At 37.0% G+C, this 218,552-nt stretch overlaps 46 protein-coding genes across 70 annotated transcripts; 27 read left to right on the plus strand and 19 right to left on the minus strand.

Moving 5' to 3' along the window:
- The first annotated feature begins 1,234 nt into the window (after positions 1-1,234).
- On the plus strand, positions 1,235-1,686 carry LOC148173491 (uncharacterized). Its single transcript, XM_088039889.1, has 2 exons — positions 1,235-1,338; positions 1,387-1,686. The coding sequence occupies exons 1-2, from the start codon at positions 1,324-1,326 to the stop codon at positions 1,684-1,686; spliced, it is 315 nt and encodes a 104-aa protein (XP_087896015.1). The 5' UTR covers positions 1,235-1,323.
- A 13,694-nt stretch (positions 1,687-15,380) lies between these two features.
- Positions 15,381-22,718, plus strand: LOC148173492 (uncharacterized). 3 transcript variants are annotated; one of them, XM_088040094.1, is made up of 6 exons: positions 15,381-15,660; positions 15,708-15,847; positions 15,942-16,132; positions 16,186-16,428; positions 16,477-16,832; positions 22,257-22,718. In XM_088040094.1, exons 4-5 carry the CDS (start codon positions 16,414-16,416, stop codon positions 16,774-16,776), a joined length of 315 nt encoding a protein of 104 aa, XP_087896220.1. In that variant the 5' UTR covers positions 15,381-15,660; positions 15,708-15,847; positions 15,942-16,132; positions 16,186-16,413; the 3' UTR covers positions 16,777-16,832; positions 22,257-22,718. The 3 variants fall into 3 exon arrangements, with proteins under 3 accessions (XP_087896220.1, XP_087896219.1, XP_087896218.1); XM_088040093.1 differs by having other exon boundaries at positions 15,381-15,563; XM_088040092.1 differs by having other exon boundaries at positions 15,381-15,847; positions 22,412-22,716.
- Positions 22,719-22,741: 23 nt separating this feature from the next.
- Positions 22,742-24,525, plus strand: LOC148173493 (prion-like-(Q/N-rich) domain-bearing protein 25). The gene is made up of 5 exons (XM_088040089.1): positions 22,742-22,909; positions 23,083-23,226; positions 23,340-23,480; positions 23,536-23,811; positions 23,859-24,525. The coding sequence occupies exons 1-5, from the start codon at positions 22,834-22,836 to the stop codon at positions 24,200-24,202; spliced, it is 981 nt and encodes a 326-aa protein (XP_087896215.1). The 5' UTR covers positions 22,742-22,833; the 3' UTR covers positions 24,203-24,525.
- LOC148173494 (uncharacterized) lies at positions 24,319-24,971 on the minus strand. Its single transcript, XM_088040091.1, has 4 exons — positions 24,886-24,971; positions 24,705-24,839; positions 24,539-24,658; positions 24,319-24,492 (listed from the first exon to the last, which is right to left on the minus strand). Exons 1-4 carry the CDS (start codon positions 24,941-24,943, stop codon positions 24,407-24,409), a joined length of 399 nt encoding a protein of 132 aa, XP_087896217.1. The 5' UTR covers positions 24,944-24,971; the 3' UTR covers positions 24,319-24,406.
- A 510-nt stretch (positions 24,972-25,481) lies between these two features.
- On the plus strand, positions 25,482-26,902 carry LOC148173495 (gametocyte-specific factor 1-like). The gene is made up of 6 exons (XM_088040090.1): positions 25,482-25,614; positions 25,778-25,821; positions 25,886-26,045; positions 26,096-26,227; positions 26,272-26,442; positions 26,488-26,902. Exons 2-6 carry the CDS (start codon positions 25,805-25,807, stop codon positions 26,620-26,622), a joined length of 615 nt encoding a protein of 204 aa, XP_087896216.1. The 5' UTR covers positions 25,482-25,614; positions 25,778-25,804; the 3' UTR covers positions 26,623-26,902.
- Positions 26,903-27,427: 525 nt separating this feature from the next.
- Positions 27,428-34,211, plus strand: LOC148173496 (uncharacterized). 4 transcript variants are annotated; one of them, XM_088040083.1, is made up of 12 exons: positions 27,428-27,534; positions 28,707-28,769; positions 29,105-29,279; positions 29,324-29,521; positions 29,567-29,683; positions 29,751-29,798; positions 30,107-30,218; positions 30,296-30,555; positions 32,079-32,120; positions 32,305-32,554; positions 32,601-32,912; positions 33,233-34,211. In XM_088040083.1, exons 3-12 carry the CDS (start codon positions 29,117-29,119, stop codon positions 33,531-33,533), a joined length of 1,803 nt encoding a protein of 600 aa, XP_087896209.1. In that variant the 5' UTR covers positions 27,428-27,534; positions 28,707-28,769; positions 29,105-29,116; the 3' UTR covers positions 33,534-34,211. The 4 variants fall into 4 exon arrangements, with proteins under 4 accessions (XP_087896209.1, XP_087896210.1, XP_087896211.1 ...); XM_088040084.1 differs by lacking the exon at positions 32,079-32,120; XM_088040085.1 differs by lacking the exon at positions 29,751-29,798.
- LOC148173497 (protein SHQ1 homolog) lies at positions 29,820-31,922 on the minus strand. Its single transcript, XM_088040088.1, has one exon. The coding sequence runs from the start codon at positions 31,880-31,882 to the stop codon at positions 30,590-30,592; it is 1,293 nt and encodes a 430-aa protein (XP_087896214.1). The 5' UTR covers positions 31,883-31,922; the 3' UTR covers positions 29,820-30,589.
- Positions 34,212-34,213: 2 nt separating the features above from the next.
- LOC148173498 (uncharacterized) lies at positions 34,214-35,181 on the minus strand. The gene is made up of 6 exons (XM_088039890.1): positions 35,175-35,181; positions 34,792-35,099; positions 34,636-34,748; positions 34,490-34,588; positions 34,343-34,441; positions 34,214-34,296 (listed from the first exon to the last, which is right to left on the minus strand). Exons 1-6 carry the CDS (start codon positions 35,179-35,181, stop codon positions 34,221-34,223), a joined length of 702 nt encoding a protein of 233 aa, XP_087896016.1. The 3' UTR covers positions 34,214-34,220.
- A 4-nt stretch (positions 35,182-35,185) lies between these two features.
- On the plus strand, positions 35,186-38,990 carry vtd (RAD21 cohesin complex component verthandi). The gene is made up of 10 exons (XM_088039280.1): positions 35,186-35,366; positions 35,470-35,879; positions 35,930-36,113; positions 36,164-36,329; positions 36,381-36,543; positions 36,594-37,017; positions 37,071-37,238; positions 37,286-37,918; positions 37,971-38,126; positions 38,181-38,990. Exons 2-10 carry the CDS (start codon positions 35,506-35,508, stop codon positions 38,304-38,306), a joined length of 2,394 nt encoding a protein of 797 aa, XP_087895406.1. The 5' UTR covers positions 35,186-35,366; positions 35,470-35,505; the 3' UTR covers positions 38,307-38,990.
- A 125-nt stretch (positions 38,991-39,115) lies between these two features.
- Positions 39,116-41,334, plus strand: CCT1 (chaperonin containing TCP1 subunit 1). Its single transcript, XM_088038151.1, has 6 exons — positions 39,116-39,288; positions 39,406-39,647; positions 39,734-39,915; positions 39,994-40,258; positions 40,311-40,654; positions 40,698-41,334. Exons 1-6 carry the CDS (start codon positions 39,216-39,218, stop codon positions 41,263-41,265), a joined length of 1,674 nt encoding a protein of 557 aa, XP_087894277.1. The 5' UTR covers positions 39,116-39,215; the 3' UTR covers positions 41,266-41,334.
- LOC148173501 (serine hydrolase BPHL) lies at positions 41,254-42,513 on the minus strand. Its single transcript, XM_088038152.1, has 5 exons — positions 42,321-42,513; positions 42,016-42,273; positions 41,818-41,971; positions 41,519-41,774; positions 41,254-41,465 (listed from the first exon to the last, which is right to left on the minus strand). The coding sequence occupies exons 1-5, from the start codon at positions 42,435-42,437 to the stop codon at positions 41,375-41,377; spliced, it is 876 nt and encodes a 291-aa protein (XP_087894278.1). The 5' UTR covers positions 42,438-42,513; the 3' UTR covers positions 41,254-41,374.
- Positions 42,514-42,744: 231 nt separating this feature from the next.
- On the plus strand, positions 42,745-52,831 carry uex (metal transporter uex). The gene is made up of 9 exons (XM_088038150.1): positions 42,745-43,273; positions 45,730-45,976; positions 46,026-46,691; positions 50,394-50,565; positions 50,622-50,960; positions 51,018-51,155; positions 51,206-51,472; positions 51,523-51,749; positions 51,799-52,831. Exons 1-9 carry the CDS (start codon positions 42,795-42,797, stop codon positions 52,045-52,047), a joined length of 2,784 nt encoding a protein of 927 aa, XP_087894276.1. The 5' UTR covers positions 42,745-42,794; the 3' UTR covers positions 52,048-52,831.
- Positions 52,832-54,444: 1,613 nt separating this feature from the next.
- Positions 54,445-68,379, plus strand: LOC148173503 (putative E3 ubiquitin-protein ligase HERC1). The gene is made up of 17 exons (XM_088038176.1): positions 54,445-54,557; positions 54,614-55,837; positions 55,886-56,560; positions 56,616-56,889; positions 56,938-57,551; positions 57,600-58,065; positions 58,112-60,534; positions 60,581-60,706; positions 60,754-60,925; positions 60,974-62,541; positions 62,590-62,824; positions 62,874-64,328; positions 64,382-66,985; positions 67,032-67,331; positions 67,378-67,616; positions 67,665-68,060; positions 68,111-68,379. The coding sequence occupies exons 2-17, from the start codon at positions 54,680-54,682 to the stop codon at positions 68,312-68,314; spliced, it is 12,909 nt and encodes a 4,302-aa protein (XP_087894302.1). The 5' UTR covers positions 54,445-54,557; positions 54,614-54,679; the 3' UTR covers positions 68,315-68,379.
- Positions 68,380-68,419: 40 nt separating this feature from the next.
- On the minus strand, positions 68,420-69,624 carry LOC148173504 (alpha-tocopherol transfer protein-like). The gene is made up of 5 exons (XM_088038186.1): positions 69,479-69,624; positions 69,273-69,432; positions 68,970-69,225; positions 68,812-68,922; positions 68,420-68,762 (listed from the first exon to the last, which is right to left on the minus strand). Exons 1-5 carry the CDS (start codon positions 69,567-69,569, stop codon positions 68,505-68,507), a joined length of 876 nt encoding a protein of 291 aa, XP_087894312.1. The 5' UTR covers positions 69,570-69,624; the 3' UTR covers positions 68,420-68,504.
- Positions 69,625-69,835: 211 nt separating this feature from the next.
- LOC148173505 (methylmalonic aciduria and homocystinuria type D homolog, mitochondrial-like) lies at positions 69,836-70,940 on the plus strand. The gene is made up of 5 exons (XM_088038187.1): positions 69,836-70,044; positions 70,100-70,257; positions 70,303-70,500; positions 70,550-70,772; positions 70,822-70,940. The coding sequence occupies exons 1-5, from the start codon at positions 69,900-69,902 to the stop codon at positions 70,884-70,886; spliced, it is 789 nt and encodes a 262-aa protein (XP_087894313.1). The 5' UTR covers positions 69,836-69,899; the 3' UTR covers positions 70,887-70,940.
- On the plus strand, positions 70,939-74,600 carry defl (Integrator complex subunit 7). The gene is made up of 13 exons (XM_088038178.1): positions 70,939-71,023; positions 71,120-71,253; positions 71,301-71,430; positions 71,482-71,766; positions 71,813-72,059; positions 72,103-72,283; positions 72,336-72,492; positions 72,540-72,745; positions 72,796-73,585; positions 73,632-73,833; positions 73,882-74,172; positions 74,220-74,461; positions 74,509-74,600. Exons 2-13 carry the CDS (start codon positions 71,163-71,165, stop codon positions 74,558-74,560), a joined length of 2,874 nt encoding a protein of 957 aa, XP_087894304.1. The 5' UTR covers positions 70,939-71,023; positions 71,120-71,162; the 3' UTR covers positions 74,561-74,600.
- Positions 74,558-77,117, minus strand: Mocs1 (Molybdenum cofactor synthesis 1). Of its 3 annotated transcripts, none has more exons than XM_088038182.1 (7): positions 77,096-77,117; positions 76,778-76,864; positions 76,638-76,731; positions 76,172-76,588; positions 75,923-76,125; positions 75,649-75,880; positions 74,558-75,257 (listed from the first exon to the last, which is right to left on the minus strand). In XM_088038182.1, the coding sequence occupies exons 2-7, from the start codon at positions 76,847-76,849 to the stop codon at positions 74,605-74,607; spliced, it is 1,671 nt and encodes a 556-aa protein (XP_087894308.1). In that variant the 5' UTR covers positions 76,850-76,864; positions 77,096-77,117; the 3' UTR covers positions 74,558-74,604. The 3 variants fall into 3 exon arrangements, with proteins under 3 accessions (XP_087894308.1, XP_087894309.1, XP_087894310.1); XM_088038183.1 differs by lacking the exon at positions 77,096-77,117 and adding an exon at positions 77,009-77,027; XM_088038184.1 differs by lacking the exon at positions 77,096-77,117 and adding an exon at positions 75,480-75,564 and having other exon boundaries at positions 75,182-75,257; positions 76,778-76,981.
- Positions 77,118-78,140: 1,023 nt separating this feature from the next.
- On the plus strand, positions 78,141-81,356 carry LOC148173508 (nuclear exosome regulator NRDE2). The gene is made up of 3 exons (XM_088038179.1): positions 78,141-80,878; positions 80,942-81,138; positions 81,190-81,356. Exons 1-3 carry the CDS (start codon positions 78,337-78,339, stop codon positions 81,310-81,312), a joined length of 2,862 nt encoding a protein of 953 aa, XP_087894305.1. The 5' UTR covers positions 78,141-78,336; the 3' UTR covers positions 81,313-81,356.
- Positions 81,357-81,390: 34 nt separating this feature from the next.
- LOC148173509 (myotubularin-related protein 10-B) lies at positions 81,391-84,546 on the minus strand. 2 transcript variants are annotated; one of them, XM_088038181.1, is made up of 8 exons: positions 84,296-84,546; positions 84,205-84,247; positions 83,869-84,158; positions 83,694-83,818; positions 83,413-83,644; positions 82,656-83,022; positions 82,266-82,606; positions 81,395-82,220 (listed from the first exon to the last, which is right to left on the minus strand). In XM_088038181.1, the coding sequence occupies exons 1-8, from the start codon at positions 84,347-84,349 to the stop codon at positions 81,753-81,755; spliced, it is 1,920 nt and encodes a 639-aa protein (XP_087894307.1). In that variant the 5' UTR covers positions 84,350-84,546; the 3' UTR covers positions 81,395-81,752. The 2 variants fall into 2 exon arrangements, with proteins under 2 accessions (XP_087894306.1, XP_087894307.1); XM_088038180.1 differs by having other exon boundaries at positions 81,391-82,606.
- A 147-nt stretch (positions 84,547-84,693) lies between these two features.
- Positions 84,694-86,854, plus strand: Dolk (Dolichol kinase). Its single transcript, XM_088038185.1, has 8 exons — positions 84,694-85,030; positions 85,080-85,324; positions 85,474-85,694; positions 85,745-85,930; positions 85,978-86,187; positions 86,234-86,510; positions 86,555-86,632; positions 86,679-86,854. The coding sequence occupies exons 1-8, from the start codon at positions 84,969-84,971 to the stop codon at positions 86,816-86,818; spliced, it is 1,419 nt and encodes a 472-aa protein (XP_087894311.1). The 5' UTR covers positions 84,694-84,968; the 3' UTR covers positions 86,819-86,854.
- Positions 86,855-87,259: 405 nt separating this feature from the next.
- On the plus strand, positions 87,260-90,461 carry Aldh (Aldehyde dehydrogenase). Its single transcript, XM_088038435.1, has 4 exons — positions 87,260-87,445; positions 88,908-89,153; positions 89,204-90,088; positions 90,137-90,461. Exons 1-4 carry the CDS (start codon positions 87,347-87,349, stop codon positions 90,440-90,442), a joined length of 1,536 nt encoding a protein of 511 aa, XP_087894561.1. The 5' UTR covers positions 87,260-87,346; the 3' UTR covers positions 90,443-90,461.
- A 1,367-nt stretch (positions 90,462-91,828) lies between these two features.
- On the minus strand, positions 91,829-95,319 carry Pi3K59F (phosphatidylinositol 3-kinase 59F). Its single transcript, XM_088038434.1, has 10 exons — positions 95,130-95,319; positions 94,897-95,085; positions 94,694-94,850; positions 94,499-94,648; positions 94,235-94,453; positions 93,604-94,057; positions 93,144-93,562; positions 92,531-93,098; positions 92,148-92,487; positions 91,829-92,103 (listed from the first exon to the last, which is right to left on the minus strand). Exons 1-10 carry the CDS (start codon positions 95,198-95,200, stop codon positions 91,872-91,874), a joined length of 2,799 nt encoding a protein of 932 aa, XP_087894560.1. The 5' UTR covers positions 95,201-95,319; the 3' UTR covers positions 91,829-91,871.
- Positions 95,320-95,400: 81 nt separating this feature from the next.
- LOC148173513 (uncharacterized) lies at positions 95,401-99,672 on the minus strand. Of its 3 annotated transcripts, none has more exons than XM_088039221.1 (10): positions 99,234-99,672; positions 99,045-99,188; positions 97,618-98,999; positions 96,936-97,044; positions 96,554-96,746; positions 96,392-96,506; positions 96,086-96,345; positions 95,771-96,036; positions 95,598-95,721; positions 95,401-95,548 (listed from the first exon to the last, which is right to left on the minus strand). In XM_088039221.1, the coding sequence occupies exons 1-10, from the start codon at positions 99,434-99,436 to the stop codon at positions 95,522-95,524; spliced, it is 2,823 nt and encodes a 940-aa protein (XP_087895347.1). In that variant the 5' UTR covers positions 99,437-99,672; the 3' UTR covers positions 95,401-95,521. The 3 variants fall into 3 exon arrangements, with proteins under 3 accessions (XP_087895347.1, XP_087895346.1, XP_087895348.1); XM_088039220.1 differs by having other exon boundaries at positions 96,936-97,056; positions 99,234-99,671; XM_088039222.1 differs by having other exon boundaries at positions 95,401-95,560; positions 96,936-97,056; positions 99,234-99,671.
- Positions 99,673-99,981: 309 nt separating this feature from the next.
- Positions 99,982-100,840, plus strand: LOC148173514 (putative U3 small nucleolar RNA-associated protein 11). Its single transcript, XM_088038555.1, has one exon. It carries the CDS (start codon positions 100,092-100,094, stop codon positions 100,800-100,802), a length of 711 nt encoding a protein of 236 aa, XP_087894681.1. The 5' UTR covers positions 99,982-100,091; the 3' UTR covers positions 100,803-100,840.
- NANS (N-acetylneuraminic acid synthase) lies at positions 100,806-102,041 on the minus strand. The gene is made up of 4 exons (XM_088038554.1): positions 101,890-102,041; positions 101,500-101,839; positions 101,227-101,453; positions 100,806-101,184 (listed from the first exon to the last, which is right to left on the minus strand). The coding sequence occupies exons 1-4, from the start codon at positions 102,016-102,018 to the stop codon at positions 100,828-100,830; spliced, it is 1,053 nt and encodes a 350-aa protein (XP_087894680.1). The 5' UTR covers positions 102,019-102,041; the 3' UTR covers positions 100,806-100,827.
- Positions 102,042-102,098: 57 nt separating this feature from the next.
- On the minus strand, positions 102,099-106,932 carry Upf1 (Upf1 RNA helicase). 3 transcript variants are annotated; one of them, XR_015770254.1, is made up of 8 exons: positions 106,579-106,932; positions 106,300-106,527; positions 106,074-106,253; positions 105,815-106,027; positions 105,374-105,765; positions 103,846-104,916; positions 102,715-103,793; positions 102,099-102,658 (listed from the first exon to the last, which is right to left on the minus strand). XR_015770254.1 is itself a non-coding variant. In XM_088038937.1 (7 exons), the coding sequence occupies exons 1-7, from the start codon at positions 106,756-106,758 to the stop codon at positions 102,770-102,772; spliced, it is 3,288 nt and encodes a 1,095-aa protein (XP_087895063.1). In that variant the 5' UTR covers positions 106,759-106,932; the 3' UTR covers positions 102,099-102,769. The 3 variants fall into 3 exon arrangements, 1 of the variants encoding a protein (XP_087895063.1); XR_015770253.1 differs by having other exon boundaries at positions 102,099-102,667; XM_088038937.1 differs by having other exon boundaries at positions 102,099-103,793.
- Positions 106,933-107,551: 619 nt separating this feature from the next.
- On the plus strand, positions 107,552-109,825 carry LOC148173517 (sodium channel protein Nach-like). The gene is made up of 9 exons (XM_088039891.1): positions 107,552-107,671; positions 107,720-107,874; positions 107,922-108,069; positions 108,110-108,246; positions 108,294-108,513; positions 108,557-108,737; positions 108,785-108,938; positions 108,988-109,088; positions 109,135-109,825. The coding sequence occupies exons 1-9, from the start codon at positions 107,552-107,554 to the stop codon at positions 109,323-109,325; spliced, it is 1,407 nt and encodes a 468-aa protein (XP_087896017.1). The 3' UTR covers positions 109,326-109,825.
- A 1,290-nt stretch (positions 109,826-111,115) lies between these two features.
- On the plus strand, positions 111,116-115,538 carry LOC148173518 (protein obstructor-E-like). The gene is made up of 3 exons (XM_088039479.1): positions 111,116-111,281; positions 114,487-114,903; positions 114,953-115,538. Exons 1-3 carry the CDS (start codon positions 111,242-111,244, stop codon positions 115,261-115,263), a joined length of 768 nt encoding a protein of 255 aa, XP_087895605.1. The 5' UTR covers positions 111,116-111,241; the 3' UTR covers positions 115,264-115,538.
- Positions 115,539-115,549: 11 nt separating this feature from the next.
- On the minus strand, positions 115,550-116,430 carry LOC148173519 (uncharacterized). Its single transcript, XM_088039892.1, has 3 exons — positions 116,386-116,430; positions 116,143-116,340; positions 115,550-116,095 (listed from the first exon to the last, which is right to left on the minus strand). Exons 1-3 carry the CDS (start codon positions 116,428-116,430, stop codon positions 115,550-115,552), a joined length of 789 nt encoding a protein of 262 aa, XP_087896018.1.
- Positions 116,431-116,556: 126 nt separating this feature from the next.
- Positions 116,557-118,034, minus strand: LOC148173520 (uncharacterized). Its single transcript, XM_088039643.1, has 8 exons — positions 117,870-118,034; positions 117,692-117,822; positions 117,526-117,649; positions 117,285-117,482; positions 117,065-117,235; positions 116,882-117,019; positions 116,661-116,824; positions 116,557-116,614 (listed from the first exon to the last, which is right to left on the minus strand). Exons 1-8 carry the CDS (start codon positions 118,032-118,034, stop codon positions 116,572-116,574), a joined length of 1,134 nt encoding a protein of 377 aa, XP_087895769.1. The 3' UTR covers positions 116,557-116,571.
- A 401-nt stretch (positions 118,035-118,435) lies between these two features.
- LOC148173521 (heat shock 70 kDa protein cognate 2-like) lies at positions 118,436-121,549 on the minus strand. The gene is made up of 4 exons (XM_088040290.1): positions 121,290-121,549; positions 119,197-120,348; positions 118,826-119,155; positions 118,436-118,780 (listed from the first exon to the last, which is right to left on the minus strand). Exons 1-4 carry the CDS (start codon positions 121,461-121,463, stop codon positions 118,523-118,525), a joined length of 1,914 nt encoding a protein of 637 aa, XP_087896416.1. The 5' UTR covers positions 121,464-121,549; the 3' UTR covers positions 118,436-118,522.
- A 66-nt stretch (positions 121,550-121,615) lies between these two features.
- Positions 121,616-122,150, plus strand: LOC148173522 (small lysine-rich protein 1). 2 transcript variants are annotated; one of them, XM_088040293.1, is made up of 2 exons: positions 121,616-121,764; positions 121,809-122,150. In XM_088040293.1, exon 2 carries the CDS (start codon positions 121,838-121,840, stop codon positions 122,081-122,083), a length of 246 nt encoding a protein of 81 aa, XP_087896419.1. In that variant the 5' UTR covers positions 121,616-121,764; positions 121,809-121,837; the 3' UTR covers positions 122,084-122,150. The 2 variants fall into 2 exon arrangements, with proteins under 2 accessions (XP_087896419.1, XP_087896418.1); XM_088040292.1 differs by having other exon boundaries at positions 121,823-122,150.
- Positions 122,151-123,586: 1,436 nt separating this feature from the next.
- Positions 123,587-125,109, plus strand: LOC148173523 (uncharacterized). The gene is made up of 6 exons (XM_088040291.1): positions 123,587-123,783; positions 123,932-124,050; positions 124,097-124,330; positions 124,380-124,515; positions 124,562-124,719; positions 124,767-125,109. The coding sequence occupies exons 2-6, from the start codon at positions 123,934-123,936 to the stop codon at positions 124,998-125,000; spliced, it is 879 nt and encodes a 292-aa protein (XP_087896417.1). The 5' UTR covers positions 123,587-123,783; positions 123,932-123,933; the 3' UTR covers positions 125,001-125,109.
- Positions 125,110-128,945: 3,836 nt separating this feature from the next.
- On the minus strand, positions 128,946-164,515 carry LOC148173524 (cubilin). Of its 5 annotated transcripts, XM_088040288.1 has the most exons (16): positions 164,487-164,515; positions 156,856-156,918; positions 145,266-145,361; positions 136,405-136,582; positions 135,912-135,944; positions 133,895-134,106; positions 133,642-133,849; positions 133,384-133,592; positions 132,803-133,034; positions 132,066-132,262; positions 131,787-132,015; positions 131,332-131,735; positions 130,629-130,758; positions 130,346-130,527; positions 129,411-129,525; positions 129,184-129,275 (listed from the first exon to the last, which is right to left on the minus strand). In XM_088040288.1, the coding sequence occupies exons 3-15, from the start codon at positions 145,351-145,353 to the stop codon at positions 129,446-129,448; spliced, it is 2,382 nt and encodes a 793-aa protein (XP_087896414.1). In that variant the 5' UTR covers positions 145,354-145,361; positions 156,856-156,918; positions 164,487-164,515; the 3' UTR covers positions 129,184-129,275; positions 129,411-129,445. The 5 variants fall into 5 exon arrangements, with proteins under 5 accessions (XP_087896411.1, XP_087896412.1, XP_087896413.1 ...); XM_088040285.1 differs by lacking the exon at positions 129,411-129,525 and having other exon boundaries at positions 128,946-129,275; XM_088040286.1 differs by lacking the exons at positions 129,411-129,525; positions 164,487-164,515 and adding an exon at positions 161,003-161,147 and having other exon boundaries at positions 128,946-129,275.
- Positions 140,574-141,713, plus strand: LOC148173525 (lewis-type alpha-(1,3)-fucosyltransferase-like). Its single transcript, XM_088039347.1, has one exon. The coding sequence runs from the start codon at positions 140,599-140,601 to the stop codon at positions 141,706-141,708; it is 1,110 nt and encodes a 369-aa protein (XP_087895473.1). The 5' UTR covers positions 140,574-140,598; the 3' UTR covers positions 141,709-141,713.
- Positions 164,516-164,886: 371 nt separating the features above from the next.
- Positions 164,887-176,977, minus strand: LOC148173526 (heterogeneous nuclear ribonucleoprotein Q-like). 6 transcript variants are annotated; one of them, XM_088040080.1, is made up of 11 exons: positions 176,697-176,977; positions 173,907-174,338; positions 173,274-173,515; positions 171,814-171,949; positions 170,986-171,341; positions 170,791-170,936; positions 170,645-170,709; positions 169,269-169,417; positions 168,258-168,323; positions 166,941-167,100; positions 164,887-166,444 (listed from the first exon to the last, which is right to left on the minus strand). In XM_088040080.1, the coding sequence occupies exons 2-11, from the start codon at positions 174,334-174,336 to the stop codon at positions 166,281-166,283; spliced, it is 1,914 nt and encodes a 637-aa protein (XP_087896206.1). In that variant the 5' UTR covers positions 174,337-174,338; positions 176,697-176,977; the 3' UTR covers positions 164,887-166,280. The 6 variants fall into 6 exon arrangements, with proteins under 6 accessions (XP_087896206.1, XP_087896203.1, XP_087896205.1 ...); XM_088040077.1 differs by having other exon boundaries at positions 170,645-170,736; positions 176,697-176,976; XM_088040079.1 differs by lacking the exon at positions 171,814-171,949 and adding an exon at positions 171,567-171,702 and having other exon boundaries at positions 170,645-170,736; positions 176,697-176,944.
- Positions 176,978-182,208: 5,231 nt separating this feature from the next.
- LOC148173527 (uncharacterized) lies at positions 182,209-186,763 on the plus strand. Its single transcript, XM_088039172.1, has 7 exons — positions 182,209-183,314; positions 184,621-184,753; positions 184,800-184,965; positions 185,020-185,559; positions 185,607-185,895; positions 185,940-186,057; positions 186,105-186,763. Exons 1-7 carry the CDS (start codon positions 182,422-182,424, stop codon positions 186,366-186,368), a joined length of 2,403 nt encoding a protein of 800 aa, XP_087895298.1. The 5' UTR covers positions 182,209-182,421; the 3' UTR covers positions 186,369-186,763.
- A 464-nt stretch (positions 186,764-187,227) lies between these two features.
- On the minus strand, positions 187,228-188,035 carry Mpc1 (mitochondrial pyruvate carrier). The gene is made up of 3 exons (XM_088039095.1): positions 187,846-188,035; positions 187,699-187,799; positions 187,228-187,648 (listed from the first exon to the last, which is right to left on the minus strand). Exons 1-3 carry the CDS (start codon positions 187,911-187,913, stop codon positions 187,476-187,478), a joined length of 342 nt encoding a protein of 113 aa, XP_087895221.1. The 5' UTR covers positions 187,914-188,035; the 3' UTR covers positions 187,228-187,475.
- Positions 188,036-188,372: 337 nt separating this feature from the next.
- On the plus strand, positions 188,373-190,137 carry LOC148173529 (polycomb protein EED-like). Its single transcript, XM_088039223.1, has 7 exons — positions 188,373-188,569; positions 188,618-188,751; positions 188,799-188,970; positions 189,015-189,314; positions 189,366-189,556; positions 189,609-189,810; positions 189,858-190,137. The coding sequence occupies exons 1-7, from the start codon at positions 188,495-188,497 to the stop codon at positions 190,056-190,058; spliced, it is 1,275 nt and encodes a 424-aa protein (XP_087895349.1). The 5' UTR covers positions 188,373-188,494; the 3' UTR covers positions 190,059-190,137.
- Positions 189,819-191,120, minus strand: LOC148173530 (NADH dehydrogenase [ubiquinone] 1 alpha subcomplex assembly factor 4). Its single transcript, XM_088039224.1, has 6 exons — positions 190,996-191,120; positions 190,754-190,934; positions 190,614-190,702; positions 190,344-190,566; positions 190,121-190,296; positions 189,819-190,069 (listed from the first exon to the last, which is right to left on the minus strand). The coding sequence occupies exons 2-5, from the start codon at positions 190,896-190,898 to the stop codon at positions 190,139-190,141; spliced, it is 615 nt and encodes a 204-aa protein (XP_087895350.1). The 5' UTR covers positions 190,899-190,934; positions 190,996-191,120; the 3' UTR covers positions 189,819-190,069; positions 190,121-190,138.
- Positions 191,121-191,520: 400 nt separating this feature from the next.
- On the plus strand, positions 191,521-198,278 carry wts (serine/threonine-protein kinase warts). Its single transcript, XM_088038785.1, has 6 exons — positions 191,521-191,864; positions 193,619-195,450; positions 195,502-196,198; positions 196,249-196,427; positions 196,479-196,750; positions 196,910-198,278. The coding sequence occupies exons 2-6, from the start codon at positions 193,776-193,778 to the stop codon at positions 197,336-197,338; spliced, it is 3,252 nt and encodes a 1,083-aa protein (XP_087894911.1). The 5' UTR covers positions 191,521-191,864; positions 193,619-193,775; the 3' UTR covers positions 197,339-198,278.
- A 60-nt stretch (positions 198,279-198,338) lies between these two features.
- On the plus strand, positions 198,339-203,626 carry Rab11 (RAS oncogene family member Rab11). Its single transcript, XM_088038897.1, has 4 exons — positions 198,339-198,661; positions 198,912-199,033; positions 201,643-202,164; positions 202,214-203,626. The coding sequence occupies exons 1-3, from the start codon at positions 198,622-198,624 to the stop codon at positions 202,126-202,128; spliced, it is 648 nt and encodes a 215-aa protein (XP_087895023.1). The 5' UTR covers positions 198,339-198,621; the 3' UTR covers positions 202,129-202,164; positions 202,214-203,626.
- Positions 203,627-203,730: 104 nt separating this feature from the next.
- LOC148173533 (DNA-directed RNA polymerase I subunit RPA12-like) lies at positions 203,731-204,462 on the plus strand. 2 transcript variants are annotated; one of them, XM_088039247.1, is made up of 3 exons: positions 203,731-203,945; positions 203,988-204,236; positions 204,288-204,462. In XM_088039247.1, exons 1-2 carry the CDS (start codon positions 203,819-203,821, stop codon positions 204,224-204,226), a joined length of 366 nt encoding a protein of 121 aa, XP_087895373.1. In that variant the 5' UTR covers positions 203,731-203,818; the 3' UTR covers positions 204,227-204,236; positions 204,288-204,462. The 2 variants fall into 2 exon arrangements, with proteins under 2 accessions (XP_087895373.1, XP_087895372.1); XM_088039246.1 differs by having other exon boundaries at positions 203,731-204,236.
- A 4,574-nt stretch (positions 204,463-209,036) lies between these two features.
- On the plus strand, positions 209,037-211,555 carry LOC148173534 (kinesin-like protein subito). Its single transcript, XM_088038267.1, has 4 exons — positions 209,037-209,305; positions 209,551-210,068; positions 210,122-211,407; positions 211,457-211,555. Exons 1-4 carry the CDS (start codon positions 209,144-209,146, stop codon positions 211,480-211,482), a joined length of 1,992 nt encoding a protein of 663 aa, XP_087894393.1. The 5' UTR covers positions 209,037-209,143; the 3' UTR covers positions 211,483-211,555.
- Positions 211,556-211,778: 223 nt separating this feature from the next.
- Positions 211,779-213,833, plus strand: CCT7 (chaperonin containing TCP1 subunit 7). Its single transcript, XM_088038269.1, has 3 exons — positions 211,779-211,931; positions 212,044-212,954; positions 213,001-213,833. The coding sequence occupies exons 1-3, from the start codon at positions 211,926-211,928 to the stop codon at positions 213,704-213,706; spliced, it is 1,623 nt and encodes a 540-aa protein (XP_087894395.1). The 5' UTR covers positions 211,779-211,925; the 3' UTR covers positions 213,707-213,833.
- Positions 213,834-215,312: 1,479 nt separating this feature from the next.
- aqz (aaquetzalli) lies at positions 215,313-217,300 on the minus strand. 2 transcript variants are annotated; one of them, XM_088038271.1, is made up of 2 exons: positions 216,958-217,300; positions 215,313-216,907 (listed from the first exon to the last, which is right to left on the minus strand). In XM_088038271.1, the coding sequence occupies exon 2, from the start codon at positions 216,871-216,873 to the stop codon at positions 216,595-216,597; it is 279 nt and encodes a 92-aa protein (XP_087894397.1). In that variant the 5' UTR covers positions 216,874-216,907; positions 216,958-217,300; the 3' UTR covers positions 215,313-216,594. The 2 variants fall into 2 exon arrangements, with proteins under 2 accessions (XP_087894397.1, XP_087894396.1); XM_088038270.1 differs by having other exon boundaries at positions 215,313-217,300.
- Positions 217,301-218,552: the final 1,252 nt, after the last annotated feature.

Raw genomic sequence — 218,552 nt, forward strand, 5'->3', positions numbered from 1 at the left:
TCCTTATTCCTGCAAATGGTTTTGATTCAAAAATTGTAAGTTTTAAAAACAAAAGTTTAGCCCTCTGGTGAGAGGAGGCGTGAACTATCAACTTCGGCGTTATTCCGCTAGGTGGCTTTTATGGAAAAACTTCTCTCACTTTTCGGTGTAAATAAATACAATAAACTACTTAACTTGTTAATTTTAACCTCAGAAAAACGAATCTGAACTTTGATTTAAGATTTACGACTTTGTTAATATTTTATTTAATATTATTTATGGACTAAAGACTGTTGACGCATGTCCTAGCTTCTATGCTTCGTTGACAGATTGCTTGACGCGGGAAATTGAATTTTAAAATTTTTAATTTGCATTTTCTCAAAAAATCTTGCAGATAGCGAGGAACGGAGACCAAAAATGGATGTGGAAATGTCAAATTATGCCATGTGCATAGTTTCGTGTCGATCTGCGAACTTTCGCGTTTTTCGCCAAAAAAAGTTCAAAGACTAAACATCATGGATTTTTGGCGATTTCGACAAAAAATAAAATCTCTTTGAAACCGACTTTTTCCATCAATTTGGACCTCAGGAACAAGAATCCGTCAAAGATTTTTCGATCAGACGCTCCGTTAATGTTTTATTAATTTTTCAAACTTTTATTTGGTTTGCAGTTTTTCGATGAAAATTAAAGCAAGAAAATACTCTTTTTATTAATTTTGTCCTCAGGAGTAAGAATCTAAAGTCTGATTTAACATTCACGACTTGGTTACGATTCTATTAATTATTTAAAAATGGTATTGTGTCTCTATCTTAATGTATGTCTTAACTTGAATATTTTGACAGCACACATTGAGGTTATGTTCATGATTTACTAAACTTATTTTCAGAGTACAACAAATGATTAACAACGATCCTGCTTGCACAAGAGACTACCAGAATTCTTTACTGTTTACTTTCTCGTTCTTCTGGGCATGGTAGCAAAGAAATTACACAAGTTAAGAAGTTCATTTGAAGCTATTTTTAGTTGGAGTTGATTTGCAACAAATTGATGGGTATTATTGAAATTTTTAAACGCAGGTAAGCTGAAAACTGTTTGAATTCCAGCCTTGAAATGTTTCGTGGTATTTCAGGTTCCAACTTCATTACCAGAGTTTATTATTAAGAGACTGAATCGATGGATGATACCCATAGCCTAAGATGTCGAAAAGGCGGTTGTCGTCGCTCAACGCTAAAGGACTCTGCAAGTTATTGCACAGAATTGAAGAAACCACCCATTCAGTGCTCCCAGAGAACAGTGAATTGATCAAGGAGCATAACATCATGAAAAAGGTGCTGCTTTACTGCAATGTGGATGAAAAAGGTTAAATTTAAACATGTTTTAAGTCAAAGTCAAATGTTCTTTTTCCAGTGGTTGAAGATGTCGTTCAGTGACTGGGAAATGTTCAGAGTGTTGCTGATTTCATTGCGGGAGCACGAAGTTTGCAACGTTTTCAAACCTGATGAGTCTACGAGCAAAAAACGAGTGTTTCTCCAGAGAAGGCTCAAAGGAACTCAACCAACGGAAACAAAGTATCATCGAGATGCAGTTGTCAAGAAAGAAAATACTACAAAGGCTCTGAAGGTCATCTGGTGTCTTGTCAGCTATTTTGTGAAGTCAAAGAAACATCAAGGAATGGAAGTTTATAGAGAATTTTTATTGGTTTTTTGAAAACGCGAGATCTGGAATTCTGGATGCATCGCTGCTTGTTTGAGGAAGGATGGAAGGTTTGTTTTCTTTTCTCTCCATTTATGGTTTTTGGCAAACCTGCGCTAGACGTTAACTGTTACAAATAAACATCCCTAGGGGCTGCTACCAACTTTAGACGAGTGCATTTGATGGTCACGTGCAGTAAAATTCGTAATTTTGGAATGCGGTTTGCGGCATCGTTTTTCTCGCGATTTTTTACATAAGAAATCGTTTTTAGATTTTCCAAAAGTCGAAATTTGCAAATTTTCGCAAAAATTCATGACTAAAACTATGGCCAAACTTCTCATATCGATATCTCGCTTATTTTTTAGAGTAAACGCGAGTTATTATACATCAGTGAACGCAGAATTTTACGCAGATTCCAAATCTGGGATTTAAATGCAGATCCGACAACAAATAACTGAGTTATGGCCGATCAAAGTTTCGGATAGTTGATTTTCATTTTTTCTCATTTTTCCCAATTTTCAAAGTTAAATATCTCGGAAACTATTAGAGATATTGAGATGCGGTTTGCGCCATCGTTTTTCTCGGCTCATTTTACGTTAGAAAAAGTGCTTAAAAGCCCAAAATTCGATAGTCGATTTTTCGCGAAAAAAAATTGCGACTCAAACGATGAAAATTTTTATTTTTTTTTTATTTTTGACCATAACTCGTAAACCGTTTGTTTGATCGATCTCAAATTGGGCCAGTGGATAGATTTTGAGCTCCTCTTTCGACTGATATATAATTCAATGCTATTAAACGTCATTTTCATTTTGAAAACATTGATTGAAAATCACCCCAAAATGACCACTTCCAAACAGTTTTTGGTCAATGCTTTCTTTATTTCGTAGGTAAACTCAATAAATTTTGACTCATTTTACGCAGAATCTCACGCTGAATCCAAATCTGGAATTTAAATTCAGATCCGACAACAAATAACTGAGTTATGGCCGTTTGAATTTTTGGGTTGTCGCCAGATGGCCAAATTTTTGAAGGTTCCAAACAATTCATGCTCGATATCTCGAAAACTATTTCAGATATTGGAATGCGGTTTGCGGCATCGTTTTTCTCGCGATTTTTTACATAAGAAATCGTTTTTAGATTTTCCAAAAGTGGAAATTTGCAAATTTTCGCAAAAATTCATGACTAAAACTATGGCCAAACTTCTCATATCGATATCTCGCTTATTTTTTAGAGTAAACTCGAGTTATTATACATCAGTGAACGCAGAATTTTACGCAGATTCCAAATCTGGGATTTATATTCAGATCCGACAACAAATAACTGAGTTATGGCCGATCAAAGTTTCGGATAGTTGATTTTCATTTTTTCTCATTTTTCCCAATTTTCAAAGTTAAATATCTCGGAAACTATTAGAGATATTGAGATGCGGTTTGCGCCATCGTTTTTCTCGGCTCATTTTACGTTAGAAAAAGTGCTTAAAAGCCCAAAATTCGATAGTCGATTTTTCGCGAAAAAAAATTGCGACTCAAACGATGAAAATTTTTCAATTTTTTTATTTTTGACCATAACCCGTAAACCGTTTGTTTGATCGATCTCAAATTGGGCCAGTGGATAGATTTTGAGCTCCTCTTTCGACTGATATATAATTCAATGCTATTAAACGTCATTTTCATTTTGAAAACATTGATTGAAAATCACCCCAAAATGACCACTTCCAAACAGTTTTTGGTCAATGCTTTCTTTATTTCGTAGGTAAACTCAATAAATTTTGACTCATTTTACGCAGAATCTCACGCTGAATCCAAATCTGGAATTTAAATTCAGATCCGACAACAAATAACTGAGTTATGGCCGTTTGAATTTTTGGGTTGTCGCCAGATGGCCAAATTTTTGAAGGTTCCAAACAATTCATGCTCGATATCTCGAAAACTATTTCAGATATTGGAATGCGGTTTGCGGCATCGTTTTTCTCGCGATTTTTTACATAAGAAATCGTTTTTAGATTTTCCAAAAGTGGAAATTTGCAAATTTTCGCAAAAATTCATGACTAAAACTATGGCCAAACTTCTCATATCGATATCTCGCTTATTTTTTAGAGTAAACTCGAGTTATTATACATCAGTGAACGCAGAATTTTACGCAGATTCCAAATCTGGGATTTATATTCAGATCCGACAACAAATAACTGAGTTATGGCCGATCAAAGTTTCGGATAGTTGATTTTCATTTTTTCTCATTTTTCCCAATTTTCAAAGTTAAATATCTCGGAAACTATTAGAGATATTGAGATGCGGTTTGCGCCATCGTTTTTCTCGGCTCATTTTACGTTAGAAAAAGTGCTTAAAAGCCCAAAATTCGATAGTCGATTTTTCGCGAAAAAAAATTGCGACTCAAACGATGAAAATTTTTATTTTTTTTTATTTTTGACCATAACCCGTAAACCGTTTGTTTGATCGATCTCAAATTGGGCCAGTGGATAGATTTTGAGCTCCTCTTTCGACTGATATATAATTCAATGCTATTAAACGTCATTTTCATTTTGAAAACATTGATTGAAAATCACCCCAAAATGACCACTTCCAAACAGTTTTTGGTCAATGCTTTCTTTATTTCGTAGGTAAACTCAATAAATTTTGACTCATTTTACGCAGAATCTCACGCTGAATCCAAATCTGGAATTTAAATTCAGATCCGACAACAAATAACTGAGTTATGGCCGTTTGAATTTTTGGGTTGTCGCCAGATGGCCAAATTTTTGAAGGTTCCAAACAATTCATGCTCGATATCTCGAAAACTATTTCAGATATTGGAATGCGGTTTGCGGCATCGTTTTTCTCGCGATTTTTTACATAAGAAATCGTTTTTAGATTTTCCAAAAGTCGAAATTTGCAAATTTTCGCAAAAATTCATGACTAAAACTATGGCCAAACTTCTCATATCGATATCTCGCTTATTTTTTAGAGTAAACGCGAGTTATTATACATCAGTGAACGCAGAATTTTACGCAGATTCCAAATCTGGGATTTAAATTCAGATCCGACAACAAATAACTGAGTTATGGCCGATCAAAGTTTCGGATAGTTGATTTTCATTTTTTCTCATTTTTCCCAATTTTCAAAGTTAAATATCTCGGAAACTATTAGAGATATTGAGATGCGGTTTGCGCCATCGTTTTTCTCGGCTCATTTTACGTTAGAAAAAGTGCTTAAAAGCCCAAAATTCGATAGTCGATTTTTCGCGAAAAAAAATTGCGACTCAAACGATGAAAATTTTTATTTTTTTTTATTTTTGACCATAACTCGTAAACCGTTTGTTTGATCGATCTCAAATTGGGCCAGCGGATAGATTTTGAGCTCCTCTTTCGACTGATATATAATTCAATGCTATTAAACGTCATTTTCATTTTGAAAACATTGATTGAAAATCACCCCAAAATGACCACTTCCAAACAGTTTTTGGTCAATGCTTTCTTTATTTCGTAGGTAAACTCAATAAATTTTGACTCATTTTACGCAGAATCTCACGCTGAATCCAAATCTGGAATTTAAATTCAGATCCGACAACAAATAACTGAGTTATGGCCGTTTGAATTTTTGGGTTGTCGCCAGATGGCCAAATTTTTGAAGGTTCCAAACAATTCATGCTCGATATCTCGAAAACTATTTCAGATATTGGAATGCGGTTTGCGGCATCGTTTTTCTCGCGATTTTTTACATAAGAAATCGTTTTTAGATTTTCCAAAAGTGGAAATTTGCAAATTTTCGCAAAAATTCATGACTAAAACTATGGCCAAACTTCTCATATCGATATCTCGCTTATTTTTTAGAGTAAACTCGAGTTATTATACATCAGTGAACGCAGAATTTTACGCAGATTCCAAATCTGGGATTTATATTCAGATCCGACAACAAATAACTGAGTTATGGCCGATCAAAGTTTCGGATAGTTGATTTTCATTTTTTCTCATTTTTCCCAATTTTCAAAGTTAAATATCTCGGAAACTATTAGAGATATTGAGATGCGGTTTGCGCCATCGTTTTTCTCGGCTCATTTTACGTTAGAAAAAGTGCTTAAAAGCCCAAAATTCGATAGTCGATTTTTCGCGAAAAAAAATTGCGACTCAAACGATGAAAATTTTTCAATTTTTTTATTTTTGACCATAACCCGTAAACCGTTTGTTTGATCGATCTCAAATTGGGCCAGTGGATAGATTTTGAGCTCCTCTTTCGACTGATATATAATTCAATGCTATTAAACGTCATTTTCATTTTGAAAACATTGATTGAAAATCACCCCAAAATGACCACTTCCAAACAGTTTTTGGTCAATGCTTTCTTTATTTCGTAGGTAAACTCAATAAATTTTGACTCATTTTACGCAGAATCTCACGCTGAATCCAAATCTGGAATTTAAATTCAGATCCGACAACAAATAACTGAGTTATGGCCGTTTGAATTTTTGGGTTGTCGCCAGATGGCCAAATTTTTGAAGGTTCCAAACAATTCATGCTCGATATCTCGAAAACTATTTCAGATATTGGAATGCGGTTTGCGGCATCGTTTTTCTCGCGATTTTTTACATAAGAAATCGTTTTTAGATTTTCCAAAAGTCGAAATTTGCAAATTTTCGCAAAAATTCATGACTAAAACTATGGCCAAACTTCTCATATCGATATCTCGCTTATTTTTTAGAGTAAACGCGAGTTATTATACATCAGTGAACGCAGAATTTTACGCAGATTCCAAATCTGGGATTTAAATTCAGATCCGACAACAAATAACTGAGTTATGGCCGATCAAAGTTTCGGATAGTTGATTTTCATTTTTTCTCATTTTTCCCAATTTTCAAAGTTAAATATCTCGGAAACTATTAGAGATATTGAGATGCGGTTTGCGCCATCGTTTTTCTCGGCTCATTTTACGTTAGAAAAAGTGCTTAAAAGCCCAAAATTCGATAGTCGATTTTTCGCGAAAAAAAATTGCGACTCAAACGATGAAAATTTTTATTTTTTTTTATTTTTGACCATAACTCGTAAACCGTTTGTTTGATCGATCTCAAATTGGGCCAGTGGATAGATTTTGAGCTCCTCTTTCGACTGATATATAATTCAATGCTATTAAACGTCATTTTCATTTTGAAAACATTGATTGAAAATCACCCCAAAATGACCACTTCCAAACAGTTTTTGGTCAATGCTTTCTTTATTTCGTAGGTAAACTCAATAAATTTTGACTCATTTTACGCAGAATCTCACGCTGAATCCAAATCTGGAATTTAAATTCAGATCCGACAACAAATAACTGAGTTATGGCCGTTTGAATTTTTGGGTTGTCGCCAGATGGCCAAATTTTTGAAGGTTCCAAACAATTCATGCTCGATATCTCGAAAACTATTTCAGATATTGGAATGCGGTTTGCGGCATCGTTTTTCTCGCGATTTTTTACATAAGAAATCGTTTTTAGATTTTCCAAAAGTGGAAATTTGCAAATTTTCGCAAAAATTCATGACTAAAACTATGGCCAAACTTCTCATATCGATATCTCGCTTATTTTTTAGAGTAAACGCGAGTTATTATACATCAGTGAACGCAGAATTTTACGCAGATTCCAAATCTGGGATTTAAATTCAGATCCGACAACAAATAACTGAGTTATGGCCGATCAAAGTTTCGGATAGTTGATTTTCATTTTTTCTCATTTTTCCCAATTTTCAAAGTTAAATATCTCGGAAACTATTAGAGATATTGAGATGCGGTTTGCGCCATCGTTTTTCTCGGCTCATTTTACGTTAGAAAAAGTGCTTAAAAGCCCAAAATTCGATAGTCGATTTTTCGCGAAAAAAAATTGCGACTCAAACGATGAAAATTTTTATTTTTTTTTATTTTTGACCATAACTCGTAAACCGTTTGTTTGATCGATCTCAAATTGGGCCAGTGGATAGATTTTGAGCTCCTCTTTCGACTGATATATAATTCAATGCTATTAAACGTCATTTTCATTTTGAAAACATTGATTGAAAATCACCCCAAAATGACCACTTCCAAACAGTTTTTGGTCAATGCTTTCTTTATTTCGTAGGTAAACTCAATAAATTTTGACTCATTTTACGCAGAATCTCACGCTGAATCCAAATCTGGAATTTAAATTCAGATCCGACAACAAATAACTGAGTTATGGCCGTTTGAATTTTTGGGTTGTCGCCAGATGGCCAAATTTTTGAAGGTTCCAAACAATTCATGCTCGATATCTCGAAAACTATTTCAGATATTGGAATGCGGTTTGCGGCATCGTTTTTCTCGCGATTTTTTACATAAGAAATCGTTTTTAGATTTTCCAAAAGTGGAAATTTGCAAATTTTCGCAAAAATTCATGACTAAAACTATGGCCAAACTTCTCATATCGATATCTCGCTTATTTTTTAGAGTAAACTCGAGTTATTATACATCAGTGAACGCAGAATTTTACGCAGATTCCAAATCTGGGATTTATATTCAGATCCGACAACAAATAACTGAGTTATGGCCGATCAAAGTTTCGGATAGTTGATTTTCATTTTTTCTCATTTTTCCCAATTTTCAAAGTTAAATATCTCGGAAACTATTAGAGATATTGAGATGCGGTTTGCGCCATCGTTTTTCTCGGCTCATTTTACGTTAGAAAAAGTGCTTAAAAGCCCAAAATTCGATAGTCGATTTTTCGCGAAAAAAAATTGCGACTCAAACGATGAAAATTTTTATTTTTTTTTATTTTTGACCATAACTCGTAAACCGTTTGTTTGATCGATCTCAAATTGGGCCAGTGGATAGATTTTGAGCTCCTCTTTCGACTGATATATAATTCAATGCTATTAAACGTCATTTTCATTTTGAAAACATTGATTGAAAATCACCCCAAAATGACCACTTCCAAACAGTTTTTGGTCAATGCTTTCTTTATTTCGTAGGTAAACTCAATAAATTTTGACTCATTTTACGCAGAATCTCACGCTGAATCCAAATCTGGAATTTAAATTCAGATCCGACAACAAATAACTGAGTTATGGCCGTTTGAATTTTTGGGTTGTCGCCAGATGGCCAAATTTTTGAAGGTTCCAAACAATTCATGCTCGATATCTCGAAAACTATTTCAGATATTGGAATGCGGTTTGCGGCATCGTTTTTCTCGCGATTTTTTACATAAGAAATCGTTTTTAGATTTTCCAAAAGTCGAAATTTGCAAATTTTCGCAAAAATTCATGACTAAAACTATGGCCAAACTTCTCATATCGATATCTCGCTTATTTTTTAGAGTAAACTCGAGTTATTATACATCAGTGAACGCAGAATTTTACGCAGATTCCAAATCTGGGATTTAAATTCAGATCCGACAACAAATAACTGAGTTATGGCCGATCAAAGTTTCGGATAGTTGATTTTCATTTTTTCTCATTTTTCCCAAATTTCAAAGTTAAATATCTCGGAAACTATTAGAGATATTGAGATGCGGTTTGCGCCATGGTTTTTCTCGGCTCATTTTACGTTAGAAAAAGTGCTTAAAAGCCCAAAATTCGATAGTCGATTTTTCGCGAAAAAAAATTGCGACTCAAACGATGAAAATTTTTCATTTTTTTTAATTCTTGGCCATCACTCGTAAACTATTTGTTCTATAGATCTCAAATTTGGCTAGTAGATAGATTTTGAGCTCCTCTTTCGACTGATGTATAATTCAATGCTATTAAACGTCATTTTCATTTTGAAAACATTGATTGAAAATCACCCTATAATGATGTTTTCAAAACAGTTTTTGGCCAATATCTCGTTTATTTATTAAGCAAACTCAACAAATTTGGGTCTCATTTTACGCAGAATTTCACGCTGAATCCAAAAATATGATAATTTTTTAAAATTTGTCAATAAATAACCGAGTTATGGCCGTTTGAAATTTTGGGTTGTCGTCAGAGGGTCAAATTTTCGAAGGTTCTAAACAATTCATGCTCGATATCTCGGAAACTATTCCAGATATTGGAATGCGGTTTGCGGCATCGTTTTTCTCGCGATTTTTTACATAAGAAATCGTTTTTAGACTTTCCAATAGTCGAAATTTGCAAATTTTCGCGAAAATTCATAATTAAAACTATACCAAATTTCTCATATCGATATATCGCTTATTTTTTAGAATAAACTTGAGATATTACATCAGTGAACGCAGAATTTTACGCAGATTCCAAATCTGTAATTTAAATTCAGATACGACTGCAAATAACTGAGTTATGGCCGATCAAAGCTTCGGATAGTTGATTTTCATTTTTTCTCATTTTTCCCAATTTTCAAAGTTAAATATCTCGGAAACTATTAGAGATATTGAGATGCGGTTTGCGCCATCGTTTTTCTCGGCTCATTTTACGTTAGAAAAAGTGCTTAAAAGTCCAAAATTCGATAGTCGATTTTTCGCGAAAAAAAATTGCGACTCAAACGATGAAAATTTTTAATTTTTTTTAATTTTTGGCCATAACTCGTAAACAATTTGACCTATAGATCTCAAATTTGGCCAGTAGATAGATTTTAAGCTCCTCTTTATACTGATGTATAATTCAATGCTATTAAACGTCATTTTCATTTTGAAAACATTGATTGAAAATCACCCTAAAATGATGTTTTCAAAACAGTTTTTTTCCAATACCTCATTTGTTTATTAAGCAAACTCAACAAATTTGGGTCTCATTTTACGCAGAATTTCACGCTGAATCCAAAAATATGATAATTTTTTAAAATTTGTCAATAAATAACCGAGTTATGGCCGTTTGAAATTTTGGGTTGTCGTCAGAGGGTCAAATTTTCGAAGGTTCTAAACAATTCATGCTCGATATCTCGGAAACTATTTCAGATATTGGAATGCGGTTTGCGGCATCGTTTTTCTCCCGATTTTTTACATAAGAAATCGTTTTTAGATTTTCCAATAGTCGAAAGTTGCAAATTTTCGCAAAAATTCATGACTAAAACTATGGCCAAACTTCTCATATCGATATCTCGCTTATTTTTTAGAGTAAACTTGAGTTATTATACATCAGTGAACGCAGAATTTTACGCAGATTCCAAATCTGTGATTTAAATTCAGATACGACTGCAAATAACTGAGTTATGGCCGATCAAAGCTTCGGATAGTTGATTTTCATTTTTTCTCATTTTTCCCAATTTTCAAAGTTAAATATCTCGGAAACTATTAGAGATATTGAGATGCGGTTTGCGCCATCGTTTTTCTCGGCTCATTTTACGTTAGAAAAAGTGCTTAAAAGTCCAAAATTCGATAGTCGATTTTTCGCGAAAAAAAATTGCGACTCAAACGATGAAAATTTTTAATTTTTTTTAATTCTTGGCCATAACTCGTAAACTATTTGTTCTATAGATCTCAAATTTGGCCAGTAGATAGATTTTGAGCTCCTCTTTCGACTGATGTATAATTCAATGCTATTAAACGTCATTTTCATTTTGAAAACATTGATTGAAAATCACCCTATAATGATGTTTTCAAAACAGTTTTTGGCCAATATCTCGTTTATTTATTAAGCAAACTCAACAAATTTGGATCTCATTTTACGCAGAATTTCACGCTGAATCCAAAAATATGATAATTTTTTAAAATTTGTCAATAAATAACCGAGTTATGGCCGTTTGAAATTTTGGGTTGTCGCCAGATGGCCAAATTTTCGAAGGTTCCAAACAATTCATGCTCGATATCTCGGAAACTATTTCAGATATTGGAATGCGGTTTGCGGCATCGTTTTTCTCCCGATTTTTTACATAAGAAATCGTTTTTAGATTTTCCAATAGTCGAAAGTTGCAAATTTTCGCAAAAATTCATGACTAAAACTTTGGCCAAACTTCTCATATCGATATCTCGCTTATTTTTTAGAGTAAACTTGAGTTATTATACATCAGTGAACGCAGAATTTTACGCAGATTCCAAATCTGTGATTTAAATTCAGATACGACTGCAAATAACTGAGTTATGGCCGATCAAAGTTTCGGATAGTTGATTTTCATTTTTTCTCATTTTTCCCAATTTTCAAAGTTAAATATCTCGGAAACTATTAGAGATATTGAGATGCGGTTTGCGCCATGGTTTTTCTCGGCTCATTTTACGTTAGAAAAAGTGCTTAAAAGCCCAAAATTCGATAGTCGATTTTTCGCGAAAAAAAATTGCGACTCAAACGATGAAAATTTTTCATTTTTTTTAATTCTTGGCCATAACTCGTAAACTATTTGTTCTATAGATCTCAAATTTGGCCAGTAGATAGATTTTGAGCTCCTCTTTCGACTGATGTATAATTCAATGCTATTAAACGTCATTTTCATTTTGAAAACATTGATTGAAAATCACCCTATAATGATGTTTTCAAAACAGTTTTTGGCCAATATCTCGTTTATTTATTAAGCAAACTCAACAAATTTGGATCTCATTTTACGCAGAATTTCACGCTGAATCCAAAAATATGATAATTTTTTAAAATTTGTCAATAAATAACCGAGTTATGGCCGTTTGAAATTTTGGGTTGTCGTCAGAGGGTCAAATTTTCGAAGGTTCGAAACAATTCATGCTCGATATCTCGGAAACTATTCCAGATATTGGAATGCGGCATCGTTTTTCTCCCGATTTTTTACATAAGAAATAGTTTTTAGATTTTCCAATAGTCGAAATTTGCAAATTTTCGCGAAAATTCATGATTAAAACTATACCAAATTTCTCATATCGATATCTCGCTTATTTTTTAGAGTAAACTTGAGTTATTATACATCAGTGAAGTATTCGAAGTAAGGGTTACCCTGAGCGGACGCAGTATGAGTTTCAGTTTTACTGCTGTTCCCGAATATACCGACAATAAGACTCTTTTGGGTTTGGATTTTATAAAACAGGCCAACATCATCTTGGACTTGCCGGGAATGAAGTGGCGTTTTAGGGATGAAGATGAGTGGTCTGCACTCTACAATGAGCCCCAAGAACCGTCGTCGGTACTAGTAAGCAGCGTGGATGTCGAACCACTAAGAGCCGAAGAGGCATGTGATCTAAAAGACGAGGAGAAGAAGGAGGAGGAGAAAGTCGACGAGTTGAAGGTGAAAGTTGTGACTGAGAAGAAGAAGAGTGAGAAGAGGAAGACGAGTTCGAGTTCGGAGTCGTCGGAAACGAGCTCTGATGACGATAAGAAGAAGAAACATAAGAAGCACAGGAAGAAGAGGAGTCGGAAGGAGTCGAGCTCTAGCCGTTCAGAGTCAGAGTCGGAGTCGTCGGACGACGACAAAGAACGAAAGAAGAAGAAACACAAAAAAAAGGAAGAAGTTCGCGACCTCAAGAGGCAAATGCCCATAATTGTGGAAAGGGAGCACACTAAATGGAGTGAGGCGCTACCCGCGTTCTTGTGTTTCGGTCGCGAGCTTCAGACCCCTTTGGAAGTCCACGATGACTTACGCGTGGTGATTGAGAATGAGAACTTTGTCGCGGAGATTACGCCGTACTTAAAGACGATTTCGAGGACCCTCAAGTGCGCGCGTGAACAAAATGAAAATTCCCAGGATCGTGCTAAACGTTATGCGGATCAAAGGAAGTGTCCTGGACATGAACACGCCGTGGGTGACAGGGTTCTCATCGACACTCATGTTCTAAGCAAAAGTAGTGACCATGTTACTAATAAATTTGTTCCCAGGCGGGATGGTCCCGATGTTATTCTTAGGAAGGAATCTCCCGTGTCATATGTGGTGGCGTCTCAGTCGGATCCCACCAAACCTCTGGGGAAGTACCACGTATCTGCCCTACGTCCTTTCCAAGTGAAAGACGAGGCTTTTCCGGAACCGACGCCGTTACATCCGATCCGAAAGCGTGGTCGGTCCAGAAAGAACCAGCCAAAGAAGTCGGAGGAAGAAGTTCCTGCAGGGGGCGAGCCCCTACCTGGGTCTTCCAGTTGTAGAGAAAAGCGGCGAGGACCCAAGTCTCGTTTTTAGGCTCTCCATGGGGGCATGTTGGAGAATACAAAGGGGGAGTGTAACGCGAGGAGTGTACGCATCGAGATGGCACCAAACAACGTTGCCAGGAGCCCAATTTTGTTGAGGAAGAAGACTTTTGTTTTGGAATTAGTTTTTTTGACAATACAGAGTTTAAAAGTTACGTGCGTAGTTTCTTTCTGGTAAAAAGGCGCATAACAATGATTAAAACTATAAATTTCTCATATCGATATCTCGCTTATTTTTTAGAGTAAACTTGCGTTATTATACATCAGTGAAAGCAGAATTTTCCGCAGATTCCAAATCTAGGATTTAAATTCAGATCCGACAACAAATAACTGAGTTATGGCCGATCAAAGTTTCGGATAGTTGATTTTCATTTTTTCTCATTTTTCCCAATTTTCAAAGTTAAATATCTCGGAAACTATTAGAGATATTGAGATGCGGTTTGCGCCATCGTTTTTCTCGGCTCATTTTACGTTAGAAAAAGTGCTTAAAAGTCCAAAATTCGATAGTCGATTTTTCGCGAAAAAAAATTGCGACTCAAACGATGAAAATTTTTCATTTTTTTAATTTTTCACCATAACTCGCAAACCGTTTGTTTGATCGATCTCAAATTGGGCCAGTAGATAGACTTCGAGCTCCTCTTTCGAAAGATATATATTACAAAGGTATTAAACGTCGTTTTTACATTAAAAATAGTGATTAAAAATCACCCCAAAATGACCACTTCCAAGCAGTTTTTGGTCAAGGCTTTCTTTATTTCGTGGGTAAACTCAATAGATTTCGACTCATTTTACGCAGAATCTCACGCTGAATCTAAATCTGGAATTTAAATTCAGATCCGACAACAAATGACTGAGTTATGGCCGTTTGAATTTTTGGGTAGTCGCCAGATGGCCAAATTTTTGAAGGTTCGAAACAACTCATGCTCGATATCTCGAAAACTATTTCAGATATTGGAATGCGGTTTGCGGCATCATTTTTCTCGCGATTTTTTACATAAGAAATCGTTTTTAGATTTTCCAATAGTCAAAAGTTGCAAATTTTCGCAAAAATTCATGACCAAAACTATGGCCAAATTTCTCATATTGATATCTCGCTTATTTTTAGAGTAAACTTGAGTTATTATACACCAGTGTACGCAGAATTTTACGCAGATTTCAAATCTGGGATTTAAATTTAGTATCTTTATGATGTCATGGCTTTGGTAGTATCAGAGGAAGATTAACACGTAAAACCGTTTTAGTTGGAAAAAGAAATGAGCACTAAAATGTCCGACAAGCTGGCTGCGGTTACATCAGCATATAAAAACAACAATGATCTACAAGAATTGAAGAAGTCGTTAAATGAGATATTTTTGAGGAAGCGCCACTTGCGAAGGACTAACCTTGGCTCTTGGCTCTTGGATCAGTTGGAATTAGAGCAATAATCAATTACCATTAATTAAGAATGGATAGTTTCGTCCATTTCAGATTGTTTGCCTCGTCTTTTTTAGGCAAGCTAACAAACATGTTCTTAATGAAACTTTTTCACACTTTTTGCAAGAAGGAGGGAGAGTGTTGAGTTTGTTTTTTTTATTTTAATTATACTTATTTAGTTTAATTCGGGGGTATTGTTTTTTATCATTCTTCCTTGTTCCTGCAAATGGTTTTGATTCAAAAATTGTAAGTTTTAAAAACAAAAGTTTTGCCCTCTGGTGAGAGGAGGCGTGAACTATCAAAACTTCGGCGTTATTCCGCTAGGTGGCTTTTATGCAAAAACTTTTCGCGATGTTTACAAATCGAGTTTTGGTTTCAAATCGATTTATTACTCTTGTTGGGGGCTTTTGTATATTTCAGAAGTGTTAAACTCCACAGTCTGGTGTTGTGTGTAGCTAGTGGAAGATTTTGATGTTTCCTCAAGTCGTCAAAATACGTCCGAGGTGACTTAACCTAACTATTTTGCGATAAACTATTTTGTACAAAAGGTTCTTGCAGAACTTTGTTAAGAAAAACATTAAGAAACTGCTCCTTATAAACGTTGCGTCATGTTTTTTTTTATAATCTCACTAATCGTTTTCTTTCAGAGACAAAAACAGAAGGACTGACTGCAAAAAGTTGTAGAAATTAATGAAGGCCAGCGTAACTTGCACAAAGTCGAGTCAGTGTACCCAAGTGCCAAAGTTTGAAGGAAATGCGAGATGCCAATTTTTCCTATTTTAACAGGGTGAGTTTAAAGAATCATTTTAGGTTGTGTTGCTAAAATTTGCATGCTGCATGTTCAAGACTCATAATTCTTACTAATTAAAACTTATTTTCAGAGTACAACAAATGATTAACAACGATCCTGCTTGCAGAAGAAACTACCAGAATTCTTTACTGTTTACTTTCTCGTTCTTCTGGGCATGGTAGCAAAGAAATTACACAAGTTAAGAAGTTCATTTGAAGCTATTTAGAGTTGGAGTTGATTTGCGACAAATTTATGGGTCTTTATTGAAATTTTTAAACACAGGTAAGCTGAAAACTGTTTGAATTCCAGCCTTGAAATGTTTCGTGGTATTTCAGGTTCCAACTTCATTACCAGAGTTTGTTATTAAGAGACTGAGTCTTCTCATGACTACACACATCTTGCAGCATCTGGATGGCACCACCCACAGCCTAAGATATCCAAATGACGGTTGTCGTCGCTCAATTTATTGCCCAGAACTGAAGAAACCACTCATTCAGCGCTTCCAGAGTACAGTGAAGTGATCCAGGAGCTTAACATCACGAAAAAGGTGCTGCTTTACTGCAATGTGGATGAAAAAGGTTAAATTTAAACATGTTTTAAGTCAAAGTCAAATGTTCTTTTTCCAGTGGTTGAAGATGTCGTTCAGTGACTGGGAAATGTTCAGAGTGTTGCTGATTTCATCGCAGGAGCACGAAGTTTGCAACGTTTTCAAACCTGATGAGTCTACGAGCAAAAAACGAGTGTTTCTCCAGAGAAGGCCCAAAGGAACTCAACCAACGGAAACAAAGTATCATCGAGATGCAGTTGTCAAGAAAGAAAATACTACAAAGGCTCTGAAGGTCATCTGGTGTCTTGTGAGCTATTTTGTGAAGTCAAAGAAACATCAAGGAATGGAAGTTTATAGAGAATTTTTATTGGTTTTTTGAAAACGCGAGATCTGGAATTCTGGATGCATCGCTGCTTGTTTGAGGAAGGATGGAAGGTTTGTTTTCTTTTCTCTCCATTTATGGTTTTTGGCAAACTTGCGCTAGACGTTAACTGTTACCAATAAACATCCCTAGGGGCTGCTACCAACTTTAGACGAGTGCATTTGATGGTCACGTGCAGTAAAATTCGTAATTTTGGAATGCGGTTTGCGGCATCGTTTTTCTCGCGATTTTTTACATAAGAAATCGTTTTTAGATTTTCCAAAAGTCGAAATTTGCAAATTTTCGCAAAAATTCATGACTAAAACTATGGCCAAATTTCTCATATCGATATCTCGCTTATTTTTTAGAGTAAACGCGAGTTATTATACATCAGTGAACGCAGAATTTTACGCAGATTCCAAATCTGGGATTTAAATTCAGATCCGACAACAAATAACTGAGTTATGGCCGATCAAAGTTTCGGATAGTTGATTTTCATTTTTTCTCATTTTTCCCAATTTTCAAAGTTAAATATCTCGGAAACTATTAGAGATATTGAGATGCGGTTTGCGCCATCGTTTTTCTCGGCTCATTTTACGTTAGAAAAAGTGCTTAAAAGCCCAAAATTCGATAGTCGATTTTTCGCGAAAAAAAATTGCGACTCAAACGATGAAAATTTTTATTTTTTTTTATTTTTGGCCATAACTCCTAAACCGTTTGTTTGATCGATCTCAAATTGAGCCAGTAGATAGATTTCGGGCTCCTCTTTCGAATGATATATAATACAAAGGTATTAAACGTCGTTTTTACATTAAAAATAGTGATTGAAAATCACCCCAAAATGACCACTTCCAAACAGTTTTTGGTCAATGCTTTCTTTATTTCGTATGTAAACTCAATAAATTTTGACTCATTTTACGCAGAATCTCACGCTGAATCCAAATCTGGAATTTAAATTCAGATCCGACAACAAATAACTGAGTTATGGCCGTTTGAATTTTTGGGTTGTCGCCAGATGGCCAAATTTTTGAAGGTTCCAAACAATTCATGCTCGATATCTCGAAAACTATTTCAGATATTGGAATGCGGTTTGCGGCATCGTTTTTCTCGCGATTTTTTACATAAGAAATCGTTTTTAGATTTTCCAAAAGTCGAAATTTGCAAATTTTCGCAAAAATTCATGACTAAAACTATGGCCAAACTTCTCATATCGATATCTCGCTAATTTTTTAGAGTAAACTCGAGTTATTATACATCAGTGAACGCAGAATTTTACGCAGATTCCAAATCTGGGATTTAAATTCAGATCCGACAACAAATAACTGAGTTATGGCCGATCAAAGTTTCGGATAGTTGATTTTCATTTTTTCTCATTTTTCCCAATTTTCAAAGTTAAATATCTCGGAAACTATTAGAGATATTGAGATGCGGTTTGCGCCATCGTTTTTCTCGGCTCATTTTACGTTAGAAAAAGTGCTTAAAAGCCCAAAATTCGATAGTCGATTTTTCGCGAAAAAAAATTGCGACTCAAACGATGAAAATTTTTATTTTTTTTTATTTTTGACCATAACTCGTAAACCGTTTGTTTGATCGATCTCAAATTGTGCCAGTGGATAGATTTTGAGCTCCTCTTTCGACTGATATATAATTCAATGCTATTAAACGTCATTTTCATTTTGAAAACATTGATTGAAAATCACCCCAAAATGACCACTTCCAAACAGTTTTTGGTCAATGCTTTCTTTATTTCTTAGGTAAACTCAATAAATTTTGACCCATTTTACGCAGAATCTCACGCTGAATCCAAATCTGGAATTTAAATTCAGATCCGACAACAAATAACTGAGTTATGGCCGTTTGAATTTTTGGGTTGTCGCCAGATGGCCAAATTTTTGAAGGTTCCAAACAATTCATGCTCGATATCTCGAAAACTATTTCAGATATTTCAGATATAACTTCTCATATCGATATCTCGCTTATTTTTTAGAGAAAACTTGAGTTATTATACATCAGTGAACGCAGAATTTTACGCAGATTCCAAATCTGGGATTTAAATTCAGATCCGACAACAAATAACTGAGTTATGGCCGATCAAAGTTTCGCATAGTTGATTTTCATTTTTTCTCATTTTTCCCAATTTTCAAAGTTAAATATCTCGGAAACTATTAGAGATATTGAGTTGCGGTTTGCGCCATCGTTTTTCTCGGCTCATTTTACGTTAGAAAAAGTGCTTAAAAGCCCAAAATTCGATGGTCGATTTTTCGCGAAAAAAAATTGCGACTCAAACGATGAAAATTTTTATTTTTTTTTATTTTTGGCCATAACTCCTAAACCGTTTGTTTGATCGATCTCAAATTGAGCCAGTAGATAGATTTCGAGCTCCTCTTTCGAATGATATACATATAATACAAAGGTATTAAACGTCGTTTTTACATTAAAAATAGTGATTGAAAATCACCCCAAAATGACCACTTCCAAACAGTTTTTGGTCAATGCTTTCTTTATTTCGTAGGTAAACTCAATAAATTTTGACTCATTTTACGCAGAATCTCACGCTGAATCCAAATCTGGAATTTAAATTCAGATCCGACAACAAATAACTGAGTTATGGCCGTTTGAATTTTTGGGTTGTCGCCAGATGGCCAAATTTTTGAAGGTTCCAAACAATTCATGCTCGATATCTCGAAAACTATTTCAGATATTGGAATGCGGTTTGCGGCATCGTTTTTCTCGCGATTTTTTACATAAGAAATCGTTTTTAGATTTTCCAAAAGTCGAAATTTGCAAATTTTCGCAAAAATTCATGACTAAAACTATGGCCAAACTTCTCATATCGATATCTCGCTTATTTTTTAGAGTAAACTCGAGTTATTATACATCAGTGAACGCAGAATTTTACGCAGATTCCAAATCTGGGATTTAAATTCAGATCCGACAACAAATAACTGAGTTATGGCCGATCAAAGTTTCGGATAGTTGATTTTCATTTTTTCTCATTTTTCCCAATTTTCAAAGTTAAATATCTCGGAAACTATTAGAGATATTGAGATGCGGTTTGCGCCATCGTTTTTCTCGGCTCATTTTACGTTAGAAAAAGTGCTTAAAAGCCCAAAATTCGATGGTCGATTTTTCGCGAAAAAAAATTGCGACTCAAACGATGAAAATTTTTATTTTTTTTTATTTTTGACCATAACTCGTAAACCGTTTGTTTGATCGATCTCAAATTGGGCCAGTGGATAGATTTTGAGCTCCTCTTTCGACTGATATATAATTCAATGCTATTAAACGTCATTTTCATTTTGAAAACATTGATTGAAAATCACCCCAAAATGACCACTTCCAAACAGTTTTTGGTCAATGCTTTCTTTATTTCGTAGGTAAACTCAATAAATTTTGACTCATTTTACGCAGAATCTCACGCTGAATCCAAATCTGGAATTTAAATTCAGATCCGACAACAAATAACTGAGTTATGGCCGTTTGAATTTTTGGGTTGTCGCCAGATGGCCAAATTTTTGAAGGTTCCAAACAATTCATGCTCGATATCTCGAAAACTATTTCAGATATTGGAATGCGGTTTGCGGCATCGTTTTTCTCGCGATTTTTTACATAAGAAATCGTTTTTAGATTTTCCAAAAGTCGAAATTTGCAAATTTTCGCAAAAATTCATGACTAAAACTATGGCCAAGCTTCTCATATCGATATCTCGCTTATTTTTTAGAGTAAACTCGAGTTATTATACATCAGTGAACGCAGAATTTTACGCAGATTCCAAATCTGGGATTTAAATTCAGATCCGACAACAAATAACTGAGTTATGGCCGATCAAAGTTTCGGATAGTTGATTTTCATTTTTTCTCATTTTTCCCAATTTTCAAAGTTAAATATCTCGGAAACTATTAGAGATATTGAGATGCGGTTTGCGCCATCGTTTTTCTCGGCTCATTTTACGTTAGAAAAAGTGCTTAAAAGCCCAAAATTCGATAGTCGATTTTTCGCGAAAAAAAATTGCGACTCAAACGATGAAAATTTTTATTTTTTTTTATTTTTGACCATAACTCGTAAACCGTTTGTTTGATCGATCTCAAATTGGGCCAGTGGATAGATTTTGAGCTCCTCTTTCGACTGATATATAATTCAATGCTATTAAACGTCATTTTCATTTTGAAAACATTGATTGAAAATCACCCCAAAATGACCACTTCCAAACAGTTTTTGGTCAATGCTTTCTTTATTTCGTAGGTAAACTCAATAAATTTTGACTCATTTTACGCAGAATCTCACGCTGAATCCAAATCTGGAATTTAAATTCAGATCCGACAACAAATAACTGAGTTATGGCCGTTTGAATTTTTGGGTTGTCGCCAGATGGCCAAATTTTTGAAGGTTCCAAACAATTCATGCTCGATATCTCGAAAACTATTTCAGATATTGGAATGCGGTTTGCGGCATCGTTTTTCTCGCGATTTTTTACATAAGAAATCGTTTTTAGATTTTCCAAAAGTCGAAATTTGCAAATTTTCGCAAAAATTCATGACTTAAACTATGGCCAAACTTCTCATATCGATATCTCGCTTATTTTTTAGAGTAAACTCGAGTTATTATACATCAGTGAACGCAGAATTTTACGCAGATTCCAAATCTGGGATTTAAATTCAGATCCGACAACAAATAACTGAGTTATGGGCGATCAAAGTTTCGGATAGTTGATTTTCATTTTTTCTCATTTTTCCCAATTTTCAAAGTTAAATATCTCGGAAACTATTAGAGATATTGAGATGCGGTTTGCGCCATCGTTTTTCTCGGCTCATTTTACGTTAGAAAAAGTGCTTAAAAGCCCAAAATTCGATAGTCGATTTTTCGCGAAAAAAAATTGCGACTCAAACGATGAAAATTTTTATTTTTTTTTATTTTTGGGCATAACTCCTAAACCGTTTGTTTGATCGATCTCAAATTGGGCCAGTAGATAGATTTTGAGCTCCTCTTTCGACTGATATATAATTCAATGCTATTAATCGTCATTTTCATTTTGAAAACATTGATTGAAAATCACCCCAAAATGACCACTTCCAAACAGTTTTTGGTCAATGCTTTCTTTATTTCGTAGGTAAACTCAATAAATTTTGACTCATTTTACTCAGAATTTCACGCTGAATCCAAAAATATGATAATTTTTTAAAATTTGTTAATAAATAACCGAGTTATGGCCCTTTGAAATTTTGGGTTGTCGCCAGAGGGTCAAATTTTCGAAGGTGCGAAATAATTCATGCTCGATATCTCGGAAACTATTCCAGATATTGGAATGCGGTTTGCGGCATCGTTTTTCTCCCGATTTTTAACATAAGAAATCGTTTTTAGATTTTCCAATAGTCGAAATTTGCAAATTTTCGCGAAAATTCATGATTAAAACTCTACCAAATTTCTCATATCGATATCTCGCTTATTTTTTAGAGTAAACTTGAGTTATTATACATCAGTATATGCAGAATTTTCCGCAGATTCCAAATCTACGTAAACGTAAACGTAAACCGGTTATGTGGCCGCCCCCAATGAGTGGCCGCCCGCGTGCAAGGCACGCATTGCACATATGGACGGCTCGGGCCTGGGTGCAATAATTCAAATTCCATCGTAAATCAAATTCTGTTCTCTCTAGAACTGACCGTGGAAAGGAGGCTTTAGTGTCTGTATGGTGATGATGGAGCTGGTTCTTGTAATTCAGAAAGGGAGCGATGGAAATAATGCAGACGGGCAGTTGCTGTTGAATTTGTTTATTTTAATTGCTGTTGTTTGTAAAGTTTTGTTACTTAATTAGTTTTTTGTAAACGAAAATAAAATAAAAACAATTTTGTATTTAGTAATAGTTGTGGTAAACATACATAAGGGTGTGTGTTTTTGGTCGATTTAGCAATTTTATTTGTACATAAATGTAGATAGGGATCTAATCATTATCAACAAAGAATTATTGCCACATTTAAGAATTTCTCAAGGCTGAAATAATCTTTTATTAAAAGAGGTTTTAGATATGATATGATGTTATCTGTAACTGTGATCAATATTGAAAAGGTGGCATAAAAAATGTCGTTAGCACAAAAAGTTATTGTTTTTATTAGTATTATCATTCTTGTTACCAAGGCAAGCACTCAAAGAACGCGTAAGTGCTTTGCATATTTATTTATCGTAATAATTAAAACTTTATTTGTAAAATAATACAGGTGCAACCTAATTTGTTGTGCATGAATTGTACTCATAGCACAAAAATTATCTTTTATTAAAGTTTGATTTTAATAGTTCCAAATTATTTTTATGTAATGTACGTATTTTTAGAGTCATACGACCCATGTTTAAGAAACGATCAATGTAAGGAAAATTCATACTGCCATATCAGCAGATCCACAGATTCTGGAAAGTGTAAATGCAAAGATGGATACAAAATAAATCGAAATAAAACATCGTACGAGTGCCTACCAGGTAGTTATTTTTCCAGACAAGATGATTCTGTTTTAATTGGGTTTTTGCCAAAAATCGTTATTGCCTACTTTATTACTTAAACATCTGTGAAAGCTATTATTGCATTTTTTTAGTAAAAAAAGTAGGTGAACCTTGTGAAGCAAACAGCCAATGTCAACTTTCCGATTCCCAAGAGTTAGCAATTTGTGAATCTAAACGATGCGCTTGTAATCTAGAGTCGTACAACTGGAATGGAATATGCTATTTGAAATCCAGTAAACAAATAAAACAAAATATTTCCTACATTTCTGGAGCAACTCTCTATTTTAGAACTTGGAGAAATTTGTATGGAAAATAGAAACTGTTACACAGAAGATGGATCACTAAATGGTTCCAACGCGGTGTGTTCAGAAAGCTACTGCGAGTGCCAGCCAGGTCAGGTGCGCTCTCACGACAATACCCTTTGCATCAAAACCAAAAAATTGGGCGAAACTTGTTATCTAGACGACGAATGTGCTCTTAGAGATACAAAAACTCAATGTTTAAATGTCTGCGTTTGTGATTCCAAACACACGGAATCTCAAAATGGAACTGAATGCGTCGAAGGTACATTTTTATCAACACTTGAAAGCAAAATGTGATTTATATTTTAGTTGCTGACGAATTTGGGTCTCCCTGTGATTTTGATGGACAGTGTTCCAAGCGGTTGGCAAGGAGTATTTGTAAAGAAGGTCGGTGTGGATGTTTAGATGATTCCCATGAATACCAAAATCAGTGTGTTCGCACAAGAAAAAGAGGGGAAAGTTGCTATGAACACGCGGAATGCTTCTATGGTGAACCTAATTTAAAGTGTTTGCAAGGATCGTGTCAATGTCCAAATGGCGAAGTGTGTGAGATTCAAAACGTAATAGGATTCAAGGAGAATAATAATTCAGCGACAAAGACAACAAGTTTTATAGTTTTTGTTTTGTTGGCTTTGTTTGACAGGTTGTGTTAAGTAAAAAACCGTGGAAAATAGTTGCATACTACATATTAATAGAGAATCCGGAAAGTGGCGCACAATCTTCAAAGGGGAGTAATTGGGTAATTGGGGTAAAAAAACGTGGAAAACAGTTGTATTATCTTAATATGTATTGCATTATTTAAGACACTAATAATGAATTTAATTATAAAGGTTATTTTTCTAAGCGTGTGTCTCGTCTCAAGCGTTGCTTAAAATCTCCAGAAGATAAATTAGAAACATTGCAAAGACGAGATGCAAGTCACAACGAGGACTTTCTTGAGTTTCTGAAAATAAAATCTAAAACGTGCATAAATAAACCACCAAAATTACTTGAACACATGAGTCCGCCCTCCTCAGGATACAATTCCTCCTTGCATTGACACCGTATCTGGTATTCACAGAAAGCTCCCTCGATGCAATGCTCATCATACCTACACTTTTGTCCAACACCTAAAAAACTACCAATAAACCAAGAATCATAAATACGAAATACAACCTCCAACACACTTATCAGAATAAGTATTTAATACATAAAAACGATCACAATGGCAAGTTTGATTTTGCCCACAGATGTATCCGAAATTTGCTCCACAGTCAAATTTGCTCCTGCAAAATCTCGAAAAGACTGTCCCTGAAGCGAAAAAATAATAATATAAAACGAGTTTAGGTGATTTTACCTTTTTCAGCTGCAATAGTAACAAATAAAGTTGCTAGAATGTAGCTTTGAGCTTTCATGATGATTCACTGTAAAATATGGTGTCTTACATTTGAATTTTATACAATAGGTAGTTACTAGTTCGGAAGTTTGATCGATATTTTATTTCTTTTATGTTTGGTTTTTATTGTTCAGGAAAATGATAAAAAAGTAGTCGTTCAAGCAATGTTAGTGGAAAAGACATCTGCAGTAAGTTTAATCGGTTTTTAATAGAAATAATGATATAGCAAATAATTATATTGACATTTCGCGTCTTTAACTGTGGATAGAAAAATCTTTTATAGCTCTAGATGCTTTTGTACATTTTCGATTGTATTAAACAGAATTTTAAAGTATGTACTTAAAAAAATTCGATTTTAGCCCAGCGCATCCACCATTTTTCAATTAAGAATAGTTTTTCAAAGAAATATAATAATACAGATTTAGAAAATTTATTAGCTCAAACGTGATAATCTAATTTTAAATTAAAAGAATCCAATGACTGTTTATTTTTCTAAATAAGAACCAACATTTAGCCAAGCGCCAACATTTAAAAATAAAAAGAAAGCTGATTGTGCGTTGATCATCGTTCAAAATTGCTGCCAACCGCAAGACAGGAAAGAACTCTTGCAACTTTGTTACCAGATTGTCAATTAGGAGTTGAGCAGTTTCGCAGGTTATTACTCGTTTGTAGTTGAACATACCTTTTTAGGTAAGTCATATTCGCTCAAACTATTGAACAATATAATTTAATTTCCTTAAAACTGAACAACCAAAAAAGCTAGGTTAAGTTTTACTGCTATCTTTTCTTTCGTTTGTTTTTATACTACAATTTTAAATGCAAAGTAAAAACCAGAGAATCTTTGTCTTTCCAGCCTTCCACTTAAAGAAATTTGCTGACAATGGAGGATTTGTTGGAGTACGTATTTTATAACAATTTAAACTATCATCACTTTTATCTTTTGCCTTTTGCTTTTTTTTAGCCCAGAAGAAAAAATTCTCTGCCCTTATGATCCCTCACACCACATTCGCCGCTGCAGAATGTCCTTTCATTTGGTGAAATGCAGAAAGAATTTTGGGGAAAAAAAAATGGTTCCATGTGATTTCAATGTCACCCATCTGGTTCCTGAAAGTGAACTTCCAGTAATTGATCGATTTCTTTTTAAATCGTTTTTAATATAATTTTTCCACAGTTCCATCATCAAACTTGCCCTGACAGAAGAAAAGTTGAAGCCCAAATCGTTGAATCTACTACAAGTTCCTCTGAGGAAAGATTTCCAATTCCAAAGTTTGATGATTTTGCTTGTGAAGAAAACTGGGATAATGTAAGTTCAAGTAATTTAGTACAACACTTCATTGCATTCTGTAGGAAGATGTCCCCACATATGACCCTAAGAAACATACTGAAAACCGCGATGTTTTGCGTCAACTTGATGTTGAATCAGGAGCCAAGAGGAAGAATTTCCGTCTTAATGAAAGACAGAGGCTTAATGGAATGGCCGCAAATTATCAGCCACCGACCCCTAAAGAGCCGATGACGGTAATCATTTTGTTTGGTGTTTTTAAAATTAAATAAAATTTTCAGCACAAGATTGAGCTCCCGAGTCATCGTCCTGTAAGTGTGACTGCGAATGAGCACCGCACAAATAATAGTTCTGTTCAGCAAAGACTTAAACTGGGCACTGGGAAAATTGTTTGGAAGACTAAAAATGACAATTAAAGTTGTCGATTGAAAGCGGTTTTTACTTTTTTTGAGAAGTTGCCTTTTTTTTATATTCATATCAAGATTTTTTAATTTGTGTTAATGTTATATCTGTATTTTATCATTTTCATTAATTTTAAGTCAAAGTAAAGTTACCTTTTTGACCAGAACTTGTTCTGGGTTTTTTATATTCTGTTAACGTAAAATACGTGAATTTAATTAGAAGACTAACTCCGTGAATTATAAAGTGAAAGTGAAATCTATTTTTTAATGTTAATAAATACGATTGGCCTTTGTATTTACTTTATTTAAAAATGCATCTGAAATCCACTTTCTTTAAATGAACTAAAACCATTTTAATAATGATACTGATAAGGAATTTTATACCTAAATTAGTAGTTCCATGGAACCACGCTCCATTTCATTTCGTACACAGCTGCGCCTGCACCTGGAAAAAAGGTGCTCCCCCTATATTATAGCCCAACCCATCCATTTTAAATTCAAAACGAACAACTAAACCTTCTGTTTTTATTCTTATTATCACAGATTTTTTTGAATTTCAGGCTCCATGTAATCTACTTTATTAATATTGCCAAAATAAAAAATTACAAAATATGCGTTATTCTTTTTTTCCCTAAACTTTTTGGAATTAAGTTTATGGACTTCACGAAGCGAAACGCGCTACGAAATATTCATAAGGCGATGTTTGATTATTTTCAATTTTTGGAATAACTTTCTAGGAGCAGCAAACTCGAAATTTGAATTTTAAGAGTTGATCACCAGCAGCAGTGTCCTCATTTTTTTAAGTTGCATTTTTGTAACTGTCATCAATGTCATCTAACTGTCACTGTCACTCTCATTCACGTTCCACGAAATGTGTTTGTGAGTCAGTGGAGTTGGTAAACTGGTGACTGGTAAATGCTGATGTTAATGTTAGCAGAGATAACTTTGAGATCGTCAAGTCTTATGGCAGAGTTTATCCCATTTTAAAGCAATCTCGTGTCTCTCTCTGATGCGTATTTTTCCCACTATATCGTACTCTGCCGTTTAGGTGGACTTAATTAATAGATGGCCCTACCATCGTGTTTAGTACCAGCGGATGATATTAGATGGATACCAATCGCTAAACTGTCAAAAGTCAGTCAAACAGGAAACTGTAGTAAAAATTTGCACAAATTTGCAACTAGTTCGCATGCGTATAAAGTTTAAAGAACTAACGGAATTTACAATTAACAACACGTTCTTCAAAATTTTCAAAATGTGGACTTAACGTAAGTTTTCAATTTTAATATCGCTAGTTAGATGTTTGTTTTCCAAGTGATCTTTACGTCTTTATCCTTTTTAAGGATACCATTCTAAAATTAGAAGTCAAATTTAGCTGATTGAGGTGACCCCGTATAAAACGTTCTGATTCAGACAACTCAGATTCATTATTTCAGTTTTTATTGTTCACTTCTTGTCATATTTCTAGTTATCAAGATTTGCAAATCGCATTCTGGTTTTATGGCACTACTACTTGTACAAACGATAATTTCCTTCAATACTCTCCGAGGGGTTCACCGTCAGGACACAAAGCCCCTAAAAACTCTGCCCATAATTCACAGTGAAAAATGCGAATCCCCTGAGTGTTTTTACTACGTAATGAAAATTCCAACCTGCGTACTATATTATTTATGTATATTAGTCTTAAAAATGTTATTACACAATCATATTGTAGTCTTAAGATCTCTAACTGTGTAATATATGATTTTTTATCAACAAGAAAATAGTCTGTACTTCCTTTGAAATTGAAAATAATTATGTAATAAATTATTTGTTAAACCAAAGAGTTTTATTTACATTAATCTGAATGCGAAGTGGTTAGAATTGCATTAAAATTACAATTTATGTTAATTATTATCATTTAGATAATAATCAACATAAATTGTGATTTTAATGTAATTCATAAAAATTACTTTGAATAATAAAACCCCAGTTCAGTTTTTAAATCGAGCGCCTTTTGACAAGTAGCGGCATCTACACGAACCAGGCCGCAAAGTCGACCAGACAAGTTCTCAGGAGTAGAAAAGTGCCCGTACTTGAGCATCTCTAAGTTATCTCTGATGTTAGTTGTGTTTGGGTGCAGTTCGAGTGAGTGAAGTTATAACCATTTAAAGAAACGAATTGTAAGTAAATTTATCTTCCAACTTCCTCAAGTTTCGGTGCATGCTATTAGCGGTGACCGGATACAGATAATTTATTAGTTCCTAATCTGTCGAAGTATTTTTAGAAAGTAACATTTAACATTTGATTGTAAGTGTATCACCCATATTCGTGCAAGCAGAACACCATCTCGGCATTGTTTTATCCATAGTCGTTCCACTCAGTGTACCAATCTGTACCAAACACAAAAAATTGATCCAAAAGAAGGTGTTTCTTCACTTGTATTTATAGAATATGAGTCACTGTCTCCTCTTGTGACCCCATCATTAGAAAGTATCAAAGTAAGATAATTTTTCAGCAAAACACCGAAATGGAAACACCACTAGAACAAGTTGTAATGACGCCAAAATGCAAAACCTTCAATTCAACGACTCTCATTATTGAAAGAAGGGCTGTGAACAAAACCAATGACAAGATGCATGTAGCGGGTGGAGAACACACGGGAATTATTATAAATAAAGAAGCAACAAATGGTAAGGTGCCAATTCCAAAGCTTTATCTTAGCGGTTTTTTATAGAAAACGGTGTAACTGCGCCCGCTGAATTGTCTCTCGAATTTCGAGTTTTTCTCGTAAGCGCACAAACTGGAAAAAACACGCCCGAATCGCGAGTTTTGCGGTTCTGGTTTAGGGAACATCCAGATGTTAAAAATGAGCCAGCTACTGTAGCACAGGACTTTTTCAAGGAGTTGGTGAGCCCCCAGGAGTTTCCCAGAGGTAAAAAAACAGTCTTATAATAGTGTCACGATAGGTCAATTGTAGATTACGTGGGCTTCATTAAAAAAATCATGAAGTTGATGCAACACAGCTTTAAGAGCATCAGTAAGCTTGAAGTTGAGCTGACTCAGCTTGAAGAAACTGTTATTCCAGATCGACCACGTAAGTTTCTTAGTTTTAGAACAAAAACGAGTTTTCTTTTATTACGTTAACGTCTTTGTGATTATAGCTCGACCTGGGTATCTCCATTTCGAGCTAAAGGCTAAGAGTAATTCAGGTTTGAAATTAGAGACGTGAATTGCAATTTTTGCACTTTTTATTTGGGCAGTAACTCTACTAAACAATTTTTTTTTATTTCATAGTTTGAAACGCATCTTTAGTAACTTAACACGTAACTAAGGAATGAGTAATTTTGCGGCGTTTAATTTGAATTCATGATTTCCATACAGTGCACCAGGAAATTACATCATTGTCACATTGTTTTTGGCGCTAACAATGTAATTAAATTCAGTGGATCAAGGGCATCCGAACTATGGAAATGTGAATTCTGTGAGGATCCGAGTTTGAAATGAATCTTTGTTTTAGTGTCGGCTGACGAGAATTCTCTGGGAAACGTGGTTTTGTTGACTAGAGACAAAGTTATCGAGATTATCGAATCTTCGTACCCAAATCCCGTGACAATCCAGGACATCGCGAGGTAAAGAAACCCAAAATTTTATTGTCTATTTATTTCTTCAGTTCTATTATAAAATATACGATTAAACTTTTTTTCAGGGAAAATGGCTGGGACGAAGAAGAAGTGGCCCACCACATGGCAGAGTTACAATCCAGTAACATCGTAAGAGCCATGGACCATGGAGCTTACACAAGACAACAATCCCAAGATACTCAAGTGATTATTGTCAAACAAATGCCCACAATGGTCAGCTCAAAGCAGCCCACAATTGCCATCATCACAGCCCAGTACTGTGAGAAGTTAGCCGTAGATGCGATGATAGAAAATAAAGAGACTTTCGTCAGATACACAACAGTCGGTGAGTACAGATTTATAAAAATACGAGATCTTAATTAATTAGAGTCACTGCTACCACTGGAGGTGTCTTCACTAGAACTATCGGTGTCGCACTCTGTATCATCAGAGTCGTCATCGCAAATGTTAATTGTACTTAAATTTAGTTTCTGGCAGACGTCGTCTTCCAGCTCTTGCAAGTTGAGACCCAAGTCTGTTTTTTTGATGGTTATTGCTTCCACTTGCAAAACTATTTCTTTCCATCTAGTTTGGTCCCATTTCATGATGTAAACGATGTAATCCTTGATAAATAAGTCGTTGAGAACATAACGGCAGCAGTCGCCTTTTAAAAAAATGTTGTGCATTTCAATTAGGCACTTTATAATGTACTTGTCGCCTAATTTCAACAGTTGTTTTAAATCAGACAGCACAGCTTGACTCAAATCAAAATTGCGGTACAACGGGAAGATGACGCTTCTTCTAAATCCGCTAACGAGAGCGTCTTTAGGGGTTTTGAAGACATCTAACCAACAGAAAGATGCCGCGAGTTTAGTTATCGTCCAACCAGATTCTGATGTGCCTTCAAAGTCTGTTGTTCTCCTATCATAACAGTAAGCATACAGGATATCAATTAGAGAACAATAGCAATAGTTAATTTGGGTCTCGCTTAAATTGTAATTCTTATTAGGCAGATCCTTTAAATAGTCCAACTCAGAGTCAGTGAACTCTATTGGACTTTGTAGATTCGACCAAGGCGCTTTAAAGGTGATAATTTCCAGAATTTCGTCATTCTCAATATAGTCACTTAAGTAATGATCCCCGTTGAACTTCCCTTGTTCGAATTGCAGCCGCATTTTGTGTCTCTCACTCAACTTAACTTCTCTAGGATCCACTTCAAAGACGTCTTTGAATTCAGACGCGACGTGATGGAAACATTCTTTGCCAGAAAGCGCGAACCCAAACTCTTCATTTAACTCTTCTGGTGCTTTTTCTACACTCTCTTGATTAGTCAGAACTGTTATTTTTCTTGTGTCATCATCAGGATCTGGGACTTGTATCTTTGGTGCTAGTAGTCTTGTTATTAAGTCTAAATTTGGAAAGTATTCACCTTCAACGGCTTTTCTTATAGTAAAAGAGTACTCTCCGGAGTCGGCATCAAACGAACTCTTACTAAAATCATCCTCCACAAGTCGTCCTGGAAGTTGCAGACGCAGATAATAGGGACTGCTGTAGAAAATGAAGATGTCTTCGTCGGTGGTAACTTCAAGGTCTCGGAGATTACTGTATGGGGCCCTCACGTTAATGGTCACGGTGGTGTTGGTTTGAGATAACTTGAAGCGTGGAGTTATCATTGTGCTTTCTTGAGTGACTAATGTTTTTGAGGTTATGAACAGAAAGTGAAATGTCAATATGACAGGTGCATCCGCGGGAAATTCAAACCGATTTTTTGTTCACGTTGATAAAGAAGTAAATTTAGAAAATTAAGTTTCCGTAGTTTTATAAATCTTCAGAGAATTTATTTTTATTTAAACTATCCCTTGTGGACAGGTCCAAGCAGTCCCACAGGCGACAGGTCAAGAACCCGCTTTGGTAAGAAAGATTGGTATTCAGACACTGGGGATTCACATGTGATGTCACCATTTTTGTGTTTGTACATATCACCTCACTTGTTTTGTCTGCAAATGTATGAATATGCTTTCCACGCGAGTTTTAAATCTACACTTTGGATGGAGATGTGTGCTTGATTTCTTGTTTTAAAACGACTCTCTTTTAGGAGAATCCAATGTGTACACATTGGGGAATATTGGCGCCCATCGCATCGTTTGTACCAAGTTGCCTTCAGTGGGCCACACCAGAGAAGCCATGACTGCTGCTGGAAACACAACAACGAGGTTGTTGGGGACGTTCCAAAAAGTTGACTACGTCTTCCTAGTTGGAGTAGGTGGAGGAGTCCCTCACTATACTGATTACAATAAGCATGTTCGCCTTGGGGATGTTGTGGCGTCGCATCCATCCAACAACAAGTAAGTTCACAAGGGAAATAAAAAAACAACTAACGTTGTTATACAGAGCGGTCTACGTCTACTGTGAAACAACGAAGTGCAGTGATAACGGCTCCGAGTTCGAAGTCAAACATTACCGGCCTAACAATTTCATCCTGCAAGACATAGCGTCTCGTTTAAAATCATCAGCGACTGGAGACAACGGAACCGTCGTTCCATGGGCTAATTATCTTAAAGATGGTTTGAATACTTTGGGTTCTCAATTGGAGACTGATTTTACACCCCCAAGCGTTGAAACTGATAAGTTGTACATGACTATTGGGGAACGAGATTTGATAGAAGTGGCTCACCCTGTTCCACAAGATAAGTCAGCTAAGAGGTACGTTCTTTTAAACTTCTAACTAATCTACAATTAATTAATGTTAGTAACAAAAAACCGGAGATTAAGAAAAAACCGATGATTACACCACGAAAATCTGTTGTTACATTATCTCGTACAAAAACGACAAAGAAAAGAATTATTAGGTGGGTGGCGGTAGAATTGAATTGCACTCGTGTAGCGCTGTTGAGTAAAAAACACAAGTCGGTGCATTAATTTAGAATAAGTAATGTTGAATTCACGAAACACCGTATTTTGGTCGCTTCACCACAAAATCGCGAAAATAAAACTTTAGATTTTTAACAGTTTCCTTTTTTTAGGCAAGAAGGATGTCCACGCCTCCATTTATCAACCATAGCCTCTGGCAGGCAAGTAGTAAGAGATGACAGATTAAGACAACAATTTGCTTCCGAAATGGGTGCTCTCGCTTTTGACTGCGAGTTTGATGCAGTTATAGAGTCAGTTTTAGGCAACTGTAAGGACAGCTTTATCATTATAAGAGGAATTTCTGATTACAAAGACGGAACACGACGTAAAGAATGGCAACCATATGCTTCCTTAGCGGCTGCTAGTGTTATGAAGTCAATAATTTGCGGCCTAGAGCCTCCAACTAACGTTTAAATTAAGACTTGCATGGGACTAATCTTTTACGACGTGTATTCACTTTAGTTATGTAATTTATTTTGATAGTTTTTAGATCTGAAGTTGGTAATTGTAATGCACGTCGAATGTATTCCTTAAACTTAGGATGTATTTTCCAAATGAGTAGTTAACGATACATAGTCTATGAAGTTACCATTTTAAAGATTATTCATACTCCACGCGAGTAGTTATAACGAACTGAAGAGACTGTTTCGTCACAAAATTAGATAATACGATAGTTCACGACTGCCAATGTAGAGAAAATCAAAATTAGACAATTTAAAATGTGATTGATAGATATTAGATCAATGACTGTAGTCAAAGTATTACGATTTCGAATTCCTCCTATCAAAGTAATATAAATTTAGGAGTTAAAAAGTGTCGTGTTCTTTTCCAAATTAATTTTAAACGAGCTAATACGTGCATTTATTGTTTTTAGAATAGGACAAATGACCATTTCTGTAATGTTATATTCTCCAGTTTTTGTGGTTTTGTACAATGTTATTTTTAGGACTTTTTATTAGATGTGTAAGTTTAATTTAAACTTGCCATAATCATCCTGAGTTGATTTCATTAATTTATTAACATTGTTTTTATTTACGAGTTTATTAAATTATTCTGTACATTGCATATCTGAAATAAAAGTATAAAATTTTATGCGATTTTTTAACACTTCCCTTCAAGTTGTTGAGAAGAATTGTTCAAATCGAGACTGGAGCAGTCCCGGAAAATTCCGTTGGTACTAAAAACGTCAACTCACATTCTATTCAAATAAATCTTGCAAGTACCTGCATAAATAAGACGATAAATTATTTCCTTCCAAATAGTCGTCGAATAAAATTTGGATATCCATATAACTCAAGTATGCTTTACACATTTCACGTAATCTTGAATATGAAATGTAAAAACTGGCTCACTTTAGTGTTGGTACTCACTTTTCTGTCCACCTTCCGTCCATTTGTGTCCTCACATGCTTGTTATCAGTAAAATCATTAGTGAGAGCTTGGTATTCCTTAAATTTTCGTAGATCATAGCTAAAAACAACGAGTATTTTTATTTATTAAAGAGAAAAAAAACGCACTTGTCAAAACCGGTAGCACATAAATCCTTCATGTTTTCTTGCAATGTGTGCAAGACATACGCGTTGTTTTTGTCTTTGACGACCTCACTTACATGATTTAATACAGTTTTCATCTAAAATTTTTTTTTTTATCCACCAGTGCATTTTAATACTCACCTCGTTTGCGATTGTTAAGCAAATACTACACTTCAAACATAGCGATCCGAAGGGTTTTGCCTGTACGAAATTTTTAATATTTTCCTTGTAATTGTTAATGACTCTTTTCGGATTTATCATTTTGAAGTTACAATTTAATAAATTTTGAGTTGGGGGTTCCTCGTTTGGCTTTTGTGTCCTTTTCCGTACATGTAACTCCTGGTAATTGGGACATTGATGAACTTGACTTTCGAATAAACCAAACAGAGTTATCAAAATAAAAATAAAAAATAAAAAATTCATTATGTTGTAAATGTCATGTAAAACCACTGAAATTTCTTGTGCAATTTAGATTTTTTGAAATTGTTTTCGGGGGGAAAAATTTTGATTCGCGCGGCTTCTACTGCGCATGCTCAGAAATGTCAAAAGGCGAAAGGCATCGGTCGCCATCTTGTTCGAAGAATAACAGTGCTTGGTGCTTCTGTTTACGTTCCAAATTGCGAATTTTTCGATTGGAATGGAAATAATCTCCACTATTCCCGAGGAAATCCACTTATTTGTTCCCAGAATCACTTAATTTATCTTTAGTTGCTCAGGTAAGAGACTTCTTACATAAATTTCCAAGAATGAATATTTCGGCGCCAACGCGCTTGTGTATGCTACCGTATTGAAATGTAAATAATTCTTTTGTAATTTCAGAGAATTCTACGCCTAGTGTGAGTACAAACCGGGAAAATGTTTTACGCTCACTTCGTTTTGGCTAAAAAAGGCCCTCTCGCTCGAATATGGCTCGCCGCTCATTGGGACAAGAAATTGACGAAAGCTCACGTCTTCGAAACAAACATTGAGAAGTCAGTTGATGGCATTTTACAGCCGAAAGTGAAAATGGCTCTGAGGACTTCTGGACACTTGTTGCTTGGAGTCGTCAGGATTTATTCACGCAAAGCTAAATACCTTTTAGCTGACTGCAATGAAGCTTTTGTCAAGATTAAAATGGCCTTCAGGCCTGGAATGGTGGATCTCCCTGAAGAGCACAGAGAAGCTGCAGTTAATGCCATCACATTACCTGAAGTTTTTCATGATTTTGATACAACTATGCCTGAACTAAAGTAAATTTAAGTCACTTTCAAGATAGTTATACTTATGATATTTATTGTAGTGATGTGGACATAGAGGCACAATTTAGTTTGAACCAGTCCCGCGCCGAAGAAATCACAATGAGAGAGGACTATGGCAACATTTCTTTAGTTACGAATGACGATGGGTTTGGAGATATGGGTTTTGATACAGATGGTCCTGATTTAATGAGACATGCTTCAGGTCTAGAACCTTCCATGGAACAAGTCAGTAACACACTCTTCTTTTTTTCTGAACTAATTTTATTGATATTTAGAGCAACTTACTGTTCAGTGATGGAGCTGTCTTAGATGGAGTGGGCATAGATAAAGATAGAGAACCTGTACCATCAACCTCAGGTACCCAACATGCCACTCCTATGGACATTGACGCCTCAGTTAGAGATGATGGTTTTGGGGCAAATTTAGACCAAAACATAATTTGTAAGACTCGTAAATTTTATTTTTTAAGTATAAGTCATAACATTTTTTTAGCTGGGGGCTTATTTGAAGGAGGTTTGTTTGATGATGCTCCTATGGGTGATGTGCCGCCAGTGGATCATCATACTATTCAGGATGCGCCAATAGCACCACCTCCTGATAGTGATGATGATGATATGGATCATTTTGGGGGCCCACCATCAGTGGGTGGACACAGGTAAAACAATTAAATGAAAATGTTGTTGTTTTTACTCACATCTTGTATAGTTCCGACGATTCGAGACCTGCGTCTGCCATCGGTGGACCGCCTACAATGCCATCACCAGCTCAAGCTGCTCCATTGCAACTTCAGGACCAACACGTGGAGCAACCTGAAGAAGCAGCCAATGCTCCACTGGAACAAACTACTTTGGTACAAAATGAAGAGGAGAGTTTTGCTTTAGCGCCTGTAGACGCTTCTGCACTTAAAGGTTTCACAAAAACCAAGCGCAAAAGAAAACTTATAGTAGATGAAGTCAAGAACATATCTGGTGAAGAAATGAAAAATCAGCTCTCAGACACAAGTGATATTGTAACCACTCTGGACTTGGCTCCCCCTACAAAACGTCTCATGCATTGGAAAGAAACTGGAGGCGTCGAAAAGCTGTTTGCTTTGCCTGCCAGACCCATTCCTGCAAGAACACTGTTTAAGGTTACCACGAGACTTACCAATTATCTTCAAATTCATTAACTTTACTCTTACAGAACTATCAACGTCATCTTACGCTGCGAGCGATTGGAACTGAAGACTTCGCCATGTTAGGCGACGCCGACGCTTTAGCTTTGGATCAAATGAGAGACCTCGATGAACCTCTGGCAGAATTGCCAACTCCTGTCAAACGAGGGCGTAAACGAAAAGTCCAAGAGGATGTGGTTTGTCTTTGAAACCTGTGTTGCCATGTGATAACTTGTATTTCTAGAGTCGAACGCCGATGCACTCAATGGAGGACCCTACCTCGAATCTCCCATTACCACAAGACGAGTCTCTAGGATCGATGTTACACCCAGCGCCGTCACCGTTGCCTCATCAACTACCGCCACAAATGATGTTGAGTCACGACGATTCACAACATGTTACAATGCCGCCTCCAGCAACTCCTGCCAGTGTGATGTTCCCACAGACACCTTTGGGTTATCCGTCTACTCCAGCACCACCGAATTTGGGTTTTCCGGGTACACCGGCACCACCTACACCTTTACACCATATGGAGGAGATGCCCCATCTCCCCCCAGATCAAGTTCATTCAATTTTACAAGAACAGGAAAGTATGGGTGGGTTGGTTCCTCCAATGACACCAGCGGCAGACGATATGTTGTCTCATACCCCGCACCACGGACATATGGATCCTAATCTACCTTTGGATCAGCTTGATAGTTTGCAACAACACTTGCCAGCAATGGAAAATATGGGCTATGATCAAAATAGCCAGATGCAAATGGCGAATATGGGCTACGATGAACATTTACCTGCACAAACTCCAGCTGGGGGAATGTCAGAGAGAGTCCACTCGCCCTGGCAGGGTGATTATGATTTCCCTCCTTCTGCAGGACCGGTAAGACCTTTAAACGAATATTAACTACAATTTAATAATTATTTATATACAGGCGGAGGAACAGCAGCAGGATGAAACAGACGAACAGTTTGAAGAACGCGTGCTGAATAAGAGAGCCTACCAAATGTTCACAGTGGTGAAATCAAAACTTGGATCAACTAATCAAATTACTCTTACAGAAATGTGCTATAGAAACACTAAGAAACAGGTGGGTAACTTCGATGCTTTTGCGTATTTCTTTTAAATGGTTTTTTGTTTGCAGGCTGCCCAACGATTCTACAGTTTATTGGTGTTGAAGAAATTCCAAGTTCTCGAATTGGAACAAACCGGTCCGTATGACGAAATCTTCGTTTTGCGAGGGCCGAAATTCGACAACCCGGTGTTGTAAATACAGTTTTAATATCAAAATTTTTTCACTGTTTCTTTATATCTTTTGTGTGGCAACACAATGAGGGAACAAATTTAAAAGCTTTTTACACCAAAGTATTTCTTTACTGAATTTACACTTTTAAAAATTTTGTGTTATGTAAAATTTGTTTGTTTTATGCCACAGAAATTTCATAAAAGAAACAAATTCTAGTCTCGTATGTTAATCTTACTTGTTCTAAATGTGACTTGCGGTTCTTTTATTTTACAACCTTCTCGAGAATTATGTAGACTGTGATATTAAATCTACATTCAACATATTCATTGTGCATAACGTTCAGTTTTATTTAGATGAGTTGCCCTTTTTACAAGTTAGCCCAAAGCCGATTTGAGGACGTAACAAAATATTTGTATTTTTATTGGGAAAATGTACATAATAGCATCTTGTTGTGCCCTCAAATGTTAGTATTTCTAACAAGTAAGATACATTATTAACTCACAATGTTTAAGGTAAAAACCATTTGTATAAAAAATGTTATTTATTTACATTATAGAATATAAAGTTTACATGAAGTGATGCAATCATATTGTACCACTTAAAGTTTAGTTATTTCTCTCTTTTTGTAAATGATTGTAGCTTTTAGGTTTAGAAACTCTGTATAAGGTAAATTTATTAAATAAAGTAATGTTTAATATTGTTAAATAATACGATTTTTTGTGGCATTCCAATCCCTATCCAAATTCAGAAATACTTTTCTAATTTTTTTAATGAGAAATCCCGCGGGAGTTAATTTTGTCCTAGTTTTTTTATTATTTTATGTTGGTGGCGTTGTTGGTAATTCTGTTTTACTAAAAGTGTGCTTTGTCTGTCGACTGTCAAAAAGTGCCGATTTAAGAATTCCGGTGTGGTTGCTGTTCACATGTTATAAAAATGTCGATTTTTGCAAGTCCTTTGTCTGTTGCGGGCACCAGAACCTCTGGGGCTCCTGTCCGCACCCAAAATGGTAAGTCTAAATCATACCCGTAACCCAAAAACCAAAACTTCTTGTTAACACAAGTCATGTGGTAACATGGGCTCATGACTAATAAAAGAACTCTTTTTAATATTCTTGTTTTTACAGTAATGGCAGCGGCTTCCATTGCTAATATCGTCAAGAGCTCCCTCGGCCCTGTGGGCTTGGATAAAATGTTGGTAGATGATATTGGAGATGTTACAGTAACAAATGATGGGGCCACCATTTTACGTTTACTTGAAGTGGAACACCCAGCTGCTAAGGTTCTTGTTGAATTAGCGCAATTGCAAGATGAAGAAGTTGGTGATGGTACCACTTCTGTAGTTATTATTTCTGCTGAACTGTTGAAGGTTGGTGATTCATTAAAACAGTCTTCTGAATCTAATGTATTCCAAGCTTGCATTTAATCGCTAACATTTGAATGTAATTTTTGCAGAATGCCGACGAACTGGTTAAGCAAAAAATCCACCCGACGTCGATCATCAGTGGTTACAGGTTAGCATGTAAGGAGGCCTGTCGCTACATTCAGGATCATCTTACAATTCCAGTGGAGGAACTTACCCGCACTTGCATCATCAACGTTGCCAAGACATCAATGAGTTCCAAGATTATTGGAGCGTATCCTTTTAATCAAAATTTCTAATATCTAGTTTATTAACAATTTGGTTGCAATTTTTTTCCTTAATAAGTCATTAGTGATGCTGATTTATTCGCAACGATGGTTGTCGACGCAGCAAACGCTGTTAAAGTCGGAGATGCAAGCAAAAACACCATCTACCCCATCAAAGCGGTTAATATTTTGAAAGCACATGGGCGCAGTGCCAGGGAAAGTCTCTTAATCCAAGGCTACGCTCTCAATTGCACTGTAGCGAGCCAGGCAATGCCCAAAAAGATCGTCCACGCCAAAATCGCGTGTTTGGACTTCTCTTTACAGAAAGCCAAAATGAAGATGGGAGTTCAGGTTTGTCATCTCCAATTATTTCGTCTTGAGATTTCATTTAAAATTTTTGAAGGTTCTCATTACTGACCCTGACAAACTGGAGGCCATTCGTACCCGTGAATTGGACATCACGAAAGAAAGGATTCAAAAAATCCTTGCCGCTGGTGTGAATGTAATCCTTGTATCTGGGGGTATTGACGATTTGTGCCTGAAGTATTTCGTGGAAAATGGAGCTATGGCTGTCAGAAGAGTGAAAAAGGCAGATCTGAAACGTATCGCCAAGGCTACTGGAGCGGCTTACTTAACATCACTGACGAACATGGATGGGGAGGAATGCTTCGACTCTACAATGGTTGGCGAAGCAGCCGAAGTCGTCCAAGAACGAATTTCAGATGACGAGTTGATATTAATCAAAGGGTAAGATACCAAAACTGTTTCACCAAAACTAATGTTGTTTTAGTCCCAAGGCTCGAACCGCCGCCTCCATCATTCTTCGTGGCCCCAACGACTTCTACTGTGACGAAATGGAAAGATCTGTCCATGACGCCCTCTGTGCCGTCAAACGGGTTCTCGAATCTAAGAGCGTGGTAGCCGGTGGTGGATCCGTCGAAGCTGCATTATCCATTTATCTGGAGAATTTCGCCACAACTCTCAGCTCTCGCGAACAATTGGCTATTGCCGAATTCGCAAGGAGCTTGTTGGTTATACCGAAAACTTTGGCGGTCAATGCTGCTCAGGACGCCACAGATCTTGTCGCAAAGTTGAGAGCTTACCAGAACACAAGCCAGACCAAAGTAGATTTGGCTAATCTAAAATGGGTAGGGCTGGACCTCATCGAGGGCACAGTTAGAGATAACAAGAAAGCTGGCGTTCTCGAACCCACCGTGTCCAAAATTAAGTCGCTAAAATTCGCAACAGAAGCCGCAATTACCATTTTGAGAATTGATGACATGATCAAATTGGATCCTGAACAAAAAGGGGATAAGAGTTACAGGCAGGCGATGGAAAGTGGCGAGTTGTACGATTAGTCGTCTGATTTTTATATTTCTCACTTAATATTTAACATTATTTGCATCGTAATAAAAATTCACCTACTATGTCCGATTTGAATATAACCCAAAGTAATGTTATTTCCTGTTATTTCAGTAGAAACTCCGATACTATTTGATTGAACTCGTCGGCGTATCTGAGATGAATATTGTGCTTTCCTTCAGGGAATCTGTGTAACCTGGAATAACAAATGGGTCCACGGAGAACATGAAAAATCAACTTTATACTCACGTAGCTCCTTTTATATTAGACTTCAAGTACGCGGGATGTTCGCCTGCTACCATTGGATCTTTGTCGCCGTGAAGAATTAATGTAGGGCTTTTAATGTCACGCAACACTTCTTTACAAACGTTACCTTCACATTTCGTGTATAATTCTCCAACAGCGTTACACCAGTCGTTCCACATTTTTTGTAGGCCTTCTTCAGTGTATAGTTTAATCAAGGGAGCTTTCATTTTATCGGACCACTTGCTAATATCACGGATTTCTAAAAAAAACTATTAAAAGAAAAAGTTGTTGAAGAAACTTACTTTCATAAGATTCTATTTCTTTAGGGATTATATAAGAGTTGGCTCCCCATATCACGAGTTTGTCCACAATATTTGGGTATTTTGCGGAAATGATCAAACTGGAGATCCCACCGTCGCTCCATCCCAATAATGAGAATTTTTGCACACCAAGAAGCTATCACATTTTATTAGGTGCACAAAGAAAAAATATAAATTTACTTGCATGAAATCTACAGCAGTGTCTGCATCATTTTCATAGAATTTGATATTAAAATTTCGTTCCGGGGGGCGACTAAGACCATATCCTGGAGGATCCCATACCACCACTGTGAATTTACTTTTATCTAGGCCTGTAATTTGAGGTTTGAAATCACTCCAAATTGTGCCTAAAGCCCCAGGAAAGCAAAGAACAGTTTTTTCGCCTTGGCCTGTCTTTACATAGTTGATGGTTTGACCTTTAACTTTAATGGTCTTCTCCTAGAAAGGGGGCTCGCGTTTAATATATTTGACTAGAGAAAACTTGCCTCAATTGAAGTGGAAAATGTTCGAGGGTGCTTTAATATGACTGATTTAAACGCGTTTTTATTTAGCGAGTGAAGTGCCTTTAACATGTTTTTTGATAAGGGAAGGTGAGCTGTCATAACCTTGTAAAAAGTTATCGTTTTTATTATCTCGTCACCATAATGCAACCAATAAAACAGAGGAACTTTTTGTAAAAAGACCAACGAGACAAAATTAGATTTTGTTTTGATTTATGGCAAACATTCTCTAGATTGATAAGAGTTTTTTTATTAGTGTTAAATTTTTAAAACCGCTGCTGATTTGTGTCAAACGCTGAAAGCCCCCTTGAGATTCGGTGTCAGAAAACGATTTAGTGATCATTCATATTTTATAGGGACTTTGTTTTTTATCGATTGTTGAATTTTGACAAGTGACGTTGCGGATGAGGTTATAAGGAAAGTTTTGTGTTTATTATTTTCAGTCGTGTGGCGAATAACATGGCGAGAGTGCCATGTTCCACAACAGCAAAGATAATCATTTATTTCAGTTTATATTTAAGCGCAACATTAGTTGTTAGTGAAGACAAATTTGCACCTGAATTCGATAGTTTAAACGTAATAAATTTAACAAAAAATGAGAATGAAACGAAAGTGCGGTTCGAAGTGCGTGGTAAGAACATTGTTCAAGATCTACAAATCAAAACAACGACAAAGGAAACCGAAAAAAACACGTTGTGTAAAGAGGACTTGAACTTGAAGATTGTTGAGATTTCATCGAAATCTGATTCTGGAGTTTACGAGGCATCAGTGCCCCAAAATGTGACCGGCAATCTTTACTTGTGTTTACCGCACGAAAACCGCGATTTTAAACAAGATGGGTCAATGTCACCACCGAATATTTTTAAGGGAGGCCCATTCAAGTGGTATCATCAAGGGACGAAGGTTGTCATGAAGAGTCCTTACGAGGGGGAGTCAGGGTAGGTTTTTTTTTAACAATTCGGGGAAACTAACGTGTCTAATATCAGTTGACCCAATACGGTTCTATAATTCGTTTTGGCACGGATTTAGGTCTGCAAAGGGGTCCGCATACGTAGGTATTTGTTCAGAGTTCTGGTTTAAGCCGGATTAATCAAAGGCCGGAGTCGCGAAGTGCGGTACCTTCACTCGATGACTCTGATCCATGATGTTACAGTGCTGTTTGGGCTTCTATTAACTATTTATATGTTCGTTGGCATTGTTGCAAAATGCAATCGTTTTGAACTAGAATTAACGCAAGTTTATCGTAGTTATCTGCATCCTTGTTACTTCCTGGGATGATTCATTGTTTAGACTGTCTACTTTGTATGCTGCAGTCATCATCACGTAAGAAACAACGTGGACTTAAGAAATACTAAATAAACATGTTTTTATCTATGCAAGTCCACTTCAGCAGCACCAAAGACTCAAATAATTAGTAATTACCAAGTAGTGTCTAAATTGCGATCTACCACAATCACGTGGAATTACCGGAAACTACTGTTCCGCACGTTTCTCAACTTACTATTTTTACTAGGTTACACTCGTAAAAATCGGTTAAAACTGCTTTTACAACTTCAGCCAATCTGAACCTCTTCTCTACGTGGGTAAAAAGTTACAAATTTTTAAATAATAACCGTTTGTTAATCAGTTTTTATCGTGTTATTAAAAACAGAATTCACATGTTGACATAGGCGGCTCTACAGGGGAACTCCATATTATGAGAATATGAAAAACTGGAACTTGAATTGTTATCTTTTTCCCCTGAATCCTCAAATTTCAAGAAGAGCGCTCGAATACACGAGAATCATGCCAAAATCAATCAAAAAATCTGGATAATGTCGACAGAGTTAGACCCCAAAAGCTTCAATTTAAAGAGTTCTCAAGAATTCACATTCACGCTCATTAGGAAACCTCAAAGATTCTCAAGTGTTTTGTGAAATTATAAGAATCCTTAGGAGTCATGGAAATCTACTGAGTTCTTAAAAATCTTGAGGGATTTTCCGTGACATCTAGTTTAATCAATAGTTTTTACTAACAAAATTTAACTATTCATATCTAAAAGAGCTAAGAATTGAATACTTAATGTCAATGATGGCTTTGTTTTGACTAGTTAAATGTAGTTTTTATGGTTTCATATAAAATTTATCTGCGGGGAGCAGTGACTCAATCAGATTCGTTTTAATGTTTTTATTATACACCAATTGTTGTAATGCAAAATCAGATTTCAAGTTCAATTTCTAGTGAGCATTGCGCTCGAGACCAAAATAGGACAACTTTAAAACAATTAAGTTTTGTAGATTTGCAATCATTGCAAGAGCGTGATTTTATCACAGTAGATAAAAATATAATTGGAATTAAAGTAGAAAGTACGTGCGGCGTTTTTTTCAAGGATAGGACTCTAGAATCTTTGTACCTTTATCAATAAATAATGTTGTTACTATGATAATAAAGGAGTGTTGAAATATTTTCCGGTTCCAAAAGATGATATACGGATGTTTTAATTGCTCTAAAGTATAAAATATGTAAAACAAAACACGCGATAAAATACGATGTTAGCGTGTTGTCTTGTGCGTATTGATTCTCTACTTTACAGGCTTCACTGCGTAAAGTGAGAAAAGGCGCGGATGCATTTATTTTTTGTTCGAGAGAATTTATACAGAGAATTCCAAAAATGTAAATCTGTTTTTTTGACTACGTCCTTCACTGTTGAAATTTGTTTGTTTTGCTTGACATTAATAAAGATACTGAGTATAGATTCAAAATATTAATTTATTTTTCAACTAAACACTTATCATTCTGGTATATTTTTTACAGACATATCCACTAGGTGCTAATTATGCGTATTTACATTTTCCACAAACCGCATTTATTGATATCGACAAACACAAAGAGCACTTTCGTTTGCGACTTAAGGCATTACGGTTTTGTGTCGCAATGTTCACTAATGTGTGGCAAACAATTCCAAAAACCCATGAATGTCGTATCTTTTATCATGTTCAAAAAAACACGAAATCATGTGATGATGACAGGATTATAACCGTAAGATGTTTATTGGGAATGCTTTTGCTTCAATTCCTTGCAGTTACTTCCGTTTAACGTTACGTAATTTCGGGATTCATGGTTTTAATAAATTTGAGCATTATCAAAATCAGTAAAGATAACAATGGTTACATTTAATAGTCTATTGACTCTCAGTCGTTGAGATAATTGATTTTTTTGCATTAGCCAGCCCTTGCATGTATGCAAAATAGCACTTTGATAATGAATAACCTGAACTTAAATAGCATTTCATTACCTTTGCCCTTTCGTGAACTTCGTGCAGGCACATCAGGGAATACTGAAGCTAAATTTCATATTTAACAAATTTTCGCGTTGTAAATCTGCGGAAATGATAAGTTTTTATATTTTGTTACAGAGTTCTACGGAACCGCCGCGAAAAAGGCAACAACGGAAGCATCGAAATTTTGTCTCTCCGTCTCGAAGTCCACGAAAAAGACGCAGAATTCGACGAATTCGGTATTCCCGAAGTCCTAGCGGGCGTAGAACACATTATCCGAATTTTCGGATCGGGATTTAAGGAAAACATGCTCATCACTTTCACCGACCGGAAAAAGACTCCAGATGGAAACTGCCAGTTCCCCAAGAACGGCAAGGAATTTCCGGTAATGTCCCATCTACTTTATGATTGATTAAACGTTTTGGTTTGTTTAGGTAATCAATGATGAGACATTTGCTGTGGACACCGCAAGAGTGAAAATTGTCTTGCCACCCATGGGAGACGCCGAGACTTTGTACCTGTGCGCGAAGTCACCCAACAGCACGTTCTTCTTACATCAAGGAGACGACATTTGGCTACAAATCCGAAGTTATGAAAACTTACTACCATTGTGGGCTACAATAGTAATTGTTGTAACGTGTCTCGCTTTTTCGGCGTTATTCTCCGGTTTAAATCTGGGATTGATGTCTATGGATCGGACAGAATTGAAAATTTTGTGCGCCACCGGCACTGTCAGAGAACAGAAATACGCGAGAGTTATCCAACCGGTGCGAAACCACGGAAATTACTTGTTGTGTAGTATTTTGTTGGGGAATGTGTTTGTCAATTCCATATTCACAATTTTGTTGGACGGACTAACGTCTGGATTGGTGGCTGTTATATTTTCTACAATCGCTATTGTTTTGTTCGGTGAGATTACACCTCAAGCTATTTGTTCGCGACATGGACTGGCTGTTGGTGCGAAGAGTATTTATATTACGAAATTTGTGATGATAATTACTTTTCCGTTATCGTATCCGGTGTCGAAGTTTTTGGATTTCATTTTGGGTGAAGAAATCGGCGCCGTCTACACCAGGGAACGCCTGAAGGAGCTGGTAAAGGTAAGAGTTTTTCTTTGAATCAATTTAACAACTGTCGCACCAGAAATGTCATTGTTAAGATGCAAAAATATGCAGAGAAACATGCGCGTTTTCGGGAATAATAGCCCGCACAACTCTATTTTATGTTGCTATAAATCATCAAAGTTATGTTTCTTGGACAGCTTCACTTCTATGGTTCTTGTGCAACCTTGAAGCGAACCACAAGTTTTTTATTGATTTTTTTTGTGTATTTATAAATTCACTGCGTATTTTAGAAAACTTTCTATATATCTTCTAAAAATGAACGCGTTAGAACTATACATAGAAATATGAAGTAGTAAGTAAAATAATATTTTGATAATTTCGTCTTTTTGACCTTAAGACTTACAGGTTATCGTTGTGAACGCTAACCGTAGTTTTTGGAAAATAAAGACAAATTAATTTTATTATGCCTGGTTGACTAATTCAAGAAAATGAAACTTCCGGTTCAATGTTAATCAATCAATTACCTTATCATTGTATGTTATCGTTACCACAACTTCAACAAACCTGTTCAACGTCAATATATTATTATTTAAATTTTTGCAATAATTGTCACCAAAGATCTCAGAAACTGACTAGAGAAAATTGAAATAGCCCACCGAAATTTCTGAGCTGAAATGTTGCGTGAAACAAAATCTGCTAAGTGGATTTTTTTGATTTTCAAAACTTAATGATTCGTCAAAAAACCTCGAAACCGCGAAATGTTTCATCTCTTGGCACAGAATAGTTGTATCTCTGCAAGTCTAGAGCTCCGTCTCGTTGCGTTATCTATTTTTAGTTCCCCAAATTTCCATCCTTCCAGCCTTCACACTATCAAACTCAACCTACTTTTCAACAAAAATAACAATAATTGTACAAAAATGGTATATGTTTGTACAGTATTTCCTTGATCTCAGGTGTATAGTCTAGATTTTATACCAAAGTGCGTGCAAAACTGTGTCAGACTATTTTTATTCGAACGCAAGGGGCAGGAATAACTGGTTAAAACGCGCTCACACTTGAGCGAACCGTTTTCTAAGTGTGTTTGTGAAGATATTTCTCATTCTTCAGAGGCTCTATTTGTTGTTTTGATGTAATAGGATTGTTTATCTTATTGTGCATTTTGTTCGTTTGTTGTTATGCGCGTTTGGAAGGAATCTAGTGATAATATTTGCAAATATGTAGCTGTGTTATTGTGCAACCAGTCACGTAATGCGCAAAGAAAAAGATATTTTTTTATGGGTGATGGCAATTTGAATTTTGAGACGACTGGTTGTTACGTTAAATGCGGGGAATGAGTTTTTATTGAATTTCCGCCAAAACATGAAATTCGCGATAGTTAATTGCGGATATCAAACATTTCTTGTGCTTATCTTCAGCCCATTTGCTAATTTAGATAATTGCAGACAAAGTAATTTTGGAAATTATCCAAGTACACCACTGTTACTTTCTTACAGTTTGGCTTCATATCACCGAGTTTAATTTATCAAGACCTTGAGCCTGTTGATAATTTTTTTCTGTTATTCAGCTCATTTGGACAATATGGTGGCCATTTTATCTGGTTAAAACAGCTTACAGCTACGTTTTCTCTAATCAATACTCCTAAACCAAGGTGTGATAAAACTGTTAGAGAATCGATCGAATTCGCAACAAGAACCGTTTGTCCAAGCTAGTAAACACGTTGGAAATAAATATTGGCCATGAAGATTGGAAATTTTCGCACTTATCCAAAAACTAATTTCGTTCCGATTAAGTACATAAATAGTTCAATTAAATTGGGCCATTGCCAAAAAGGAATAGTTCTCTCAGCACACGGCAAAAATAATTTCTCCTGGATTCGGAATGATCGGAACTACTGACAATTTTTATTAAACTTTTTAATAATAGATGGGCATTCAGGTCAAATTTTTGGCAGGATGAATATTAGACCGACGGAAACTCGATTTATGCAGCGTCGAACTAAATACAATGTTAAGACAAAAGTAATTTATTCCAGATTTTTGCACATTAACATAGACGTGTTAATTTCAATAAATCGTTAGTTAAGGCTAAAAACTGTCTCTTATCATTAACCAGTGATGTGTAACAAATATTTTATGGTTGAATCTTACAATAGGAATTTTACAACGTCGTAAAGAATTAAGACAGGTCAGGTGAATAATTTCAGATTAAATGTGTCATCTTGGTTAAAAATACGTATTATTAGGTAATTAGAAAATTTACGGGATTTTTTTTGTCGTTGTCCAAGAAAATCTAAGTGCACTCTTATTAAAATCAGGCGGTAATGGTAATAACTTATCACTTTATCACTTACGCACTTGCAAATCGAATATCTTTGTAATTCCAGTTTAATATAAGTGATAAGATTGTTATCTTAAATGGATCAACAGGCAGCAAAATTGTGTTTGTTGATCCTAGAATTTTACAGATTTATCTTGTTAAGGCTGGATCAATACATTTCTTATCGTTTTTCATACATCATGATCATAAGATAGAATTGTACGTTTGTTATCTCTTCTCTCAATCATTCATTTTGCGTTATTTCTTTAGTTAGTCCAAACTGGTAAAAACCTATGAAACATTTTTGACTTATTTTACTACAATAAAATTTTAGATTGGCGCTAAGGATGTCCAAAGCTAAAAAAAGATTACAGCGAATAGATCTTTCGTCAGATTGTAAATTTATAGCGGAAGTGAGGCGATCGGGCGAGTAAAACGAAATTTAGAACTTTGTAAGTTTTCTACTCAAAATTTTTTTAGAACCGCAAATTTAGGAACTGGATTCTTCTTGTTTTTTTTTACGGTGTGATTTGGTTAAAATCCGGTCATGTTCAATTGGAATTTTGCCAAACCATAGATACTCTCTTAAAACAGAACTAATGGGAAATAATGCCATCTGTAATGTTTCTCAATGGAAATTGGATAATAAAACTTTTTGAGTAGTTTAAAAAAAACTTTTATTCAGTTATTACACAATATGAGAATTATAAAAAAATAGCCGCATAAAATAATTCTCTACGTCACACAGCAGACATCCGTTATTTTTATGTTTACGGTTCTCGACATGATTTTTTATAATTATGCAACTATTTTGGAAATAAATCGCTCTTCTTTGATTTATTTTATGTGGCACATGTGTCGGGAAGTTGTGAACAATAAAAATTCATATCGAATAATTTGTCCCTTTTATCCTATGGCATTCAATGCGTAATAATTTCTTTTTGATTTTCTTTGGAACTACAAAAAAATTTTCGTATGCAAAGTGCATCTCTTTTTAACCAAAGATGACAGATTAGGATAGAAAACGATCGCAAATGTGAAATTTTGAACCATCTCTCAAAATGTTTCCATCGCTCTATAAAAGAAATTCAAAACAAATTTTAAAAAAAATTGTTTGTCTTATTAAAAGCAAAAATGGAAAAAACGTGATCTAAGAAAGTTTAGAATTCCAATCGAGGATTTAAGCGTGCGAGCGCTCGTTCTGAACATCTATTAATAGCAGTTCTTATTTTCATATCATTCATCATAGAAAAATGCCGTATGAATACAATTACGGGATTTTTTGTTTTTCAAACAGTATAATTAGAAAAATAACGAAGGTTTTGTGTTGTTGAAATAGGAAGATTTTATGCGACAGTTGTAATAGCAGCTTGAAAATTGAGTCATAGTTTGTAAAGTAAAGTATCATTCTATTCTCCTCAGGTCACAACCGACGAGAACGACCTAGACAAAGACGAAGTGAACATAATTAGCGGCGCTTTGGAGCTTCGTAAAAAAACTGTTGTCGATGTTATGACCAAAATCGAAGACGTGTTTATGTTGGACTACGATGCAGTTTTAGACTTTGAAACTGTTTCGGAAATTATGAAATCAGGTTAATTAAATGATGGAAAATTTTAACATTATGTAATAAATAGATTTTCATTTTAGGATACTCTCGTGTTCCGGTTTTCGAAGGCAATCGTCAAAATATTGTAACAATGTTGTACATTAAAGACTTGGCGTTTGTCGATCCTGATGATAACACTCCGTTGAAGACATTGTGTCAATTCTACCAAAATCCTTGTAACTTTGTTTTTGAAGACGTTACTCTTGACGTCATGTTCAGAATATTCAAAGAAGGCAATAAAGGGCACATGGCTTTCGTTCATAGAGTGAACAATGAAGGTGAAGGTGATCCGTTTTATGAAACTATTGGTATTATTACTCTTGAGGATGTCATCGAGGAGTTGATCCAGGCTGAGATTATGGACGAAACGGACGTTTTCAGTGAGTTATTTGTTAATAATTCAATTAACTTGTCGTTTGTTACGTTGTTTTTTGTAGCTGATAACCGGTCGAAAAGACGGAGAACTGCGGAGAGACGACAAGATTTTAGCGTTTTTGCTGAGCGTCGTGGGGAATCTAATAAGATTCGCATTAGCCCACAGCTGACACTAGCAGCGTATCAGTTTTTGAGCACTGGTAGATATTTTGAATTATTTTTGCATAAATATTGAACGTATTGTTTTCAGCGGTCGAGCAGTTCCTTCCCAGTGTTGTGTCTGAAACAATTCTAAAACGATTGCTTAAGCAAGAAATTGTTTACCACATAAAGAAGAACAAGGAATGGCGCACTGAACCTACTAACCTGATCTACCAACAAGGCAAGAGTGCCGATTATTTCGTACTTATTTTAGAAGGGCGCGTCGAGGTGACAATCGGACGGGAAAATCTAACGTTTGAAGCAGGACCGTTTACGTTCTTCGGTACTCAAGCACTTATCCAAACTATTGGAGTTGGTAAAGTTTTAACGACAGCCACCGAACTCAGTTTTATTGTGTTTTTGTAGCTGAATCCCCGTCTGCTCCTACTTCCACGCTTGGTAGTTTAGAGTCGATAAATTTAGATGCTTTGGTCCGCCACACTTTCCAGCCAGACTACAGTGTACGTGCAACAACTGAAGTTATCTATCTTAGTATCAAACGTAGCATGTATCTGGCAGCTAAGAGAGCTACGTTGATGGAACGGTCGCAACGCGACCAAACCAACGAACAGTTTGACGAAGAAGTGGACAAGGTTTACCACTCAATTTTGTTTTGCTCTAATTTAAAATGACGTATTTCAGCTTCTGCATTCGTTGGACGAAGATGACGTGGAACCTGCACGAAGAAGCGAAAGAAAACGTTCTTCTAAGAACTTGAGCCAAACGCATGAGACAAATCTAAGTCCTAAGACTCCTTCCTTGTATTCAAACGTAAGTCCCCCGCATAGGATAAGTCAAAGAGATATTAATGGGTCGATCATTTCAAGTCCAGTTGAGGATTCGCATCTCGTCAGAGATGAAGAAGTGTCACTTTTGTCTAAAAAGTCATAACAAAGACACTCCGACTCTGGTAGTACAGAGTCACTTATGTACTTAATTTGTTTGTTGAAATTTGTGTAGATTAAGAAGAAATCCTTACGTCTTTGTGAACAACTTGGTAGGTGCATATTAAAATTTTACTGTTAGAAAGATTGTTAAATTATTCACAGTTCATCTAAATAATCTTAGTGACAATTACGAGTAAGCTTATAAGACGACATAGATATTCCTAGTTTTGAGAAATACCTTTCATAACAGTAAATCGTTGTAGAAGATGGATCGGGGTTAAGCGTTGCGAGACTTATGCCAAGTTGCCTAATATTTTTATATTTACATTTATTATTAAATACGTGTTATTTACATCTGTATTCCAAAAATGTCAGACTTTAATCATCCTGAATGTGATTTTTTTTTTATTTTATTAAACTTATTATGTTTTTGCTTTTTAATCTTACTATTATTGCTTATTGTTATTTTTTTGGTAGATTTACTCCTTAGTACATACGTTTAAATGTGTAAATGATCTTGAAATGCAGGTGCTGCTTAAGTAAGTGAAATTTACATGATTTGTTACGAATTTAAGATGTGCAATTTTAACCTCTGTACCTAACTTGTACTTAATGGTCGAACTTATCTTTTAAGTAAGCCACAATGTTGTTTTTTTGCATGTTACAGTGATAATTAAAAAAGAAATTCATACTTATTAAGTTGTGTATCAGCCATTGAGAAATAACTTATTTTGTGTTACTTTTTATTTAAAAAAGTTTTGTTACAGAAGTAAAGAATTTGAATGATATGTATACTGGTATTTTTTTCTCCTTTCCACTCCTCATAGTAATTCTACACTAAAAACGTTGCGAAAGTTCGCGCTTTGTTTCATAATACATACTATTGCGTTACTAATCAAATCTCACATGAATACTGTTCTCTGTTTTCATTGGTCAATTTCGTCAATCCCTCGATCGTGTGTGAACGTAGCTTTTGAACTCAACTCTTTAAATCCCCACTACCAAGCTCGTTGCACACAGCCGATTGTACCAACGATGTAAAAACGATGATTGTTACAAGCTCAAGTCAAGGATGTCGAGAATTTTCACTTGGACATAAAAATGAAATTTTCTAAAATTTGAGTTTTTTGTTTTACAATTTCTCAATTTGGTAAAGGTAATAAGTTATTTAACAAACTTCTCAAAATTTTGTAAAGTGTGTAACAGATGAAAAATATTCCGGCGCATCCACCATTTATGTTAACTTTTACGCCTTACATTCATTTCTCCCCCGACAAAGAATTAATTGTTTTTTTTGGCAAATTAATTTTCCAGTAATAGAGAATGAGTGAAATGAAATGCAATTTGTTTTTTGCTACAATTTTTGCTACCTCGTTTATTTATTAAGCAAACTCAACCAACTTGGATCTCATTTTACGCAAAATTTTATGCTCAATTCAAAAACATGATAATTTTTTAATTTTTGTAAACAAATAACCAAGTTATGGCCGTTTGAAATTTTGGGTTTTCGCCAGAGGGCCAAATTTTCGATGGTTCGAAGCAATTCATACTCGATATCTCAGAAACTATTTCAGATATTGAGATGCGGTTTGCGCCATCGTTTTTCTCGCAATTTTTTACATAAGAAACAGTTCTTAGATTTTTCTACAGTCGAAATTTGCAAATTTTCGCGAAAATTGATGACTGAAACTATGGCCAAACTTCCGATATCGATATCTCGCTTATTTTTTAGAGTAAGCTTAAGTTATTATACATCAGTGTGCGCAGAATTCTACGCAGATTTCAAATCTGGGATTTAAAATAAGATTTGACAACAAATAACTGAGTTATGGCCGATCAAAATTTTGGAAAGTTGATTTTCATTTTTTCTCATTTTTCGTAATTTTTAAAGTTAAATATCTCGGAAACTATTTGAGATATTGAGATGCGGTTTGCGCCATTCTTTTTCTCGGTTCATTTTACGTTAGAAAATGTTCTCAAAAGCCCAAAATTCAATAGTCGATTTTTTGCCTTTAAGCCTAAAAGGTTCTACTCCTCATTTATTTTGAATACCGCATTTCAAGGTCATAATTTGTGACAGTTGTGGAGCTTTACGACAAATTTAAGAGGATTTATGTATTGAAAACAATCACGAACAGGTCTTTGGGTGTTCCAGTACTCGTTTATGTTCAATTCAATGGATAAATCTTCTCAAATTTGCCGTAGAGCTCCACAATTTTCACAAATTATGACCTTGAAATGCGGTATTTAAAATAAATGAGGAGTAACTTGTAAAAGGACTAATGTGAGATGAATTGAAGTTCGACTGTAATTTTATGATGACAACTGTGTTGTTGCAGGCAACCAACAATACATCTTTTGTGGCGGTGTGTGACGGTCTTTGTGGTGTCAAAATGAATGCAATGAGCTAAGTTCACACACGTTCTCTCCATATGTAGACAATTTATGACAGATGAATGTTGTGACAATTCCATAAAAAATAAATTTTTGTGTTGGCATTTTTCTGTATTGAAGGTGAGTCTGCTTTTATCTCCCAGTTGAAATGTCGTAACCTCAATTTAATGTCACAGGCGATGTTGCCGTTCCTGCAGATTATTTTCACAAGTCAGTCTAAAATTTGATCAGATTGCAACGAAATGGAGAACTTATCTGCAAATATTGAACTAGATTGGATCGACCATACCAACAGCAGTTGGTCATTGAAAGACTGTGATAATGTTGCCAATAGAGATCTAGTGCAGTCAATGTATGACCAGCTAATACAAAATAAGGAAGTTAGATTGATTCCAACTACTTTATCTCTGTTTAATGATGTACAAATACTTCCAAATTTTCAATACGACAGCGCGTCTACTTCTGAATTGATTCATTACGTTGAAACACTTTTATTGTCACAATTAGATTTGGCTAAGAGTGTTTGTTCTTCAAGTCAGTTTTCTGTTATTTTGAAACAAAGGCTTTTGATATTGAGACGAATTTTCCATGCTTTAACTGCAAAGTATCATTCTGAGGAGAAAAACGAGCACTCTGTTAACGAAAATAACAATTCAAATGTACTGTGTAGAGAGACAGTATCAGGGTCACAAGCACTTCTAGAAATTGGGGTGAAAACAGGCTTGAGCTTGTTGTTTTCACTGCTTAGACAAAACTGGCAAGTTAGCGATATTTTAAAAGTTCCTTCACTCTGCAATTCTGTACTTGAAACTTCATTTGATTTATTACAAAAACTCCCCCACTTGTGTCTTGCAAATGATGCCCAACTCACGAGTTTGGGGATCAGTAGTCTGGAGCAAGTTTCCGATTTTTTGAAAGATTCAGTGCTGCATTCCCCTAACGCTGACTCACATGGGAAATTATTATCATGCAAGTTACTCCTAGCACTCGCGCTGCAACGTGGATCTCTTAGATATTTATTAGACTGGATTGAAACGGCTTTGGAAGCCTCCTGCAAAACGGAAGAAGCAATTTCAGACATATTTTTTAAAACTGCTGTTCTGCAACTTGAAAGTGGAAAATACAAGATGAAGTCAGATGTGTGGAAAAACAACACAGCTTCAGATGTCACGATCTATGAATCTGCAATTAGCTTAATGGAAATTTTAACTAGCATGGCTATAGACTTTGGGGGGGTTTGCTCAGCTGTTGAATCCACAAGTTCAGACTCTGAGTTTGGGGTGTACGAAAAGAGCGATGTTTTCGTTTGGGGGAGCAACTCGTCGCACCAGTTAGCGGAGGACAATCAAGAAAAAATTTTAATGCCGGTCAAATCAAAGATGTTTACGCAGGTTCAACAGGTACTTCTTCTTTTTTTAAACTTGAGAGATTTTGATTGCCGTTTTTAGGTCGAAGCGGGACAATATTGCACATTTGCCGTCCACTGGGACGGCTCAGTGAGCGCTTGTGGCAAAGGAAGTTACGGTCGTCTAGGCTTGGGCGAATCCTCAAATCAAAGCTTACCGAAACGCATCCTTCTGGACTCAATCGTCAAGAAACTCTCCAGTTCTAAAGGTAGCGACGGCCACACTTTAGCATTAGCTGAAAATGGTGTCGTCTACTCCTGGGGTGATGGTGACTACGGAAAATTAGGCCACGGAAATTGCGCCACTCACAAACAACCCGAACGGATCTGCGGCCCTTTTATGGGTAAAACAATCAAGTACATCAACGCTGGGTATCGTCACAGTGCTGCTGTGACCGATGACGGGAAACTGTACACTTGGGGGGAAGGAGACCATGGTCGTCTCGGCCACGGGGATAGCAATGGTCGTTATATTCCTACACAAGTGGCAGGGTTGTCTGATGTAGGTTCTGTGGCTTGTGGTAGCTCGCACACTTTGGTTGTATCAAGAGATGGCAAAACAGTTTGGTCTTTTGGCTTAGGCGAACACGGGAAGTTAGGAACTGGAGAATTGGGGAAAGTGTACAGACCTCAGGTCATCCTAGCTTTGCAGAGTTTGACAATACAAAAGGTGTGCGCGGGGACGTCCTTTTCCATGGCTTTAACTTCTTCAGGAGAAGTGAGTTTTTCACGATGAAAAAAAAAAGTTTATGACTGTTTTACTACTTTCGTAGGTGTATACTTGGGGCAGCGGTGCGATTTTAGGACACGGTTCTGCTGACGCTTTCTACTATTTACCACTTTTCGTAGAAGACTTGGCGTCCCACAGAATTATAGACATTTCAGCTGGAGATAATCATTGCTTGGCTCTTACGGATGAATACGAAGTTTTTGCATGGGGAACAAACAGTATGGGGCAGTGCGGCCAAGGTCACATGTGTAGCCCCATCACACGACCTCTTAAAGTCATAGGATTAGAAGGAGTCAACATTAGACAAATAAGCGCAGGTTAGCCTCTATTTAATCCACGTCACACTCTATAGCTTTTGGTTTCAGGCACGTCTCACTCTATAGCGTGGACATCAGTTCCTGTAGAAAACCACCACATGACCAAACACAAACCATTTTGCTTGGATTTACACGAAAAAACCTTTGAACTCCTCAAGAGATTCCTAGAGAAATACTCCGCTAGTTTTACTTACGAAGCGCCTCCACCACCCTTTAAAACAACAGCCGAACATCACCGTTTTGTTTTGTTGACTCTAAAGCTTTTGTGTACTCATTTGAGTCTTTGCATGAGCGGCAACTTGGGCGAAAACATACTTAGCAAGCACACGAAACAACTAAGGACTCTGTTATTTAGATTGGTGGATATTAAAACGCCACCCGAAATTCATTCAACTCTGATCGAATTGATAAATGTCGGAGCTTCGTTACTTTTACCTCAGCTTCAAGAAAGAGTCGAGTTTGTCCACGAACACCTTTCACAAGAGAATAATTTATCAGAAGGCCAACAGATGCTTCTTAACATTGTTTTGAGTAGTTTGGAAGATCCTGGACAAGTCGCGGCGTTGTTGCGTCAACGAAGTCCACCAGAGACTCACAAACAAAAACCGTTTTTGATTGGGACGCTCATGTACACGTTGTTGCAGTCGTTCAGTAAAATTACGGTGAGTAGAATTGTCTGCCTTTTTATTTACTGTGATGGTCCGTTGTAGGAAGACACCTTAGACAGCATAAAAACGTACATGGAAGTAAAACCGACTTCTGAGTGGAAAAACGAAGTGAACTCTCGAAGCCTCCACTTGCAAAAGTTACTGAGTTCCTTACAAAATCACCTTTTAGCCCACATCGTCGTCAAAGTAAAATACTCCAATTCCAACGATGCGTACGATATTTTAAGCACACACCTAAATCAATTATTCCCTTTGATAGTAAAAGTTTTGAATAAATCGGCGGAAATTTTGGAACAGTATCCACCTAGTCTCGAGTTGCTTTACAACGTCCTTTTGGATTCAGTCGCAGGATCTATGTTCTTAAAACTACTCAGTTCGCTTCTTTTAATGTCTGTAAACTACGTCAGAAATGTCCTTCCAGAGCTCTTGAAGATCTTAGTTCCTTTAGATCGCTTTAACAAACTTCTACCCACGGATATAATGAATGATTTCAGCACAGTTTCATCAAGTAAGTCTTAAGGTAGTCCCACCATTGTCTTTATTGTAGTTTTTAGGATCTGAGACCCCAACTTTGGCTCAGTTAGCTGACCAGTCGTGGATATGGATAATCGACTTGCAGCGGACATGTTCGTTACTAATTGGTCAGTGTATGGGAGGTCTTCTTCTGGGCGAACACTTCACTTTAGAAGAAATGTACAGTAAGCATTGGTTGAACACAGAGCTGTTTTCTTACGGTGTTATAAACGAAGATATCGATGTACAAACCGTCATAGATTTATCACACACGGCTTCTTTGAATCTACGAGACGCTTTAGTGATCAGCTTGGAAAATTTAAATCCAACAGTACAAAACTACTGTAAAATGGCGTTTAAACTGCCGTACCAATACGACGAAGCGTGTGCTGTTGAAACGAATTTGTATGAAGAGACAGATTATCACCAACCCTTTGATAACTACCAATTTGAACTGTGGGATAGCGACGGAAAACTCGCAGATACTGTGGTTCAGTGCTTTCTTATCACTTTACTCAAACAAACTGGATTGATTAGAGAATCTCCTAAACATCCCGCGTTCAAAGAGATTTATAAATTCACTTTTAAGTTGAGACAAAAGTTGGTTAACTACATCTGTTTTTACTATGAAAACGAAAGCGAGAAGAACGAAGCGAGCGATTTCCAGGAGAGTCAAGACGACGAACAACGATTTATTAACACTTGCAGGAGCATTCTTCAAAGGTGTTTGTTTCTTCTGATTTATGTCAAGGGTTTGGAGTTAGACTTCTCAGACGAGGCTAGCTCAGATGAGGACGTTGATACTGACAAATCTTACACAGACTCTTACAATCACAAGAGTAACAATAGTTTTAAAAAGTTCACGAAGATGTGTTCTTTCTGTTTGAACTTCGTATGCAACGAACCTGCTGAAAAACTCCCGTTTGTTTCCAAAGGAAACACGAAAAATGGTTGGTGTACTGATCCTGGAATTTTATTTAAAGCGTTGATTGCGCAAAAAACGCGCGCCCGCAACAGACTCGACAGCCTTGAATATCTGCATAAGTTGATAATCGATAAGAAACCTTCGCCCACAGTTGCTAACATTATTTACCCACAGTTATTATCAGGTTTCTTCGGGTTCTGCAATTTTAAATCAGAGGATTTTCCAACATATTTGCGTCACTACCTGGATCACATTCAAGCGTCACCCGTGAAGTTACAGCAAGATATTAGAAACAACATGCACAAAATCTACGAAATTCTAATAAAGTCGTTACAACAACAAATCAGTGGAAGCTCCGATAATAAACAGTTGATATTAACGACTCTTTTTACACTAACAGCGAAGTACGAGCCTGTTGATTTGAATTTTGTGATTACTAACAATTTATTGTCGTCGTTGATGTTGCTGAATGATGATGATGCTAATAAGACTGATATACTCAACGTTTCTGTTACAAGACTGATTAGAATTCTTGCCTTGTGTGCTTGCATCCATTCGAAAAAAATTGACCTGGCTACGTTACAGAGCATTATAGATAAGTTATATGAGCAACTGGCTGCTATAGTTGACTGCCGGGATGAAATAACAGGGTCTAGTTTATTGTCTCAGTGTGATAAAGCCTTTGGAGACTTTTTGTTGTTTGTTAGAATCATTTCGTCTAGTAAGTTGACGAAAGTATTGTTGGCTTCGAAAAAGTGGATTTATGCGTTGTTGTCAGTTTTGGATACTTCGGACTTGAGTTTGACATACTCGGTACAGTTAAAGTTGCTCAGACCCAAGATGTTGGTGCTGCAAATACTACAGAATATTTTACCGGCGTTGCATTCAAAGTGGATTCCAGCAGAATTAAAGAAGTATGTTGTAAATAAGTTATTTTTACAAATGGGGAAAGAGCTGTGGAAAGAAACAAACAATGAATCATTTCCCGAACGATTAGTGGAAACAGAGTTAACACAAAATGATTTTCTTGATAAAGAGGAAGAAGAAAACATCCCAGTACACGATATGGGTTTTGACATGGATAAATGTTACAACTGCATTATTGAAAGTAACTTGACTCTTGTTCATGGTTCTGGAGGCCGCGGCTACGGCTTAGGCCTCCAATCTATCCGCTCTGGATGTTACCAATGGAAAATACTGATTGTTAAAGAGAACCGTGGCAACGAAGGAACCTGTATTGGAGTCTCCAGATATCCAGTGAAAGATTTTAGTCATAGATCCACGAGTGACATGTGGTTGTATCGAGCCTACAGTGGTAGTCTTTACCATTGTGGTGAAAGAGACACGAGTTTTCAGTGTTATACTCAAGGAGATTATATCACTGTGGTTTTGGATATGGATGCGAAAACTTTAAGTTTTGGAAAAAACGGCGAAGAACCAAGAGTGGCGTTTGAAAATATCGAAGCATCAGAACTGTATCCCTGCGTCATGTTCTACAGCACGAATCCTGGAGAGAAGGTGAAAATAACTGACATGAAGGTGAGAACGGTGGATTTGGGACAAACATACAATTAAAAAGTTGCAGGTTCACAGTACACAAAGGGATTTGTTGCCGGGAGAGCCGAATTTAGCACCTTTACCGGCGGTTTTAACCGAGGGCTACATTAGCCTAATCAGGAAGCTTCACTGTTCTAACGTTTGGACTAATGAGGTAAAATATTACTCTTACACAAATTGTCACTAATTCTATTATTTTAGGTCAATACAGTGATCGTGGATCGCTTAAACTGCATAGAAGACTTATTCACGAAGCTCAAAGTCCACAACACCGACGAACTCCAAAGAACCGCCGTTGGAAATAACCGTGAAATATTCCTGAAAGTCAACGAAGTCTGTTTGCGAGTTTGGCCAGCGCTGGTTGTAATCGGAGGTAAAAACTTTCTTTTTTTTTCGTTCGAGGTTTGATTGTTTTTCTTAGGTTTTGACCGTGGACTGAAAATCGGTGGTTACTGCAAACATAAAAGCACAGGTCGGCGAGCCATCGTCTTAGGAATACTAAAAAAAGGCATAACTACAGTTAACGTTCAATGGGAGTCAGATGGCGGCGTTGCGGACGTTGCCATTTCGAGTCTGGAATATATAGAACCCACCCAATTCAATAATAATAAATTTAACGGTTTAACACCGAATCTACTCTTGCAAGTGGCACGTCTCTCTGGTATCACCGATGAGTTACCGTTCCCTTCTTGCAATTTAACGCAAGAAGAGAAAGAGTTGTTGAATGAAGAGACACAACCAAGTAAAACAGATCCTTTGCGAACAAGTTCGGACTCATTTCTACACAATCATTGCTCGTGCTCGGGCCGACAGTCGGGCCCCAGAACTATCGATTCTTTGACAGATGAAATGGTGACGAGTATTCTAGGAGAAGGTAAAAGAATCAGCGTTGAGAAAATCGTCGGTTCGCAAAGCGAAGCAAACCTATTAGATGACAAAATTAAACAAAAGGTCAACAACACTGAGATTAAACTCTTGGAGAAGAAGCTTCTTTACGTTGAAGGCAACTGCGTACAGATCGCTTTTCTTCAATTCAGTGCTTTGAAAGCTCTTGGTCTCTTCCTGACTTCGAACCTGTTCGCTGAGCTTTTTTTGGTTGATAACAACATGAAAGAGTTCGCAAGAGACGAAAAAACTCTGAAACAAATCATGTTATCGTTGGTGGAGAAAGGCACTCAACAGTGTAAACTGAAGAATGTTGTCACAACCGCGGAATTTGAACGTGTTCAGAGCATTCTTCACTTAAGTTTAATTAAAGCCGTAACGAATGAGAACATTAATAAAGGCACGAAACTCGAAGTACATGAAGAAGCATCGGCGGTTTTGCTTGAACCTTCTACTTCACAAGCGCCTTCTACCTCTACGAAACCAATAAGATTGTTAAACCAAACAGTGGAACCACCTCTTTCATTTCTGGAGCCTTTGACACTCTACCCTTCTTACAAACCAGAATTGTTTGCTACTTGTAGTCGTTCTCCACTGTGCGATGGTAGTACCCACATCCTTCCAGAGTTGTTTCCTTATTGTAATGCGGATGCTGATGATAACATGATGCGTCGCTCGTATCCTCCAATCGCAAGTCATTTACTTGAAATGGGTTTTCAACTTTCTCATATTCTAACTGCGATTAGAGAGACTAAAAGTTCGGGAGAATTCAACGCCCAAACTGTTAACACTTTGGCTGTATGGATGTTGGAACATCCACAACTTGATTCGAGTTCTGAAGATCAAAACTCCAACAGACGCAGAGAGACGAGGCATATTCAAGAGTTTTTGAGACAACGAACCATCGATTGCTGCGAAAGTAATCGCACGGAGAGAAGAAATATTCCGTTGAACATAAGACGAGAAATGTCATTTGATGATCATCTTAATCCAACGCCTTATATCCAGAACTGGAGCCCCAGGCAACAAATTCGTGAAGAGATACAGCAAGTTATTCGTGATACCGCAACTTCTTCGGAGGACTCCGTCTCCAGTTATGTTGATGTAAGATTTAGCTTGTTTCTTCAACAAAAAATTATGTTTGTGTGGTAGATTCAACGCTCCTGTGCGATATGTCCGTATTGTGATCACTTGTCCCCAAATATTAGAGGTCACGTGGAGTATTACCATCCCGGATGTGGGATTCCCTGGGCATCCACTTCTTGCGGGAGCATCTCAGGAAATTACTACGTTTTGTGTCAGAGTTGCAAACGAAAATACGTCAAAAGAAATTACACAGCGAATCAACTACAGTCTCAAGCTCCTGATATTATTTTCGATGAACACGGTAAGAAATACAATGTTAGAAAACAAATAAACGAGATTCTTGTTTTCAGATGGCACCGAAACCGACATTCAATCAATCAAATTCGTGATGCCGTTATCTGAAGACATGCCCCAAATTGAGTCATACTTGGGCTTCAGCGAGGGCGAGTTTAATCTCGAAACAATTCCTTTCGCCCACTTAGACCCTCTCGGAACCGCATCAACCCCTCGAATTAACAAAGAAATGGAAAACAAATCCGATATTGAAACTCGCTTGATCGGGAAACAAGCTCAAGCTTTCGACACGTCGTATAGCAGGATTTTGGCCCTGAAACATCTAACTACGTCCATCCACATCTTACTTTCAAGATCGATTGTTCTTAACGTCTTACATTTACTCGCAATGAGTGCAAACTACGTCACTTTGATGAATCGTTTAGAAATGATCGGACTTTCAGACATTCGCAAAGTCGTTCGTTTGATGACTTTAACAGCTTTAAATCGAGTCGAATTGTTTGGTGTCCAAGATTCCGATAACTTTATAAACTTTCAACTATCTAAAGATTTCACGTGTTTAGGAAGCAATCTTTCAGCTGAAGTCAAATCCTGTTTGAATCATCTAAGTGTGAGTATTGCTGCTTTGGCTCAGAATGATGTTATGTCGTCAAAAATGGTTGTTAATCTTTGTACGAAAGATCTTATCATGTCGGCTATTGGTGTAACAGTGCCGAAACCGGCGTTTGCAGTGACTCAAGCTTTGGTTAATATTTTATCGACCCACGGTGGGTGCTCGTTGTTGGATCTTCCCAAAGAAGAAGTGTCCTCTCCTTTAAATGACCCCACATCTTTACAACCCTTAACTTTGGTCAACGCCTTATCCGCCTATGTGCTTTCATCTCGTGTCGATTCAGAAAATCGCGAATGGGCCGCTGAACAACTCTTCAAATCTGTCGCCAGCAAAATCCAAATGCTTTCCGGGGCAAATTCCGAACAAGTCAACTTCGCGGATTTAACAGGTTTCTTACCGAAGACAAACTTGGAGTATTTTGACGCTCATGATAACAGAATTTCAACGTTAGCTTGGAACGACAAAAATAAGACTCTTGCTTCTGCTGGTTATGATGCGACTGTTAGATTTTGGGTGTTTGAGTCTAAAACTCAGTTGATACTAGACTCCACACTTGTATTTCACATGTCTAAAGACTGTTTCGGGGATGAGCTGCAGGGGAAATTAATCGGACATTTGAAGTGGTCGCCGGATGGTGATTTCATAGCTGCTGCTATGGATCATGTTATTAATATCTGGCCCTTGAAGAGGTGTGATGTGCTCGCGTATTACGAAGACTGGTTTATTGAAGATCAGAAAGAATTCGTGACCGCTATGACTTGGCCAAAAGTCAAACTAAATGTAGCAGATATTGAAGAATTCCTTCTTGTCGGGAAGATCGATGGTTCAGTTAATTTGATTTCGCTAACGGGACAGAACGTGCAAGTGGAGACTCTGATCAACTCTGTTTCGAATTGTGGTTAGTTTTTATTTGATAAACTAAACACTTGATACAAGTTCTTGATTTTCCAGCTGTTGTTAAAGTGGACTGGAACACCGCAAACCAGCCGTTCGCCGTCGGCTACATTGATGGTACCCTCAAACTCGGGTGGATCCATCAAAATAGTAACGTTATAACCATCAAGGCGCACGAAAAAAGCATGTCCGGCTTAGAATGGGACCCTAAAGGTACGACTCTCGCTACCATCTCTTCAGACCTTTCGTGTAAACTGTGGCGAGAAAGCGAAGGACAGTTGACTCTACTCCACAACTTGCCCCAACCGTACGAGCCTGTAAGCTTAAAGTGGTCGCCACTGATCGGCGAAAGTAAAACTCCACTTCTTCTTATTATTGGTACTTCTTTTGGTACTGTTTGTGCCTGGCGTTTCTCTTCAAATGACCACGAAAACGTGATGCCAGAACTAATGATGCATGCCCAAGGCCATGCCTGTAACGCTGTTACTGCCCTATCAATCCAAACCAACGGGTTACTTCTAGCGAGTGGCTGTCCTAATGGAATTTTAAATATTTGGTCCTTACATGATGGAAGTTTGGTTCAAACGATCGTAGGGAGTGGCGGTGTAAATCATTATGGCTTGTTATGGTGCAGCACGTTTGATTATCTAGCTGTCGCATTTTTAAGATCAAAAAGCATCGGATTGGTGCAATATGGTGTCAAGAATCTATCAGAGTCTATTGCGCTTTGCACAGCGCGGTGCTCTCTTCTTAAAAAAGCAGTCAAAGGCTTGAAAACTGCTCCGTTTTTCAAAAGCTTGATTTTGCATCTACCTAAGATCATCGCAGACCAACACAATGTGGAGAAATTACCAGTGCAAACCGGCATCCAATTAACGCACACTTCATATTTAAAAAGCTTGACGTCGTTGGCGATTTTGTTAGAACTCGACAACGTTATGTGTTACAAACTCAAACCATTTAACGCCAAAAATGAACAAGAAGTCCTCCCAGAAATGCAATGGTTTCAAAACTTCAGTCTGGGAGCTCAAATTGCAGATGGTCTGATCAAACGAACAAACCTTCCAGACAGAGTCATCATCTTATCACAAGTCTTGGATAAAACACTCAAACCACCCGCTATTCAAAACTGTTTCTGGACCATAAAACAAGACGAACAAATCATGCAGTGGGTTTCCCAAAGACCACAAGACTGGCAAATTGGGGGTAAATGCAAAGCCTACATGTGGGGCTCCGATCGCCATGGACAGTTGGCAGAACTGGGTTATAGCGCATCTGTACCAGCTCAAGTTGATTCTTTCTCGGTAGCGAGAAAAATCGTTTGTGGTCAAAACTGTACCTTTGTGATCCAGTCTGATGGTACGGTTCTAGCTTGTGGTGAAGGTAGCTACGGACGCTTAGGACAAGGAAATTCCGATGATTTACACTCTTTAAGTGTAATATCGAGCTTACAAGGTTTTGTGATCACGGATTTGGCAACATCAGTAGGTTCCGATGGGCACAGTCTAGCCCTGGCAGAAAGTGGCGAGGTCTTTTCATGGGGTGATGGTGACTACGGAAAATTAGGACATGGGAATCCTGATCGGCAAAGACGACCCAGACAAATCGAAGCTTTACAAAACGAACAGGTCGTACAGGTCGCGTGTGGGTTCAAACACAGTGCTGTTGTGACCAATGATGGTAAATTATTCACTTTTGGTAATGGTGACTATGGAAAATTAGGACTCGGGTCTACTGCCAATAAAAAACTACCAGAAAGGGTCGTAGCTCTGGAGGGATATAAAATCGGACAAGTAGCTTGTGGGTTAAATCACACAGCTTGCGTTTCAAGCGATGGGACGACAGTTTGGACTTTCGGTGAAGGAGATTATGGAAAACTAGGATTGGGATACGCAACCATGAAACTGATTCCTTATAAAGTAGAAACACTGAGCAACGTCGGTATTAAAAAAGTCGGTTGTGGTACTCACTTAACTGTGTTTTTAACCAAAGATGGTAAAGTTCTTGTCTGTGGTATCGATCGAGTACCATGGCAGACTCTGCTAAGAGAGCGCTCGGACTACAAACCCCAACCCATGACATCATTGTCTGACTACACTGTTGAAGACTTTGCAATTGGCACAGAGCATGTCTTATTTTTAACAGCTTGTGGAAAAGTTTTTGGTTGGGGTATGAACAGCGAGGGGCAACTAGGTTTACCTCATGTCTCACTAGTACGAGAACCCGAAATCATAACTGAGTTGTCTGACAAAGGAATCAAGCAGATCTCTACTGGAAGAACGCACAGTGCGGCTTGGAGTGCTCCTCCTTTACCACAAAGAGTCCCCGGAGTCACCAGATCGTTAACTTTCGGACTACCAGCAAAAATTCCGGAGCAATTCGAACACTTACAAGGAGTAGCAATCCTATCGATTCAAGCTCGATTGAAATTCCTCCACAACTTCTCGGATAAGTTGTATTCGTGTTGGCCTTTAATGCCTCTGAGTAATCAACAGAGTGATATGCAGCTACCACCTCTCGAAGGGTTGATTTCGCCAAGGTTAAGACCGCTGTTAGCCCCACGAGTTTACACGCTACCTTTTGTGCGCTGCATCGGGAAGACTATGGTTCAAGGAAAAAACTACGGGCCCCAGATCATCGTCAAACGAATAAACCAAGAAGGTAATCGAGTAGTTTGAAATATCAGTTTTGAAATTCTAATTTGCAGGTCGCAAGTGCAAGCCTATCTTCATTCAAGTGGCTAAACAAGTTGTGGATATCAAACCGCAGGATTTGAGACTTCCTTCTAGAGCTTGGAAGGTTAAATTAGTGGGAGAAGGCGCCGATGACGCTGGTGGTGTTTTCGACGACACTATTACAGAGATGTGTCAAGAAATAACTTCTGGTACAGTACCCCTGTTGGTTCCTACGCCTAACGCTTTAAACGAAGAAGGATACAATAGGGACAGATACTTGTTAAATTCTCAGTTGAATGATCAGCAACATGTTTCGTGGTTCAAGTTTCTAGGTACTGGTTCTTTCTATGATGGCGTTTTGTTAATTTGTTTTTTTAGGTATTTTATTCGGCGTGGCTATTCGTACCAGGAAACCTCTGGCTATACCCTTGGCCCCCAAGATGTGGAAACTAATAGTTGGTGAATCGGTTACCATTGAAGATCTAGAAGAAGTCGACTGCATGTATGTACAAAGTCTGCGCAGTATTAGAGATATCCATCTCTCGGGAGTTACTGAGGATAATTTTCACGACGTTATACCTTTAGAGTGTTTCGAAGGTACCAGCTGTACAGGAAAAGTATGATCTTGCTATTCAAATTTTCAGTTTGTACAGCAAAGTTTTTAGATTGTACCCATTGTCCACGGTGGTCGCAGTATTCCTCTAACTTTTCAAAACCGAGCTCAATACTTTGAGCAAGCCATCAAGTTTAGATTACAAGAGTTTGACTTACAAATTGCTTGCATTCGCGAAGGAATGGCTGGTATTGTACCTGTCCCACTTTTGTCACTGATGACGGCTGACTATTTGGAACAATTGGTTTGCGGAATGTCGCACATATCTATTCCGATTTTAAAGAAGATAATAAGATATAGAGAACTCGACGAAAACCACCAGTTGGTCCAGTGGTTATGGAATATTCTGGAGAACTTCACGGACGCTGAAAGAGTATTGTTTATGAGATTTGTGTCTGGACGGTCGAGATTGCCGGCTAATCTGGCCGATCTTTCACAGAGATTCCAAGTAATTTCAGTTATCCAAGTTGTTTGTTTAATTTGACATTTTTATTTTAGGTGATGAAGGTTGATAAAGCCGTGAACGGACTACCAACAGCCCAAACGTGCTTCTTTCAACTGCGCTTACCATCTTACACGTCTCAGGAAATAATGGCAGAAAGATTACGTTATGCGATCAACAATTGTCGGTCCATTGACATGGACAATTATATGTTAGCTAGAAATACCGATCAAGGTATCGCTTCAGATGAGGAGTATTAACAGAATTTATTTGAAAAGTTAAGTTTGTTTCGTACGTGTGTATAAAATACATGAGTGAAACGTTATTTTTTATTAACACCATAACATGTGAATACTGATTAAGTAGAAAGTGTATGTTTTCTAGAAATCCAGACTAAGAAACTTTACAGCATCACAATTTCCCGTGTAGAATGGTAATTTCCGTTATTTTTTAGTCGATGCTCAATGATCGGAAAGAACCTTGCATGCCAAATAATTGTTTCCCGTTCTGATTTTCAAGAGGTCTTCTCGACTCGTCGACTTTCCATCGCGTTTCATCAGCAAAGTAATCCTTCAGGCTTAGAACTTTTTCCACCCATTCTCGTTTTATGTCTTTTAGTTTTCCCACACTTCCTCCGTACTCCACAGGTAATACATCACGTGAAATGTAATCATACAATGTTTCCGAGTTCGGAAGGTGAAAGTGTATCTAAAATAGTCATTAAGGCAAATTTCTAACAATAGAAGCAGTCAATTACCACAGATGCGACCTCGCTTTTCATGAATGGTTTCAATAGAGCGAGACAACGATCCAAGAATGATGGGATATTGAGAACATGGATCTGTTTTAATTTAATTGGATGCGCTTCCTGAAACCAATTAATTGATTGCATGCAAAGACGTGGAAAAATTATACTTGGGTGTAAATCATGTATTTTTTTAACACCGGTAAGACAATTTTGGTTAAATGTCTTAGAGAGAATCCCTCCATGTCAAAAATTGGAACTTCTCCACTATGGAACTGTTTTTCTTTCACAATTCTAGTGTCAGCCATCATGAAGAACGTTTTTAACGAGTCAACAAAATTATACTTGTCCGGGTCTGGATCGGCTAATCTGTAGATAAACAACTTGTAATTTTCTTTGGTGGGTTTCGGCAAAGGAACCAAATCTCTAAAAACATTCATTAGTACAAACCCACAGTTCTAGCAACGTACTACATAATCTTGAACATTTCTTGAATGCAAGGGTCTGTGGGATCTCGATTTCCGAAAATTTCAGGGGCTTGAGATCGTATCGTGAAAAACAAATCTATTAAATGTTTACTTTGCTCGAGGCTGTAGTTGCATGTGTGTAAAAATCGCAAAAGTAGTACATCATCTAAAACATCTGAAATGATACGTGTTTGAAAATTAAAAATTCTTACCGATATTTTGGGGGAGGTGGGGCTGTTTGGCGAGCCATTCTCGGATTTTCGCCAGGTCTTCTTTGTGAGTTTCCCAAGCGTGTGGAGGCATTGTCAACACAGATTTAACTATGATAGATGTTGGTGAAGATACCGTCACCTGGTTGTGGTGCGCCCCACTTTCTCAACAACTTTCTAGCGACTGTAATTATGGGGATCCTTTTTTGCATGTTGGCGGTAATTGTCTGTTTGCATTCAGGAAATTTTTTTCTATGATGTAAACGGTATAGGAAATCCTCTTTTTTTTAATTGATTGTTTTATTTATTGTTGAACCTTTTTTGCGCAACTTTTGAAAATCGAATTTCGCTCAATTTAGTGACGTCATGACACGTCACTGTCTGTCAAAGGTCAAAAGTTTGTCAAAATCATGTCCTGAGGATAATGTCAATCCAAAACTTATCTGTCTTGAAAAGAGTAAATAATTCAAATCTCTGCAATGTAGCCTGGTTCGTTAGATTTTTCTCCCGAAAAACCAAAAACTCAGAAGGCCCGTATGTGACAATAAGATCCAGACGCCCCAAAAACAGTAAGTAAATATCAAACGTAAAATTTGTAATGATGTAATATTGTTCCCTTGTTAGATGAGAGCAGACTTGCTCGTTTGGACCCTAATTTCGAACTCCTGGCACCTTCAGTAGGGTTTCCATTCATTTTGCCTGGAAATGTAGGAATGGCTTGGTATGACACCAACACAACAGTGCAGTCTCCTAATGAGTTTCACATGGAACAGATTGATGAGGTAGATAGCTCTTTTTGGGGCCCAATTTAAACCCCCTTGCTTTAGGCGACAAGTCCTGCCACTGGAGACATAATTTGTAGGATCCAAACCTGTCCTACAGTTTTACGTCAAAGTGTGAGTGATCTCTTCCCATATCGCGATTTTGAAAGCAATGAATTGTCTGTCGTCACAATTTCATTGAAGCCAAATTTAAAACTACTAAGGAAGAACAAAGAACTCGAGACGGAGCGCATGGCGCAGACTGTAGGTATCTTCTAATGACCTTCAGAATATTTAATTCATTATTTTTCAGTTTGTGATCACTGCCAAAGGTGTCTGTGATAAGTTGCGGCAAGGGGGGTATTGGGCTGATTTTATAAACCCTTTTTCTGGACGGCCCTACTTATATCCAGTAGCAGGAGATAAACTTTATGAAGCAGATGAAAAATTTAGATGCTTAGATTTTCAGATATTTGACATACAAAACTGTAGAATTGTTTCAAATGAACAGAACTCAATTGGTAGGAGGTTTGTAGGTAAGAATGTCTTTTACTTATAGCGACTTTGACTAACACTTTTTTACAGGGAGTCTATTTACCAATGCCCCTTCAAAGAAAAACCATTTGAATGAAATTTTTCAACAGTTTTAGATGAAATGCAAATTATTTATTTTGTGTGACGGCAATAAAGACGCAATTACTGTATTTCCTAATTCTATGATAAGATTGATTAGATAAGATGAATATTTCGGTATTCGAATTCAAAAATTCATAAAATAATCTAATAAGTATGTAACCAATTATACTCGTATTCTCACGACGTATGTCGTAGCTCACAGCTGTCACCAGGAAACATTTTTAATTTTATTGGTTATGTTTTTCAGAGATTGTTTTCACTAAAATCTGACGCCAAAAAACAAATTAAATATGTTAGGTGTTCGTGTTAACGCCTTCAGTGAAAATGGACTGGGAGAGCCCGAACAGGACGCAAATTCAGCTCTAACAGAGCTCGACAAAGGTTAGTTTTGCCGGATTTTTTTCCAACCTAACAATTCAAATTTTAAGGTCTAAGATCCGGAAAAGTTGGAGAACAATGCGAAGCCATAGTTCGCTTCCCTAAACTTTTTGAAAAGTATCCATTTCCAATATTAATCAACGCGTCTTTACTAAAACTGGCGGATGTTTTTAGAATGGGGTAAGACTCAGCTCCCTCACCTTTTAAATAATTGTAATAATGTTATTGTAGAAACAATTTTTTGCGCCTCTGCGTGTTACGCGTATGCCAACAAAGCGAAAAACATCTTGATAAAATCTCAAGCGTTGATGAGTTTGTTAGGAGAATATACAGTGTGATTCATAGTAACGACCCAGTTGCACGAGCTGTAACATTAAGAACTTTCGGTGCAGTTGCTGCAATTATTCCAGAACGTCAGCAAGTTCATCACAGTATTAGAAGTAGCTTAGATTCACATGATAACGTAGAAGTTGAAGCTGCCATTTGTGCTGCAATTCAGTTTGCAGCCCAGTCAAAGTAAGACATCTTTAACTGTGAGTTTGGTATAAATACTCTATTGTAGAACTTTTGCCGTGAGCATGTGCAATAAAGTCTCGGACATGATCCAAGGCCAATCAACTCCAGCCAGCATGAAATTACAATTAATTCCAATTCTACAGTACATGCATCATGACACTAACACGGCGGCAATGGTTAGAAGTTTGTGTATGGATCTTTTGCCCAGTTATCCTGCCCAAGATTTTGTGTTAGTTACTTTAAACACTCTTACACAGCTTGCAGCGGCGACTTTGGTGGATGTTCCTAGCCAGGTATGATAAAAAAGGGAGGACATCATAATCATTATCACTTTAGGTCAATTTACTTTTGAAGTATCTGAGAAATGACCCAAGAGGAGAAGTGAAATCAAAATGTTTACAGTTCTTGTACAAGTTGGCGAAGCCGGGGGCTCACTTGTGGCCTCCTGGCGCTATTGACAATATTATAGACTTTGCTTTGAACGCCCACAAACCAAAAGTGTTGATGTTGGCGTTGGGTGAGTTAACCCGGCGCATCCACCATTTTTAACAACTAAAAAATCTTTTTAGGTGTTATACAAGTTCTTACAGAGTCTCCAAGAATGTGTCATGATTACCGCGACAGTAATTCGAAGTTGCGGGAATTATGTACCAAACATTGCTATTCACCTCAAACTAACGTTGCAGTTCAAGCTATTCAAATCCTCACGCAAATTTTGTGCTATTGGTAACTGTTTTCGTAAAATGTGCCATTTTCTCATCGCAGTTTTTTAGTTACAAAGAGAAACTCGAAACTGAAGGTGCCGACGAAGTAATTTCCTCGCTGGAGACACTAATTCTTCTGTTAACATTTTCGAGCGATAAACATCCAGAACAATTGAAATTGGCCTTAAAATGCGCTGTCAGACTATGCGAAGCAAAAAAAGAACACAGTGAAACCTTCGTGGAGCTTTTGGGAACCAAACTGAACAACATAAACAGTAAAATCGCATACGATACAAAAACCAAAGTTCATTTTTTTTGCTTTCAGATTTAGATCACTGCACTATTGTAATTTGTGAAACTTTGGGTGCCATCGGTGGTCTAAAACCCGACACTCTTTTACCTTTACTCGGTGATATTCTCAGTCTGCTTCACGCTTTATCACAACTGGAATGTTCAAACAATGAACAGATTCTGATTAAAATCATGTTGTGTACGCTGGTTTTCCAAAGCATGTCTGACTATGCTTGGAACGAAGAGACTGAAGATGCCATAAATTCCGTCGTCGACAACAATAACAATTTATGGGCAAACTACTGCATTTCTAGGGCTGCAGTTAGGTATGGCCACCATAAAATAGCCCATAGGATATTCACCCAGTTGACGGAGCAAGTAAGCTCGGAACATTTTCATTTTTGGTTGGTATGTCTAAAGGAGATGTCAGAAGCCGAGTCGCACTTACTACAGTGTGAGGACAGTTTGGTCCAAAGACTGGAGAAGGGAATTATACATTACAACAAAGCCATCGCTGCTCTTAAAGCGGCTAGTACTCCTTCTCACAATCTTCAGTTTCAAGCCGAGTACATGCGAATACGCACCGAGTTCTTACAATGTTTAATCCAGTTAATTTATACTTGTAACACCCTCTGTATTGTACCGCCCCCGGCAATCGCCGCCACCATCGTACAAAACACGCGAGACGAATATCAAAGACACGGTTACATTACGAATCAATTGAGGAAGTGTGTCAAAGAGTTTAAAAACTGTGGAGATCTCTACTGGAAGCTGTATCAAACAGCTTTTGATGCGGACCCCGCCACGCTTGAAAACATGCAAATGTGAGTTAAGTTAGCGTCAATTTTATTTTTTTACTGTTTTTCGTAGATTGCAACAAATGTGCGTGCTTGTGGAACAAGGAGTTGAAAGCGTTTGCGTAAGCGGCGCGAAAATCAGAGACGAACCTGTGGAATTTGGAGCTGAAAATATCAGGCTGGAATCTCAACAGTTATTGAAGGCTTGCGGGAATGCGTTGAAGATAGCGCGGGCTATAGTGGAGGATTCGACGATAAACACAATCACGCATCGGGTATGTTCATCGTTTTTATCCACATGAAATGACTAATGTGATTTTCAGCACGTTGAACTGATCAAGAATATCGCAGAGGTTTTAGCAAACGCCTCTATACCAATTCCGCGCTACTTCTTCCAAGTTTTGCAGTCGACCAGCGTGAAATTAGCTATTTCACCCCAGCCCCGTGTCATGGGTGAGTTTATCAGTGTTCAAGCAAATTCGCAACTCGCTGTGAAAGTAGAGGGTGTAATTCAACACGGAATGAAACCGGGTTTGTTCAGGAAAATAGAAGAAGTGATAGTCACAGTGACGTCGCAAATTCAGAACAACAGCAAGAGCAAAGATGTCGATAAAGTAAAGCTCGTTTTATTTTCTTCTTGCCTATATCTTTATTGTTTTAGAACTTGGAGCAAAGTTCGGTGTTAACCCAGGCGGTAACGCCCCACAAGGATTTTTTTACAGCTCAGTTTTTGCTAGCATTCCCGAAAGGTGGTCAATACTTGTTAGTGGTTGAAGCGTCTGTTGTTGATGAGGAAAGTAATACTTGGAAAACGGGACCGAGATCTACTCTGACTGTTAAAGTTCCAGAGGAGGCTAAATTAACACCGATCACGATTCCAGGGATGGCATCTAATGCGAATGTGTATGTTGTGTTTTGGGTTGTAACTTTTTGGTCACTGCTTGTTTTAGGATACTGATGACGGAGGATAACCTTTTTATCAGACCACATCAAAAGAAGTAATAGAAAATAAATTTTATTCACTTTATAACAATATTTCAATTAAATCAAATGGGGCCCACCCGAATTTCCGCATCATCTAAAGGTTCCATATCAAGATTCCTCAGATAAATGACATTTTTAAATTGACCACTCCTGCCTCCACTCTTGCTAACCAAAGCTATGTCAGTTATGGTCATGTCGCGACTGACCCCCTTGCACATATCGTAAACGGTTAAGGCAGCGATGCTGACCGCCGTGAGAGCCTCCATTTCTACTCCAGTTTTCCCTTCACAACGCACAGTGGCTTCAAGTTCAATTTGTTGTTTTTCATTGTTGAGCTGAACATTAACTCCCACCTTCGTCAGTTCGAGATTATGACACAAAGGAATGAGTTCGGATGTTTTCTTGGCCCCCATAATCCCTGCTAGTTGTGCTACGGTCAAGACGTCGCCTTTCTTAGCAAGAACTTGCTTGAGTAACTCCGTCGTTTCTTGATTGATGCGGACGATTCCACACGCTGTTGCTGTACGAACGGTTGAGTTTTTGGGGGTGACATCTACCATGGACGCTTTACCTTCTTGGTCAACGTGGCTGATTTTTTCGGTTGAAAATGGTCTTAGTGAGGTCAAGAGAGTCGAAGGACGGGACAGGAATGGAAGACTTTTGGTCTGAGGAAGAGAAAAGTTTGCGAGGTTGGAAAAATGAAGATGGTGATGAACTGAAACACAAAACAGACATCAGTGCGACTAACATGGAAGAAAGAAGTGCTGAAGCTTCAGGTAATTAATAAAAATCGATCGTGGTCAAGCGCTCAAAACTTAAGCATTTTGCTGGCTTTTGGTGTAATAACAAATAAATGGATGGCCTTCATTACATGTAATGTGACAAAAAAAGGGCTGAATGACTTGAAAAACACTCTTTTTAAACAAACGATAATTACCTTCCTTTTAAAAATTCTATTTTATCATTTTAGCCACCAATAAGAATCATTGGACGATTTTCCATTTCAGAAAGATTCATCATGCCTGTAATAAGTACTTTTATGCAGAAATATGTTAAAGCAGATCCAGCATGCACCACGTTAGATTGACATTACAGTTATTAATTACCTGCATGTTGCTTCTTCTTTCTCTTCACCGCCGAGTTAATCAAAGCAATTAAGTCATCTTCACTACAACCGCTTCTTAGGGCGTCCCGCAAAGAAACTTCAGTGTTTCCAAAAAGACAAACTTTTAGATTACCATCAGCTGTGATTCTTAGTCTATTACAAGATCCACAGAAGTGTTCAGTCATTGATGTTATGAAACCTACTTGCCCTTGATGACCTGGAACTTTCCAAGCCTATGCAAGCATAAAATGGTATCAAATAAAATGCTAACGTACTTTAGAAGTGTCGTTTGGTCCGTTTTCTAGAGAGTGAAAATTCGGAAATTTCTCTTTGATTGTGTTTACCATATTTTGATATGGTACTAATTTAGTTAGGTCCCATTTGTTGCCAGTGAAAGGCATGTACTCAATGAATCTTACATCCACATTTCTGTCTTTAGTGAAGTGGACAAAGTCCAATATTTCGTTGTCGTTAAAGCCTGGATAATCTCAGTTAACAAAAATTAAGAATGTTTTTCTATTTACCTTTCATAACAACGCAGTTAATTTTAACGGGATCGTATCCCAGCTGTAAAGCCAAGTCAATCCCCATCATGGCTCGCTCCCAACCATTTCGCCTCGTTATAAATTCGAATTTATCACGTTTTAAAGAATCCAAACTAATATTAAGTACGTCTAAGCCAGCCCTTTGTAAGCTTACCAGCTGTCGTGTTAATGTTAAGCCGTTGGTGGTCATTGCGACGCTTTCCACTCCCTTAATACTTTTTAGACTTTCTATTATAGTAACGAGATCTCGTCGAACCGTGGGTTCACCCCCTGTCAGTCTAATTTTTTTCACTCCTTCGTTAACAAACAAACGAGCTAGATGCACGATTTCGTCTGTTGTAAGGATTTTATCACTATGTGATAATTTCACTCCCTCTTCAGGCATACAATACTGACCTACATGAAATTAGGTCATGATGGAAATTACCATGATCTCCATACTTACATCGTAAATTGCAGCGTTCAGTTAGTGATATTCTCAGATATGTGTGATTTCTTCCAAATAGATCTACCAATGGACTTTGTGCTAGTTCATTGACCTAGATGACGTTTTAAAAAAATGTGATAACACTTAACAATTCTTACCTTAATACTTTTGTTTTGGACAGAGAACTGGCGAAAACTGTTTCTCACACAAATTTTCACCTGTCGAAACATTTTTGCTGCTTGATGCTGAAAATGCACTAAATCTTAGGTTATCAGCCTCTTGCTTTTAACTTATAAGATAACACTTATCATTAACTTATAAATTGTGAAAGTAAACATCATTAAAGACTGATTTGACCTTCACGTAGAAAAATAGTTTGTTTAGATTACCTCTACTTTGATTATGGGTTATCAAAACAAATTAGTTGTTTTAAAATTGTTATTATTAACCTTACACAGACCACATGACCCCCTTACCCTAATCAGGAACTGGAAAAAGCGGTTTGACGTAAATGTTGCTCCGAAAAATGCGAACAAATCAAATCAATGTTTTTTCTGATTAACCAACATTACATGCACTTTTAATTTTTGATTTTTTAAATCAAAAAGAATCGCATTAAACTATTACCAAAGAAATAAACGTCAATTAACTAGTCTGTGAACATTTTGGGTTATCAACAAAAAAAAAAGAAAAAAACTTTCTCAACTAGATAGTTTTATCTACTGATAGATAGAAATATTGAATTTTATACGTAGTTAATAATGCTAGTTTTCTGCATTTTTCATTTGTTATTATTCAAATTTGTTTAAGGAATTATATTTTATAAAATTGAATGGCAACAAATACGCGCTATCTCAGTTGAGAAAATATTTCATTACTACTTTTTCTCTGACTGAATTCTTGCAAGGAACTAACTGGTGGGCTTTATCTGTTGAGGTTTTGAATAGATTAAACCTTCAGCTAAAATTTGATCATAAGCAAAAAAGTGCTAAAAAGTGTTTTGCGCTCCCGTGCGACCTTGTAAAAATTGAGATAGAGCCCGTTCCCGCTTAGAAGACGGTATCCAAAATAAATTTGTTAAACCCTATTTTGACCACTGAATGTGGCGCAATCTCATGATTTGCAAACTTAAATTCAATTTTTTATCACATTCAAACCACTAAAATTCACCCCAATTTTGTTCGCTTTCCACTGCACTTGCAAACCGATGGCGCGACTATAACCACATACCCTTTATTTTTTTGTAGAATCCAGTCAGCCCCTAATAGTTATGGCTCTCGCTAATACTAGCGTGTTCCTTTTATTTTATTTTATATCACGACAAATTTATCATTGTTATTTTCAGATTATCACAGCTGAATTTTTCCGGCTGTGGCTAAAGCTCCACATTTGACAGCTCTGACAGTTTCAAATTTTTTATTTGCAGCTAACTTCTCCCTATGTTCACAACTTTAAGTTCAGGTTTCAAATCGTTTTTATTGGGGCTTTTGAACGTTTAAAAAGTATTAGGAGCATGTTAGGAGGCCAGCAACTCACAAAGTCGAGTTAGAGCTGCAGTTGATTCAGTTGATTGATTGATTCAGTTTCCACTAGTCTTGATCAATGAAAGAGTGAAGTTAACTTCAAAACAACTTAAGAAGCTATCAATTTTGACGTTTTCCGCGATGACGTTTATTTGACGTGCAATTGTGAGGTTATTGTGTTTACATTATTGAAAATGTCGTTGTTCGCTGCCTTTGCCTCGGAGGACGAGCCTCCGCTGCCTGAAGAGCCTCCAGAATCACAGAACTGGCTCCAGAACCACAGTTTCCATATAGACGTGACCCCTAGTGTAAAGCCCCAAACTGAACAAGTCTCTGAAGGAAGTCCTGAACGAAAAAAGCGCAAAAAGGAGAAAAAACGCAAAGAAGAAGTCCCTCCTGCACCTGTAGCAGAAGACGAAGTTTTTTTAGTAGATACAGTGCGCACTAAAGAATATTTAACCGTTCAAACAATAGCTCGGCCCGCGGCGCCTCGCTACATTGTCAAATACCGGACAAAAAGGGTGGGAAGTCGCCAGAGAAAAAAGTTCAAGAGGTATTACCAGTTAGCACAAAAACTCCTTGATAAAAGTGGTGAGAAAGAAGAAATTATTACTAAACAGAATTTAGATAAACTAGGGGGGAGTAAAAAAGATGAGAATTTCACGGGGTTCAAACAAGAACAGGAGTTAACACATGCCACGGCGGTGTATAATCGGAAATTAACTGACAACACCCGCGATATCAAGCTGTGGCTAGAATACGTTAACTTTCAGGATACAGTCTATCAGTTTGAGAAGACCCACAGAAAAGGAAGTTTGGCTAAAGGCTTGCGAGTCTTAGCAGAACGAAAATTATCAATCTTAGACAAAGCGTTAACGTACAATCAGAACTGTGAAGAATTACTCAGAGAGCGTGTAAATGTAGCAGTTAGCATCTATCCATCTGATGAGCTTCAAGTCCAACTAAAAAACCTCGTCGATAAAGAACAAGGGAATATAATTTTATGGCAGGGCTACATTGAGTCAACTCAGTGCTCCATGTCTCACTGCAACACTCCAGCGGTACTGAGCCTTTACACGAAATGCCTTTCCATTTTGCACAAGCTCCGACGAAACTCTTCAATGGAAAAAGCGCAACTCGAGGAAAACATCCTCAAGATGTTGTACCAATGCGGGCTTTTTCTCAAACAAGCTGGTCTATTTGAACAGTTGTGGACCTTGCTCAGACTGTACCTCGAGCTAAACCTGTCACCGAGCGATAAAGACAAGTTCAACATTTCATCTGGTTTCAATGAAAAGCAGTTGGTGGAACTCGAAGAAGTTGTGTTTAATTCCCAGTTGCCTCTCCACGAGTTATGGTTGAGAACAGAAAAACTAAGAGAGGCGTGTCATTGGTTACCTTTCACAGACGATGGAGAGTGTGAAGATCCGCAACGTCTGGTCTTTCCGGAGGATGTCGCCGAGTTAATTCACCCTGTTACAATGCCAGAGAACACGTTTCGGTTAATTGCGACTATATTAACGTTGATGAAGGTACCTCTGTTGTTTACGAGGCACAGTACCATGCAAGATTTGGGTTTGGATTTTGTACCGTGGGCTCTCGATTCCATAGAGTCTCTGTTGTCGATTTTTCTTCCGTTGTTTCCCATTGATCTTACGAACCCGCATCTAGTTATTGACAATAGACTGTCTGTGGGCCCCCAGTATATGAAAGTTTTGCCCGGGCAAGAAGAGTACTTGAGTTTTGTTTTAACAACCATGAAGAGCTGTACTGAGTGTTTGACAGGGGACGACAAAACAGCAACAACAGTTTGGTGGATGAGATTCCAGAAATTACTGATAATTCTGGAGAAACAGAATCGATTCAAAATGCCTCAAGGTTTTGGGAAAAAGATCAGAACTAACATCAAAAACCTTCTGAAACAGGAAGAAAACAGAAACAACACTTTGTATTACTGTGAGTACGCGATGTTAGAATACGAACAAGGAAACACCGATTCGTGTTTAAACATCATAAGAACTGCTCTTTCCTTCAATTCTAACAAAGTTATCCAAGCAGTCGCAGACGACGCTCAAACTAGTCGCTGCTTTTTATATCGAACGTTAGTTGAAGTTTGTCTGAACACGAACAGAAACACAGAGGCTCTCCAACACCTCGTGAGCTACGTCCTAGAAAAAAATGTAGACACCATCACCGATGAGGTGCTAAATGAAGCCACACTTAAGTTTAAGCACATCACGTTACAACTACTGCAAGGTGACTTGTCGAAACTTCCCGTTTCCTGTCACTTCCTACCGAATTTTTTGACCGACTGGATTATTTGCAACGGTTGGTTCTTGTACCTGACGAAAGGCCCGATTCAGTGTGGTACTTTTTTGGAAGATATCCTTTCAGAACTTGAAGAAAAACAAGCTGGGATGATGTGGCAAAAAGAAGTAATCTTCGAATTTTACGTCGCTGTGCTTTTTATGCATTGTACTACAAACCCAGGTCAGGGAACCTTTAAAATCTTGGACGATGTGTTAACTCGAGCGATTGAACAGTACCCTAACAACCTCTTTCTGTTGACTGTTTTGGCGAAGGAACAAAGTTTTGCAAGTTGCGCGGGGGTACAGTGGTGGAAATTGAAAAGTTTGTTAATGAAGACGGGGCGAGCATTTTCTACTTTGTTTCTGGTGTTGATCAGCAATCAGCAGATTGCGGCCGTGCAGGAAACTTTAATCGAAACGTTTACAGGTAAGAAAAACTAGTTCGCCCGGCGCATCCACCATTTATTTATCATGATTTTTTTTCTCGAAGGACGAAAGTATGAAATTAGTGGAGGGCATAAGAACAGAATGTTGGCTTTGTTTCGCCGGATAACTAAGCCTGATATGTGTACAAGAAGATGCGGGCTAGTTTGGAGGTTGTATCTGCAGTTCGTCCATGCGTATTTCGATCCAGCACTGGTTAGAAATGTTTATTACCGGGCGGTTGAAGAGTGTCCTTGGTTAAAAGTGAGTCGAAATATTATTATTTAACGGGTTTTACATTTGGAATTATTTTAGGCGTTGTACATCGATGCCGCAATCTACATCCCCGCAGAATTGGCCCAAATTCAAGATTTGTTAATAGAAAAACAGCTGCGTTTGCACGTCACACCGGAAGAGTTGGATGTTTTGCGTAGTTAGGAAGCGTTCTGTGATATTTGTTTAATAAAAACGTAATTAATGCAGTTTTTCTTTCATTAAGTGTGGAAGGAAAAGGTTGCCGGCTTAAATTGTCTGTTGGTTATTTATGGTATATTTTCACATAAATTAAACAAAAATAAGGCTCGTTTCATTAAAAAATTAAATTAATTGTACACTGTGTAATCAAGTGAAAATGATCGAAAACAAAAATACTGAACATAAGTTAATAAAATTAAAACAAATTATTTGGTTTCCTCCACTGGAGAATTAGCTCGTAATGTTAATAATTTAAAGCTATGTTGGTGTTACTTCAAACGTCCCTTAACTTAAAATTATTCTCACAAATTATCACCATGAGTAATGAATGTTAGTTGAAATTAGAATAATATAATTGGAAGTCAATACGAAACGAAATATCATTGTAATATTGTAGGCACAATTCATTCGTTATTTAAATTAAGTATGGATTGCGTATCTAGCAAATCTCCAGTAAGTAAAACATTATTAATAGGCAACATCCCTGCGACTTGCCCATTACTTCGACTAAACGGAAAAAAACTATTCACCTTTCGTAACAACTCTAAATTCTCTTCTTTGCTTCGACTCAACTTCCCGTTCACTTCTCCCGACTGAATTTTTTCTTTCAATTCGAAAATTTCCGATACTATAAACCTGTTACACAAATCGATTTGGGGACGTCCTCCATTTCTAATTTCTAAGTCTGGTAACCATCGAAAGTAACATTGCATCCACACATCGAGATGTGCAACGGCGGTCTTCGGCTGAAGTCTTCGTTTAAAGCTGTCATCGTAAAGAGGATTACAGAATAACGCTATATCTTTTTCACTGAATTGTTCACGCCAATCCCAAACGCTGCGTAATATCATCGAACTCTGGTTTACACCGTTCTGAAAAAATGAATTAAACTCACGAAAACTGATTTTTGGACTTACTCGCTCCGCCATGAATCGATCATGTTCACAATTAAATAAAAACGTCTCAAAAAGTGAAATGTGACATGAATCCCAAAGCGTGGTAAGGTAAGTCTCACTGAACTGAAAAGCGGTGGGATACTTCTGCGTCAACTGCCAAACACAGTCCAAAAACAATAAAAATACTGGTGATTGTTCGACATCTTTGCTTAGAATATGTCCTAAACGAAAGGCAAAAGGGTGTCCCATGGCGATCCAGTCTTTTTGAATAAGAGACTGAAAACCACGTTTTGTTCGAAAATCAGAGTCCAACATCAATTGTATAAGACTCGAAATTACACAATTTAAATCCTGGCCGTTTCCTAAAAAACGAAATAATAAGAGTCGGAATTCTACAACTGGGATATTAACCTTCTTGTAAGACCACCGTAGACTTCTTGTCATGTATTTGGTTGGCGGCTTCAAGTGCTTTAGATAAACAAGTGGAAACGTATGTTATCCATTTCGTGGCGTCGAGTAACCCATAGAATTTAAAATCTTGATTTTTGAAGGTTCGTGTATTTTCAGGTACACAAAGGTCTCTTAATTTTAGGAAGCTCAATTGGATATCTTTTGGCGATGGACATTCTTTTGTGAGATCTATAATATATGGCTGTTTCTTCTCTGGATGGCTTTTACGAATGTGTTCGAGGAACATGTTCTCTTGAGTGCGGTCCTGGATTGTGGGTAACAGATCGGCCATTCTGACTAGCGCCGCGCCCTGAGGGGTGCCCCAAACCTAAAAACCGCTACTGTCTAATTTGCATAACTATGTTAAACAAGAAATAATTGCAATTACGCATTTTCTTAAAAAAATACCCTCTGATAATAATAGTTTTTGCGGTATTTCTTCCAATGGAATTACCACATTCTATTTTTAGAAGACACCCAATGTTTAGCATAATGCAACATTTCGTAGTTATTTTATGTAATCGCGTATTATTTTCTTATCATTGTTTTTTATTCCTAGACGATAACGTCGCGCCATGAACAAACATTGCTGATAAATGTAAAAACAATCAAGGTTAACCACCTGAAATTCCCGATAACGTTTTACTGTATGAACAAGTCCCTAATTGTAGCGTTATCGTTATCACTTATCAATTGCACATGTTACACTGTAACTTACCCAAATAGGACAACATCTATTGCGAAAATGTTCCACTGCTGATGCTAATGCACTCTCTGTAATTGAAGAGGGTACAATTAAAGTGGACATAATTGTCGGTGATGTTTGAAAATTTTCATTAACTACAGAAGCTCTCCAATTTGCACATTTTGTTCTTTCAAGTTCATTTTTCCAGTTTTCCCGGAAACGATAAAGACACACTTCTTTTAACAATGAGGTACAACAGGGCTCCCTAGAAATCAAATATAAATACAAATTCCACTACAGGAAGTTAGGTTTACTTATAATCATAAGCAAACAATAAGCTGTGCCTTTTTGGATAAGCATGATGTAACAGTGCATTTGTCACATTCTTACCACTATCTTTATCAGCATGTTTAAAGCTAAATTCCATTGATCTCATGTTCTAAAAATCCATTTATAAATAACAATACCACTCTCTGTGTTATTGCATACTTTACAAACAACAAGGAGTTCTTTGATTTTGCCTGAAACATTTTGACCTGGAGTAAGTTTCCTCCTGGATTTATCACCAATTTGATAGATGACATCAATAGAAGACAGACAGGCATCATTGGGGCCCAACAACAAGTTCTGTTGAAAGCAGTTTTCAGCATTTCTCTCATCAGCACTTGCAAATGAGAGTTTAAACGTTGTGACTGTTAGAACTCCTAAAGTAGCCTTTTTTCGGTCACTCAACGGTGCAAAAAGTAGCACTTTTTGGGCTTCACATACCACAGTCTCACCTTAAATCACAAAGTTATGTTTAAATTAATTTGGGGTATAACTTGCCATCAAGAAGTTTCGTCCTTTGGTCATCAGTAAGATTGATTGACTGCAAAATTTCAATTATTACTAAATACAAGAAAATAAGGTGAATTACCGCAAATTCATCGTCGATATAACTTTTAAAGCGAGATTCCCTTAATTCAGTCATAATTCCTGGCAAATTATAGTAAACACAAAGTCACATAATTGAATAGTTCAACAATTTATCCCATAGTAGTGAGGAGTAAGAGCTTGAAAAAAAGAATTTAGGATGAGTGACGAATAGATAAAAAATTACAATTTTTTGAGGTTATGTTTACCACTTGTCCGAGCACGCACGGAAAAAACCGAAGCTTGAATCCTCATCTAAAAGATTATTTTAATTACAAAACCCAACTGATGTTGACTGTTTCTAAACAATTTCCCTTGAAAAGAATTTTTCCTCTATTGTTTATTTTCGATTTTGGATAAATTTGAGAACTGGAATTTTAAAAAAGTAGGGATTTTCTTTACCAAATTCCACGAAGAAATGTCATCGTGCACCTGTCATTTTCTGTCACTTCAAGTGTTTTCAAAATATGAAAAATTGGTTTTTACAGTTTTTATGACTTAAAATGTTCGTGTCTGCTGGTGTTACACCCTTAGACAAATAACAAGTCACAAAACAAGTTCGTACAAGTGGCGTTTGATGACGAAATTATATAAACATGTTCCTATGAGTGAAGATACAAAGTACATCTTATCTTTCTGCGTTTATAAACCCACGTTCCCGTGAATCTATCAAAGCCATGATTTTTACGAATGGACAAAATATTAAACTGTACCTGAATAGGCTTAAAATTCAAACAAGGTTAGCACTAATTTGGATTTAAGTTTTTAAAATAACTTTCTACTTACAGACCCAATGCTAGCCAAGGCTTGTGGCTAATGTTTCTTCTTCCTGTAGCTCTTATTGCATCCGCTACAGCACACCCTATAATATCCACACCAACATACAAAGTGTCTTCAATTTTCTCTCTTGGTCTAATTTTGTCTTCACTAGTCTTTTTACACCAAAGCTCAAAAAATGTACTGAAAGTGAATTATGGGCTCTTGTTATCCTGGCTAGTTGTAGCTGTCCTATTCAGGATATGTCTGCATAGAGGTAGGTTTAAACTGTTAAAAAATTCAAAGAAATGATGAGCCATCAGCGCCTATTATAATTGGTTCTCAGGAGCCAGGAAATATACCATTGTTCATCACTTGTACTGTTATGATCTTATTTAAGCGCATATTAATGAGAACTTGTTTTAGGAGTGTTGTTTTCAACATGGAGTGCCTTTGTAGCAACTGTTCTTTACCACAAACTTTATATATTTGCTTTGCAAAACTTGCCAGATTGCTTCACTCTAGGAGAGGGAGCTGTGTTTTTTCAAGGGTATATTCTGCTATTACATTTTACCACCATTAACATCGTTAATAATATTATAAAACCAACCACTAGTGTAATGCAGATGTCTACTTTGACTATACAGGTATCAATTTAATGTCTTTTTATAATTAAAATTTTACTATGAATTTCCAGCTTGGCCTAATTGGACTCTCAACTATAATTCTCTTGTTACACAAATTTAAAGTAAGACAACCTTTGAAAATCTACATGATAACAGCGCTGGTTTTCATCAACATGGTAGTCTTACCACTGCATCTTCTAATAAAGATGAATCCACTTTTATGGATCTTGAATCTGTTTTGGGAAGACCTTCAAAGGGTAAGGCACTTTTTTTAGTATTACTAGTAGTAATAATTAATTTTTAGAACAAAGTTCTGCTCTACTGGTTCTTCTTCAGTATAATTGCAGTGATTGTCGTAAATCAACGCATAAAAAAAGCCAAAAAAGCCTCGACTTCAATTCGCAAAATCTTCCATTTTTTAACAGTGGCGGTATTTATCCCAGGCCTCTTGTATAACTGCTCTCTTTTATACCTAGCAAGTGGTGTGATTCTTGGGATATTTTTTATGTTAGAAGTATGTCACCACCTGCTAAATTCACGAGTTATAATGAAATTTCTAGATTTTAAGAGTTCTAAATGTGCCTCCTCTCGCTGAAACTCTACAGAACGGAATTGTGGTTTTCAGTGATGAAAAAGACGCTGGAATTATTGCTTTCACGCCTATGTATCTCTTAAGTGGCTGCGCTCTACCTCTGTGGATTCATCCAGCACCTTGTGATGTCACCAATTCTGCTATTTTTAATTTGTTGCCACTGTTGAGTGGTCTTCTTACCATAGGGATTGGAGACACTGCTGCAAGTATCGTGGGGTCAAAATTTGGGAGACACTACTGGAGAGGTACGTATTTTTTTGTTTAATAATTTTTAATATCAAAGTTTCAGGGAGTAAGAAGACTATTGAGGGAACCATGGCGTGCATTTGTAGTCAATTAATAGTAATTGTTATTCTTGTGTATTTCGGTAAGAGAAGTTTTGTAATAATTAACTGTTAATTGTAATTTTACAGATTACATAAAATTGTTATCTATTAAGGAGATCACCAAGACTGTCTTAGCTGTTGTAATTACGGCCATAATTGAAGCAAAAACGGATCAAGTGGACAATTTGGTCTTGCCTTTTGTTATGTACACCATACTTATTGTGTAGAGTTGTATTATTTTTTTAATAATAAATAAAAAATAAAAGTTTGAATTCAAAAAGTAACGTATGCAACACAAAATACACCAGACGGACCGGGGATGAAAATTTCAAAATTTGGGGTTTTAATCTTTTATCTCGCACCAAACGTCAATTAAATGTCACGTGCTGGCGTGAAACGTCACTTGCAAGTTTTTAATTTTTTATTAGACCTTTATAAAAACAGTGATTAATAATTCATAGTAGCGCGGCGCCGGAAACTATTTAAATCTGCCGAGAGTATAATACAAGCCGAATATTCCAAGGTCGCACTCCATTTCATTTAATCAAAAATACTGCGATACTGCTGACCGGTTTGTTAGTTAAATTTGTTTATAAAGATTGTTTAGCTGATTTCTTTGGCTGGCTATACCAAGATAACAGAGTTCCCACTTCAGTTGCTTCAGTTTGGTTTAGTTTATCTATCCGGCTAGTGGTTTCCACTCAGCAGCTTATTAGTGAAAAGTTTACTTTAGATAAGTTATTAATACCAACAACATGCTTCGTGTAGCAAGATCTGCCTTTACCAAAATTCAAAAATGCAGCTATTCGTCGCTTCCAGCACCTCAAGAAAATCCTAACATTCTTTATTCGGGGGTAAGTACAATGGACTATAGAAACTACGTAGTTGCAAAAATAGTTTAGATATTTTTACCTTGAACTTTTAATTGTAATTTTATCTGCAATTAGTTTGCTTTTAAAAAGAAGTATTTAATACAATTTGTTGCTAAGTTGATTTACGAGTGTGGACTTTTTTACTTGTTGATTCTAAGGGATCTATTTTTATAAGGTGAACAAGGCAAGGTCAGTGCAGTTATCTTTAAAAAGGAAGAGCTTCTTTGTGTATGGTGATCATTTTCTGAAAGTACGTAAATGGGCCAATAAATTCCAGCTACTTTAAATTTGTCGGTCTATTAGAATCGGTTTATGGATGTTTTTATTTTTTTCCACAATTGTACAAAACTCTTTCCATTTATTTTTGCCATTATCGCTTGGACAATTCGGAAATGAGTTGTAAAAAGTGGTAGAAACCATAAATTATTATAAAATTATAGGCAATTAGAGAGATTAGCCAACACATAATAATTATAATAGCGACCTTAAAAATACATGTTTCAGTATGACTCTTCACAATGAATAAAAAAACGTGATAATCTGTCACGAATATTAGACAAAGGACGAAAGACAGTAATTAAATTAAGTAAGAATCTATTGTTATACTAATAAATTCTCAAAGCAAAGCGCAAACCGACCCTTTTTGAACGAATTTCCTTATCTCTATTTTATGAATAATTAGTTAATTATTACATATCATAAAAAAATGTGTTGGTGGACGCCAAAATTGAAAGTGCTCCAGCTCATTTATGACTGCTTGAAACTGCAAATATTTTTAAAGGTTTTTTATTAAGATTTATCTACGTTTTAAATTTAGCATTCAAAACCCCAAACACTGTATATCTATAAAAAAGTCAGGTATCTAATAGGAAGTCACCTTAATCTTATATCAAGCACAATCAATAAACATTAGGATTCATAGAGATTTTGACCTCTATTTTGCCATTGCAGGGGGCCTTTTAGATAACCCGATACTGAATAGGTTACTATTGGATTAAGATAAATCATAAATTGGCGTTGATAACTTTTATTTCGTTTTTTTAGATAAATTACAACATACCCTCTGTTGCTTTTATAATACATAAAAATTGTCAAGTCATTGCACATTATTCTATGTGGGTAAATGTTTTTATACTTGAATAAGTCAACAATCAACAGATAAGTTATTTGATTTATAAACAAATCGATTTTTTCTTTGAGTCGTTTTACAATTTGTGCAAATATCATTCAAAAAATTCCAAACATAAATAAAATTTTTGTGTGACGTATTTTACAATGATAACTTAATAACCTTCGTTAATTGATAATTTAAGACTTCCCTTTTATTGCGAGCGTGTTCAGTTATCTTCAATCAGATTGCTGATTCATTGAACACGCATGATAATTAACTATTTCAACACAAAAAACGTGAAAAGTTAAAGAAATCCACTATTCATATTTTCAGATTTTTATCAATAACGAATGGTACAAAGCCAAATCGGGTAAAACCTTCCCCACTGTCAACCCATCAACGGGAGAAATCATCACCGAAGTCCAACAAGGAGCAAAAGAAGATATTGACTTAGCTGTCGATGCCGCCCGGGAAGCGTTCCGTTTTAACTCCCCATGGAGGACCATCGACGCCTCTCAAAGAGGTCGTCTTCTTTACAAAATTGCTGACTTGATGGAACGTGACGCCGCGTATCTCGCTGTACGTTATTTTATTCTACCTTGGAAATTGTCTCTAACGTTTTTTAACAGAGTCTGGAAACTTTGGATAATGGAAAACCGTACCATGTTGCCTACCCAGTCGACATCCAAGGCAGTATCAACGTTTTCCGTTACATGGCTGGTTGGGCCGACAAAAACCACGGAAGAACCATCCCTATGGATGGTCCTTATTTCTGTCACACTCGTCACGAACCTGTCGGAGTTTGTGGACAAATCATACCGTGGAATTTCCCTCTTTTGATGTTGGCTTGGAAAATCGCCCCCGCTTTAAGCATGGGAAACACTGTCGTTCTTAAACCAGCTGAGCAAACTCCCCTCACTGCTCTGTACATGGGTCAGTTAATCAAAGAAGCGGGAGTACCTGCTGGGGTTGTTAACATAGTCCCAGGTTTTGGGGATGCGGGTGCCGCTTTAGTCGCGAATACTAAAGTAGATAAAATCGCCTTCACCGGCTCTACTGAAGTTGGATTGAAAATCCAACAAAATTCGGGGGTTGGTAACTTAAAACGCACAACTCTAGAATTAGGGGGTAAAAGCCCCAACATTATTTTGGCCGATGTCGACATTGCTGAAGCTGTCGAACAAGCTCACTTCGGCCTCTTCTTTAACCAAGGCCAAGTCTGCTGTGCCGGCTCTAGAACTTTCGTTCAAGATAAGATTTACGATGAGTTCGTTGAGCGATCTGTAGAAAGAGCCAAGAAGCGCACTGTCGGTAATCCTTTCCACCCCAACACCGAACAAGGACCACAAGTTGACGAAACCCAAATGACAAAGATTTTAGGTCTTGTCAAAGAAGGAGCAAACCAAGGAGCGAAGTTACTGGTCGGAGGAAACCGAGTTGGAAACAAGGGATATTTTGTTGAACCGACTGTATTCGCCAATGTTGAGGATAACAACGTCATTGCTCGCGAAGAAGTAAGTGTACTTCATCTTTTTAGAGCCGTACTATAATTTAATTTGTAGATTTTCGGCCCCGTTCAACAACTGATGCGTTTCAAGGATCTTGATGAGATCATCGAACGTGCTAACAATACCAATTATGGCTTAGCCGCGGCTGTTTTCTCCAAGGACGTCGATAAAATTAATTATCTGACTCAGGGAATAAGGGCTGGGACCGTTTGGGTGAATTGTTACAATGTCTTGGGCACACAAACTCCCTTTGGAGGTTTCAAGGATTCTGGGCACGGACGCGAAATGGGCATTTATGGTTTGAATCAGTACACTGAAGTTAAAAGTATTATCACCGCTGTGGCAAAAAAGAATTCGTAAATTACATAATGTTACATAATTTTTTTATTTCACTAATCTGTATTGTTTATCATTGCTAATTTTGAGGTCAGTAATCTTTTGATAGTCATATGTTGCCATATAATGCATTCACGATCTTTTTAGACCAGAGTAGGCCATGTTTTTTTTTCTTTTTGTTGGCTACAATGACTGACAGAGGTAGTTTTTTTACTGTCACATCTGACATGTGTCTTTCATGCATGCTAGTTTGCCACTTTTCTGATACCACAGTTTAAAGGCATTATCTTCAAAATATTACAATAAAATGCCTAAAGTGATTTCTTTTTTGAACAAAAAATGTGCTATTTGCAGTTTCGAAAAGATCGGCTTGATTTAAGACTGGAACAAACGATTTGAGGTGTTACAAATATATTCTTTGTAAGGTACCAAGTTCCGTAGACGTTTGTTTTCAAAATATTTTTAGGTGCGGCATGCAACCGTTTCCAAAGTTCTGGACACCAAAGATGAAAACTTTTGGCTGATAAGCGGCAACAATTAGAATTTTATGCCGAGAAAACAACACTTTTCAAAATTATTAAGTCTATGAGTTACAAACACAGAGAAGTGAACGATCACAAGACTGTATGTAAACAAAAACAATTCAAATTCTAAATTGCTGTACTTTTTAGTTAACCAAATTCGCCAAAGTTTGCATTTAGTGTGAGATTCCATAACATTAAACCCTGGGTCAAATGCTAATTCGATCAAATAAACTTCTTTAAGGTTTTATGACTAGAACCAAGACCTGGCAGAAGTGCTTCTTGAGAATGGTAAACTTTTTACCATTGGAATATACCAGCAGTAATGTCTTCCATTATGATTAATATTGCATTTGTTGAAAAATAATTTCAAAATTTTAGATAAAAATTCAATAAAATTATCAAGTTCTGAATGTTCGGTTCAAACTGGCAACAGAGGAAAGGTTTCAGACACAATTCATAACCAAAAAAAGGTGACAACTCCAATCGACAGAACGAATGTCAATCATTTTCAGGAAACTTTAGCTCACAAAGGTTGACTACCAACCAAGTTACTAGATTTCCATGGCTTACCGCGGTCTAAAAAGATCGTGAATGCATTATATCTCTTTGTTGCTATTTTTGTAATGTTAATAAATGCGGTTTTTCTATAATCGTCTGATTGCGTGCATTCCAGTAACAGATGGAGTTATTACCATTATAAGGTGCTATAAATAGCAACTGTGATAACATACAAAAAAAAAATTCCGAACACTGGAATTTGAATACAAATTCCGTCCCTCCACTTTATCGTTCCAATAATTATAACAATAGTAGTGACGACATAATTCATTTTAAAATAACGAAGGGGCTGTAACCAATTTTTTCCACTTTTATTAATATAAAAATAAATAAAAGCAACTTATATTTATCACAAATAAAAATAAATAAGACTACTTCCTTATATACTGCGTTATCTTATGGAACTGCTCGACAATAGCCGGCATGACCGCAGTAACTGAAGAGTCAATAAGATTCTGAATATAATGCACCGCTTCTTCTTCTCCAAGATCCAAGCGAAACTTTTCCTGCACTTTTTTCACGGCCTTATCAGGCTCTAAAGCGATATCGGGTACACTTGTATCAATCATCAGTGAAAAAAGATTAAGCATTAAATTAGCATGTCTGAAACAAATCAATCAAGACTAAATACAACAATAAAGTCATACCTTCGCAGGTGTAAGAAAGCAGTGTAACATTGTTTCCTAAATTCTTGGTAATGTTCAGAATTCACTCCACCCATCGCTTCTACCATTTCTTTGCTAAGTTTCATTGGGGGTGGTAATGGTTTAGGATCTCTACCAAGAATGTAACCAAAGTCGATATGGAACAATTTTCCACACGTTGTTAATAAAAGATTGTCCAAGTGGCGGTCGCCCACTCCCAGAAGGTACGTGATAACGCAATATCCAGCACATGAACGAACGTAACTATCCATGATGTCCGGGGCGATACCATAAGGACCGTTTTCTTGAGGATGGTACTTCCGAAAGTAGTTATGAATACTCCCTAAAAAGTGGATTAGACGAAATTACACCATCGAATTCCTCACCTTCTGCGGCAACCGCCTCTGCAACGCTCACAGAATCTATAAATTGAACAAACCCGTGCTTTGTGCTAGTCGCTAAAACTTTATAAGGAGTCAATTTAAGATCCAAGTTCTCTTTGCGCAACAACTTGTCCATTAAAGTGATCATCTGGAGGATTAACTGATCTTGTCTTAAATCGTCGCCGTGTTTAAAAATAGCGACATACTCGCTGTTATCCGTTGTGATAAAGTGTAATTTGGACGGCATTAGTGCAGATTTGAATAAACTAGCTTTCTGTGCTATAATTCCTTTAATTATAATATCCGGATCAAGAGGAAACGGAATTGGTTCAAAGTTGCTAAAATTAAACTTAAAAGCTGTGGGGTCTCCTAAGAGTTGCTGAAGTTTCTCGGCCTTCTTTTTCCTATTACCGCCCTCTCGTAATACTGTTTTTACCAACTTGACTAAATTATCAATAAACTTCTGTTGAAGAGACAGAGTTAGTCGCTTCTTCTGCATTTCTGAGTTGCCTTTCGCTAAAGTTTGCGAGAAAGTTTTCATTACAGTCAAATACAGTTCCCTTATGACGATCTAAAAGAATTCATAAACACGAGCTAACATAAACCGGAAAATTACGTTTTGTTTCATGGTGGGCTCAGGATCTTCACATTCAATCAACAAATACCAATAGAAATAATTCGCCAGTTTCGCGTTTTTGCACGCTCTTTGGATAAGAAACGTCGCCAAGTCTTGAATGTCATCTTCATCTTCCATGTGATCTTGCAATGTGTCAGTATGACCTGAATCAGTCTGGACATTCAAATTCGGTATATTTTCAGGTAAACTGGCTACTCGATCATCTGGGTCTACTTCAATGACGCTGTTTACATTAGATGAAGCTATCTGATCCGCTTGGTTATAACTAGACGATCGGTGCATCACAGATTCGCTGGTTATGGTGCTGTTGCTCTCCTTACTGTCTTTTTTCTCGAGTTGTGCTTCTCGTTCTTCATGCATTAAGATTGTTTCTCGACCCGGTGATATCCTGGCATAGGCTAAAGGGAGCATTAAAATTAAAACAAATCTAATCAACTACCTTCTTGAATATCCTTGAAATTCTCATACTTCAAAGCCTGCACCAACTGCAGAAGATACAACAAAATATCTTCATCTGGTGCTTGTTGCAGTCTCGAAATCGCATACTTCCTCACCGCGGGGTGGGTAAAATTCGGCGATAGTAATTCCAGAGCGTCCTCTACATCCATAGGGACCCATATCCGCATCATGGAGATAGCTTGCCGCACTTCATTACTCTGAGTCCAATTAACGCACTTTAAAAACTTGGTCAATGCTTTTTTCTGGGTACTCAAATAAAAACGAAACTTCCACACGTGGTCTTGTTCCTCGTTCGTCAAAGGTTTGGTTGAAGGATACGAGACTATAGTGTTCAGAATGTCTCTAATAGCAGCGTTGGGCTTTGCATCTTTGTCGCAGTGACCGCTCCGCAAAGAACGGGCTAATTTGTGGTGTTTTCTTTCGACGAGGTTTTCCTGACAAGTTAAAAAACAGAGACGTGATTGGCAACAACACATGATGTAATGAGAGTTGCATGAAGATGGAAACCATAAAAGTCGCCGGCTAATTTATTTATTTTCTTATTAGATTAGAACAATGGGAATGACGCAATGTTGTGGGAACGACAATACATAAAAAGTTAAAAAAATTACCTTTAACATTTCTTGGTCTGGTACTGTGACGATATCAGTTTGAGCCCTAAAGGAATGGATGTCTTCACCGTTCTGCTCAAAATACACCACGTAGTGTGGAATTGAATCAACAATGATAGTTGGAAATTCAATCATAAGATACATGTATTCTGAGCAACTCTTTTCTTCATTGTTGATAAGTCCTAGTTCTCTAAAAGTTAAACGGTCTAACCAATCCACCTAAAAACTCTCATTAAAACTTGAACTCTCAACTAATAATCCCACCTTTGACATGTGACCATTTCTATGTTTCTTTGTTAATTTGGTGAGTCTCTGCATCTGCTCCTTCCCTTGATCTTTAGCTTTTCCCGGCGTTTGCGTTGGATAATTCCCATCAGCTTGAGTATTAGGTAATACTCTTAAATCCACCATTCCCTAATAAACCAACCAAATAAATAACACAAAAAAGTGGTATATTACCTGTCTAAATAACCCATGTTTGCTAAAAAGCGAGATTGTTGTACCTCCTACTGGCCAGATTTTATTAGGTCCAACACAATCATAAATTGTAAGAGCCAACTGAGCAGTTCGAGGAAGATCATTAAATTGAACTGGTAATGTCAGCCACTCATTCCAACTAAAAGCACGCAATGCTCAGAATGTAGCCACGTTTACAATCTCACCTCCAACGCGATGTAAAAGGCTTGTAGGAAGTTGACACGGGAAGAGCAAGAGGCTGATTTTGATCAAAAATTTGGCACACCACCATCAGATCTGAACAACCATCTTCACACAAACCTGAATATTTCAAAAGTGGGTCCGATAATAGCTTAAAATATTCAGGTTTTTGTCGTTTTCCTTCCAACGTTCCGCTGAAATGATCTGTTACAAATGTTTGATGAGTTTTAACACTTACATTTTGATCTGGATTCTGTTTGAAAGGGCTGAGCTATAAACGTAGTAAAACTTATCGTTTAGTTCTTCCATTGCTATTAATTTATAGTAATAAACTTGTCACGCAGTAGATAGTTTAAAAAAAACGTTTAAATGACTGTTGTTGTGAACATACTTGCAATCAGCTGGCTGTCAATGACAACCGTTGCCAACACAAACGAACAAAAACCCTGTTTAGAAAAAAACTAGTGTGGCTATGCAGGCAACCAAATATACACGACTTCCTGGGGGAATATTTTTAGACATTTTTTATCTTGTAATAAATATACTCTAAGAACATATTATAACATAAATAATACAGCGAACTGCCTTATATACATATATATACAACATGGCCACATTATATTCGTCTTTCTAGTAGTACGGTCTTCTTGGGTTATTCTGCAATCAAATCTATTACCATATTTTATATCCTAAAAATGTTCCTCACCAAAGGGTTCGGTCTAAACCTATAGGCTAACATCATTCTTTTTCGATAAGCTTCATATTCGTCCTCTTTATCTTCGTCAGTTTCACCTAAACCTAATCCTTGGTTCTGATCACGTGCAGTTGCCCTAACAAAGAACTCACAAAATCAATAAACTCCAATTGTTCACTACCAACTTATTAATTGGTTCCACGATGCCAGCTCCGTTTGATCCAAGCCCTTGGCCCTGTGACCACCCCAATTTTTGCAACATCTTAAACCCGATATTGTCTTCTTTTATGGTGAAATCTTTATAATCGGAATTAATTGGAGGGCGATCTTTGGGGTTTGTTTTATCCAAAAACCGTTGGAGTTCTTCAGGAGGGAGAAAATCGCCAATGTGATGCTTACCTTCAGCTTGGCGAGTGAGCTCTTGGGCCCACAATTGAGTTGCCATCATTTCCTATAGTGTTGAGAAATTTTAAGTAAGAAGAGTTAAGAGATTGTCTTACTTTGTCTCTTAATTTGTGCTCCCATGTTCCTCCATCTATATCTTCGTCGGAATCATAGTCGTACTTATTTTTACCAGCCATTTGAAGCTTTTCTAGTTCCTCGCGTTTCTTCATCATGTCTTGATACAGTATGTTGATTTTGTAGTTGTCTTCGGCTTTTTTCCACTCTTCTTCTGATAAGTTGGTAGACCCGTACGTGTTTATGGTGTACTGGACCAATCCAGGGTCGTTTCTAGTTATTTTTGATATCAACACAGAACCTGCAAGTCAACCATGAATAAAGTAAACTTATTGGAAAAGCAGTACCTTGTGTTGGTCTCGGTACAACTGCAGGATTTAGAACAATCGCTGGTGGAGGTATTGAAGGGTCTTTATCTCCCCACCTACTTTTTCGTTTCCTTCTATTTATACCCTCGTCGCTCTGTAAAAACTCGTTTAAAAAAAATCAAAACAGAAGAAAATAATTACATGATCAGGATCTACTTTGATGTTAATACAATCCATGTCTTCATCAATGGCCATTTCAGGTTCATAAATGTCTTCAGGTTTGTAATGAGTATCTTTGGCTTCACTAGGTTCAATCTTAATAATTTCTCTTTTGAATTGTTCCACCAACTGCTGGTACTGTTGATAGGCGGCTGATTCTTTGTGAAATAGGAACCTATAAACATTCAAAAAGCGTAACATATTAATCGGTGGCGCCACGCATTTGACGCAGGCTTAATAAAACCAAGTCCTTTCTATCTAAAACGCTTTGCTTTCGTCACTGTCAAATAATTTTTCTAAATTCGAATGACAAAAGCTTGCGGTACTAAAATAATGGACTTGGTAGCGTGGTGTCCCTGCATACCACAGATTGGGGTCTTGAGTTTTGCGTTGTCGCACGACGTCCTCTATGCCAGGTCCGCATTGAGCCACCATGCGTCCGAGGGACGCCATTGCCTCATAATCGGGAGTACCTGGGGGAAATACTTCACAACACATCACTAAAAGCCCCGTGCTAAAGCAGGGATGACTCGCGAGTTTGTAAATGATGACTTCAAAAAGCACAAAGTTCGAATCATCCCTGCAGCTAGGAAATTAGGAAATTACACATTCAGTACTGCGATCCACAATTTATGCACCTAAGAAATCGTCCTGAAATTTACTTAAAGCTATTGGAAAGTTATAAAATCGTGTGTTAGTGTGAGAATGAATGTACTTATGCTAGTTTTGAGTTGCGACTGGGAGATCCCCAGAGTCGTAGCACCGAACTGAATTTTTTAGAATTTTTACGTAAGATCTGTTATCTAACCGTTGAATACTGAATGTTCGGCAGCTACAACCCTGAAAAAAAGAGTTCGAAGCGCAAAAAATTGTTGCGCAACAAACTAAACAAGATCTCCGCGTTTTCTACAAAAAATTTCGAAAAAAGACTCATGTAAAAATCCACTCTTGTTCTTTTCAAAGTGAGATTTTTAACTTTTAGTCTTTCAAATTAGCTATGTACAGATAAACCGGTGCCCCTTAAACTACGACAAAACGCCAATTACCTGCATTCAAATCCCGAAATGGGGGCCCAACAATTGGGACAGGATTCATCATCGTAGTAGGAGGTGGCGGCACATTCATCGGCGGCATCTGATTAGTAATCGGAGGCGGTTGATTGACGAAACTCGGCGGTGGTGGAGCTTGCAAAGTTGGTAACATTGGTGGCGGACAGTTTACGTTAACTGTAGTAACCCCCATCCCAGGAGGGGGTAAAATAGGTTGCGCCATCAACGAAGGGATTGCATTCGTGACAGTTACAGGGCTCGATGGGACGACGCCTACTGGAAGAGCCACGGAAATCGAAGATACTGATGCGAAACTACTTTGATTTTGGAGATTAGGGGGTGGAACTCCTGTTGTGATGGCTTGGCTGGGAATGTTCTGGAGGGTTTGTAATTGGGGAGGAGGTATAGTGTGAACTAGGATATTTTGACATGGAGCTATGCTTTGTACAGTCAAGTTTTGGGGTAATGCCGGGGTTGTCATACTTTGAGGAGGTGGGATACTAACCGGGATTATATTCGGAGGTGGTAAACAAGACTGCACTGGGGTGTTCGGGGGTGGAACGTTCACATTCGGCTCTGGTAACGTCGGGGGAGGGATTGATTTATTAGGAGGAGGGATGTTTTTAATGAAATCGGGATCAGAAATTGACTTATCTTCATTTGGGGTAGGTATCGCCAACAAATCGAGGGGTTTAGGGTTCGGTATTTCGTTAAGTTGGATGGAAGTAGGGGTTGGGATATTTTGAACTTGAATGGGTGCAGGATGAGGGATATTCAAAGCATTGATAGGCTCCGGCTGGGGGATGTTTTGAACCTGAATAGGATTCGGGGGCGGAATAGAAGCCAATTCCACAGCCGGGACACACGGCGGTGGCACGGGAATAGCATTCGCAGTGGACACAGAAACAGGTTGCGTCGAGATAATCGAAGGTGGAGGCAAAGTCACTGTTGTTAAAACTCCAGAAGCGGGAATCGTCACACTAACTGTTGGCGTCGAAACCAAGACATTTCCTTGCGAACTTGGCAATAGAAGAGTATTGTTAATCTGAGGGGGTGGCACGTTTAATATTAACGGAGGCGCCGCAATTACAGGTCCGTTGTTTTGCTGATTTGTTGGAAAAACAACACCAGGAGGGGGCAAAATGTTCTTTAACAAGGGTTGTCCTGTCACGTTTTGGGGGCTTATGGATATCTGGGGGTTGTCAAAACCATGCTGGGCCAGTGGATTGTTGAAAGACGTGTTAATTGTGATCTTTGGCTCAAAGTTGTTGGCTTTCTCGGAAAAGCGGGATATTCGAGATTTTATATTGCGGTCTTTTGGTGAAGGTGATCGGCGACGCTGCGACCACCGGCTGTTCTTATTTCCCATTCTTTGCTCACTAGAATTATAAAATTAGACATTGTCTTTACAAGAAAAATCGTACTTTAGGCTGTCTTTCATCTTGAATGACTTGGGTTTTGAATCCAACTTTTTCTCCTTCATTTGCTTAAAAGTATCCAAAAAAGAGCCGTCATTACTGAACAAATTAAATCCTAATGATTTCTTAACATCTGTTTTCTTTGGCGGGCTGAAATGACAAGTAAAAACAGAGATTCAACAAAATTAATAAAACCTTTTTGTTGGCTTATTTGGAGGTGTTGGTGATGAGGGTTTGGTGGTATTTTCAGCATTCCCTTTCTGTTTCGCTTCCAACTTTGCTTGTATCTCTCGTTTTTTCTGTTCTATTACTTTTTCTTGATGAGACATCTGAGCAAATCGATCATTGCGGGTGATTTTTGGTTGGAACGGATCTGTTATTGTTACTTTTTTCGACATGGTTTGTCGCCAAATTTAACTGTTATCATTAACACCGCGAGTTGCACTGTTTTTCACCTATTTATAAAATTACATAATTGGAGTTCGGAATGAGCCGCAAAAATTAGTAAACAATACGCTTTGACACAATGACATACGCCATTTTTATTTTCAATGGTCGTCACTTGTCAAGATTGTTCGAAAGCTGCGAGGATTTCGAAGATAATGATGTTAAAGGTTTTAAAGTATTGAAATACAACTAATAACATTACAAAGTTCGATAACATTATTAATCATAACTTAATGCTGATAAAAGATATAAATATAAATGTTTCTAAAAAAAAACGCGGTGTTGCCAATACCGTCAATGTGATTGTTAATTTAATAATTCTGGACAAAAGTGGTCACTATAATTTGATGAAAAAAAAAAAGAAATTATTGCCAATGCAAAGATGGTCTATATAAGCCCCTTTTACATCAAAATTATTTAAAACAAAAAAGTATAAAAGTATGGCAACACGTAATATGTATTATTGGTTGCCTACCTCTACTGTTATTACAATAAGTCTAATTGAAATCTGTTGAGTCAAGCTAAGACATACGTAGTGGATATTTCAAATGTCACATGTATTCTAATTCTAGGTTAGAATTTTGAAAGTTCGTATGACAAGTTATTATGTCGGTCTGGAAAAAAGCTGCTAAAGCTCATCAAAAGAGCCACAAGGAGCGCCATCAACCCGAAGAACGAAAGCACTTGGGCCTCTTGGAAAAAAAGAAGGACTATGTTCGCCGAGCTCAAGATTACAATGAAAAGAAACAAACCCTCAAGCTCCTCCGTAAACGAGCCCTCAATAAGAACCCCGATGAGTTCTACCACCACATGATCAACTCCAAAATTGAAAATGGGGCTCACTTTGAGAAAGAAACTGAAGATGAGGATACTCCTGAGCAGATTAGGTTGATGAGAACGCAAGACTTGAGGTATTTGACGACGAAAAGAACACAAGAGCAAAGGAAGATAGAGAAGTTGCAAGCACAACTGCACTTAACAAGTGTGGGCAAACAGAGACAAAACAAACATGTTTACTTTACTAAGAATATTAATAAAGAAGAAGTGAAAAAGAGAAAGTTGGAGCAGTTGGAGAAGACTGAATTGCCTGATTTTGATTTGGAGGACATAGCCGAGGCGGCCAAAAAAAAGAAACATTTGTATGGAGAATTAGGGAAGAGGATCTACAGAGAGAAGGAGCTATCAGTTGTGCAACAGAAAGTTGAGATGAAGAGGCACCTGGAGAATAAAACGAACGTTCTACCGCCGAAACGAGTAAAGAGGGGCAACCACACCAGAGCACCAGTTTACGTGTGGAAATATGAGCGTAAAAAATAGACATTTTATACTTTTACACAATAAATTATTCCAAACAATTTTGCGTGATTGATTCATCCTCATCAATGTTCGTCACGAGGCGTTTTCCTATTATGTTGTAAATTCCAGAAGCGTCCAAGCCTTTGGGCTCCGCTACTTTAATTTTGAGGTCATCCACTGTTAAAGTGTGTCCTTTTTGTAAGGACGAAGATGCCACTATGGTCTTCCCTAGTTTCGTATAACACGGAAACTCAGAAGCTTGGAAGTTTTTTTCGGGTTTTCCGAGAGCTAGTTCTAGTTTTCGAATTTTTTCAACCATAGACTGTAATTCCGGGGGCTCCAAGGAACATTTATGGTCCGATCCTTTCTGGTTTTTGCACAACGTAATGTGTTGCTCCACTATCTACATCAAAAGTAATAAAAAAAATAGACAAGACATTATTACTTTGGCTCCTAAAGCAACAGCGCCCAGCGTTGGTTCACTTCCAATTTCATGTCCCGAATATCCAACAACAACGTCAGAAAATTCCTTTTTGTACAGTTTGAGAACGTTTAGATTTATGTCTTCTAGTGGAGTGGGATAAGCGGAGACACAATGCAGAAGAGCGAATTTTTTGTGAATTTTGCCAACACAATCGTAGATGCGTTTAACACCACTAAAATCTTGCATTCCTAGAAATTAAAAAATCGTGACCATTCAATTTAAATCAAACATCACCTGTCGATATCACTAATGGAATATTAGTAGCCGCCGCTTTTTCAATCATCATTAAATTGTTCGAATCCCCTGAGCCAATTTTAATGAATGGGACTCCAACAGATTGTAAAAAATTCAAGGATTTTTCATCCATAGCTGATGCGGTAAACAACACGTCCAGACTTTTAGCATGACTTTGTAGCTCCACAAACTCTTCATTTGTGAATTCTAAATGTTTTTTATGGTCCCCATAAGTTGCCCCCCATGAATTCTCCCCTGAATACGGTCTGCTTAAAGCAGTTTTATTGAACTTTTCCGGAAGACATGTTTTTTGAAATTTTACGCAATCGACACCGCATTGCTGAAAAAAGTCGGATAAAAACTCGGTATCTAATTAATCGGTTTTCTTACCTGTGCTAGTTTTATTAGTTCTTTGGCGATGTTTATATCACCTTGATGGTTTTGTCCAATTTCTGCAATGATAAACGTGGGATAATTTTCACCGACTTTACGTGAACCGAAGTTTAACTCGTTGGCCATTGTTGGGAGTGATAAAAAGGAAGTCCTTGAAAAGAATTAGTGATTAAGAGAATTAAATTGTGGATGAATTAATAAACGAGTCGGTTGGTCAAGGCTTTATTAAAATCGTGTTTAGAAGGAAAGGTATCTCAAAATAGTACACCTGACACTAAATTTTCTTTTAATGTGTTTACAAGCAAATTAATTTATATCGACAAAATATACTATACCCCAAAAATATCCCAGGTGTTTTACTTATACCAAAATTAAAATATGAAGTAACTAATAACTAGATAAACAATAATTTTACAAGGATTAAAGTAGACACTAGGTTTTGGTATTGATAATATTACTCCATAAGTTTAAGAAACTCATTCCATAGGTAAAAAAAAGTACTCTTACGTGGTTGTTAAAATTTCATATTTAAACAAAGTGTACGTAATATTACCAATAAGAAAATAATAGGAAAATAACTAAAAATGAATGTTTGAAATAAATATGGAAAGTTTGTCACAGCAGAGGTGTGAAAACAATCATCTACAGGCTTCCTGGAGATGCATGTCGCGCTCTCACGATTGTAGAAGTCGTCTGATCTCATCACATAGGTGCGGCATGACATTGAACTTTCTCTGTTATTCAATCGGTATTCGACGTCATGGACCTGTGTGTGCTGCGTTACTGATAATTTGACAATCGACAATCAGATCAACCACTTACAAATTTTCATTAAACCGCTCCCGCGATTCTTGTAAACATCTCCGTGTAAACGTGATCAATATGGTTGGGAGAACTGAGCGTTTGGCTGATAAAAGGCCGATCTGTCTCCCTGATAGGTCGAATCTTGCGACAAAAGCCCGTCCATTTGTGACTGGTACTCGGCCATGTATGGATCTTGGCTGAGTTCCGGTTGGCTGAGACCAGGTTGCGACAGGCTGAAACCTGGCTGAGACAATCCAGGTTGCGACATGCCCTGGGTTAGTTGTAGGCTCTGACTGAAAGGTTGAGTCTGCTCTTGACTTAGAGTTTTTCCTTTTTGTCTGATTGGTGGCTTGCGGTTTCGGGGATTCTGTTGTTGTCTCGCCTGCATGGCTTGTTGGTGCTGATTATAGAAACGTGGAGGGACATCAGCCATGTTCATGAACACTCCCACGGGAACTGGAAGGTTCATTCCCGCCTGAGCTCTTTCTTGAGAGATGTAACTAATAGGATCGTGAGTTCTGCTAAAGATATCCAAAGGAACGGCTCCCCGAGGGTAGTTAAACTGCCCATTGATTGCAGTGTTTGTTCTATCGTAAATAGAACCAGGAACCATCGCCTCACGAGCATCGAACATTGAAGTCGTCATGAAATGAGATCCTGGATTGTCCGAATTAGTCAGTTTCTTGGGTTTAGCGAACTGAATCAAGGACTCTTTCAGGTTTGTGAGTGGTCCTTCTACAAGCACCTTCTGTTCTTTGTAAAACGAAAGTAAATGGTTCCACAACGGTTGCTTCGAAAGTACTTTCGGATTTCCGACGATTATAATTCCGTATTTAGCTCTGGTTAATGCGACGTTAAGACGTCGCGGATCGTTAAGAAAACCAATTCCTTGATGCTCGTTTGATCTGACGCACGACATGATGATTATATCTTTCTCACGGCCTTGGAAAGCGTCAACACTTGCGATTTCGATCTCTTGGTAGTTTTTGCTGTGAAGAGAACCTTGGTACTGCATGTATTGTACCAAATAAGCTCTTTGCCCTTCGTATGGTGTAATCACCCCGATTTGCTCTGGTTTAACACCGGAGCGAAGAAACCTAGAAAAATGCGCTGTTTTATTAAAAATTCTTAATGAACCAAACCCTTTACCTTGTGGCGATCTTTTCAACATTGGCAGCCTCAGTCCTGTTCAAGTAGCTCGTCCCAGACCCAGCAATTTCCTCCTGTCCTTGGGTAACGTGGAAAAACATCGGCCTGTCAGCAATCGGCCACGGAAAGTCGATTTTGTTGAGCTTTCTTTCATCGGCACAAACTCCATTTTGCAAACTTCCTTCATAGAAAAAGTTCGATGGGAATCTTGACAGTTCTGGGTGCATTCGGTATTGTACTTCCAATCGGAAAGGTCGAATTCCCAACACCACCAGCCTCTCAAACAAACTTTGGGACAATCCAGCCCGTGCAGCCTTCTTACACATGACGACAGGTCCCAGTTGACAGTGATCTCCAACTAAAATCAACTGTTTTACTCCTAGCACCACCGGAACCATACATTCCGGTTCTGTGGCTTGCATGCTTTCATCAATTAAAATCGAATGAAATTTCAAGCGAACCAAGCGAGGATCCCCGGCTCCTACACAAGTGCAGCAAATAACATCAGCTGCTTCTAAAAGTTCTTTTTCGGCAAGTTTCTTCAACATTCTGTATCTCTTTTCATCAACTGAGCTCAACTCTCCTGTTTCGTCTTTTAATTGCTGCAACTTCTGGAGTTCTGTATTAGCCTCCATTTTACGTATCTGGTTATGCAGCGCGAGGAAACTGACTGGAGAATCTATAGCTTCTCGGGATTTCGCACACAATCTAACCACCTTCAGGTTAGTCTTGTGGATTTTTTCAGTGAGTTGATCAACAGCGGTGTTAGAAGGAGCGCAGACCAAAACTGGCCCCCCGTTTTGTTTGACGAGTTGATAAACGATGGTAGCTGAAGTTACTGTCTTCCCAGTACCTGGGGGACCTTGGATTAAGGACAAAGGCCGCTGAAGAGCGTGCTTCACGGCGTAGACTTGGGAACGGTTAAGATCGGGAAGATTGGGAGCGGAAAAATGCTTTGGGAGGTGACATCTAAAGAGGACTTCCTCGACTTCATGACCGAGGAGGCGGTGGTAAATGTAGGCAGATACGGAAGTGTCATCTACGGCGAATTTTCGCAGAGCAAGTTGCATTCTGAAAATTGTGATAATGTTGGAAAGTTGTAATCTTAAACAGTTGTGGTAGCGTTTAACATTTTTGTCACAATGTTTGAAAGTTCACAGGTGTTTACGTGTCTATGGTATTTTTAGGTTTCTCTCTAAAATTATAATGTTGTTGAAAAACCTACATTTGCGTTGGCTCGAAACGTTTTGCGAAAGATCAATTAAGATTTTTTGCACGCTTTCCCCAAAGCGGTATGCATGTCAAATTTCTGTAAAATTTATGTTGCGTTTTTAACCGTCTGATTTTAAGACCTTGAAGTTTTATCGTTCATATTTCGGATTTTTTTGCCATTTTTATCGCAAGATTAGAAGGGTTTTAAAATATAAAAAAAATAAGACACGTAGAGCACAACGTAACAGCGCGTTTTTGTAAAATTAGTCATTATATGGTACAGTTCAATAGTAATTGAGTGTAGATAAAATCTCACCTGTCAAAGCTTGTACTTTTCCAAATAAAATCCACCACAAAGTTGCTGTTACAATCTGTTGGAGCCCCATTTCCATTCTTGAGCTCAATTCCTATATCCTCGCCGTAATTATCAGGAACTTTAATAACATGTCCTACTCCAGCCCATGACTTGTGCATTTCTCCCACGTATCTCAGTCTCAGTTCGTCACCGTGCATCAATTTCATGTCTCCATCAGTTTTAGCCAAAGTGAAATAAGCGATAGTCTTCTTGTTCAAACCCACGTCCCATCTAACTTCGATATTTTCCTGAGTTTGTGACTCTTTCAATCTTTTGTCGTAATCAGCTTCTAACTTGACGAGCGGTCCAAATATATTCTGGTACTGGTAACCATCTTCATACCTTAGTAAAACCTAAGAGAACAGAACTAGAATTAAATGCGCGACATGTAAAAATTATTACTTGTTGGGGTTCCTCATCAACCCCAGGTCTTTCTAAATCTTGAAAAGTTGCATCAACATTGTCCTTCCACAACTCTTCAAGTTTGTTGATTTGTTGAGCGGAAATCTGGCGGGCACGTAGTTGTTCTTGTTCAGATGGAATTTTCACAAGCCAAGTGAGAAAGCACCGGTCTGTGATGAGGGGCTTCCATTGATCTTGATCCCAGTTCATATCCTGTAATATAGAAATGAGAACATGTCTTTGGGGTTGAAATATCTACCTTGAGAGAGTTTTGGGCGGCACAAGGTTGCCTACATAGCAACACAACAACTGAGTCAGCTTTAGCTGGGATGAACCCCAAAACAAAAACGTTTCGCACGCCGCAGCTGTAGCATTCCAAAATGGTTTCACCTAGAGGACCATCCTTGTGTAGAGTCACCTCCTTGTGTTTTGCTCTAACCTGAAGGTAACACTTAGAAGATGTTACAATGTATTTAAATAGTTACCAAATGATTGATAATGTGGCTTCCTGAGGTGTTTCCTCGCCCGTTGCAAAACCACTTCTTGCAGCAGTTGCACATAACAACGCAATTTGGTTCATGTATGCCGCAGTACTTGCAAGCATAATTAGGAAGTTCTTTACTGTTGAAATACTCTTCATCCTCCTCTTCAAATTGTAATTCTCCTAAAGCAGTAGCTGCACTTGCAATCTTACTATTAATATTGTTGTTAAGCTGAAACGACAATGCAAACTGGGGGCGACCTTGCACTAATTAAACACTAACCTGTACACCTGAGACCTTGGGCCCCGCGTGGTCGTGTTGAGAAGCCTGCGTCTGTGATGGTATAGTGAAGTCGGTGAATTCACATTCCGATCCTTGGGTGTCAGCTCCAATTAAGTCGTTTTCTTCAGTTTCCAAAAACGTGAGAGTTTGCGAACTCGGACCGTATGCGTCGACACTCATGTTGGGGATTTATTTTTGTACAGAACGAGCGCGGAATTACTCAACTTTCTCTTCAAAACACTTTAAACACTTCAAATAATGACAGATCGACAATGGTTACTTTAAAATTCGGTTTCTACATTTTTACCTTGGCAAGCGCCATATTTCCTGATTAATCATTTGTTTTTTTATCGTCATTTCTCCTTCCCCAACCGCGAGGCGGGAAATTCAAATTCAATTTTAATACAAATTTAATTCTGTGCTTAATGCGTTATTTTAAAGAAAAGCAAAACAACAAAGGAAAAAAACTGAAGTTATTTCTGCAAAATGTAACAATTTTTTGCGCTTAATCTCCCAGAAACCTAGAAATGGTACGCGATAATAGGAAATGCTGGGTAAGTAACTGCCGAAATAACAATTTCAAAGTATTATAATTATTATTTTTTTATCCCAGACCGATTAATTTGAGGAGCAATGCTAAGTTTGATTAAGAGAAATAACAGAATTTAAATTTTATTTCAAAAAAAAAAGCGTGATTGTAGATAGGCAACCCATTAAACAGGTTGTGCTAGCGCGCTGCCTAACTTATTAATTAGAAATTTTCCAAAATTTGATTAAAAAAAAACAATAAAACCCTAATTATTGTTCTTGATATAATTACGCAAAAACTTCAAGTTTTTTTAAATGATTATTATCAATATTAAATCCGTGAGAGCGACATGCACGTTTAAACTGAAAAAAAGCTCATTTGAATGTTACCACGATTTCATTAATTATTTATTTTACTGCATTGGTTGCAACGAACTGCATTAAAATGGGTGTTCTTGCAGACTATTTCTTAAATTCGTCTCTCCATGGTCTTCACTTTATTGCAGATCGTCGATTTCATTGGACCGAGCGAGTATTTTGGACCCTCTGCGTTTTAGCGTCTTGGGTACAGATCAATTTTCATTATTCTTCCATCACATAATTTCTTTCACAGGGCGCGTCTTTGCTCCTCATATTAAACGCAACCGAGCAGTACAGATCTCAGAAAATCTCTTTTACAGTGGACACCTCCTACTTGGATTGGAAGACGAACTTCCCTGCTATAGTCGTTTGTGAAAAATCAAATAACTTAGATGAACCAAACATCCGGTGAGTACTAGTAGTCGAAATCTTATACTGATTAAACAAATTTGAAGACTGTTTGGTGAAAATGTCGAGCACTTTCCTAAACTCGAATCCTTCGTCTTTTACGATGGTACTTTCAGATACAAAGAGAAGTGTCAAGTCGGAGGTGCTTTTCGCGACAGATGTTTGTTAGGAAATTACTCCTACTATATGAACAAGGTGTTTTTATTTTTATTTTGATTTATAACTAGTTGAGTAGTACCGTAGCACCTGCCATGAAGTTTTCACTCGGTGTTCCTACAGCAGTGATGAGAATCAATTTCCATGTTGCGAATATTTCTTACCCATTCCAACGTACCACGGACCTTGCTTTGCTATCAATTCTCTCTTGGCTAAGTACATATATTTTTCGTACCAACCGAAAACTAATCAGATATTTTAAGTAAACAATCAAATGCTGATGAGCTGTTTAAAATAGATCGCCACCACGAACCTGGTTACGGATACTTATCAATTGAACTTTCTAAAACTTCATTCTACATCTATGCGATGAGTCAAGATGCAGTACCTACGAAAGACAGCTCTAAAGAATACGCGTTGATACAGTCTGCCATCAGATCTCTCGCGGATGACTCCTACTACAAGGCCTTTCTGGCGATAGAGGTACTGTAACACGAAAAACGAATGGTCTTATTATTTCTTTTAGGAGACATTCACAGATGAAAATACAAGACTTTTAAATGTTGAGAACCGAGGATGTCGGTTCAACGACGAAAACAATTTGCAATTTTCTGATATTTATAGTACCTCAACGTGTGAAAATGAGTGCCTCATTAACGCACAACTGGAGATTTGCAACTGTAGTGCTCACACCTTGCCTCACAATAGTACAAAGAGCTACTTTTTGTAAAAAAAGCTAAGTGGTGTGTTTCAGACAAAGTTAAAGAGTGTGACTACGATTCACTCATTTGTATTATGGACAACAAGAAAATTTTACAGAGAAGCAAGTCTTGCAAATGTACGAGCTCCTGTTTCGAAGTCAACGTCATGAATTTGGGCTCTACAAAAACAAAAGTACCAAGATCAATGTAAGTAAAGGCTCAACAGGTCAACAGTATCTTTGTGGTAAAATTACAGGTTTCTTGATGAACAGAGTAAGGTTCGCATCGACTTTATTGCACAACCCCCAACAATTCGTTACACAAGAAGCGTGGTTAAAAACCCTCTCACCATGTTAGGTAAATTTAGCTTGGTACTTCTTCCTTTGCAAAATTTGTTAACCAGTTTCAGTTGGTGGTACCGCTGGTCTCTTTCTAGGCGCAAGTTTGCTTACCATCGTCGAAATTTTCTATTACATCATCATACGTCCTCTGGGAGACAAATATTTGAAGAAACAAAAAGAGAAACTGTTAATCCAGTCGAAGCAACAACATATGGATTTTTTCGATGGTTGCTACTTCGAATACGTGAACTAAGCCGTCTTACCATCTTCACCGATTTAATCTTGTCACACCCAAGGTCTCCGCCTTACATTAGCATTCTGGAGTTTCTGCAATACTGGGAATTAATTCTGAATAATTCATGTTCGAGACGGATACGTTCATGGTCCTCAAAAGATGGGAATTGAGACAAGGCTAATAATCCATTGTTGCTTTTTTTAACAGCTTACTTCCACGCGACATCCATATACTGTAAAAATTCGATTTTAAAGACTAGTTGTGTAACTACTAAAACAAGATTTATCCGTTTATCGCATTGAAATAAGCAGAAGGAAAGTCTATTGTCTTTGCTTGAATTAAAACTTACGACATGTTGTCTTAGACGAACCGTCCCAATTCGCAGAAATGGTCGCGAGGATTTCGAAATTTTATTAGAGGTAATTAAGAGATATTAAATGCAAAGCTCTAAATTAAAAGATTACGATTTGTTCATTACCAAACAATAGACGGCAGGAAGACATATTTTAAAATCCCCACGGAACATCTTGTTGAGATAATGAGTAAGGAAAGAAAAAAATGAAAGTTTTAGAGAGGATATTAAAGATGTCGTTAATTAGAGCATTGCTGTTACTTCTTTATATTAAATGTTATTAATTATGATTATTAGAGAGGTTGTTAACCTCCACAATTAGAGTAAATAATTTTTGCAAATTGTGCTACATTAAATAGCACAGTTTCTCGACGTGTATTGGATATTGTCATGGACTTTCTCACTTTTTGTGGCGCATCTTCTATTACACTTTTCTAGCAAATAAAAGCAGTGTTGTCTTTAGAGAAAATGCAGTTTTTAACGAACCGAGAACAGAGAAGATGCTATTAAAATCATAAAAAACAGGTGGATCAATGACGGGACCGTGATGAAACGTTGTGGTTTGTGGATGAAATAATTTATTGATTAAATTATTTCACAAACACAGACTCTGTAAAACTTTATTTATTTATTTGGATTTGCATGTTACAGCGTTTGAAAGAGGACATATTACTCAACTATATTTTACAAGCTTTAAGAATTTTTTGCTCTAAACTTGTAACTATAAGTTACTAAAGTAAAGTAAATCTATTTCAAAGGGTGACATTATTTCCAGAATAAACCATAAAAGAATCCTCGAGTTTTTTTGAATAAAAATTTCGCGAATCCTTGCAATCGTTCCCGATCAAGATTATTCACATTTGATTAATCTCTAATTTAGTAAACAATTATGTAATAATTTAGGCTCAATTAGTTCGATAATTACGAAAGAAGATTTCAACTTAACTTGTACTTATTCCTCGCTGGTTTCTATAGGGGATCGCCCACATAAAAGTGCGCTCTACAAAACGTAATTCTTGATATATCTAAAAAAATATTAGCACAAATATTCCATAAATGTACAACTTTCATTCCCAACCGTGCAGAAAGTTTATGGGTGCTTCTGATAAAAATCCCATTATGATTAATTATTTCAAAGACCTATTAAAACTCGACGAGATCGCGACCGGTTCTTCTTATGCAAAATTGATAAAACCATCCATTTAGATGTCTTTTAATGAGATTTTTTTCTAGAACTTCCAATCGATTCACTCAAGTCAAGGTTATCCTTTGCTGGGATAATTTTTCCACCATCACTTCGGTAAAGTTCAAAGTTAACTCAGTTCCTCATTGATGATTTCTGAATCAAAAAATTCCTCACATTTTTTCCCTGGCATTTACAATTACAAAATTTCGATAAATTAGACGCCTTGAGGCAGAGGAGTCGTCTCTTGTGTTATATCATCTTAAGAACGAGGTGTGGTGGTGGCAGCCACTTTCGAAAGGGCCACCACTACATTCTGTCAAAACCAGAAGCTCTGACGGTGATTCTTCAGTGTCGGGCGAGAATCCATTTAATATAGAACTAGGTGTTAGTGAAAAAATGAAGAGTGAAGTGTGTGTTTTAGCTTTGGCACTCTTCGGTGAGAAATTTTATTGTATTATGTGAATTAATTTTAACTAATTCAATTAGTGAGTGGTTGTCTGAAGTGAAATAACTTTCTTCACTTTGGGATTATAGAGAATAACATGATTATTAGGGAAAATTAATATTTAAATTAGTGAAAGCAAAAGTCGTCTCTTAGTTTGTTAATATTCGGAGTGCAATTAATTAACTTATTAATTAAAAGAAAGCCTATTTAACTTATCTCTTATGTTTTTTTAAATGCAGTCAAATAAATATTACAACCATCAGTAAAGTACAAATTTAATTAGAGATAATTTTCCGCTCAAGTAGCTAAATTGTGCTGGAACTAATTGTGCAATTGATCGTGACCATTTTTTACCCCTTTTAGTACTTTGGAAGAAAATAAATAAAAATAAGAAAAACATTAAATTTATGTAATTGTTTACACTTATTCTAGTAAATTTAGTCAGTTTTTATTCAGTTGATTTTATTAAAGACATTTATTAATTGATAGTTTATTTGTCATTTGCAATTGATAAAGTGACACAATTTCACACACAAAATTGAAAATAAAAAATACAAAAGTGCACGTTTTTATTTTTTGTATTATTTTATTAAATCTCCAGTGTAGATCGTTTTTTATAATGGAGTTATGCGAATTCTCTCGACCAAATGTCAATGGCAAAATTGTTGATCTTTAAAGTGTAACCACACGCATTGATGCATCGTTTAACCATAAATTATTATTATGCATTAGTCATTTATGAAATGCCACAGTTCGCCGACTTTTAGGAAGCATTTAGCTCATTTTCTTTAGTCTTTACTTTCTTTCCACACTTTCAATTAAATGTAAGAATTAAAATAGTTATGCATGGACAGAACTCTGCAGATGTTCATGCATTGCTTTCACAGAAAAATCTGTTACATTTTTGAGTCTATTTTATTACACATAAATAGAAAGTGTAAAGCCATTTTCCGTTAATATAATGTCAAACTGCCACTTTCACAGGTGCTCTGTGCATCGATTTACTATTAAAATTAAATTAGATGCAGCAGCGCGTTACAAAAGAAAAAGAAGGAAGTTTCTGAGAATCTCTTCTAATTAATTCCATTGAGAAATTTTATTAGAATGATGTGAGATACTTGTACTCTGCTGACATATAAACTGAAATTACCAAAGTTACATAAATGGTTAGGTAAGGACAATTTCTTTCGCATTAGTCACGGAAATGAATGAAAACTGCGTGCTTCAACCAAAACAAAAATAATTAAGGTCATGTTTGAAAAATCACGATCCTATCGTGCATTGCCATATCATCTTCTGTAGAAAGTGACCCAGAGAAAGTGAACTCTCACAATACATGTCTGGATCGGTGCCATTTATCAGATTACGCCTATTTTTACTCAATCATCACCATCCATCGTTCTATTGAAGACCAATAGAGAAAGTAGAGCGAGATTCATAATGACCATGAACTTTCAGTAAGATCAGATCTGGTTCAATGGTCATCCGCGTTTCAGTTTCTACAATTAGCTAAATGCGACTATTTTAACGAAAAAGCTGCACTTCTAGGTCAAGAGCAAGTATTATGGATCAAATTTCATTTGGATTTAAAAGTAAAAGGCTCATTCCGGCCTTGGAGTCTTTACGTAATACCATGTACCATTTTTACGGGATTGGCGTTCCCAGGGAAGTCAAAAATCCGCCCAGAACACATAAATAACTTTCGGTTGGAACGCATTGAATTCATTAGTTTGGAATGTTGAATTTGCATCTCATTCAATAACAATGACTTAGCCTTCGATTGGATGATACACATCCAATTTCACGTTTCCTTAATAAAATCACAATAAAAATTAAAAAAACAGTCACACACCACATGTGGATGGAATAAGGAAACACACCATTTACATTTAGAATGTACCTAGAATTGTTGAGTCATAGCAAAGGACATTAACCGCAATAATAAATGGTGTGAAAACGAATTTAGTTTTTGTAAGTAGCAAAGATGTTCCGTGTAATCGGCAGCTAGTTAAAGGTCAGGCAGTTTCCAAATTGACTTATGTAAAGAAGTGAACATTATTAATTATGAAAAGTCGGTAAGTTGCAAAACAACTGATGGGCGCAAGACGAACCAATTTGGAAATTTCTTAAGCAAAGACACGATTTTTGGTTTGAGGCTGCGACGATTGAAGTTATGCAATGGACTCAGAGATTTTAGCAACAATTAGGAATGTAAACAGAAATTTCAATCCTTAAGTAAAATTCTTCGGAATATTCAAAGAAAAAAATTTGCTGTTTTTTGCCCCTCCAAAAAAAATTGTGACAACATTTCCACTTCTATAAATAGCTTTTACTAGCTATAAAAAAACTTCACTTTATCTACCATGATCGATGTCCCAACTAAAAGACATTGCTAAATTATCAGAAGCAACACCAAGTTATCTTCTTTTTTATGCATTTTTGAAGGTTATCATTTAAAATCATTTGCGACATTTGCATAAGTATTTAACAAGCCCGTTATCCGCATTGCAATTAGAATTCCTGCTCAGTCCTTGTTACACCGTGTCTCAAAAATCGTTACGTAAACTTCCATGAAGACAGTTATGTAAAAATTCTCACACCAACAATAAACACTATGAAAATGTTAACTACAATAGCTGACGCAATTTCCTAAGGCAGCATTTGATGCAAATTTTTCTTTAATTAATTAAAAGTGAGCTCAAAAGTGATCACTTTCATCACCTTGAGATGAGCCCATTTCATTACCTAGCTCACCTTTAAAAGATTTGGATGCATGCACTTTTATTTAGGTTGATTCTTTCAACTTTCAAATTCTGCTGATTCTGTTTGCTAAGTCAAAATTCTTGTTATCTGGTTGCAAATTTTGTTTATCTGGACTTATGTAACGCGTTTACACACCTGCAAAAAGAAAGTGAGATGAACGTGATGAGCACAAAATACCCTGAAGGGACGTCCAAATTCAGGTCAATCCTGGATAAGTGGATTTTGCAGTTTCCCATGAATTTTAGAATACGATAGAAAGATCAGAGAGAGTAAGGAAATAGGAAGGTCGTAGTTCGTGCCGGTACTCCACCCAAATTGCACAAGAACTTTTACTTTCAACTTTGACTTATAAGGAAAAAATAGAAATTGTCCGCATAATACCGGCTACATTACTAGTTACCGTTTTACCGTTTTGATAACACATTTTATTCAGGCTGCGTGAGTGCCCAACTGAAAGGAAACCAAGAAGACCCTTGCCAACTGAAATCTAAATTGGTGGGCGATCAGACCTACTGCGACAGATATTGGGAGTGCATCAACGGCCAACCGGAGCTCTATGACTGTCCCAATGGTCTCGTCTTCGCTGGTAAAAACCGCGGCGTCACCGAAGGCTGCGATTATCCATGGAGGTCCAACTACTGTGAAAACAAACAACAAGTGAACCCACCCATTGGAACAGAACATTGCGATTGGCTCTATGGCATTTTCGGACATGAGACTTCCTGCACCCGCTACTGGACCTGCTGGAATGGTACTGCTACCGAACAGTTGTGCATTGGCGGTCTCTTGTACAACGAACGGACACACTCTTGTGATTGGCCTGAGAACGTCGAAGGTTGCCAGAAGCATCGTAATACCTCCAATGTGAATCCCTGCGATTTTTTAACTCTTTGTTTTAGCTCTTTGCAATGACGATCCTAATGGTAATGTGCCTTTGGGAAAATCGTGCAACAGGTATTGGCAGTGCCAAGGAGGATACCCACGTCTGCAAAGATGTCCAGCTATGTTAGTCTTCGATCGGAGATCTTTGAGATGTGTGGTGCCACCAACTGAAGACTGTGACGTACCAAGTACTCTGCCTCCACCACCGCAAGAAGAAGACGACGATAGTAACATCCCGCAGAATAATCCTAAGAATAAGAACAAACAGGAATTTAACCTTCCTCCTGGCGCTATTCCGCTGCCACAGAAGAATAGACCGAGAAACTAAACTCTTCAAAATTCGTACCTGATCGATAATGGGTACAGTTTGTTGACTATTTCCTTGCAATTACTGCAATACTTCATGTTGACATGTTCGTTATGTAATGAAAAATTAATTTATTTGTTTCTTTCACATTAAGTGTAAATTTTACTTTCACTTGTTTGTATTGCCTTTCTCCTTTCTTCTAGTGCCAGTATTTTTATTTTTCGTCTTCATTGTTGTGTAACACGTTGTGAATAATAGTAGTGTAATCTACTTAATAAATCTAGAATAAACACCAATTTATTTAACTCTATTTGAAACAATCAAAAGAAATAGCAAACTTCTCCAATTCTTTGCTCAACTCGGGATCATCCTGGAAATCTTTAGTAAGTTTGTACGTGAGCAACTCGTTTTTATTCTTCTTATTCTTGCTACCGGGAGGTCTTCCTTGACGCCTCTTTGTCTCACCGGACGTTCCAGGGTGCGAAATACTCGAAATAGCAGTTTGGAGCTCACTTGTGTAATTCCCATCCATAGTATCCGGTAATGGTGGCAGCTCTTTAATTCCACCCAACTGAGGATTCACCATAAGACTACACTGAGGGAATCCAAACCTCACTAGAACTTGCGAAATGTAAAACTGCTTCTCTTGCATCCCTAAATTCTCCCAAGAATTAGCAACAGCCATCTTTATCTGTTGCTTGGGAGTATTCGGGTACATCCAATGATACAAAGTCCTCGTTCTCTTAGAAAAAAGCGACTTTGCAGCTTTGAGAATCTCAGCCTGTTTCGTTTCAGTAGCCTGCAACTCTATGACATCTTTAAAGAAACCTTGAAGCTGGTTCTGATCGGGAATCTACAAGAAACGACGTATAAACTTAATTTTATTATGCGGAAAACTACGTTATTGTGGCCATAGATTTTCGGGCGCCGTCCTCTTGGTCTGAAGAACTTTGGACCTCCTTCTGCTTCTTCTTTAACAGAGCGATGGGTCAAATCAATAGGTTCGTCGTACGGTTTTTGCTGGTACGGTTGAACTAAATGGTAAAAGTCTTTTTTCCGAGGGGAGCGTAAATTTATGACAATGTTAGAAGCAGCTTCCTTGAATTTAAGACTGAAGAGATTAACGTGGTTATGAGAACTTACTGTTGCGGTTTCGTATCGCTTAGCGAAATATTCTTCAGTTTCCATTGAGTTTTTTCGAAGCCGGGAAACTATGACACATTCGAAAATTCGTGGATGATAAGTAAATAAAGTTTGTTTTTTTTGCTACTTGATGGGAATGAAAAACTGTTTAATTATGTATAAATTGTTTATTTCTTCTTCTACAGATCAAAAGTAGTTACTTATTACCGTATTGTAAACTTTGTTCATTCTTAAAAATTGCGTTTTAAAAAGGGTTGATTTTATTTGTAACTTACAGTCCACTTGTTCCTATTTTCGTCAAATTGTTGTATTGTTGAGGGCATGTGCTTAATGCTGCAACGCGATTATGAAAGAGAATTCCATTGCAAAACATGTAAATTAATACTGGAAGTGAAATTCTTCGAGATATTTGAAGGGTGATGACTTCTTGACACAACATCTAAATATTTGTAGTGAGATTAAAGACATATTTCTAAATTTAAAGGGTTTGCTTTACCTGTACAGAAGTTACCATCGCAATTGCCAGCATACTGGTTGTTGGTTGAATATGGTACGACATTCCAGCAATTAAACCGGCAACTGCTGCATTTTTCGTGTCGTTACTGTTACATTTTTCAAGCACATATTTCGAGCACTAAAAGCGATATTTTAACATCAAATTATCTCTAATAATACTCACGTTATATAAAGCTACATATGTCCCAAATACCATCCCAAACTGAACTCCTTTTTTATTAAAAACGTGTTTGAGAAAAGTACGCAACGAATTTTTCCGGAAGTTTAAAATTGCAGTGATAACAGATCGAGTGTTGCTGATGCCGTAACCAATTCCAAAATATTTTAGACTTTCCTTCAACACGCAATTAATAACGCTATAAATAAAATCATTATTAAAATACAAGCAATATTTTCTTCGCTTTAAAATTGTTTGTTTTCTTAGGGGCATAGAACCAAATATTCGGTGGAAGTTTCTGTTTTTTGTTGACTAGTAAATACATCAATAAAGAGTTGTTCAACATGAAAAGCAACGTTTCTCTAACGGGTGAATATTTTATAATTTTAAAATAGTATCCATTTTTAAACGCTGCTTCAACCACCTAAAACACTGTTAAAATCTGATTTTTACTTTCGTTTACTTACTAAACTAATCCAAAGTAACGAGTTCATTACTTGGTTGTCTCTATTTTCGAAAATCAAAGAAGTTCCCGCTATAAAACCTGGTAAAAATGCGAGACCATAGTAGTGGACTCTTCCTGAAATTTTACTTAATTTTTTATAAGAAATATTAATAAATTTTGTAGTTTACTTAGCGAAACACACTGTGGCTAAAATAAGACTCCCAAAAGTATACCCATAGAGTTGTGATCCTAGATAATTTCTTAGGTACTTTTTCATGTATTTTTTATCAATTTTTTTATAATCGATGAGAAGTTTGACCTAAAAGTAGATGTCAATTTTTTAAACTTACAGTTTGGAAAAATTACCAAATAAATCGACAAATAAAACGTAAAGACTCCAGGAACAATATATTTTAGCAAATAATAGATATTTGCTTTATAACAGTTTTCGGTCCAGTTGTGGAATATGTCTTGACATGAAACATCGGGACTTACTTTCTTGTAGAAGAGCGGTTTACTTATAATGACCATTGTCAATCTAGAAATGTATTTTTAGTTTTAGTTGTAGTCACAGTTTCACTGAATTTTTCGGTTACTTCGGTTTCAAAAGAAGAGTTATCTACGAAGCAAACACTTTTGGTAGTTTATAGTTTATGACAAACTCAATTGCAATAATTTACGTAGACACATTTCAATGTCATTCTGTCCCATTTTATACTTTTGAATACAATGAAGCATAAATAAACGATACAAACTTACCTCAAGTTTGCGTGTAACTCAACAACATAATCGTTTTACGTAGTATTATTGTTGTTTAAAGAACTTATATGTGGATTCACACAAAATAAAAAATAGAACTTTAAATAAAGTGTTGTCTTTGAAAAAGCACTTTTTTCTGTCCACACTGTGTAATTAAAATAAAACTAATTAAACTTTTTTCAAATTTTTCCGCATTTTTATTGTAAAAGCAAAATTGAGTTAGTTTAAATGCAAGACAAACAACAGTAGTAATCGCCACGTTAATCTACTTCTTCAACAGTTGGTCCTTTAGCACCAGGCGCGGCTTGTGCTCCTCCGCCTTGTGCTCCTCCTCCTCCTTGGTGCAACTTCATCATAATCGGAGAACAATCTTTCTGCAACTCCTTCAATTTATCGTCAAACTCTTCCTTCTCAGCCAATTGATTGGCGTCCAACCACGACAAAGCAGCGGTGCACTTCTCTCTGATGAGCTTCTTATCATCTTCAGTGAGTTTATCAGCAGCAGCGTCTTCAGCCGCCTGGAATGATAAATCAGGACGTGTTTTCAATCAATTTAAAATTACCTGTTTTACACTGAAGATGTAACCTTCGAGTTGATTCCGTGCTGTTATTTTATCCTTCTGTTTCTCGTCCTCCGCTTTATATTTTTCCGCGTCGGACAACATCTTGTCGATATCAGCTTTGGATAGTCTGCCCTTGTCGTTGGTGATGGTAATTCTTTCAGATTTGCCAGTACTGATGTCTTTAGCAGACACATTGAGAATACCATTGGCGTCTAAGTCGAAAGTGACTTCGATTTTTGGTACTCCACGAGGTGCTGGTGGGATTCCGGTGAGGTTGAAAGTTCCCAGAAGATTGTTGTCTTTAGTCATCGCGCGCTCACCTTCAAACACCTAGAAGACGATTACAACTACAACACTTTTAGTATACAAACCTGAATGGTAACAGCGTTCTGGTTATCAGAGTAAGTCGTAAACGTCTGCTGCTGCTTGCATGGAATTCTTGAGTTTCTCTCAACAATCTTCGTCATGACACCACCTGCAGTTTCAATGCCCAAAGACAACGGAGCGACATCAACCAACAAAACGTCTTGAATTTGCGAACTCGTATCGCCTGTTAAAATCGCAGCTTGGACAGCGGCACCGTAAGCTACAGCCTCGTCGGGATTAATAGAAAGATTGAGAGGTTTCCCGCTGAAGAAGTCTTGGAGCATTTTCTGGATTTTGGGGATACGAGTTGAGCCCCCAACGAGAACAATGTCGTGAATAGCAGACTTGTCGAGTTTAGCATCATTTAGAGCTCGTTCCACTGGTTGAAGAGTTGATCTGAAGAAGTCCATACAGAGTTCCTCGAATCTAGCTCTACTGACTTTAGAGTAGAAGTCGATTCCTTCGTGGAGAGCATCAATTTCAATGCTTGCTTCAGCACTGGAAGAGAGCGTACGTTTGGCTCTTTCGCAAGCAGTTCTGAGACGTCGCACAGCTCGGGTGTTACCACTCATGTCTTTGTGGTGTTTACGTTTAAATTCTTGGATGAAATGGGTGACCATTCTGTGGTCGAAGTCTTCACCACCTAAATGAGTATCTCCAGCTGTTGATTTTACTTGAAACAAAGAGCCTTCATCTATTGCCAGGATAGAAACATCAAAAGTTCCTCCTCCGAGATCAAAAATCAACACGTTTTTTTCTCCTTTAAGGTTCTTATCCAATCCGTACGCCAAAGCAGCAGCAGTAGGCTCATTGATTATTCTCAAGACATTCAGTCCTGCAATAGCCCCAGCATCTTTAGTAGCCTGTCTTTGCGAATCATTAAAGTACGCTGGAACTGTAATCACAGCATCAGCTACAGCGACTCCTAAGTACGTTTCAGCAATTTCTTTCATCTTTGTAAGAACCATGGAACTGATTTCTTCTGGAGCAAATTTTTTAATCTCTCCCTTATACTCGACTTGAATCTTCGGTTTGCCTCCATCACTGATAACAGTGAAGGGCCAATGCTTTATGTCTTCTTGGATTTTAGAGTCATCGAATTTGCGTCCGATTAAACGTTTGGCATCGAAAACTGTGTTCTTTGGGTTCATTGCCACCTAGAAATTTTAGGACATATTAATTTGTAAAAATAGAAAAATGGGTCTCGGAATTTCACGCCGTTTTGTGGATTTGATTATGATTTTGATGAAATTGTTTTGAAGTGGTGCCAAGATTTATGTGGGTGAGAATTATAATTAAATGGGAAGAAAAGTGGCATAATCAACGAAAGAAAATTTGTGCTATTCTGGCTCCTTTAATAATAATTTGATACATTTATTTAATATTAAAGTTTGGTCAAAAAATGGCCCTGGATAAATCACGCCCCATTATTAGAGCGCTTGTGTAAATGATACCAAATCTAAGAGTGGTAACATGCGATTGGCTAAGTTAGCGTAATCCGAAAAAATGCAGTGCAAACACTCTCGCATAGCTTCATTGAACGCCTACCACATTATCTAATCAGCTTATCGCAAATTAGCACTACTTTAGAGGAGACACTAATTGCGATAATTTTAGCGATAACGCCACATTTTGTCAGAACAAAATTATTTATTACTTAAAAAGGATGTTTATATTACGGGTACGATTTTTATAGTTCCTATTTAATCATGACTAAAATATGAACGCCTCCACAAATTTTTGAAAGTAACACTGATCGACATCTGTTTTTACCGTTTAAGTTGTTTACATTACATTATGGAACACCGTCCACTTACATAACACCGAATTAACATGAATGTTAAAGCCTAAGTACCGCTCTTCATATTTGGTCAAAGAATTAGCCATAAAACTCGCGCCAAGCATTACATTTTCCAAATATGGTCCATAACCTTTCTCAATACCTTGCCTTAAACTAGCATGGAATTATCAGTGCGATGACTCAATCCGATTCTAGAACTTTTTTACCACAATTCATTGAAAACAAAAATTTGGCAGAGTTCCCAAGAAAAATTATTCACGATCTCTTTAAAAATAGCACAATTCAAGGAAAAATTACCTGGCTTTTGGCGGCATCTCCGATGAGTCTTTCCGTATCGGTGAAGGCGACATAGCTGGGGGTAGTTCTGTTACCTTGGTCGTTGGCGATGATTTCCACTTTACCATGTTGCCACACACCCACGCAGGAATAAGTGGTGCCCAAGTCGATACCGACTCCTGGTACTTTGCCCATGCTGCTACAAGTGACTGCAAGTCTCGAACTGTTTGTCTCCCACCGAAGCACGATTCTGTGTATTTCAAGCGATTGAAAGTAGGGCGGGTGCAATTTTGGCACGAAATTTATTTTCTGTCGGAAAATTAAGAGTGGGTCGCGATAGATAATAACAGAATGAATTAACGAAGCGCTGATCGGAAGTTTTTCCGCGTGTCAAATGGAATTAGAGGTGTAAAAATAACATTTGTTTATTTAGTTTAAGAGTAATAGAATGCTTTCGAGGACTTGAGGGGATTCAAAGAGGATATAACCATTTTGGGTTGTCTTGGTTCCTTCTGTTTTATTTAATCGATAATTTCGTAGTTTTGTGCTTTCAGTAACTTATTCACTCGATGGGTGGCAAGGGTAAGAAAAAGAAAGGCAAAGCAAAAAATGGTGATAAAAAGAAGGCAGTGAAAGCCAAGAAAGGAGGTCGGAAAGGCGGAAGAGCCAAAAGTTCTAGATGCACTGTGGATATTTTTACCGAAGCAGCCATGGAAAATGCATACACGACATGTCACAACGTTCAGGATTTATTGAAATCAAGAGGATTTCCTTGGCCTGATGCCCAGAAGAAAAAGAAGAAAGGAAAGAAATAATAGGTGTGTCAATGATACTTTAGAAAGACTTGTACTTAGAGTGCGAATAAAATAAGAAAATTCTTAATTTGGCTTTTGAATTTTTTATTAATTAGAAGTAGATTTACTTTGCTGCATATAATTTGTGGAACTCATAATAAAAGTATAATTTAACCGCAGAGCTCTGCTTTGAATATAAAGTTGCCTACGTAGTCAAATCTCTTAAAGTTTATAAAATCAAAAAGTATATATATTATGTAATTACAGTAATTCTATGTCAAAAGCACGACCTGCAAGTATACAGCAGGTCGTGGTCAAAAGTTTATTTATACAGTATGTCCCCGGATTGAGTTCACAAGAGGGAAAAAAAGTTTATTTTCCATTTTACAAAAAAATGACAAAGGTATAACATTTTTTGCTTATTTCAAAACAGATAAATCTGCAATTCAAATTTTAAAATTATTGGTTTGTACTCTTAAAATTAATTTTTTCATTATTTTTTTATTAAATTTTGTAATCGTATTTAAATAATAGCAGGATGTAAAGAAAAATTTACTTAATAATGCGTAAGTATTAATAAATTGGAAAAAAATGCAATTGCATCCTTAACAATAATTGAGAAAATTCGAAAGAGTCTTAGAATTACGAGTTAGAATTGAGTTAGAACTATGAGCTAAAACAGGTAATGAGTCAATCAAATAGTGGAAATTGGTTTGAGTTGCGGAACAAATTTCATTCCTTTGACATTTTTTGCAAAATTAAAAATAAAAAAGTTCTTCGTCATTTTTTGTTTTTTTAGATTTTAAGAACACAGCTTCATAATATTAAAGTTTTAATTAAAGATTTATTTCATTTTCATATTTATGTCATTTTTTTGTAAAATGAAAAATAACGTTTTTTTTTCCTCTTGTGAACTCAATCCGGGGACATACTGTATACTTTTAAAAATTACTCTATTGAGAATATACTTTTTTGAATTGTTGGGAAAAGTTTTACAAATTTTTAAAAATCGGTGTTCAAATTTGCGATATAAAGGCGGTTTGACACGAATTTTGGAAATAAAAATTTGAAATTAAAAAAAATATATTTTTGCAAAAAAAAATTAAAACAAAATTCACAAATAATTTCACAATTCTGCGCAGTAACAATGCGCTAAGTGAAAAGAATAAACCCCCAAACCGCCGATTTTAGAGATTTTAACAAACATTAATTAATTTTGTAACAAATCTTAAACGTCAATTTGACAGAAAAATTCTTAAATTTTTATTTGTAAAAATTTGAGAAAAAATGTGATTGTGGCAAACCGCCTTTAGAATAAAATAATTATAAATTAGACGCAAGCTGCTAATTTTGGATCATTCTTCATTTAACTATCTATTTATACATAGAAAAACTGCAAACATTCTGAGTGAAAATAAAACAGTCAAATTTAACTTAAAAAAATATTTACACATTTTTTTCAAAATTAACTTACTTTGCACCTTTAACTTATCGTTTTATTTGTATTCGCACACGTTCAAAATAGCATTTCCAACCTATAGCAAGAAATTCTTGCTTGAGACACAGTGTACGGTAGGGGACTAGAACTTCGTTAAAAATAACTAAGCACAGTCTATATAATACCAGAGTTCACGTTTATTGAAGTTTAAGGTCTTCCACACATTTTCTCAACATAGTGTGTTTACTCCTCAAAGTTTAGTCTACAACACCCCCAGAAGCAGGTAAGTTCCAATCTTGGAAGAATCTTAAGTGAGCTTCTCATTTTTTACGAGCGAATAGATTCTAGAATATTCCACACCAATTTGTGGAAACGTGCTCTCTTCCTTTTCCAATCTAAGTTACTTGTATTAACTGCAATTAAATTTGTAGATATGCCTCTTCACGTTGCTTGCAGAGCCGATGATGGCGATAAACATGAGTTTGATGTCAATCAAATTATTTTCCACAAAGGGAAACTTTACAGTGCCGCTGATGATGGAAAAATCAAAGTAACAAGAATTTTTTTTTAATGTTCACAATAACATGAATTTTAAGGTGTGGGCTCTTGACTTGAAATTCCTTCAAGAAATCCAAGCGCATCCATGCTCTGTCTTTTCGATAACTGCAAGTGATGATACTTTATACTCTTGTTCTAACGATGGAACCGTGAAGGCTTGGAATCTCGACACGTTGAAGGAGAAAAAAGAGTTGGTTAAAGACGCTGATGTGGAATTCTGGAAGGTGAAGTATGACAACGGCGTTTTGTACGCTGGTGATGATCAAGGCAATGTAAGTTAGACGTGTTTTGTTCCTTCGCAAAACTGCTTTTTTTTTCTAGTTGAGAATGTATAAAAACGAGGTTTTTTACGCCTCTATCAATGTTGCAATTCCTGTTAAAGACCTAGCGATCCAAAATAACCTCGTTTTCGCTTCTAAAGACAACGACGTCATCGTCACCGATTTGCAAATATCCGGTAAAACACCTCCTTACTCTCCCCTCGCTTATACAATTAATTCCAGGAGAAAAGCCCCAATTCGGAATCAAAGACACTATCATGGGAAGAGGTCCTCTGCTTCTTTTTGACAACAAAGCCGTCTTCATGAGCAGAGAAGGAAAAGACGTTATTTTGCACGTGATCGGCCCAAACCAACACTTAAAGGAAACGTCGAAAATTACTGTGAGTTTAAAAATAACTCCTCGGTCAGTCACTTCATCACTTTTTAGGGAGCACATGAAATGATTATTAATGGAGCTGCCGCCACCCAAGTTGGTGGTAATTGGATTCTCTGTACCGCTGGCTGGGAGAAACTTTTCAAAACGTGGAAAATCGAAAACGACGCTTTGAAAGCAGATGGGTCTGTGGATATCGGTTTTGTTGTTAATGTGGCGGTGGCTGGAGAAAATGGGCAGATTTATGTTGGGGGCGGCGATGGGCACATTGCTAGAGTGGATCTTTAAGGCATTCTGAATGTTTTGCTTGATTGCATTTTGATTTGTATTTTATAGAGTTGGAATGTGCTGAATTGTTCTAACTTTTATACGTAGAGAAATAAAATTGAGTCAATACTAGTTGCATCAGTTTTATAAATACCAGTAGAAGATGTGTATGGTCAACAGTTTTATTGCAAACGTCTGGAATCAAAGGGATTTGGCAAAAACAGTTTAATTAAAATTTGGCGCTGTTTGTGGACACAGTAAACTTTGTAATAACATTATTATTAATTCTAAGAACTCAAAAAAGCTGATAAAAAGAAGTTCCAAAATTTTTTACGATTTACGAAGATCCTTTAAATCTCTTGAGTTTTTTTGATTCTATAGTTTGTTGAGTGAAATGTATTTAATTAAGAGTAGTAAAGGAGGTGTTACGTGTGTGTAGGTAGAAGAGTAGATGAAACACTTTGTAACATATTTTCTGTTTTAATTAGATCAACGAGATATTGCGTAGAACTCAAGTTCTGTATAAAACAAAATTAAAGTCAGTTCCCTGCTCGAAAACTCGCTTCCAGCAAAGGACCACACCGACTAACTAAACCCTAAAATGTCCAGTGTGAAAAAAGGAGTAGGTTTACAGTGGAATACTCTTTATTTAGTCGAGCCTAGTCGCTGTGAGCATTTTGATACATTATGTTACAGAAAATGCGACTTCCTCTTATCCTTATACTTAACAGTACTTAACAGCTTTTTTTAATTTAACAAATAACATATTGATGGAGATGAGAATTCGAAATACAATCATGTGTATTTGTCGTTCTGACCAATCAACAATTTCCGGATCATGTGGTTTTAAAAAATAAACAAAAATCAACAATCACTCTCCTGATCCGAAAACTATTATTTAATCAGTGTCTTATCGACCATCGCCAACACGAATCAACTTCTTTTTGGATGTTGCATGAAAAATTACGGAACGTTTCAACTGTTGAAGACCAACCCATGTCCACGATGGTTTTCTAGTCTCTACAACTCGTTATAACAAAGTGCGCGTACGCAGTTGCAGGTGTGGGTAGTATGGAAGCCGCGCAGTGCTCAGTTGGGTCAACTGCCAAAGATTACCTCTTCGTTAACACAATATAACTTCAAATATGGGAAAGAAGTCCAAAGACCCTTGCCCATTGCAATTAAGGCAAATAGAGACTTGTTTGACAGTTGGCTGTGAGTGATTATATGTAAATGACAGTGACTAAATTACCTAACACCGTCACTTGGCAACTGCATATGTATGAATACATACATACAATATTTAATATCTATCGCGAGTGGATAATATTTAAAAATAATGATTTATCCTAAGTAACAATGTGTTGGCCGAGGCCTACTTTGACTGAGTGCATACGCTACTGCAACCAACCAAACCCACTACTTTCTTTACAGAAGGACGATCCCAACGAGCTGCGCGGGTTTAGGACCAAGCACCCTAACGCCGAGGAAAGTGAAATTTAACTTGTCAAAGAACACAATCATTTTTACCTCAGTCTAAAAAGTGTTTTTTGGAAGATCGAATTTGGCATCTTTTGAATAAAATGAGTGAAAAAACTGAAACTTTGAGAAATGTAACACGTTTTTGTTGGCACGTCACAAATAAATAAAAAAATTTCGTCACGTCGGAGTGTTTGGTTTCCATTTCGACGAGTGCCCTCTGGGAAAGCGGGCGCCTGTCTCGATTTCAGGGCTTCAGCTCGTCAAGACTCCGATTTAAAAAATAAGGCAAACGGACAACGTTGCAGTATTAGGATAATTCGTTAAGCTATCCTAAAATACAGATTATTTATTTGCGAAAAAACACAATGATCGTTTGGGAAGACAATTTGAAGAAACTCATCAGCACTTCTACTTGGTGTTCTGCTTGTCTTACAATTTACAGTCAAAAGTAACCTTACCAAATCGGAATGAAATGAATAGTGTAGAATTTGAATGTTAACAATCACTGTGTTCTTTCTAGCGATTTTATTTATTTTACATATATTTTTACAATCATGTTTTACGTCAGCTCAGACGACTATATTTAACTAGTTTTTAGTACAACGTTTTCTGCAATGCCAATCAAACACAATGAAAATGTTATACTTTTTTACACTGAATAACTGGAAACATTTTGGTACCTACAAAAATAGTTAAACTTTTTTGAGACTTACAAACTATGATTGGTGTGATGTGATTACATGTTAACAAATCACGGACACTTAAGGGTTCACCAAAATGTTTCGCAAGTAGTGTATACTCAGTTAAATCACCAATGACTTCCAATCGTTGTAGTGTCTTAGATGACGATCTATGTGCAGCAGCTTGCACTAATGGTAAGACTGGATACGAACAAGACTTGTCAAGTCTGTAGGAAGCCCAATAATAAGAAATGACAAATAACGCAATAACGCCAATAGAATTACATACTTTACAAAACAAACGTATTATTAGAGTCCTTTTGGACCCCCCCAAAATGGAATAGAATGGAAAAAACGAGTCAGACTCAATTTAACTGAGCATATTCTGAATACATATGAATACAATATAGCTACATCAAAGTATTGTTTCCGAAAGACATCATGAAATAAAGTGCGTACATTTCGTCAGTAATATGTATTAGATTATAATAATAACTAATTGCACGAGTGTCTGGGACACGGTGTTGACACAAAGTCAGTCTCTGTATTATAAATAACAACATGTGAACAATTATGGATCCGGGTAAGTCCCCGAGATTAAAGCAAATAGTGATCTAACACGGCAGTAGATGTCGCAGACACACTCACTGGATTCTCTTCGCTACAATCTTGTAGATCTACGCGCCAGGAAGATGGATATTCGTTGTAAAAATAAAATCTAGAGCACCGGTTTCTTCTTTATTTCTTGTATAACAATTTGAACGTCGATAGTTCAATAGCTCTGTTTGTGCGAATTAGTGCAAAACTCCTATCTATTATTGCAAATGTATATTATATAAATATTCGAACTTGTGATCAACGTAAAACCTATCGACGTACAAAATAGATGATTTTGCGTTTTTCTCGATTAAATTAAGTCTCTAGGTTTAGCTTGGATTCCTCAGCACCAACTTCCGTCCTCACGTAGTTCACAAACAATAACTCATTTTAACTACGTCTTGCGTATACATCGCACTAACATTTATATATATGTTATTAAACCACGTGATTTCTTTATTACTATTATTGTTTAAATATTGGATTATCGACATTGTTAAAAAATATCTTCGGGGATGGGTGAATGTTGTTCTCTTCACAGTTTATTGACTCCACAGGTTGCCGAGGCCTTTCGGTTTGCCGGCCAGCCGTCAGCAATACTGAGCTAGTGATTGTCCAACCAACAACTGAAGCCGGCCCTGCCTACAGCATCGACAAACATTCAGTGTTTGCAAAAAAACTGGGAGTTATTGTCTTTATGTTTTCGTAGAGGCATGATGGCTCCTAGTACCAATATCAAAAACTAAATGTTTTAAATACTACTACTCCTCCTTGATAAAAAGAAAACAATGAAGAAATAGTCTGAATGTAAAATTTCATGGATTTTAACATCATTTAAATCAGTCTAATTAATATTGGAAGTAAATCAGTTAAAGGGTGTTTTTGTAAGTAAAGAAAAGAAAAATCGAATATAAACAAGTTATTGTCAAAATTCTCAAGCTGGACAGTGTTCTGTTGACGTTGTTTGAAGAGAGTAACTGAAAATCGAGTCGATATGTACTGATTCATGTTCGATACCACCGCCTGTGATTTTGTCATCATGATGTTGGCAATGCTGTCGCAGAGCAGGCAGTAATCATATACAAAACATGATTGGGCCCCGCGTTCGCCGAGGCCGCCTCTGAACAACATTTATGAATGTAACAAACGGTAACACGGTAGGCCAATTTGAGTAAGTTCGGTAAATGTAACTAGATAAAACGTAGACGACGCGTCCGAGTGACCCTGTAAAGTGAGCGTATTGCTGGCGGCGGCAGTAACCGTACGAGGAGGGATTGCGGGTCCCTTGGGAGTTGAAGCCACCATCAGACACTGTCCACGCTGGCGTAGCGCTCGCCCAATTCCTCGCACACGTGTTGTGGAGGCCGTCTGGACGAACCCGACGGGACGGGCAGTTGCAGGGGGCGGTGAATACCACGTCGACGCCGCCGTCGCTTCCGGTGACATAGCACGCACAACAGCACCAATACGAAGAGGATGGCGGCGATGGCGCACACGTATAGCACCGTATGATCCTCCTGGGGCGCCTCCACCAGGCCTGAGCACAAACAAGTTGTCACAGCATGGCCGACTGGGAGGCGGTGATAAGGCTACGCTGAACGATGATGAGTGAAGACATGCAGCGAAATGGGGTGAGATGAGCCAGCGGAATAGTAGAGTAATAGAAACTCACGTGAGCGTGAGAGAAGCATGCTGTTCGGGAGGGCATCACGCCAGCCACAGCATCGGCAGCGTCGCCAAGAACAGTGGTGGCAGGAGGCTTAGCGGACGCGAGGCTAGAGATTCACCTGCACAAAGACCGACCTGCCACCACTCGCTCACAGATCAACAGACATCCAAACACGAGCCACAATTTCACACTTCTTTCAACATATCTCATCTGCTATAAACTAATTTCGGAATTTTTTTGTGAAATTTCGGCCTAAATTTAGAAAAAATTCACCGGCGCGACTCATCCCCATTTTCACACCATCAATAATCGTCTCAATATTTTTCTTGGTTTATTAAAGCTTTATACATAGTTGAAGATAATATAGCAGAATTTTTACTACGCAAAACTATGGCACGTGTCTTTATAGTGATATATTAGTTGCTCATAAAAAGCCTCATAAATTAAAGTGCGATAATCTGCGTTATGTGCAACTAATTATTAACACTGATATATTTTTAAATATTTCAACGATATCAGTTCTACTCTTACATGAAAAATTTTGACACATATTTGGAAGCAGCCAGTGCGGTAACTAGGCATTGAAAAGAAGAAGCTTGTAAAAATCAAAGTTTTTGAAAATTCTGACGAGGATAATACCTAGTTACAATACTGAAAGCACAAGTATTGTTGGTGATAAGTATTTTACAGCAACACAATAATCAGGAAATGAATTCCCTACAACAAAACTTTGATTTGTCAACGTAAAATGTACCATGCACTATCACCCCTCAGCAATAAACCTATTCAAAATGACTAAAGACTCCAACTACAAAGAAACGAATAGGTGTGTTACTAGGCAGTATAATAGGATAGATTTTACTGAAAAACTGATTTTGCTTATAATGCAAATTTGGAATAAGATACCATATTATTATAGTAACCATTGCGTCACTCACAGTCGGCTTCGTCAGAATTATCATCGGCTCCACAGTTGTTGACCATGTTGCATCTCAACTTGTCAGGAATGCAGAAATCATTCTTCTTACACTGAAACTCTTCACAGCTAGGACCTTCTTGAACCTCCGTCCAGACAACCTTAAAACCCTGTGCTCCAATAGCCTTGTCCGCCGTTACAAAACTACAAAAGAAAAATTACTCAAAACTTGTAACAAGAGAAAATCAAATCGAAGGGATTTTGTTAAAAAGTTTCGCACCAACTTTTCAGAGTAAGATGTTTACCTAAATCGAACTGCATTAGATGTGGAAAGGTATTGCCATTTGTCTGCTGGCAATTTTTCACCGCAGAGTTCAACGGGGGCGCTTGATAAATCTGTCCAAAGTCGGAGAACGGCGGCTGGACATCCTCGACCTAGAAAAGATTTCGTGTAAACAACAGTTTAGATTTTTCGGATTTAGATTTAAAGCGTCGTCAGCACGGGAGAAGAGCACACTTCCGTCACGAATAGAGAGGTTATCAAGTACAAAGTCTATTTGGTTGAACCCCGCAACACTTCTCCAACTTGTCTTTTAAGTGGTCTTTTATGGAGTTGAACACTTGAGATTACTGTTTGAACTAGTAAAGACGGCAACTAATAACGTCAAACGTAGCTCTCGTAATTTAACAAACTTCCCCATTTACTATTAACCGCAAACTCAAACAACTCGCGTCCTTTGCATCGACCAATATGAATAGTTTATATGAGCAGTCGTAACTTTAAAAAGCTTTCGTACATTACGTAATTGGTTTTCCTGTTTTGGACAGAATTGTCGGGTTTTATTAAAGGAGACCATGCTTGGGATGGAAGTTTAAACGCTCGCTCCTGACTTCCAAAGAGAACAATTTAAAACTTGTTTCAACAAAGTCTCAACTGTCTTTCGGATTAAAAATATAGAAAAAGTGTTCGAACCTCCTTCAAAGTCGCTTTTTATTCTATAAACTTACCAACGGGTTCTCCCTCGACGGCGAACCTCTCGAAATTGAGCATAATTTTATACCCCGCCCTGACGCTGACGTACCAATTGCAGCTCTTCGACGACAACCCCTTCGTGGGTCCATCATAGTCGCTCGGAAACTTCGGACTAGTGATGACCCCCGAATCCAAATTGCTCACATTACCCCCACAATCTCCAAAAATGGATTTAGCCGTTTCGAAACTGTACCGTGCTTTAAATCCACTATAAACTCCTTCTGAGTCTGCATGTAAAATGATCTTAAGACCCATAGCACCACGATTTGACTCAATCGGGCCCGGTGCTGTCATTCCACAGTACCGTCCCACGATTTTTTCCGTGCCGTCTCGGTAAACGTTGTACACTTCTAACCAGTCTTCTTGGCATACGTACGCTCTGGAAGAACGTTAGTCAAACTGAGGTGACTAAAGGAGGTGATCGACTTACCCATAGGAGCCAGTCGTAGAATTCGCAGAGTCGGCACGGACTTTGAAATTATCAAAAATTAGAGTCACCTGTTCGTTGTTTGTTCCCAAAAACGAATAGGTGCAGTTGGTGTCACTGGGGTAATTGGAGGGGTATCTGGGTGAGTTGAACTCGCCCTTTTTCTTGCTAACGCTTCGGTATGTGAAAGTGCAGCTGCCGTCGGGTGCAGCCGTACCAGGAATTCGATACTCTGCAACGTACACAATGAGGAAAAACGTTGATGGAAAAGAAATAACGCACCAGTCTCAAAAGTGTAGTTTGCTTTAAACCCCCGACCCATAATTTCTCCACTGCTGAAGACCATGACAAGTCGAGGACCATCCGATACCACAACTGACGGTTTACTTTCTTCGCCGCACATTTCGTAGTCAAACTTGTCGTAAGAATCCGTCGTTTCTTGACCTTTCAGGTAGATCTTCAAATAACCGTCCGAGCAACTGAGAAACAAAACGAGGAATAATAATCAAACGCTTTTTTAAGTACGGAACGTGCGATTCATCATCGGGAAGTTTCCTGATCTGCGTGGAATTTATGAAACATCCGCTAGCACCTTAATGTATGGCGAGTGCTTTTAAAAGCACACATTAATGTGTTAACGGATCTCCTTCAGAAGCGGATGTCTCGCGGATTTTTGAATGTAAAAGTTTATGATATGGGAAAATATGATGAGATATGAAGCCTAGTGTGTGCGATATTAAATATTAAACCAGATATCCGAGCGCATTCCTCTTGAAAGCGTATCGCAATATCAGAGAAGAGCAGCTCGTAACTCGGTTGTCTCGCCAGTAAGAAATCAATGTTGGCATAGTTGAAGTGGCACACCATTATCAGCGTACATTATTCGGAAAGCGAAATAGCTCTGCAACCACCTGAGCCCTCGTTTAACAAACGATAAACCGACAATTAACCGGCGGATTTCGTTACAACCTGGCTCGGCCCAACAAAACTTTTTTCAATCATTATTTTGTTTAACTTACTCTCCTTTGTTGGGAGCTTTTGGTATTTCGAACAAGACGAATTCGAGCCTCACTCGTTCGAGGTGCTGGGAGTCTTGCATTCCGTAGATGAAATAACGACAGACCAGTTTTGGCATGTAAGGGAACGGGTAGTTAGGACTGAACACGAACCCGCTGGATTCTTTCTTGCTTAAGATTTTCTGGTCGCACTCTGTACCTCGTATATGCTCTCCGTCGTTTTTACTTATAAAGTCTGAAAAAAAAAAATTAAAATCGATAGGATTTAGAATCCGAGATTGAAACCCCATAAAAATGTGTCATATCAAAGTCATAAACGCGACTAGACATAGCTAACTGCACAATTTAGTGCCTCGCAAAAGCGCATCTGCAAGAAAGCACGTTCATAAAAGAGTGATCAAAATGCGCCGAGTACCACAATAATCTAGTTTACGAATGCTATCTATATTGTATTGGATTAGGATATCTGAAGTAGAAAAATTTGCTGGATTTATATGTAAATTTCCACGCTGCAGATCTGAATATCGTACGAAGACTCGGCACTGAATCATTATTTTCCACTCATTTTTCACGAGACGACTCACCTAGTTTGGTAAAAGAGTTTGAGAACTCAAAGATGCCCTTAAAGCCTCTATTCTGAGTATTGGCAGTGCGTGGGAGGGTGACGAACGTAACTAGAAGAGAAGACTCGGACGAGTAGATGACGAGATTGCGCTGCTGACCACAATAAGTGCCTATTACAGCTGAACTGTTGTCTTGACCGTCGTACACCTTCACGAAATCGAACGGACAACTGCAAAATAAATGTGGTAAATAACAGCGCTAACAACAGCGTAACTTACTGAGGACCGCCGAAGAAGAGATCGAAATCCCTGAATTCCAAGCGTATCCGTTGACCAGGCACCCCGAGGAACTGATAATTACAATTGAGAGCCTTGGGGTAGGCACCCGGATAAGTGGGAGACAAAATGGCCCCCGTTGGCTTTACTCCACCCTTCACCAGGAAACTGCACGGGCTGCCTGCTACCGGGATGCCAACCTCGTATTCCGCTGAAAAATAACGCTAAGACCGAGTCATCCAAACGCACGACTTACAGTCATTGATAAATGAGTATCTTCCAGTGAAGAGGTCACTCGTCGATTCGTTCTTGTCGGTGTAAAAGGCGAGCGCAAGAGCGCGATACAGGGACACCCTTCGTCTGGGTGGAATCGGTCCACAGTACCGACCACCAAACGGAGAGTTGATCAGCTCCGCGGCGTCTGGCTGGACCACTTCTGAATATACATCCATGTATTCATGGACACAGCTGTTGAAAAGAGGTTTTTAAATTGTGAAGCGAGTAGTTTTAGAATTTTTGCAGTTTAAGCCAGACGGCCATCATGCACAGTGCTAACAGCTAAAGCACGTGCGGAGATTTAGTAAATTGGATTAGTATTTCTTGTAAAAAGAGAAAAATTAATCGGAAGTGAAATCAAGCACGAAATGTAATTTCTTTCTACGAAAAAAATTGTAGATATAAAAATGTACCTACTTTAATTAGGTATACAAAAAAATTTATAAACTAATTGAGATTCAAAGTGTAAAAAAAGCTGAAACTACATTAAAAAGTAAATAGTAAAATGTTTAAAGGGGTTTTGTTTATGCGGAAAGCTTTTTAAAAATAAAAAATTTCTTTAAGTTCTTGAGTTAATCCTTTTCTTCCAATAAATGCTCTAAAATACCTATATTGTCCCTTTCGCTTTTTCAGCCCTTTGTTGGTGAAAAATGTTGTTTTAAAAAATGAACAATTAAAATACAACATTTACAATCCGCTCACACGTGAAACAATAAATTGAGCCTATTTGTCTGTTCCACCTTCTCGCGGAAATTCCAAAAAAATTAATCATTCCATTTCATTTCGTCCCGAGGGCGTTGTCAAAGTGACTAAAAATAAAATTTCATTAAATCTTTCCGTTGGCGCGAAAATTTGCCAATATTTCATTCTCAGTTATTAATTCATTTATTGCATGTGAGAAAATATTGGGCAACCATTATGTTATATTTCATCGTAACAGATTACCTGTCAATAACCGTTGTGGCTATCTAAATAGATGATCGTGTCATGATAGAGCTAATACCGGAGTTCTTTTCTAATCTATTATTTCCGCTACAGGACGTTCTATTTATAAATTTGTCGATGATTAATTAATTTGTGAGTGAAATGTGCGCTACAATTATTGTATTTAGAAATACAAGAGAGACTACTTTATTTAGACTATTTTTATTAATATAGCTAACATTTACACTACATCTAAGTATCGTGCACAATACATACCAAATCCAATAAAAGAGTCATACGATACCAATTTGAGAATTTAAGAAAAAGGAAAAATCTAATTAAGGCGCCGTAAAAGCAGAGAAATGTTCACTTTCCAGGTCACATGCATTTTCTTTTTAATTTACGATGCAAATTGAGTGAGTATAAAAAGGAGCACGTTTTATGATGAAATTTTATCATTTGTGGAAATTTATTAAAAAGTATGAATTATGCAGTTTTACGCCTGTATATCAAATGAATGGAGAGTTGGAGGTTTTATCTTACAAGAGAAATCGTGGGGACAGAATTTCGTTACTACTACAATGACTTCTTGCAGTTTCCTCAAGAAAACCAAAATATTATTAGCATTTGATTAGAGTTCGAACTGGAAACACCCGAATGATTCATACCACGTCACGCTTTATCCTCAGCAAAAGGTCACTGTAGGGTTAGACATAGTTCAAAGTTTAGTATTTCCAATAAGAATTTCCCAAAGTTCCTTCCAACTTTAACTTAATCGCAAATTTGCCACCTGCTATGCTAGACCTTGATACTTCCATCGCCGCGCCTCCACCAAGTTGTAATAAAATTTCCAAAAGCTGTTATTTTAACCGTCTGAAATTTATAACCTACCTGTTCCGCGTCGAAACCTAACACTAGCAAAAGACAGTGTTCCATCAAGTTTAAAGGTTTGTTTGTCGGCGCGTAAGCACATACACAGGCAAATCTCGAAGAGACAGATGTGTTGGATAAGAAAAGAAGCAAAGTGCTTAATAGATGCTAACTACAGTTGAAACACAGATGATGGTACTCACGCAGGGAGGTCTCCCGGGGCAGCTCCACTGTGCCTGCGGTAACGGCAACGGCAACACAAGAACGATCAGTCAAACGGCACGTGCCACGCCACTGGCAATCTGCACGTGCAACGCACGGAAAAACCGAACGACAAGCTTTGAGAAATGCACGGTATAAAATCCATAAAAGCTTGTCGCTCGATTCTCCGCTCTCTTCTTTCTCTTAACATTAACAAACGTCCTATTTACAAGACTGCCGATTACCATGGCATACACCAACAACTACAGTTATAAGCCCAATAATTCTGTACAGCCTACAGCCTATACCGACCACTCCACGGACGGTGTTGGTGTACACAATCACCATCTATATGCCCTATTTTCGTCGTGAAAACAAGCAAGTTTTTGTCAAAAATAGAGCATTAGTTTGCACGTTATTTGGTGTAAAGACCACCAAACTCCGTTGTTGCTTACACAATAAAACTAAAAATGTAAATAATTCGTTTTAACATACTCAGGTGGTGTCCCCCTGAGATTGAACGAAGTGAAGACGATCTCGACACGCTGGCCAAGCCCAGCTAAGAAAGTGTAAATGCACTGGCGTGAGTGTCCTCGGAGATTCACGAACTCCGGTGCTTGGAAGGTGCCGTTCAGCGGACCTCCTGGTCTGCTTACGAATGTCTGGTCACACTCTGAAAGAAAGAGATTTGTGTGATTTCAATTGATCGAAATTTCCCGGCGCATCCGCCATTTTTGTTGATTTAGAAGCCCCAACATTAGTATACAACTCCCTATATTGCTTCTTGTTACATCCTGGAATTTCAATGAGTTCAAACACTTTAATTAAAACGACTTTACACCACCAACTCGAAATTACTTTATCATCACACGGTATTCCCTCAATCCCAAAATGATAATAAGAGAAGGATAAAAAATTAAATAAACCCCAAAAGGAATCTAAATTCCAAAGTTTAAGGAACATCTTTAAATCGCCATTTATCTCCGACAAGGCAATTTTATTTTACATGACATAAAACGCAAAAGTTTTCTTGTTAAAACGTATTAAAAGTTTAAATGAATTTAAGTCTGCATGCAAATCTTTTGTTTTGAGATATTCACACCTAGTAAAATTATGCACGGTATTAAAGGCTGAAACTTTTGTTCGTCTAGTAGACCCGACGAAAATTTCATTTTTTCAATTAAAAACTGGAACAAGATAAATGGAATTGTTTGTGTCTCAAACAAAGGAACGGATTTGCGGGTGGTATTTGCTTATGCGTTTTTACTTCTTTGTAAATCTCGAGTTTAATCCTTTTCACTCTTATCGGAATAATAGATCATTATTTTTCAGCTCAGAGTTAATTTTTTCTCACAAATGCTGACACAAGGTGTCTTGAGATAACGAAAGAAATTGTTATTTACTCCACCATTATACCCACATGGTGGTGTCTAAAACCGTCAAAGTTATTACCGGGAATTTATGAATGGTAAATCACCAGAATAATAATGAAGGATACTTTTCTACTTTCCATGGCGTTCGTCCAAAATACCCATTGATCGTTTACAGTGGCACCGCTCCAAAACACTTTAATGCAACTTACAATAATTCTCCCAGATACTATCTCCTTCATGCAAATGAGATTTGCTCAAAGTTAAGGTGCATTAGCGTGAAAATATTATCTGTGTGGTTGAATTAGTATTCACGGACGACGTTTCCAAATTATTGATTAAGATAACAGCATGTGAACTATTAATATTTAATAGTTCAAACTAATCGATTCTATTCTAGTTTGAAGTTATTTTAGTGCCATTTTTTATTTATAACATTATAATAAAGAAAAAAAAAGTATGCAAAAATGGTGGATGCGCCGGATAAAATAATAAACCTTTTTTATTTCTGTTATTTTAATTGCTGTAATGAATTAGAAACTCTTGTCCCTTTAATGTCAGCGATTTTACGTATCCAAAGCCCTGCGATCTCAACTATTCGATATATTTAAGCAATTTTCAACACGCGACGGATGAAGAGCATTCCAGTTTCCTTAGATGTACACCAGAAATGCGTTTAGTAGACAATTTCCTCGAGATGAAAATCTTTAGAAACCCAAACAAATAAAAAGCCACAACTGTACAAAATCAAAATCTCGATTCGGAGAAATGAGCTTATCAAACTTTTATTTCTCAGACTTGCCCGTTTCGGTGACAACATTAATCCAACGTTCACTTTTAATTAGATCCTGTTTCCAACTTTTGTAAAAACTGCTCGAAATTACATTTTTCAGTGTTAAACGTGTTGGGCGAAATTATATTTTACGGCGTTTTTAGTGACGGTGGTTGTTATAAACTAGAAAAGCGATAAATCCAAACTAGTGTAGACTTGCCCGAGGTAATGAAAATAAATATTCTGCTATCGCAACGTATGAAAATCTTGATGGACGTGTTTTAAATATTTCAAACTTGGGATTTCAAGAAGTCGTTATTTCGCTCTCATTCTGAATCAATCTGACTAGATTAAACGGGCGTTCGTGGATTTGAAAGTTTTTTGTTTGGGTTATGAGAAATTTATTATTTTTTAATTAACAAAAGTACGTTTTCCGGCACGTGCGTCCTATATAAAATCACTTTGTTGGACGTCTGGAATAAATAAAACTGGTGATAATTCCCGGCGCTTACATCCAAAGAATTGACTGGCAGTTTGATTGGACAATTTTATGTCTTTTCAAACCGTCCTCCTATTTGTCTCCTTCTCGCTTTATCTCCCACGTTTTGATACAGACTCAGAGAAATGAGCCTTATATTTCGTGGATCCTGGCGTTGATTAATTTCATCTAATTTATCTTTAACGATAACGAACTTTCCAACTGTATCAATTTAATACTTCTGCAAATACTTCTGCATCTAATTTAAGTGGATTAATAGCGGTTTGTTAATCAATATCAGTAACACCACAGCCGTCAAATTTCCAAAAACATGACACGAAATACTTGAAGGAGTTATCACGCAATTGTATCTTAATTCAAGTGCACGCACCAACTAAAATAGGGGCTTAGATCGATTGATTTTAATGAAATTTGATGAGGCGTGTGTAAAATTCTTCATGGCAGTTTCCAAAGTCGTAAGTTCAGGGGTGGCAGGGGCAAAGTTGATTCACAAGCTACCCTAGGAAATTTCCAATGCAAACAACATCACTCCGATATTGGAAATCTAAGAGTGATTTAACCCCTTTCCGGGGGCGGCGATAGGGGCGGTACTACACTGCCCTTATCTCTTTCTGGGCAAGTGGACACGGGATCACCACACTACTGTGATTTATAATTAATTCTGGCAATTACGAGACCGACCGTGACGGCCTCAGTTTTCAGAAAAACGAGAAATTTCGAGTTAAACTAGTTTAGCAACATCTCGATGATTTGCTGTAGATTATTGTTCGATGAAACATTTCAATACTCCCTCAAGTTAATTATTTTCATCAAATGGTTTCAGTCTACGGTTGAATACTCTACAGGGATTGTTTCTTTTTCATACTGTGCACAATAGATTTTTAATATCATTAAAGCAGAATAAATTAATTGCGTTTGGCGATGGCAATGTAAAATTTTTGCGATCGTTAAACATGTAAGCATAAATTAATGAGATTTGTGTTCTGGTACAAACTCCAACTATGCAAAATATCCTTCGTGGTTCGTTTTTCTTGAAAAAAATTGTGATTTATTTTTGGCTCAGGTTTCGTGATATTTCTTATTATTTGGTCGATACTGTTATCGCGGTTGTATCATATGTAATACATGAGGATAAAGGTAAAAATTACCATATTAATAGCATTTTCATCATAAAAATAAAGCCCGTTTAAACATCTGTAGTTCAGAAGTATAGGCAAATTTGTTCTGTTAATTACAGTTTGGTTGAGTAGCTCTAACTGCGGTAAGTTGTCGGAGTTATATGACATTTATGTGACAGTTCTACTGGCCCGTAAATTGTACATTATCTCTACGATGTTTTATGAGTGGTAGTTTATTTGAGCACACGGTATTTCGTAATCCGGAATTAGCTCCTTCTAATTGTTTGAACATCACATTAAACTGGATGCTCTTGTAATCAAATATTTACGTGAAGTATCAAAACAGATATTGAATTTTTGTTCAGGTTGGTAGCACTGACTCTAACGGTGCACAACGACGGAAAATTGGTGGATGCGCCGATAAAAACTATTTTATTTAGCTTTTTTTATACGGATAGATCTGACTTGTAATTTTCTCCACAGAAACAAACATGTGATGTCGAAATCAAGAAAAACTTTTTCATAAGGTCAAAAGGCGCAAATCTGCAGAAAACAGTAAAACACATCTGGATGCCAAATTCCAATTTATTTGCTGAAACTGAATGTTACCGTCCGTTTTATTATGGCAACTTCTTCAATATAACAGTAATTCCAAATCGATCGCCGCAAATTTACAGAAAAAACTTACTATGTATTTCGTTTTTATAGAACATAATCCAATAAAAACCGATTTATGGACTTTGTTACTAGCTTCTCTTTACCTAGATGTCAACCGAATATTTATCAGAACGTTTCAAATATAAAAGGCGTGCCCACTTTCTGACTATAAGTTTATCTTATCACTCTTATCATTGATATTTCAACTTCATTGTCGGCAAAAATATCTACAAACAGTCGTGTTTTTGCCCACAATGAGTTCGGTTTTTCACCATGAGCGTACCACGAAGATTATTAGTGGCTACCGGAGTTCTGATGGTGACGTGTTTTTTTCTTCTGGCTCAATACAAGAACTCCTTTTTATCTCAATCCACCACGCCCAAAGTTATTGAAGAAAAACCCGAGAAAAACATGAAGACCATCCTGTACTGGACTCCAATTTTCGGAGCCCTGGACTTCAATCTGGGCTTGGGCAGCAAAATCTTCCAAAACTGTATATACAAGAATTGCTACACCACGTACCACAAAAACGCGCTTCCACATGATGAGTTCGACGCGATTTTTTTCCACGGAGTCGAATATAAAGAGAACACGGACGGTAAACCCAGAAAACGCAGTCCTCATCAAGTTTATATATTTTTTAGTTTAGAATCTCCAGTGCATACCAAAGCCTTCAGCAAAGCGTATAATAACTTTTTTAATTGGACTTTGACGTACAGACATGACTCAGACATTGTACGAACTTCCGGTTCAATTGAGAGAGCAACAACGAATTATAGTCTTCCCACTGTTACAGAGATTCAAAAAAAACCGAAGAAGATTGCGTGGTTTGTGTCGAACTGTGCCACTCCTAGTAAACGTGAAGTTCTTTACAACGAGATTCGGAAATATGTGCCTGTGGATGTTTACGGAGCTTGTGGTGATTATGAGTGTCCGAGGAGTAGTGAAGATGAGTGTTACGACAAACTAGAAAAAGATTACAAGTTTTACCTATCGTTTGAAAACTCGGTCTGTGAAGATTACGTTACCGAGAAACTATTCAATGTTCTGCAAAAAAATGTGATTCCTATAGTGTACGGTGGTGCTGATTATAGTTTGATTGCGCCCCCTCATTCTGTGATAAACGTGATGGATTTTAAGACTGTTAAAGAATTAGTTGACTATATAAACTACCTTGATTCGCATCCTGAAGAATATTTGAAGTATTTCGAATGGAAAAAAAACTACATTTCGAGGAGATACAAAGCAGATCTAACGCTTTGCACGCTGTGTAAACAATTAAATGAACCGACAAAATCGATATTTTATACGAATTTGGATAGGTGGTGGAACGGGAATAATAACGATAAGTGTTCCACAGATTTTATTAAACGTTTTTTGTAAATTTATTGCTTATATCATTACTCATATAAACAATTTTTCCTTTTTCTCGTATCTTGAGTGACAAGAATCCAGAATTTCTTTCCTTAAGAAACATTAAAAAAAATTAAAATGGTAATTTTGGGTTTTGTTCACTTGACGAATATTTTTTTACCACGAGCGCAGATCTGAAATGAGCGCTAAAAGATCTATTAGAAACCCCATTCATCTTGTTTCGCACAAAACGGCGGTAAAGTAGTGTTATTAATAACTAGTTTTGGACAATAAGCGTCTGCACACAATTTCCTGCTTTTGATTAATAATACCGTGCAGACAAGAATTGTTGCAATTTAATTCAAACAGTGTTTAATCATAATTAAGTTTTGTATCCATTTTTTCTGTTATAACAGTGTTGCCAACTTCTGAAACATCCATTGATTAGTTATTTTTACCCGCTGTATTTACCGAAGGTAACTGCTGATAAAGCAGAACAGTTTACTTTGTCAACGTCAACAAGAAAATTATGTTGTCTCTACTTCCATCGATGATGTGCCAACATATTCTTAATTCCACCGCCGCTGTAGAAGCCTGGGATTGAATAAAATGATAACTAGAGATTTTTGAAAGGAACGCGTGTTAAATAACGATTAAAATAAAATGTATAAGAAGCAAACCATTACGCGGGGAATAACATTAATGTTCGCTTTCTACGCTACATGAACTAAAGCCGAGTATAAACGATAATAGCACCTGTTGCTTGCAATAAATTTAACAATGTTATCGATGCATATCAATTAACGTTAATTTAATAAAAACCATTATCCACATTTTTGCCCCAGTAATTGGTAGTAAGCCATCGATAATTATTTATCGATCGAACTTTCAAACAATCTTTCTATGTTTGCTTGTTACCTTAGGATTCGGGATGTTCAAAAGGTTTAAAAGGTTAAGGGTTGTTGATTTTTCCCTTGACTAAGCTAACTTAAATGGATAATGCTAGCCTAACTTACCCAACAGAACAGTTTAGCTTTTGATGTTTGCATATCGTTCATCTTTGGGGAAGAGAAATGAAGTTCATTATCAGAACGAGGTAAGGAAAAGTAAAGTGAATATTAAAATAGTGCAATGATGAATAAGATATGCGAAGCTAAAAATAGTCTTAATTCCCAATATAGTCGATTATTTTAAGCCAGAACTTAATTTCCTTGGGGAAGTCTCTGATCCGGTAAAAGATTATCGCTGTCAGGGTTTATTATATTATAGATCTAGATTCAGAGAATGTTTGAAATTTTAATGTTTAACATGACATGAGGATTTTTCGGGATCAATAGAAGCATCGTTGACCATACTATAAAATAATTTATTTCTTCATCGATATCGAATACAAATATAAAATTTACAAACGACCCAGATCTCTTGGTACATGGTCTACGTGGTGATATATCCTCGAGGTATCATCTATTGTCTAAGAGGTAAGCCACTATATCGGTTAACACAGATACGACAGCAACAACATCAAAAACATCACAACACCATCTCCACTGTGAGCATCACTGGTAGTCCTAGTGAAAGACATGTCGCGAGGACGGGAAGACTTCAATATTCTACGTCTTGGGCGCACCAATGCTCTGTCCAACTACAATAATGATGACTATGAAGACAGCGAGGAGCACGAGGATGCAGCAAATCGCGACCGCCACCATGTTGTGTGTTAGTCTGTCGTTTACTGGCGGCGGTGGAGCGCCACCACCACGCCGGCACCCGCGCGCCCTCACAGGGATAAAATATTGATTCTATGGCCCTTGGTCGAACTTACGAGCCTGGGGTCGACGACGGTGACGACGTTCAAAAGGGACGGTGTACAGCTGATTCGGCAATAAACTATGGCGAATTAGGTGCGACCTTGAGGCGGTTTATTAAAATAGCGGCATGAAGGAGACATTGCTAAAAGTTCTGTCTTTGAAGTGAGGGATGAAAGAATAAAATATTAAACATTACAGAGCTACCAACAGAATTCAAATTTCCAAGCCACTTTACATCATTTGGTCTTATCGTAATTTTAGGCATTATTATGTAATAAAATGGTCTGCCACTTCGTGTAAGCACTTCAAAATTCAAACAAATTTCATTTTACTCTTATATTTTATCGCAGCTTAATGCATGGTTTATTACGAGTAGTTTTTCTCGTGCTTGAATTTTTCACTAAAAGCTCGCAATGACGGATTATAAGAATTTTTATTACAGGCAATCAAGAATGATTGAGAGGGTCGTGATAACCACTTACGTTTTTTGTTAAAGTTTGTAACGTAGATAATTACAAGGCAAAGAAAGTTATAATTACAGGCATAAAAACTATTGACAAAAATTAAATTACCCGTGCTATCAACATGTAAAAACTACCAAAGCAAAGTTAGAAACGTTAGCTCTTCGCAGAGGCGATATTTCAAGGCAAAGCTCGCTGACTCCCTGATCCCCCGAATGGATCCTTGCAAGTATGCACCTCGAGCAAAAAAACACGATAAAAGCGTACAATCCTCCGTCTTTTCAACTCTTTATCAAGAGTTCGTTTATACGGCGCATCTGCCAGCAATTATGTACTCAAGACTTCCTTTTGCGGCCGTTCTTGAATGCGTGAGTTCGAAGATTACAAGGAGCACATATTGACGTCACCGCTTTATCGGTTTGGAGTATCACAGTGGTTTCAATCTTAAGAGACTTGTTAAAGCACAGTCACGCCACCTTTTATTTAGAGAAAATCCAAGTATGAAGATCTATGAAGATTGCAAGCCACTTCTCAGATTGTCGCCATAAATTTCTTTCAGATAGTTCTAATCATACGACGCCCCATTGTCGACGGTTTAGAACTAATTGCCCGATGCAATCTGCAAGACCAGGATTTAAGATTTATAGGCGAAGATTGCTTCAGAAGCTGAGTCAAGCATTAAACCGCGTGATGGCGCCACACTCCTTAGGGAGTGAAAAAAGTCGATATGAAAGTTTCAAAGTACCGAAATAACTTTCCAGACGATGACGGTGTTTGGAGTGGTGCAGGTTTTAAATATGAATACTAAATCTAATTAATTTGTTTCCAAATCTGCAGTTCTTAGAGTATTGTGCAAAATTGGTGGATGCGCCGGTTTTTCTTTTTCTTATCAAATACAATGCCGTGACAAACAAATGTATTTTAAAAAATATCGCCTCCTTAATATGCATTACCAAGCACCACAAAACCATATTTCAGGTCCCTTGTTGTTCATATTCATGATGTATGTGTAAACGGTTTACGTAAACATATTGTAGAAGCCGACTTGTATCTCCATATAGACGACAGATCACTACTTTGTAAGTCTAATGATATCAAGAAAAGGAGTGGGACAAAGCAAAGCCGAAGGCTGCGGAATAGTACGCCTGTAATAAGCTTAAATCTTGTAATTTTCTCTGAGGAAATATCGCTTACCCTTTCTAATCGGATATTAGAAAGTAATGAATATTTAATCTGATGTGATATAAAGATGGAGATTTGCCATAACAAAACGGGGAAATCAGTTAATTAAGGGATATAAAACGAAAATATTTCTTACCACTGGTAACCTGAAGACATATAGCTTGGAGGCAGAGGATCGACAGAACAAGACTTCTCCCTGAGGTGTGCCGGTGTGCTGGGGCCATACTGTGTCCTAAAAATATCACCGAAACATTACACCAGTTGCCACCACAAATAATTCATCAATTAATTTCCGAGTTGTACAGGGACAGTTTTTAGAGCTATTAATTTCAATCAATAGTCGCACTCCTCGTTTTCGCATAATTTATTCATTTGAGTTTAATCCAAAAAGCCCCATTTTTCCAATGAAATAATTGGATGAACGTCACGTCTTCTCCAACGTGAATTATCACATCGACACCATCTGGAGCATCGGAAAATACAAGCACAAATATTGAACAATCGGAAGTTCAATTTCAACTCGAAACAATATATAAACAGGACTTCTATTTGAAACAAGAGATCGTAAATTTTAAGTTTAGATTGCACCTATTTGCCTCTTTTTTCAAATGTCGCGTGCGAGGAATGAGATTCGTTTCAGGATGTCAACAGAGAACGGATCCTAGCCATTTGAAAAATGGTCGAAAGGCACAAATTGCAGTGGTTTTTATCAAGATCTATAGGTACGCCAAATTTTATCCCAATCAGTGCAGTATTTTAGGTAAAAGCGCGGGAAGCGTCAGAAGTAATTAACTTGTCAATATGTTAAGAAAACGAAGGAAAAAATCAAATTATAACTTAGCACCCTTCCAAAGTTATTAAGTTAAGACTGACACGAGTTATTTAAAGTTTTTTAATTATGGAATTGACAGATTTAAAGTATGAAACAGCAACGTCCCTGAGATAATGGGTCAGTAGGTTATAATAATTTTCTCAATTGGCACAATTTTATTTTAAGCCAACCTGAATTTATTTTGTTTGTTCGGTAAATGTTGATTGCATGTGAGCTATCAATGCTGATACCGCACAATTTGCATAATCAGCCTACAGACAAGTTTTATCTCTGATTTACAAAAATTACGACAACGTGTTTAATTTCGGTTTGATCAGTGATAAAAGAATCCTGACCCCGATTTTCCTGCATAAATTAAACAACCAAACACGCTTTTAAAGATCAAGGATGGATAAAACTGAAAATGTAGTTTTATAATTCATGGCAAAAGCTAGAATAAAATAAGCTATAAATAAAAATATCGCCTTGTTTTAATAAATTTATTCTTTAAATATGGTGGATGCGCCGGGCAAATTAATAGACTAAGTAAGTACTTTCTAAAGTTTTTCTTTTAGATAATAAAACGGGTAATTGGGTAATTTCCTCTTTCAATAGGGATAGATTCGCTGTTGATTTAAGTCAAGCAAGCTAAACCAGTTTTTGAAAAGTTGGGACATTAATGAAATTAGCCCTATAAAATAAAATTACCAAGTTCATTTGAAAATGAGTGAAGGCATTCTCTTTTTAAATCCCAGGATTTATTTAGATAACTAAGTTTAGGAAAGTCGTAACAGAAACAAACTTTCCAGTAGAATAAAACTGATAGCCGAGTTTTATCTAACAATTTTCTAACCTGCGAACTAATAGTGTTAGGGCAAAGAAACTTTGTCAATTACGAACATGAAACTTTTAACTTACAAGGAAAATAAAACTTTGGTGTAAATACTATCAGACGCAGAAACGCCCAAACTAACGTTGATTTTAATTGGAACAGCGGCAGTTTTCAGACAAAGATAATTCATTGATACAATAAAATGATAGACGGGTCCTTCCATTTCTCTCATAATGAAGTTAATTGGGTTAGAACCTGAAGTACTCCCCATAATGACACAATAGCTTAATGTACAGAATATTGTATCAAATTTAATTGGGTCATTATCGATTGATTGCAAAAATACGACATCTACATCAGACTAAAATTCAACAAAAGCCTTTATTGGATTTAACGAAATTTTCACGTCTACGGTTCGAAAAAAAAAGCAAATCCGATCCTGCAAAACGTCCTTTAAAAGGACGTCTCCGACTCGTAGATCAATAAGGTTTATCAAGTTTGGCGGAATCCCGAGAGGTGGTACTCTTGTATAACATACCTCGCGCCATCTCTTGATTCGTGCCACCACTTTTTGTTCGGACCACACCTCTTGGCGAAGATATCGCGGCTCTGTACGCTCAAAATCGTCAACATTGCACAGTTCGCCACGTTTGCTTGGTTGCCTACTCGCCGGAGAAAGGGCGGCGAGACGGAACAATTTTCTTAAATATTATATTCAATGTAAAATAATTATTTCTATTCTTAGAGCAAATAGTAAAGTGTTAAATTCTTGATCATTACTGGAATAAAATACAGAATCTGATTTTTGAGAAGCGCATCCACCAATTTTATATCAATTTTCGTAAAAAAAATAATAATCAGTTTACGAGTTTGGCATAAAATTTCATTTTACTGCAGCAGTAACTATATAATTTACTACTGAAGTTTAATTATAAAAACGTTATTGTTGGTAGAATCCTCTTGTTGACTCGTTAAAAAATAGGAGTATAAATTTAAAATGAATTAAAGTAACTGCAACAGTAAAGTTTGAAATTATTTCGATTAGACAGTTTTCTATGTATTTGTTCTTTTTGGCCGATTTCATCAAGCTATTATGAAGCCCAGTGGTCAGTTATTTCAATTGGCAATTGTCCGGGCAGGTTTAGTCATCTATCAGATGTTGCACACATTGATGTAGATTACAGCTTTGTGGGAACAGTCCACAATACTTTTATTGTGTCAAATTTCCGACTAACGTTGACAGATCTTTTGAGTTGATGCTCGCTTCATTTATTTTCTTTATCCCGATTAGTTCAGAGATAGCAAACATTGATTAAAACTGGCAAATGTATTAACTGCCTCGAAAGAGATTCCACTTTTATATTTTTATTTTGCTTTTATCGTAATTTGTGTGCATATGTTTCATAAAGTCAGTTCCAAGGTTTTCGAGATTGAAGACGCTATAAAGAAAGCCTAGACGGAAAAGCTTCTAAGTGGGTCCTAAAAAATTTAATTACCTCACTGTTCATAAACCAGAAAGTGGGTCATTATTTGGTGCAGCTTTATTTATTTTAATTAAGGCTATAAAATTTAGTGACCGATCGAACCGTAAAAGAAATCTTTTAATTTATTCTTCTCGATTGAATTTCTTGTAACATGTGATAAAACTTGCAATAAAAGCGGTTATAGTGCCTGTAAAATATTTATTTTTACTTAGTATTAAGTTTTATGTCTGCTTATTTTTACAACATATTGATACAGTCTCACTATAATCTCTTAAAAGAGAGTTAAAATGTAGTCGACATTTCCTTCCCTTTACAATTTTATTATGCACACACCTTTTACCGCTGTCCAACTTTTATTGCCACTTCCGAGCTTTTTAACGACTATGTGCGATACAATCTTTTGACTTGGTTCCAAAACAAAACCAACTTAAAGCCCAAATTTTTCTTCGATGAGCTTTAACTGCCTCATTATGGCCACTTTGCTGCAATTTCCTTCAAATAATTAATTAAACCATACCGAGTTCCGCTTATTAAAGCAGTCTTTTGTGATTTTAAATTGATTGTTACTGCATGAATGGTTTTCGCATAATCGAAACAAATCAATTTTACGTTTTACGGCGCGAGTTTTCAACGACGCCTCTGAAAAACATGTTAATTTTAGTCAGATCGGGCGTTTAATGGAAGGATAATATTCAGAATTGAAATTCAATGTGGTCTGTAGTTTTGTTTTTACGATGCGTAATGGGAAAGCCGAATGCAAATTAAAATACAGATGGACAAATGGACGGGTAATGAGACGTTTGACATTCTGAATATTTAATTCAACAAAATGAAGGTGCAATGGAAATTTAATGATAATGGATTTGCGTACAAATATTAAAATAATATTTGAGAATCTAACAAAAATTTTAATAAAATGAAGTGACGCATCCACCATTTGTAATATAAATAAATAAAAAGCAAGCTTTAGTAAAACTGTTCTTCGCGTTTTGAGTTACAGCTCAGGATTTAAAGAAAAACGTACTTTAAATTTTTCACTAATAAACAGATGATCAGGTCAGGTCAAAACAAGAGCATAAAAATACTAAAGTTACAAATTTTGATAAAAAAAAAATTAAAATTCTGATTTGTTTTGGTACAAAAAAGTTCTAAAGTTTGTACACTCACTCAGTCCACCAAAAATACAAATTTCTTCAAAATTCATTGCTGTAACATTAAATGTGGGTGAATTACAGGTCGTAATGTAAAATCTAAAAACATCGTTTATTCTTAAAATAAATATTTCTAAAATTTAACTCTGTTGTTGTAACATTTTAAGATGTAACAAGCTTATTAGTAAACAATTTAAAAACTATAAGCACTCCAAGTTTTATTACTATTAAAAATATCAAAATTTTTTATTTTTAGTAAAAAATGTATCTTTCTGTCTTTTGTTGTGTTGGCGCCTGCAATAAAAGTTGGGAAGGTTACTACCCTTAACTTATTTATTTTCTGTACCAAATTTCAACATTTTTGGGCAAAAAAATTTTAAAAATCTTACTTTTTAAGAACACAAAAAGTTTTAAAATTCTATGAAAATAATTATATCTTTGGTGGTGTTGACGCCACTGCGGTAAAATACTGAGGTTTCTATTCTTACGTCATTCATTATTTGTACCAAATTGCAAAATAATGGAGCAACAAAATCAGATTTTAGAAATTTTATTTTTAGGAATACAAAAATTTTTAAAATTCTATAAAAAGTGTTGTTTTGATAAAAAAAATAAAACCTGTATTTTCTTCGGCATTTTCTACACTTTACTAAAATACACATTTCCACAAAATTCATTGTTGTAGTATTAAAATCTCCAGAATTACAGATGGTAAAGCAAAATCTTAAAAAAATGTTTATTCTTAAAAATTAATTTTAAAACTATTTTTTGTTGTAGCATTTTGAAATTTTGCACGCTTAATAGACAGTCTGATTTTTCGAAATTTTATTTTTCTACGGTAAAATTTTAAGATTTTGTATACCCGCTTAGCAAACTAAAAATAGAAATGTCCCCAAAATTTATTCCTGTAGGATTAAAATTGCCAGAATTACGGGCGGCAATGGAAAATGCTTAAAAAAGTTATTGGTTCTTAATATAAACATTTGTAAAATTTGAATCGTTTAGGCAATTTCAAAACTGAAAGTGCTTCAAATCACATTACAATAGATAATAATAATACGATAAAAATACCAAAGTTAAGAATTTTGATAAAAATTGTTGAAAATTTTGGGTTGATTTGTCGGAAAAAAAATCTAAAATCTGTGCTTTCCAAGATAAAATTTTAAGATTTTGTACACTCACTGAGGACACTCAAAATAAAAATTTCCTTAAAATTCAGAATTAATAAATCATAAAAATTGCCAAAATTACAGCTTAAAATGTGAAATCTTAAAAAAAATGTTTATTCTAAATTATGAAAATTTCCAAGATTTGACTCTTTTGTTGTACCATTTTGAGACTTGGCACGTTTATGAGACTATTTAAATACTGTAGGCACTCCAAAATTCATTACAATAACCAAAGTTATAATTTCTGATAAAAAAAATTAGGTTGTTTTGGTAGAAAAAAAATCTAAAATCTGTGTTTTGTACGGCAAAATTTTAAAATTTTGTAAACTCATTTGGTAAACTAAAAATAGAAAGAATTTTTTCACAATTCATTTCTGTAGCATTAAAATTGTTAGAATTGCTACAAACACAAATAAAAAATCTTATACAATTTCTAAAATGTAGCTAAGAAATCTGAGAATTGTTCAAATTCTGAAGTCTATTCTTGGAAAGCTTTATATTTTTCGACTTTTCCTTTCTTTGTTTCAAGTCCCTACTAACGACAAATAATCCAAAAAATGCATTTCCAAATAATGGTCTTAAATGCTCGATTTATCAATGTTTGTTTAGATTTTTGAATAAATGTCGTTTTATCATCAAAACCAGATTTCTGATATCTTAAATTTAAAAAACCCACTCCTGTTTTCTCTCCATTTCAAATTTTTTATTTTAACTAGTGAAGACCGAGGCAGTAAAAAGCAAAAACCCATATAATATATTACCCCGGTATCACGTACTACATAAAATCCAATTATCACACAATAACAACACATAGTTTAATTGCTAATGAATCAATTAATAAAATCACTGAAATAATTCGCAATTAAATGAATAAAATTAACTGTGAGCGATTTATTCAGTGCTCCGGAAATTTATTGTTAAAAAATCTTCATTTTTCTTGCCATCAAAACCGCTGACTTTTCAAGAATCCGTCATTAAGGATGAACATTTCTATTAAGGAACTAATTTACGATTTGAACCATTGCCAACACTCCAATATATTATCCTGAAACTGAACTTAGTACACGTCCCCGTTAGATTTTCCCATTTCTAATTAAACTCGACTATCCACTGAGTTTAAATATGAATTGATAAGGAACGGAAATTCCCGGATCTGGGTGGAATTTCTTTCGACCTCTTGGAATGAAGAAAACGTGATTGCTAAGCACGCTCTAATAAAACATTTATGAAGTTTGCGGAACTGGCTGAAAAGTGTTTTTAACAGTGGAAAAATTGCCGCTTAAATATCACATGGGTGTGTATTCTTTTACTTTATTATGAGCATCAATCTTGGCGCTGACATTTTAATTTTGTCCTTTATCATACGGGAAATTACTTTTAAACATTGAAACAATATTTTCTAATGAAGCGACACCGAGCTTTATTATTTTTGTGTAAATTAATCAGAAGCTCCAGACAAACAGTAACATTTAACAATGCAAGAAATGCGCCGCTGCATTTCACCGACTACAACTTCCTCTTTGTTAAGTTACATTATTTTGTAAGGTTTCATTATCCTCGTGATCCCATAATGCGTTCTTAATCGCAATTTTCCGTATATTTTGGCTAGCGCTCTTATTCTGCAGCGGAAACTGGAGGCGGAAGCTCGCTTTTATCGGAGATTTGTGTGCAAATGTTGACCGAATCTGTGTAACAAATAAAGCTATGAATACAATTACGGGGTTAATTAATTTCGGGCGAACACGCAGGTAGCCCGTTATTCAAAAAGCTCACATTAATACCCTCCATCGTATAAAAAGCACGCCACAAGAAGTAGCAACTTCTTATTTTCAAATGATCTCGCCGCTCCTCTTCTGCATCCAGTGGCGAATCGAGTGATAAATTCAATTACCGAATTCCCGAGCACGCTTCTTGATTCTTAATCAAAGCAACTTGTCGTTGATTCTATTAAATTTAGAGTATTTTTAAGAGGCGGCGTTCCGCTGATTGAATCTTCGAACAGACGATGGAAAATACATATTTTTAAAACGCTTTGAATAATTGTGGGTCTTAACGCGGCTTTTCAACAAGACAATGGATGGAAAAGCGCACTAGCTGGAATGCAGATACTTGCCATTTGTCTAGACAATAAAAAAGTTGTTACCGAGAGAACAGAATAAAAGAAACGAATAATAAAGTTGTTTGGGTTCCAAAGACGACGCAGATCGACATTTCAAGGTAACCTCGACACGAATTATCTTCGAATCAATAAAATGATAGCCTGCATAAAAAGTTGGTAAAATAAACAGCGTGGGAGCAATTTTGCAACTCTTCTATTCAACTGCAAATTGGTGGATGCGCCACATATTTATAAATTTATTATTTTATAGATTGAATTAGTGAACGGGTAGGTCTCATTTTCCATAAAATCAGTCCCAAGCGATTGGTTTCGTAATTTATGAATATCGAAGGCTAAGTAAATCGTCGTAATTCTTTCTTTCGGGTCCCAAAACGCGTGCATCAGGGTGATGACCCAGGATGGGAGCGGTGTTAATGTGGTAGTGTATCATTAGTAGACCGCTCTTTGTCTGGTGGTGGCGCCGGCGCCGCGACGCTCTACCACGCCCCATTTGGGCCATTCACCGCCAACTTCGATACGGTTACGGCCGGTAATGCACTTTATATGTAGTCCAGATCTGTTATCTCAGCCTTGGCTAATGATGCCTTTTATGTTTTATATTAGCAAAAGCTGTCGATCCGAGACGAGCTTAACGAAAACCGAACGCTTTTATTACCACAACAACTGTTTGTTCTTTATAGTTTGTTTTTCCGATACGTCTTGTTAAGAGACGCCTTTTCATTCCTGATTGCCGGCGACGCCTTTCGTTTTTATGTAAATATTTTCTTAAAAGATTGCAGTGAAAAACATGTAAATTCGATGCTGGCGAAAAGAATTTGTTTAGAGCCAAATTTTCCAGGGAAATAAATAAATATTGGAGAAACATCGAGAGGAAGATCTCGCTTCGATCACCTGGAAACTTCAAGGATTGTTGACATAACTCCGAACGGAAGTTTCTGCTCAAGTTAAAATTCTCCTTCGCTATAATTAAAAATAAACTAAAAAATAACAACAGCTCTTGTTTTTCTAACTTGAAGATGACCCACATTTTCCCAGTGAAACTCTTTCAGTGCATAATTTTAAACTTGCATCCATTTTAAAGGTCAATAAATTTTTATTGGAACGCGACCAATTTCATAACCTTGTAACTTTAAAGCAACATTTATTGTCTGCCATCTTTCTTTGACCCACATACCTAGAAACTACAATAACACTGCCACTACTACGAGTTTTATCTATGTTTGAACGTCCTAATTCTAATCCGTTTTAAAATGAAAGTTGCGCCAGGTCTTTTAATTTAAGATTCGATAAAAAAATCCTCTTCTTCATCATGTAAATATATAAATTTGTGTTTACTCCACTTTAAAATCTCCCCCGAATTAAAGAAATGAATAATTCATTTCTCTTCAAAAAAATATTCTTTTAGTATCAAATCCGCGAATTAGAAGTCAATCAATTATTCAATCGAAAGACAATCGCCCCTCGCGACCTGTCAATTTTTCCATTACCAAAGCAATCCGTCACTGTCAATACACAATGGCCTTTAAAGAAAACTCAAGTTTTAAAGACGAAGTGCAGCATCAGATGAGACGACGAGAATCCACTTCGGAAGAAGATAAGTTCAAGAAGATGATAGATCATATAATAATAGCCATATTTAAAAACGCGTTAAGATATTCCAAGAGGCTCGCAACCTGCCCTCTCTTTCAACAACATGACGCTCTCACAAAACCGGAATAATGAATAAAAATGCAAAAATCACCATATCATTATAACCTCGTTTACATTCCATGTTTTTCTAATTTAGTTTGACGACGCGACTTAAACTCGTTACTCAACACCTGACTAGTTTGAGTTAAGCTCATTATGAAGCTTTAACTACCATTTTTATGAACGCAGCGCTTTAAGCTCTTGTTTGCGGGTAGCAACTTATTTCAAAGAAATAAAGCGAGTTGTTGGAAAACAGCAAATCCTGATATACACGTTTATTTCTCACTAACAATTCCATTCTTGGTACGAGCACAAGATTTACTTTTATCAAAAATTTATTAAAAGTAAACTTTCTCATCAAAAATACGCTAACGATCTCGTTATAGCAACTCGATGTTATAAAACTCCTAAATACACGAACATAAAGAGTTAAGGTAATTCCTTGTAGAAAACTTTTAGAGTTCTTAAGGGTTGTTACAAGTCAGCCACAGAAAGGTAAACGAGAAGTAAAGTTGTATTAGAAGATCTCATCGATAATATAAAATAAAGATTGCTTTAGTAAATCCAACCGACAATATTTTGAGTGTTTGGTGATGCAAAAATAATTTTTGTGTAGGTGCGATTTTTTTCGTTAGACTGAAAGTGGTCTAAAACAGAAGCCGAACCTCTCGGCAATGTATAAAAATGAGATTTCCGTTTAAGTGGATCGTTAGGATCCCATTTGGTAAACAATCAATGTAGATTTGTCCCGGCGCCTCCACCATTTTTGTCGCCCATGTTTTCATTCCATAATCCTTTTAAAATTTGCGGATTATTAGGCTTCTAGCTTGTTCGACAGTAATTCGTTAAGCTCGTATTTGGAAAGTGGCAAAATGTATCAGCACGCGTCCACAAGCGACATAACGCACTGGTACTAAACGCGAATGAATCTTCTTCGTTCGGGCGATGGCAGGCGCGGAATCGGCCTTTTATCCCCGCATTTAAATTTAGATTGGCCGGGCCTGATTTGCGGCGGAAGCCGTAGAGGTCGCTGCATTAGTGCTGAAACAGAAGGCGACCAGCGGGCCAATCCTGGACTAAGCCGGGGTGATTTGTCGCATAATTTGAACGCTGGCTTTGTAATGCTCCACGAGCACGAACTGAACACGGCTAAATTGCAACAATCTCCCAGAGCTTTGAATAATGCAGGAGTCGGCGGCCCGACCGATGGAGGCGCGCCGCAACGCGATATCGATACTTTCATCTTACTTGCTTTTATTACGGGGCCTCTGTATGTGTTTACTGGCATCCGCACGATGGAAACTAATATATTCGGAGGATAACGTCGGATTCCGAAAACGCTTACATTGTCTAACGCTGTGACGATGCACTAAACTCGAGATCACGAAAAATGTCACATTTCGATAGCTCACACTCCAAAGATCTTTTTCAATTTATCTCGCAAACAATTTTCTAAAATTTATCTCAAACTAAATCAAATATTTAAACCCACCTATTCCCTTCACATAATTGAGAAAAAAATTAAAATCGGTTGGTAGCAGTAAAACCAATGTCAAAACAACGAAGCTACCAACACGTTGACAAAAACTGAGTAACTGGCTATGTAAAATGTGATCAGTAGAGTTCATTCTTTAGTTTCTTGGTCAATTTTTTGTAACAGACAATATTTCACCCTCTCAAGCCGAGATCTCATCTGATGTCGGCACATTGCAAGGTGGTCGCAGACAAATTGATATGACAGCAGAGTCAGCGACGTCGAAAAGCATCATAAGCTGTCTTTAGAAACTCTTTGAAACGTGGCAAATGCCATCAAAAACCACTTGAAACACATCCCTTCGATAACTAAATAGTATAGTTCGTCTTCCTCCGCAATATTTAATTCAATTACATCGATGTTTTTCTTTTTATTTTTATTATGTTTTTCTTGAAATGAAACAGGAGCTATTCCTTCGAGTATTTTCGTTTAGTAAATTAAATTTGTTGCAGAAACGAAAGAAGTGTAGTCGCGGTATATGCAGCCAATAATTTGCGTCTAGGCTGTCATTGCTTCTACAGAGTAGCGCACGATATTTGCAATTTCCCTAGCGAATATCTGGGGTTGTTAGGTATATTTCTTGGCAGTTTGTCAACGTTTCTTGGAAGCTACTCCTAGGGGAGATAAGTGTGCCGCCGTATAACAATGCTGGAGAGTGCTAAAACGATCGTTTGATCTGTGCGGTGTTGGCGTAAGAGCACCAAAATCAGTCAATTATAATTCATGAGGTGGGACCTTTCTTTACGTGGAACCTAACTACTTATCTGATGCAATTTCCTTCCTTTGACACTTGACGAAATAATAACACAAGGTGGAGCTTACAATATAAAATTTTGAGTCCAGCGCATCAACTTTTTTCACTTTAATTAGTCCTCATATTTTGAAAATACTGCACCGCTTGGGATAAATTTTAGCGCTCTTATATTGCATAACTTACCATATCGTCAGAGTCGGGGACAAGGGCGGGAGGTAAACGACAGGCCCAAACCTCCGAATTCACCTGAAAAAAAAAACTTTCTAAATTCCAATCACAGAACATGTCCACCCGCTTCTCCCATTTATATATCTTTAACGTAAAACTGACGAGAATTATATCGACAGCAAATGTCGTTCCTAATAAAATATTTCCGCATTTCATCAAGATATTTCACCTCCCTTTTACGCTATCGTGGCTAGAGTTTTCACACTCATGACATTATCTGACAAGCTTCAAATAAAACAGCACAGACGAGGTGAAAACGCTTTTTTGTGTGTTTCTAAATCTCGTGTGAAAAGTTTGATTCAATAAGCTGATTATGTTGTTGCACGTAACTTTTTTAATTTCCACACGTGGAAATCAACGATGCGTTCTAATGTGAAACTATTGTAATGGAGATAAAGTTGTTGAATATTTTGTGCCATCTGATATCTGCATTGTACTTTTGTTATGGAAATTTATTATTAATATGCTTTTGTTGGTATGCATGCGAATTTTTGGTGATGCTGCGTTTCTTATTGTTGCTTATAAAATTTATAAATATTTCACATTTCGATCAAAATAGGGGATTTTATAGTAAAAGTTGGAATTTCCGTGAAGGGGTGGCTTGAACTGTGTAAGATGACAAGTGACTGACTGAAAAGCCGTAAGCTGAAAGTCCAGGAAATAAAGTATTTTGTGTTTAGTTCGACAGATTAAAACCCTCGGAGAGCCACAAATGCCCGAAAATATTTGAGGACAGAAAAAGCAAAATTAAATGCCGTTCAAAATCTCCAGTAATCCACGTAAATTAATTATATTTCTTATAATGTCACTGGTGATTGACTATCCCATTATTGTTTACATTCTCCAGCTTTGAGTTAGTGGTTTCGTCAGAGTTCAGAAACTGATTTGTTAACTGTCAATCTCACGCAGCGTTGCCGAGCCGTTCTTTAGTTTGAGCCCTAGCATTTTCTCCATCATCTACCTATCTAATCCAGTAATTTTCTAGATGCAAATTTCTCCCCATGCATAGATTCATGAGAAAGATTCAACGCACGTCCAAAACTAGAAACAAATTTGTTATTGAAATGCAGCCAAATATCCGAGGTGCGGAGCGTCAGTTGCAGTCCTTCGATAATGAGAAGGATCAGCCCAAGAGCGACCGTAAGAAGGGCGGCGGCGGCGGCAGCCTATTGATCCGCCCCCACCCTCCCCTCGCCCATAGAACAGCTGTTTGACTACCCCATCACTTTATTAACTATTTACTCTGCTTACTCTACAGTCTAACAGCACCTCTACAACGCCGATACATAATCTCGTAACTCATCCCAACCCATCTGCCCCATTTACTCTTTACCAGCCTAATTACTTCCATAGCCAACTCGCCATCGCGCAAATTAGAACACGTAATTATGTTTCATAAGACCCAACTGAAATTTAAAGTAAATACCGCCGGAGACAATTTCTTCGCTGATGGCGGATGGAAGACTTGTTTAAATTACCAACAATGATTTTTAAACACACCTAATTAGGCACAGCACGGAAGCTCCGCAGGAAGGAGAAAAAACGACACTGTCTCTCTGAATTTTATTTCAACTTCAGTTCCTGGCCAAATCCTGTTAATTCGATCCGCTTCACTAAATTTAGAGACAACCACTTTTCAATCGGGTTCAAGGCGACGACAACACGACCCACAGGGAAAAGAACCAAATTACAATAACTAAATTTTTCTCATATTTTGTTGCAGCATTCACCGATCTAAACCTTGCTTACTAACCCAGATATTCAAGAAAGGGTAAAGCATGTGAAAATGACTGAGGTAGGGTCGGTTGAAGGGAAGGAATGTGATAAAGTGTCTGTCACACGGTTGATTCTTCGGCCAATTTAAAAGCAAACCGTTAGCGAAAATGTTTAACTTTGAGATAAATTCAGTTCTCAAAACATTCAGCTTAAATCATTTGTCAAGAAAATCCCATTTTATCCCAAAGTTTTTTTCGGAGCCCAAGCATTCTAGTTTCCTTTAGTTTGCGTTTATGAGCGCAAACTTGAACGTGAAGAGAATGCATAATTATGGCGAAAGATATCACAGTCATTACGAATTTTCTTTTCTTTAAGAAAATGTGCAATAAATTCGTGAAATTTATTTAAATCCCTCAAAGGTTATTCTAGAAAAATCCTTACCTTTTTTAAAACTTTTTCGTATTCTTTCGATTCCTCAAATCTCTCAAGTATCTCTCATTTAGATACTATAAATCGTCAGATTAGTTCTTTAAATCCTTTCTGATTTAACATTCTTTAAACTTGTATTTAAATCCTTTGAATTTTTGAATGCCTTGACTTATTTATTTATACAATTTCTTTATAAGTACATTTTTGACTTTTTGTGATTCTTATAATTTGAACATCGTAAACTTGAAAAGCAAATTTGATTTTCTTTTAATTAGATACTCATTAATAGTAGATTACATACCGAGGCGGGAAGTTCATGATTCCTCTCGAGAGAAAAAGTTTGTCACGGAGGCGTCAGCCGAGAGAGACAGGAATTGAACTTCTACCGAGGTTTGTATACTATTTTATTCACAATCATATTAAAAAAAATAATAAAGAAAGTGAAAAGTCCAATATTGTTAAACGTTGTTTTTTTGCTTCCAAAAACTGTTACCAAATTACTTTCGCCCATGCTCTACATTGGAAATGACTCATCTGGAGTGGATATATCTACTCTTCATTTATTTTGAATACCGCATTTCAAGGTCATAATTTGTAAAAATTGTGGAGCTCTACGGCAAATTTGAGAGGATTTGTGTATTGAATTGAATCACAAACGGGTCTTTTAGTGTTCAAGTACTCGTTTATGTTCAATCTAATGCATAAAACTTTTCAAATTTGCCGTAGAGCTCTACAATTTTCACAAATTATGATCTTGAAATGCGGTATTCAAAATAAATAAGGTATAGACAACCACTTTTTCATACGGCATCAAGAGAATACTCCTCATTTATTTTGAATACCGCATTTCAAGGTCACAATTTGTGACAGTTGTAGAGCTTTACGACAAATTTAAGAGGATTTATGTATTGAAAACAATCACGAACAGGTCTTTGGGTGTTCCAGTACTCGTTTATGTTCAATTCAATGGATAAATCTTCTCAAATTTGCCGTAGAGCTCCACAATTTTCACAAATTATGACCTTGAAATGCGGTATTCAAAATAAATGAGGAGTAAGTAAAGTCCGTTTTTTTTTTTAAACCACCAACATTGTAATCTTAGAATCTTAGTTAGAAAATGAAAAATTGTTGACTGATTGTGAATAAACAGATTTTTTTAGCTAATCGTTTTAGAAAAAATCCGCTCTGTGGGTAAAAAAAGTGAATTATATAAAGTGAGCAAGTTGTTAAAAAATCGGGAGAAATAATTAAATAATACAGTAAGTAAATTTAATTCTCGGGAGTTGAACAACGATCTATTATATTGCTTGATAAATAGAGATAGCTACTGAATTCTGATTGTTGATTTAACTGTAGCGCTCTAATTGGTTCAAATATCAATATAATTACATCGGCTCTTCCTTCTCGTAATACTGGAACGATTTCAGCAGTTAAACAGTAGGAACCAAAAGTATTCTCAATGGCAATACGTTAAAAAGAAAATGACCAAATAAGCCATTACTCAAACTTGAAATCTTTTTAAAGCGCCTAACGTCTTCGAAACACTCCATATAACAGCTTTAACTCCATCAATCATTTTAATTTGTTTGTTGTTGTGTTATTGAGTGCTGACGTCGAAAAATCTCGTCATAAATCTTAAACGCGAATCAACATAATTCAGAAAGTTTTAATTGACTCACCTATAATGAATTGTAAAAGTTTTTGATTTGATTGTAACATGCTCTTAAATTTGAAATCCCAAGTTTCAATCTATCTAAAGCACTTGATGTTGATCCCTGTAATAATTTTCTTTTATTTATTTATTCCTCAACGAACCAACAATTTAAAATCTGACGGATGAGACGATCCATCATTTCAAATTTAATTCTGTTTCGTATTTTCAAGAAACAAAGCAGCAAAAGTCACAGTAAATGGAAGTTGTGGGGTTGCATGCATTCAACTAATATAACATACGGACCTGTTTAACAATAGATCTTCAGTTTAGAAACGCACCAACTTTAGGTAATTAACGAAACTAAAATCAAACTTTGCATTTTGATAAATCTGTCCCTTTCTGCAACTGAAACGAATCAACGCCCAGACCAAGAGTAACGCATTTACCACTCTCGCAGATTTATTGCAGGAATAAACTACGTGACCCTACTTAAAATAGCTTATATCCAATTTATATAATGTGCCAACACTTATATGAAGATTAGAAGACCTTGGAGGGTAAATAATCCTTTTAACTTTAATAGTGACGAAATCTATTTTCCTGGGAAAGGACACTTCCTTTTACCAACGCTGGATTTAATTTTACACAATTTTATGATTCGTATTCTTGCAGTCACCCCATTCGTCTAAGTAGTTCAATTCATATTTTTTCCACCAAAAAGATATCCAACCGCAGCTTCAATGGCGTTCAATTCTCAATTGTTAAACTGCGGCTTTGTTGCAGCGCAGTCAAAAGATGGAAAGATTTATAGACGTAATTATGCCGCAACGAAAATGAAAGATTGAAGTTTCAAATAAAACTAGATAAAAGTTGTAATTGGAAATAGATCCAAAACTCGTTTAGAGCGGTTTAATTATTCTTTGGACAAAATCCGAAACGAATATTTCATTACCTGTCTATATTTCAACAGGATCTAGAGAGATTTTCAATGAAATTCGTTTTAGGACAAATATCAATTCCACATTATCATCTAGAAAATTAAAAATTGTCTTTTTTTATTTATTTATCATTGTCTACATTTTAAAGTTTACTCTTTCTCCAAACATTCGTCATAATATCCAGGATCGTACTTGAACGCCACGTCCACCGGGTGCCCCATTTTTCCCTGCAAATCCTTGGCAAACGCTTCCATTACTTTACACTTCGCAGGATTTAACATGATGGTCAGCGTCTGTAAATTGGGCATATATTTTACGATTTTTTCGGCATCAAACTGCACAATGCGGTTCTGTGTCAAATATAACGACTTTAAAGACCCCAATCCTTCAAATTCGTCCCATTTCAAACTTGTTAAATTACCATTTGTTAAAGATAAAGTAACCAGTTTTGGCACATTTCTAAGCAACTTCTTCGGTAAACGTGTTAACTGATGAACGTCAATACTTAATTCTTCAAGATGGGGGAAATTTTCGAAGACATCATCGTCGATCTCTTCCATGAATGTCCCAAACAACGATAAATGAGTCAAAGATTTCAGATTCTTCAAAAACTTCCTTTTCAAATGACCAATTCTGTGATTCCTCAAAATCAACTTCTTGAGCTGGGGCAGGTTTTCAAAGGTGTCGTCAGCTAGCTTCGTGGTGATTTCGTAGTTTAAAATAAGAGCGAATTCTTCAAGATTTTCACAATTTCTGAAAACTTCTTTATTGAAAGGAACAATATTATCGTTTCCGGCAAAATCGATTTCAAATTGGCGGAGAGAAGACGATGAACAAATGGCACCTTCTTTGATTTCTGTTATCTGGTTGCGCGCAATGACGAGAGATTTTACGTTGTTAAATTTTGAGAAAGTTTCAGGGTAAATGGTCCCTTTCATATCGACGATTTTTAGTATGGTAAAATTTGATGGTATTTCGATGGGTTGTCCGCTAACAGGCGCGATATTAGAAATTTCAGAAAAGTCGGCGATTTCCAGACCCCAGAAAGAGCATTCAGTTGCGGATATTAGGAAAATGGTTCCGAAATAAAGTATCAAGTTCATCTAGAAGCAAAATTAAGACTTAACGCTCGGATAAATTATTGTTTTTACTAACCTTGCTTCGAGTCTGGCAACTAAGAACTAACTCTAAAACTTAGAAACGGTGATATTATAAGTAGATTTAAAAGGCATTATTTTTCTATTTGGAAATGTTGAACACCTTGAAGTTATTACAAGAGAAAACAAATAAATTTAGCTTCGATAACGAAGATAAAAGAAAGAAATATTATTTGGCTTGAACGCGATTCCTAATACAGAGTGATCAATTTATTTATTTAGTAGGCTGTTACTTTGTAAACTTCTTGATATCTGTCATTCTCTAACATTTGACATTTAAACGTCAAATTCAGGCACGTTCTCTAACTAGATGAATATTTTATAACCACTCTGTAAATTTTTTAATATTGTTTTTATACAAGGTGTTTATAAATGTTTCTAGCATCAAGAGTGGCTCTGGAATTCCTGTCGGGCACTACTTTGCCGCTTTGTTTTCATTGTGAATATAACTATTTTGAAAATTATTTATAATGTTACTTACGTCAACGAAGTTTCTGTTTTGGTTTTGTGTCAAAATTTTTGATTTTTAGGTTTCAAAACACAACTAGAACAGTTTTCTTCTCAAAACTCACTTTGCTCTATGATTACACTTCTAATGTCAGTTGAAAAATCTAAACCCACATTTATAAGGAGCGGCAAATTTCTTTGACATTTCATAGCCACCCTTGATGCTAGAAACATTTATAAACACCTTGTATAAAGGCATTAATAATGTGATTTTGAAACTCAACAGCAAGAACTAAATAATTAAATACAATGGTAAAAATCAAAACTGATTAAATAGTTGGCCCGGCGCCTCCACCATTTTAAAAAGACATTTATTATCAAACAGATTAGACTGAACTTTAAGCTTAACGAAATCAAATTTAGAATACTTTAAACACATTTTTTTGCCAATACTTTTACTTCGAAATATGCGAACACAAGAGACGTAAATTCCAGATGTCAAAAAGTTTGTTAAAAAGGAAAAAATGTCTTTATGGAACGAAAGTTTCCTTTGTTTGATTCAAAGTGTCCACGAGTTGTCTGTCGTCTCGACATAAGTTCATGGTAAAAATTTCTTTTAAAATGTTGAAGGTGTAGTCTTTGACTTTTTACTTTGTCGAAACATTACATAACACGTTTTCGATGTATTAAAGCAACAATGATGAAGGAAAAATACCATTTATTTTCACGAAAGCTTCTGCAGTGTTTAATTAAAGTCTGCAGATATAGAAAGAAGACAGCACAAAAGACTAATAATACAAAATATTGATAGTTGAATGCAGACTGGTGTTAATAAATAAATCGTAAAAAAGCCACGTCAACAACAAAAAACAGCAATCATCAAGTTCAACAAGATAGAATCTCATAACAGAAATGAATAATTTGTGTTGACGAATGGATTTTACAACAAACGAGCGACCGTTGTCAACAATAAATTGACGCCAACAACAAAATAATTGTGTCTCAGGTCAGTCAGTACCCGATTAGAAACCACGCCCCTTATCTTAACGCAACTTAGTGCATTTCTCCCTGTTTTCTCCTGAAAACTAGCGTTATCAGAGAGCAAAGACAGCCTCCTTGGTTGTTTCTAAGACACGGACGCGCCCCATCTCGGCCCCCTTTCGGCCAACACCCCTCAACCACCGAGAGCCGGTAGAGCGTCTCGACGCCTATCCCACAGAGAGGAAGTTTATCCAAGAGACCTACCCTTGTGGACCGAAACGAGGGAAAGCCGCGGCTCCAGCGGCAGCCATCTTATCCAGCAGCAGCACTCGTAACTTGGGGCAGCACAGCGGCTACGGTGATGTCTCGCGCGGTAATCTCTAGTCACAAACAACGGTGCACTCATCACACACTGGCACGCGGCGGCACGGAGACGGTAGACGTCAGGACACCCGACGGGTGACGGCCCGCCCCGCCCAGTCTCGTGACATCGCTAGACGGCCGCCCGCTCTCGCCCGACATGCAGCCGTCCCAACGCGCGCCGACGGAATGGGAGCGGTCGCGACGACGGCCAGGGCGGCGGCGGCGCGCGCCAATCCGCAGGGGCGGCGTCGCGACGCGCCAAACGCTGACGCCGACGCAAAGGAATGAAATAAGACAACACTTTAAAATGTAATACACATACAACTGTTTATTGAGACATATAAATCATCAGTCCTCTCAGAATTAATTGATAGACGATATACATCGTAACAAGTCATCAAGTTCGAAGCTGGCGACTCCGACCATTTATCAATACAATACAGAACAGTCATCGACGGCGGATTTGATGGTTCACCGTGTGGACGTCGCGACGACCGTCTGTTAAAAAATTCCTCGCAAACTCCAATGCGAACGTTTTTCTTAACCGACTTAACATCGCGACTCCACGGACAATCAGCTGGTTGGAGTAGTTGTAGTGAATGGCAATTGTGTTACTATAGTGATAGTATGTATATAATTCTAATACAGTATAATGTCAATTGATTAGCTACATCACACTAAAGATTAAAAGGACAGATCAACTTTGTTACAGTGTACTGAAAGGGACATGCCGGGGAAGCAAAAAGCAAATCAAGTAAAAATTATCCATACAATTATTGTTTAAAAATCAATAACCATGATATTGAGCCTAAAATTGCAATTGAGTGTTTTAGCTGTAATATTACTGTCTGGAGCTGAACTGTAATTGTTTATCCGGTGCCGGAAACAGAAGTATATGCTTGAACTCCTTAAATTACTGCTAAAATACATCACAATGCAAAAATGCATTTGCAGGAATAAAATATATAATTATATTATACATACAATAAAACTCACTCGTTTCATGAGCAACGATTTTTTAGTCAGGACACTGCATGAACCGAGTGCAGTCCCTCCATGCCCCGCCCGATCAGTGATAAACCACCGATCGCGCTAAACAGTGCCAAACCCATGCTTCCATACAGTCAGTGTTAGTTAAAACAGCCAACAGACGATTTTTTTTTAAATTTACAAAACCACGATTATAACCGAATCTATGCAGTGATGTGACACCTGGGATGTCGGGTTGCAATTAAGTAATAAAAAAAATAATAAAAAAAAACACAAGAGAAGAATTAGAATAAAGCGCAAATTGCACGTCCCAGCTTGTAAAAAACTGAGACACCAATCTGCACCGAGACTATAACGACGGGCGACGTCCCTGCGATGTAATCTCCAGAGCAAGGGGACACATCACCCAAATAACATTAACACATAATAAAAAATAACTAATACAAATCAATTTTCAATGAAATTTAAACGACACAGTTAAAAAATTTAGAAAAATCCAACATGGCATACGAATTAATCAAATCAACAATTAAAAAACGAATGCAGATATCAATGAATTATAATAGATGGGGACACCATCAGCTGTTGGGTTCCTCTATGTAGGGCGCAGGCGCACACCAGCAGGCACTAGAGGGTGCGCCTACCCTTGCCCAGACGTAGGGCCACTCGCACTCAGTCCCACCGTGGGCTGCACTGTCCTATCACTTAGCTCCAGGACCCGTACGAATCCTGGTACCACGCCTGCTGCTCTCCGTTGACGTCCGCCCCCAGCGGCTGCTGCGGGAGGGGCTGGCTACCCCAGTTGCTCTGGTATCTGCGCTTTGTCTCCCCTTGGTTCTGGTGACCCCCGTCAAATTTCCGTTTACCTGCTAAATGAAAAAAAAAACATAAACCAAATTGTTCAACATTCGCAAATGTACGAATTTTACATACTCTTCAGATGTTTATACTACGAAAAAATATAAGAAAAATTGCTAGTCATTAATATGTAAATAATTTATTTCCAAATTTATGCCATGAATTCAAATTTCGTACAACAACCTAAAACTGCAAAACGAAACAATCAAAATTCTGGACTAATAAAATAGAAAGCTTCTAATCTCAATCTCAGTCATCCGCAGGTTTCTTTTTCATTATAATTCAAACTTGATGGCATTTTTCAAATTTTCATTTTTGACCAAGATTTGACCGCAACCCGAAGGCAAGACTCGTTTCGCCGTAGAGTAACTTACAAACTTAACAGGATTCTACGTTCAAGCTGGAAGAAACTCCAAACTAAGCACAACTTAACAAAACTGAAACTGAAAGGAATCGGATGAGGAACAGGGCGACAATCTCGGGTTTAAGTTTTCACTTTGAATTTACCTGGTAAACTTCCCTTGGCGCGGCCCACTCCACGAGCGGTTTGGCGTGCTGCCCCACGGCCCCCTGCTGCTCCTCCCCGGCCCGCTCGGTTGGCCGCCGCCCCACGGGCTGGGGGCCCACCGGCCCGGCCACGTGCCACCACCCCACGCCCACGGCCAGCCTGTCAACACACATAATCAATGGAAAATGTAAGATGAAATTCGCACATGTTAAAATGTGAGTGGTCGTCGTATCCAAAAAAGAATGAAACCGTAAATGGTAACACTCCCGTGAGTTTTTGAAAATCGACAAATACACGAAAATGAATCGATTTAAGTTGGATCCTTTCTACCACTTTTCAAAACGGATGAGTGCCGGAGCGTAGTGTTGGTCACAAATAACGCCCCCGAATTTTTTTGGGAAATTAATCAGAGCGGGTTTTATCACAGTTCGCCAGAACTTCGACTCGCTCTGATTATTCCGAAATATGGAAATTATCTCCACAGAGTTAGCAAAGTCGTTTATGAAAAATCGATTTGGTATTATTTTTTCCGTAACTCATTCGACTGCTTGAATTTAAAAACGGTTTTGTCAGGATTTATTTTTGCTAATCTCGAGGTTTTAACGTGCAATTTGTAACACACAACACACTACCAGCACTCAACAAGGAATCTGTGCCAAATGCATAAAACAAAGTCGAGCGGATGGGAGTCTGAAACATGACAGACAATTTGCAAGCAGCGGGGAATCATTACAAATTAGATTCATCGGAAAACAATTGCATTCCACAAAGAGTTAATTTATTATGTTCGCCTGTCTTAAAAACAATTTGCAAAAAATGACTGCAGTAAATATTTTCGCGATTTCTATCTAAAACGCCACGCGAAAAAAAGCTGTTAGTGAAAGTTTGATTGATTTTTGCCTGCATTCCCGTTCGATCCGCTGCATCAGAATCGTGCATTATACACAGCAAGGTGGGTAGAATGGGAGAAAGGTAAACTTGTTAGTACACTTAACAGTTAGACGTACAAACAGAACGGATTACTACATGGGTTAACAACACCAACGAAAGTTCCTCAAGATTTATCACAAGGCGTGTTAGCCGATAGATAAATCTCTCAGATAAACTACACCTACAGCTTGTAGTTTTGATGACGTCTAAGAAAATGATGGATGTATTTGTTGTATATTAGTATTGTCAGATTTATAGTACCTTATCAAGAATCGATAGACAGAATGAAGAGTGACCGACGGAAAGGTTCTACAAATCTCGGACACGTAAGAGGAATGGAGTGACAGGAGATGAAACATTTATTGGTAGAAAGGATTACAACAAACCTGATTCCCAGTGCTAACGTCGTAGAACACGCTAGACGAACTCAACGTGCCTCCTTCATCCAGTTCCTAAGTGTCAACATAAAAGTCAGTAGCATTCTATGGCAACACTTAGCACTGGTTGCCTCACTTTTGTCTAAAAGAAAACGAGCTGCACTGCGTACAGCTTAATTAAAACTCCAAAATAGTGGATTCGGTCCAATCAGTGCAGCTCGTTTCGCTCCTGCCTTAACCTATCGATTTGCGGAAGCTCTAGAAAAGGGTTATCCAAAAATCAAAGACTGGTATATAATGGAAGCTCGGCTACAGAGCGTGAGACCACCTATGGCGGTCAAGCCAAGCAAAGCAAATTAATATAAATAAAAAATCAACAAAAAACAAAGCAAAAGCTTCTAATAAGCACTATAAGCGTAAAGCAAAGACATAAAGCAGATGCAATATATCAACGACATTGCTGTGACACGAAACATGGACAAAGACACAAGCTGCGGTCTTCTAGACACTTGCGTTAAGCTCAACTTAAAAAAAATTGTTTTTATGACAAGTAATGTGAAAGGTTAGTGTCGGCGTGGCGGCGTCTCGTCCCTCGCCCCACTTTTGGATAACCCTGCAACTAAGAGCAGCGCATCATATCTGAGCCAGCCTACACGCGGGCTGGCGTCCGTCATCTCCATGTTTATCATCATCATCATCATCATCATCATTTCGTCAGCATGATCAAGAATTGTCATCCCGACTCGTTCGTTCTCTCTCTTTTCTGTGTTTCCGTCACTTTTCCCGGCGGCGCTGAATTTTGAAGTTGGCTCAGATATGATGGTGATTTGAATGTGGCAAGTGTTCAGGTTTTATTAGTCGACCATGCAAGCGGGTCGGGCGGTTAGGGGTGTTAGGTGCGGCTCGTTAGTGGCATTTGCCGACACTGTGCCACAATCAAACTACCGCATTAATATTATAGAGAAAAATATTAAATAAAAAAAAAACAACAACGGAAAACAATTTCTATAGGCCACCCACCGGTTGTGGTTGCCGGCCTCTCCCTCGGGATTGCGTCGGCGCCGTCGGATAATCATAATAGTAATCTTCATACCGGTAATAGTCATCATAATATGGGTCACTGTAGCCGCCTCGATAATCCCCGTACCCGTAATAGTCGTAATCATAATCTATAAAAGACAATAACAGTCCCAATTTAGCCAACTAGATCCAATCGAGATATTGCATGGAGGTTGTACTACTAGAGCATGCCGGGAAAAGAGTCAAGTAACGATTCTCGCCAATAAAAATTTGCTTTCAATTACAATTACACAACACTACGCTAAACAGAACTTGGCTTCACCATGAGTGACTTGAATGGAACGTGGCGCGCTGGTGCGCCCTCTCTACTTGTTCACTACCAGGCGTTCGAAGAAGAAATATCACAATATATAAACAAGAGAATAGAGGTCAGTCCCTACACCACAGCGTGTACTTACCCGCTGCTCCTGGCTGTAAGCGCAACATTAAACAACACAAGTGATAGACAGATAGAGAGAGAAAGACAGGAAAAAGACACATGCATGTTAGAGTCGGAGCCGCGTGCAATGCTGTACGATGCCCTTGCCTTGCGGTGCCCCCGGCTGCCTCATGCGCACGTCCTATCACTCCTACATTACACAACTCACGCTACCATACATACCAACCCTCTGACAACTAGCACAATTAGTACAAAATATCAACTAAAACAACATCTACCACAAATACGTTAAAATTTACAAGTACTACATTAACTTTCAGACCTGGAATAAACATCGTTTTAATCGACAACATTATTATCAGCATTATTATATTTATTAATAAACAACAGTAGGTGTTCCTCGTCAACTTGCAGTCAGTTTCAACGAAATCACATTAAAACACATCAATTTTTGTGTTAGTGGAATGCTGGAAATTTAATGCTTGTTAAACAGTTTAGGGGAGGGAAGGGTTAAATTTAGCAAGTTACTGGTTAATATGGGCGGCTGTAGTGCAGAACATTAACCATTACAACTGTCGGTTATGTTAATAAATACGAACATGTGTCTCATTCAAAAACTTGGAAGACATTTATAAAAACTCACAAACAGCAGTCCCCATTTTTTATCCACACAAAATCAGCGAGACAAACAAAAATCTTAACACTTAATGGACAAAAAACTCATAAACGGTGAATAATGAGTCCACATTCCATTATTTATTAACATGATAAGATTATGAATGTAACACGATATCGTTTTATTAAAAATTTCATACATTATTAGCATACTTTCAAGTGTGGAATAGTTACTTGACTAACAAGCAGACTAAGGACCTCGTCTTATTAATAAAAATGGGAAAGTAATCTGTTTTGAATCTAGAAAACTCTCCGCACTTACCATAGTCGCCTCGGCCCATTGGTCCTCTCATACCGGCACTGCTCCTCGCTTGTCCAGGTTGACCCCTTAAAGGCATACTACCCGGCATCATTCTGAGATAGAAATTATTGATTCGACACTCTACAAGAGGTGTCTCTTCAACTTACCCTCCACGCACTTGCATCATCTGCATCATACGTCTTTCACGCGCTCGCAAAATTTCTTCTTTTTTCTTTTTATCGGACGGAGGTTTGGCTAATGATACTTCTATATTGGAGCCGCCCATTTCTTTACCATCTAACTCCTCCATGGCCTAAAGAAAGAGATTAGTCCAATGAACAAGTATTTGATAAACGTTTTACCTTGACGGCATTTTCTCTATCTTCGAAATGAATAAAAGCGTAATCTTTGATTTTTTTCACACGTTCTACTTTGCCGTATGCTTCAAAAGCTTCTTTTAGCTTCTCTTCGGTTATCTCCTGTGTTAGATTCCTGACGTACAAGACTTTAACCTTGGACATGGTCTGCTCATCTGGTTCTTCTTGTGGATCGGCCCAATCGACGATAATATCGCAACCCCACACTTTGATTCGACCGGTACCCAAACGACGTTTGGCCAACGAAGCGGCCTTGTGAGATTCATATTCTAGGAAACAGAAGCCGCGATTCTTCTTCTTGTCATCCGGCGAGCTGTAGATTATGACTTCCATAAGGCCGGCTGTACACACACATAATGATCTGGTTAACAATGGATCATCCTATTTGGAGAGGCGCATTATCTGGATGAGCACCAAAGTCCATTGCACCGCGAAACCAGAAGAATAAGAAGCTTGGACTATTCGCATTGGACCTTGTCACCCTTCCGTGCTTGTAGCGGCCCTGCCCTACCCATTGCTCAGGCGCAGACTAACGCATTCCAGGGTTTAAGGGTATCTCAACTTACGTGCATGTTTGGAAAACTCTTCCAAGAGATCGTCTCGATCCCGGTTCTTTGGAATATAGCCCACAAATAACCGGTGATTGTTATAAGATATGGTTACGCCAATCTTTTTGCCTTTCCGTATCTCATAATCATTCAGCTGCAAGAACAGTGGAAGGGTAGCCAATTATGCCATGGGCAAAAGGGTGGGACGGGGCAGGAAAGGACTGAGCCCGGCAGCCGGCCGCCACTAGCTACTGATGCACTTTACCTGTTAATTTACCAAACTCTTCCAGTATCTCCTCTTTGCCTTTAGACTTTGGTATGTTGCCCACGAAAAGTCGGAGATTCGGAACACTAATGTTAATTTTCAGGGTCTTCCCGGGTTTGATTTCGTGATTATCGAGCTGTGGGTCAAGAAATAAAATATGCCAGAAATTAATTTAGACACATCAAATCTTAAATTTAGCACGCTATGCACAGTCGGGCTGCTAAATTCCAAAACAAAAACAAAATAAAACCAAAAAAGAACACGTGTCAACTCCTTTACTGTCTCCGTATCTTCTTCTATCGCAGACTGGAGAAAACTTTTGGTTAGCCGCCCGACATATGGAGACTAAATATATCAATTTGGTTACCAAAATGTACAATTTTGCACAAGGACCTTCGCATGTCTACTTAACACCATGCTTTTTTTACTTTTTCGTCATTTTAAAAGAAAGAAACCGGCATTGCTGCCCGGAACCTGGAATGCTGAACTGTGCTCGAACACCACCGCTACACCCAAACCAAAAGTAAAATGTACACTACACCTGTGAGTGCCACCGAAGCAACTAGACATTGGACGACGAACTGAAATTTTTGATTTTATGGAACAATTTAACGACCTTCGCTAGAGTAAATTTAACGTGAATCAAATTTCGTTCCACTAGAGTTACAATACAAGCACTACCCACTACTAAATCGAAGAATTAGGAGATTACACGACCAATGCCTTTTTACAGCAGTGGTGACGGACTACTTTAATCGAATGGAATTTTGTAAGCTCCGGTCTCAATTTTGCCCCTTTTGCAAAGAGGAGACCTGTAAAGGAAAAATTTTAAATCCAGCCAAACACACCAGTACTTCTGTAGAGCCAATCGCGACACCCGCATAAAGCGTAGTGTCTTGAGTGAGTGATCACAATTTGGTCGCGTCATGGGCTCTGATGGAGGAGAAAGCTACAGAGGGGAAGAAGTATGCTCCGTGGTCAGAGCCGCTGCAACAAAAGTGAGCACTAAATTGCCGGCTGTGACAACAGTTGGCACACATCACTATAATAGAATTGCCAATTAAAAAAAAAGAAACGATCGGCTAGAAGACCACCCGGATGTCATCCTGATGTTCTCCGCCTCGGACTGCAGAGGACCTTGGGAAACCTGGTCCCCTGAAACCCGTTGATTTAGGTACAAAAGGTTCAAAAGGGTACAATTTCAAAAACTGTTCCTGTTTGGTCATAAACAAACCAAAGCAGTCTTTAAAAAGAACTTGTAATTTTCAAAACGCTATTAGGGCCTTCAAGACATCAACTAACCAATCACCGATTTCAAAATGATTTGAAACTAGTTTTACATGTAACAACATAACTACTCTTACAACTTGAACGCCCCTCTCCATCACCTCAATCAGACATCTCTTAAGACGGTCGCTTCCAGTTATTTCTACTCGACCCCAAGCACCACCTTTACTTACCTTTTGGACGGCTTGCTGGGCTGCATCACGTGTAGTAAACGTCACGAAGGCATACCCTCTGTTCGTCCCTGTCATCGGATCCATCATCAACCTTAAATCCCAAATCGTACCGCAAGCTTCGAATAAGGGGATCAGTTCGTCTTCGTACATGTCCTTTGGAATTTTCCCGCAAAATACCTCACATCCAGCACCCGGCGGAGAACCGTCCCACCCGGGCGGAGGGCCCCCGTACTTGCGCTGACCTACACAAAGACAAAAAAATTTAAATCTTAAAATTTTTGCCTAAAAACAAAACTGCCAAGAGTGGTGGTCCGATTAGATTCAACTCTAAATTATTGCAAAACAATTGTCACGTCTTTACGGAACTTGGAATTCTGAGAACTCATTAATTTCAGTCACACCCAAATGTACATAAACACATTTTTTATCAACTTGTAGCAGTGTTTTTCAAGGGCAAAATCAAAGATTTTATTGGACAATAAGCTACCGTGACGTAATCCCACTACTCGCGTACGTTTTCTAAATAAACGTATTGCTAATTGCCCATTTACGTATGACTGGATTTTACAATGATTGAATTTAAGACTAGATAGTGTCTTCATTCATGATTAATTTGAAAGAGCGATTTTTTACCTGTGGTGACATCTAGCGTGTACCCCGTCCTATCCAAAATTTGTTTAATTTTCTCTTCATCAGGTCCTTTAACGGGGGCGGGTGCTGGAGTCGTCGTGCCTTGACTAGAACCGGCGCGACTTTTCTGGCGATAGGTTTTCATAACGCCACATAAATAAGCCGATTTGTTCGACACATGTTCGAGATTTGAATCGAGGAATTGGCCCAGAACGTTGAGGGCTCCGTCGACGGGAAACTCTTTGAGAGCATCGAGAGCTCGCTCATCGAGGTCGACATGCGCTAATTTACCAGTCTTGTATATCTCATCTAATTTCGCCGCCACTTTTTCATCGAGGCCATATTCTATTAACTTTTGAAAGTCTTCTGTTCTCTCGGGTTCCCCTTCAATTTTCATTGGTTCCTCTGATACCTCACCATTTCCTTCGGCCATAGCTGCAAGAACAGACTGTTAATGGGACTGGTTGAGATTATTTCGCGCCAAAAGAATCGGTAAGTGCACAATGCAGTCGCGAGGCCTTGGGACGGTAAAAAGCGATTTATATTTAGAAAGATCCGCAAGTACGATGTGCGCCATTTACATATTATTTGAATAGTTTTGATCTTATCAAGGTAAAAAGACTGAATCACCTTCGGGAATAATCCTGGTCTCTTCAATCAGACCAGAAATCGCCGTAAACTATAAATATCACAGATGCGCAATAATTGCATTATTAATTTCTTATCACCCACGTCTGTTGACTCATTGCAGTGCTTAGTATTGCGAAATTTGTTTTGGTACCTCCCAACATTCAGAAAGTGAAGAACAACCCAAAAACAATAAACAATGTATCGTATTTCCAAACATCCCACTTTTATTCTCCCAACAAATGTTTTGCCGGCACTTCGTCTGTGATATTTCCTGAGATAAAATCAAAACAATATGCTACCAACGCTATACGAAGCGGAAAAGTTCGGACCAAAAACTGCTAATCTAAAATATTGATCAGGAAGTAACAAAAAGTTACCACTTTCACGGATCCTAAGCTTGATTAGTGATTACGAACTTTTTTATTTTCAAAGAAAAACCGCTTGTTAAAACATGTCCTAATTAACTAAAACAGGTGCAAACATTTCACCAGACACTTCCTTCAATATTAAATTTTAAATAAACAATCTAATTATAGAAGACGGTCGATAGAAAATGACAAGTCAATAGTTCTAATTTTACTTTTAGGACGAAAACGATCGATTCGTTTAAAAAGAATAAACGAGGGGAAATTGGAAAAAAGAAAACTATTTTTATCAGCGCTTCAATTATCGATGAAAGTAACTAAAATTAAAATTAAGGATAAAAAATTACTCGTTATCTACAGAGTCCCGTTAATAAAATATTGTCCAATTAAGAAAAAGAATCAAATATAATTGGCTGAAAATGGCTAAAAATTGAAAAAAATTAGAACTATTAGAATAAATAGGAAATTCTTCCAATGCTAGACCAAATAATGTGACTCAATTCTTCGATTCTACTTTGAAGCGACATCGTTAAAATCACCGGTCCAAAAATAGATTTCTGACCCTTCTAATCTGATAAGAAGCAGACGGCCCCCTTCAATAGTCTATATAACTAATAAACTGGAGGTACTTACATCAACTTTTAATTTTACAAGCGACGTGCGAATTTTTTTTGAAATTAACAGTGAAAGTTTAAACTGAAATTATCCAACACAAAAGTCAATTTTTCAATCTGTCATATAAATCATATCCTGATTGAAAGTATCACGACCTTTAAATTGTAATTACAATAAATTAAACAACTTACAGTTTCCAATCAATGATTAACCGTCCGCACTAGAATGCGCGTTGTGTCTAATATGACGCGACGTTTCCATGACAACAATTTGAAGAAAATCTGTCGGAAAATGCAGTTTCCGGTACCTGCGTCATTTCGATTTTCCCGCGCAAAAATCGACGACTTGCGCACGAGGTCGGTCGGAGACCGGCTTTTGTTAACGGCAAATAAACAAAGTAACCTTCACGAAAGATACAAAGTAAAGTCGTTATAAAAGCTTTCCAGGCCAAGAAAATCGAGCAAAAGCGTTCTACATACTACAGATTATCTACAACTACACAACCAGTGTCGTACGACAACAAAACAACTCATTTATGCACTTATCGAGCACATTTAACAAAATAAAGCGAATAGCGGATGAAAGAGTGATGGACAGAGCCGGTCGAACCTTACCCGTTCGAACAATACAGTAAAACGCACACAAATTTTACACAAAAAACCCTAAAAATAACATAAACTTTATATAATTTAAAATGGCGGCCGCGACTGCAATAGCAACGTCAACGTGACCCGGGTTTACACGGCGACGCGCAACTGTTCGGCCTCGAACCAATGCGCGTCCCGCGATATAAAGCTCCTATCACACTTGCACCATAACTAAAATAAATTATCGCGAATTCTTTTTTTTTATCGATCGGAAATTCGGGTCATGCCGCTTAATAAAGGCAGGTGCGTTTTTTAACGATTTTGCGATTTTTCTTTGCCGCTCCCTTTTCGGACGATGGGTTAAAGGGCGTTGCACATCGACTTGGATGAGCTTGAAATGGGACGCCGGCGTGGAGCGTGGAGCGTTACCGTTGCTATGCCGGCTTCGCCATGTGAGCGACGCTTCAGCTCCGTCAAAGAAAATCTGAGCCGTTTTGTTGCAATTTTCCCATATACAGTGTGGTTTTTTGAAGCACTCACACGATTAATGTCCATAGCAAGCTTGATCGCACGAGAGAAAAAAATTGGGTACCTACCACTCTCACTTGTTAATCACTTCACACTTTAACAAACACAACAAACATCGTTTAAAAATAAAGAAACACTTTCGTTAACAAACTAACTAGGATAATTGCTTAGAAAACATTAAACAATATAAATAAATTAATGGGAAAACTTAAAACACAAACTTAATTTGGGCTTAATTTTACGGATTAAAAAATAACGAATTTCGGATTTGGTGTAGTACCGACTCCCGCGGTGTAATGCAATGTGCACTCTGCAGATTCCGTTGTTTTGCAAGCCGTCTAGTCGGCGCGTACTTGCTGCATTCAGGTTGCTCGCTCGCCAACGGACATGCGCATTTCGCGCTCAAATTGCAAACCAGTCTGGCATTTTATACATTCTTTAAATTGCCTCCTATTCACCGTAATATTTAACGACTACGACATACCTTAATCGCCAGACGCCTAAAATCGAGTCACTCATGCGATTTTTCGCCGGCGATTGTTAACAAAATAAACAAGCCACAACCTACTATTTAACAAATAGCACCGTTGTCTTATTCCAAGGCCTCCTTCCTAAATGAACCGACAATTTAACCAACCGCCATACTCATTATCACGTCCATTTCCATTACCATCGAGAATCATAATTCTGCAATGATAAGAAATCCAAACGGACCATTCTCCCACGGTGGTCAGAAATGTCGATTCAAAATTCGCAGGAAACCATCTCGAATTGCGAATATTCCATTCGTATGGTAGCGAACAGTTCCCGCCACTATACACGGAGCAAACAGGTTATTCTAGATTTATTCCCCGTATAAAAACTTAATTTCCAAAGGGGCGGAGGCGGTTAAAAATCTTATAAACTGGTTTCAGTGCGCTCGGAACACCAGCGGCGGTTCGTGAAAACGCCAGGTTCATTCATCTTTATGCGACGACGTGCACGCGGAAAATAACTATTCAAAATTCTGAAATGCGTTGCCAACCCCGTATGCAATAATAAAATTGGCGAAAAGCGCTACCAACACGCGAGAAAATTGAACGCCTCCCCGGCTACCTATTTTTTCATTATCACGAAGCAGCATTTTATTTATTTATGTTATACAAACTTATGTCCACAATAGAACTACCAGAAAATTGTAAAGCCTACTTGGAAATAATAAAACACTCCGAAAAATGGTTTTTATATTACTCATTTCCACTCATTTTCTACGGTTCATTGAAAATATTCAGGTTCAATATCTGTTTTTCATTTATTAATATTAATGGAACCGTGGCGACACTGAAGTGACCTACTTAGCTAGAAAATATCCACATAAATTCAAAAACATTCAGATCAATATTACCAAGTCATCTTAAAGCTGGAACTGTGTTTTATTGCCTGTAAATTTCAAACAGGAGTCGCGGACTTTAACAATGAAAAATGTGTCTAGTATTCTATACAATCAGTCAAATATTATTATAAAAAAAGATTTGCATTTAATGTTAGGGTTATACCTAAACATAAAAAAACTAAAACAAAAAGCGCGAAATTTGAATGCTGATATGCTCTGCAAGAATAAAGGAGAATAAAATTGCACGTCTGGTTAAATTGAAATTAATTATTTATTTGTTCAAAATGTTTATAAAAGCTAAAAATCGTTCGCATATGGTGCGTCATTTTGGATCATTCCGAGTCCTAGCAAGAATAGCTGTGGTTTGTTTCTCCATGCGAAAAAAACGTCATTCTGCAAGTTTATGTGCACATGTTGTAAGTGGAGAAAATAAATTTAGATTTAAATGCTGCAGTGTCGAGGACTTTTCTATTTATACAGTAAAAATAACTTTATGGTTTCTTGGCTTTGGTCTTTTCGTAAAACGTTTAGAATGTCAACGATAAAATTAAAACGTTTTCTGTTCTTTGTCTTGATTCGAATGATAAAATGACAGACACGAGCTGTCGCTGTCTTTTCCACATAAGTAGGTAGGTATAAATTACGAAAAATCCGTCTAAATGACTGTGTAAACACCTGCGGTTCAAACCTCCCGAAAAGTAGGTGTTCCAACAACCCGATGATTACAATCTTTCCCATCATATGCCCCTGTAATTTTTGCTACAAAAAAGAACAGGTTCAGGCGATTGTATCAAATAACAAAACACCCCAAATCTCCTCCCTCTTCACACATCTCCCAATCTTTGTTGGTTCATAATTTGCAAATTTCATCATAGAAATACGACCACGTGACGCGAAACTTTTTGCAAAAAATGTGTTCAACACCAGGTGGGACGCCACTGGCTTGAAACTATGGCCAGGTTCGTCGCATGTTCGCTAAACCGAAGAAGGACAAGAGAGAGTGCGACGCGCCAGCTGGCTTGCAAATTCCCCCCTGTCCCTCTTGCAGCGAGCACTTGCCAAATGTAATCGCGAGGTGCTAGCAAGCAACAAAAGGGTTGGGCCTAGAGAGAAGACCGAGGCATCATCGCGCATCCTGCGTGAGAGAGTGTACTTTTCTTATTATATTTATACAGAGGCGTTCTCGTAACGGCCATCCGGCTGGGGACCGCAGCTCCTTCGGCCTTCTACAAGCTGAGAAGCGGAGGTTCCGCGAAAGCAGCGGCGGAGATTTGCACAGCAAAAGCAAAAAGGACAATTGAAATGAACACTCTCCATTTGGCAAGGTTTTCTTAGTCTAGTGCCAACTTTTTGAAGAAAACAAAAATGTTTAAAAAACAAGATTTCTCTTATGATGTAACTCCAGCTGTTCTGGAAAAATGAAAAACATTATACAGGTGGACAGGCTGGTTAACAAAAAATTAAATTGTTTATTGACAGCTAAAAGTGTTGCGATCAAAATATTGTAAAGGTTTGGTCTGCAAACCCGGAATTACCCAAAGGAATATCTAGCTGTAATGGAGTACTTTTCTTCGTTGATTAAAAAAATGTTTTGTTAAGAAAAAAATATTTTTAATAGGAAGATTTGTGAATATTGTCGATGGAAGGGTTCTTCTCCTTTGTCCAAAAGTTGCAAATTATGTAGATCGTCGGTTGGATTTCAGTCCGGAACATCACTGACCCACTAGAGTGCTACATGCATCTGGCCAAGTTTGCCAAAGCAAGGATGAATCCGGGCGTTGTCAACGACCGGTTGGCAGGACCACTTGTTTCGTTTTTCGTTTCAAGGGGCAGAAATGTGGTTTGTCATCGCGGCTACTTGTCATCGATTCTTCGTGTCTTGTATTCAAAGACTAGGCCCTAAATTTGCTAACGTTGCCTGCAAACATTACGACTAATGGACAAAAATTACACAAAGTGAATGAAAAATGACTGATATCTAAACCAAAACGTCCTTTTCCTTTATATTTTTCAATGTTAAAAACTGTCCAAATTCAAATAGGGTGCCAACAGAAGGCAGGTGGACACATGGTTCAAAAAAATATGTAAATAGCAGAAGTGTTTGCCTCAACACTAGAAAAATGTTTTTCATCGTTTGAAATTTTAAATTTGCAGTTTTTGATTGAAAGCGCGAAATTTGAAATTGATTCGATTCAGGAAAGTTGGAATTTTGATGCTTAAAACTGAGGAGAAAAGCGTGATTCATAATGGAAAAATGTTTTACTTTAATCTTGCTGATAGTCTAAATGAAAAATAGTTTCAGCAGAAAGGAAGTAAAACTAACGTACAAAGATAAAACCGCAGCTGACTGTGACAAATGCCGCAAAAATTTAAATAAGTCGCATAAATGTGTTTTTCCACATTTTCATAAATTTCTCCCCTCATAAACCGGGCAACAGTCTGTTAAAACCCCCAATAAAATAAATCTTATCTAATAGTCTGCGACCTCGATATTCGGTAATGTCTACCGATATTCTTACGATGCTGAATAGACTGTACCCCACGTAGTGTGTCTTAATTCAGTACATTCACCTTTAACGAACTTTCCGCAACTTTTATAGCGTCGCAGACGAGACAGTTTTATATACAACTGGACCACGGGAAGACCGGTCACATCAACCTCACGTGCGTATTCGTATTCGCAAAAAAAGATCACGCATAATCGTGCAAGGATGATACGCACATTTCGCACATCACCCATTGTTCCCCCTTTTGCAGCTCCTGGCAGACAGATAGGTACGAACTGGTGCGAAACAAGACGTGGGGAAAGCGGATTTTTTCAATTTTGCACAAGCAGCTCGACAGATTTCCGTTTTGAAACTCAATACGGAGAGGGAAAAAAATCAACGGAAGGAAGCTTCCAAATGGCACATGGCGGGTTTCAGACAGGCTGTTGGATGCACAAGCTTTCTTAAAAATTTGCACTTGGCAAAAATATTTGCCGTACCTCTTTTGTTATTTCTGTTATAAACAGTTGGTATCATTTGTTACACTTTTGACCCCTAAAAATTATTTTCAGCAACGTTTATTTTGAATTTGTGCGTATTGTGGGTGATAAAATTAGATACTGCAATTTCGTTCTTTTTGTAAAACTTTTATTAAAATATGTGTTGTACATACACAGTTTATAACTCCTTTAATCAATCGATTAACTGTTTCTATTTTATTTTAATTAGACTGTTTAATTGGGCTTGTGACGATAAGAGTAACAATAAAGCATCATTAATGTGGTAATTGCCTGATTTCGATGGAATTTTACAACAGTTAAAAGCAGTTTTGTGACAAAAAATCTTATTTAAAGTCTTATAAAGCTTCATTATTTAAATTTAAAAATCTTGCAATAAAAAGACAAATTTCAAAAGAATGAACCATGCATAACAAAAAAATTAAAATTCTTGTAGTTTTAATAATAAATTAATGAAATTTGGCAACATTCTTACTTTTAAGATGTTTTTACCTTATTCTGCTCAATTACAAAGTTCTAAAGAAAAGAAGATAAATTTTAGCAGCTTTTTCATCTAAGATCCACCCTTTCTTCATAACAAAATGGAGAATCTGATTGAAATTTTTTATAATACAAAAACGAATTCGCTCATTGGCTCACATTGTCGTTATCAAAGTAGTTTTTATAACAAAAACGCATCGGAACAACCAACTCGATTGATTCATTGGCTAGGTGTCCGAAACAATAGTTTACTATTCTAAGCTAATTGGAGCCATGAACCTGCATTTGATTGGATATTAAAGATGATAAGTTGATAACAAAAAATGCACCAAACAAAAGAAGACAAGCTCTGCATTTTCTGCGTGAGACTTGATCACTGGCTGCTGTTTATTTGATGGACATGACAAAAAATGTGCCCAATTGCGAAACTCCTGGAATTTTGGTGCAATTTTTCATTATGAAGACGATTTTTGCATCAAATTTTTACATCAGATTTAAATTCTAGTAAAAAAAAAACGTAATTAGAACCTATTGTTCAATTCAGGACCAAGAATATATAAAAATTGTTAAAAGTTGAAAAAATGTTATTAAAAGATGTTGTTAATTAATTATTATTTTGTCTTGCATGAAAACGCGCACAGTTCGATTACCCGCAATGCAGGTACCTGTATAGTTAGTTGCCTACATCTTCCCGAAGAAGTAAAAAGCGCATTGACCACTTGTTGAGCCGCCCATCGCCCACAACCAATGGTGGGGGCCTTTGATGACTGTACCTGCGACGCTCGGTGGGCAGGGCAGTTTTTAACGTAACCTAAGAATTCCCCTGATTTGTGCAACCGTCAAAACAAAGAATTTTCAACCCTCATTTTCTCCACCCCCACTTTCTTCTTTCGATACGATGATCTGTTAACGTAAAGTGTGTGCTTTTTCTGCAAAAATGTGGCGTTTTTGTGCTTCAAGTGTTTGTTTACTTGCGCTGGGTGTGATCGCCCAGTATGAATGGCAAGCAAGAGATGCCTTTGATGAAGTACGTCGTGCCATGGACAGGGTGGATAAGTACAACTGTGAAATTCAACATGTTGGGGATTTGTATTTGCCAGAAAACTCGGTTTCTCATATCCCTGATATCAAAGATGTGAATATCAATCCTGTGTTCCCAAACAGAACTCAGCTGCTTCATATTCATAATATGGCGTTAAGTAGAGCCTTCTTTTGGAGTTATATCCTCCAGAGTCGGTTTATCAGACCAGCAATCAATGATACTTATGATCCTGGAATGATGTACTACTTCTTGTCTACAGTAGCTGATGTTTCTACCAACAAACATGTAAACGCTAGTGCTATCTACTTTTCACCCAACACTTCTTACTCTTCGTCATATCGAGGATTCTTCAACAAAACCTTTCCACGATTCGCTCCAAGAACATTCAGAGCCGACGACTTCAACGACCCCATTCATTTAGAACGTATATCGACGTTGAACACGTTTACAGTAGGAGATTTGGGGGCTATAAAACCCGACACTAGCAATGACTACACGTCAGATTTCTTCAGGATAAACGAATGGTACAAAAAGTGGTTACCTGACAGGGTTTTTGATAGACATGACACTAAAACCACGTACCAAATTTTCATACGATATGCTAATAACACAAATGAGACATTTACATTCCATGGCCCCCCTGGAGCTGACGAAATTCCGGGGCCTGTCAACTGGACCAGACCCTATTTTGATTGCGGGCGGTCGAATCGGTGGCTGGTGGCGGCGGTTGTCCCTATAGCGGACATCTATCCTAGGCATACAGGGTTTAGGCACATTGAATATCCAACGTAAGTTTGACAGTTTATGTTAACCTAATTTTGTCAATGTGACAGTTAATGTAGTGAGTATTGTCATGTGGAATTTTAGGAATTTTATTATTTCGGTACCTCAGAAGCATAAGGGTCTATCTCCAATTTTTGTGAAAACTGAGTTATATAATGTTTTTTATTACTCTTTACATCTTCTTTAAGACAGAGAAAAATAATCCCCATCAGATGGAAAACAAACGATTTTAGGTTTCTATAAGGAACTAAGTACCACATCATGTTAGAAGCATAAAGGACCAACTCCTTATAGGTCTAGATTTCGAAGTGATTTTTTTTACTTAACCGATCCAAACTTATTCAAATTGATGATAAACGCAATTATATTATATGGGAATTCTACAAAAGAAAATTCGTGTATTGGAACATCTCATAAAATGGTACAAAATGAAATAGTTTTTTAAGGTTAAATAGTCCATAGAAGTTGCCGAATTTGGGTTAATTTTAATAAATCTTTGTTAGCCATGATTTCTAATAACGTATTAACTTTTTTTGTAAAAACATTGTTAATTTTTATTGAAAGTTTCTATTACTAAGTAGGTTTTAGGTCCAGATAATCTAATTTTTCTTAGAAGCATAAGGAACCAAGTGTGAAAATATGCCCAAAAACTTATTTTTGGATCAAAAGCTCCGACTATTTCGCACAATTTGAAATAAATAACTCGCAATTCGCTTTTAAATTGCATATTTGAAAAGCGATTAGTAACAGCACGGTGATTTTTAAGAATACCTGTTTTGTTGATTTTCTCGAAACTACGATTTATGGAGATAAACCCTTATGCTTCTGAGGTACCGATTTATACAAAGGGGCGAAATTTGATCATGTTCAACTTTCTAAGAGTTTCCAAATCACTCGTTTTCATTACTGTTACATCATGAAGTCATTAAGTTTGTAACGTCTTCTTAATGACTTAATGTCCATTGAAAAACATGAAGAAAAAATGAAAGATAAGATTCTAGTAATTCGTGTTTCTTCTCAATGCGTCACGCAATAGTTACTTTATTTTTTCAATTAATCCCATAATGACGTCATCGCCGTAGTAAAAACTGATCTCTTCAATTAATTTTACACTCATACATAACTCGAATGATATTAACTTCATCAAGAACCACAAAGAGCAGAGGGTTCGTTTCGTAATTTAATCAATTAAATTAGTGCTTTACATGATAGCGCGTTTAATTCATAACCGACATAGGGGAACATATGTTTTTCTTTCCGATTATCTTGTACATCACGGAATGTTTTAACTTTTTTACTAACAAATTCCAGATATACCGCGGTGTCTGTCGTCGAAATGGACTACGACCGCATAGATATAAATCAGTGCCCTTACGGCGCTGGTAACAGAGAAGGACTAAACATATTTGCAGATACAGCACGATGTAAAAAAGAAACGACCGAGGTAAGTCATTCTTATGTTTTGTCCATGACATAAGAAATTCTTCCAGTGTGAACCGCTCCACGGTTGGGGCTTTCGACGGGGCGGCTACCAATGCCGCTGTAAACCGGGCTATCGACTGCCTCTTCAAGTTCGTCGCCCGTATTTGGGCGAAATTGTGGAAAGAGCTACATCTGAACAATATTACAACGGCTTCGATTGTCTTAAAATCGGATGTAATTTCCTATAGCACAAACTCTAGTTCCGTTCATTCATTTCTGCTCTTTTAGGGGTGCAAAAGCTTCCGGTTCAATGGGAGAAAGCGACATCGCCAGTCAGGAATTACTACCTCGATAGGTACAGGCAGTACCGAAATCCTGTCTCTGGACCAGGAACGTTGCGGCAGTCCAAAGTTAATATCCACAAAACTCTTGACTATATTCTGGGGATGAACAGGGATAATTGCCGGAACTATAAACCGGAAGATTTGATTCTTAACGGAGGTGTGGAATATGGAGCCTACGACTTCTTCCAAAATGAAGCTAAAATGGCGTTGCGACTGGCTAATTTCATTAGTGCCTTCTTGCAAGTGTCGGATCCTCACGAGGTTTATTCAGGGAAGAGAGTCGCCGATAGACCACTCACTGAGGATCAAATGATTGGAGAAACGTTGGCCATTGTCATGGGTGATAGCAGAATTTGGTCTGCTGGGACGTACTGGGAGAGAAACAAGTTCACGAATCGCACGCTCTTTGCACCGTACGCTTATAAGACGCAACTAAACACGAGGAAGTTTAGAGTGGAAGATTTAGCAAGGCTGAACAAATCAGGTAGGAATTTGTGGGTTGCTTCCAGTTGTATACAGATTGTCTTTTAGATGAAGTCTATTTGAACAAGCCTTGGTTCTTGACGCTCAAACAGAGATGGTTGACCAACTTTGACAGTCTGGAAAAGTTCTACATGAAGATCAGGATTCGCTTCAACGAAACCGGAGATACAACGGTGAAATACGAAAGATATCCCAACTTCTATAGAGGAGCGAAACTAAACCATGGTCTCTGGACAGCCCCATATTATGACTGTTACGGGAAAATGCCCATGTGGAAAATAAAATACGCAGCGCCCTTCTTCGGTTGGGACAGTCTTAAAGTGAAACTGGAATTCAAGTGAGTCACCTCTCTTTTAAGTTCTCTTTTAACATTTGTCTTAGGGGAGTTGTCACCGTCACGATGGACTTATTAAAACTGGACATCAATCAATGCACTGACAAATACTACGTCCCCAACGCCTTCAAAGACACACATAAATGCGACCTGAGGAACTCACATGTAAGTTAAAAGACAACAGCTCTCTTCATTTCTGATTCAACTTTTAGTGTGTGCCTATTCTGGGACGCGGTTTCGACGCCGGTGGCTATAAATGCGAGTGTGCGCAAGGCTTCGAGTATCCGTTTGAAGATCTCATCACGTATTACGATGGTCAAATTTTAGAGGCAGAGTTCTTGAATTTAGTCGACAATAACGAAACGCGTTTTGATATGTTTAAATGTCGGTTAGCTGGAGCTAGTACCATTCAAGTCAGCATCGTTACAGTCTTGTTACTCATTTTTGTTAGTTTTGGTATATATGGAAGGAATTAACGCCAATGACTCAAGCGAGGCGAAATTAGTGCCTTGTGTAAATCAAAAATTGATATTGTTTTTTAGAGTTTTACCGTCCAGTTTTAGTGTAGATGTAGGATGTTGGTACAAAATGTAAGTGTTATGTGTACTTGTGGCCTTGTTGAAAAGTGCACTTTTCTTGTATCGTACTATAGGCCGTGATGCAATTTTAATTTGTTGGCAAACATTATTTTGTACATATTTTTGATATTTTCTAACGAATTTTATTTACGATTAGTGGAACTTTAATTGTAAACATTATTTTTAAGGAAGTTTGAGATTGTCAATTTGTAACGAAATTATTTGTTTATTTTGTTGCTTCTTATTGTCCGTCCATTTTATTACATTTTCAATAAAGTAATTTTGTACTGAAATTCCTCTATGCAAACCCCGAAAGCTCAATAAAATCGAAGACGTCTTACTTCTATAGTAACTGAAAAGTTTCTCGCTGTCAGCAAAAACTCACAAAACAGGCCCAAAATTCTATTTCTACTGCTACGAAAGCGTGAACCGATGAAAAAGCGAAGAAATCTGAACTGTTGACTTACCAAAAAATTTGATTTTGATCACAAACTTGGGAAAAATGCGTCTATTTTGAATTTATTTAATGAGCATTGTCACAAAATGCACTACACAATTTGTTTTGTTACCCAAACAACCATTTGGGCAACTTAAATCACTTCACATTTGTGCCAAATAATTGTAAATGTAATTCAACACGTAGACAAACGCGAAATAAATTATGAGAAACAGTGTAATGTATATTATTAAGAACCACCGCAAAACTGGGTTCATTCACGCGGATTTAGACAGTAAAAATGTCATGAAATGAAACGTCTTTAACAGGAAAATATTTTATTTTTAAAATTTCTAAAAATATATAAACTTTGGGAATATGTTAAAAACGGACAACAGCCTTTAAAATATCCATACAGATCTGTAATTGAGCACAATAGGCAGTGTAATCTCATTTTAGTTATAAATCTGTGAGATATGCTATCTGCTACCTGAGCAATCAACATTTAAACTATTTTACATAATAAATTATAATTAAAAAATAGTTTATCCTTGAACTAGCTAGCATATTTAAATTATTTGTTCCTTTTCTTCCTTCTTTGACAAATAATTGTGGTTCAAAAATCTGCTTAACTGAATTAATTGAGCAGTTTCATTAGTGGCATGACAAGCAAAAAGAAGCATGTTCTGTGGCTGTACTTTCCATGCAAACCGCATAAACATGGCTGAATATAAAATCAAAGCTAAAACAACAAAATTACATAATAATTATTTAAACTATCAGAGATATTACCAAAAGTCATTTTTCCACTGATATATTTGGGGTCTTTGGATATGTCAGCTATAGCCGCTATAGGAATTCCCCAATTCGCCACGGGCCCCCAGAAATGCGTACTAAAACAAATTAGTAGTTTTATAATTTATAAAAATGTTTGCTCACCTCATCAAATATTCCCTAAACTCTTTACTTTTTAATTGTTGGATAAGTTTCTTTCCTAGAGCTGCCATGATTTAGATGTTTACAACTTCGAGTTTAGAAAGGAATTGAAATTAATAGTATGACCTACACAATCACCCCAAGGCTGGTCAAGTACTGACAGGTGTCAAGGTTAGGTTATGTTAATGTTATCTATTTTAGAACAGTCGCAGACGTTTATATAAAGAAGATTTAACAAGAAAATGTTGTATTCATGCTAAGAGTACAAAAGGAATGTTATGACATCCTTAAAAATGACCTTTTTTTTGAATTTAAGTAATTTACATTTGTTGTCCCTGTTAGGGTTTTTTCATTTCCTAGGTTGTACAAAAAAATCAACTCAACTATAATAAATAAAAAGGGAATTTCCTGTGCAGATTTTAATAGCAAATCAAAACCTAATAAAACATATCAAATCACGATAAGATTGAAATTTTAACTTTAAATTATCAAATTATTGCTCTGATAAGATCGTACATTTCTATTCGTCTACAATAAGTGTCAGACATCCAATGGTAAGCGGTGGAAATGTCATGTGACTTAGTTTAAAATTTTTGACACTTGACAGCAAGTTTTGTTTATATTGTGAATTTTGCTTCTAAATTCCGTCTTTATGATGAAAGAAAAGCCAAATCAGTCTCAGAACGATTCAAACTCGAATCTGACAGAAGACTCCGGCGATGAAGGAGTAAGTCCTCACGTTTTTTTTTACATAATTTCACTAAACGTCTTCTAGGACGAAACTTCTAGTGTTGGAAGCACTTCCACGACTTCCAGAAGTGCGACCCCCACCAACAGAATACGAAAGGGGCGCCGAGGGAAGAAGAAATTGACTTCCCAAAAAGTGCTAAAACCCATTTACAAATTCACGTAAGAATGTGATTTCATGTATTTATGGTGGTCAATTTGGTTTTTAGTTGTAGCATTAAAGAAGACCATGGGCAGCCTCTATTCGGAACTCAGTTTAACCATCACTTGAAAGAGGGTCAACCGTTAATTTTCGCAGCTGTTGGTAGTAATCGCGTTAGCATCTATGAATGTCCAGAAGGAAATGGAATTAAACTGCTCCAGTGTTTTGCTGATCCTGATGTAAGATATTTACGCGCTAGGTTTATAATAATTCGATTTTTTAGTTGGATGAAAACTACTACACTTGTGCATGGACTTTTGATGAAGATTCTGGCAAACCCTTGTTGGCTGTGGCTGGTTCACGTGGAATTGTCAGAATCTTAAACCCATCAACAATGGCATGTATTCGCCACTACATTGGTCATGGACACGCTATTAATGAGTTAAAGTTTCATCCACAAGATTCAAATTTGTTGCTTTCTGTGTCAAAAGATCATGCTTTGAGATTATGGAATATTAAGACTGACGTTTGCATCGCAATTTTTGGGGGCGTTGAAGGCCACAGGGATGAAGTTTTGAGCGCTGTAAAAAAAATTCTATGATTTCTACCAAGATATTATTTCACTCATTTTCAGGACTTTGACATCCTTGGCAAACGCATCATGTCTTGTGGCATGGACCACTCATTGAAGTTATGGAAACTTGATAAAGATGAGATGAGAGAGGCGATCAAACAGTCGTATGCTTGGAATTCCAGTCGTAATAGCCGCCCTTTTGACTCGCTGAAAGAGCATTTTCCGTATTTTTCCACGAGAGACATTCACAGGTTCGCTCGTCGACTTTTTTTCTGTTTTTATTTAATTAAAATGGATTTGTAGGAACTATGTAGACTGTGTTAAGTGGTTTGGAGATTTTGTTTTAAGTAAATCCTGCGAGAATTGCATTGTTTGCTGGAAACCGGGTCGATTAGACGACGAAAATCACAGAAAAGGAGAGACAACATCTACAGTTATCCACAGATTTGAGTACAAAGAGTGTGAAATCTGGTTTGTGAGGTTTGCTATGGATTTCTGGCAAAAAGTATGGAATTACAAGTTGAAAACAGCTCTCTATATATTTTTTTCTAGATTCTGGCGCTAGGTAACCAGACTGGGAAAATCTTTGTGTGGGATCTGGATGTTGCAGACCCTGCACATGCAAAATGTTATACTCTTCAGCATCCCAGATGTGTTACTGCAATTCGCCAGACAAGCCTCAGTAGAGATGCCAATATTTTATTGGCTGTTTGTGACGATGGTACCATTTGGAGATGGGACAAAATAGCTTAAGATGTGAATTTCTAGGAAGTACGTTTTAAACTTTATTTTTATACTATTAAACTATGATTCACCTAAAATTGCAATTAGTGTTATGTATCGCCTTTTTTCTCTTCTCCAGACAACAATTGCTTTTTAGGCTGCAGCGTCATTCTAATCCTAGATACACTGGGACCGGCAAACTTTGCTTTAACTTTTCTTTGTTCTGGTATATAAACTTCATACACTTTATAATATTTCAAGATATTCTCTAAAAGTGATTATGTAAGAACATGTTTTCAAAATAGGCATATTTACTTATAGTGTCTTCGGGAATTTTGTATTCTTCCGCGATTTTCGCGGATGTGTGCAACTTGGGATTATTGTGATGATTTGTAATAAATTCAAGAGCTTTTTTTAGGGTAATTTTCCCAAGTGGAACATTTTCAGGTTCTTTGAAACCATACTCAAATTCTTCAACGTGGTGCCTATTTAAAGGCAGAGGCCTATCAGGATTGGAGCGTGAAATTTGTTCCACAACCTAAAATCCTAGATGAATATTTAAAGTTTTTAGATAAATTTCCTTACAGGATCATGTGATTTGACATACACATCTTTTAAATATTTATCCAACTGTTCATGTTTTATTTTTGCTTGCTCCAGAGCTTCAGGATAATCTTAAAATCAATTAGAATATAAATTGCGGACCAAAAACAGTAAAATTGTACCTTGAGCCATTTGTTCAGAAGACACTCCACTTCTTTTATGTTTGGGGGCTGGAACTGGCTTGTCTTGAGATATAATTTTATGAGCTCTGCTCTCAACCATGAAGTTCCTTAGCGGTCGGCCCATCAAAGACAGGACTTTCCCCATTCTTGCGGCTCCGAAATGTTGAAGTTGTTTTTTATTCTATAAATAAAAAAACGATTAATTGTCAATAACCACAATTCAAATTTACATTCAAACAAACCTAAATTTTTACCAAAGTTACACATTTATTGAAAAGTGGATTTGGGGTTATGTCAAATGAACTACAAAGATAAGGAGCCACTTCGTTGAGCGAGACAGAGAGAGATAACATTTTTTTAGTTTTTTAAATCGTCAAATATTTTAAATCATAGGCGTAGATGCAAGTTGTTCTATGGTTAAAAAAATATGATATCAACAATTTGAAGGTTTATTGAATAAAAAAAATACAGTCTCCAGTATTCGTTTTTTTTAGATGATAAAAACTCAAAGAGACATTTAATATAAAAAAAATTCATGTTTCCAACTCCAGCTTGTTTGCTACGCCAATGATGCAAACGCTATTTCTATTGTGGTAAAGAGCCTACTTAGCAGCCACATTGAGAAAACTAAAATTCCTAGATGAGAATTACATTTTAGCTTTAGACAGCGATAATTTGAGATGAATCTCATTTGAAACAATACCTGTAACTAAAGTGAATGTTTATGAATAATTTGATTAATTTCCTTCGATTAGTTTAGGGTAAAATCTCGGCTAGTTCTAAATCAGTGTTTTTCTAAGGTTGGCAGATTCTGGAATTTGACACTGCGTGTAAGATGGCTGGTATCTGAAACTTGGTAAATTGTCTTTGTTTTCATTACAGATTTAAGTGCCTTAAAAAGTGATTTAGCTTTAAATACCGATATAGTTTAGTGTAATCAAATGTTTAAAGTGTGGTGCACGTGATGTAACATTGTGTGGAAGCTTTCCGATCAAAATAATGTGTTAAGTGTTCATAAATTCCTCCACATAGAATGAGATAGATTGACAATTGACACTTCAAAATCTGTCAGTTCTTGCAGCAGATTCCGTTTGTTTTACAAGAATTAAAGGTAATTGTTGGCTAGGTTGTTTAAATAAATTTAGCTTTGATGAGATGAATTGATGTTAGACAGTAACAGATTAGATGTCACGCACAATGCCAAAGAATGTATGACTGGAATGCCGTGCGAGTGAGACATTTGATTGTAATTTGGCACATAGCTCAACTAGCGCCTGAAGCATTGTATCCCATGCACGTTGACAGATTTTTACAACAAAATCTTTGCCTATAAAGCCTCCAGACTTTTTCTTATTAGAAGCTGTCATTAATAGCAAGCAAATCAAGACTGGACCATAAGAATGTAAATTAATCAATTAAAATGTGCCATACAAAGGCAGGACCACTGTTACTGTCTCAGCAAAGCAAATCACGTTTCTTCAATTCAAAAAATTCACCAAAATCATTTTTGAGTGCTTTCAACGAATACCGCCCTCCTGGTAAACTTCTCGATTAATTGATGATATTGGTGAAGCTTATGTAATTAGACGAGTTTTACAGCATCGTTTTGAGGTAGCAGAAACGTAAAACTGTAAAATCGCAATTCGCAAGAGTGAGATAGGAATGATACCATAATTATTATTGATACCGACTGCATACTATGCGGTTTACATTTTTTAAATAGTTTTCTAAAAATATATACAAAATAATATCGCACGCTCTGTTACAATCATTATTTTATTCAACATCCCATTTCTATATTTATAATACAACTAATTTTACCTGTTCTGAACATGTAATTGTACAGAATTCCAGGAATATTTTTATGACAGCCTTTGCGTGATAACTCGCCCACTTGTCTGCAAAAATGGAAAGTTATTTTTTCAATAGCCTTAACTTGTTAAAAGCGTCTTTGAACTTTTAGTGTTGTAACATAATGAGATCTAAAAATCTCTACAATACTCCAGTAATTCTCTGGAATGTAAAGCATCCACTTCTGTTGAGTAATTTGCTTTTAACATGATTATTAATTGTATCCGAGTCTTACATTTTTGGCTTACAGACACCTTTTCCGAACGATAATAACTGGTCGTGTTAATAAAAATTAATTAATGCTTTGTGGATGCAAATAAAATTAATGAATGGCAGTAATCAATGTCAGATCCTGCACGAAGACAAATAAAATGATTCAGCTTTAAAGAATTTTAAAAATATGGTATTCATAACTGGTAAGCATTGTTATGAACAAGTTTAAATATCAGTGGTTTAGTTTGTAGACATTTAAAGGCGGTGGCAATTTATGTTGCGCTATTTTTGTTGGATTCATAAATAATGTAATCCACAAATGAGACTGATACGAAATGTTTGTACTGGAATTTAAAGATTATTTTAATATCTGTCTCATTCGATTCTTAAAGGATTTAAAAATGTTTGCTTGTTAATTGATATTTCTTTTGACGGCTACATAAAAAGTGTTATGAACATCGTTTCCGGTACATTTTAACATTGTTTACTAATTAGAAAAAAAGGAATTTTTATTTACGGTGTTTAGTAACAGTTTTTATCTAAGAATTTATTATAATCTTAAAAAGAGCCTAATAGAACGTCTGTCTAGCTAACTATTTTTTATCCATTAGTGTACACCACGATAATAATAATATCCTACAATCTTCTACAATCTAAGCTAATTTAAATGCTTTTGTTGTAGAATCCTTAGGAACACATCTTTTGTCTTTAGTCTTAAGTGTTCCTGAGGCCTCACAAAGGGTTTAGTGTTGAAGCACATTTTTAACTCGCCTTCTTAACAACGAATGTTTTTTGTTACAGTTGTGAAAATCATTACTGCAGAAGCAAACCGAGCACCGTTTTTGTTTCAATCAGAACAAAGCAATTCAATGCTTATTTATGAATGATCGAGTGTAGTCAGAGTGCACACTCATGTGCGGGGAGCCATGTGAATTTCTAGTGTGTGGCAGGGCCCAGCATGGGCCAACAGCCTCGGCCCCAACTGAACATGAATCCCAGCGCGCCAGCCCGCTCGTCGGGCTACCACCAAAAGGCCTTAGAGGAGATCCAGATCTCACTGAGACCTTTCGCCAAAAGCGGCAGCGAAGCTGTGGGCTCCAGTGCAGCCAGCACCGTTTCGAATTTCTCCGCTACCAGTGGAGTCAGCTCGTTGAGCTCGACATCCGGAACTAACGGCACTGATAAAGATGTCCTCCAGTTAAGACATACGTTATCACAGCTTGTTAACATGGGCTACTCGGAAGAAGCCTCGTTGCGAGCGTTACAACACTCCAATTCGCGCCTTGATGGGGCGTTAGATTATCTCATAAAACAACAAATGGATCCTGGAAATAAATGTGGATATACGAAACTCATACGTAAGCCTAGTATAGAAAGAGAGCTTGTTTTACCGAGAGGAAGTCCGGCTTTGGATAGTGGGGCTGGGAGCTCTCGGTCTGATAGTCCGAGGATGACCGAGATGCATTCTGTTAGTCGATACTCTCCGAATTTTAGCGAACCGCCGCCTCCACCACCACCACGTAATACACCGCCGCCACCTCCACCTCCGCATGTTCCATCTTATCCAAATTTAAATAATGTGCCTCAATTATTGAAGAGAATGTCGCCTGCTCCTATAGTGCCTGCCAGAGCGCCTCCAGCGGTGCCTTCGTATAATTCTCCTGCTTTACAACAAAGAGGGACTAGTCCAGTAAGTAGTGTTTCGTCATCGTCCGGTCGGCAACCAATGGTGGTTCAGAATGGCCCTCAAGTGCAACAACAACTCTCCCAACAAATGCAAGCTCTCAGTTTATACCAGAGTAGTAGTGCATCGACGGCTGAACCTCCTCCACCATATCCTTTAATTCCGCCAAGTCCTTCAAACGCTCCTCCTCCTCCGCCTTCCTATACCGCTTCCATTCAAAACCGCCACAGCCCAACTCAAGACTTTCGAAAGAGTCCATCATCCGGCATATATTCAGGCTCAACATCCGCCGGTTCTCCTAGTCCCATCCCCGTATCAACAACCACCCCAACTGCCATGGCAAGACCTACTCCACTCCTAGCCTGGGGTGCTCGACAAGCCAAAACCCAACCTCCCATCATCATGCAATCTGTCAAGAGCACACAAGTCCAAAAACCCGTACTACAAACAGCCGTAGCTCCAACGTCTCCCCAAATTCCAACATCCCCTACGAGTACCAGTCCGTTAGTCACCTGCGCACCGCCTCCTTCATATGCAGCTTCGATACAACAGAAAGGATACACCACCAGCCCTAAACCTGCAGCGCCCTTGCCAGCAGGGATCACTAATACTCCTGCCAATTCTGCATCACCTGTGGTGGTACCAACAACGGAACCACCAAGTTACGCGAGTACGATGCAGGCCAAAGCAAAAGCTCAACGAGGAATGGGGTTGTCACCTCATCCTCCACTACCATATTCCGATGAAAATCACGCTCAAGTTAATACAGTAGAATGTGCGTCGTCTCCTAGAGCTTCACCGAACGTTCATCCACCTCTTCAGCGAAAATATTCACCTGTTGTTTCGACGGAATGTCTTGTTTCAAGATCGGATAGTCCCCAGTCGACGTCTTCGGGAGATAGTAGGCCATCGTATCCCGACAACGGGGCTCCTCCACTGCCGCCAACAGGTTTGTCGTGTTTTATTCTATTTCAGATTTTTAACGATAACTTCTTTATAGCATCCTCCTCAGTCAAAAACAATCACAACGTCGTTAACGGAAACGGCGAAGGCAAGAACAACGATATCCCACCGCAATTACCTCCGTATACGAAAATAAAACATCAGTCACCTATCCCAGAACGCAAAAAGATAAGCAAAGAAAAAGAAGACGAACGACGAGACGGAAAAGTTAAAAACTATTCTCCTCAAGCATTTAAATTTTTCATGGAACAACACATCGAAAACGTCATTAAATCCTATAAACAAAGAATGTCGAGGAGGATACAGCTCGAAAACGAAATGACCAAGATCGGCCTTAGTTCCGAAGCTCAGAAGCAAATGCGTAAAATGCTGTCTCAGAAAGAATCAAATTATATAAGACTCAAACGAGCCAAAATGGACAAAAGTATGTTTGTTAAAATAAAACCAATCGGTGTAGGTGCGTTTGGAGAGGTGACTTTGGTGAGGAAAATAGACACTAAACATTTATATGCGATGAAAACGTTAAGAAAAGCTGATGTTTTGAAAAGGAATCAGGTGGCACACGTGAAAGCCGAGAGGGATATTCTAGCAGAAGCGGATAATGAGTGGGTTGTGAAGTTGTACTATTCGTTTCAAGATAGTGATATATTGTATTTTGTTATGGATTACATCCCGGGTGGTGATCTTATGTCACTGTTAATCAAATTGGGGATCTTTGAAGAGCATTTGGCGAGGTTGGTAGAATACAAAAACAGTTTCACTTTTAACTCGTTTTTATTTATAGATTTTACATAGCTGAACTCACTTGCGCTGTCGAGAGTGTCCACAAAATGGGTTTTATTCACCGTGATATCAAACCTGACAATATTCTCATTGATAAAGAAGGTCACATCAAACTGACGGACTTCGGTTTATGTACTGGCTTTAGATGGACTCATAATTCGAAATATTATCAACCTAATGGTATTTTTTCATGTCTAGTAGTATTTTATTTCTTTTTTCTTTTCTTTGAAGGCGACCATAACCGTCAAGATTCCATGGATCCCATAGAAGATTGGTCTGAAGAGTGCAAGTGTATGAAACCTTTGGAGAGGAGAAGACGCAGAGAGCATAGATGTTTAGCACACTCTTTAGTTGGTACACCTAATTATATCGCGCCTGAAGTGTTGCAGCGTACGGGATATACGCACGTCTGTGATTGGTGGAGTGTCGGAGTTATCCTGTACGAGATGTTGGTGGGCCAACCGCCGTTCCTGGCCAATACTCCTGCAGAGACACAACACAAGGTGGAATTTTTTGCCCCTCAAATTTCGCGCCTTGAATTTTTGGTGTTAAATTTAAAATTACCAAAGTTATAACCGTATCACCCTGAAAATCCAAGGCGGGAAATTTGAATGTTCCGTGGTAAAGAAGTGGTAAAAACATTTGAATTTGTGTGTTTTTAGGTGATCAACTGGGAGACGACATTGCAAATACCAAAGCAAGCGAACCTTTCCAACGAAAGTACTGACTTGATATTAAAACTGTGTTGTAGTGCGAATAAACGGTTAGGTAAAAATGCTAGTGAAGTGAAATCGCATCCGTTTTTTAAAGAAATAGACTTTGAGAAAGGTTTACGTCGTCAGCAGGCACCGCACATACCTCGCATTGAATATCCAACAGACACGTCGAATTTTGACCCGATCGATCCAGAAAAACTCCGAAATTCGGCGTCGATCGATTCAAGCACCTCTGATGAACTAACAGACAGTTCAAAACCGTTCCATGGATTTTTCGAATTCACGTTCAGGAGATTCTTTGATGACGGTGGCGCACCGCCATTTAATAAAATCAATTTAGACGATAATGACAATCAAGGATCCGTGTATGTGTGAAGTTTATTGATAATTTTCTTGGAAATGTTCAGAGGTGGACCCTCTGGACGTGGATTTCGCAGGTTTTTGCTCTTGCCAACCGGTATTTGTATGCAAGATTTTTAGCTGTTTTGCTCTCATGTTGTGACTGGCTAGTACAAATAACTGCTCTTAAGATGGTTAAGCGTCGTCGCGTTTTGCAACCAAAGCCTTCAATTAGCTGCCTTTAAAATCAGAGGATGCCTTAACTGCTCAAATTTGAACTGGAAAGATTTTATAGTACAATTGTTAAAGATTCACTTGAATAAAAACGTGTATAGAATTTAAATTATTAAAATTGAAATGTGGTGCTAATTTGTATTAAATGTGATAACCACTGAACGTCTATAAAAAATCCTTCTTGTTTTCTTTTTATGGACAGTCAGTTGTAAGCAACAATAAATTATTAATACACTTGTAAATTATGTACAATACTTTAGAAATTTGTAAATATAATTGTAACAACGAAACGATACTAATTGGTATTGGCAAAGAAAGTGATGAAGCAGGGAGAGCAGGATTTAACAAGCACTGCCTTTAACTAAAAATAATCTTGCAGTAAATCAAAATAGTAGTAAGAGCATTATGTTTGTTTCTCAGAAAAAATGCTGTGTTACAATTAGTTTTAACGATCGCTCATAACTTAATGCTTAGGTAAATATTTATTACATTTTTCCTCATTCTAAAATTAATTTGTAACACCCTTCTAGCTTAAGTATGGATTAATTTAGCATATAATTTTTCTAGTCTATTGGATTTTTTATCGTTTAAATATATTATGGATTTACATGTTGTTTATAGGTCATAACGTTGTTCCTTAATTACGCAAGAAAATAGCAAAAATCGTATGCACTTAGGAAATTATGATTTGAGTGCCTACATAGTGTAAATGTGTGTAAATAATTATATATTTTTGGAAACATTTCGTTTTTCTTTTCGTACGTCACTGCATGATATTGATAAATGAGCCGCCGCTGATTGAATCGAGGCGCATGCGCAAATAAACGAAAATCTGACAGTTCGCAGGGGCGTTCTAATCCGTGAACAATAAAAGAAGAGTCAGTCGCCATTTTGTTCGTTATAAAATCAAAAGATATTACCAAATTTATTTAAAACATCTCTGATCAGAACGAAAACTTATCGGATGAAATGTGTCTGTGATATAAACAGTGGGTGTAAATAGCGGTATATTTGTGATATGCACTAATCGTCTCAGTGTTTTTATTTTGGTATATTTTGGGAGGTTGTCAAAGGATCAGCTGAAGATGAGTACGAAAGACGACGAATACGATTATTTGTTCAAAGGTAAAAGAGAGTCAATTCAAGCTTTTATTCTTAAATTTTGACGTTGCGGACCTTGGAGGTAATTGACACTTGACGTAAATTTCGCTCCTGTATGACAAGTCAGCAATGTCAGAGGTCACATTTTAAATCACGTCAAGTAATCAATTAGGGCTCTTTAAATACCCCCAACGTCCGAGTCACGAAAAGCCCCAATTAAAATAATCAATGATTCTGTCATGATTCGAAATTTAAAGCACCGTTCTATTTCTAGTTGTCCTTATTGGAGACTCCGGCGTAGGAAAAAGCAATCTATTGTCTCGATTTACTAGGAATGAATTTAATTTGGAATCAAAGTCAACAATAGGTGTGGAATTCGCTACTCGTAGCATGCAGGTGAGTTTTCATTGTGAATCATTCATATCAAAAAAATGAAATCATAATCAGTTCCATGTCAGGTCTGAGTGGGTGTACATAACAAACCAATTTGGCCAAGTACTCTTTCTACACTTGTCATGTTGACGTGTTTTCACTAAAAACGTCACAATCAGCTGGCTAAAGATAGATATCCATTATCATTGTTGCAATGTTTTGTCACTCATGACCTAGTGTCTGTGAAAGTTGCAAGAAATGCATATGTGGATCTGCTAAACCAACACCTTATTTGCATTTGTCTCATAATCAAGGGCACTGGGTTAAACTTCCTGCGAACTGAAAGTCGGAAACACTCTTTTATTGAAAGGTCGGCGACATCTAACACAGGAGCAATCAAAAATTTATTTGAAATCGTGGAATAAATAAAACTCGTTCTTTGTTCGCAATGACGAGAATCATGTCTCAAACCTTTATACAATCTTCTTGTAAATATACCATGTGATGTTTAAAAAATAAATCCAACAGTGTATTTAACAGATAAGGAACTCAATCAAAAATATAAATTTCGTGCACCAAAACATCGCATTATCAGTGGTAAACCGCAGCAGCTATCTGAAAACCGATTTAATGACGCGACTCGCAACTGAAATTTCCAGTAAACTCCAATAATTTAATCTCGACCAAATAAACAAACCTCTCGAGAGGAAAGTTCTTTGTAACTTTCAGCGTTAAAACGCGCAAATAAATGTCAAGAAATTCAATTATAGAATCTATTGAATTGTATCAAAGGAATTGTTTAACAGTAGAAATGTAAAAGAACAAACGTTGACAAAATCGATGTTGACACAGCATTGTTTAATCAAAAGTAGGGTGTGAACTAGAATGTATAAAATGTAGAATCTTTTTTACAGTGCAATTGTATAAAATTTTCTATTATTAAATTTAGGTTTATTGGGTTCTATTAAATCCATTTTTCGTAGTGCATTCACGTACTACATGGTTATTATTAGATATTTAATGATTAAAACGTGTTTCAAAAAGACGTGACATTTCAAGCAAAAGTAGATTTGTTCTTTTGATGGAATTTAAAAGTGAAGGTTTTTGTAACATTGTCTATTGATACTCATTTCAATAATGCCAAACACTCTTTACAATTTAAAGTACATGCTCACAATTTCCACAAAAAAACAGATCTAGTGATAGTGTTTGTTGTTGCACTTAGATACATAATAATTTCCTGTAATTATTTATTTTCCGTTCAACTAATGAAAATATGAAATTTTACATTAGGAAATTCCCACGATTATTTATTAAATATAGAATTTGATCTAACGAGTTTGATTTACATTTCTTCTTTTTTTTGTATTTTATGTCATAATACATTTATTGTTTATTATTGACATTTTAATTTTCTTGTTGTGTTTTGTTCGTCTTTGTAAGTTTTTTCTCATTCGATGAATCCAGAACATATGCTATTCTTTAACGTAGGTCTACAAATAACTAAATTAGGAAAAAACTGGGTGACATTTTCATTTACATCAAATCAAATGTTACATATCTTCAATTTAAAGTTTTGAATTGCTCGAAAAAATCTAATTCAGTCGATATCTCGCTTATTTTGGAGTAATCTCCAAATTGGTGCTCATTTTACGCAGAATCCAAAAGTTCTGAAACCAAGATAGAGCGAAAGATGGGGTTTTCACCATCAGTTTTCTCGCATGAACTCCAAAAGTATTTACTAAAAACTTCTATTTTCTATTATATTTTACAAGTCTACAGTACCTATCCTAGCCAAGAAACTAAGCCATGATAATGACTTATGTCTACATAATTTTATAGGTTCATTAAAATATTTTCCTTTATTTTCTATTAATAACATTTACGTAGGATGAAAATCAATCCTTTTTTCTAATATAAAAATGTTACAATTATTGTTTTTATAACCAGCGATAAAAACGTGTTTTCAACAATCGATTTTACACGTAATAAACTCGTAACTTCTAATTGGTATTTTTTGTTGTTAAACAATCAATTAATTGACTCTATAAATCAATAACTTTTACCCTATTCCAAAAATAATATTCTATGAATTTGTGCAGTTGTTGACAGTTTTGAATGTTAAAATCAATAATCAACACGGTTACCAACTTGGAATAAATACGAGACTCCAATATTGAAAGATGTATGAACGCTCATTTGCTCAGTTCTCGTTGAAACGAACTTCATGTTTATAAATTTAAAGAAATGACCCCAAGATTGTAAGGAACTGTCATAGATAATTTCTTCTTCACTCCATGTAAACTATGTTTTGTTTGTTTTTTATGCTTCGTGCAACATGTTGCTAACTAATTACAATGAAATTATGTGGCCTCCACTAATCGCACCGTGACCGAAACCGCTCGACTATGCAAATTATATTACAGGTAAATGGGTCATTCGCCAAATACGAGCGATTTGAAATCTTGGAATATTTTCATACCCATCTTTATTTTTACATGTTTGCTCATGACTGTTTTATTTTTCCAAGAATTGGAGCAATCGTAATGATCGCTTGAAAAGTCAATAAAATGGTCATGTAAACATAATATCCTTTTCAGTTGACGCTTTAAACAATTGGGTTGCTTTTGCAGGTTGATGGCAAGACAATAAAGGCACAAATTTGGGATACAGCGGGCCAAGAAAGATATCGTGCTATCACAGCAGCATACTACCGAGGGGCCGTAGGAGCATTGTTGGTATATGACATCGCGAAACATCTGACATACGAAAATGTGGAACGTTGGTTACGCGAACTTCGAGATCATGCAGATCAGAACATTGTAATCATGTTGGTTGGCAATAAGTCAGATTTAAGGCATCTGCGCGCCGTCCTTACTGAAGAAGCGAAAGCGTTCGCTGAAAGAAACGGCCTTTCATTCATAGAAACATCAGCTCTTGATTCCACCAATGTCGATTTGGCTTTCCAAAACATACTCACAGAAATTTATAGAATCGTATCACAGAAACAGATTAGAGATCCACCTGAAGGCGACACGATCCGACCACAAAACGTGGAGCCTATAGACGTAAAACCAACGATGAACTCTGATGGTGTTCGCAAGCAGTGTTGTCAGTAGTGTACACACTGTAGCAATACACTAGCCCAAACACAGGTGAGAGTGGAAAGACAGAATTCCTTTGCTTCAACAGTTTGTGTTACAGATTTCTGCATCATGTAGTAGCCTCTGTACCACCCACATGTGGCTATTTGTGTTTTGTTATTATTTACATAAATCTGAATGTCCTAATGCTAACATATTGTGACTTAGCGTGGAGCCTCCACATCTGTTTGCTGCGCACTTAGAAGCTGTTACAGTTTTGTATACTATTATAATTTTCAGTAAATTTTTTCTATATAAAAATATAACTGTAGGTATTTAAGTAACGAAAATGTTTATTTATCTTTAATAAGAATATGCTTTAAAGCATGTGATCATATTTAACGATAGTTTTATCAATTCAGGTACAGTCCTAAGTTATGAATATCTGTGTCTCTTGCTAGATTTTAAAACAATAGTCTTGGTTTTACGTTTCAAATATTGTAAATGTGCTCTGTTATTTATAATTGAGATTTAACATGAATATAATAACCGTTATTCATAGAATTCGACTGTTGATTTGGTAAGTACAGTTTAAGACACGGAATTTCAAAAGACAATTTTCTGATATACAGCCGCGGACACAAAATCTTAAACGTTATTTTTCTGAGGTTTCAAAAATTTGCGTGTAGTCTGTGCATTACTGTTATTGTCATTACTAATGTTTAAAACACCAAAGTATTGACAAGTTGTCAATTCAGAATTGTCATGACTGAAGTATTTAAAGCCGATAAAATTAGAAGTCTCTTTAGTACACAGTGGTATGATCTTCAGTCCGGTCCTTACAATATTGGAAATACCGAAAATTCTAACCATTTTAAAATAAAAAATTAAAACTGTCAAAACTGACAATGCAAAAAGTAAGGTTACCAGTTCTAAGGTCACCATTAGACAATTAGATGACATTGACGTCTAATAAGATTTTGTTCCCGGCTGTATAAAAAAAAACAATTGTAGTCTATACCTTATTGTCATTATAATTCACTTTTAAAACTTTCAAAGCTGTCACGCTGAAGTTTCCAGCAATTATTAAAATGCCGCCAGTTTAATAAATATGCCAAAAATTAAAAGTTTGGCTATGAGTGAGTAAAGACTCTTAGAGTAGACGCAATATGAATGGCAGGTCGTTTGAAATTCCGTATCCTAAACTGTGTGTGCTCTTGTTGTTTTCTAATTAGAATATTTATTTGACTATCATCTTTAAATGACAGTCATTCCAATGTTTTCTTTTTTTATTGTAATTTATTTTATCGACGCGGTTGTTATAATTTGATCACTTTGAAGAATGATAGTCTTTAAAACTGAAATTATGGAATTTAACGATTTTAATATTCCGTTTTGTTCATGTCAGTAGTTAGACAGATAGATATTGAACAGTACACATGTAAGAACAAACAAATAACGGTCTTTGTATGTAACATAAGCTTATTCAAAATTTATTATACATTTAGTTTTTAAATAAAATTTCTGTAATTCATTTCGTATTTTTCTTTATCACCACTCCACTTTTCAAACTGATCGTAATAATTCAGTTTTACCGCTCCACGACACTAGGGATTTTTGCGCCATATTTTTACCACCACACATTTTTGACAATTGACAACCACACGTGCTCTTGACATTCTGACATTTCAATTTTCAGCATTTTTATACCCGAAAATCATCAACAATGGCTAGTGACGAAATTTTTGAAACAGTTGGAGGCTTCTGTCCAGATTGTGGCTCCATTTTACCCCCTTTGCTTGAAAAAGGAGGCGTAGTTTGTTACAGTTGTTCGCGAAAATTTCCAGCTGAAGGTATGAGAACCTTTTATTTACATGTAATTCAAATTTGTTTAGTTTTTAAGGGCTACAAAGTTAACTATACGGTTCATTTTAATTCGAGGGAAAAATTTGAGTCAAGAGATGAGAAAGACGATGACGACGAGGACGAAGGGCCGGTGGTAGACAGAAAATGCACTAAATGTGGGAACGACAGAATGTCTTATGCCACTGTGCAGTTACGATCCGCTGATGAAGGACAAACTGTGTTTTATACATGCACAAAGTGTAAATATAAAGAAAGCGAGAATTCGTAATCAATAAAAGGTCACAATAATACTTGATTTACTTTATTTATTACTTTATCTATTATTTCAGGTAACGCACGAGGAGTTTTTTACCTATTATCCGGTTATAAGTGCATCGAACGATAATCTCTACATACAAAACGCAATTTTCGCAATTTCTATTTTAAGTTATTATACATCAGTGTACGCAGAATTTTCCGCAGATTCCAAATCTAGAATTTAAATACAGATTCGACAACAAATAACTGAGTTATGGCCGATCAAAGTTTCGGAAAGTTGATTTTCATTTTTCCCCATTTTTTCTAATTTTTAAAGTTAAATATCTCGGAAACTGTTTAAGATATTGAGATGCGGTTTGCGCCATTCTTTTTCTCGGCTCATTTTACGTTTGAAAATGTTCTCAAACGTCCAAAATTCGATAGTCGTTTTTTTGCGAAAAAAAATTCCGGCTCAAACGATAAAAATTTTTCATTTTTTTTTATTTTTGGCCATAGCCTGTAAACTATTTGTCCAATCGATCTCAAATTTAGCCTGTATATAGATTTCGAGCTCCTCTTTCGACTGATGTATAATTCAATGCTATTAAACGTCATTTTCATTTTGAAAACATTGATTGAAAATCACTCTAAAATGATGTTTTCAAAACAGTTTTTGGCCAATGCCTCGTTTATTTAATAAGCAAACTCAACAAATTTGGGACTCATTTTACGCAGAATTTTACGCTGAATCCAAAAACATGATAATTTTTTAATATTTGTCAATAAATAACCGAGTTATGGCCGTTTGAAATTTGGGGTTGTCGCCAGAGGGTCAAATTTTCGAAGGTTCGAAACAATTCATGCTCGATATCTCGGAAACTATTCCAGATATTGGAATGCGGTTTGCGGCATCGTTTTTCTCGCGATTTTTTACATAAGAAATCGTTTTTAGATTTTCCAAAAGTCGAAATTTGCAAATTTTCACGAAAATTCATGATTAAAACTATACCAAATTTCTCATATCGATATCTCGCTTATTTTTTAGAGTAAACTCGAGTTATTATACATCAGTGAACGCAGAATTTTACGCAGATTCCAAATCTGGGATTTAAATTCAGATCCGACAACAAATAACTGAGTTATGGCCGATCAAAGTTTCGGATAATTGATTTTCATTTTTTCTCATTTTTCCCAATTTTCAAAGTTAAATATCTCGGAAACTATTAGAGATATTGAGATGCGGTTTGCGCCATCGTTTTTCTCGGCTCATTTTACATTAGAAAAAGTGCTTAAAAGCCCAAAATTCGATAGTCGATTTTTCGCGAAAAAAAATTGCGACTCAAACGATGAAAATTTTTAATTTTTTTTAATTTTTGACCATAACTCGCAAACTATTTGTCCTATAGATCTCAAATTTGGCCAGTAGATAGATTTTGACCTCCTCTTTCGACTGATGTATAATTCAATGCAATTAAACGTCATTTTCATTTTGAAAACATTGATTGAAAATCACTCTAAAATGATGTTTTCAAAACAGTTTTTGGCCAATGCCTCGTTTATTTAATAAGCAAACTCAACAAATTTGGGACTCATTTTACGCAGAATTTCACGCTGAATCCAAAAACATGATAATTTTTGAATATTTGTCAATAAATAACCGAGTTATGGCCGTTTGAAATTTGGGGTTGTCGCCAGAGGGTCAAATTTTCGAAGGTTCGAAACAATTCATGCTCGATATCTCGGAAACTATTCCAGATATTGGAATGCGGTTTGCGGCATCGTTTTTCTCGCGATTTTTTACATAAGAAATCGTTTTTAGATTTTCCAAAAGTCGAAATTTGCAAATTTTCACGAAAATTTATGATTAAAACTATACCAAATTTCTCATATCGATATCTCGCTTATTTTTTAGAGTAAACTCGAGTTATTATACATCAGTGAACGCAGAATTTTACGCAGATTCCAAATCTGGGATTTAAATTCAGATCCGACAACAAATAACTGAGTTATGGCCGATCAAAGTTTCGGATAATTGATTTTCATTTTTTCTCATTTTTCCCAATTTTCAAAGTTAAATATCTCGGAAACTATTAGAGATATTGAGATGCAGTTTGCGCCATCGTTTTTCTCGGCTCATTTTACATTAGAAAAAGCGCTTAAAAGCCCAAAATCCGATAGTCGATTTTTCGCGAAAAAAAATTGCGACTCAAACGATGAAAATTTTTCATTTTTTTTAATTTTTGACCATAACTCGCAAACTATTTGTCCTATAGATCTCAAATTTGGCCAGTAGATAGATTTTGACCTCCTCTTTCGTCTGATGTATAATTCAATGCTATTAAACGTCATTTTCATTTTGAAAACATTGATTGAAAATCACTCTAAAATGATGTTTTCAAAACAGTTTTTGGCCAATGCCTCGTTTATTTAATAAGCAAACTCAACAAATTTGGGACTCATTTTACGCAGAATTTCACGCTGAATCCAAAAACATGATAATTTTTTAATATTTGTCAATAAATAACCGAGTTATGGCCGTTTGAAATTTGGGGTTGTCGCCAGAGGGTCAAATTTTCGAAGGTTCGAAACAATTCATGCTCGATATCTCGGAAACTATTCCAGATATTGGAATGCGGTTTGCGGCATCGTTTTTCTCGAGATTTTTTACATAAGAAATCGTTTTTAGATTTTCCAAAAGTCAAAATTTGCAAATTTTCACGAAATTTTATGATTAAAACTATACCAAATTTCTCATATCGATATCTCGCTTATTTTTTAGAGTAAACTCGAGTTGTTATACATCAGTGAACGCAGAATTTTACGCAGATTCCAAATCTGGGATTTAAATTCAGATCCGACAACAAATAACTGAGTTATGGCCGATCAAAGTTTCGGATAATTGATTTTCATTTTTTCTCATTTTTCCCAATTTTCAAAGTTAAATATCTCGGAAACTATTAGAGATATTGAGATGCGGTTTGCGCCATCGTTTTTCTCGGCTCATTTTACATTAGAAAAAGTGCTTAAAAGCCCAAAATTCGATAGTCGATTTTTCGCGAAAAAAAATTGCGACTCAAACGATGAAAATTTTTCATTTTTTTTAATTTTTGACCATAACTCGCAAACTATTTGTCCTATAGATCTCAAATTTGGCCAGTAGATAGATTTTGACCTCCTCTTTCGACTGATGTATAATTCAATGCTATTAAACGTCATTTTCATTTTGAAAACATTGATTGAAAATCACTCTAAAATGATGTTTTCAAAACAGTTTTTGGCCAATGCCTCGTTTATTTAATAAGCAAACTCAACAAATTTGGAACTCATTTTACGCAGAATTTCACGCTGAATCCAAAAACATGATAATTTTTTAATATTTGTCAATAAATAACCGAGTTATGGCCGTTTGAAATTTGGGGTTGTCGCCAGAGGGTCAAATTTTCGAAGGTTCGAAACAATTCATGCTCGATATCTCGGAAACTATTCCAGATATTGGAATGCGGTTTGCGGCATCGTTTTTCTCGCGATTTTTTACATAAGAAATCGTTTTTAGATTTTCCAAAAGTCAAAATTTGCAAATTTTCACGAAATTTTATGATTAAAACTATACCAAATTTCTCATATCGATATCTCGCTTATTTTTTAGAGTAAACTCGAGTTATTATACATCAGTGAACGCAGAATTTTACGCAGATTCCAAATCTGGGATTTAAATTCAGATCCGACAACAAATAACTGAGTTATGGCCGAACAAAGTTTCGGATAATTGATTTTCATTTTTCCCCATTTTTCCCAATTTTCAAAGTTAAATATCTCGGAAACTATTAGAGATATTGAGATGCGGTTTGCGCCATCGTTTTTCTCGGCTCATTTTACATTAGAAAAAGTGCTTAAAAGCCCAAAATTCGATAGTCGATTTTTCGCGAAAAAAAATTGCGACTCAAACGATGAAAATTTTTCATTTTTTTTAATTTTTAACCCTAACTCGCAAACTATTTGTCCTATAGATCTCAAATTTGGCCAGTAGATAGATTTTGACCTCCTCTTTCGTCTGATGTATAATTCAATGCTATTAAACGTCATTTTCATTTTGAAAACATTGATTGAAAATCACTCTAAAATGATGTTTTCAAAACAGTTTTTGGCCAATGCCTCGTTTATTTAATAAGCAAACTCAACAAATTTGGAACTCATTTTACGCAGAATTTCACGCTGAATCCAAAAACATGATAATTTTTTAATATTTGTCAATAAATAACCGAGTTATGGCCGTTTGAAATTTTGGGTTGTCGCCAGAGGGTCAAATTTTCGAATGTTCGAAACAATTCATGCTCGATATCTCGGAAACTATTCCAGATATTGGAATGCGGTTTGCGGCATCGTTTTTCTCGCGATTTTTTACATAAGAAATCGTTTTTAGATTTTCCAAAAGTCGAAATTTGCAAATTTTTACGAAAATTCATGATTAAAACTATACAAAATTTCTCATATCGATATCTCGCTTATTTTTTAGAGTAAACTTAAGTTATTATACATCAGTGCACGCAGAATTTTCCGCAGATTCCAAATCTGGGATTTAAATTCAGATTCTACAACAAATAACTTTATGGCCTATCAAAGTTTCGGTAACTTTATTCTCATTTTTCCTAATTTGTCTGATCGATCTCAAATTTGGCTCAAATAGATCTTGAGCTTCTTTTTCGATTTAGGAATTTGACCAAAATCATTGGTGTGGAAGAAGCTGGTTAATATTATAAAATGTACATTTTTTTAATAAAAAAATTACACATTAATAAAATTACATTTTACACATAGTGATTTTTATGAACGCAGCCCTAATGAGATCAACTCTGCGCGTGCGCTCTGTCAAATGTCAAAATAATATTTGAAAATTCGAAGCCGTTACACATGGGTCTTGTTTAATTGAAAGTCTAATCTGCAATATAAAATGGAACGTGATAGTGTTTTTTTGAGGAACGTCTCATACTTAAGGGCGCGAGATGCCAGTTTATTAACCAGGAATGTAACAAAGCAGTTAGACACGTGTAGAGCTAATTTAATAGATGAGTTTGGCGAAGTTACACAGCACGAAAAATCAGCTGAAGAAGAGGTACGTTTTTTTTATGAGATTACATGATTTTTTATTGCAAGGTCGTAACTGCAATCCTTTAATTATTAGAGTTTGATTGCTTTTGTCAAACACCACATGTTCCCCAATGCTTTTTTTCTTAAATTTACTGTTTCAATTTGAGTAACAAGTTTAAATCAATTCCCCATGAATTTTCTTGCATGTCCAAACTGTTTTTAACGAAATAAGCTAATTTGCACTAACATGATGAGTGTTTTTTAATGCAGGACGGCATCCGCGTCTACCTCCGCATAAAGAAAGGCTATGACTTCAAGGATCTCTACCAAATCAAAGGTAAAACCCTCACTTCGATGGTTCCTCCAGGTTCAAATTTCCTTCGCAACATCCGCGAAGGCGAAACCATGAAGAAAACCTACAGCTTCACAAAAATCTTCGAGTCTGAAACGACCCAAACAGAGATCTTTGACAGCGTGGTCAAACCGAAACTCCTTGATTTTCTTAACGGTCACAATTCTACTCTCCTGACTTATGGAGCCTCTGGGTCTGGGAAAACATTCACAGTCATTGGTACTGACACAGCGCCAGGACTCGTCCCTCGTTCTTTAGAATACCTCTTTCGTACTCTGCCGGAGCTATCAAATACTCCAATGGCTAAACCTTCTCCAGCTGGAGAAATAACGCTGTTAAATGAACAAGAAGGAAAAAAGGAGAAGTTGTTGTGTAGAAGCCTGCTGAATGCTTCCACTTCTTCGGCAGATCGCTCACACCACGCAAAATCATATTTGTACGTTTAAATCTTCCTAGTTTTTTTATTATTTGTCAATGTTGTTTTCTTAGGGCTATGCAGCAGAGGTTAAGCAGTGAACCTGTGGCAGAATTGGAAGCGGACTCGGATATTTCCATCCTAGTGTGGATTTCTTTTGCGGAAATCTACAACGAACAGATTTACGATTTATTGCAATTGGATCCTCCTCGAGGAAAGCAACGACCTAAATTGCGCCTAGGAATGTGCAACAATGAAGTTTACATCAAGAACTTAACTTACGTTAACGTAACGACTGGCCTAGAAGCCTACCAGCTCCTCCAACATGGCATCCATAATCTCAGTTACGCGAGGACAAGACTTAACGATCACTCAAGTCGCTCCCATTCGATTTTCACCATTAAACTACTCGAAATATCGAAAAAAGAACGCTGTGGTCATCAAAGTTCTTTCCATTTTTGTGATCTGGCAGGCTCAGAACGTACTAAAAAGACACATAATGTTGGTGAGAGATTGAAAGAATCAAACAACATCAATAGCTCGCTGTTAGTTTTGGGACGATGTATTTCAGCTGTGCGAAATGCACAGAAGCAGGGGGACAACAAGTTGGTGCCGTTCAGAGAGTCAAAACTGACTCAGCTTTTCCAAAAAGCTTTCACAGGTGGTGAAGACGTAGCTATGGTCGTCACTATCAGTCCGAATAGGGACATGTTTGATGAAAGTCAACATGTTTTGTCCTTCGCTGCGATTGCGAAACAGATCATTTTAGAACAACCAGCAACCAAAACAAAACAGACTCGATTCTCTGAGTTGGTAGCTTCAAGCAGCACCGCGAATGACTTCTTCTGTCGCTTCACAGAAGAAGATTACCAAAAACACATTGAGCTATTACATGAAGAGTTAGAAGTCCAAAAAATCGACTATGAATCCAATAATAAAATGAATCTTGATTACCTAAGGGAAGAGTATAACAAAATTTTGGAAGAGGTAGAGGAACGGAACAAAGTTACATTAAAAAAAAAAGAAAATCTAATTCGATTGCGATATGAAACTCAAATGAAAAACTTGAAGTTACACTATGAGTCTAAAATCAACGAGTTGAAAGAAGGTGATGTTATCGAAATTGGCAGTTCCGAGGAAGAGTCGCCCAGTCCCAAAAAACCAAAGGTTGAAAACTCCAATAAAATTGTTGCTTCAGTGCTCTGTGAGGGTATAGAGGATTACAAACGGCTAGAAGAAAAGTATAATCAATTAAAGCAAGATCACATCGAACTGAGAAAAGTGGTCATGGAAATGGAAAATGAACTGTCTTGCTACAAGCACCGCATCCGTGAACTAACAGAGGAAAGAGAGGACTCTGGTGAGCACATTATGAGATTTTTGTAGTACCTTAACATCTTGTTTTACAGACTTCCATGAAGAAAATACCATTTAACTTATTTTAATCTGTTCCTGTTGTGTTATTTACTTTTAATTTTATTTCAATACAGTCCACATTATTATCTTACTGTTGTTTCATTTATCTAAGAGTTGCTCTACACATGCGCATTTCTCGGGGGGAAAACGCAACTTTACCCTTTTTTTTTATTTACAAATAATAGACTCAATTGTTTACATTATTTAAGCCGAAAATAAAATGATTTATAAAAGTTTTTTCACGATTCACCAAAATTTAAATTTTTTAGGTTATGTTATTGTTAGTGATTTTAATTTTGTCCCCGATCTTTGTTAGCCAATTTATTTTTCCTGAGTTGGCTGCTTCGATGCAACTAAATTGCCTATCTTCATGTCAATCATACAAGTCACGTTGTGAAAAGTGTTGATTTATTCCAATTTTATCTCTTTAAATCATAAGAAGACAATAAAAACTTCGTCAAAATGATGGTAAGTTCATATTACAGTAAATGAACTTCTCTCGTAATTGTAAAAGGTCAAAAATTCTAACCTTCTTACCGGCACCACACCTGTCTCTAAATCTCGACTTTTCTCCCAACAGCAACCTCAAATTCTCTTATTAAAAGAAGGCACCGACACCTCTCAAGGAAAGCCCCAGCTTATATCAAACATTAATGCGTGCCAGTCAGTCGTAGATGCTGTAAGAACGACTTTGGGCCCCCGTGGCATGGACAAGTTAATAGTCGAAAGAAACGGTAAAGCTACCATTTCTAATGATGGAGCAACAATTATGAAGCTTCTCGATATCGTTCATCCTGCCGCGAAGAGTTTAGTTGACATTGCAAAGTCTCAAGATGCAGAAGTTGGTGATGGTACAACCAGTGTTGTTCTTCTTGCTGGTGAATTCCTAAAACAAATCAAACCATATGTAGAGGAAGGTGTACATCCACGTATTATCATCAAGGCGGTCAGAAGATCCCTTCAACTCTGCTTGGACAAAATTAATGAGCTTTCAATTAAAATTAACAAAGCTAATGCTAATGAGTTCCACTCATTGCTACAGAAGTGTGCAGCAACAGCTATGAGCTCAAAACTGATCAACCTCCAACGCGATTTCTTTTCTAAGATGGTTGTAGATGCAGTTTTGTTGTTGGATGAATTACTGCCTTTGAACATGATTGGAATTAAGAAGGTTCAGGGGGGTGCCTTGGAAGAATCACTTTTGGTAGCAGGGGTGGCATTCAAGAAGACTTTTTCATATGCAGGCTTTGAAATGCAACCTAAAAATTACAACAATTGTAAGATTGCATTGTTAAACATTGAACTTGAGTTGAAAGCTGAGAGGGACAATGCTGAAATTAGGGTCGACAACGTGAAGGAGTACCAAAAAATTGTCGATGCTGAGTGGAACATTTTATACCAGAAGCTTCAGAAAATCCACGAGAGTGGTGCCAACGTAGTTTTGTCCAAGCTCCCAATTGGAGATGTTGCCACTCAGTACTTTGCCGACAGGTAAAACTATAATCCAAAAGTTCTTTAACTAACTTTCGTTTTTTAGGGACATGTTCTGCGCTGGTCGCGTCCCCGAAGAAGACCTCAGACGTACCCTAAAAGCTTGTGGCGGCGCCGTGATGACAACAGCCCACGACCTCAACGACTCCGTCTTAGGCAAATGCGAATCTTTCGAAGAACGCCAAATCGGCGGTGAACGCTTTAACTTCTTCAAAGGTTGTCCAAACGCCAAAACCTGCACCCTGATCCTCCGCGGTGGATCTGAACAATTCCTTGAAGAAACCGAACGATCTCTCCATGACGCCATCATGATCGTCCGCAGAACCATCAAAAACGACGCTGTTGTCGCCGGTGGAGGCGCCATCGAAATGGAACTCTCAAGAATGTTACGCGACTACTCGAGAACCATCGCTGGGAAAGAGCAACTGTTAATTGGAGCCATCGCTAAAGCTTTAGAGATTATTCCAAGACAGTTGTGCGACAATGCAGGTTTTGATGCGACGAATATATTGAATAAGTTGAGACAAAAGCATGCACAAGGGCAGTGCTGGTATGGAGTTGATGTAAATAAAGAGGATATTAGCGACAATATGGAAATGTGCGTTTATGAACCTGCGATTGTTAAAGTCAATGCTTTGATAGCAGCGACTGAAGCGACTTGTTTGATTTTGTCGGTTGATGAGACGATTAAGAATCAGAAATCGGGAGATGCTCCACCAGCGATGGGACGAGGAATGGGAAGACCCATGTAAACACAAAGGAACACGAACATTTTCAAACTAACATTAATCTCACAGTATGTAGTGAAGTCGAATAAGTTATTTTGTACCGTTGTGCTTCATTCGCTTTGATTCATTAATAAAATTATTTAACACGGAAGTTGAAGTTTTTACAAGACACCACGTAACGAGGTGGTCCCTTTAATTAAATAAACGCATTAAACATGTTATTACCTGTTTATTATTTAATAGCTTCGTGTTATAACAGCTTTCGTTACGTAATAACAGAACCACTGTATTCTTCTCAACTGGTATTGTACAAAAAGGTACAGTTAATGGTGTGTTCAAAATTAATTTCATTATTCTAAAGTTTCGCAACGTCAGTAGAGCCGCTCCTTAGGACTGTTCAAACGTGCTCCCATTTGGTTTTTGTTGCTGTTTTGAATATTTTACAGTTAAGACCACGCGTCTTCAAAAGAACAGTTTTATAATAGAGGGTACCTACTTTTTCAAACGATTTTTTACACTGGAAAAAAGCGATTATGTAATAACTATGTTCGTCCGTTAGCCTCTGCACTGAGTAGGTTGCAGTGTAGGCGTTTAATTCAAATAAAATAGCCCCCTTACTTTATTGAACTCTTTATTACTAACAATGCTTTGAATCTTTTGGTTGAATGTTCAAGGAGCTGCTTGCTACTTTCTTGTGACCTCATAAGTTCATCTGAACATGATTCCAGCTGTGCATTGACACATTTATTACCCAGTAATCCTGCTGATATGAAATCCGGCTATCTTTATGTGGAAAATTTTGAATGGCCGTTTAGAACTCTGCCGTTATTTTTAGAAACCTGTGTTATTGACTCAAATTTTATTCTAGCATTGAAACTACCGGAATTACATGTCGTAAAACGAAAATTTCTAAATCTCAGCGCAATTACTGAAAGTCCCCCGTAATTATGCATGCTTCATTCCATAAAGACAATGCAAAATTAATTGCCTTGTGCAGTATTACGAAACTGCTAGTGTTTACAGTATCTAATTTAGCAAGTCAGCTTCTTTTATTAGCCTTAAATTTTACACATCATAATACGTTTGTTTACCATCACATGCCTTTATAGGAGTTTAGTAATAAAAGCAGGTGCATAATTGAATTGCAAATACAGTTTCATGCTTGGAAGCATAAAAAACCGGATGTGCAGACTTCGACGGAACGTTGTTCAAAAACAAACAAAACGTGCAAACAGTTTGTTACTTGTACCATCAATATAAATAGAAAATATCGACAACGGTTCGTTTGTCCTTTTGTCCCCTGCGAGCGTATATTTACACAATCAATATTTTTATTTCATAGTTAAACAGAAATATTGATGTCAGTTTTTGAATAAACAACCAACACATTCATTATCACCGATCAATTTTATCAACACATTTTGAGAATGAAGTAAACTGCGCAGTTTCTGGTACAATCAACAAAATCTTTGAAAACTTACGTCTCCGTGGGAGTTTTCGTCTTCTTCAGGTTTTTGATGAAATACATCTCATTTAAGGTGTTAGCGAATTTTTCTTTGTGCGAATAATTTGGCGGGGTTGAACCCCAGGATGGGACAAAGGAAAAGGGTTGGGGTAGGGAAAATCTTGGTAAAATGGGATAATTTATTTGAGGGATAGGAACGAGGTATCACAGATTATAGGATGGAGATGAAATATACATGATTTTTTGTAGTTAAAATACATATTGCTAGCAAATGACTCTTGAAGTGAACGTATGAGATCTGAGATTCCTACTTAAACTTAGTGTAACTAAAATTAGAGATCCTAGTACCCCTCTGATAAAATTAAAAAATTTTCAACAGAATTTTGTGCGTCTAACAAAAGAACGATTCCAAATAGAAAATAGAATCTCTAATACATAAATTTTTTATCACCAAAATGAAACTTAAAATTTATATTGCACATCACTGCAACTTGTTACTTAGGCATTTTGGAAGACTTTATATCTTGCGTGCCTCAAACAGTTTAAATGATGAATCGTGAAGTACAATTCAACAATAATTTGAAAGACTGGAGGGGATGACTTTCATAATGCATTTTACAAAATTACTTTGTCATGGTTGGTGAATTTGAGGTGTTGAATTGTACATCTTACAACTAGAATGAATCTCCTTATCTTTTAGTAGTGATTACACATTTGTACTGCGTTTTAACAAAAATACTCGTCATAATTGACGGTTCATTTAGATGTTGTTTTTTCTGGTTGATAACAAAATAGCATCCAAAGAATTTGTACTGTTTCCATACTGTTGATACCGATAAATTGACTTGTTTCTTCATGCACCTATAATTATTTAAAGCTTTGTTTTGTTCATCAGCTGGTTATGTAAGGTTTGTCCCATATTCAGTCTTCCCAGTGGTTTAGGTACCATGGGCGGGGATAAACTTTACCATCAGCTAATGGAGCTGAGACTAGGTTGGATGCTACTTTGTTAGGCAGAGTATTAAAAACTAAACATATATCGTGACACTTATTGAGCACTGCTCACAATCACAAATACAAACTCAAATTTCTCTTCTTACAATTTTCAACAGTTGAAAAAAATCACATTCAGAAATAGACTTAAGTAAAAGTTAAAACTATAATATATCTACACTATTATACAATCACTGGATTTGTGAGGAGTGATTGTTTATCACAGTGCGGCTGAACAGGACAATCTGGAATTGTACGAAACCAGGACCATCACAATAATGTAGTACCGTCCTTAGGCGTAATAAAAATAACCGGAATTTAGTATTGTCGTGTTCACTCGCTACCAAACAGACTTAAAATTAGTTTTCAATAGTCCTCAGTAGTTCACTCGTCGTAAATTTATATATAAAGATATCAAATGTCTCTTGAGGTGGCACCTTCGACTGATTTCAGGTCAAGCCTGGACCTTAAGCAACACCTTGAGCTGGGCGTCGATGTCGTGCTGCTCAGGCTTGGGCTGCCGAAAGGGCAACGAATGCGAGTGAGGCGCCTGCATCCAGTGCTGAGGCGGCGGGGGCAGTGCTGAGGGCAGGGGCGGCTCGGTCCACTTGCAGCCCGCATAGTGCCCAGAGCCCGTCGGGGAGGCGGCGTGGCCTCGTACGGGGCTGTGTCGGGGGGTCACGGTGCCTTTGGGGCGTCCGCGAGGTGTCCCGTCCGAATTCTTCCGCGCCATTGTTGCACTGACACACTTCTTCACTGTTGAGTCTCTGCAGCGGAATATGAACATAAAGACTAAAAGTCTCGTTGTATCACAGACCAAGTCGAATTTTGCGTCAGAAACTCGATTTCGATTTATGATCGTGATCGAGCACGGCGCAGTTTGCTTTCACAAAATGGACGCGTCTGATTCGATTGCACCAAACAAAGGATCCCGTTTTCGCACAGATGGGACGATTTTTGGACTCCTTTCAATTTGCTGTCACTTCGACACACTCCAAACGACTTTTTAACGCAAAATTCGCACTAAACTGGCAATTTCTCACACGTTTCTACGAAGCATTTGCTTCCAACTTTGCCTTTCTCCTTCTCCTACTCTATCAAAACAACACTCTTCGTAACATTTTTTCCTATCGCACGATTGCTACGTCACACGACTGCGTCAATCGATATCAACTTTCCTGCTCTCTGATTGGTCCAAAACAAGGGGAAAAACATGACAGACAAAGACACTCTATATTCCCATCTCTCTTTCTCGAATCCCAAACAAACTACTCCACGTCCCCACCATTCACGGTCACTTTCTAGAACAAGGATCAATAGAAAACATTTGTGACGTTAGCCAAAATTATCACGAAACGGGAACTAATCCAGGGCCGAACTTTACTTTTTTCCAATACCCCCACCAACTAACATCATTATTCAAATTATTGAATTTGTCACGTCAATTCAATCGAGAAGGTCTTTTAATCGATTCTAAATCAACACGGCTTGCTATAATTTCGTCTTGGCAATTATAACATTCCCGGGAGTTATATTGAGGTTGCTGTCTTTTTTGGGTGATTACGACCAGAATTGCAAATGACCCGCATCTGGAAAGGTGCTCAAAACATTAATAATAAAAAACAACGCTGTTTGGCAAGAGATAATTTCATTTGGTACTGGTTTTCTATAAATAGACTTAAATGCGACAGGGCCGTACTCCAAAAGTTTAAGCTAAAAGTTGCAATAAAAACGTTAAATTTACGCATCGAAAAAGTTGACTTAAAATAAGGTCTACGCCCATAGATCAGTCACGTCCAAATCGTTTTCAGATTTTATTTAGCACGAAAGCAGTCGTATTTTTCATTATTTAATAAAATATGGCAAAATTATAAGCTTTAGGAAGAAAACAAAATTAAACATTAAATACCGCCTCAATTTAATAAGTAAATTTGAATGTAGGGACAACAAAAATCTTAATAATCAAGATAAGTAGGCAACCATGACGACTAGTCTTAACTCAAACAGAATGGTTATCTTAAATAATCAAACACAACGTTCCTTGTCACATATTTTTTTTTAACTTTATCATAAAGTGTCTATTGTTATAAGTGTTATAACTCTATTGACGAAATTTATTGTTATTTAACAAAATGGCATTATTTCGTATTTCAAATGTTTAATATGAACATAGTAACAAGCCAGAAAACGTCCTATTTCTTTCAACACCAACTCTCTACCTTCGTCATTATGTTCAGGGCCATATACATTTAAAATGAACAAGTATCTAAATTATTTCCTGCAGGTAGAAAATCATTCAAACATAATGGCCGGTCCGTCGTTTCACAGAGAAAGGAAAAGATATCCAGGTATAAATCGAAGGTAACGGTAAATGGTTTGGGATGTTTTTAGATGATTTTTGGGATGTGTTCG

This window comes from Gnatocerus cornutus, chromosome 6 (assembly GCF_029298725.1).
Source record: "Gnatocerus cornutus isolate USDA-ARS CGAHR chromosome 6, icGnaCorn1.1, whole genome shotgun sequence".
Classification (NCBI taxonomy): Eukaryota; Metazoa; Arthropoda; class Insecta; order Coleoptera; family Tenebrionidae; genus Gnatocerus; species Gnatocerus cornutus.

Excerpts from the sequence above, each read along its gene's own strand:
- LOC148173493 (XM_088040089.1), top strand. The coding sequence starts at position 22,834 with ATGTCGTTAGCACAAAAAGTTATTGTTTTTATTAGTATTATCATTCTT. Across the intron at positions 22,910-23,082 it reads GGCAAGCACTCAAAGAACGC|AGTCATACGACCCATGTTTA; the intron begins GTAAGTGCTTTG and ends ACGTATTTTTAG. Across the intron at positions 23,481-23,535 it reads AATATGCTATTTGAAATCCA|AACTTGGAGAAATTTGTATG; the intron begins GTAAACAAATAA and ends TCTCTATTTTAG.
- LOC148173494 (XM_088040091.1), bottom strand. The coding sequence starts at position 24,943 with ATGAAAGCTCAAAGCTACATTCTAGCAACTTTATTTGTTACTATTGCA. Across the intron at positions 24,659-24,704 it reads TTCTGATAAGTGTGTTGGAG|GTGTTGGACAAAAGTGTAGG; the intron begins GTTGTATTTCGT and ends GTAGTTTTTTAG. Across the intron at positions 24,493-24,538 it reads GGGCGGACTCATGTGTTCAA|AAACTCAAGAAAGTCCTCGT; the intron begins GTAATTTTGGTG and ends TTTTATTTTCAG.
- LOC148173495 (XM_088040090.1), top strand. Across the intron at positions 26,046-26,095 it reads TTCCTGAAAGTGAACTTCCA|TTCCATCATCAAACTTGCCC; the intron begins GTAATTGATCGA and ends ATTTTTCCACAG. Across the intron at positions 26,443-26,487 it reads CCCCTAAAGAGCCGATGACG|CACAAGATTGAGCTCCCGAG; the intron begins GTAATCATTTTG and ends TAAAATTTTCAG.
- LOC148173496 (XM_088040083.1), top strand. The coding sequence starts at position 29,117 with ATGGAAACACCACTAGAACAAGTTGTAATGACGCCAAAATGCAAAACC. Across the intron at positions 29,280-29,323 it reads AAATAAAGAAGCAACAAATG|AAAACGGTGTAACTGCGCCC; the intron begins GTAAGGTGCCAA and ends GGTTTTTTATAG. Across the intron at positions 30,219-30,295 it reads ACAATCCAGGACATCGCGAG|GGAAAATGGCTGGGACGAAG; the intron begins GTAAAGAAACCC and ends ACTTTTTTTCAG.
- LOC148173497 (XM_088040088.1), bottom strand. The coding sequence starts at position 31,882 with ATGATAACTCCACGCTTCAAGTTATCTCAAACCAACACCACCGTGACC.
- LOC148173498 (XM_088039890.1), bottom strand. Across the intron at positions 34,749-34,791 it reads GCTTAACAATCGCAAACGAG|ATGAAAACTGTATTAAATCA; the intron begins GTGAGTATTAAA and ends AAAAAATTTTAG. Across the intron at positions 34,589-34,635 it reads TGTGCTACCGGTTTTGACAA|CTATGATCTACGAAAATTTA; the intron begins GTGCGTTTTTTT and ends CGTTGTTTTTAG.
- vtd (XM_088039280.1), top strand. The coding sequence starts at position 35,506 with ATGTTTTACGCTCACTTCGTTTTGGCTAAAAAAGGCCCTCTCGCTCGA. Across the intron at positions 36,330-36,380 it reads TTTAGACCAAAACATAATTT|CTGGGGGCTTATTTGAAGGA; the intron begins GTAAGACTCGTA and ends ACATTTTTTTAG. Across the intron at positions 36,544-36,593 it reads CCATCAGTGGGTGGACACAG|TTCCGACGATTCGAGACCTG; the intron begins GTAAAACAATTA and ends CATCTTGTATAG.
- CCT1 (XM_088038151.1), top strand. The coding sequence starts at position 39,216 with ATGTCGATTTTTGCAAGTCCTTTGTCTGTTGCGGGCACCAGAACCTCT. Across the intron at positions 39,289-39,405 it reads TCCTGTCCGCACCCAAAATG|TAATGGCAGCGGCTTCCATT; the intron begins GTAAGTCTAAAT and ends TTGTTTTTACAG. Across the intron at positions 40,259-40,310 it reads AAATGAAGATGGGAGTTCAG|GTTCTCATTACTGACCCTGA; the intron begins GTTTGTCATCTC and ends AAATTTTTGAAG.
- LOC148173501 (XM_088038152.1), bottom strand. The coding sequence starts at position 42,437 with ATGACAGCTCACCTTCCCTTATCAAAAAACATGTTAAAGGCACTTCAC. Across the intron at positions 41,972-42,015 it reads CTGCTGTAGATTTCATGCAA|CTTCTTGGTGTGCAAAAATT; the intron begins GTAAATTTATAT and ends AAAATGTGATAG. Across the intron at positions 41,466-41,518 it reads TCTAATATAAAAGGAGCTAC|GTTACACAGATTCCCTGAAG; the intron begins GTGAGTATAAAG and ends TTGTTATTCCAG.
- uex (XM_088038150.1), top strand. The coding sequence starts at position 42,795 with ATGGCGAGAGTGCCATGTTCCACAACAGCAAAGATAATCATTTATTTC. Across the intron at positions 50,566-50,621 it reads TTCGGAAATTATGAAATCAG|GATACTCTCGTGTTCCGGTT; the intron begins GTTAATTAAATG and ends TTTTCATTTTAG. Across the intron at positions 51,750-51,798 it reads TTGACGAAGAAGTGGACAAG|CTTCTGCATTCGTTGGACGA; the intron begins GTTTACCACTCA and ends GACGTATTTCAG.
- LOC148173503 (XM_088038176.1), top strand. The coding sequence starts at position 54,680 with ATGGAGAACTTATCTGCAAATATTGAACTAGATTGGATCGACCATACC. Across the intron at positions 55,838-55,885 it reads TGTTTACGCAGGTTCAACAG|GTCGAAGCGGGACAATATTG; the intron begins GTACTTCTTCTT and ends TGCCGTTTTTAG. Across the intron at positions 60,707-60,753 it reads CTAACGTTTGGACTAATGAG|GTCAATACAGTGATCGTGGA; the intron begins GTAAAATATTAC and ends CTATTATTTTAG.
- LOC148173504 (XM_088038186.1), bottom strand. The coding sequence starts at position 69,569 with ATGCCTCCACACGCTTGGGAAACTCACAAAGAAGACCTGGCGAAAATC. Across the intron at positions 69,433-69,478 it reads CCACCTCCCCCAAAATATCG|ATGATGTACTACTTTTGCGA; the intron begins GTAAGAATTTTT and ends CAGATGTTTTAG. Across the intron at positions 68,763-68,811 it reads AAAGCGAGGTCGCATCTGTG|ATACACTTTCACCTTCCGAA; the intron begins GTAATTGACTGC and ends TGACTATTTTAG.
- LOC148173505 (XM_088038187.1), top strand. The coding sequence starts at position 69,900 with ATGTCAATCCAAAACTTATCTGTCTTGAAAAGAGTAAATAATTCAAAT. Across the intron at positions 70,045-70,099 it reads ATCCAGACGCCCCAAAAACA|ATGAGAGCAGACTTGCTCGT; the intron begins GTAAGTAAATAT and ends TTCCCTTGTTAG. Across the intron at positions 70,501-70,549 it reads CGGAGCGCATGGCGCAGACT|TTTGTGATCACTGCCAAAGG; the intron begins GTAGGTATCTTC and ends ATTATTTTTCAG.
- defl (XM_088038178.1), top strand. The coding sequence starts at position 71,163 with ATGTTAGGTGTTCGTGTTAACGCCTTCAGTGAAAATGGACTGGGAGAG. Across the intron at positions 72,493-72,539 it reads ACGCAAATTTTGTGCTATTG|TTACAAAGAGAAACTCGAAA; the intron begins GTAACTGTTTTC and ends GCAGTTTTTTAG. Across the intron at positions 73,586-73,631 it reads ACGCTTGAAAACATGCAAAT|ATTGCAACAAATGTGCGTGC; the intron begins GTGAGTTAAGTT and ends TGTTTTTCGTAG.
- Mocs1 (XM_088038182.1), bottom strand. The coding sequence starts at position 76,849 with ATGTTTCGACAGGTGAAAATTTGTGTGAGAAACAGTTTTCGCCAGTTC. Across the intron at positions 76,126-76,171 it reads TAACTGCGTTGTTATGAAAG|GCTTTAACGACAACGAAATA; the intron begins GTAAATAGAAAA and ends GAGATTATCCAG. Across the intron at positions 75,258-75,648 it reads AAAGAAGAAGCAACATGCAG|TTCATCACCATCTTCATTTT; the intron begins GTAATTAATAAC and ends TTTGTGTTTCAG.
- LOC148173508 (XM_088038179.1), top strand. The coding sequence starts at position 78,337 with ATGTCGTTGTTCGCTGCCTTTGCCTCGGAGGACGAGCCTCCGCTGCCT. Across the intron at positions 80,879-80,941 it reads TTTAATCGAAACGTTTACAG|GACGAAAGTATGAAATTAGT; the intron begins GTAAGAAAAACT and ends TTTTTCTCGAAG. Across the intron at positions 81,139-81,189 it reads AAGAGTGTCCTTGGTTAAAA|GCGTTGTACATCGATGCCGC; the intron begins GTGAGTCGAAAT and ends GAATTATTTTAG.
- LOC148173509 (XM_088038180.1), bottom strand. The coding sequence starts at position 84,349 with ATGACTGAATTAAGGGAATCTCGCTTTAAAAGTTATATCGACGATGAA. Across the intron at positions 83,819-83,868 it reads AACTCCTTGTTGTTTGTAAA|AACATGAGATCAATGGAATT; the intron begins GTATGCAATAAC and ends ATGGATTTTTAG. Across the intron at positions 83,023-83,412 it reads ATAGATGTTGTCCTATTTGG|GTTTGGGGCACCCCTCAGGG; the intron begins GTAAGTTACAGT and ends AGCGGTTTTTAG.
- Dolk (XM_088038185.1), top strand. The coding sequence starts at position 84,969 with ATGATTTTTACGAATGGACAAAATATTAAACTGTACCTGAATAGGCTT. Across the intron at positions 85,031-85,079 it reads AGGCTTAAAATTCAAACAAG|ACCCAATGCTAGCCAAGGCT; the intron begins GTTAGCACTAAT and ends TTCTACTTACAG. Across the intron at positions 85,695-85,744 it reads TGTCTACTTTGACTATACAG|CTTGGCCTAATTGGACTCTC; the intron begins GTATCAATTTAA and ends ATGAATTTCCAG.
- Aldh (XM_088038435.1), top strand. The coding sequence starts at position 87,347 with ATGCTTCGTGTAGCAAGATCTGCCTTTACCAAAATTCAAAAATGCAGC. Across the intron at positions 89,154-89,203 it reads GTGACGCCGCGTATCTCGCT|AGTCTGGAAACTTTGGATAA; the intron begins GTACGTTATTTT and ends GTTTTTTAACAG. Across the intron at positions 90,089-90,136 it reads ACGTCATTGCTCGCGAAGAA|ATTTTCGGCCCCGTTCAACA; the intron begins GTAAGTGTACTT and ends TTTAATTTGTAG.
- Pi3K59F (XM_088038434.1), bottom strand. The coding sequence starts at position 95,200 with ATGGAAGAACTAAACGATAAGTTTTACTACGTTTATAGCTCAGCCCTT. Across the intron at positions 94,454-94,498 it reads GAAATGGTCACATGTCAAAG|GTGGATTGGTTAGACCGTTT; the intron begins GTGGGATTATTA and ends GAGAGTTTTTAG. Across the intron at positions 93,563-93,603 it reads TTTCAAGGATATTCAAGAAG|CCTATGCCAGGATATCACCG; the intron begins GTAGTTGATTAG and ends TGCTCCCTTTAG.
- LOC148173513 (XM_088039220.1), bottom strand. The coding sequence starts at position 99,436 with ATGTCGAAAAAAGTAACAATAACAGATCCGTTCCAACCAAAAATCACC. Across the intron at positions 97,057-97,617 it reads ATTTCGGGATTTGAATGCAG|TATTTCCCCCAGGTACTCCC; the intron begins GTAATTGGCGTT and ends TGTGTTGTGAAG. Across the intron at positions 95,549-95,597 it reads GGTTTAGACCGAACCCTTTG|AATAACCCAAGAAGACCGTA; the intron begins GTGAGGAACATT and ends ATTTGATTGCAG.
- LOC148173514 (XM_088038555.1), top strand. The coding sequence starts at position 100,092 with ATGTCGGTCTGGAAAAAAGCTGCTAAAGCTCATCAAAAGAGCCACAAG.
- NANS (XM_088038554.1), bottom strand. The coding sequence starts at position 102,018 with ATGGCCAACGAGTTAAACTTCGGTTCACGTAAAGTCGGTGAAAATTAT. Across the intron at positions 101,840-101,889 it reads AACTAATAAAACTAGCACAG|CAATGCGGTGTCGATTGCGT; the intron begins GTAAGAAAACCG and ends GACTTTTTTCAG. Across the intron at positions 101,185-101,226 it reads CTGTTGCTTTAGGAGCCAAA|ATAGTGGAGCAACACATTAC; the intron begins GTAATAATGTCT and ends CTTTTGATGTAG.
- Upf1 (XM_088038937.1), bottom strand. The coding sequence starts at position 106,758 with ATGAGTGTCGACGCATACGGTCCGAGTTCGCAAACTCTCACGTTTTTG. Across the intron at positions 106,254-106,299 it reads GCCACATTATCAATCATTTG|GTTAGAGCAAAACACAAGGA; the intron begins GTAACTATTTAA and ends TGTTACCTTCAG. Across the intron at positions 103,794-103,845 it reads GTTGAAAAGATCGCCACAAG|GTTTCTTCGCTCCGGTGTTA; the intron begins GTAAAGGGTTTG and ends GCATTTTTCTAG.
- LOC148173517 (XM_088039891.1), top strand. The coding sequence starts at position 107,552 with ATGGGTGTTCTTGCAGACTATTTCTTAAATTCGTCTCTCCATGGTCTT. Across the intron at positions 107,672-107,719 it reads TCTGCGTTTTAGCGTCTTGG|GGCGCGTCTTTGCTCCTCAT; the intron begins GTACAGATCAAT and ends TTTCTTTCACAG. Across the intron at positions 108,939-108,987 it reads ACAAAAGTACCAAGATCAAT|GTTTCTTGATGAACAGAGTA; the intron begins GTAAGTAAAGGC and ends GTAAAATTACAG.
- LOC148173518 (XM_088039479.1), top strand. The coding sequence starts at position 111,242 with ATGAAGAGTGAAGTGTGTGTTTTAGCTTTGGCACTCTTCG. Across the intron at positions 111,282-114,486 it reads TTTAGCTTTGGCACTCTTCG|GCTGCGTGAGTGCCCAACTG; the intron begins GTGAGAAATTTT and ends CATTTTATTCAG. Across the intron at positions 114,904-114,952 it reads CGAAGGTTGCCAGAAGCATC|CTCTTTGCAATGACGATCCT; the intron begins GTAATACCTCCA and ends TCTTTGTTTTAG.
- LOC148173519 (XM_088039892.1), bottom strand. The coding sequence starts at position 116,430 with ATGGAAACTGAAGAATATTTCGCTAAGCGATACGAAACCGCAACA. Across the intron at positions 116,341-116,385 it reads AGCGATACGAAACCGCAACA|GAAGCTGCTTCTAACATTGT; the intron begins GTAAGTTCTCAT and ends CTTAAATTCAAG. Across the intron at positions 116,096-116,142 it reads AAATCTATGGCCACAATAAC|ATTCCCGATCAGAACCAGCT; the intron begins GTAGTTTTCCGC and ends CGTTTCTTGTAG.
- LOC148173520 (XM_088039643.1), bottom strand. The coding sequence starts at position 118,034 with ATGGTCATTATAAGTAAACCGCTCTTCTACAAGAAAGTAAGTCCCGAT. Across the intron at positions 117,236-117,284 it reads AAGCGAAGAAAATATTGCTT|GAAAGTCTAAAATATTTTGG; the intron begins GTATTTTAATAA and ends TGCGTGTTGAAG. Across the intron at positions 116,615-116,660 it reads AAAATAGGAACAAGTGGACT|AATGAACAAAGTTTACAATA; the intron begins GTAAGTTACAAA and ends GCAATTTTTAAG.
- LOC148173521 (XM_088040290.1), bottom strand. The coding sequence starts at position 121,463 with ATGGGCAAAGTACCAGGAGTCGGTATCGACTTGGGCACCACTTATTCC. Across the intron at positions 120,349-121,289 it reads GAGATGCCGCCAAAAGCCAG|GTGGCAATGAACCCAAAGAA; the intron begins GTAATTTTTCCT and ends TAAAATTTCTAG. Across the intron at positions 119,156-119,196 it reads AGAACGCTGTTACCATTCAG|GTGTTTGAAGGTGAGCGCGC; the intron begins GTTTGTATACTA and ends ATCGTCTTCTAG.
- LOC148173522 (XM_088040293.1), top strand. The coding sequence starts at position 121,838 with ATGGGTGGCAAGGGTAAGAAAAAGAAAGGCAAAGCAAAAAATGGTGAT.
- LOC148173523 (XM_088040291.1), top strand. The coding sequence starts at position 123,934 with ATGCCTCTTCACGTTGCTTGCAGAGCCGATGATGGCGATAAACATGAG. Across the intron at positions 124,331-124,379 it reads CTGGTGATGATCAAGGCAAT|TTGAGAATGTATAAAAACGA; the intron begins GTAAGTTAGACG and ends TTTTTTTTCTAG. Across the intron at positions 124,516-124,561 it reads CACCGATTTGCAAATATCCG|GAGAAAAGCCCCAATTCGGA; the intron begins GTAAAACACCTC and ends AATTAATTCCAG.
- LOC148173525 (XM_088039347.1), top strand. The coding sequence starts at position 140,599 with ATGAGCGTACCACGAAGATTATTAGTGGCTACCGGAGTTCTGATGGTG.
- LOC148173524 (XM_088040285.1), bottom strand. The coding sequence starts at position 145,353 with ATGGCCCCAGCACACCGGCACACCTCAGGGAGAAGTCTTGTTCTGTCG. Across the intron at positions 136,583-145,265 it reads ATGTCTTCAGGTTACCAGTG|AGTGTGACCAGACATTCGTA; the intron begins GTAAGAAATATT and ends TCTTTCTTTCAG. Across the intron at positions 130,528-130,628 it reads TCTAATGCAGTTCGATTTAG|TTTTGTAACGGCGGACAAGG; the intron begins GTAAACATCTTA and ends TTTCTTTTGTAG.
- LOC148173526 (XM_088040077.1), bottom strand. The coding sequence starts at position 174,336 with ATGGCCGAAGGAAATGGTGAGGTATCAGAGGAACCAATGAAAATTGAA. Across the intron at positions 171,342-171,813 it reads AGAGTTTGGTAAATTAACAG|CCGGCCTTATGGAAGTCATA; the intron begins GTAAAGTGCATC and ends GTGTGTGTACAG. Across the intron at positions 168,324-169,268 it reads GAGGCCGGCAACCACAACCG|GAACTGGATGAAGGAGGCAC; the intron begins GTGGGTGGCCTA and ends GTTGACACTTAG.
- LOC148173527 (XM_088039172.1), top strand. The coding sequence starts at position 182,422 with ATGTGGCGTTTTTGTGCTTCAAGTGTTTGTTTACTTGCGCTGGGTGTG. Across the intron at positions 184,966-185,019 it reads CGATTGTCTTAAAATCGGAT|GGGTGCAAAAGCTTCCGGTT; the intron begins GTAATTTCCTAT and ends CTGCTCTTTTAG. Across the intron at positions 185,896-185,939 it reads AAAGTGAAACTGGAATTCAA|GGGAGTTGTCACCGTCACGA; the intron begins GTGAGTCACCTC and ends CATTTGTCTTAG.
- Mpc1 (XM_088039095.1), bottom strand. The coding sequence starts at position 187,913 with ATGGCAGCTCTAGGAAAGAAACTTATCCAACAATTAAAAAGTAAAGAG. Across the intron at positions 187,800-187,845 it reads TTTAGGGAATATTTGATGAG|TACGCATTTCTGGGGGCCCG; the intron begins GTGAGCAAACAT and ends AATTTGTTTTAG. Across the intron at positions 187,649-187,698 it reads CAGTGGAAAAATGACTTTTG|CTTTGATTTTATATTCAGCC; the intron begins GTAATATCTCTG and ends TTGTTGTTTTAG.
- LOC148173529 (XM_088039223.1), top strand. The coding sequence starts at position 188,495 with ATGATGAAAGAAAAGCCAAATCAGTCTCAGAACGATTCAAACTCGAAT. Across the intron at positions 188,570-188,617 it reads AAGACTCCGGCGATGAAGGA|GACGAAACTTCTAGTGTTGG; the intron begins GTAAGTCCTCAC and ends AACGTCTTCTAG. Across the intron at positions 189,315-189,365 it reads GGGATGAAGTTTTGAGCGCT|GACTTTGACATCCTTGGCAA; the intron begins GTAAAAAAAATT and ends ACTCATTTTCAG.
- LOC148173530 (XM_088039224.1), bottom strand. The coding sequence starts at position 190,898 with ATGGGGAAAGTCCTGTCTTTGATGGGCCGACCGCTAAGGAACTTCATG. Across the intron at positions 190,703-190,753 it reads TTCTGAACAAATGGCTCAAG|ATTATCCTGAAGCTCTGGAG; the intron begins GTACAATTTTAC and ends ATTGATTTTAAG. Across the intron at positions 190,297-190,343 it reads AATTCCCGAAGACACTATAA|AGAATATCTTGAAATATTAT; the intron begins GTAAATATGCCT and ends AATCACTTTTAG.
- wts (XM_088038785.1), top strand. The coding sequence starts at position 193,776 with ATGGGCCAACAGCCTCGGCCCCAACTGAACATGAATCCCAGCGCGCCA. Across the intron at positions 195,451-195,501 it reads TCCTCCACTGCCGCCAACAG|CATCCTCCTCAGTCAAAAAC; the intron begins GTTTGTCGTGTT and ends ACTTCTTTATAG. Across the intron at positions 196,428-196,478 it reads GAAATATTATCAACCTAATG|GCGACCATAACCGTCAAGAT; the intron begins GTATTTTTTCAT and ends TTTTCTTTGAAG.
- Rab11 (XM_088038897.1), top strand. The coding sequence starts at position 198,622 with ATGAGTACGAAAGACGACGAATACGATTATTTGTTCAAAG. Across the intron at positions 198,662-198,911 it reads ATACGATTATTTGTTCAAAG|TTGTCCTTATTGGAGACTCC; the intron begins GTAAAAGAGAGT and ends TTCTATTTCTAG. Across the intron at positions 199,034-201,642 it reads TCGCTACTCGTAGCATGCAG|GTTGATGGCAAGACAATAAA; the intron begins GTGAGTTTTCAT and ends TTGCTTTTGCAG.
- LOC148173533 (XM_088039246.1), top strand. The coding sequence starts at position 203,819 with ATGGCTAGTGACGAAATTTTTGAAACAGTTGGAGGCTTCTGTCCAGAT.
- LOC148173534 (XM_088038267.1), top strand. The coding sequence starts at position 209,144 with ATGGAACGTGATAGTGTTTTTTTGAGGAACGTCTCATACTTAAGGGCG. Across the intron at positions 209,306-209,550 it reads AAAAATCAGCTGAAGAAGAG|GACGGCATCCGCGTCTACCT; the intron begins GTACGTTTTTTT and ends TTTTTAATGCAG. Across the intron at positions 210,069-210,121 it reads CACCACGCAAAATCATATTT|GGCTATGCAGCAGAGGTTAA; the intron begins GTACGTTTAAAT and ends TTGTTTTCTTAG.
- CCT7 (XM_088038269.1), top strand. Across the intron at positions 212,955-213,000 it reads ACTCAGTACTTTGCCGACAG|GGACATGTTCTGCGCTGGTC; the intron begins GTAAAACTATAA and ends TTCGTTTTTTAG.
- aqz (XM_088038270.1), bottom strand. The coding sequence starts at position 216,927 with ATGTTCATATTCCGCTGCAGAGACTCAACAGTGAAGAAGTGTGTCAGT.